Source organism: Syngnathus scovelli, chromosome 22 (assembly GCF_024217435.2).
Source record: "Syngnathus scovelli strain Florida chromosome 22, RoL_Ssco_1.2, whole genome shotgun sequence".
Taxonomy (NCBI): Eukaryota; Metazoa; Chordata; class Actinopteri; order Syngnathiformes; family Syngnathidae; genus Syngnathus; species Syngnathus scovelli.
In genome coordinates this window covers 3172085-3403881 of record NC_090868.1, presented here as the reverse complement: position 1 = coordinate 3403881, position 231797 = coordinate 3172085, and the positions used below count along the sequence as shown (strand labels likewise).

Here is a 231797-nt window from a genome sequence, read left to right as displayed (position 1 = left end):
ACACATGCTGTTAATGACAAAGCGGCTCATTCAAACAGCACAACAACTCACTTCTTTATATTCCGAGTGTCGGCTTTACGCGGCCGTAAATATACATTCGTCACATGGTTGCAGCGTGACGCTGAATGTAAACGTTCGTCACAACGATGCAGCAGTGTTTAACAACGATTGTGTCAAATTAAGCGGCAAACTGAGATAAATATATGTTCGGTATCCAAAAATAACCGCGTAGCTTTCACTTAATAAAGTCTTGTTCGGCTTGATGTTGACGAATAATTCAAACCGCCATAGCTAACCCATGCTGTCAGTCTCGTGGCGATGAGCTATAAATATTCGAACAGATATAACCACACTCACGGGCATATATTCTTTATCCTCTGCAAAAAACAAGTCAACATCTCCATGTATTCATTACATCGCCCCCAGGAGGCCAAGGTGTAAATATCAAAAGTGTCCATTAAATTGTAGCAAACAGCATTTGATTCTTTATATTCTATTTCATACTGTTTTTATAAATTAAATTAAAATTTTTTTATTTTTTTTATTTCAACAACACTGTTTGGTTTTGCAGGTTCTGATGGAATTGTCCAACCATTGCAGCACCTCTCCGGGACACAAAGGTAAGATCATTTTAATGAATATATATAAATGCAGATATAATAAAATATATATAAAATAAAATATAATAAATAAAATAAAAAATATATAAAATGAATATACAATTTTAATTTGAATTATTTTAAATGTACTTTTTTTTCCAAATTGAAATTTAGACCAAAGTAATTGGCTATAAAGGGTGAAAGAGATTTGTCATTCACGGTCGGGAACGGCGTGCGCTCGGAGGCAGCCTCGTGTTTATTGGAGCCTTTCCATCACTGATATTACATTAGGCGCGGCTATGAATTATAAACTGCTTCTTGAAGTGGCGTAACGACACAGTGGAAATAAACCTCGAGCTTAAGAGTCCAAATAAACGACACACTGGGGGAATAATCGGCATCACCTTTCAACGGCGGTGTGAACACGGCGACTCCCGTTGATAGTACAGACCGGGCGGGCGCTTAGTGTCCAAGCTTTACAGGACAGTGTGCCAAAGCAGCAAATCCTCCCCGGGGATTTTCACCCCGCGACGTCTGAGCGCTAATACTGACTCCAGATGTTTGTACGGCGAGAAAAATGTCAAGCATGGAGAAAAATGTCAAGCTCAAGGTCATGTTTGCGGCTCGTTTTTTTTTTTTACCCTCCTAATGATCCTAATAATAAACAGCCCAGGAACGATGAACAGCAACGCAAAAGTTACGAAGGCAGAATTTGATACAGATCTCCGTTTCGTCCTCCAACCTGCACAGGAGGTTGTCGAGCTCAGTTAAGAGGGAAGGGCGGAATTCCAATGATAATAGGGAATTTCGTTTCAGGAGCCTTCAGGCAGGTGAGTCATCGAGCTATTACGCCGTGACACAACTAGTTTGCGAGCGCAAGCGTCGCAGGTTGTTAGCGGTCATGCTAGCAACAGCTGATTTGATTGATTTCCGATCAAACGATGTGACAGCTTTGTTTATAACACTTGTTTTTAAACGTCATTATGCATATCCTTTGTTCTTTGTTCCATGGAGCACATCCTGTTTAGAGATGAATCTTATGATACCAAATTTGATTTATTGCCACTTTCCCCCCCCCCCAATGACACGCTGTTGGAGTCTTGTCGTGGAAATTTAGCCCTCCAACTGGTCATTTTATAATCACGCCACAATTAGCTGGCATGATTTGTATCCCCCCCCCCTCCCAGCCCCTTACCATAAAAAAACCAAAAAAAAAACCAGTTGTCAATGTGGTTCGTGATCAACAAATCTTTCCTTCTATGAGCCAGTGAAATGTTTGGATGCTCCTGTAAGATCCTTCTCATGGTGTCCAACGGTTAAAAAACAAATAGTGGGCACCCGTAATCCCAACGACAGCTACTCCGATGTCGGTAAGCTCGTAGACCTGTTTGCGTTCACCGGAAGAGTTCGTTCGACTCCAAACGAGCCACGCGTGTGTATAAAACAGAGAGTACAGTTGATTCAGTATTATAACCGAATCGCCCTCAGAGATCAGGCCAAGTTAATCCAGCGTCAAGCCTAATGGAATCACCTACACAAGAATAGACTTGTAAGGCTCTACAGTGGCTTTGACCTTCCTCAGTTGTGTGTGTGTGTGTATGTGTGTGTTTGTTGGTAGTATTTTATCGTCTGCGGCCTCTGCACTTGTTAATCATCTGGACACACTCGAGGAGCACAACTGCTTCGCCACTGTCGAGACAAAGAACATGAATTCAAATGCAGGAATTTAATTCTATAGATCTTTTTTTTTTTTTTTTTTTATGGGGGGGTCCTACCTGGAGTGAGTAGATGATTAACTGCCGAATGTTTTGTGCTGGGTGACCAAGTTTACTTTGACTTGACATTGAAACTGGGCGCCTTTTTTCAAACTAATTCTTTTTTGATTCCAGTGCCATGAAAAAAATGATTTCACATTTTGCTCCCGCAGATATATCACGCTTGAGCGTTTTCAATCAAGCCGATTTTGGACAACCCAAGTAAATATAGAATCCAGTTTCTAAATGAAAAAATACTGTCCTGTCAGTCAGACAAAGTGAAGTAAGCCAGAAGATGTCAAAAAGCAACGCATCATGCTCAGAGCGCTATGACGACTCATCCAGGAGTTCACAAACGAACCCCGGATGGAATCCTGAGAATTTCAGGCCTTTCAGCAGTAACAAGGACACCGGGCAAAAATCGAATTCATAAGCAAGGCAAAAACCACTACTGACAAAAACAATACAAAGGCTTGGCTCACATTTACCAATAAACGTCTGGGTGATCGCCCAGACATTTTCACAAATAGTTTGTAAATATTTCCAAATTGAAAAACACTTTGGTCTGTGGCAGCTCTGTTACTTAAGGACCTCGACAAAGTCCAGACTTGAATCCAATTCAGATTTTTTTGTATTACCGATTCTGTGACGAGTCATTCAAAATTTTTGTTTTTACATAGGCTGGGATATTTTTTTACAATAATAAATGAAATCATTTAGGAACTCCATTTCATAATTACTTGGGCTGTCTTTATGTGATATTTAAATCAAACAAGAGTGTGGTGACTGTGGAAAAAAAAAATCTGTAGTGATCCATCTCTTTTTCATGGTACTGTATATTTAGCAGTCACATCTGAAGAACGTCCTGAGGCCCAGTAACTCCTGGAACAGCTTTAATAAATTAATTTTACTAAGTGCAAGCAAACAATCGCATTAAAATGAAAAAAATCGGTAATTGTTCATAGATCCTTATCAAAAAAAGTTGGTAGCAGAGCAAGCCGAGCTGAGCCCACATGATCCACCTCAAAATACGGAAAACAATAGATGGTAGCCAAGTTTCCGCTCGGAAAAGCGCCTCGATACAAGACGCGGTGCCGTTGTTCTTCTTATGATCCCCGGATGAGATATTATACGATAGATAGCGATTAGCATGCTAGGAGTCAGCTGCCATTCCGCTAATCAAAGAATCTCATGTACAGCAATAATATTTTCGAACTCTGTGTTACTTAGGAGTGCCCGACTAAAACGTCAACATTTAAACCGTGTTTTAGTACAGTATACTGTACGCCCGTCGTGCGTTTGATTTAATGGGCCCCTGACAGAATGTAAACAATAAGACCAAATAATTCTGATGAGTTGCACATGTCTGTCCAATTCTTCTCATCCCACTCTCCGGCGGGACCGCACGAGTCGGACTTTCACTTTGTTCTCCCACTGACTAATAAAACGGAGATGCGTGGGCAGATGCACATTAGGGCGGATCTCCTTGTCGAATGCATTTGCGACATATTCGACAGAGTTTTATCAGAGTCACATTTAGGATTCAATATTTAGCTTCATTGCAGAGATTAAAGTTAGGATTAGTTTTATTTTAAGGTTCGGGTTAAAACCAAATGGCAGGACAAGCAAGGATTAGGTGTGTGTGTGTGCGCCTGTGTGTGTGCGCTTGTGTGCGGTTGACACACTGGGCAGCGAATTGTACCCGCCGGCCATTCGAGCGTCTGTCAGTTCAAATATCAAAGCGGCCACTAACCAGACTAACACGTTGCCACAGATCACCGACGGGCATCTCGTGGCACTTTGACAGATCCGCCACTGTGCTGCCAACTCGCTAACCAAGTTCGCGCTTGTATACACTTGATAACAATCGTTCCAAAGTCGACTCGGATTCGGTCGCTAGGCGAGACAGAAAACGGACGCTTCAAAGTGAGTCCGTTTATCAGCGTTATTCCGCCGCTCTTATCAGCAGGTCGCAGAGGGCGCGTTTTGAAAGTGGAAAGACAAAAGATGAATGGGGATGTTGAAAACTGGGGCCGGTTAAAAGAAAAATGAGGTCCGTAAATATCAGGGCAGCAAAAGTGAGGGAGATAAAGTCAATGATTCCAAACAGAGGGCGTAGATTAGCGGGTCGGAACCGGCGGTCATCTGAACGAAGTGCCGGGAATGCGTAAGCTCACCTCGGAACCGTCTGATCGCTATCGGCGCTTCCCGTCCGTCACGATCAATAGAGCAAAGACGCTGCTCATTATTCATTTTTTAACGTCATAGTCGCGTATTAAGATAAACGCGAGCAATAACTCACGTCGTACGTTTCTTCGCCCGTGATCGCCCGAACCGCGCGGCATGCGTTTAATCAAACGCATTCTTCGCTCGTACAAGCCGTAAGAATGCGCCGCGTATAAACACTCTGCGAAAAAGGATAAACAATGACGGGGGCCGGCGGGGCTCCGAAAATTACAACCGCATAAGATGAAAGGACACAACTCGATCCAAGTACCGCCGATGTCTTTAGTCGGCGAAGACTATTGGAAGACGATAGGGTTCAAAGGTCAAAGCCCATCAAGGTATTCTCTCGTCTGACAACTCAAATTCCAGCACTCCCGTATCTCGACGTCTTCCCAGGAGAGCCTCGTGAATCCGAGCAGCGCTCTCACGGAAGAGACAGAAACAAAAAACAGACATTGAAGGAAAATTCTTCTCCTTCTCGTCTTTTGTTGCGGAACCGGTACAGTGGCAACCTGATCGCTACTGTAAAATCTGGACTCATCTAACCACATGATTTTGGGTCCAGATCGCTATCGACACACACTTTTTTTTTTTTTTAGTTTACACAGCTAAGTGTCTGCTCTTGGAAGCAAAAGCAAACTATTAAGACTCTTGGGAAGAAGTGACGACTCCTTCCAAAGTAAACATTTCACGGAGATGGTCTCGAGACCCGGGGTTTTGAACATGGCCGTCCTTTGCTAACTATCCGGGGAAATCCTGCAGCATGGCAAAAAAATTGTCAACAAACCATCCTGAATCGACGCAGCTGTCGCCCAAAACGAGTTGGCATCTTTTTCGCCGGGGCCTATAAAGTCTCCTAATTCCCCTCACCCTGCTGCTCGCTTGCATGGCACAGGCGGGAGGGCATCCAATCCGCCGCTGCAACAGCTGTTCTCCAGCCCCCTTGCACGCGGACAAGCGCTCGAGTCGACTCTCGGCGGAAAAAAAAAAATGCGGCCAAACCCTCACACCTGCATCGTCAAGCCGTCGCGCCGCCACGTTTCCGAACTTTACACTTTGACAAACTTTCCCAAAAGAAGCCATTTTATTATTATAAAGTGAATATATGAGCAAGTCGACAAGGCTTCACGCCTCCCAAAATACAAGCTGGACCACATCAGCTCGTTCCACTCCCTCGAACACGTCCGCACGCCTTTCCTCACGGCTCCAGGGGACGCTCACAATATTTATGCGCAACTTCTCGAAACCCAACCCCTCTTACCTGCACAAAAGACACAGGGGGGGGGGGGGGGGAATCTCTCCTCCCTCTCATTTGTGCTTTTTGTATTGGCCCAGAGCAGCTTTTTTAAATACATAACGTGTGTTGTACCAAAAAAAAAAAAAAAAGGTCAATATTTACTCTGCAGCCCTTCAAAGATTCGAACGCCGCCTTCGGTGCCAAGTTCAGTTCCGCCACTTGAAGACGACCAGAGTTCTAATTTTTTCCATTTGATTTATTTCTTTTGAATCAGTAACCAAAGTTAGTCCTCCTACCGTAATAAAGGTAACCATAGCAACGGCCGGTTAGTATCCAACAGAGTCGACATGAAGGTGATTTAATTCTTGGACAGAATCCTCTGGCGAAAAACTTCTCTCTCACTCAGGAGGGCTTGCCGAGCGCCTTTACACCACCGCCGCCACACTGCTTCTGGAAGGAAGGAAGGAGAGGATCAGGGTGTGCGTAATTCTCGCTCTCCCGCTCTCTTCCTCTCTCTTTCTCCCCCCCCCCCCCCCCCCCACCCCCTCTTTTCTCACCCCTTTCCAACATAATCTACACACACTCTCCGATGCAGGACAGATGGCTCTCGGCTGCGTACCTGAAGTTCGGCTTCAAATTTGGAAGTGCACATTGTGTAAACATGAAGAAATTTTTTTTATATTTTATTGACATATTTTCCGCGGTGTGATGACAGTCGAGTCGAATTAATCGATTCCGGCGAACCGGTTTTCACGTCAAGACATATTTTGACAGACAGGCGAGAATAAATGACAAATATCTCATCGCGTGTTTTGTAGCGACGGCTAAGTTGCTGACGGACGGACGAGATTTTATTATAATAATAATATATATCATAATTTTTTTTGGGGCTCAATCAATCCTCGTTTGTCAACATCCAGTGCGTGCGAATGCGACTAAATATATTGTTGGAAAATTCCTTCCATGACAAAGCATTCATCATACATCACGAGAGCTCCCTTTTTCGGCGTCCCTTTTGCCAGCGTCATCCTCGTTGCATTTTTAATGTCCGCAACGCCAATGCTTTTCTTCACGCAGCCCCTCAGGCTCGCCGCATGATGCCTAGCTGAGTAATTATTTTCCTGGACCCAAAAAGTGAAATCATCAAATATGAAAGCAGTAAGGCAAAGGGGGGAGGTGAAGGGGGGGGCAAGAAAAGACTAGTCAGCTGACAGATGAAACTATGACTCAGAAAAGATGACGAGAACTATGATGTTGGATGAAAGAGCAAATTGGATTGCGGTTTATGATTTTGAAATCGCCCGGGCCTCACCAGAAAGTACATTTTGAAACGGGAGATTAAATTCATCTTTGTTTACATCGGGCATCGAGAACAATGGCAGCAAATAAAAAGCAAACACGCTTCCTATTGAAGTCATTGTCGGACTCCGATAATTAATCAGCCAACAAATACGAGGACAATGGCAAATTAACAGGGAACGTGTTTGCAGTGTACACAAGAGAGCCAGCAAAGGCTAGCCAACTTAATTTCGGCGCTGACGGAAGGCGAGGTGATTTCCTCCGCTCCATTTTTCAGAGCAAACGCGTGGATGATAATCAGAGCAGAAGACTGCATTATTTATCCCACACTCTTATCTGGGAGAGAGAGAAGCATTAGGAGGGTGGAGGGAAGGTGTAACGGTGGAAATGAGCACGGTTAATAAAGCCTCTTGAATTTTTCAAGTCGGAATAAAGTGCTTTGACGTCATGAAAAATCCAAGCATTTTTTTTTTTTATTGCTCAGCGGGGTGTGTCCTTGTGAATTTCAGAGCATTTTTATCCTAATATTTTATTTATTAAAAAAATGGATACAACAATTTTTGGGGGCGGGGTTTTTTTTATAGCAACTTTCCCCGATTTAGCAATTGACTTTGCCGTGTCACTTTTTCACGACTCAGCATCCCTCCGTGACGCCACTAACCTTTACACCGTTTCCAAACAGGGCGTTGCTCTGCGAACACCGGCGCTCGGCAAACCTACCCTGAGTCAATAAAGTTCGCGTCGGATGAAAAGAAAAAGGAAAAAGTCGAAGCTCAGCCAAGCCTCTGTTTGGATGACGCGTACATCCAACTGTTCTACACACAACATCCATTATGCATATTTCCCATCAATTATTTGCTCAAAATTAAATAGATGCTTTTCTCCGTGAAAAATACATGAAAGCAGCCAAAGGTGTTTCCTTGCCTTTGACCTACTTTTGACTAGTTACAAATTCCCGCATAGAAAGTGGTTAACGTTGTGTTAAAAAAAAAAAAAGGACAAAATGGTGGGTTGAAGAGAAATAGAAAAAGGGCTTTCCCTACTACGTTAATATCAACGAGTAGCTACAAGTCAATTTATAGTAGTTGAGCGATGTTGTCATAACTCTGTCTTGATAATGACACTGCTTCCTGTTTTAGTCTGGAAAATATTTACTGTGGTGAGAGCCTTGTTTTCGCTACGATAATTCACAAGTAAGCGGACATGCTGCCATTTTTTCTGTGCCATTTGTTTTATTGGACCGGTTGCTTTTGGCTTCACGTATCGGGGCCGAGTTTTTTTTTTACTGGTGTCTGGGTCGGATTCCCACTTTCATGGATCATCGCTTGGCGGCATCACACACAAGTCGGGATTTTTTTTAAAACTGAAACAAGAGGAGATCATTTCAGAAGATGTGACCACCAACATGACTGCGAGAAACTAGAGAGGATAAGAAGTTAGCGGATGGCGTAGGACGAGGAGAGAATAGGAAGGTTAACTCAAGGTCGCAGGTTCGGTTTACTTGGCAAATCCAAGAGAAAGGAGATTTTTTTTTTTTTTTTTTCTCTGTGTTTGTTTGAGAGAGAGAGAGAAAGGTGCGTGTGGAAGAGAGTTTCTGGGTTAGATTGCCCGGTCAGATAAGTCCACGAACAACTCTCGGATTGTCGAAGGAATGTAACACAAGAGTAAGTGCTCTAATAAATAAAAGCCTTTCAACCAAAAAAAAAAAGGTAGAGGCAACTGTAAAGAAAGGGGGGGGGGGGGGAGTGTGTGAAGCAACAGCGAGTCATAAACATTTCATTGGGGAGTTTCTAAAATGCATCCCGTCTTCGAAAAGATACGGCGATTATTGCGATTCGTACGTGATGGATGAATGAAGCGTGTAATCCTCAACAGATGCATTCACTTGATGGGCCGGCATGTTGCGTAATCTGATTTGCAGGAAGCAATACCGACCCGTATTCAGTAGCGGAATGAAATTGTAATTTTTTTTTTTTCAAAATTGTAACATGCATAGGTCACATGACACCTTCACCGCACAAAAGCGCCTGTCACGTCGACCCCCTTTGAAGAGGAAGACGAACGTCACCTCGGGGTGAGCGATGGCAACCATCTGCGGCAGGGTGGGGACGACGTTAAACCTTTTGCTAATATGCACCTTTTTTTTTTTTTTTATATCCAATTTAATAACATGGTAGAATGGCGGGGGACATTTTTTTTTTTATATCTGTTAAAGATGACATGTTTGGAGTAAGTTGATCCGCACACAAAAGTTCAACCCGGCGGAGAAAGGAATGCGACGGCTTTTATTGTTGACTCAACTTTCCATCTCTTGTTCAAGGTTTCATCCGCTGGAGGGTCTTCGACAAAGACGAGGAGGACGGGGGGGCGGGGTTAAAGGGTCTAAGGCAACACCCAGATTATGTTGTTGCTGAGACGGCGTGTTGATTACTTTTTTTTTTTTTGGTATTGTGTCATCCTTGGTAACAGATCAAACATCTGCCAACATTCCCTCCGATCCAGAGGAAGGAAACGATAGCGTGCGTGACATGTATACTTCGGGCAAGTCGAGGCGGCGTGCTGAAATTAGCCATAATTGACATCTTTGTATCGCTCGGATCAGACCTGAAGTGGATTTTACTTGTGGAGGCCAAACCAGCTGCGCTATTTATCTCCACAAGACGCTCCCACAAGGGATTTTCATTATTTCCGGACATGATGTACCAGCACCGAAATTGGCATCTGCTCGTATTTGGTTTTGCAGTGGAGAAGTTAACACCAAAAAAAAAAAATGCTTAAGCGTATTTTTAGACCTGGAATTCGTCAGGAGCACAATACACCAGGTGACTAATATTTTTTTTTTATGCTTTTAAGGCACTTTAGTGTTTTCTTTGCGCCTCATTAACTGTCAAGTTGTGCCCTCCGCACTGTTTGCTTTAAGATGAGCTTTACCCAGTTTATTTTCTTTGCGCGAGGAATTTCCCCGTTTTTTTTTTTTTTTACCCCTCGCTGCTGAAAAGACACGACCAGATTGAAATACTGACCTTATTTGCACAGTGAACATTTTTTCAGCACCCGAATTCCCCAAAGCCGAGGAACGCACTAAAATAATTCCTAATAAATGCACGTTAAATGGATCAATCCAGAAAACGGCAACAATCAAATCATCCTGTTTGTTATTTCTGCGCATGTGTGTCAGTAATTGCAGATGATATTTTTCACCTTTGACCTTTGGGACCGCTTGTTCTGTCAGTTAAGATTTCTGTCTTTGCCTCGCTTTCACGTCATACACGAGACCACCAGACGGTAACCGCTCGACTAACCCGAACCACTGACCCTAACCCCCCCCTCCCCCATGGGATTAGGTCAGACTTTTCCCAAGCAACCTTCTGTACATCAGTTACGTCCGAAAAATACACTACCACACGTCACGTCACATTTACTGTACCACTGAGGTCATTGCAATAAACGCCGGATGACTTAAATGAAGAGTTCAGGTGTCAAAATCTCCCCAGGTGGCGATCACAAGCTAACTGACCCAAGACTGCCAGACCACACCAACTCATTGACCCCCCCTGGGCTCATATTTCGGCTTTGTAATAATCTGCCTGTGAGCCTTTTGTGACCTCGCACTTTCATTTCCCACCAACTATTTTGTTCAGTTGTCACTCAAAGATAAAAAAAAAAAAATTCAAGTTTTTTTTATTTTGATCAGTAAAGTAGGACCCATAAACAACCTCTCTTGAGGTTGTGTGTGTGTCTCACACACAAACTCAGTGAGAGCGCAGTAGACCCTTCAAGGATCAATTACCAAATTAGCATCTCAAACCGCCTGATCTTTCTTCCAGTTACCCCTCATCTCCATTATTTGTCGTTGGACTTCGTCTTTATTTATTTCAAATCGTCCCTCGTCCTCGTCGTGCTAAATCATTTTGCCGCGTGACGGCATTGCGCAAAACCGCTAAATAGCTTATTTTAAGGCCACAATGAATACCGCACCATAAATAGACAAAAAATGATTGTGTTGTGATGGGAGTTGATTTATGCGCAACAACAAAACTGCGTAATCGTTTTCAAAGTGACGTGTGAGAACTCTCAAGGGTCCCCGAGGAGCTCTCGAAAGCCGCTCGCGAACTTGATTTTCGACGTGTCTGCGCGTGTGTGCGGCTAATTTAGCGTTTTTACACTTGTAGCGTGTTTTTGTTTTGTTTCCTCTTAGGCCGATGTGTGTTCAGTGCCGTATCGTTTTTCAGCACTTTAATAGGTGGTAATGCGTTCCGCTATGCTTCCCATCAATGGGCGTCAATCAAAGCTGTCAAGTCCGCTCGGGAGCAAGTCCTGAATTTAAAAGCGCCGCACTGACGATAGTCTAAGGAGAGCCAGCACGCAAGCACACGCAGGGTTCTAGCTAAGAGTGGTATGCTGAAAGAAAGTTGGTGAGGCAGCAGACGGGCCAAGTTTTGACAAGTTCTCTCACACGCTCCTCTCTCTCGGCCTCACTCTTTCACCGCTGTCATCCCGTCCCGCCTCTGGAAAAATGTTTCGCAGACAGCACAACATTAATATTTCCAAAAGGCTCTACGCGACACAAAAGGCTTCGTTTCAGGGACTCGCAAAACAAAGACGTCTTTGATAAACAAAGATGTATAACTGCTATGCTGGGAGTTCTGATTGCATCGCGTAGTGAGTTCAAAGTTCAACCAGGTCAGCTAAGCCACGCCGTGTACGAACGCAAACCGCAACAACTTGTAGCAATCAAAGTTTGACATTGAGACAAAAGTCTACATTGTCCATATTTTAATTTCTTTATTGAGACGTAACACAAGATTTATCGTAATTGGTGAACATCACGATGAGTTGTCGTCGTTGCAGCAAGGATTTATTGATTGCTTCCTCACGCATGCCATCATCTGTCTCAACCATCTGCTCTTCCTCACCCCCCCCCCCCCCCCCCCCCCCCCTTAAGCCCCTTTCATTACATCCGGTTGCAACTTAAATGCCCGTGGAAAATAAAAGCACCTAATATCCGATATTAAATGTCATGCGATATAAACTCGCTAGCCCGAAAGCCCAACGTGACAAATGTTTAGCTTAGCTAGCAAATTTGCTCAATTTCACCAGCAGGACATTCTTTTCACCTTTTCAACAATGACTCGTTCAGTAATATTCTTAAAATCCTCACAAACCTAAAGGCGAAAATATTTTTATATATCTTAAACAATCATAACAATTCATTTGAAAAATCCCCCTTAAGTCATCGACCAAGTCAGCGTGAAAAGATTTTGGCATTGTGATGTCACACTACCGAAATGCATCGGGAAAAACAGACTTACCCATTGAGTTCCTTTTTCGGACAAATCCTCTGCTACTTTTGTGTCTTGTCAAAATAAGTTTCACGATCGTTCCTTGATACCAAATGCATCGTTGTTCTCGGTCTCGGGATTCGGGAGCTGTTTCGATCATGTTTTCCAAGCCTCCAGTCTCATTTTATGTAATCCAGTTTTGAATAACAAGTTTCTATTTTTTAAAAAGTGATGTGACTTGAAAGAAGCTAGCTCGGGACGCGTCAGTGCTCCTACCTAGTGCGTTGAAGTGTGCAAGTCAACGTGGATAGTTGCAGACTAAATATTTTTGTTCCTTTCATCTCGAGTCAAGATCTTCCGTGTCATTATCGTAACATCATGGGATATATTGGCGAGCTCCCAACACCAAATAAATAAGCCTCGAGTGGCTGTAAAAAGTATAAGCCTGATATCAGAGCATCATATTGTCCTGTTACTAAGCGTCATAAGCTAAGCACTGTTGCTTTTATGTTGGTTTGAATAAATCCAGTGTTTGGCTCGGGAAACGTAACGTCTTTATTCATCCTGAACAAGTCGGACATTTTTGTCTTCTGAAGACTTCTCAGCCGCTGCGATAAATGCGACACTTATTTCCCGCAAAATGATCCTAACAGAGTCGGGCCGTTAATCATGCCTAGTAATGAATGGATTCTTCATTGGAAAGGAATGAATGGACGCTATCGAGAAGATTTATCATCGGAGTTGAGCTGAACAACAAACACTGTCAAGCTTTTGAGTAAGTTGTCCCGTCTATCAATTAAAACAGTGCGCCGAGATCGTCGATTGATTAGAGGCCATTTTGATACCGGTGATGAGCTCAGTCGGCATTTTTGCGCCAAAAAAAAAAGTGTTACGTAATCTAAGTGACACAAAAGAAGCTGCTTTTATGAGTATTTTGCAAGCTACGCACTTGCCCGCCGGCTTTTCCTCTGCCAATGGTGGCAAAGGATTTTTTTGAATGAGCGAAAAACGCTTTGTCCAAGAAGCACTTCTCGATCATCTTGATTTTACACCCCCCGAGTAAAAGTGCCCTCGCCCATGCCATCTGTTTTGTTGCATTGCATAATCCGATCGAAAAGATGCCATAACACGCTGTAATCAAATAAAAAATGCGATTTAGCGATCAAATAAATAACCCATCCGGCTTGTTCACGTTACATCCGCTATGTGTGTCAAGCGTAAATCCAAAACCTCCAAGCTGGCCAGACTCATGATTATTTCGCATCATGATGATTATTGGATGAAATGTCTGTCTGGCTGTCGGGCGTAGAGTAGATGGAGAAGTGGGGATGGGGGTCATCCACCATGCCCACATTGGGTCACATCCTCTCCATGCTGTCGTCACGCTACGCTCAGTATTAAATCCATCAGGAAGTAGAGATGAGTGTTAATCACTGCTCATCTGACTGCACGCAGAGATTACACACTCTCGGTAAACATAGCGTGAGTATATTTTGCGTCAATCCTTAATTTATCCGTACATTACTGCGAAGGACCGAATACAAGTATGAAAGTGGTTGCTAGCTAAAACTACAGTGATGCTATTGGAAACACTTGCGTGCATATATTCTTTATCCTCTGCAAAGAATGACTTTGCACAATGAAGCAAAACAAATTTATTATTGAGCCAACTCTCAAAACATTTTTTGTCAAACTGCATATTAATTGAATTTTTCAGTGTGGTGGCATCTTTTTTTTTTTTGTCATTAGCCTCGGTTGTTCAGTGATAAACGTAGAAACCCCACGTAACTTTTAATAGTGTTGTATTGTGGCTCACTGTTGCCCCTAGAGGACGTAGTTGGTATTGCAAGACTTTTCGAGTCTCTTAAAATTGACTTTTGAGCTAGCTAGTTTACTTGTGTGGTTTAGTGTCTGAGCCACAAGTGTTCATACCGTGCATTAACATTCTCCGAGACGGACTCCCTTTGCATCTGTAAATAGTCAGAAAAAAATAATAATCTGAAAGCGTTTTCCAAGAATAGTCGGAAAAGCGTTTTATCGGACTTCTCAGTGAGCTTGCTATTCCTGATGTTGTCTGTTTACTGCGTAATCATTTTATAGGCCCAATTATGGAAAAACGGCCTGCTGTGAGAAACATGAAAATAACCTATGGCTTCCTTCCCTTGTAACTAATGTGATGGGAGGGAAGATAGTTTTTTTTTTTTGTCTTGTTGGAAAACTTTCAAGTATTTCCAAGTGGATTAAAAAGAAACCCGTGAGACAGCGTTCCTCCTCACGAATGAATGAATGAAAATCAGCTTCACTCTTGATATTGAAAATCAAGCAATCATTCTCTTCGAGGATTCCGTAAGGTCAGACGTATATATTTTTGCTGCCTCTATTTTCGTCCGGAATTTTTAAAAGAGCCGAAATTCCCCGGAGTGCATAGTGACTTTTACTACGCCAAGGGAAAGGCGTACAGTTCCCAAGGTGGTGTCCACTAAATTTTCATACAGATCCGAACGATTTACCGTTCATATGACAGCTTTATGATCTCGAAAACGTCAAGTTTACATTTTCAAATAAAACCCACTCCAGACGTTCACATTTGACGTGTTTATGTTTGACGAATGATTGTTAGGGTTCTGTTAAAACTTGTTGGCGTCAAGGGGACTTTATAGGACTTTATATCCTTTAAATGTTGGCTATTGTTATTATATACTGTAATTACGTTCATTTTACAAGCACTAATATAAAATAAATAAATACAGCGGGTATAAAAAGTCTACACACCCCAGTTTGAATGCCGGGATGGTGTGACGTAAAAAAAATGACACATTTTCAGCCCTAATGTGACTTTTATACTACTGAAATGATTATTCAAATATTTTTCAACATAGGAAGTAAGACTGAAATCAAGTTTGCAAAAGTCTGCACACTCTTGTAGCTTTGTTGTTAATTAACCGATCAAATATTAACAAATGAGAGACGGTGAACAGGGTTGTGTAGACTTTTTAAGTGCACTATTTGTAATATTTACGTATCAATTCATGGAACTTAATAAATAATAAAATAAATTGTTAAGGCAATCATCAGCTGACATTTTGTGCAAGCCTTCTGCCACCTTGTGGCTCGTCGCGGCACTGCATGTGTCTACTAATACACCACTGCAATTGCAAAAATTCTTCCAAAGTCGTATTAATTATTGTTATATAAATATTGAAATGAAAAAGTGCTTAATTTGGGGTAGATAAAATATTTGGAATGTAATTTATGAATTACTGATGGATTTCCAACAACTTGCTTAGTGTAATTACAATGTACACTTAATACATTGTAATTAAGTATATATTATTATATATTATTATATACTTAATAATATATATATATATTTTTTTTACTGATGGATGGACTAAAGCATTGCTTTTCAATTACTTTGTCAGTACGTGCATAATAATAATCATTTAAATTTACTTGGCTTTTTATTTTTTATATCGTATGTCCAGAAGAGGGCGCAATTTACCTTCATATGAACAAGTGGCAACAAAGTGGAACAGTTTCCTTCCGATCGTGGGCGGTCTCACTCAATCACATGCAAGAGGTTGTAGTAGAAGTGAGTCATCTTGAAACTATCCACATGTGTGGATTATTTCCATGGAAAACTCACGAGATCATATGACAGGAGGCTTTTAGTCCAGATTATGGGGCACGATGATCTGCATACGAGACATTCAGACTATGGGATTAAACAGGACGCTCCTGCAGGTTCACACGCAGACAAGCACTGGGTCACGGCCGACGTGCACTTCCTGACCTCTGCGGTGCTCATCATTGGGTGGTCGCATAGGGAATGAGTTTTAAAAAAAATAGAGGTGGCAGTAGGCCTCGCGTCAACTCGGTTAGCATATGCTTAAAAGCAAATGAATGATCACATGTTGAAAGTCAATGTTTGCCTCCTCTGCTTAGTCACACTTCCACAAAAAGTCAACACTTGGCATGTTAAAGAGACAGGAAAAGAGTTTTGTTGCTCTCATTTGCATGGACTTGCTAACGGCAAATGGTGTCGGAGAGAGTCGCACGCAGACTCAAAAATTGTGGTGTCAAAACGAGAGCGATCCGCTTCAACAAATCACCGAGTGGTGTCAACAAGTCGCCACGGCAGGAAGTCGTTTCGGATTGTCATCCTGACAGTCGTTTCCTGTGTACTGTAAACTTTGGGAACTTCATAGTAGCGTCAAATTTTTCATCACAATGACTCTCTTGTCTGGCTAGTTGAGCACCAAGAGACCAAATTTCACCCAGCCAGTTCAGCGGGCAAGCCGAATATCCGAATTGAGCCTTGCGATTAAGATGCTGGCAAGCGGGACTGCGTGTTCTTGAAGTTGCGTAAGCTTATTAGTCGTCGACCTGCAGAGTCAACAACGAGCCACTGTTTGTACACACAGCAACCAAGTGACACAATTGGCCTGGCGCTAGATTCGGACCTATGACATAAGCCAACCTGATTCACCCCGTCGTCCGAATTAGCATCAGGTAGTTAGCGCAAGTTAGCAAAGTAATTAAAAAGATGCATGGACCTCGGGCGCTTTGAGCAAAAGTTATGTTCGTACATCGAAGGCCTTTTTCCTCGACCGATATTCGACCCTTCTGCAGAGGTCAGTGGAAGGGAAATTTTGTGCAAACCGCGCTTGCGTATACACACTTACAAAATTGCGACTGACGCACAATAGGGAGCACAATGAGTGAACTTTGGATACTCTGAGGAAACCTTGTGCCTTTGCGTCCACAATGGAGCCAAATTCATTCCGGTGTTTTTCCCCCACTCAGATTGTCCCGTCCTAACTATAACCGTCATTTGTTTTTATGGCTTTATTGCTCCCGATATCCCCTAAACCAATTTTCTGTTGTGACACTTCCGATTTGTCTGGCGAGTCCTGTTAACCATTGTTAAAGTTGGCTACCGAGCAACGTCGTAACGTTTAAGGAGTATTCTTCCGTTAAGGAAAATGTTTCATGATGTTAACTGCATTTAAAAAAAAATTAAATAATTATATTTTTATAATTCCGTGACCTCATTAGGATGGATTGGACAATGCTAGATTTTATTTTTATTTTGTGGGACTTTGGATAAAAGTCCAAAGTCTCACAAAAAAAATGTCACGTCACTTTATGAGTGGCTGTTACGGTCACAGAAGGAAGGAGATGAGTGTGACGACACTGAGTAGTTTCTCTCTTGTGTTGCAGGAAGTGTCATCATGGTGCCACAACAACACACCTTCCGAAACATTGGCCCATTTGTTCATCATTTGGAACGTACGTGACCTTCTGCATGTCCATCTCTCCGGTCGGTTATTCCTGGTGCGGGAATTGGGAACGAGGTGAGGTTAGGATCGAAGTTAAAGTGGATTCCACTTTTCCCTCTCCTCCTTCACCTTCCTTGTCCGCTTCACCCCCCCCCCCCCCCCCCCCATCCCTGATGTTAGCGTGTCCACAACGACCTATCCCATTAGCCCTATTAGCCGCGTAGAAACACACAAGGTCAGGAGAATGTCAAAATGACACACAACAAAAAACCGTAGGGTGACTCATCAAGACGAGTATTGTGCCTTTTGTGTTGCACGCATAACTGCGCGGCGGAATGCCATAAAAGGCTCTTTTATTTCCAAGCCAGTGTAATCGGGGATATTTAATCCCCTCCTCTCCATTCATGTTCGGCTTATCCTCTCCATTCACAGGCAAATCTAGCTGTCAATACCCCGTGCACACAAAGAACGAGCAATTTGCACGAAGAGCCAAGCGAGGTTAAACTGGACCTATTCGAACAGGCAACGTATCGTTCATAAGCATAATACAATTTAGACTCTTTAGTTTTGTACTAATTTGAAACAATCTATTTTTTTTATCATAAATTTAGTTGTTTTAGTTATTTAACTACAACAGGTATAGTCAATAAAATAAGCTGAAATTCATAATTGTTTTTTGTTTTGGGAAGCAAGATGCCTTTTGATTCATATTATTTTTTTACGCTTGAATTTCATTGATTAAAAGAATGAATCACGTAGTCGCTCAAACCAGTTGCGCTTGTTCGGAGGCCAAGCGGCGCTTTCCCCGGTGGCCTTGAGCCAATAACCTTCACACGTGCCCTCGTCCATATAACGTCGTAAAATTGCGAAACTCGTCGCGGTGCGTTTGAAATAGGTCAAAAGAGTCGATTCGCGCTCGTCCGTTTAAGCCTGAAGTAATCTCGTCCACGAACGGGACGCCGGGTCACATGCACGGCTAATAAGGAAGCGCTAATGAGATAACAGAAGCAAATCAGCTGAGTCATGATAAAGTGTGTCCAATGTCACAGTCTGCTGGAATTTGTCAAATAGAGGACGTTTGAGGTGCAGGCACCTTCATGACTGGAACCCCTCGGGGAGATTGAGAGCGCCGGCCCCTTCGTTAACGCGGCATTAAAGCTGCTATTTGCGGCGCGGGCGGCTTAGCGGCTCCGCGTTTTACCGTTCAAAGGCCTGACGCAGCAGCTCTCGCAACCACAGCAATGCATGCCAACAAATTTGTACTGCCGGAAATGTACTCTCCCTTTCCAAAGAAATTTCCCGGGGGAAATTGTCGTTGCCTAATTTTCCCAACAAATTTGTACTGCCCACGATGGAAAACGTACTCTCCCTTTTCAAAGAAATTTCGGGGGAAATTGTCGTTAGCTAATTTGCGGTACTTATGAAATACTGGCGGCAACCCAAATGTTGGCGAGAAATGAGCCGCTGCAGTGATGTCACCAAAAGTGTACGTGCGTACGAGTGCGTGCGTTTGAGGAACCTGATGGACACCGAAATGCTCAGTCTGACCACAACTCACCACAAATGGTGTCTCTTTAGGTGTTGAGTGAGTAAGACGGAAACCCAAATAGAAGCCAGCCACATTCTCAACTCATCGGAGAGCCAAGTTATATTTATATCCGACTGGCATTAACACCAATATCAGTAAGGGGGGGGGGGAATCCAAATTGTTCCGCACAGTGGACATAAATAAACATCACCTTGAATTAGTCGTTTTTATTCTCCATTGCCTGCAACATCGTCTTGAATTGATCAGAAGACAAGGTGGGTGACTCACAATAGAAGAAAATACGCAAAAATATATTTTTTTTCATTTTATTGGTCCAGCAGATGCAAAATCAAGTACAACCTACTGTCCTTGCCTGCATAGTAGGCCCCTCCTCCCTTTTTGTGTGTGCCAAAAACTACATAGAAAATAAATAGAGAATATAATAAAATGGTAACAAAAAAAAAAGAAACACTTCAAGTAGATTGTACTAACATGCCAACAAACGGTGAGAAGCAGTTTTTTTCCTATACACAAACCCCGCTTACTCGTTAAGTTCCGCCACATTAGTACCAAAAAAAAACAAAAAAAAACATATTTTCATTCAAACCTCCCAAGAGAGTCAACATCCGTCTCATATTTACAAAGATATTATTAACAGCACGCTTTGTTATCAGAAAAATAGAGGTGCTTCTATTCGTGCGGCAGACCGTAACGAAAATAACGTTAGCCCCGAGAGTGACAAGACCCTGTTTGAGTCGGCGTGTTCGCGAAATCATTCAACGTGCGACGATATGAAATGTGGAAAACGGAACCGGGCGAAGCAACAAGCGCTAACAGGCACTCTACGGCAAGAACGACCTCCGTTAAAAATCAAGCGCCTTGTGTTGAAGCACATTGAAGAAGAAACAAAAAATCTCGAAATGTGTACCAAATGTGCAAAATCGTTCAATGATTTGGCTCCGCCTTGACACCCACATAAAAAAAAAAAAGTGAAAAAATTTCAGTGTAAAATAAATACAATTCAGTGAATGTCTCCAGAGTGAACTACGGCAAGACTGACTTTTAAATCCCCCCACCCGTAGGAAAATCGTGAAGGAAGGCATGAAAATGTTTTGCTTCTTTGGATAAGGAAAAAAAAATTAAATAAAAATCACTCCCCTCTTTTTTTTTTTGTTTTGGAAGATTTAAAATATACCAATGTGAGAGAGGGGGGGAGAAAAATGATGTCATCTTTTCCATGTAAAAAGGCTTTTTGTAGAATAACTTTCATCGTGTCAAGACATTGAGTGAAAGGTCGCCGCGTCGACGCTTCATTGTGACCGGGCAGGACGTCAGGAGTGTCTCCTCAGGTTCTGCAAACACAAAATGTGCCGAGCCAAAGTTAAAACCCAACTCCACCCGTTTTTGTAATGTTTGGTATGCGCTTCGGTCTACTAACGTAACCTATTGCCTACAAACTACCGGTTGTGTCACCTGCTGGTATTTTTAGATAATCCTCACGTGCCTTAGCACTTTGTCATAAAACGAGGGAATGACAGCTAGCATCATAGCAGCTAGGAATAAACAGCAACGCTAACCGCTGGTTTGTTTACCGTTGAAAGACGAAGAGCGAGACCACTTCCAGGTAATGGAGGACGGTTCGTCTTTTTTTTTTGTTTTGTTTTTTTTAAACACACAAAAATAAACCAGACACGGATGAGTCAGTCTGACTCAGATGAGAACTTTCACTTCTATAAAGCGGCTTTCATTTTCATCCATTGAAAGTAATAGCATAGCAAATATAGCAACGTGACACTGATTTTTTTTTTTTTTTTTCCCCCTCAGTCACACTTAGCTGCTCTACGAATACTTACAGGCAAACTTTGCCCAGCCAGTGCTGGAGAAGCAGGAGAAGGCAGCACAGGAAGATTTGAAGTTAAAAAAAAAAAATGATGGGTGACCCACGACTGATTTGTTTATGCTAGGACTCACCTGGCCGGCCAGTGTTAGCGGGAGGTGCGACGGGCTGCAGAGTGCTAACGAAGCCACCGAACGAGGGAGCTCCTGGATGGGAGCTTCATCCAGGTTGTCGATGCGAGGTTTTTTGATGTTGGTCTCGGGGGTGGTCAAAGGAGTCACGCTGTTCCTCCGGATCAAACTGCCCGGACCTCTCCTCACCTCCTGTGCAGAATTCGACTTAATATCCAACGGTACAGATAAACAGTACCCATGTGAGGAGGTCTTACCTCGGGTCGGTCTCTGTGAGTATTCACCGCCTCCACGTTCAAAGAGATGGACTCGATTTTACAACCGTAGGCCACAGGGGTGAGCTTCAGCACAGTATGAAGGGGGCATTTCAGGTAGGGCATCTCATCTGCAATATTTAAAAAAAAAAAAGATTGGTGATTTGTGGTTACATGAGCATTTTGATGAGTGTCTTCACCTGCGCTTTTATCCAGGAAGTAGGCCAGGAGGCAACGCATGACAGCCTGGTGGCAGATGACCAGCACATTCTCCTGACGCTCCAGCTCCATAATGACCGGCTCCACCCTCTGGACCAGGTCCTGGTAGGACTAGAGTCAACAAAATGGTAAGTGAATGTCATCTCAAGTTAAGCACGAGGAGTACCACAAGGGTCAATTTCGGAACCTCGTTTATTTGTACTGCAGTTGTAATATTTCCAGTATTTTGACAAATGCGGGTTTTGATGATGCTAAAAAAAAGTCGGGATTACTACATCTCTATTTAGTTTGTATAGAACTCTGTAGAAGCCTACCTCGCCAGCGGGGTAGCGGTAGTAGTATTTATCTTCATCCCTCAAGGCGAACTCCTCAGGAAACTTCTCCTTAATCTCATCGTACGTCATCTCCTCACACAATCCCTGAAAAAAAAAAGTCGGTAAATGTTGAATATTTACACAGGGAGGAAAAAAAAAAAAGTTGCGTCCCAGAGTGACACCCACTGCGTCAATTTCATTGAGGGCCTTCCACTGCTCGTACGGGACCCCCAGGTGCTCGGCTGTCTGGATGCTGCTGCACAACTGGCTGGTCCAGACCTTCAGATCCTTCATCTGCTGCTCCTCTAAGAATCCAGCCAAGGCGCTGGAAAACTACAAAGGAGAGCACAGAAAAAAAATTACAACCTGATTCCTCCAAACGTGGCACTGGAGCTTCGGAATATCCCCTACCTGCTTGCCCCTCGGCGAGAGGCCAGCGTCGCCCCCGAGCCGCCCCTCCAGGTTGTCTGTGCTCTCTCCGTGTCGACACAGGTAGATGGTGCGCGGCTGGACGTGGATGTTCATCAGGTAGTAGACGATCTTGCTCTGGGTGTGATCCTGGATGCGGTTGACCAGGAAGCGGCGGCCCACGTCTATCACCTTGATGAAGGAAAGGTCCCTGCAGGTCGAGAACCCGATTAACACCGGAACCGAAAACAAAGTATGTAAATCGAGAGCCCGTCTTTTTGAAAATGAGTTTCTTGCCTGTCGTGCTGATCAGGGTCCAGAGGCTGGTAGCTGGCTTTGTAACATTCAATCCTCCTTTGGAAATCCAACACGGCGTCCGTCTTGTTGCAGTCTTTGTAATCTGGGCAGGAAACCTTCACTTCCTGGAAGAAGGTCAGATTTATTTGTCACTCTCAAAATGCAAATTTCAGCTGTGGTCAGTTACGTTTATCGTGAACTCACCATGATATTCGACGCAATGACGCCCGGGTCGTCGCAGACGGACTCGATGAAAAAGATCTGGACAGAAAAAGGGGTAAATAAAGAGACACCAGACCCCCCCCCCAATCTATCCGGTCGCCATGGTAACCACATACCCTGTAGCTATTCTCCAGGCCAAACTGGAGGATGAGCTTCCGCCTATCCCTCGTGGTGTTGGTTGCGTCAAAGACCTGCCGTAGACGTGCCGTCTTAGTTTGTGTCTTGGTTCTCTGGGACCGCTGATGCATCATGGGAAACTTACCGCGACTTGGCCTCCCTCGTCCTGCAAGTAGGACTTGACGTCCCTCAAGGCTGCTAAGGCACATTGTCTGAAAAGCCAAGATGGTTTTTAGTTGTTTTTTTTTTTAATCGCAAACACTGGATGTTGTATTTCCCGTAAGGGCATCCACTTACTCCCTGATCTTGACAGCGCACTCGTTATCCGACTTAAAGAAATCGTAGGAGCTGTAGTTTTTGACCGCTTCCCTGCGGTACTCCCCCACGTTGAAGACTGCGGGCGGTAAACGTCGTGATGAGAAGACGCTTTGTCGGCGGGCGCCCCAGCGTGCGTACCTTTGGTGGGCATGCCGATCCAGTTGAGGTAGCGCGTGAGTTTCCTGGACATGTACGTCTTGCCCCGAGCCGGCAGGCCCACCATCACGATGACGGTCGGGGGGTTGGCAATGTGGGGGACGCCGCCCGCTGTTTGGGACAACAGTTTACGTTACACGAATGACCCAATTTTCCCAACAAGCTACTATGTCACCTCTGTTAGCATGTTCTGCAGCTTACTAAGCATTTCTTAAGTGCCTCTGTTACCGCACCGCAATAAACATAGGCAGTGCCAATTTACTAATCTTGTTTCCATAACACAAGAACCACATGAACGGGAAGAAGGGATTAAGGCCGGTAATTGACATTCAGACTCTGCCAGCAGGTCTGGCCCAGCTCTGACACTCAACAGTTGGAAGCACATACTTGTGGGCAAAAAATATCATGCCATCATCTGATTTAGACTTGAGTCATTGTTTTGCAAAAATAGCCACTGGTGGCTTTGGAAGACTGGTTAAATATAAGTAACACTGACTTGACTTTTGTAAACTAGCTTGAGTTTTGGAAGCTGCTAAAAATATGAATATGCTTGAGAAAAAAAAGGATCTTAACAAATGCAATATTTCACTTGCTCAGTTTGAAAAAATGCAAACGTGGGTTTAAATCATCTGTATCGCGCCATGTACATGTGATGCCCACCGACCAATGAAAGGCTGAGGTTTTTTTTTGCAGCATCCCACTCCGGGTTGCGACGCAATGCGGTTACCATGGCGACTTGTGTCTCGTCACGCTCCAGTCGAGGCGTGCCGTGCATGCCGTTGGAGGGCAAGTGCGTTCATAACCAGCAACCCATAATTGTAGAGGTTTCTTATTTTGTATTTCTTCAATAATCATATTAGTAGACAGAAATGTATAACCGTAAAGATAAAAATTGGGGAGGCGGCGTCGCACATCAAAGAGGTCATAGTAATATCAAATCCTATTCCTTCTATATTAGATGTTTAATCTCAATAATGTACTTTACCTCTACGGGGTGCCGGTTTATCATCCTTGGTAGGAACCCAGATCTTTTGGCTCCTGTTCTGGGTCAGCTCTCTGGGCATTCCTTGAAGACTTGGAAAAGCTGCACACAATAAGTGGGAAGCACGGCGATTCTAACACACCCCCAAAAAATAAATAAAACAAAATAAAATTATGCGTTGTAAGTTTTGCCTGAGCAAGAAAAACGATCCGCTAGTGACGGTCGAGGACGCTTGGAGCGTTGAGTCGAGCTAATCTGCCGGTCTGCGGTGGAGATCCGCTATTTAAGCCTGCCTGGTGGAGAGGCAACGTGACTGGGATGACGACATAAACGTCGGCGTCATGAGGGATGGGGGCAGTAGCACCGCCTTGCGGTCATTATGGTCATTACGACGAAAACACTAGTGGCTCAAAAATATTTTAAATAATCGGACAAGCTGAAAGTCACAACAATGATAGTTTACGATAATTCTTACGAGTCATTTAATAGTATACCAGTAGGAATGTAAATAATAATGAGTAAAGTTGCTTTAGCTATAATTATCTGTCGAGGAATGTTTGGTGAGCTTGTAAAGCTTGAGCGAGTTACTCATTTCAAAACTATAGTAAAAATGTTAGCACATTTTATTATGTAATTATGTCCTGCTCTATTTATAGTTGTTTTCCCACACCTTGGACTTCCCAAGTGAAACGTGCAGATTGTCACTCGTCTACTTCTCGGGCTTGCACCATTTAGTCATCGTGGATGTAGTTACACATATTGCACATACCAGTTCTGTACAACCCTTAGGACACAAAATCTCCCATGGTGTAAACATGTTTTTATATGATAAATTACGGACATACGAACTCAGGAGATGTTCACTGGCAGATTAAATGTTTTTGTTTTCTGGAGGTAAAACAAATGAAATGTTGATTGCATCATTGGTGGCTACACAAAAAAACGTGAGCTAAGTTTATTTGGCAAATGTGTTTGTGTTTTCAGAAAAGGAGCTTCGATGTGTACTGCACAGGAAGTGCTGGTTAACTTCTCACTCAGGTTTGTTTCTGAATGATGAAATCTGCTCCTGACTGACGTCTTGCCAGACAAAAGCCCCCGAGAGGAGCGCTTACATAAGTTGTGAATGAGGCTGAGGCTCTGTCCCATAATGGACTTGGGGCGAAGTTAAAATTCTCTGCCCTCTGGAGACACCACTGTGAGACAAAATTGCGGCAGGGAAAGTAGGTTCTCCTAAAAAATGTCTTCTCAAGAACGAAACTAATTTTAGTCCTTTATTATTTCGAGACAAAAGGTATTTTCCATCTCAGAACTACGACCAAAAAAAAAAAAATTGACACGAATCATACAACAGATGAGGAAAATAGAAAACAGGTGTATGTACATGACAGAAGACGACAACCTGGTGACTACTCGCCCAGGTTAAAAACCCGAAATTTGTCTTGATCGTAGAAGCAGGCCTTGACGACCCGCCCGCCGAAATAACGTCCGTTCAGATCCACCACAGCTGCGGAAGACAGAAGGCAACAGTCAAACCGTGTCAAGGTAAATAAATCTAAATACAAGAATGGCAACAAAAAGTGGTTCGATACAGAAAAGTTTCAGATTATCCTTATACCGCATCATTTTTAAAAAAAAAAATTCCCCGCATGTCCTGCTTTGCCCGTATTGTGATGTAAGCCCAATTCCGCTGGGAGACCGGACTAGGTTGCTGGGCCACATCTGATATAACACCACAGGGAGCCCCATCACACCTTTGTTTCCAATCTGGGCCAACCCAATTAGAAAGCAACACACTTTCACCCCCACTATAATTGAGACGTTATACAATCGTAGTAGCAGAGATGACGAAATGCGATACAAACCTTTAATGGCCGACTCCACTCTTTCAAACTCCAGAAATATTCGGACCGCTTCGTCATCGGGCACTTCGGCGATCTGTGGAAAAAAGAGCATGTTTAGGCTGAGTTGAACCAACGACGGTCCCTCTTCAACCTTTTGCCGCTCACCTCGAAGATGACGCATTTAATGACTTTGCCGTATTTCTCGCACTCTTCTTTGGTCTCGCCCTCCAAGTCTTCGTCCACCTCTCCTCGGCCCACCATGTTCTAAAAACAGGGGGCCCAAAGGTTTAGCAAAACCCAACGGCTCACCAAACGAGTCCTTCACGATTTTCAGGGACATTTCGTAACAGTTTCATATGACAGGCGTACCCTCAGTAGGACCACCTTGGTAGGATTTTTGAGAATCTCTGTCAGCGGGTTTGCATCAGCCTTCTTGGAATCCACTAGAATGGAAAAAAAACATTTATCAACTCCTGCATGGAGCAAGAGAAAGCCTGATAACAAAACAAAAAAAACTTTGTATTGTATCAAATTGTATTGTTCAAGTGTGGGCGTGTAACTTGGTACAACTGTAATTTCATCTGGAGAACTTTCTATGGAGTTCGTGTGATATCAGTTTTTTCTCCCGTGGTGTTTTGTAATACTTTTTTTTTTTTTTTCCTCCTCTCCAAGAACATTACACAAAAGCAACAGTGCATGTGCGGATCACCTTACACCTGAATATATCGTATTAATAAAAGAAATAAGCAGCTGTGACCTGAGCCCCAAAACGAAGAACAGAACGGCAACTGGGTGGTCCCACCTGCTCCTCCGGGAGTCTCGGGAGCAACTGGCGCTGGAGCCCCTGCTGCTCGGGCGACACCACAAAGTAGAAGCGTTCAGAAGATGTTCAAACTCAAAAGTATCAGTGCATCAAAATCCTTCTTACGTTTTTCCGCCAAGTCCCCGATGATAATCTTGCCACCTCTTTTGCTCGTCTTTTCCACAGACAGCGCCGTGCTCAGCCCCTGCTCGTGCTTGCCCAGGCCTTGGCCCTCCTTGAAGCCGTACTTCTGCATGATTTTGTGAGCCACGGTGCCCCTGCAGGAACAGGTACATTCAGTGAGACATGTATGTCGCGTACCAATGCAGTAAAAGAATTTGTCGGACTCACCCCATGTTGGCCAGGAAGGAACTGGTTGGTCCGGGTGGGGAACGCGGCCGCTCCGAGTCCTCGTACATGGGCGGAGGGATGGCGGCTTTTGAGCCTCTGCTTGGACGACCTTCATCCTCGTATGGGTATGCCGAAGAACCTTGTTCATTTAAATAAGGGAAATGCAACTTAAATGATGGAGGGGGGCCACAATTTTTCACCCCTGCTACTAACATTTTTTTAATGAATCAAGGAGCCACTCAGAGTGTGGTCCTACCAGTTACCCATCCCTGAATAAATTTAAGGAGCTAGATGAAGCTGATATAGTGCGTTAATGCTGACAATGCCTCCCTCTGCTGGACAAACAGTGCTATTACAACACAGGGTCAGATTTCCTTGTCAATGTTCAAGCTGTTGCAACTGACCACTAAATGATGTCTTTATGATTTTTTTTTTTTTTTTTAATGATAGGCCACAGGGGATGTCACACTCACCATCTCTGTCCACAAGTGATGAAGGAGGAGCAATGGCAGCACCACCCATACCTGAGGAAGCAGACACACAAAAAAACAAACAGTAAGTCTACTTTATTCCTAAACAAAAAATATATTTTTTTAAATGTCCAGTTGTATGCAAGCAAAACACGCGCTCACTTCGTTTTCGCCGCTCCTTCTCATAATCTTCGTCTTCGTCAGAGTCCTCCTCTGCTGCTGGGAATCTCGAGAAGCCGCTTGGGGCTCCTCCTTCATGTCTGTCTTTCCTTTTCCTAGTGGGAAAAATGAAACAGTGTGACTAAACCACCCCAAAAAATCTTGCGAATAGATTTTGTACTATCTTTAGCCTACTTTTCTCTGTCCTCAATCTCCTTCTGGCGCTCCTGCTCCCTCTGCCGCTGCCTATCCTCCCTGTGCCGCTTCAACACCTTCTCATAGTCGTTGGGAAACATGGGGTCGTACTCGTCGGCAAGCGGGATCAGCACATCTCCAGAGGAGAAGCCGGCGGGGGCGGTCTCCTGTAATGTTTACCGTAGCTTCAATGGGGATCTTTACCATTTAAGTCAAAGGTGATCGGACCTTGACTGCAGCAGCGACAATCGGAGGAGTGTCTGGGATTTGTCTGTCTTCAACGGTGGGGCCGCCTCGCTTTAAATCGATGACAGGAGCCATAACAGTAGTTTGCTTCGTCCGATGGGACTGCACACACACGGGGAAAAAAATATCCAACGCATTGATAAATAAATACCAGTGATAGCTGGGCTTTAGTTTAAACCACACCAATTGCTTGTCCGTACCTTAGCTTGGGTCAGAGTTGCCTTCTTCACCTTCAGCTGGGACTGCAGCAGCTTGAAGTTCTTGGACCATCCTTCGGTCTTGGTGTCACTTGCACCCACGCCGAGGTCATCATACAGCGACATTGCTGTTACCTGAGCGAGATGGTCGCCAGGAACGAACAGGTCAGGTTTGTAGAACAGAGCGGCCACGAAAAATAGCTAATGTTAGCTGAATACAGTTCGTTACAGTGGCCTTTCCCTACCGCGTAGTAATTCTGTCGAAATACAGTTTCGTAACGAATGTTAAACCTACCGTTTTGGAGTTAATTTGCTATGAATTGAATGAAATGATTTCTTTTAGATGCACATTGAACAAAAAGGCATGTTCTTGCAAGACGGAAGTAAAAACCGAGCGCGTCAGTCAACAATACTCCGTGACGTCTTTTTTTTCCCCTTTACTTGTCGCGCCATCTAGCGGCCGGATGACCCCAGTTGAGCCACAACGTTGCTTGATTATATCGTCGTTTTGAAAATTTTACAACACTTTTTATTTATTTTATACAAGGCTTGTCGTGTTTGCATGTGTTTTTGTAGAAACCGGAAACTACGGCAGATTATCTTTTGGGACTACAAACATGGCGGACCGCACAATCAGCTGATGTCAGAATATAGGCGGCTCCGCACTGTCGTGGGCGACTAAAAGTGAAAGTTAATACGAGCATGGATACTCCGCAGCCAAACTTGCTCGTGAATTCTTTCTTATGGCTTTGGGGTCTGGACTTTTGCTTGTAGTTTGTGTCGTGGCGTGCGTCCTGGACAAAGCGCGCTGCTCCGACAGCGGTAAGAACTATAAACCGTCTACGCTCACACTTATTTATAGCGCTCTCTCTATATCGTCTATGTCAAATATTATTTGTATAGCTATTAATCGCTGTTTTTAACTTCAATCTTATTCCTATGTAAATGATACGGATATTACCGATGCCCAATAACAAAAAAAAAAGGGTCAAAAGTCATATATCTTCTGTTGTAACGCAATTGTAAATAACCGGTGTTGAGTTCAATGACCATAATCATTGTAGTTAAATTTATTTCAAATATAATCCCGGACAGAACTACAGTATGTGCACCCTCACTAGCGCCTAATTGTTTTGTTACCAAAATGTATTGAGCCCTAACTTAAAGAGTGGCCAGTTAATAATTTGTTAATCATTTTATGAAATTAGTTTGACTGTTGCGCCTTGATGAATTGTGATTTGGTTTATTTGGGAAGTGTTTGCGGCTTAATTGCAAAAGGGTGTCCCTGCTTACAATGGAATAAGGCTTCCATTATTTTTTTACATTTTTTGTTTCACTTATATATTGTGTAACACACTCATAACTCTTAATTGTATCATCTTGCGTGAGTGACATTGTCCAAAATCCAGTTAAACCCGTTGATGAACAATTTTCCCGCATTCTGTATTTGTTTGTATCTTCCTGGTTCAGTTGCGGTTTCCTTCATAATTACTCTGAGTGTTTATTAATTGCATAACAACCGAGCTTAACGATTGACTGTCAGCCCTGTGCCTTCAGGCCAAAGTGAATGCCCGTGCTCGGGAATCCCTCCTTGGCCTCAGACCCAGCCTCCACCGCAAGACTGCCACCAGCTCAACCGAACCTTCCGCTACAGCTGCCTCAAAGGTTACCTGAGAATGGCGGGCACGTCCAACCTCATCAAATGCAAACCCGGCAGCTCGCGTTGGTCCTCTCCCACCCTCAAGTGCAAACGTAAGTGTTGAAAGAAATCACCTTGCCGACGAGCAGCTTACAGGAGGCACGACTTGATTCTGTTTCCAGGGGACCCCAGAGCAGGCGCATCCGACGACAGCGAGACAGGTGAGAGGCGCGCCGAGCTCGTAGCGTCGTATTCCGAAAAGGCTCTGTGCCTGACCACGTGTCCCTACTACAGAAGCCACCACGACCAGCGTGGAGAAACACCGAAATACATCGGAGCCCGCCGACTCGCTCATCAATGATACCAACAGCGACGCTTCTCTTTGGCAAACCAGCTCCTCCTTGAGTGGTGAGTTTGCTCTCTATTGTTATTGTTCCCAAGTTAGCATTCAATCGCTAGCTACAGAAACGTCGCTCTGTCAGCTGCTCTTTCATGTAAGATTGCGAAAACTGGTTTGCGACTTCTCACGCCTTTTTGAGGAAGCTAAAGAAAAACTGAACACACTTGTCTTTTGGACTCTGTTTTTTACAGACTTATTTAGTGCATCAATATTTGGTTGTAAACTATTTCTAATCAGTCCTTCTCATCGGCAGGACCTGAAATCACCACAGCCGTCGTTAGCGTCTTGGCAGCCATCGTGGCGCTCGTTGGAATCGGCCTCCTTTGTAAAATGTAAGCCGAGGGAGTAACGTTTTCAGCAACTTTGAATGCCTTGCCGAGTCATCTTGTCCTACGAAATCTTCACTAATGTTATTCCGCTTTATCAGGAGACGAGCGCGAGCCAGCGATCCGCCGCAGCTGGCACCAGAAGACATTGCTTTGAATGAAGCTACGTCATAGCCTTGATAAGCAGGTAGTAAAAGGTGTCAAACTCTTTTTGCACAGAAAAAAAAGGAGATAGCAGCTGTCTCGTTTCATTGTGCTATGGAGGCGAGTCAGGCCCCAAGTGTAGACGGCTCGGCTGCCTTAAGGGAACTATTTCCTCGTGCTTCTCCACTGCTGAACACCTGCAGCCCATCAAGACTCGGTGGTGAGCAAACCGGGTCACGTTCCGAGCAAGTGGGAGTGTTGCCAATCTAAACGTTTACTGGAAGTTGTCAAAGTTGATGAAACACAGTGCACATGCACTTATAACGCATTTACATACAACGGTGCCGTGAGAAACAGGTTTACTTCGTTTCTGATTATGTTCCAAACGTTCCAACGACAAATCATTTGTCACCATTGAAATCAACGGAAGCTCCATTAATCCAGTCCGGCCTTCCCAATAAAAACAACCGATATTTTTATCATGTGGATTGTAATGAGGACAAACAGCTCACTTTAATATTGTATTTTATGTAAGCATGAAATGAAAAGCTTTTAAGTCTCACGACTTCATTAAAAATTAGCCAAACAATAGGTCCTATCTCAGAAAAGTCAAGGTTAATTCCCACTATTGTTTTTTAAAAAACCCATTCATCAGATACTTTTTTTTTCTCAAATATTGAATAAGTAGCCATGTAGCAATTTCTTATATACATATATATACATATATTTTTCCAAATGGACTTTTTGTCAGACACATGTCTCAGTGGACTTTTTGTAACTTGGTGTTCTGCACTCATGCAAATTACACCCATAATAAATATGTATTAAATTCATCTGGAATTTTGGCGTTTATGTTTTGGTATGAGTTCTGATGAGAAGTTTTTCCTGTCCAGATGTTATCTGATGACGGATGATAACGTCTCTGTGGAATGTGTTATAACCAGCACCATTGCTGCGACACGTTTGGACAGATTTTCTTTCTTGAAAAGATCCTTTATTAATCCTGAGAGGAAAATGAAGTGGTGCTTTGAGAGCAGCTGTATTCTGTCAATGCGTCGGATCGTACCGGTAAGTGTTTACATCGTTATCTGTAATTGTTTATCAACCACAACAAGGAGACGCCTTGGACTGTTTGCATGTCGAGCTTACTGCTAATTTGTCGCCGCCATCTTGTGGCATCTTGGTGTTATTGTTGATCTGAAAAAAATGCTAATGTCCATCGCACCAATGTTTTATTATAAGCATTTGAACAGATCACAAAACATCAAACTCAACTGCAGTATAAAAGCCTATACTGTTTTATATTTTCATATTTACAAACCTATTTTTTTAACCTTTTTAGTCATTTCAAATCAGATTGTTCAGTCCCATTTTTTAACAGACAAGGGTGAATCAAAACAACCCAAGTTTTCTGTTACAGAAGAAAAACTAAATATTCCTAGTCAGTTCCAACTAGAGCGGCGCGTGGAAATTAACGTGGAGACACTGGTTGAGGCGCTCTGGAACTTCAGCCATGGAGAGCACGTCGTCCGTCATGAGGTAAGCGATGGGGCCGACGCTTGTCCACGCGCACCTCTCGCACAGCGCGCCCTCGGCGGACCGGCCACCCATCTAGATGCAGACAGATGCTCATGAAAATCATATTTACATTTGTATTTTTTTTTTTTCTTCCAGTTGCTGAATATCCTCACATGTGTCATCCGTCTTTTGCACATCATGAAAGCGGCGCCGGGCGTGATGCAATTGGGACAGGCGGAAATGAGGCACGGCGGCGTCGCGCCCGCTTTCAGCGGCGTAGCGGGCATTACCGACTTTAAGAAGTGCTCCTGTTGATGACAAGGTAAACAAATGATTATATTTTTTTTGCATTTAGTGCATTGAGAATGTTTGATCATATCCTACGCCAGTCCGGATGATGATGTAGTGGATGCTACTTGTGATGATGAGTGTCGTTCGAGCACGAGTCACCGCCACGTAGAGCAGGTTCCATTCGTCGTTGGGGAAGTTACCTGAATTAAAGTTTGAATTTGTTGCGTGATTTATATTTTATTTTAGCGCAGGTTAGAAAAAAAAAGTCAAACACTCACTAAAAGAAAATCCGTTGACGTGGTGGCTGTCGTGGCTGTTGTGGCTGTTGACTCTGGGGCAGGGAATGATAAAGTCGAAGCCGACCTTCACGATTTCAAATTCCAGGCCTTTGGCTTTGTGGACTGTGCCAAGGATGAAGTCTGGAAGGAAGCAGAAAAACGGGGAGGAACGGTCATGTGTTCCAATTCTCAAGAGCGCACACCTGCTTCTTTAACGTTGTCCTCCGAGTGTCTCCTCAGGCACTTCACCAGATCAGGAATGCGATTTGTGTATTTGGTCACAATGGTCAGCTTGGCCTCCAGGTCACGGTCGTCCGTCTTGTTGACGTACAGCTTCAACGCCTCAAAGGGGTTCGGTTGGATTTTTGCAAACGATCCAATCAGGTAGTCCTTGATCACTGACAAAAAGGACAATCATTTCTTTTGCCAGTTCAACCGGAACAAAAACGATATGCGCGAGCCTCACGTTTGCGGTTATCTTTGCCTTCCATTAGGTACCACATGTCCTTGATCTGACTCAACCCGATGTTGTCCACACCCTGTCAGGTAAAGAGCATCCACAATTATGTATTCTGGGAAACTGAGTCCATAACAAGGGTGAGCAACATATGGCTCACGGGCCAACTGAGGGCCTTGTATTATATCCATCGCACCTTTAGTCAGTAGGGGGGGGGGGGGAATCCGTGTGTAGATAAAACACTCACGCCAATGAAGTGGATGTTGCACTTGTTATTGGCCTCGGTTAGCCGCACGGCTTCACTGAACACGCCAAAATTGCACCTGAACAAAATGGCCGTGTTTCCCTGACGGGGGCTTATCCCATTGGCTATGTCCTGTTGGGCCTGGGCAGCTTTTTCATCAAACACGCCCCCTAGGAAAAGGGATCAGTGAGTCTGGCGAGGTCGTTTGTTTCAAGCCGTCTACCTTTCTGCCTTCCCCCGACGAGAATTTTGCTGACATTCTTGCACACCGTGAGGATGCTGGCCCCCACGTAAGCGATCTCGGCGCCAAAGCGGAAACTCTGGACAAATAATTTTGGGTTTGGAATCCGTCCAGTGTTATTCTCCGTGTTGTTGCGTGCAAACCTGTGTTAGGTAGTAGATGTGGGTGTGAGCCACAGTCTGCAAAGCATTAATGGCACCTCTGAAGGTGTAGATCTGCTGGTGGGGATCGCCCACCAGGATTTTGCCGCATTTCTGGATCAGCAGCACGTCCATGATGGCTAAGGAGGAAAAAAAAAAAAGCGAAAATGAATGGAAGCATCGACGATCAAGACTGAGAAACTTACTGGGGGTGCAGTCCTGGGCTTCGTCGATAAAAATAACGTCGTATTGGTCGGAGAGGCTGACCTTTGGCTTTTGGAGCTGCCATAACTTTAAGTAACCTGGCGGAGAAAAGGAAAGTTTATAATTGTTCGCACGAGGCTTATGTAAGTCGCCGTCTTACCGTCGTGAGTGATGTGGTAGGATTTTTCTTCAATCTCATTGAGGTCCTTCATTTTCATCCAAATGTTTCTTGCATCTTGGACATACAACTACAGACAAAAAAAATGATTTCGGCATTTTTATGACAGCTGTTTGAATCGTACGAATGGTTAAGACGGCATTTTGTACAGCGCTCCTCACCTCTTTTTCTTCTTCAGTGATGAGCGTCTTGTTGCCTTGAAGACTCACTTGCGAGAAAGGCACGTGGCTCCGCTCGATGGTCTCGTTGACGGAAGACATGAAGTTGTTGAGAGTCTGGGCTACCACTTTGGCCTTGGCGTAACCCCCTCGACCTTTGGGCAGGACCGTGTTGATGGAGAAGACGTTCAGATTGAAGGTGAGCTTCTTTTGGTAGCTGCGTCATAAAAAAAAAAAAAAAAGAGATCAAGATCTGAATTGGACACTTGGCTGCGCGAGCTTCTCACAATTTCCCGATGTCTTTATAGGCCAGCGAGTGGACAGTCTTGCAGTCCACGTTGGGCGGGAACCGCTGCGAGGCTTCGCTAGTGACCGATTTATTGAAGGCCACATACAGGAAGCGGAGGTGCGGCCGCTGCTCGGCGTACTTGATCAGCGTGGTCGTCTTCCCCGTACCTTCAACGTTAAAACGGTACGTCAGCCGGCAAGACCCTGACGGGAGGCCGAGTTATATTCTCGTAATGTTGAGCGTGGAGGTTCGTTGTACCTGCAAAGGCAACAATCTTCACCAAGTGGTCCTTCTGAATGTCGTGGCTGAGGATGTTCAGCTGTTCTGAGGTCAACTTCATGCGCGAGCTCCTGGCGGGGACACAAAAAGGTGATCTCAATCCGAACCACATAAGAAGATATCCAAGAGTAAGTCTCACCGGCCTTCCGAGCAGCTAACCGAAAAGGGGCCATTCTCCCTCAGGTGAAGAACATAGTAGATGTTGTAATGCAACCTGGAAACCACCAAAGAAGGGATTAAGGAGATACCTTATTTTCCATTTAAAAGTTAGCCGGCCTCACCTCTGGCTAAGCTTCACCTTGTTCCTCACGGCAGCCAGCAGCACCATGGCCATGTGACTGAAGAACTCGGTGACGTCGCTGTACGACATGCAGTCGTTCAGCAAGGTCACCAACGCCTGCACGTCCTCCACGCTCTCGCTGAGGAGTAAGATCACCGCCATGGCTGCAAACGGGTTGGGGCCCTGCGGGGATCGAGCACGCGTCATTGGAACTTTTGGAGACAATATAAATTGTGCGAGCGTGTCAGTTGAACCTCCGCGTGCAGATTCGGGCACTTGGGAACATTCCGAATGCGTAATCTGATGGAGGCCTCGGCATGGGGGAAAAAGCGATGTTTCTTCACTTGCTCCAAAACGTCCGTCGGATTCACCACCGTGCCAAACTTATGATGCGACATTAAACTGCGGACAAAGAGCCTCGATTAATGTAAAGCGGCCCGGATAACGTTGAAGAACTTACATAACGAGGTTGCGGATGCCGTGCTGTGACATTGCTGGCTCTATGACGCGGGCCTTGATCAATGAGGAGGTGACCTCGGCCATTGTAACCTCTTCGTTCATCATGAAGCGGTAGTATTCTTTCTTGAAGGGCATAAACTGGAAAAAAGAACAATTATTTTTACGGAAAAAAAAGTACCCCGAGGCTTCGTGGTGCCCATCACCTTGTCATCCTCAATCACGTGGCGCCACCGATTGCACACGAGTATGGCGCTCCTGTACAGGTCTCGAGCAGGAAGGAGGCTGAGGACCTGCCTGAGCAACTCCTCCGGGAGGTCGTCAATACAACCCTGAGGTTGCAGCAGCTCCTTGCTACTCCCGAGGAGACCGTAGGTGGCATCAGGCAGGGGTTCCACATCCAGCTCCTCGTGCACCAACTCGTCAGAAGAGTCAAACTCATCTTCAAACATGGCAGAAGTTATTCCTTCTAAGTAGTCAACGTTGTTTTCAGGCTCCTCCTCCAGGTCTGAGGGCAACGATCGCTCATCGTCCTCATCTTCTGGTTCGCCACGGAGTCCATTTGTGCATGGGGGGAAGCCGTTCTCCGTACTAGAGGTGATTGATGCTATCATGAAATGTTAAGATGACACATTAGTAATGTCTCCCCTCTTAACCCTATATGCCATCAACAGCCAAATTCTAATTTAATGTAGTCACCACATTTTGGTCTCTTGGTAGGTCTTGGGTTCAGATTGGAAGTGCTGCCCCGGCTTCTGCTTAAACTTTGGGGGTTGGTGAGGGCTTGGATACCCGCTTCACTTTTTTCTAGCTCGTCTGCATTTAAAAGCCTCCTCTTGGCTCTCGCTTAGAAAAAACAAGTAACGACAAATTTAAAACACAACCATAACAACCATAGATATTCGACTTGGGTTAGAGGACTTACCTTTTAGTGCAAATTCCATATTATTTTTATGTTCAGCTTGCACGATTGCTGGAATTGTTACGTCGGAGCGAATGAAGTTCCAGTAAATACCAAAATGAAATTGAAAGAGTGTTTTCGGCCGTAGTGACTAATTCACAAGCTTTCGCTTTTGCTTATAGACAATACTTCCATCGGGTGGATGTAAGACTTTGCTTTTGGACACTACTGCCACCATGTGGATGCAAGCTCTAACAGCATTCTATTGATGGGTTGATTTAATTTAAATCAATCGGGGTTTTTTTTTTTTATTTACGTCATTCAGTAGTTTTATTGTAGAGATTTTGTTACTATACCACCGTGGGAACAGACTAGACGTTTTTTGTAACATTTAGTTCTTACTGGAAAAGCAAAAAAATAAATATAGTTGAGCATTCTCTGGGATATACTCTTCAGTATAAAGATTCACACAAACGCAAAGGTAGTAACGCATTTATTGATTGATCAGCAAAATTGTAGTCTCAATGTTGAGATGATGTCACAGCATGGATTGTTTAACAGTAACTTTTTGTATTTTACAGTACACTCGAAGGAGAGAATAAAACCTCAGCGACATGTACTGTAATGTTAATAGTCGAGCTTACTGCTAATTTGTTGCCGCCATCTTGTGGCATCTTGGTGTTATTGTTGATCTGAAAAAAATGCTAATGTCCATCGCACCAATGTTTTATTATAAGCATTTGAACAGATCACAAAACACCAAACTCAACTGCAGTATAAAAGCCTATACTGTTTTATATTTTCATATTTACAAACTTATTTTTTTAACCTTTTCAGTCATTTCAAATCAGACCGTTCAGTCCCATTTTTTAACAGTCAAGCAAAACAACCCAAGTTTTCTGTTACAGAAAAAAAACAAAATATTCCTAGTCAGTTCCAACTAGAGCGGCGCGTGGAAAATAATGTGGAATAAATGCTGGTTGAAGCGCTCTGGAACTTCAGCCATGGAGAGCACGTCGTCCGTCATGAGGTAAGCGATGGGGCCGACGCGTGTCCACACGCACCTCTCGCACAGCGCGCCCTCGGCGGACGGGCCACTCGTCTAGATGCGGACAGATGTTCATGAAAATCATATTTACATTTGTATTTGTTTTTTTTTTTCCAGTTGCTGAATATCCTCACATATGTCATCCGTCTTTTGCACATCATGAAAGCGGCGCCGGGCGTGATGCAATTGGGACAGGCGGAAATGAGGCACGGCGGCGTCTCGCCCGCTTTCAGCGGCGTAGCGGGCATTACCGACTTTAAGAAGTACTCCTGTTGATGACAAGGTAAACAAATTAATTTTTTTTGCATTTAGTGCGTTAAGAATGTTTGATCATGTCATCATATCCTACGCCGGTCTGGGTAATGATGTAGTGGATACTCCTTGTGATGATGAGCGTCGTTCGAGCACGAGTCACCGCCACGTAGAGCAGGTTCCATTCGTCGTTGGGAACGTTACCTGAAGTTTTAATTTGTTGCGTGATTTATATTTTATTTTAGCGCAGGTTAGAAAAAAAAAAGTCAAACACTCACTAAAAGAAAATTCGTTGAAGTGGTGGCTGTTGTGTCTGGCGCTGGGAACGTTGATAAAGTCGCAGCCGACCATCACGATTTCAAATTCCAAACCTTTGGCTTTGTGGACTGTGCCGAGTATGAAGTCTGGAAGGGAGCAGAAAAACGGGGAGGAACGGTCATGTGTTCCAATTCTCCAAAGCGCACACCTGCTTCTTTAACTTTATCCTGCGAGTGTCTCCTCAGGCACTTCACCAGATCAGGAATGCGATTTGTGTATTTGGTCACAATGGTCAGCTTGGCCTCCAGGTCACGGTCGTCCGTCTTGCTGACGTACAGCTTCAACGCCTCAAAGGGGTTCGGTTGGATTTTTGCAAACGATCCAATCAGGTGGTCCTTGATCACTGATAAAAAGAACGACAATCATTTCCTTTGCCAATGCAACCGGAACAAAAACCATCCTCACGTTTGCGGTTATCTTTGCCTTCCATTAGGTACCAAATGTCCTTGATCTTACTCAACCCGATGTTGTCCACACCCTGTCAGGTAAAGAGCATCCACAATTATGTATTCTGGGGAAACTGAGTCCATAACAAGGGTGAGCAACATATGGCTCACGGTTGTAGATAAAACACTCACGCCAATGAAGTGGATGTTGCACTTGTTATTGGCCTCGGTTAGCCGCACGGCTTCGCTGAACACGCCAAAATTGCACCTGAACAAAATGGCCGTGTTTCCCTGACGGGGGCTTATCCCATTGGCTATGTCCTGTTGGGCCTGGGCAGCTTTTTCATCAAACACGCCCCCTAGGAAAACGGATCAGTGAGTCCGGCGAGGTCGTTTTTTTTCAAGCCGTCTACCTTTCTGCCTTCCCCCGACGAGAATTCTGCTGACATCCTTGCACACCGTGAGGATGCTGGCCCCCACGTAAGCGATCTCGGCGCCAAAGCGGAAACTCTGGACAATGAAATAATTTTGGGTTTGGAATCCGTCCAGCGTTATTCTCCGTGTTGTTGCGTGCAAACCTGTGTTAGGTAGTAGATGTGCGTGTGAGCCACAGTCTGCAAAGCATTAATGGCACCTCGGAAGGTGTAGATCTGCTGGTGGGGATCGCCCACCAGGATTTTGCCGCATTTCTGGATCAGCAGCACGTCCATGATGGCTAAGGAGAAAAAAAAAAAAAATGAATGGAAGCATCGACAATCAAAACTCAAGACTCAGAAACTTACTGGGGGTGCAGTCCTGGGCTTCGTCGATAAAAATAACGTCGTATAGGTCGGAGAGGCTGACCTTTGGCTTTTGGAGCTGCCATAACTTTAAGTAACCTGGCGGAGAAAAGGAAAGTTTATAATTGTTCGCACGAGGCTTCCGTGAGTCGCCGTCTTACCGTCGTGAGTGATGTGGTAGGCTTTTTCTTCAATCTCACTGAGGTCCTTCATTTTCATCCAAATGTTTCTTGCATCTTGGACATACAACTAGAGACAAAAAAAATGATTTCGGCATTTTTATGACAGCTGTTTGAATCGTACGAACGGTTAAGACGGCATTTTGTACAGCGCTCCTCACCTCTTTTTCTTCTTCAGTGATGAGCGTCTTGTTGCCTTGAAGACTCACTTGCGAGAAAGGCACGTGGCTCCGCTCGATGGTCTCGTTGACGGAAGACATGAAGTTGTTGAGAGTCTGGGCTACCACTTTGGCCTTGGCGTAACCCCCTCGACCTTTGGGCAGGACTGTGTTGATGGAAAAGACGTTCAGATTGAAGGTGAGCTTCTTTTGGTAGCTGCGTCATAAAAAAAAAGAGATCAAGATCTGAATTGGACACTTGGCTGCGCGAGCTTCTCACAATTTCCCGATGTCTTTATAGGCCAGCGAGTGGACAGTCTTGCAGTCCACGTTGGGCGGGAACCGCTGCGAGGCTTCGCTAGCAACCGATTTATTGAAGGCCACATACAGGAAGCGGAGGTGCGGCCGCTGCTCGGCGTACTTGATCAGCGTGGTCGTCTTCCCCGTACCTTCAACGTTAAAACGGTACGTTAGCCGGCAAGACCCTGACGGGAGGCCGAGTTATATTCTCGTAATGTTGAGCGTGGAGGTTCGTTGTACCTGCAAAGGCAACAATCTTCACCAAGTGGTCCTTCTGAATGTCGTGGCTGAGGATGTTCAGCTGTTCTGAGGTCAACTTCATGCGCGAGCTCCTGGCGGGACCACAAAAAGGTGATCTCAATCCGAACCACATAAGAAGATATCCAAGAGTAAGTCTCACCGGCCTTCCGAGCAGCTAACTGAAAAGGGGCCATTCTCCCTCAGGTGAAGAACATAGTAGATGTTGTAATGCAACCTGGAAACCACCAAAAAAGGGATTAAGGAGATACCTTATTTTCCATTTAAAAGTTAGCCGGCCTCACCTCTGGCTAAGCTTCACCTTGTTCCTCACGGCAGCCAGCAGCACCACGGCCATGTGACTGAGGAACTCGGTGACGTCGCTGTACGACATGCAGTCGTTCAGCAAGGTCACCAACGCCTGCACGTCCTCCACGCTCTCGCTGAGGAGTAAGATCACCGCCATGGCTGCAAACGGGTTGGGGCCCTGCGGGGATCGAGCACGCGTCATTGTAACTTTTGGAGACAATATAAATTGTGCGAGCGTGTCAGTTGAACCTCCACATGCAGATTCGGGCACTTGGGAACATTCCGAATGCGTAATCTCATGGCGGCCTCGGCATGGGGGAAAAAGCGATGTTTCTTCACTTGCTCCAAAACGTCCGTCGGATTCACCACCGTGCCAAACTTATGGTGCGACATTAAACTGCGGACAAAGAGCCTCGATTAATGTAAAGCGGCCCGGATAACGTTGAAGAACTTACATAACGAGGTTGCGGATGCCGTGCTGTGACATTGCTGGCTTTATGACGCGGGCCTTGATCAATGAGGAGGTGACCTCGGCCATTGTAACCTCTTCGTTCATCATGAAGCGGTAGTATTCTTTCTTGAAGGGCATAAACTGGAAAAAAGAACAATTATTTTCAGGGAAAAAAAAGTACCCCGAGGCTTCGTGGTGCCCATCACCTTGTCATCCTCAATCATGTCGCGCCACCGATTGCACACGAGTATGGCGCTCCTGTACAGGTCTCGAGCAGGAAGGAGGCTGAGGACCTGCCTGAGCAACTCCTCCGGGAGGTCATCAATACAACCCTGAGGTTGCAGCAGCTCCTTGCTACTCCCGAGGAGACCGTAGGTGGCATCAGGCAGGGGTTCCACATCCAGCTCCTCGTGTACCAACTCGTCAGAAGAGTCAAACTCATCTTCAAACATGTCAGAAGTTATTCCTTCTAAGTAGTCAATGTTGTTTTCAGGCTCCTCCTCCAGGTCTGAGGGCAACGATCGCTCATCGTCCTCATCTTCTGGTTCGCCATGGAGTCCATTTGTGCATGGGGGGAAGCCGTTCTCCGTACTAGAGGTGATTGATGCTATCATGAAATGTTAAGATGACACATTAGTAATGTTTCCCCTCTTAACCCTATATGCCATCAACAGCCAAATTCTAATTTAATGTAGTCACCACATTTTGGTCTCTTGGTAGGTCTTGGGTTCAGATTGGAAGTGCTGCCCCGGCTTCTGCTTAAACTTTGGGGGTTGGTGAGGGCTTGGATACCCGCTTCACTTTTTTCTAGCTCGTCTGCATTTAAATGCCTCCTCTTGGCTCTCGCTTAGAAAAAAACAAGTAACGACAAATTTAAAACACAACCATAACAACCATAGATATTCGACTTGGGTTAGAGGACTGACCTTTTAGTGCAAATTCCATATTATTTTTTTGTTCAGCTTGCACAATACCTAGATTTAATAAACCTCAACATTTAAAGCTGAGAACTAAACATCTGCGGGCACACATAAATTATAACAGAGTCGCCCCACATACGAAAGTATTTGATTATAAAGAAATGATTGCTGGAATTGTTACGTCGTCGCGAATGAAGTTCAAGTAAATACCAAAATAAAATTGAAAGCGTGTTTTCGGCGGAAGTGACGAATTCAGAAGCCTTTGCTTTTGGGCACTACTGCCACCATGTGGATGCAAGCTGTAACAGCATTCTATTGATGGGTTGATTTAATTTAAATCGATCGTTGTTTTTTTATTTACGTCATTCATTAGTTTTATTGTAGAGATTTTGTTACTATACCACCCTGGGAACAGACTAGACGTTTTTTTGTAACGTTTAGTTCTTACTAGAAAAGCAAAAAAATAAATATAGTTGAGCATTCTCTGGGATATACACTTCAGTATAAAGATTCACATAAACTCAAAGGTAGTAACGCATTTATTAATTGATCAGCAAAATTGTAGTCTCAATGTTGAGATGATGGCACAGCATGGATTGTTTAACAGTAACTTTTTGTATTTTACTGTACACTCGAAGGAGAGAATAAAACCTCAGTGACATGTACTGTAATGTTAATAGATGAACTGACAATTGTAAGACCAGAAACATACAGTATTCGTGATTAAAAACATTGTAATTAAGTAAACGAACGGACCCGAGCAACCGTGATTAATATTTGGAAAAAAGGACACGCACGACCTAACCCTTCCGTCAATTAATACGTATTTAATATACTAAATTAGTAAACAAAATGTGTTAAGAAATGTATAAAAGTCACAAAATGTAACTACGAGAATGTCATTAAAACCTGAAATATGAAGTTGACCATAATTCCTATGCTGAAAACAGAGTAAACATTTTGAAGAATGGCATGTGTGATTAAAAAAAACAAAAAACAATTGGAAGCATTTGAGGGACTTGGAATGTCACTTTGGAAAGTTGACCATCATCAATTCAGGCAATTTAAAATGGTCTTCGGAGTTTGGTCCTATGTTGATTCACTGCTTGAGCACAGGGAGCTCCTTCGGCGTGAAAAATGCCTGCGCCATGCCCATGGCAAAAATATAAACCTTGGCATCCACCACGATTTTTTCTTTCTTCAGGAGCTCTGCAGAATGAAACTCAGTCAGAGGCTTAGTAAACACGAGTCGAGACACCGAGCGCTTACCATCTATCTTCATCTGGAATTCATCAAGGGGTACAAGGATGACTTCCACAAATTCTGAGGGGGAAAAAAAGTTCAGTTTGTTTATTGACTATTCACTCTGAGATTTATTTTTGTAAATATAAGACTTACCTCCATCACCTGAAGAGAAAAGCACAAGAGGGAACATTTGTTTGATACACATTTTAGAACCTTCACACGAGCGCAGGTCCAAACAAGAAATCAAAACTTCTCTCTCCCTCACCCAGCTGCTGTGTCGGGTTGATATTCTCCATTTCATCTCCGTTGATGTTGACCATGACGATCTGGGTGGTGCAGTTGGACAAGCCAGGATCCAGACAAGTCACTGCATTAAGCGACAACAAAATGTATTTCCAGATCGCACAATTTGTCGTTTTCAAAGTTCGCCAAAGCGTTTGATTACCTGGCGTCACTCCGACGACTTCCCCTTTGTAGCCTGTTTCTTCTTTCAGCTCCCTCAGCGCGGCCGTCGCTGCGCTCTCACCCTCGTCGATCAAGCCTGAGCAGAGATGTAATCACACTTTTTAACACCTTCATACACCCCACTTGGGTCAACATTGAATTTAACAGCACGACAAATGTCCTCACCCGCAGGAAGCTCCAACGTGAAGCATCCCATCGGTGGACGAAACTGCTTCACCATCACCACGCAGTCCTTGTGCAGTGTCCTCTTCAGCAGCGCGATGATGCCGACACCTAGAGTCCGATCTCCCTCAATAAGTTCCCTCAAAAGGTTTGAGACCCCCTTCCCAAAATTACCATCTGCGTCTGAGTCGGTTTGCCTCGTTGTCCTCCTCACCGTCTCCCAGATCCTGATGGAGGAACACAACTTACAAAAACATGATTGATTTCTTATGTCATGGTAGAAGATAATCATACCTGGTGTTTCCAGCCGGGTCCACATAAGTGGTCTTCTCCAGCTTCACCCATTTACCCGATGCCAAGATCTGCAATAAAATGACAGCATTCCCCCCTCTTATATATTTCCTAAATTATCCAAAACAAGTGATGCGTTTACGTCCCAATGCACGTATCTGCAGTTTGTGACCCACACGTGACGTGACAACTCATTTACGATTTTTTTGGGTACATTTGAGAAGTTACTAAAACACACCTCTTCTTTCACGACGTGAGGCACCGTCGTCTCCTTGGAATCTTCACTGTGGTTCATTGTATTTTCTGAAATACGAATAATTCCAGGCACCATTTCGATTATGCTGTTTGTGTTCAGGAGCTGCGCGAATTAGCAATCGGTTAAAAATAAAATTTGTTGCGTGGACAAAAACCGGTGTGTCCAATCGTTACGTTGCAAGATAAGTTAACGCCCCGTCAATTTTGAACTTTAATCAGTCATGTGAGTTGGTCAATGTTTAAACTTGACTCACGTGAAACCACACCAACTCAGCCGAAGAAGACAATGACGTAGTTGAGCGCTGTTTGTACTTCCGGGTACCGTAAACGTCACCCAAATTCTAAACTTCTGTCCAGTCAGGTCAAATAAATTGATTCAATATTGAAGTAATTATTTTTTTCCTTCCACTCTACTAGTGAGGGGTTGATCATCTTCTCCCCATGCAAGCGTTCATTCGTATCATGCTTTTTGGTTTCTTTAACTGTTTTTAGAATTGCAGGAAGAGATTTCAGCATTTCATTTTTTTTCTATTGCCTGATGCTGCGCAACATCCTTCTTTGGCACCATCACTCTTGGATTATTGTGGCTATAAAAGTAGGATTTTTTTCGCATTATTTCTGCTATCACAGGCTCCGCAATCCGTTTTAGTTTGATTGTTGTTTTTGGTTTATCACCCACACTTCTCACCTGTGTCAGATCATCGGCAACCTAAACTGAACTTAACTACTATTATGGCTCATCTTACTCGTGGAACATCTCTGATTTTGAGTGTACCACTAAAATACCTCCCTCGTTCAGTTCAAAACATTCGACTGATGTTATTGCAAACTATCAGTAGTTTATGGTAACAGAAATTATCGAACATATAATATTAAATTTAAAAAAAGTGGTAGGTTTAGGTTTGTTACAATGGGAAATAACTAGTATATTTACTCAAGAAGGGTTCGGAAGATATTTATTGACGGACACAGTTCCGATACAGGAAGTTGCAGCATGAAGAAGGAGCAAGTTGCTCACTGTCAATTTTCCGTCTGGTATCCGATATTTAAGCAACATACAATTAAAAGGTAAGGAGTTCAATATTTGTGTACAGATAGTTTTATTTTTGTCATTTTTTCTTGACCATAGTTCGAGACATCATTTCTAAATCACCGCGTTTACTGGTGGTGCTGTGCTATCTTTCAGAATGCTGTCAATTATGTTCCTAATAATTATTTTATTCTTTACAGTCTGATTCTTCCACTGCCTCAAAATGTAACAGATTATTTACTGGACGATGGGACGCTGGTAGTTTCTGGGAGGTATGAAGCACCACATTTACATATATTTATTTATTATTATTATTATTGTAATGTCGATTGCATTTTGCAATTTCCCTTCCCAAGTGATCATATTGCACAGCAGCCGCATATTAACAACGATTCCGATGCTGAGGAAGATATTCAGGTGAGGGAAAAATGAAATGATTAAATTCAAGAAAGTGTTGTGTTGCTAATTTAGACATTTGGTTGCTATTTTAGTAACTTTTCTGACCACTCTAATTTTGCTTTGTTTATTATAAGGCCAAATTGCCCAGCATCTGTGCATTTGTCTTGTTTTGATTTAGCAGCCTTGTCACATTTCTATTCCTCTTCTAGTGGTCAGATGATGAAACAACCACCACAGTCACAGTAAGTAACTAAAATATAACTTGCATGCACTAATGATGGAGAATTGCACAGCTTGATCCCCGTGCATATGTCTATCAGGCTCCTGAGTTCCCAGAATTCACAGCCAAAGTGCTGGAGGCGATAAATTCTCTGGGTGGTCGTGTTTTCCCCAAACTCAACTGGAGTGCACCAAGGGTAAACCGGATTGTGTTGAAGCGCATTTTAGTTATTGCCACTTGTAAAATTGTGTTTTCATTTTAGGACGCCAACTGGATTGCACTTAACAGCTCTCTGCAGTGTCAGAGCCTAAGCGAAATATTTCTCCTCTTCAAAAGCTCCGACTTCATCACCCATGACCTCACGCAGCCGTAAGCCGCGTATTCACAAGCATTAGCTTTTTTATAACAGATTTATGTGTGGCATAATCTGTTTTTTTTTCTCTGCATACTTCCTATTTGTGTGTAGATTTCTTCACTGCAACGACCAGGATTCGCCTGATCCGATCATCAATTATGAGGTATTAAAAAAAGTTCGAAATGAAGTAGTGTGCTTTTTTTTTTTCTTTTCTGATAAATGTGCCGTGCTCCTCTCTTCAGCTGGTCCTGAGAAAGTGGAGCGAGCTGATCCCTGGCGGAGAGTTCCGCTGCTTTGTTAAGGAAAATAAACTGATAGGTAAGGTGTTTTTTTATATCAAACAAAATACGTAACATCTACATTCTAAATAAAACGGGATAGAAAAGGCATGGATGATCAATTACTACCGCATCCAGTAGGTGGCGCCAAAAAACTCATTTTGGATATGCTCAAAAAATATGTGGGGCCTTGTCGACAATATTTTCATTTTAGGGATATGCACATATTTATTTGTATGCAGCAATCAGCCAAAGAGACTACACTCAGTATTATCCACACATCTTGAAGCAGGAGGAGTCCATTGTTCATGCTATCCAGCACTTCTTTAGCCAGCACATCCAGTACAAATTCTTGGATGAGGACTGTGAGTATATTTTGTTTCATGAATTGGGAATTCGAGTACCATATTGATTGATTTCTGTTTTTTTTTTATTTGTACAGTTGTGTTGGATGTCTATAGAGATAGCCAGGTAAGCCTGAGCACATTTGTGACAAGCTAAGACATCAGAAGAGTCATGCTGATTTTTTTTCCTTTCTTTTATTGTTTTCAAGGGGAGAGTGTGGGTCATTGATCTGAACCCATTCGGGGAGGTCACTGACTCCCTTCTGTTCAGCTGGGAGGAGCTGACGTCCGGCGGGGAAGTGGCCCGGCAGCAGGTTAGCCGAGGAGCACTCGCAGCGTGACCCGAGTCGGCGTTCTAATGCGCCGTCGTGTGTTGCAGGACGAGCCGGATTTCCGCTACACCGCTAGCGAGGTGACGGTGCAGCCCAGCCCCTGCCTGAGCTACCGAATCCCACGTGACTTTGTGGATCTGTCATCTGGAGAGGACGCTTACAAACTTATCGACTTCCTCAAGCTGGTGAGGATTCAAAGAAAGCTGCATGGCACTTTTTATAAATCAACAAGAAGAGTATTAAGGTTCAAAATGTGTCACTGGCATCGTGAATAAACAACTTTCTCGAAACCAACAGCAGAAAAGCCAACAGGAAGACGAAGAGGACGACGAGGCTCCGCAGTGACTTTCAAGTTCCCTACACAAAGTGACTCGACGCCCCACCCCTTAGGTCTCCTGAAGCAATCCAATCTGGACATAAGAGAAAATTGTTATGGTTGTAGCTCACGTGTCATGTTTAGCCTCGGTTCCTTTTTATCGTAAATCCCGTCTGCCTTTCTACCGCCCAAACCCAGCAGGAGGACGCCAGTACCTTCTCAACCCCTGAGCAAACTTCTTTATTTAACACTAAAGCTCTTGATCACCCAGTCACCTTTAATGCTTCTTTGCCGCCGCCGCCCTCCCGTTCGTCTCAACTAATTCAGTCTGAGCACTCCTGACAAACTCATTGCCTCCATCCTTCAGCCCCCCCCCCCCCCCCCCCCCCTTCCGTGTCTGCGGTTTTCCCATCATGCATCTCTGTAGACCGCGGCCCTACGGACCCCCCCATTAAACTTGTTGTCATATATCGACTGAGCTGTCACGTCTGGTGGATGCCCCCAAACGACCACATTCGAAATTGATTGTGCTTTTACATAACGCTTCCAATTACGCCACGAGCCGAACGAGCCCTCTTCACTTTGTCGTGTAGTGTGTGCTGGAGTGTGTACTCCCCCACCGGCGCACCCCACCCCAACTCACTTCCCCCCCCTCAGCTGGATTGAAATAGCAATTACAGGAGTGTAGAAAAAGCTGGCGAGCTGGGAGTTCTAGTTAAAGGGCCCCGCGTGTGGAAAATACTGCAGGTTTATCATCATTATGGGATGCAGGCCGACATACGGCCGCAGCGTCCTGCTTTGACCCATTCATACAATATGATAGATTCTGCTGAAATCAACTGTATCACCAAGAAACACCTCCAGTAGTCTTCAAGGGTGAGTCCTTTTACTCTATTTTATTTTGATGGTCATCTTTGTATACAGTCAAGATGGGACTCCAAAAGCATCGTACAGTTAATAAAGGTTTACAATGCCAGCAGGGCACAATTTGCTGACTCAGTCCAAAGGGCGAGCGGGAGGGGAGGGGGTGAGGAGCCAGCCGTGTTTTCCTTGGCTACAGCTGAGAAAGGGCTGCAGTGCTTTGCAGTCAGAATACTCATGAGCAGCCAGGACTGCGCCTCCTCAACCCCCCCCCCCCCCCCTCCCCCCTCCCGTTCTTCACTGCCTGTGTCCATGCAAGTATTAAGGCCAGTGTGGGTTGTTGTCGTCCTGCAGCCTGAGATGACCTCTACAGCTGTCCCGACTGAATGTGAGGATCAAATGCCCCCCCTCCCTCTGCAATGAAGTAATGTAGGTGGGACTATACTGACCCAAATTGGGGGGTTGGGGGTATTGTTGGCTGTAATATTATGCTGCATTGCTTAAACTGGAAAGGCACTGATAGCTTCTCAATTAATCTCCAGGTGACAGCATTTCTCGTGTCAAGTTTGACAGAGAAGCCGAGGTAAATACAGGAAATTGCCAGAATAAGGTCAATGACACCAATTTTCCATCAAATACAAAAGCCATAAATGTGTTTTTTTTATGTGGCAGTAAAAAAGTGCAAAAAGCCCCAAAAAATGTTTTCATTAGTTAACCAAATTAAGTAGTGCCAGTCAGGCTGAAAATTCTAAACCCTCCTTATGCTTTTATTTTTAAAGGCTGTGACAGGAAGTAGAAAAACATCAGGAAACTTGACAGCTGAGGGAGAAAGAAGAGGAGGAGGTGAGAGAGCGATGGAAAGGGGGAGGGCGACGAGACGAGCAGGGTACACGGCAACCTGCTGGAGGACTCACATGGTCCTGCCGCAGCTAAGCTCTCGCTACCGGGTTCAGCTCTCACAAAACTCACAAGGCTCGCCTTTTTGTCGTTTACAATAATTCCTTTTTTTTCCCCCCTTGCATCCCTCCTCCCCCCCACCCCACCTTGAGCAACGCCATGGCTCGGGAGAACGGAGACACCAGCGGGGGGGAGACGTGGAAGAAGCAGGTCGACGACATCAAGAAGATGTTTGATCTGAAGGAAGTCCTCGGGACGTGAGTAGAAACAACTTCCACCGCCCTTGACGTTCCTTGAGCATCCGTGCTAGGGTGCAAACAAAGTGACTTTGCGGTGACATCATTTTAGACTTGATCAGCACCGGACCGTCAAATATTCTCATTTGGGATAATGGGCTGCCGTTCCGGAAGCTTAACAGGGCTCATTAATTACGCTCACTTTTCGAAGTCAGTTTATTTTTTCCCCCGTTGATCTCATTATAATAATATAATACATATTTACAGTATAGATTATGCAAATCATAGGAATGGAACTACATGACTAGGATTTAATATGTTGTTGTATTGTTCTTATGATTATAACCACTTTATATTATTATTATTATTAATGGAGGATGAGCAACAGATATGATTTTAGGCGGTTTGACAGTTCGAGTAGGATTCAGTTTAATATTATATATATCCGGATTATTACCCAAAACATGTAAAAGGATGTAATTGGTTGTTCCGTTCCTCGACAAAGTTTGCAACTCGCTGTCCGATTGACTCCTCCCGTGAGCAAGGCTAATAAAGCAAAGCTAACATTAGCGTTAAGGAGTTTTCCAGGACCACAATATCTGGAACAGAAGCTTCTTATTGGGCCATTTTGTTTTTTTCATATACGGCCGTGACCTCCTGTTCCAAAGTGATCTCCTCACTATTTCCCCGAGGGAGGGAGGGAGGGATTCTTGTTGACAACAGCAAGCTTTTAACAGATTGAAGAAAAGCGCTCTCTCAGCACCAGTGACAGTTTTGTCGTCGCACTTGCACTTTTTTTTTTTTTCCCGCTTGAATTGACACGCTCGTGTCTTGAGAGGGATGTTTCTTGCCTCCTCTTCTTCCTCTGCCTTCTTTTTCCTGCCCCCAGGCTCCCCATAATCCTGACAGCTAGTCGCAGTCTGCTTTTTTTTTTTTCCTCCTGCGACTGGTTTGGACGGCAGCCTGGAGGAGCAGTGAGGCGGGGTGTCACGAACACATGGGACGGATGTAGATTGGGATTAACCAGGTCGGGATTTAGAGGGCCTTCAACCTGAATACAAACATTTGGGCTGGTTGTGTCGTAAGGTTTGACCTCAGCTGTTGATGCGGAGTAGAACCCAGCCCAGTTTCGCAATAGCCACACATTAACTAAGCTGAAGGCAAGAACTGCAGTCACGGAGGAGTGATTTTTGATGAGCGGCAGAAATGAGTTGTTGTCCCAAATATGGCGGGGTGACAAATGTGTGTGACGATTCATTTGGAACGCTACCTCGTGCGGGAGCTTTCTTCGATGGGCATTTCCTGTAAATTAAAGCAGACAGGATGTGATGTCGTCCAGCTAGCCCATCACGCTTGACTCGCCTCTCTGGGTCACACTGCCCTTGGCATAATCACTGCTTATGTGCAGCTCCCGTGAATTCCGCCGTGGAATTATTTGTCGTCCAGCTTCAATGTTTTTATTTCCGTGTCAAGGTAGAGCTAGACGGAAGAAGGAAATTCAAATGGGCCGAGTGTTAGCATCGCTTTTTGCATGTGTTTTCACGCGGCCGAGTACCGAGTGGTAAGCGGCCATTTTGTTTTTCGACTTAGAGCTCGAGCATACGAAGCTCTTGCCTTGACGAAATTACCTTCGTCTTCTTTGTAATATGTCACCTTACCCTCATGCCGCTGTCGTTCACTCCTCAATAATTCAATACTTAGCTTCTTGTTGTTTTTTTTGTGTGTGTCTCACCCGCATCGTTTAGCAGTGAGAGGAGGACACCGGTTCTAAAAAAAAAAATAATAATAAAAAGTAACAATCGGAGCCAAGTGTCAGCTCATGATAAAGAAAGTGAAACCAAGAGGCCCGCGGAAAGACAAAATGTGTGACGCCGACGCACTGGTGTGGTTAGCGCTAGCGCTGATGCGTTGTGGGAATGTTGCCGTGTCACCCAGAGCACCCTGCCCTTAATTGCTGCTCTAATTCCCTGCTGCTGCCTCACTTTCTGGGACTCCAGAGCAGCCCCCCCCCCCCCCCCCCATTCCACAATATAGTTCTCGCTTCATATATTGCGCAACACCTCCCTAACTGCTCTAAATTCGACCAAGCTGTATTTTCTGTCATTTTCCAAGTTGCATAATTTACCAGTTGCTCCGAGCTCACTCCATGCGACGGTACGATTACTATTTCTCGCTTCGCAGATTGACACGTGCGTATTAATGAGCATAAACTATAGTCCATTATCGGATCGTCGCACTATTTTAAGCCTCGCATCCAGCTCGTAATGGCCTTCAAGCTAAAAGCTTGCTGACAAATGTGTGCGCCAGGCGACACACGGAAAAGGTCATTTAAGAACACTTTGCGTTTGTCATCTGAGCGGAAAAAGCTCCGGGAAGGAAGTTTTTGAATAAATTCATTTTTCACCCATGTAGTCATCAGGCACTATTTCATTTCCAACTGAAGTGCTGTGTGCAGCTGAGGCAAGCGAGATGTTAGAGCGACCCTTTTTTTTATTTTTTATTTTTCCCTCTTTGACTGGAAGATTTGGTTTCAGTGATGTTGCGCAACCCCACCGGGTCTTGATGCTATCTATTGTTCTTGAGGGAAATCAGAACCCGGGACCGCTTGTTGTACGCAGGAGCCAATCCAACCTATTTTGTCGCTCGCGGGGAGGAAGTTAGATTGCTTTTCCTTCTCCGTTATTGTACGGAAGTTAATTCCGTGCTCCAAAGGAGTGTAATCGTGCGGTTGCTATCAGTAAGTCGACAAGCTGCGACATGCCTGCTTTCGCTCTCTCGTAAACACAAAACAACTACCGATATGAACGCGGAATTTCCCCGTGAAGCCCCGAGCAGTCATATTACAAGTGGCAAAATTAGATTAAAAAAAAAAAAAAGTAAAGTCTTGTAATACAATACTCATAGCAATATATGTCCAAATATTGGCAGTTGCTATGGTAACACCTCATCTGGTGTTTCCCAGTCAATTATGAATGATCAGTTGTTTTTTTTTTAATATACGTTTCCGAGCACTCTCACATATTGTAAATAGACACAAACACACACACGCTTAGCCCCGAAGTGCGACACACTTGTGAAACGCATGTTTTGACTCGTGCCAATTTCCCGGCTGTCAATCGTGAAGATTTATAAGGTCAGGAAAGATTGACTCGGTGTGTTATTACTCCCGGGGAACCCTGTGCCAACATTGACCAATCTTTTGACAGTTTATTCTCTGAATGTCATTGGCGAGCGTGACGTCTGCTTCCTCATTGTACTCCATTTTAAATTGGCCTTATGATGAAAAATGTAAACCGAAGGGAAGCCTCCTCATATCCTGCGGCGGTCCGGCTTGTTGCCATGGCGAATTCATCCATTAGGTACTTGTGAAAAGGAAGACATTGAGCAGCGTCATACGTTCATCCAGTCGGTTTCCTTTTTCATCAATGAAACGCTGAGCTGCGCCATGATCCGATTGGTTGCTTTTCTCTAAGGGGAGGGGGGGGGGTAATTGGCTCTCGATATATCTTGTGCTTTTTCTTGTTTGCGTCCAATCCATCGATTCCTCCACGTCATTTCGCCAGCACGCGTGCGCGCTTCTTGTTTTTCCCGTTAATGTTTAATTTTGTCCCCCCAGCATGCACCTTCCATCTGCCGCTAAGAGTCCAGCCCGTTCTGGCCCGCCCCATATGGGCCATGGCAGCGATTACGCACTTCGAGAGCGACTCTCTGCCAATTGTGCAGATTTGTTGTTTTGTGCAGGCATTTCCTTTCGGGCGCGTTCTGCCATCTTCATCCCCACTCATCGGAACCACAGTGAGGATACAGACTATAATTGGCTCTTAATTGCTGCCGTGGCAACAGTGCTATTTAAGTGCACCAAAAAGGCGGAAAAGGCACACATGGAGCTGTTAACTCTCTTTCCCTCGACATATTTATATACTGTCTTCTTTTTAACCTCTATCGCCGCTGGATTAGAATCTGTAGCCATCACGCCGATCCCTCTTGTTGCCATAGTGATTCAGCAGATTTTTTTCCTCTATGACAATCGGGTGAGACCCCCGAACACAAACCCTTGAAAGGGTTCTGGATCTACTAAATTGTGGTCGAGTCATAAGAACCGATGAGAAATTGTTGCATCCTTTGATGGCATCACTTACATGAAAGGACCAAACCGGCGCCCTTTCCGCCAACGTAATCTCGTGGGGGGGGGCAACGATTTGCGCTCGGCATTGTATTCGCATGAAATCAAAAGAACACGTGCGCTCACGCCAGTGACGTCGGTCGGGCGTTATCTCCGCCAGTGCCCTGTCATTATCGGGCCTTGGCGTGTCTGCATTCAAAGACAAATGCCACCTCTTTGATTACACCGTTAATTATTTATACGGCAAGAGAAGATTTACAGGGATAACATTATTCCTCCTAGCATGGCGCATTTGTGTGTTCTCAAGTAATACCTTTTAATGATAATCGTGTCAAACCTCCACCATCATAAAATAATTCATTTATATTTATTATATCATAATAATTATATCTATCTAATTATCGTAAATAATTTATATTTATAATATATATATATATATTTTCTAAATTATTTGGACAAACGATCCAGCATCCATTTCCGTAAGAGTATGATGATCGCACCTTTTCAGGGGAATTCATCCTTTTGAAAATGACAAGCGCCGATGGCTGCTGTCAGTTTCCGTGTTAAACGTGTCACTGTCACCTTGTCCTTCTTTTTGAGTCCCTTCCTTCCTCCCTCGTGAGCGAGCTCGTTTGAGAAGCACACACACCCCCGACACAATTACACAGGTTCGTAGAGGAGGAAATGTGGTGAAGTGCACGAGCCGGCTTTCCAGATGTTGTAGCAGCTCGACTAGTCTAATCAATCACCCCCCCCCCCCCCTCCCCTTCTTTTATTACATCAAATATAGCTTATTTTATAGATGTGTGTATCGTATCCGAGTTCATGCTTTACAGCTGTGCGGCATTTACATTTTAAGTGCGTCCTTCCTCCCTCTCTATCTCTCTCCTGACCTTTTTCCCTCATTTCACTGAGCTTGACATTTTATTCAATGAGCGTTTGCATCACTCCAGGGCAAATTATATTCATGAGTATTTCTACAGATGGTGACATCGCCCTCTTATCCTTTACAGACAAATATACAACATTTACATTACTGTATTAGAGACTCAGCCTCTCGTCTGTCTTCTCAGTGCGGCAGTAATATTGGTTTTGGGGGAATAAAAGTTTCTCATGGGTTTGTTTTAAATACACAATTATCTTTGTGTGTACGTCCCCTTTGTGGGTTTATAATAGATGCTCGTTTCCGCGTGGGCTCATGTCTGAAACATACGAGCGACCTCAAGTGCGCAACGCTACATCCCACGCACTTGTTTTGTCCGTATTTGACGTCACCGACAACCACAACAACCATTATCGGTGCGGGCAGGTGCGTGACGGACGTTCCCGGGGTCTTAGGCCCCATTACCAGGGGCAACCGGTAGCATGATCACTTGTCACGGTGGAGGTGAGAAGAGGAGGTGAAGGTGAGAAAAACACAGAAAGGCAAATCGAGCAGGAAACCTTCTGTGTATCGTCACGCTCGAATGACAATGAATGAAGCTTTTTTAGTTACAATCAAGCTGATCAATAGATCTACTCCCTTATATATCGGTTTATTATGTTTGCCCATCAAAGCGTTTGGAAGCGTGTCCTTTAATTACTTGAGGGAGTGCTACAATTACGTTCTAACTAGCGGTGATAAACTGTTAAATTAGCTAGCTTGCGTTAGCGCTGTTGCGACGCTTTTAATCCTCCTTGGCGCTCTATCTTCTTTTTTTATTGTGAAAGGACGTTGAATATTGAAGGATGGGAAGATGTTCAGCACAGCGGCAAATTGGTGACGCTAAAGGCAAATGATCTGACGATGGGCTCATCTTCATTCATGACACCGCTTGTTTTTGTGATACGCCGCACACTTCCCAGAACACGCGTGAAGACATGGCCGAATTTGCATTTCACTTCATTTGCCTTCAATGTTTGTGTCATGGATAGTCGGTGGAAGAATGCCTCCAGTCAATCAGTAATTAAAATGCTAATTTCCTCCGTTAGAAGCCGTTCCACTCACTTTATTCCTCGGGCTTAGTTGACGAAGTTTTGAGAGCTGGCTCTCGATCTCGGCGCTAACCGCGGCGACATTATCGGTAGCAATGAAGTAAACCCGCTCGAATTACACCAGCGACCAAATTAGATTCATGTGCTCTACAAAAAAAAATAAAAAATCATTTTTTTGTTATTAATTTAATAATATATATACTATCATGAGCTACAATGACAAAATCTGAATTGACACTTTTTGCAGAGGCGCCTTTTCCGAAGTGGTCCTGGCCCAGGAGAAGCTGACGGGTCGGATGTTTGCGATGAAGTGCATCCCAAAAAAAGCTCTCAAGGGGAAAGAGAGCAGCATCGAGAACGAAATCGCCGTGCTGACAAAGTGAGCAGCTCCACACACACACACGGCGGCGTTAGCCATCTTATTGGTGGTTACTGGGGCAACTATGCATCTCTTTGCCATGCATGACAAGCCCCTCCCATCAGACGCGATTCAAATCGTTCGACTCCAAATCTTATTCATTCACATTTCTCAAACAATCCTGTTCCTCATTGACATCTCTAAAAGAGAATGAATGAAATTGGCTCTCATCATCCCGGCCCGTCCTTAAATACACTCGCGTATATTATCGACGTGAATGAATGAGTCACATCACGGCACTCTACTTTATCGCCGCTTATGCACTCATAGCGACTCTTCGATACTCACCTGGGAATGCCTGAGTGGGCTCGAGCCGTTGGGGATTTACCGCCGCCACCAAAGCGAGCCACGATTAACCCACACGCCCACACTCAATCATTTGTGTGTGAGGTATTAGGATAATGCATGTGCAGAGACTTCTCCCCTTTGTCGTAACCATGGAAAAAAAAAAAAAAAAAGAAGTGACAGGCTTAAATAGAGAGGGGGAGGGGGGGGGGAATGATGATGTCAGTGAGGCAAAATGATTTCTACCGAAGCGGTTTAAGGACCCAGTGGACTAACACGTTTAACTTTGTTCTTTACAGGATCAAGCATGAAAATATCGTGGCGCTGGAGGACATCTACGAGAGTCCGGATCACCTCTATCTCATTATGCAACTGTGAGTCGCTTTTTGAGAAATGTGTCAGAAGGTCAAAGGTAACATCACAACCGCTTTTGACTAACTGACCAAAACGTAAACATGTTTATATCGTTCAGCGCCACGTCTCTGCTCAAGCAGCAAATAATAAATAAATAAAATCGAGTTAGTCTCGATTTTATCTGTTCTGGCTTTTCGCGCCGCAGGCTGCACTCGACCGTGGAAGCATAAAGCATTTATGTCAGACGGAGAGAAAACTGTTTTCCTCAAACGCTGATGGAAATACTTTACAGTTCATTTGTAAAAATGTAAATTGAACACCGGCTGAAGTCGAAGCACTGTTTCACCACGCCGGCCTAATTTGTTTTGAAATTCACTCGGGAATAATGTCTTCACGACGAGCGGCAGCTAACGCGGCAGATCAATGCGGCGTGACAACGTTTGCTTTGTTCCCCGCTCCCCCTTATGTAAGCAGCGCCGCCGCGGGGAAGGCAATCACTCCATGCCGCTATGAAAATCGATGAGGGCGGAGAAACTACTGATATTTTTCTCGTGGAAAAAAAATGGACAAATTTTAGCTGGGGGAAGTTGCTGACGCTAAAGTAAACGTAGCAATGCTAACTACTTTTCCATCAAGACTCAAATTGATTTGATTTTTCACTTTTATTGATTCGTCCAGCAGGGGGAGCTACGTGCCTGCACACTACTCAGTGTGAAATTCGGGCCTGTTTAGTTAAAGGGCAAACTTTAATACACATTTGATTCGTGCAGGGTGTCCGGCGGCGAGCTCTTTGACAGAATCGTCGAAAAAGGCTTCTACACAGAAAAAGATGCCAGCACGCTCATCCGACAAGTCCTGGATGCCGTCAACTACCTGCACAACATGGGCATCGTGCATCGAGACCTGAAAGTAATTTTTTTTTTTTTTTCTCCCAGCGCTGGAATAATGTCAGTGCTCAGAGGTCAGAGCGGTGCGTGCTGCCTGATTAGTCGTCGCACAAAGCTTAAGCTCACCAGATGCGTCTCTAATACCCTTATCCATCTGTGAATTTATTTTTACTTTGTAAAAAACGAAAACAAACACTTGCTTCATCTATACCTTTTTGTTGTGTCTTTTTTTTTGTTGCTACAGCCGGAGAATTTGTTGTATTTTAATCCCCACGATTGTTCCAAAATCATGATCAGCGACTTTGGGCTTTCCAAGATGGAGGGGAGCGGCAATGTCATGTCCACTGCTTGTGGCACACCGGGATATGTCGGTAGGTCACGTGGATTCACAGATTTCCAAATTTATGATGCACTTTTGTTTTGGGACTAAAACTCAGACATGAATAATGTTTTATTTGTGTTTGCATCTGTTGTGAGAAGACACAGATGTTCAACACACATCAGCACAAACAAGTGATTGCTCAACTTGTCTTGAGCAGACATCGTTTTTCAAAATTTTATTTCACTAATATTGCGTACACAAATACTACTCACCCTCACTTTAACTTAATCGTTTATGATTTGGGCTTTCATCCCATGTCAGCAAAAAAAAAATACATTTGACTTTAAATGGTCAGACACATGCTTCAGTTTTTTTTTTTTTTCCTTGTCTTGTTTCCATCAAGCCTTCTTTGGCCTCCTTGCAGAAGTTTCCTTCGTAACTATAATGCAACAGTCAATAAACCGTAAACCCACCAAGTCAGATCTTAACGATAAAGAGCAAAGTGCAAAATATTTGCCTCATTGCCAAGCTAATGTTTTGACGATCCCGTTTCTTCCAGTAACACAATCTCATCTCATTACTGTGCAAATGAAGTCCTCAATGCTCAATTTAGAATGCCCTCAAGCGTTGAGAAGAATCTGCTTTAAATGTTCTCCACTGGAACACCACAAGGATCCCTACTAAGTCCCCTTGTTTAACATAGTTTGGTATCATTAGAGGATTTAAATGGAGCTAATTTGTATCGAGTACATAAACCTGGTGCTAATCTTGCGTACTAAAATCGAGAAACCAGACATGATGACCTCACATGTTGGAATTGAGCAAAAGCAGCAGACAACATCACAATGACTCATGGTGGAACTATAAACAAATACTTTCAGCACACAATGTTTTTTGACCCACATTTGTAGATAAAATGTCTTCCTCCTGTTCCACCATGTTACTCCACAAAAAAAAAAAATCCGCACACCTCCTTTCTCGCCATTAGTCTGCGGCCTTTTAAAACAGCTGCTTTTTCACATAAAAAAAAAAAATCAACAACTTTATCACCCTTAAGCTTTTTTATGCTACATAAACAACCACAAAGTGCCCGTAAAAGAGACTTATCAGCAATTAAGAAGCTTGAAGCGCCAAAAGCTTACTCATTCCATCTGTCTGTTGCAGCACCAGAAGTTCTCGCCCAGAAGCCGTACAGCAAGGCAGTGGATTGCTGGTCCATCGGAGTCATCGCCTATATTCTGTAAGTCATTTTTTCGATCACTCGTGATTATTAATTGGTGTTGAGTGGCGGGGTGCGGTGATGATGATGCTGTTGCTAGGCGCTATCATCCGATGCACGATGCCCTTATATGGAAATAAATGGTTCTGCTTTTGCTGCAACTCACACACACTGTTGTGTATTTTCCACCTGACTAGGGTTCAAAGGTCAGACGACGATAAAGTGTGAGAGATGGGAATCAAAGAACACATGGAGATTTGCGCGTGCGAGCCAACCAGCGGCTCCCCGCTAGCACAATTAGTCTGGCGATTTCGACCTTGTTAGCTTTTAGCTGCTGCTCAGGTGGAAAGATCACATCAGGTAATCAGCCATGCGAACCACCTGGGAATTCTAGGTGAGCCCAGAATTAGGTGGAAGCAGATCAACAAAAAGTTCTTCAGGCCATTTTGGAGGAGGGATCACAGCAGGCCTCCTGGTTCCTTCGAACAATTTTTCCCGCGAGTGTGTATCGATGGGGAACGGCATTTTAATGAGTCTTAAGGAAAATCCTTCCAGAACTTTCGTAACGAGGTGCAGATGATGTTTTGTTGGCTCGGCATTAATTACGGTGGAAGATTGAGGCTGTTTGTCTTCAACACTCCCAATCTCATGTCAGCTTGAAATCACTCCAAAAGGAGCTCTGTGAAGAAAAAAACAAAAATGATGAGACAATCGCTTGCAATTAAATGAATCAAACAGGTCCACTTAACTTGATTGGCGTCGAGTTGAAATGAAGTTCTCCCATCCACAGGTTGTGCGGCTATCCTCCATTTTACGACGAGAACGACTCCAAGCTCTTCGAACAAATCCTCAAAGCCGACTACGAGTTCGACGCGCCCTACTGGGACGACATATCCGACTCCGGTGAGCCTCTCCTCAATCTTCTCTGCTTCTTCTTCACACTGATTCCATCCTGATCTTCTCCAGCCAAGGATTTCATTAGCAACCTAATGGAGAAAGATCCAGCTAAGCGGTTCACCTGCGAACAGGCTCTCCGACATCCCTGGTGAGCGACACAGGCTGACATCAAGACATCTAATCAATAACCGTATTGATTGAGTCATGAGTGCTAACAAAGTATCCGCTCGTGCGCCAGGATCGCCGGGGACACGGCACTCTGCAAGAACATCCACGAATCCGTCAGCCGGCAAATTAGGAAAAACTTTGCCAAGAGCAAATGGAGGGTAAGAGATTATTCCTTCGCCGGTTGTTTACCGAGACGGCTCACTGTTTCTCTGGTCTCTCCAGCAAGCGTTCAACGCCACCGTGGTGGTTCGCCATATGAGGCGGCTGCAGCTGGGTAGCAGCATGGGGAGCAGCGTGGACGCTTCCAACCCCCCCGCCAGACCCGGGCCGAAGCCGGGTACGAGTCAGGCGGACCGCAACGGGCCCGCCGCCGCCGGCTCGGCCGCCAGCCAGACTTTTGACAACGTAGCGACGCCGCGAAAGGAATGTGAGTATTGAACTTTTTGTATTTAATAAAATTAAATTCAAATTTTTTTTTTGGTCTTGGCTCCTCCCCCAGGTGTCGCCACGCCAGCCACTCCCTGCAGCCTGGCCTCGGCGGCCGCTTCCCCCGCGGCGGGGGCCGAGCTGAGCCACCCGTCGGCGGTGCCCGCCCCCGTGCTCGCCGAGACCAAGTGACGCCAGGTGACGCGGGGGACCAGCTGGGAGGCCACGGCGCTGTGAGATGAAGGAATGCCTGTGTCCTCCTACTCCCCCTCAGCTGGTTCCTCGCCCTGCTCCGAGGTGAGCAGAGGACCTTGTAAGCACGCAGCATCACCCCCCCCCCCAAATGAGCTGCCTGGCGCCGAGTCACATGTGAATCTCATCTCCTCTTCACCAATGGAATTCCATGTACGTTTGGTTCTTTTCTTTCAAACTGTTGGCAACTGGAATGTTTTTCTATCTTCACTTAAAGGTGGTATGTGTGCTTTTTTTTTTTTTCAAAAGGCCATCCTTGTCAAATTTGCTAGGAAATTCAAAAGATCATTATCAAGACGATGGGTGGCCACTACCTCATGCTAATTAGCAGCTTTGGAGTCCAAACGCTTCTCCCAAAATGGAGTTCCCCCACACTCGCTCATCTCTGCTCTCGGAAAGTGTTTTGTTCATTTTCAAAATGCCACACATAGCACCTTTAAGATCTTTCTTTGGGGCTCGTCCTTCTTTGTGTCTTTGTGCTTCGAGAAGTGCTTTAAAAGTAACTTATGACTGTTGCGAGAGGAAAATACGAGTTAGCGCTTTTATCTATTTTACGCGACGAGGGGCCGGATAACCGACACAGATTTGACACCAAGAAGAGATTGTATCGAGCATTGTACTTTCAAATGATTTTACGAATGTTGTACGCTACATGGACAAAAGTATTGGGACACCTCGATAATCCATTTCCACTACTTCGAGGTGTCCCGATACTTATGTCTCGTTTACTATCGGTTTGTGACGACAGCCCCAATTTGAGAACGGCCCCGCCCTCTGTTCCTCGCCACCGTCGATCGAAGCCATGATGTCGCCGCGCGCCGTCTCGCTCAGGGAAAACTGCAGCCGTACGGAATTTCACTTTTGCATTGTAAAAAGTTGCACATACACATGATTGCGGCAATTTTATTTTATTTTTTTTGACTGGCGATAATGGCCTTTGCAGCAAAAGCAGAGCGGCGCAATATATCAGATTGTCATTCGATGCTATCCCTTTATTACGCTAGCGTGGAACTGCTAATGTGGAGTTGACATTTTCAATTGGCTATTTTCAAATACTTATTAGCCAATCAAAAGTGTTCCCGCCGCAATGGCTGCTCCACGCTTCCCGTACTTGATCGTGAATATGTAGCCAAAGACCAGAGCGAAGAATATGACGGGAATTCACACGGGGCTCGGCAGATTTCGACAGGAAAGCGATGATGCTTTGATGGATTTTATATGATTTGATATGATCGTTATTTGCCATCTTTTTTTTTTTTTTTTTGGAGTGTGTTTATTTCCTCTCCCGAGAGTGCCGCCGCCGGATGTCTGAACGCGACGATCCACCTGGAGATTTGTGACGTGTTTTGTCTCCTTTCGTGGGTCTAGTTTTTGGATGGCGGTGATTTGTGAGCTCTTGATTGCCATGATTGTAAGTATTTATGCATATGTTATTTAAAGCCACTGCATGGAGGACAACCTGTAATCTTCCCACAACCCCCCGAAATTGACCCGGCTTCGTCTTGTCCGTTTATTTTAGCGGGTCTTTCGATGCATGTTGTCTTAGTGAACTGTCTTTTGTTTTGAATTCAAACGTGAATGTGTCAAAGTAGTCGTTTATTACCCCTAAGACAAACGTTTTTTAGAGCTCCATGTTTTTTCTCAGAGGAAACTAAGCGTCATTTATTGAAGAAAAAAAAAAAGTTTATACATAAGGGCTGAATCTGATTATTTGTGATGAACCTGTTTGCTGTACATATGGAGATGGATTGCTATGCATTTTCAAAATTCTGTTTTTTTTCTTTTCAGGGAGGGGAGGGGGGGAGGAAATCCTGAAAAGTAGATGAATTGGAATGTGATACAGGAAAGAAAGAGCCTGCTCTTCAATCCCTGAAATTCACGTCTGTTTTTTTCTATAGGAAAGAAATGATTTCCCGACCATTATCGGTAATTTCACAAAAAAAGAGATTGAATTTTGATGAATGTGCTGTGCTACGGGCAGAGGCTTCATGAGCTGGTATGTCTTTGCTTTTGAATGCAATGTTTAAAATGCTTCTGTATATAAATTGTGAATATAAATGATCATTTACGAATGATTTGATGTGCTGGCTTGAGTTCGTGGATGAGCGATTGCGTGTTTTGATTGTATTGTCTTTGGAATGTTCGGATGGGGCAGGGGGGGGCGGGACTAAAGAGTTTTGACTTTTGACAGTGGAGTCGAATGTTTCGTGTTCCAGTACCAGTTCAGTGTCAGTGAACAACATTTATTGATCTCAGGCTTGCGTTTTTTGCCATTCTAAATGAAGAAATCCAAAGCTGTGACAACTCTGAAACACACTGTTACGGAATTCAAGTGGCTCTCATATGACAACAGTATCGTATCTGTGTTGTGTTAAAAAAAAAAAAAAAACGATTCTGGCACCGATGTCCAACATTTTGTCACAGAATGGAGTTTCAGTTCTACAGACAAATTCATTTATTTTATTTATTTATATTTGTGGCCATAATTATATTAATTTTAATTAAATAATGTTTGCCTCAACAGATCAAACAAAATATTCAAAATAAAAGAAATATTTCACTTAACTCAATCTGGGTCTGAATTAGGGCCTCGACGATTGTTTGTAGGACTGAAAGTCTCTCTGCAGTGCTTGTCATGGTGACCAAGTGTCTCCTCGGTCTTCTTTGTCTTGGTCCTCGCCCATCTGGCACGCCAGCGTCACTCACGCTCAACGACGCCCCGGCGTCTTGATACTTCTGACTTTGCGTGTCCACCGGGCTTGTATATCGGATGCCTTCGACAATCATGTGCACATATCAGTTACCATGACGACACAGGCTGGATTCTCTTTTGTTCTTCTTTGTCTCCTGGAATAAATCCTGAATGATCACGAAAACATCTGGGATTTTTTTCATCTTCCTTTTCATCACACTTGTTTCCTTTTTGATATTGTTCTAATTGTGTTTCTTCTCCCCCCCCCCCCCCCCCCCCTCCCCAACCCACCAGCAGGGTTTAGATTCCGTGCATGTGGCAATAAGGCCGAATAGAGCATCTAAGGTATTTGGTGTAAAACAGATGTTGAGCAGACAAAAGACAGATGCCGCAAACTCTCCAGGCAATTGTTACCTTTCTTGGCTCCAGTTGGAATTCTGCATCAGAAGCCGGCAAACACATTGTTTGCAGATGCTGCAAAAAAAAATCGGACCTTCCGCCACATGTTTTCTCCATCATCCCAACCTAATCCACAATTGTTACGATGCTTCCGATAGCTTGATATGTCTCTGAATGATTTTCAAATCCCTGTAAATATTCTTTTTTTTCTATCCCTGCAGGTTAAACGTGGAAAAAAAATCCCTCATTATGGGAAGTCGATATACAGAGGTGATGTATTTTCCCTGCATTACATCTCAAAACGAATAATAAGACTTTCCATTCAGGCTTAATTAGAGGAATATTTCAGCGCCGTCCTGCTGTTCTTGACCTCCTCACAACACACATTCCATTCACTTGATGAAGCAGACATGCACACTCTCCACACTTGGTATCCTCTGACCTACAATTCTCTTAACACCCTAAAAGTCAGACACATTACAAGATCAACATACATCCCAATTTCAAAAAATATTCACATTCCATCTAGTTTATTATATCAAAATAGGAGTAAAAACTTTGCAGCCAATCAGATTGCTGCTTTGATTTTATTCTATATGCTGTAATAGGTGATATTGGATAGGAATCATATTTGAGCATTTTGAATAAATGTTATGAACTTGATTTTCTACCCTTTATGACTCAACATGGAGAAAATCTCAAATGGAGACTGAAATCCAGATACTGGGATGGTTTTTGTCCACAAAGACCGCCCAGCAGTCTCTCATAGTCCAACGTTCAGGTTTGATCAGAGTCGAGTTCTCTGCCGTAGGGCCGAGCCGGCGTATCGCCCCGGCGGGGGTTCTTCCTGCGTGATGGTGTTGAGGTGATGGCCGACTTGGCGTTCGGCCGCCGTGAGCCTCACCAGCAGGTCCTGCGCTTCCTGCTCGGCCTTGCGTGTAGCCTTGCGGGCGTTCCTCAGGGAGCGCTTCACTTTACGGACGCGGCTCTTTAGTTGTTTGTTCCTGCGCTCGGCGGCGGCTAGGCGCTCCTGCAGGTCGCGGGCTCGTTCCTCCTCGTCGAACAGCGCCGCCTGCATGGAGGAGCACAGCAGCTGGGGTGGGGGGGAGCACAGAGTCAACCGCTTGTTTATTTTCCTCACCAAACTGGAGGACAAACCTCTCAGCGTCTGGCTGTGTAAGTGATGTGATTTACCCAGCATGCACTTGGAGTATATTACTCTTCTTCTTTCATCACTGCACACCAGGAGCACCTTTATACGCCCTGATATGTTTTTTTTATTTCTCCTCCAGTGACAATTTTAGAGGAACATCTACACAATGCAAGTCCAATCAAAATACTGTAATATATTTGCAATTGTGAAATCTTTCTCAAGAAGGTTGATTCTCGGTGGGATATCTAAAACATGCACACATCTGTCAAAACATCCGCGTATTACCTGCCAGCTGTAAAAATAACTGTTTAAGGCACCCATGTAAATTATAACATTTGAACAAAATATTTTGGTATTAACTACCTTTCAAGCTGATGAAAGTCCATGTAAAACATTTACGAGAGCCATAAAATATTATACTAGCTTTGAGCAATTCTCTCATCAGCACAGGTTAAATGTTAATTTCGCATTATATAATAATAGGATCGGGGGAAATAATGGCTTATCTTTCAGTGGAAAGATTACATGGTAGCCTCTAATGAAGGGTTTTGAAAAGAGAGGAAGTCTCTTGTGTGTCCTTCAGGGGGTGTCTGCTTCCCACGGGGCTGAAACAACACCCCCCCCTCCGCAAGTGTCCACCCGGGAATGAAGTTTTTCCCAAACTGTATGGCAAGAGGTGACAAAAAAAAAATCTTGGGAAATTCCTCAACACCTGTATTGCCTCGCCTTGACCTCCACGACCCCCCCAAAGACGTGCGAGCGCTTGTCATCCGCAAGCCTGGAGGTCAAAGCCACACACGAACCAAAGATGCTCTTTTGCTTTGTGCTCAGGGTCAAGTAAGTTTGCGTCCGTCACAGATGAACATCTCTGCTATTTGACCTTTAACCTCCGCCGCCCCTCAGTCGCTTGCTTTAATCCTCACCGGGTGACACGTTGTGCGGCCAATCACGTGCTTGCTGCATATTAGTACGTTTCTCTACCCGAGTGGATTCAAAACCCCAAGAATAGTTCAATTACAGAGGCGTAGTTGCGAGGGGGGTTGGGGGGGACCTTAACCTCCCCCCACTTTTACAGCCAGTAAAACAATTCAATTCCTTTTTAACATGTCATGGCATGTTTTCTCGAGCTGCCCATGAGCAGTCAGCAGAGGAACAAAAATGTTTAGCTTACCAGCCTGCTTTACGCTAGTTATCTTTCTTGCTAGCTATATTTTCATGCTGGAAACAAACCCAAATCCTCCTTGAGTATCTCCTTTCCTGAACAATTTGCCCCCCACAACATTAAATATTAACACCCTACCCTGCTGTCTTCCGCAGTGTCCCACTCGGGGCTGAAAGTGTGGAACGGCTGGCTCCCCTGAGTGCAGTTGGAGAACTGGAAGAGGCTGGAGAAGGTGCGCCGGTTCTCGGCCGTGTCGGGGAAGATGGCGTCCTGGAAGTTGACGCCGTGGGGCAAGATGTTGTAGTTCTCATCCATCCTAGTGGAGAAATCGTGAACATTCAGAAAGGATGCCGCACATGTCAGGTGAGATACTTTGTTGTCTCCATCACAACCATCAAGAACTGACCATGGAAAAATATTGAATTTAGAGTAGGTCACAAATATTTGGATTGAATAAAATATTCCTAGGGGGTGCACTTGTCAATTCAACTAGTTTGTATACCTGAGGAAGAAGAAGTAGGAGTAGTTCTCCATCACCGTGTGAGATTGACAGGAGAGGTAGCCCAGGCCGGTGAAATTAAGCCGGGACCCCGCCGGGACCTCCAGCATGCTCCCCCAGGCTTGATCGCATAGCAGCTCCACCTCCGCCGAGTACAGCAGCCCTTCCTCCGCGCCCTCGTACCCGTAACCGAATCCGACGGGCAGGGAGTTGTAGAGGCTGTCCACCCCACCGCCCAGGGGCTCCCGGTGGATGGCTAGAACCCGCGCGTACACGATGATCTCGGCCAGCTCCGCGCGGCATCCTTCGCTGAGTGGCCGCCACTCGGACGGCAGCTGGCAGCCGTGCGTCAAAGTGTCTCGGTGCGTAAATACGCCAAGCAGTGCAATGAGAATAACCGTGGACGTCATCACGGAGCCCTGGAGTGATGTTCAGCTTGCAATTGCAAGTTGAATTATAATTGGACGCTTACAACTACAAAAAGTCCGCTCCATAAATTGGAAAAGCGCAAAGAACCTGCTGCTTTCGTGCAAACTTTGGGAGCCAATTCCAAAGTGTCCTTCTCACACGCCTCCTTTTTTAAGAGCTCTGCAGGGAGCATCGGTGCTGCATTCAGGGACACATGAAAAAGTGGGTCAAGTGTGGGCTGATTGGTGTACATGGAATTCCTCTGTCGCATGACTCACTTTTCAATTCAGAGTTAAATATTGAGATTGCTACACAAACTGGGAATGCATTTACAAAAAATAGTTTTTTTTTTGTCAGAGTTCAAAATGACCCCCTTTTTCTTTCCTTCTCGCATACCTGTAATTAATTATTTTATTCTTTCCTTCCTTTCATCCATTATGTATTATGCAAATTTGTAGTAACAAAGGAGACTGATGAAAGAGCAAAGGAACATTTAAACTTGACAACGTTCACACAATTACCCGTTTGTGTGTGTACAACACTGCCATCTAGTGGATTTTAAATTGAATGCCAACATGCTTGAATAAAGGCTGCAATTTCCTTTTTTTTTATAGGAAACTTGAGAAAATATGCAGCAAATTCAATTAAAAATCCAAATGTTTGAGAACTTTAAAGGGGAACTGTTTGAATATTTCAGAATCAATAGCTTCAAGATAAAATAATCGGTTTACGATGGTATTTTGTCTCTACAGCAGCGACAACACCAGAATTTGTACGGCATCCATCGCTAACCCGAGATTAAAGCATAAAATTGGTAAATATGGTAAATATGCTTAAAATTTGAGCGAAATGCTTCACGGCGTGACGTTAGTGATTGACGTAAAACGAGAACCGACGCGTCGTAGCTACGACTTAAATCCTTTGTGACGTCACTCAAAAGGAAACAGTTTCCGTTAAGTGTGCGTATCTCATAACAGGAAAACGAGACGAAGACGTCTTCAAAATAAAAGGTTTTAGTGTTCTCACGGCTCCAATGAAAGGGGGCGTTGAGTTTCTTATCTTATTTTGAAGTCAATAACTATATTGTCTTTCTTTTCAGTGTTGGACTTGAATTTTACCCAAACCAGAAGCGGATATTGCAAGGTTCTCAACAATCCAACATTTACCTTAATCTCAAGTGTTGCTTCCTTGTGTTCGACACGAACATCTAAATTTGCTTTTCGGATTCCACAGAAGGTCAGTTTTAAACTTATTTACTTGGTTTGTTGTGACGCAGTCCGGAAATGTGTTGACTTCACAGCTAAATTAATTTTGAAAGGAAACTTGGCTCGTCATTTAGTACGTATCGAAAGAGAAAGTCGATAGAGTGTAATATTTCGTCTAAAAGTCAAGTTTACTCTTCCACGTGTCTATCGTAGAGATTTGTCTCCACAACGAAAACAAGACCGCACATTGGAATGAAAAGCAGCCGTAAAAAAACAAAATACTGATGAAACTAACGAAACTAAGCTACATTTAAAACAAACAGAACAAGACAAATCCGAATAAAACACAAAATTGACTTAAAACAAATCTAAAACTGCTATTGGAATGTGTTTTCATGAAAAGCGCTTTCAACTTTACTGTATATTTTATTAATAGAAGACAAACCACCCTCGTCATCCTTTTTTTTATGTTGACTTTTCCATCCGACCCGATGGACGTCCACGCCGTGATTAAGATGTCATGTGACCTGCAGATGACATGATGTCATTTCAGCGTCTGGTTGTTTTTCTTGCTAGTACCGCATACTTAAGTCCTGAGTCACTTTTCAGGCTTTGTAACGACAATCCGAAGAGATAAATTTACCACTGTGGGAACCGCAAAATATTAAGACTAAACAATGCCACAATAATGAATACGTCTATGACAGTATCGCTTGAAACCGGGCTTGCAAAATTACGGGAATTTTCAGTGAGCTACTTTATTACGCAGTTAAGTGACTTTCTTCCTTTTTGCAACCCTTCCAAACAGTATTATTGCTGTGAAGAGCAACCGTTTGTCTTTTACTTCTCTCAGTATCATGGATTCCGTAGAGCCCGTACTGAATGGAGAGACTCCTCGCTCCCCCAGTATGGTGGAAACGTCAGAGGAGGCGTTGGTCCAGATGAAAACTCTTATTCAGGAAAACCGCAACCTTAAAGGTGAGTTAAGGTCACGTTATCGAAATGACGTCCACTTGACGTGCTTTTCCCCCGTTCCCGCAGAGGCTTTGCGTCAGACCAACCTGTCGATGAAAGAGCGTTTTGAGGAGCTGTTCTTGTGGCGCGAGAAGCAGCGGCAGGAGCGGGTGTTCCTGGAGACGAGGCTCGGGGAGGCCCGGGTTCAGATGGAGGCTCTGGCTATGGAAAACCAGGAGCTCAGCAAGAAAGTTACGCAGTCACCCAGTGCTTTGGATGGCTCACAAGTGAGTGCGCTTGCAGTAGATAGATTCTTCAAACACAAATCAGGAAAGCGGCAGGGATCCACACGATGAGCAATGTAATCCTAATTTTCCCTCAACATGTAATTTACAGGTAGTGCCTTCTAGTCACAGCCCCGAAACGGACGCCCTGCGCGCTCTGGTCAGCCGACTGCAGGCGGAGAAGAACGACCTGGTGGCTCTCAACTCCGAGCTGCAGCTGAAGTGCGAGCCCAGCTCTTGTGAAGACTCCTTCATCGAGATCATATCTGTGTCGGTGAGAAGAAAAATATCAACCTTGAAGCGGGTTAGCGGTGTTTAATCAAAAGACAACTGTCTTTTCAGGACGAAGGTGGCGTCAGCGTCCTGAAAGACGCCAGTGAGAGCAGCAAACATCTCGACGCCAGCATGACGGCGTCCCGTCTGGACAGTGAGGAGGTGACCGTCAGTCACCTGCTGCAATCCCTCAGGAACGAGACCCAGCGAGCCGAGCGGCTGCAGGCCGAACTGCAAGCAACCGTTGACATGTAAAAAATTTTTTTATCATTCGTAAATGCAGTCCATCAATTCTTTCCCTCAACCTTGTTGCTCTCTTAACAGAATAAGAACGATGGAGGAAAAGAAGAGTCAACATGCGACCATAACAACACAGACCAGCTTGACAGAAGAGACCAGAGACAATTCGGAGAAGGTCGAGGTATTCACGTTTTTATGTATCTGAGTAAATTCCCTGCTGTTAGTCAAAATCAGTCCTTCAAAATAAATAATGAATAACCGGATTCTCACAAGGAAGTGGTTGGACATCAATTATCAAAATTGTCTGAAATGTTTGTTTGCATTCCAGGTGGCTTCCGAGTTTATAAAATCACAGATGATGGCATTGGTTCAAAAGCTGCAGCTGGCCCAGAGTAAGCTGGATGAAGCAGAAGGCATGAAGAAGAACCTGCAGGAGCGGTTTGTTAACAATTACTTTGAGGGAAAACAAACATATAGGATAGCACTATTATGCCTCAACTTGATTCTCACCGCAGATGTAGCGAGATGGAGAACGACGTGGCCACTCTGAGGGCCCAACTGGTCGACACGCAGGCTGTTAAATCGCAGAACGAAAAGCTCAAGGTCCAACTCGAAAGCATTCAGGCGCAGAGCTTAATCGTGCAGAAGAAGGCCGGGGAGGAGAGGTCCGTGAACACTCGTACTCGCAGCAGTGATGGGAAAATAAAGCTTCAAACACAGTGCCATCTAGAGGCGTCAAAAAATACAGCAATCGCTTCACGAAGCAACTTTGAAGCTTCATTTTCCCCATCACTAATTTCTCCATTTGAATGACATGTCATGAAATTCATTTTGGATCAGGAGCAACCTGGCCCAGCTGAAGGACGCCTACGCTAAACTGTTCGAAGACTACAATGAGCTCCAGGAAGAGCAGAAGAAGAGAGAGGTAATGTGTCAAGCAGCAAAATTATTCGCCGGTTTGCTATTTGCTTTGAATCAGTCAAGTCACTGGTGCCGCAGGCCGGGTTGGTGGGCAAGGAGGTGGTGGACGAGCTTAAAAGTCAGCTCAGCGCCGCTGAGAAGGCTCTGGCCACCAAGCAGGAGCACATTGACAGCTTGAAGCAGGAGGTCTTCAAGAAGGAGAAGGAGCTGGAGACCATCTCTGTTTTGGAGGCGCAGGTGGGCAATTTTGTGGATCTTGAAAGCCATATTTTTAGTCTTGTATTTCTTTTAACATCTTAATTTTTCAATTTGATGTGTTTGAATCGTGGCGATTCCCTCTCCTCCCAGGCTGAGGTCTACTCCTCTGATTTTTACGCCGAGCGGGCGGCGAGGGAGAAACTGCACGAGGAGAGGGAGCGTCTCTCTGTTCAGCTGGAATACGTAAAGAAGCAGAACATCCATCTGCAGGAGGAGATGAGCCGGTATGGCGAAAGATTGACAAACAGGTGGTAGCAGCCAATGCAAAGTGGCTACAGGCAGGCAATTCAGTTAGCAAACAAATATGACCACTATGCAAGAAGCAAAACTGTCCCATTTACTGAAAACTCATCTTAAATATGCTTCTCAGTTATTTTCCTCATAGGAAGAAGAAAATCTTTAACCTCCCCCCCAACTCTCTGCTAGCATCAGTTGTCTATAAATCATAATTAGTGCCCCTTCTCCATAACATCCTTGCTAATATAAAGTAAACAAGAAAATAGCTATACAAATGGCTGCTGCCACCTTGCGTAGAAGATGCGCAATTACACCTTATTCACATGACGTTCCGTTTCCTCACTCTTGCCGAATTGTGTGTCCACAGGCAGACGTTAGGTGAAATGCGAAGAAGACATGTGCCGAATCCAAATGCACAAGGGCAAGCTTTAGTTTCAAGAGGTATGATTTTTGTTATTGATTTCTTGACTTGATGCTTTAAAGCAACAGTCTGTGGTTGGGGTGGAAAAAAATGGCCACAGCAGTTTTTTTGTTTTGTTTTTGTCTTGCAGGCACCAACTGGCAGCGTCAGGGCGGTATTCCCACACATGTTTGTCCAAAATGCGACGCAATACTGCCAGATCTGGACACTCTGCAGATCCACATCATGGACTGCATCAACTAGCCCCCGTCTCGTTCGTTTATAATAGTGATAGCCGTAATTGCACTTTAATCTGAGGCTTCCTCTGGACTTAACTGTTTCCTGTGATGAGACGAGAGTGATTCAAGTCCTTGCTTGTTCAAATGCAAGATTCGGAAGAGTTGATATCTTTTTCGTGTTTGACGGCATCTCAGTTTTGTTTGCATGAGTCAAGGCAATATGCAAGGAATGTCCAAGTATAGAGACTTTAAATAAATCTGTCACTCGGGGGCTTTTGTACTATTGGGATATTTGAAATTTATCATCAGGCACATAGACTTTACATAAGCAGGTATATTTAATTTTAGGAGGCTCACACCTTGGCAACCTTTTGACCCTGCACACTGCTCTTGCAAAATGTGTTGTTAAATAAATTGATGTCATCAGGTCAGAGCATTGTTTTCTCTGTGATAAGAGCACATGTCCATGCATTTCAAAATGATTTAATCTTAACAACTGGTGTGAATGTAGTCCTCAAGGTCCTGAAAACGATCGCCTTCCTCCACCATGTGAAGACAAATACAGTATTGGACTTTTATGGTAATTCTATTTTTATTCACATCTTTATCCAAATAATGACTTTATGTCCCTCAAACCTATTTAGGTGAAATTAATATGCAGATATCTCCATTGACAATTGAATGTTCAGCATGTATTTACAATTATTACAGCATATATTTACAATTATGCTTCTCTTAATACTGTATTAAAGTCCATTATTTGTTTCCTTGTAAAAAAAACAAAAACGCTTTTCCTACTCTTTAGGATGTCGACAATAGGGCACGCCGACTTTGCTGCCCTAACATTTGCCTTCCCACTGCTGTAAAATAAAATATTGCCGGTACACTATGCTCCTTCTGCATTCTGTTATCTATTTAGTAATCAGTTTTACTTTTGTACATTTTAGAAAATTTTAGCCTTAACTAAGAAGTAAATCGAATATCAAGAGAGCTTTTACAATCAGGCACATTTGAGCCACCTAAAAATGATTTGACAACTGGGGTCCTCAGTTTAGCGCCAGTTTAGATTTTCTCCCTCACTTTGGGAAGAAGAAGAGCCCAAAAATGGTTTGTTAAACGACAAAACACGGATATATTTGTGTTACAAAAATAATAGTAATATACTGAAACGACGTTTTAATTCCGTTGAATACTATAGAAGACACGAGGTGGGAATTTGTCACTTAAGTGGTAAGTTGATTGTCTTCGTATGTTGAATTTCGTGGATTGACTATATTGTAACTAATAAAATTATATTCACATCTTAATGGCGGTTTAATAAAATGGTGGTTTCGTAAAAAATGAAATAAAATGGTGGTTTTGTAACATGCGCCCAAGTAAAATGTCTAATGTGTACTGTACTTGTAATGTTACTGCAAATTAAACCGTGTTTGTCCTGTAGCTTGGCAGGTGCAATCAAGTTGACTCTACTTGATAATGGATTGTAAGTATTTTTTTTTTATTTTATTTGGCATTTTTCCTCTCAATTTCCTCCATATTCTAAATTAAATGCATTTCAGGCGCACTCTATATTGTCCATAGGTGTGAATGAGAATGTTTTGTGTCTATTGTTTGTTGAGCAGTACATTTTTTACTTTTTATCCAGGTGAAGACGATTTGGACATTTTGACATCCCTGTTGGCTGAAAATGATGGCTGCGAAGAAAACCAGCAGCAGCAAGCAGATGACTTGGATGACCTGTTTGACAATGACGATGGCGAAGAGTATGTGGAGCCGAAGGATGAATTGACTGAGCTATTTGGAGATGTGGATGATATTGAAAAAGAAGAGCAGGTGGTGAAAGAAAATACTACCAAAGCCAATGAGAGTCTTAACAGGTCCCAAGAGGAGCTACAAGGTTTGTATCTGCGTCATTTCTTGCAGAACACACCACAAGTTAATATTTCATGGATTTTTTTCCCCCCTTTCCATCATGTTCAGCGGAGTTGAGGCAGATGCAGGAGAAAATGCAGGCATTGCAGAAGCAGCTGGAAGCGAGCCAGAGTGCTTCCTGTTCCTCGGTGAAACCATCAGGGAGCTCACCCACTCTGAAACCTTTGCCGTCCAGTCAGGCCTCCAAAAAACGTATCCCAGCAAAGCCAGCGGCTGTGACACAGAAGCTAAAAAATGAATCAGGTACAAGTGAAATGTGCTAATATAGTCTATATTAATTATGTTCACTGTCATGGCGGTCTGTTTCACTGAAATATTAATGACATCGTCGCCCAATCCAGGAAAAACAGGAAGCCAGGAGTCCTCTGACTTTATCTCCGAGCTGAGCAACGCCGACTCAGTCAAACGCAAACCCAGAGTGACCCACCAAAGCAAATCCAGCACTTCACCAGGTTAAACTCATCACCTGAGTTATTTGCGCCGCTCATTTCTTAGTGTATTATTTTTTTCATAACAGAAGCCAGAGCACCATTGGTGGAGATTAAGATGGGAAGCTCCTTCCTGCCTGTGGAAAGCAAGGCGGCCACTCCTCAGCGTCTGTCTACAACCTTCCAGAGCAGACCTGGCCCGACTTCTTCTTCAGCAGAACCGCCTAAGCTGGACTCTCTTCCTAAAGATGTGGCGATGGAGAAATACTCCGGGTTGCGGCTCAGGTCAGGAGTTTTTTCGGAAAGCTCTAATTAGGCACATTCAAATCTCTGCATGTTTTTAATCAACCATTTTGTGTACTTTTCAGAAAGCCACGCGTTTCATCCAGCGATATGGACCGTAAAATGGCTGACCGCCGCCTCATCCGCCTGTCACAAGTGCCGGAGCGCCTGAAACGTGAGAAGCTGGAGGACAGCGACTGGGTGACGTTTGGCGTGCTGGTCAGCAAAGCAACACCGCAAAGCAGCACCAGCGTAAGAATCCCGTATTCGATTCCAACGACGCTTTCGAGGCTTTCTCGTTTTTTTTACGCCGCAACATCTCTGCCGATAAAGGGGAAAACATTTAGCATCTGGAAGTTGAACGACCTCCACAACCTGGACGTGTTCGTGTCGCTTTTGCTGTTCGGAAACGTCCACAAGGAGCACTGGAAGACCGAAACAGGCAGCGTCATCGGAATCCTCAACCCCAACTCCATGAAACAAAAAGACGGATATGATGGGGTGAGCGCAAACATCTCACATTAAAATACCAATATTATTTTGATTAACGTCGGCTTTGATTACTGCCATGTTCAGGCAGGTCATTTAAAAAAAGTTTCTATTTTATAACATGCAGGTCAGTTTGACAGTGGATCACCCGCAGAAGGTGTTGCTGATGGGCGAAGCTCAAGATTACGGCACGTGCAAAGCCATGAAGAAAAATGGAGACCCCTGCTCTCAGCTTGTTAACATGGTAATACTGTCAATATAATATGGGAATACACTTTTGGCTTCAATGAGTCATTTCTAATTCGTTCTAAATAAATAAGTATATCCTTCTCTCTGCCTTCAGTACGAGTGCCAGTTCTGCCAATATCACGTCCAGGCCCAGTACAAGAAGATGAGCTCCAAGCGCTCCGAGCTGCAGTCGGCGTTCTCCGGAAAGGCGCCCAGCAAGGTGAAGGGCGTCAGCCTCAGGGAGCGCCTGTGTCAGGACGGCTTTCACTACGGCGGCGTCTCGTCGGCAGCCTGCGCGGCATCACTGTGAGTCCAACGACAGCGTCTGCTCTCAAGTGACATTTTCCTAATCGCATCCATATCTGGCGCAGATCTGCGTCCAAACCCCAAAAATCAGGACAAACAACTTTGGACAAGCTCTTTGTGAAAGGTTCCGCTCGTCACATCCTTCATGCGAAAATGCTCGGTAACACGACTCCAGACATTTCATTGGATCCTTCCTCCACGGATGGAGTGACGTGTCATGCTGACAATTTGTCTCCATCTTGTAGCTCTGAAGTCGTCTGGTGAGGTGTCAAACTGCTCGAACGAATTCAAGAGCTTGATGTCGGTGCCGTCGCCGGGAGCTCTGCAGCTCAAGAAGCACTTGATACAAGGTATGCAACTCAGGACAAATGTCGACCCAATGTCACCACGGGCTCAGAGTTTTTATTTTGTCCGTCAGCCCCGAAAGATGCACAAGGAGCTCCTGTCCAGTCCATCTCAGCTTCAGACCTTCTCAAGCAGCAGAAACAGAAGCAGAGGGAGTTCCTGCTGAATCGTCAACGTCGAGCGGTCGCAGTGCCCAAGTCAGCCGCTTCGTCTTTACCGGCATCCCCCAAAGCAGGCGTCCCCGCGACCGGCCAAAGCCCCGCCACGCCGCAAACCCCCACGCTGGGTCGAGGCTTCGCAAAGGGCGAGGACGTCCTCTTCTTCGACGCCACCCCGCCCCCCGCCACCGCCCGGAGCCTCTCCGCCACCAAGCTGGCGGCTCTGAAGAAGCTGAGAGCCAAGGGGATGGCGCTGGAGAAGGAAGACCCCAACGCTGTCAAGAGGAAAAGGACGAGCAGCGGCGAGATCAGCGCCCGGGTGGAGAAAAATCTCACCTCGCCCGACGGTAACCACACGTAACCCGTTTTGTGGAATTAATAAGCAGTAACCACCGTGTGTTCAATATCATCCACGCAGTCGAGCACGGAGATTCTGATGAGCCGGCTGAGAAGAAACAGCGAGGTGAACGCGACTACATTCAGTCGGCGGAGTTTCAAAAAATCCTCAACGCCAAATCTCTCCATGGAGCAGCACTACAGGCGGTACGAAGCACCTGCTGAAATTGCTTCCCGCAGTTTTTTTTTTTCTCTCATTTCAATTTGTTTATTTTCGCCGCCCCTCGCAGGCTGAGTATCAACTCCAGGAGCGATATTTTGACGCGCTAGTGAAGAAGGAGCAGATGGAGGAGAAAATGAAGGGCATCCGGGAGATGAAGTGTCGGGCTGTTTCCTGTCAAAAGGTCACTCCCTGTCCGCCACCGACAAATAGAACGCCGCCACTTTACGAGTTCTCGTTTTTTTTCCCCTCGCAGTGCAACTACACGTATTTCAAACCGGCCGATCGCTGCGTGGCCGAGAGTCATCCGCTGCGCTGGCACGACGCCCTCAAACGTTTCTTCAAGTGCCCGTGCGGCCAGAGAGCCATCGCCCTTGACAGACTCCCGCACAAACACTGCAGGTAGCAAGCAACCTTGAATCCTTCGAAACATCTCTGCTTTGAAATTTTAACTCGGTATTCATCTCGTATTTTTCCAGCAACTGCGGTCTCTTCAAATGGCAGCGTGACGGAATGCTGAAGGTAAACGCGGCGTTATCTAAAAAGCATCCAAGACTTTTACATTCCTTCCGTCTGCATGAGATAAAATCGCTGCTTCTTCTTCTTCTTTTCTCCCACAGGAGAAAACAGGCCCAAAAATAGGCGGAGAGCTTCTCAAACCGCGAGGGGAAGAACACGGAAGGTTCCTCAACAGTTTAAAGTAGAACCAATTTTTTTTTTAAAATGACTTTTAATTTTGATCTTGTGACATTTGGAAGAAATTAAACCACTGATCTGCATTGGCCGAAGGGAAAAGTTCTAAATATGCAAAGAATTGAGTCGTTTCCCTTTTTGGGTGTTCCCTCTAAATATTGTTACATCACAAGGAAATACTTGACTATGATTTTGTGATAATAGAGAGCAAGAATTTTGCAGCGGGCCCGAGATGATCCCCCATCATGCAAAAACTCGGCATGTTTCTGTACTTTAAAAGATCTTGGAAGAACATCTAAGGTTGGTCATTTATTAGAAATGTATTCGTCTTTTACTTTCGGTGATTCGAGAGCCGCTCAGTGAATCACGTCTCCCTCTGCACACATTATGAAATGTGATTCTCGTCTTCTGCGTGAAGGCAAAACAAATTTTTGTAATCTTCTCCAGGTGTCGGGGCTCACGCCAGCCCGGAAATCTCAGGTTGTATTTTAAACAGGACAACATCAGCTTTTAGCAATTAGAGTGCTTTTTTTTGTTGCTTTTTCTCCTTCTGATTTTCCGATCCGGAAAATAACTTCAGCCTGATGACTTGCGCAGCTCGTCTCTTCTTCCATTTGAATACTCCGAATTCCTGACCTCTCTGTGGTAAACGCATCAAAAATTTGTCTTTGTCGGGCTCCAATTTTTTTCCTTCTCAGGAAATCAAACGCTTTGGAAGTCTAAACCGTTTCACTTGTGTTTGCAAACGCCTCAGGCTCACAATCACGGTGGAAAAAGCAGTTAAAACAAACATGCCTTACGTAATGTTGACTTTATTTGTTGAGTGTGTCCAATGTAAAAAAAAAAAAAAAAAAATTATACACAAAGCAGAATTTGTTTATAACATTTTTAGGATATTTTAAGCTATATTAAAATATACGGTTCACTTGAAGACAATTAGTGAAACCAGTGAAAGCGAGGGTATTGTCCGTCATAGTTGTACTCGCGATATTGCTCCTGCTTCTCTCTGCTTCGTTCGCCTTGTTCTAAAGGAGACAAAACATAACATGATCTCATTTTGTATTTACTATTTTACAACCTGTACATTTTGAAACAATATTTAGGTCTTATTGTGATGTAGCGCCAAATGATTTTGAAAAATATTTTTTTTTCTCTTCCCCCGTCAATATTGTGATTGCAATTTTTTTTCCTCAATATAATTTTTCTAACAAAATTTATTACATCACACAAAATTAGGTTGATTATTTTTCTCTTGTAGAATGAAAGATTTTACCGGTGCGATCCTCTTCGGCGTAGTTCTCGTACTCGTTGCGTTTCTCTTCGTTGGTCTCCCTCCGGCGCTCGGCGTTTATCCGAAACACCCTCTGCTCGGCTGGAAACACACGGCGACCGAGCGTTTCGCGTGAGAAGGGACACTGCGCCGCGATATCCCGTGACTCCTTCTGAAGGCCCGTGATGAATATTCAAGGGGGCTTCACACTTAATTGACTTAGCAGCCGCATATTTTGCTTTTTTTGATCTAGTCAGCGTACGACTCACCGAGCTGCTCGTAATATCTCACTGAGCGGCGACTGCGGCGTTTGAAAAAGGTGGCAGCGTCCGCCTCGGGCATGAACACACGTCGCGCCGCCTCTGGTGCTGATGGGGTCAGAGTTCAACACTTGAAGGTTAGCCATAGTTGTGAATATTTATGATGTGTTTCGCGAGTATCACCTTTGACATCAGCTGCGTTGGGGTCGTCGGCACTTTCACAGAAACTGGAAACTAAAGACAAATATTCACTTGGAATGTATTTTTGTTTATCTATGCTAGGCAGAACAATTAAAATGCTTTTGAATGTGAAATATGTGCTTGGGCTGATTTAATGTTGGTAAACACATACAAAAGACATCATAGAAGGTAAGAAATTATTTTTTTCCCCTCAAATATTTTCCAAGCTGCTCCAAATACTCAACTGACTGATTTTGCCCCCCCCCCCGAATAGAATCACAGAGGATGAACTCACAAGTGAGGATGAGGAGGGTGATGAGGCAAGACAGAGCGAAGAGCGGACTTCGAGACATCTTGGAGAGCGGGAACAGACTGCCGACGGAACTTGTGCGGAGAAAAGTAAGAAGGGCGGATGAGAGGCGGGAGGAAGAGTGGGAGGAGAGAAAGTGAGGAGGGACTTTGAACGACACAAATAACGTCGATTCAAGTAGTTTATTATTAAAACATATTAAAAACAGCTAGTGTACATTTATTTAAAGTGTCCCGTAAATTCAGTTGTAAGGCAGTTTAAGGATTGAGTTCAAGTTTTTTTTTTTTTCCCCTCCAGAGTGTCAAAACTGTCAGTCAATGTTAAGCTTAAGTGCACAAATTATGACTAATTATCACAATTATCTTTTGTAAAGTGAACACAGCAGCTGATTGCTTATTAAAACAATTTTGTTTGTCGGCTTGTCTCAAAGACCGCGTCGCTCTCCCTGTACCAGGCGGCCTCGGAAAGCCCAAGTGTCCTGTAGGGGGCGACAAATGAGTTTAGTCTTTATTGCCTTTGCTTTCAAGTGGTGTCAGTGAAATGCTGAAATCACCTGGAAGGTGATACCGACAGTCCCGGAGTACTTCTTGGACACTAGCTCCTTCACTTCATTCTCAATATTCTCCTGCGATGTTCCCTTCACGTCGATGTAATGGCAGTCGGAACTGGCGTAGTGGCAGGAGATAGCCTGGAAACAAAAAAACGTCACACTTTTGCAAGCGTTGATCGGATTTGCTGTCGTACCTTACGGAATCCTTGCGTCTGATTCATTCCAGAACCGTGGATCAGCAACGGGTGGAAGAAGACCGTGTCGCCCTTCTCCATCTCCAGGTGAATCCTGGGATGCTCTGGGTTGTAGTCACGTACTCCGTGGTACATCTTGTTCACTCCACCCTGAGTACGGGGCCAGTGAGGAAATTCAAATCAGGCTTTCAAGCCAGGGGGTGATTCTACGTCGGCGCTCGGACCTCCCACTCTGGATAGTCGTGCTCCTTCAGCGTGCCCGTGTGCGTTCCCGGCAGGACCACCAGGCATCCGTTCTGCCTGTTGACCCGCTCCAACGCCGTCCAGGCGCAGACGATGCGGTCGGCAGGTCGGAATGGGAAGTAATGCAGATCCTGATGCATCGGGTGGCGAGATGTTTTCTTTCCTGCAAACACAAATGAGCTTTTCGAAAATCCGGTTGTCAATTTGAGAGCGTCCTCTTACCTGCATCGGGAGGCTTGTTGATGAGCATGGTGTGCATAGCCATGATGTTCGGTCCTGTGAAGCAGCCCACGTACTTCAAGATCTGACAAAAGAAAGGTCAGATTTTAATTTTCCGTTAGTGTTCCAAGCACAACATTGACAAATGTGTTTCATACCTCCGGTAAGGTGCAGTACCGGAAAAGTTCAGGATCCTCCTGGAAATCTTGGAGTTTGGTGACGGCTTTCTGATCAGGAACAAACTCCGACTTGGAAATGGCCACGTCTCTCATGACCACCAGACCGGGAACGTTGACTTTTCGTTGACAAATGCGCTCAAACTGCTTCCTAAAGACAGAAAGACGCAGGTAAAACTATTTCGTACTTAATTTCCATTTTATGTTGACGTTTTACGCCGTCACCTGAACAAGTCAACGTCCTCGTCGGCCACAAGATTCCTAACGACAAAAAATCCATTCTTCTCATAGAAGAGCCGCTCTTCTGGCTTCAGCAGGTCATTGTCAAGTGTGTATCTGACAATGAGAAAATATTTTAATTCATTAACTTTTGAGTTACTCCTGTCAGGTAACTAAAAATAGCAAAACAATGCACTCAAGTCTTATTTATTACTGGGTAACGTTACAGTTAGAAGTCCGTCATTGTTTGAACTGTGTCAAAGGGTGCAATATATTATATAAGTGCATAAAGACAAAAAGTATTTCCTTACCTTAGATTGTGGGGGTGAGGGGCGGTGCTTTGAGCCGACGTCGGTGTTGCCTGGAGTAGCTCAAGTCAAGGATAATAGCAGATTTAAACCCACTAAAATCTCGAAACATGCTTTTCAAAAATATTCATTTACGGTGCGCCAAGTAATGGAAGCTCATTCTGCATATTTCCCATCATGCACTCCATGATCTCCACCTAGCAGATACTTCTTTGCAATAACAAGTCCTGCCGTTATGTTCCGACAATGTTTCAGTTTCAAATAACATAAACTTGAACATAAACCTGTGCAAAATCGTTCCACTTTGCAATCAATAGTTTAGTCAGCCGGTATTACGCTAGTCGTAACTACGTGCATAACTTAGTTGTCGGGAAAATGTCATCATTCATTTAAAATACCGTTACTTGGGAGCATTTCATGTTTTATCTTTTTATATCAATTTACTAATACGCTGATCATCCAGGCGGCCTTTGTTGTCTCCGGTGAGACTCCCCGGCCCGTGTTACCTCCGCAGTCCACGTCTCGATGCACAGCTCTCGGATATATCAGATGAAGTTAGCCGCGGTAAAGATCCCAAAAATTAAAGAGGATACAACCACGGCGGGGGTCCGATCGAGATGCCCCATCATCAATTTGAGCCTTTCGGCAGCCCGCGACATATTTTAGCAGGTTGGTAGGCGCTCTTGTCCGGTCACTTCACTAGTAATATGTGAATGTAGGTCAAAGAGCAGAACAACAACACACGTGACCTTTTGCTGTTGTTGGGTGTATATTCTTTATAGTTCAATAACTTAAAATACCGCACGGTTAAATGTAGCTATATCTGTACAAATTGCATCATGACTTTATTTATTTAACGGAATTCTAATGGTCTGCAATAATACACGCTTCACCCGTGTCTCAACTTCACCAGCAGAGGGCGCCCTGTCATTAGAAATCGACTGGCTTTCGAAATTAGTATCAACATTTGTAAATAAATGGTGACAACTTGGATCGCAATTAAAGCTAAAACAATAAAAGCGTCGTTTGTTTTAATATGTTAATATTTATAATTATTTTAGAATAAATGCCGGGATTTGACTGCGAGTATGACGATAAAGGACGAACTTCTTTTCTCTCCTAGTAACAGGTGTTGTGCTCGATTTGGTTCCCCCGTGAGGATATGTTCCCCCCCTGTAACTTGGGCCAGGAATGAGGGAACCTGTTCAAATTTGCCACACTACCTGAGCAGACCCCCAGGAAGACAGAAAAAAAAACAGCTGGAGTCTAGGACTCACCGTTCTCAAAATGGGAGGGGGGCACAAATATTCACGGCTTGACATTTAATATAGCGTTCCTGTTACAATTTTTATCCCACCACCTTTCACTTTGCTTGGGACAAAAGGAGCCTTCAGAACTGAAATGTCTTCTCAATTATTCATTCAAATCAATTCACTCAAATCATTGTCGTTATGAAAGATTTGATCACAAAACGTGTGTGGCTTTTTCTTAAATGAACACGTTTGACATTGCTAGAGTGTCAGCTTTTAATTATATTGCGCTGTCATTTTAAAGCAAATTAATAAATGCAACAATATTAATTTGCTTTGAAAATACCTGAGTAATAAAATGGATGGATGAATGATGATTACAATTAAGAATAAAGTCTCCTTTGTAATATATACTCCTTGTAGCATGTAACAGTACCCAAAAGGAGGAGTTTCTTTGCATCGAGGTTTATGCAAAGAGCTCACGTAATTATATCGTTGCTTTTTGGTGAAGTGAGTGAGTGTTCCGTCTTTACGACTGGTCTTTGAATGCACCCCGCTTCAATGGCAGAACGCGGATGAATTTAAAGACATCAAATGAGAATAATCCTTTATAAAAATTAAAATTGACTGACGCAAACGTGAATTCTTCATGTTTTTATTGAAAACAACATAGTGCTGACGCCGTACGACGCCGTACGGCATCGGTTTTTCGCTTTCCAAACAAGGCGTGCGCGCTCCCGCGGCAGGGGGAACAAAATCTCACGGGGGAACCAAATCGAGCACAACACCGGATGCTCAGTCGCTTGCGGAACTGAAGTTGCCTCTCCCGACTCTTTAATCGGCTCACGCCCCCACAAAAACAGCGTTTTTAAGGGGTTCCGTCTGTCGTCCTTTGTCCCCATTGCCCTTTTTAGTTTCTGAGGACATTATTCCATTTCTTTACAAGAACGCCTGGAACCGGAACCGAACGAGAGCTGTGTTTTTCGGTCTACTTTTGTGGGTGGATACAGCGGAGGAGGGCATCCGGGCCTGGCAGCTCCGGAGGGTCCGCTTAAAACCACGGAATTCACCGTTTTCAGGTGAAATTCTTCCGAAAAACACTTACGGAATTTATCCGTTCTATCTAATTATAGAGTTCATAACCTTTCGGTAAATTCGGCTGCAAAGACGAAGGCAGCAGAGTGGTTTGTGGTTACTAAAACGTCAACACAAGCGCAAACTGAGATGCCACATCGAGTGCGCTGTTTTGACATTTGACAAATGCTTTCGTTTTCGCTTCTGTAGTCAGCCCGCTAGCCCGGTTAGCATGAGCCCCAAGCGGCCCGCTAATCGCGATGAGCCAGGTAAGACGCATAGCCGTCCAAAGTCATCTCGGTCTACTGGCCCTCGCACTTTGGTCATAGGTGACTCCATTAACCGAAGCATTACGCTTTAAAACCGCTATTATTAAAGCTTGACCCGGACTGTCTCAGTAATTATAGGCCAGTTTCAAACCTCCCATTCATAGCAAAACTCCTTGAAAAAGTAGTAGCGCAGCAGCTTATTGATTACATGGTCGCTAATAATCGATATGACTCTTTTCAGTCTGGTTTTAGAGCTAATCATTCCACAGAGACAGCACTTGCTAAAGTGACTAATGATCTCCTCATAGCTATGGATTCAAATACGTCGTCCGTATTGTTACTACTCGATCTTAGCGCTGCCTTTGACACTGTAGACTTCGATATTTTATTAGGGCGTCTTAAAAGTTGTGTTGGTATCTCGGGGTCAGCACTCAGCTGGTTCAATTCTTATCTATCAGACAGGACGCGCCGAGTGGTCCATGGCAATACGTCCTCTGAGCTCTATAATGTTACGTGGGGTGTCCCACAGGGATCGGTACTCGGACCGATTTCATTTCATATTTGTAGGATTCCGCTTGGGGACATAATACGTAAATATAATATTAGTTTTCAATGCTACGCGGACGACACCCAATTATATATGCCGTTATCGATGACAGATCCGCGGGACTTTTGTAATCTCGAGGCGTGCCTTGCGGAGATCAAGCAATGGATGTCTCTCAACTTCCTTCGTCTTAACCCAGATAAAACTGAGATGTTGATAATTGGTCCTACTCGTTATCAACACTTATTTAAGGAAACCCCTATAACTACAGATAACCGTACTATCACTCAGAGTGATACGGTAACTAATCTCGGGGTCATATTTGACCAAACGGTCTCCTTTCAAAAACACATTAAGAATATAATTGCGTTTTTTCACCTTCGGAATATTGCTAAGATTCGTCCGATCCTCTCGACCGGGGATGCGGAAACTATTATACATGCGTTCGTCACGTCGCGCCTGGACTACTGTATGTATTATTCTCTGGTCTTCCTAAGTCCAGTATCAAAGTCAGTATCTAGAGCATTCTCTATTCGGGCTCCAGAGCTTTGGAATGCCCTACCAATGGATATTAGAACTACTACCTCAGTAGAAACATTCAAGACACGTTTAAAGACACATTTCAATGAGATGGCCTTTAACTAACTTGTAGTGGCCGATTTGGCCGGAGTTTGTTTTGTTCTCCCTGCCCACCCCCTCCCTGGCTGGGGAGGGGGTTAGGTGGCTCAAAAGCTCATAGCGGCTAGCTGGATTCTCGGGGACCAATTCAAGATGAAGAAACTGCAGCTCAACCTCCTTGAAGACACTGCCAGGACAATCGAGGGCACCTCCGACATCCATTTTTTCATTTGATTTTCATATGATGTATTACTTGTGCCCTCTCTGCATCCATTACAACCTGGTGATCCTGAAAGGGGGATCCTTCCATCTGTGGTCCCTTCTCAAGGTTTCTCATTTTCCCCTGGCAGGGGTTTTTGGAGTTTTTCCTTGCCCTTTTGGGAGCTTAAGATCAGGGGATGCTTTGAGAATAATTGTCAATTTTGGCTATGTGAAGCCCTTCGAGACGGTTTGTGATTTAGGGCTATACAAATAAATTTGACTTGACAAGGGTGGAAATCGGGCCACCTTCTGCGCTTTGGGTGTGGAATGGTGTTGTGCAAGGAAATCAAGTTTCGCCTTTTGCTTTCAGTTTCACAGGGGAAAGATGGCTCTGGATGCCAAGATCAAGGAGCTGCTGTTGAAAACGCTGGAAGACCTGGAGGAGGAGGACTTCAAGAAGTTCAAGTTGTATACGCATCTGCTTAAGAGCAAAAGAGAAAACGCCGACCAGATTCGCATCGCCGAAGAGCTGGTGAACAGGCACGGCAGGGACGCTGTGGCGGAGACCATCACGATTCTGGAGAAGATCAACAACAATGAACTGGCCGAGAAGCTACGCAGCGACATGCTGCAAATCAAAGGTAAGGTGAGCAAGGTGAGCGTGGGGGGCTTTCCACAAAGCAGCTCTCCGATGCTGCCCTTCCCCGCTTGCCTCCTTCACTTGCCTCCTTGAGCGGAAGTGGCGGCATGGGTGCAGCACGCTTGTGGCCAGGCCTAAAGACGCGTTTGCGACTCAAGATCTCCTTCTGCTCGCTCCCTCAAATGTCACCTGTGCGCCCTCAGATAGCACCTCCTTACCGGTTCAGATAGGCGAATTCAAGCGGGAGCTGCAAAAGAACCTGAGGGTCATGTACTGCAAGGCTCCCGAGGGCAAAACAGAGCCCAGCCGGCAGGAGACTCTGGAGAGCGTCTACACCAAGCTCCAAATTAGCTGCGGCGTCGCCGGTCTTCCCGACAAGCAGCACGAGGTCCTTCAGATGGAGACGTGCGGCGGCGAAGACGAGGAGGAGGAGTCCATCGAGCCGTGCGACATCTTCAAAAGCGAGACGCCCCTTCGCACCATGGTCACCGTGGGCTTCGCGGGCATCGGGAAGACCTTCCTGGTGCGCAAGTTTGTCCTGGACTGGGCCAACGGGGGAACCAACACAGATGTGGACTTCATCTTTCCCTTCGCCTTCCGTGAGTTGAACTTGGAGGAGAAAAACTTTTCGCTGGCAGAGCTCATCCAGCACTTCATCTGCGACAGCAAGGCGGCCGTCGAGATGCTGAAGGACATCTTGGTCAGGCTGCAAGATTTGGGCAAGCGCACCTACCAAAGCAGCGACGTCAAGATTTTGTTTGTACTGGACGGCTTGGACGAGTGCCGCCTCAAACTGGACCTGAGCGACGAGCGCAAGGAGCGCCTGGATGTGACCCGAGCGTACCCCGTGGAGGTCCTCCTGGCGCATCTCATCAAGGGGAACCTGCTTCCCTGCGCCCGGCTTTGGATCACCACGCGGCCCCAGGCGGCCCGCGACATCCCGTCGCGCCTGGTGGACGGCAGAACCGAGGTGAAAGGCTTCAGCCGCTCCCAGCGGCTGGACTACTTCAGGAAGAAGTTCTCCAACGAGGACGTCATCAAGCACATCCAAACGTCCCGCAGCATTTTCATCATGTGCCACATGCCCATCTTCTGCTGGCTCACCGCCACCGTTCTCGGAGATTATCGGAAGCGCGGAGAGAAGCTGCCCGAAACCCTGACCGAGATGTACACAGAGTTCCTACTCTATCACCTGGACAAGTCCGAGGAGCGAAGCAAAAAGAAGAGCACGGAGTACGTCAAAGCGCTGGCCGAGCTGGCTTTTCGGCATCTCATGAAAAAGCAACAGATCTTCTACGAGAGCGACTTGCGGGAAAGCGGCTTGGGTGACCTGCAGGTCGCAAAACACTCGGGAGTCTTCACCGAGGTCTTCGAAGAGGTACCCCCGCTCAAGAAATACCAACGCGGCAAGATGTTTCAGTTCATCCACTTGAGCATCCAGGAATATCTGGCCGCTCTCTACGTGATGATGAGCCTGTTCCAGGACAACAAGAACGTGCTGGGAGAGCTCCCCATGCGTTGCGAGCAGACATCGCTCATTCGGGTCCACGAGGCGGCCATCCGCAAAGCCTCTGAAAGTGACGGAAACCTGGACTTGTTCATCCGCTTCTTGGTGGGCCTTTCCTTGCAGTGCAACCAGGAGCTCATGGGCGAGCTGCTGAAGGCTCCCAAGAACTTCAGCCACAGCAACGCAGAAACAATCCGCTTGATCGAGCAACAGATAGATAAGAATTCTCCTGAGGAGAACATCAACTTGTTCTATTGCCTGAAAGAGCTGAAGGACGAGTCCCTGCTGGACCAGATGAAAAAGTACCTAGAAGAATTTCGGTTCCGCTTTGACAACGTACCTCCGGCCATGTGGTCGGCCCTGGTCTTCTTCTTGCTGGCTTCTGACGAAACCATGAGCTGCTTCGAACTCCGGAGATACGCTCCGTCTGATGAGGGGCTCCTGATGCTGCTGCCGGTGGTCAAGGCTTCTCGAAAATCAGTGTAGGTGCCGTCGAGCCAGCACGCTGAACCGGCCGCGCACATGTCAGCAGCCCAAACCCTCTTGTCTTCTCAGGCTCGAGAGCTGCAACCTGAGCGAGAAAAGCGGCGAGGCGCTGGCCTCCGTTCTAAGCTCGTCCCGCACCCTGAGGCAGCTGGATCTCAGCCGGAACAACTTGGGTGACGACGGGCTGGAGGCGCTCGCCGCCGGACTGGCAAAGTCACAGTGCACCTTGCAAGTCCTCGCGTAAGGCTCTCCTCCACCCCCGTCGAGCGAGCGGCAGAAGGCCAGCCGGCCCAAGAACCTTGGGCTTGTGTCAGCCGGCCGCCCTCTTGTCTTCTCAGGCTCCGTCGCTGCAATCTGAGCGAGAAAAGCTGCGAGGTGCTGGCCTCCGTTCTAAGCTTGTCCCGCACCCTGAGGCAGCTGGATCTCAGCCGGAACAACTTGGGTGACGACGGGCTGGAGGCGCTCGCCGCCGGACTGGCAAAGCCGCAGTGCACCTTGCAAGTCCTCAGGTAAGGCTCTCCTCGAGCGGCAGAAGGCCAGCCGGCCCAAGAACCTTGGGCTTGTGTCAGGCGGCCGCCCTCTTGTCTTCTCAGGCTCAGCCACGGCAAGCTGAGCAAGAAAAGCTGCAATGCGCTGGCCTCCGTTCTAAGCTCGTGCTGCAGCCTGAGGAAGCTGGATCTCAGCTGGAACGACTTGGGTGACGACGGGCTGGAGGCGCTCGCCGCCGGACTGGCAAAGCCGCAGTGCACCTTGCAAGTCCTCGAGTAAGGCTCTCCTCCACCCCCGTCGAGCAGCAGAAGGCCAGCCGGCCCAAGAACTTTGGGCTTGTGTCAGCTGCCCTCTTGTCTTCTCAGGCTCCGTTGGTGCGAACTGAGCAATAAAAGCTGCGAGGTGCTGGCCAAGGCTCTCCGGTCCAACCCCTCCCACCTCCAAAAGCTTAACCTGCGGGGCAATGACATCAAAGAGGAAGAAAGGAGGGTCTTGGCAGAGGTCCAAAAGGATCCTCGCTGCAGTCTGACGATCAACGGGTAGGTTCCAAATTCCTTCTTCCAGGGCGCTCACTCGTCTGAATGGACCGGCGACACTTGTGCGTTGAAGAAAATGGTTTCTAAAGCGCCTAAGCATACAACTACTAAAGTCACACCAGAAAGAAACATTTGAAGCATCTCCTTCGAGCTAGTACACGCCAAATCAATAACGACGACAGAAGTAGACATTTTTGGAGATGTGATGGACTATGTGGAAATGAGAAATGTTTGGAGAATAACTTGATGATCTGATATAGTTGTATTTTTGGTGCACTTGGAAATAACAGATGTTGCCTTCATGAAGTAAGAGGTCAATCATGCCAAGAATGCCAAACGCTTGATTATATCTATTTTACGTTTTGTCTAGGTTGGATCTTTCAGATGATTCAGATGATTCAGATGATTGAAGAATGTTCCAGACAGAGGGAAATGTCTTGCTGAATAATAAAAAGATATGTATGGAAGTATTATGAACTGAGAATGTGCCGAAAGTGCGTGGAATGTGACAAGTTGAAACAAAAGCACGCTACGCGCTGAGTAAAAGCATCATTGCGTGCACGTGGTGTTGCATCACACAACGTCAGGATGATGGGATCGCTGGCTCACACGACAGTCCTCCCTCCGCCCACCCACGTGTCGAGCGCTTAATTGGAGGCGGCGAACGGCGGGCGCCGCTTGTTTGCGCCACTCCAATCCAGCCCTGATGTTTTATTAACGAGCCATTATTGACATTGTGCGGTGTGCGTGCTAAAGGCCAGCGGTGATGAGGAGAAAGGAAGCGTCACGGGATTGTTACACCGGCAAAAATAAAAAAAATCCCGCTTCTCTTGGATCAACCGAAGCGACAAAAGAACACCTCCAGCAGCGGCCTTCGAGTGGCGATTTGTGGCTCGAGTGCAGATGATAATGGAGTGGTGCTTTTAACTTCAACGGGAGATGAGTCACAAAAAAAGAAAAATAGCCAAAACGGTTTGACTCATTTTGCAATGTGGAGGCGACGACATGGTGCCGCACTTGGAGTCTCCAGCGGTTACTCAACGTGGAGCCAGCCTCAAATTCGGAAGAAGTACTTGCAGGTGCCTACCGTCCAGTCCATGCGGGTGCGAAGCTCCTTGCCGGGGCCGTTGGAGGCGGGACGCGGGGCTACTTGCAGCGGCCCCAGGTGTTGCAGGCCTGACCGTGAGATGGCTTTCCTGCATGGGTGGCCGAGGTCTGAGAAGGAAGAAGAAGAAGAAGAAGAGGAGGAGGAACTCACTCCTGGAAGCCAGCGTTGAATGCAAAGCAGTCTCCAAATAAGACGGTTCCCATATGCAAATGAGCCGCAGCTCACTTTGGCTCACTTGTCACGCGCCGCCCGTATAAGCGCTACATTTGGCTACGAGCGCAATGCTACTTGACACAACCAGAGGCGGTGAGCACGCCTTTCTTTTGCTTTTTGCTTCAAATGTTTTTCTCCAGCCTTCGCGCGCATCCGCGCTTCGCTAATTGGTGATCGGAAGCCGATGGGCCGATCGCTTCCGTCCAGTCGCTGACTTTGCCGAGTCTGCCAGAACAAGCTGACGGGTCCTTCTTGTTTTTTTTTTTTTGTTTGTTTGTTTCTCCCCAAATTGCTCCCTTTCTTTTTTTCCCTTCCTTACGAAGTTTAAGAGCCGAGCCGAGCCGACGAGACTCACGTCACGCAGCAAGTCCGCTCAGCCGGAAGGCACAAAGCATCTCGAGCACGGCACGGCGGCGGACGGCTCCACGGCGGACATCAAATGCAGGCTGAGAAGGTTCCGCTCCTCCGCTGAGTCGACCGGCCGGCTGCTTTATGTTGCCGCTGAATAAAGTCCAAGCATGCCGTGCGCTGTGTAACGTGGCACGGCGTCTGAAAATGTTGTCAACTTGCCGCTGCCGCCGTCGCCGCTCCTGCTGCTGCTCCTGCTGCTGCGCTCACATCCTCGTGCCGGAGGATGGAGATGAAGAGGAGGAGGAGGAGAACAAGGAGGAGTGGGGGTAGCTGGGCCTCACGCACGCGCGAGCGAGCAGGCCGCTTGCTCAGCTCGAAGCATATTTCGAAGGTGAAGCTTTCCACGTCTCGATGCACAGCTCTCGGATATATAACTTAAAATACCGCACGGTTAAATGTAGCTATATCTGTACAAATTGCATCATGACTTTATTAATTTAACGGAATTCTAATAGCCTGCAATAATACACGCTTCACCCGTCTCAACTTCACCAGCAGAGAGCGCCCTGTCATTAGAAATCGCCCAGCTTTCAAAATTAGTATCAACATTTGTAAATAAATGGTGACAACGTGGATCGCCATTAAAGCTAAAACAATAAAAGCGTCGTTTGTTTTAATATTTTAATAATTATAATTATTTTAGAATAAATGCCGGGATTTGACTGCGAGTATGACGATAAAGGACGAACTCTTGAATCTTGAACTTCTTTTCTCTCCGAGTAACCGGATGCTGTAATGCTTTTATTTTTTACTCAAAGAGGAAGCTGCTTTGCTATCTAGTACAGCGTGATGGCAGCTAGCTTGATTGCACCCCTCCCGTCCCCTCAGTCGCTTGTGGAACTGTAGCTGCCTCTCCCGACTCTTTAATCGGCTCACGCCGCCACAAAAACAGCGTTTTTAAGGGGTTCCGTCTGTCGTCCTTTGTCCCCATTGCCCTTTTTAGTTTCTGAGGACATTATTCCATTTCTTTACAAGAACGCCTGGAACCGGAACCGAGCGAGAGCTATGTTTTTCGGTCTACTTTTGTGGGCGGATACAGCGGAGGAGGGCATCCGGGCCTGGCAGCTCCGGAGGGTCCGCTTAAAACCACGGAATTCACCGTTTTCAGGTAAAATTCTTCCAAGAAACACTTTCGGAATTTATCCGTTCTATCTAATTATAGAGTTCATAACCTTTCGGTAAATTCGGCTGCAAAGACGAAAGCAGCAGAGTGGTTTCTGGTTCCTAAAACGTCAACACAAGCGCAAACTGAGATGCCACATTGAGTGCGCTTGTTTTGACGTTTGACAAATGCTTTTCGTTTTGCATGAGATGCATGTCTCTCTCACTCGTCCTGTTTGAGGCCAATTTGCTTTCACGGTCCTTCACCTCTTAATTTGACGTCTAAGCCAGTGTGTGTTCTGACCCACATCCACATGTAGGGCTGATGTTGGTTATTGAGGGTAACACACCCCCAGAGGACAAAGTCATTACCATGACGTCCCACTACCATTGTTAGGTCATGTGGGAGTGCTTGCTAATGCATTAATTTCTTCTCAGAGTTCCACAATAGGTACAATGCTCGCTTATCTCCGCTCCATTGATTGAAAGTACTTTGGCGCTTCAGAATGTTAAATTACGGGAGGCTGCGGGTTCATCTGTAGCTCGTCCAGCGTGGACAGGATCCACCCCACCTAGGCAAGCAGGAAATGGATTGCGCTCTCTCGTAGCAAAGGGGGCGGGGCGAGGCCAAGTGGGGGCGGGGTCATTGCGGAAGGACGTCGAGGCAAAATTTACCGTGCCGTCTCCACCGCAGGCCAGGATCCTCAAGTTTGGCACTTTGTGATACATATCCAAGCTGAAAGAGCAGAGCAAAGCAGAGAGGGTGGCGCTCTGTCGCTCGTGGATAGCGCCGGACGGCGACGGCCGCAGACACTCACGCCTCCCGAAGGCCGCCCTGCGACAGGTCAAAGACTTGCCGCGGGTTCAGGATCCACATGAACATCTGGAGCAGCTTGGCGCCCTGCGGACAAGAAGCAGATGGGCTGGGATGGACCTTTCTGACCTTCTGCCACGCTTCTGCCTGGCTAGCTCGCCAGCCACGCTCATGCCAACCTGGTTGCCTCCGCTCTTGGGGTTGACGAAGACCAGGATGGGCTTCATGAGCGGCGAGGGCAGCGGCTTCAGCATGAACGGCCGCCATTTGGACTCCTGAGGGCGGGCGAGGGAGGGAAGGAATGTCAGCGCCACGTGCGGCCGGCCGGGTGCGGCCGGCCATTGGTCATGCGCAAGTCGCCATCCGTGTCGCTTACGTCCGGCCCCTTCTTGCTCGTCCTGCGCTTGAAAGACGTGCGCTTTTTCCTCCTGGCCGAGTTCTTGAGCAAGCTCTGTGCATAGATGGGGTTAGCGGTTAGCGCTACGCGCCGTTAGCGCTCGGCGCTTGGCGCTCGGAGCTTGCCTGCGGTTTCCTGACTCTGATGATCCAGGAGGGAGGCACGATGACGGCGGCGTGGGCGCCCAGCGAGCACGGTTCCTCGATCTGGTGCAGCATGAAGCACGTGACCTTGTTGTGGAACTGCCCGCGCGAGGCGGGCGGCACACAAATTAGCACCCGCCAGCAGCTCATTTCAACATTTTCACACAACATCACATCGCCGAGTTAGTTCCATGTTTTGTTTCTAGTCTGACGGAATTTAGCTCAGATGGTGGGCAAGCTCGCGCACGAGAATTCCAATTTGAGCCAAACTCACAGCCTGCTTGCACCACGAACAGCTGATGGCGATGATTTCTTTACTGTGGAAGAACTTCTGCTGAAAGCTCTGCGGAAGGAAAGGACAAACAAAAGACGAGGACGGAAAAGGATGTCGCCGTTAGACGGCGTGGCGGGCGGGCGGGCGGCCATTTTGCCGGCCTGCCTGCCTGGCTGCGTGCGTGGCTGCCACCGACCTTCCCGCACTGCTTGCACTTGCCGTCCTGGCGCCGGCGGTGCACCCAGTGATGCCTCAGCACGTTCTGCCGGCAGAGAGCAGACGGCGCCGCCTTACACCTCCACCTGGATCTTTTAGACACCTGCAGGTGGAGAGTCCATTCGTCGCTGTGCGTGCAGCGATGATCGAATGGAGGTCTGAACTCTCCCTCCTGCAAGGGCATATTTATTAGGAGAAACAGAGTGGGGGTGAGAGTGGACAGGTTTGGTGAACCCCCGGCCTCTGGTCAAATCAGAGCAGGGGGTGTTTTACGATGTTGTGGGAAACAGAACAACTTTGATTGCTTCCTCTGCAGCTGGTCAATCAAGCAGAGGATGCAACCACTTTATTTTACTGCGTTGTGAGAGCAAGACAAGATTGGTTAATCATTATAGTCTACATTCCAACATAATCCTACGATAAAGATAACCTGGAAAACCCTAACAACTGCCATCATTGTCGTGGCGGGCTGGGATTTTCAGAGCGCGCCAGCGGAGAATTTGCTTTCTCTCAAAGTGAATTTCCCTGTCTGTCTGTCTGTCTGTCTGTCTGTCTGTCTGTCTGAAGTGCACGGACTTGTACAGACAGGGCAGGTCTGACATTGGGAAGGCGCTCACACGGTGAGAGCAGACGAGGCAAAGGAGACCGATAAGTGAGTTTGCTTTCTTTTGTTTGAGCCGTATAGACATATAGTTTTGCTTTTAAAAAGGAGCGACCGTTTGTGGTGTTATTTACGTAGTGAGCCGGCCGGATGGTCGGACGCTTTCTCGATATATTGTCAGTTGGTTTCTTTGTTTGAAGTTTGGGGGAGGGGGGGTCAGCTACTTCTTTAACGTCCTGTACTTTTGCGCTATATTCTGACTGTTTGCTGTATGCACTCCATTTTTGCTCCTCTTATTTATTATGTTGTTTGTTTGTTTATTTATTATTTATTCATCGCTCTTATTTAGTCATTGTTTGTGCCTTCTTGTTTTTACTTTTTGCGTTGTTTACTTGTATGTATATCGTGTCCTATGTCTTGTCACCGTGGGATAGTGGGAAACGTATTTTCGATCTCTTTGTATGTCTTGACATGTGAAGAAATTGACAATAAAGCGGACTTTGAACGTAACGACCAGGAAGCCAAGCCAGTGGCAAAGTCAGTGTCGAGCAGCCTCGAGAACCAGGAAGCAAGTCCTCATAAGGGTGGAAATCGGGCCACCTTCTGCGCTTTGGGTGTGGAATGGTGTTGCGCAAGAATATCAAGGTTCGCCTTTTGCTTTCAGTTTCACAGGGGAAAGATGGCCCTGGATGACAAGATCAAGGAGCTGCTGTCGGAAAGGCTGGAAGACCTGGGGGAGGAGGACTTCAAGAAGTTCAAGTTGTATACGCGTCTGGCTAAGAGCAAAAGAGAAAACGCCGACCGGATTTACATCGCCGAAGAGCTGGTGAACAGGCACGGCAAGAACGCTGTGGCGGAGACCATCGAGATTCTGGAGAAGATGAACAACTATGAACTGGCCCAGAAGCTACGCAGCGACATGCTGCAAATCAAAGGTAAGGTGAGCGTGGGGGGCTTTCCACAAAGCAGCTCTCCCATGCTGCCCTCCCCCGCTTGCCTCCTTCACTTGCCTCCTTGAGCGGAAGTGGCGGCATGGGCGCAGCACGCTTGCGGCCAGGCCTAAAGACGCATTTGATCTCCTTCTGCTCGCTCCCTCAGATGTCACCTGTGCGCCCTCAGATAGCACCTACTTACCGGTTCAGATAGGCAAATTCAAGCGGGAGCTGCAAGAGAACCTGCGGGCCATGTACTGCAAGGCTCCCGAGGGCAACACAGAGCCCAGCCGGCAGGAGGCTCTGGACAGCGTCTACACCAAGCTCCAAATTAGCCGCGGCGTCACCGGTCTTCCCGACAAGCAGCACGAGGTCCTTCAGATGGAGACGTGCGGCGGCGAAGACGAGGAGGAGGAGTCCATCGAGCCGTGCGACATCTTCAAAAGCGAGACGCCCCTTCGCACCATGGTCACCGTGGGCTTCGCGGGCATCGGGAAGACCTTCCTGGTGCGCAAGTTTGTCCTGGACTGGGCCAAGGGGGGAACCAACACAGACGTGGACTTCATCTTTCCCTTCGCCTTCCGCGAGTTGAACTTGGAGGAGGAGAAAAACTTTTCGCTGGCGGAGCTCATCCAGCACTTCATCTGCGACAGCAAGGCGGCCGTTGAGATGCTGAAGGACATCTTGGCCAGGCTGCAAGATTTGGGCAAGCGCACCTACCAAAGCAGCAGCGTCAAGATTTTGTTTGTACTGGACGGCTTGGACGAGTGCCGCCTCAAACTGGACCTGAGCGACGAGCGCAAGGAGCGCCTGGATGTGACCCGAGCGTACCCCGTGGAGGTCCTCCTGGCGCATCTCATCAAGGGGAACCTGCTTCCCTGCGCCCGGCTTTGGATCACCACGCGGCCCCAGGCGGCCCGCGACATCCCGCCGCGCCTGGTGGACGGCAGAACCGAGGTGAAAGGCTTCAGCCGCTCCCAGCGGCTGGACTACTTCAGGAAGAGGTTCTCCAAAAAGAACGTCATCAAGCACATCCAAAAGTCCCGCAGCATTTTCATCATGTGCCACATGCCCATCTTCTGCTGGCTCACCGCCACCATTCTCGGAGATTATCGGAAGCGCGGAAAGAAGCTGCCCGAAACCCTGACCGAGATGTACACAGAGTTCCTACTCTATCACCTGGACAAGTCCGAGGAGCGAGGCAGCCAGAAGAGCACGGAGTACGTCAAAGCGCTGGCCGAGCTGGCTTTTCGGCATCTCATGAAAAAGCAACAGATCTTCTACGAGAGGGACTTGCGGGAAAGCGGCTTGGATGACCTGCAGGTCGCAAAACACTCGGGAGTCTTCACCGAGGTCTTCGAAGAGGTACCCCCGCTCAAGAAATACCAACGCGGCAAGATGTTTCAGTTCATCCACTTGAGCATCCAGGAATATCTGGCCGCTCTCTACGTGATGATGAGGCTGTTCCAGGACAACAAGAACGTGCTGGGAGAGCTCCCCGTGCATTGCGAGCAGAAGTCGCTCATTCGGGTCCACGAGGCGGCCATCCGCAAAGCCTCTGAAAGTGACGGAAACCTGGACTTGTTCCTCCGCTTCTTGGTGGGCCTTTCCTTGCAGTGCAACCAGGAGCTCATGGGCGAGCTGCTGAAGGCTCCCAAGAACTTCAGCCACAGCAACGCAGAAACAGTCCGCTTGATCAAGCAACAGATAGATAAGAATTCTCCTGAGGAGAACATCAACTTGTTCTACTGCCTGAAAGAGCTGAAGGACGAGTCCCTGCTGGACCAGATCAAAAACTACATAGGAAAATTGCGGTTCTACGATGACAACATACCGCCAGCCATGTGGTCGGCCCTGGTCTTCTTCTTGCGGGCTTCCGACGAAGCCATGAGCTGCTTCGAACTCCGGAGATACGCTCCGTCTGATGAGGGGCTCCTGATGCTGCTGCCGGTGGTCAAGGCTTCTCGAAAAGCAGTGTAGGTGCCGTCGAGCCAGCACGCTGAACCGGCCGCGCACAGCAGCCCAAACCCTCTTGTCTTCTCAGGCTCGAGAACTGCAACCTGAGCGAGAAAAGCGGCGAGGCGCTGGCCTCCGTTCTAAGCTCGTCCCGCACCCTGAGGGAGCTGGATCTCAGCCACAACGACTTGGGTGACGACGGGCTGGAGGCGCTCGCCGCCGGACTGGCAAAGCCGCAGTGCACCTTGCAAGTCCTCAAGTAAGGCTCTCCTCCACCCCCGTCAAGCGAGCGGCAGAAGGCCAGCCGGCCTAAGAACCTTGGGCTTGTGTCAGCCGGCCGCCCTCTTGTCTTCTCAGGCTCAACACCTGCAAGCTGAGCGAGAAAAGCGGCGAGGCGCTGGGCTCCGTTCTAAGCTCGTCCCGCACCCTGAGGGAGCTGGATCTCAGCTTGAACAACTTGTCTGACGACAGGCTGGAGGCGCTCGCCGCCGGACTGGCAAAGTCGCAGTGCACCTTGCAAGTCCTCAAGTAAGGCTCTCCTCCACCCCCGTCAAGCGAGCGGCAGAAGGCCAGCCGGCCCAAGAACCTTGGGCTTGTGTCAGCCGGCCGCCCTCTTGCCTTCTCAGGCTCATGAGCTGCGACCTGAGCAAGAAAAGCTGCGAGGCGCTGGCCTCCGTTCTAAGCTCGTCCCGCACCCTGAGGGAGCTGGATCTCAGCTTGAACGGCTTGGGTGATGACGGGCTGGAGGCGCTCGCCGCCAGACTGGCAAAGTCGCAGTGCACCTTGCAAGTCCTCGCGTAAGGCTCTCCTCCACCCCCGTCGAGCGGCAGAAGGCCAGCCGGCCCAAGAACCTTGGGCTTGTGTCAGCCGGCCGCCCTCTTGTCTTCTCAGGCTCTTGCGCTGCGACCTGAGCAAGAAAAGCTGCGAGGCGCTGGCCTCCGTTCTAAGCTCGTCCCGCACCCTGAGGGAGCTGGATCTCAGCAACAACGACTTGGGTGACGACGGGCTGGAGGCGCTCGCCGCCGGACTGGCAAAGTCGCAGTGCACCTTGCAAGTCCTCAAGTAAGGCTCTCCTCCACCCCCGTCGAGCGAGCGGCTGAAGGCCAGCCGGCCCAAGAACCTTGGGCTTGTGTCAGCCGGCCGCCCTCTTGTCTTCTCAGGCTCATGAGCTGCGACCTGAGCAAGAAAAGCTGCGAGGCGCTGGCCTCTGTTCTAAGCTCGTCCCGCACCCTGAGGGAGCTGGATCTCAGCCACAACGACTTGGGTGACGACGGGCTGGAGGCGCTCGCCGCCGGACTGGCAAAGCCGCAGTGCACCTTACAAGTTCTTACGTAAGGCTCTCCTCCACCCCCGTCGAGCGGCAGAAGGCCAGCCGGCCCAAGAACCTTGGGCTTGTGTCAGCCGGCCGCCCTCTTGTCTTCTCAGGCTCAACAACTGCAAGCTGAGCGAGAAAAGCGGCGAGGCGCTGGCCTCCGTTCTAAGCTCGTCCCGCACCCTGAGCCATCTGGATCTCAGCTACAACAAGTTATACGATGACGGGCTGGAGGCGCTCGCCGCCGGACTGACAAAGCCGCAGTGCACCTTACAAGTTCTTACGTAAGGCTCTCCTCCACCCCCGTCGAGCGAGCGGCAGAAGGCCAGCCGGCCCAAGAACTTTGGGCTTGTGTCAGCTGCCCTCTTGTCTTCTCAGGCTCGAGAACTGCAAGCTGAGCAAGAAAAGCTGCGAGGTGCTGGCCAAGGCTCTCCGGTCCAACCCCTCCCACCTCCAAAAGCTGTCCCTGGGGAACAATGGCATCGAAGAGGAAGGAATGCGGGTCTTGGCAGAAGTCCAGAAGGATCCTCGCTGCAGTCTGACGATCGAGGGGTAGGTTCCAAACATCTTCCAGGGCGCTCACTCGTCTGAATGGACCGGCCACACTTGTGCGTTGAAGAAAATGGGTTCTAAAGCACCTAAGCATACAATTACTAAAGTCACACCAGAAAGAAACATTTGAAGCATCTCCTTCGAGCTCGTACACGCCAAATCAATAACGACGACAGAAGTAGACATTTTTGGAGATGTGATGGACGATGTGGAAATGAGAAATGTTTGGAGAATAACTTGATGATCTGATATAGTTGTATTTTTGGTGCACTTGGAAATAACAGATGTTGCCTTCATGAAGTAAGAGGTCAATCATGCCAAGAATGCCAAACGCTTGATTATATCTATTTTACGTTTTGTCTAGGTTGGATATTTCATCGTTGGATCTTTCATATGATTCAGATGATCTAGATGATTTAGATGATCTAGATGATTCAGATGATCTAGATGATTCAGATGATCTAGATGATTCAGAAGCTTGAAGAATGTTCCAGACAGAGGGAAATGTCTTGCTGAATAATAAAAAGATATGTATGGAAGTATTATGAACTGAGAATGTGGCAAAAGTGCGTGGAATGTGACAAGTTGAAACAAAAGCACGCTACGCGATGAGTAAAAGCATCATTGCGTGCACGTGGTGTTGCATCACACAACGTCAGGATGATGGGATCGCTGGCTCACGCGACAGTCCTCCCTCCGCCCACCCACGTGTCGAGCGCTTAATTGGAGGCGGCGAACGGCGGGCGCCGCTTGTTTGCGCCACCCCAATCCAGCCCTGATGACATTGGGCGGTGTGCGTGCTAAAGGCCAGCGGTGATGAGGAGAAAGGAAGCGTCACGGGATTGTTACACCGGCAAAAATAAAAAAAATCCCGCTTCTCTTGGATCAACCGAAGCGACAAAAGAACACGAGAGCGCTCCAGCAGCGGCCTTCGAGTGGCGTTTTGTGGCTCGAGTGCAGATGATAATGGAGTGGTGCTTTTAACTTCAACGGGAGATGAGTCACAAAAAAAGAAAGATAGCCAAAGCGGTGTGGAGGCGACGTCATTGTTCTGGTTTCGCTTGAGTGGAAATGACACGCATTCGTGAGGAACGGCACACCAACAGGAAACGCCCGTGCAATCTGGACATTATTGGTCAACGCGCGCGCGCGCGCAGGAATGCGCGTTTCACAAACCACAATAGCAGGAAGACATTACCGCGCGCACACACACACACACACACACAACTAGCATAATGGCAGACTATGCGACATGAGCGTCGACGTACGCGAGTCATGAATCCAAAAACAATTTATGAGTGAAGGCGTTTCATTGAGACCAAAGTAGCGCTTTGCTGCCATCTTGTGACGTCAGGGAACTATGTTGAAGTGAGGTGGCCGGTTTTGACTTGACAAAAAGAAAAATGCGCCACCAAAGAAGAAAGAAGCAGAAGCCCAAAGTAGACAGTTTGGAGCTTCCGTCTTTTTGCGGCTTGCTGTGTTTTTTTTTTCCTTTTTCTTTTTGTGTCACCGCGGCGCATCCCGTCCGTCGTCAGGTTGCGCTCAGGAAGTCAGACTCTTTCCTTCCCGACCTTCCTCTGCTTCTATTTATAAGCTGTTCCCTCTCTGGGAAATTTCAAGTGTGCCGCGACGGCTGCGGGGAAGCGTCCATGGTTGGCGTCGGGCAGCCGGCTCCTCCTCCACGGCTCCTCCTCGGCCGCCGACACCCGCTCCCCCCTGCCGCCGCCGCCGCTCGGCCTGTCGGTGCCCGGCGGCCCCCCGGCCTCCTCGTCTCCCCCGCACTCCTGGAAGCGAACGGCAACGGCGGCCACGGCCACCAGCGTCACCGCCGCCGCTGCCGCTGCTGCTGCTGCTCCTGCTGCTGCGCTCACATCCTCGTGCCGGAGGATGAAGATGAAGAGGAGGAGGAGGAGGAGGGGGGGGGGCGGGGGGAGGCAGCTGGGCCTCGCGCGCGAGCAAGCGAGCAGGCTGCCTGCTCAGCTCGAAGCATATTTCGAAGGTGAAGCTTTCCACGTCTCGATGCACAGCTCTCGGATATATCAGATGAAGTTAGCCGCGGTAAAGATCCAAAAAATTAAAGAGGATACAACCACGGCGGGGGTCCGATCGAGATGCCCGATCATCAATTTCAGCCTTTCGGCAGCCCGCGACATAGTTTAGCAGGTTGGTAGGCGCTCTTGTCGGGTCACTTCACGAGTAATATGGATGTAGGTCAAAGAGCAGAACAACAACACACGTAACCTTTTGTTGTTGTTGGGTGTATATTCATTATAGTTCAACAGCTTAAAATACCGCACAATTATATTTGTATAAATTGCATCATGACTTTATTAATTTAACGGAATTCTAATGGTCTGCAATAAAACACGCTTCACCCGTGTCTCAACTTCACCAGCAGAGGACGCCCTGTCATTAGAAATCGCCCAGCTTTCAAAATTAGTATCAACATTTGTAAATAAATGGTGACAACGTGGATCGCCATTAAAGCTAAAACAATAAAAGCGTCGTTTGTTTTAATATTTTAATAATTATAATTATTTTAGAATAAATGCCGGGATTTGACTGCGAGTATGACGATAAAGGACGAACTCTTGAATCTTGAACTTCTTTTATCTCCGAGTAACCGGATGCTGTAATGCTTTTATTTTTTACTCAAAGAGGAAGCTGCTTTGCTATCTAGTACAGGTTGATGACAGCTAGCTTGATTGCACCCCTCCCGTCCCCTCAGTCGCTTGTGGAACTGTAGCTGCCTCTCCCGACTCTTTAATCGGCTCACGCCGCCACAAAAACAGCGTTTTTAAGGGGTTCCGTCTGTCGTCCTTTGTCCCCATTGCCCTTTTTAGTTTCTGAGGACATTATTCCATTTCTTTACAAGAACGCCTGGAACCGGAACCGAGCGAGAGCTGTGTTTTTCGGTCTACTTTTGTGGGCGGATACAGCGGAGGAGGGCATCCGGGCTGCCTGGCAGCTCCGGAGGGTCCGCTTAAAACCACGGAATTCACCGTTTTCAGGTAAAATTCTTCCCAAAAACACTTTCGGAATTTATCCGTTCTATCTAATTATAGAGTTCATAACCTTTCGGTAAATTCGGCTGCAAAGACGAAAGCAGCAGGGTGGTTAAATGAATGTTAAATACAGGTTGGACAAAACATTGCAAATAAAGATCAATCTCAATCCATAATAGTACTTAACACAATAATGGGTTCCTCCAACTTAAACAGAAATATTATATTGCTCAAGCTGTTACATCTTAAAATCATGGCATAGCAAACTCATATTCCAAAATTGTGCGTTGCTACGTGTTTGAACAGGTCGTGTCCTCCCAATTGCTAACAATTTAATTTATTAGATTTGTTCATTTCCATCAGGTCACCCCATGTCAAGCTTTAACACCATCTCCTGGTGAAATTTTGGAACTACTACATGTTTTGGGATAGCCAATGTGCCTGGGCCAAATTCAATACCTAATTTTACACCATCTTGTACCACCATGCCACTTGACAAGTGAGCCGGCCGGATGGTCGGACGCTTTCTCGATATATTGTCAGTTGTTTTCTTTGTTTGAAGTTTGGGGGAGGGGGGGTTAGCTACTTTTTTAACGTCCTGTACTTTTGCGCTATATTCTGACTGTTTGCTGTATGCACACTTGCTCCATTTTTGCTCCTCTTATTTATTATGTTGTTTGTTTGTTTATTTATTATTTATTCATCGCTCTTATTTAGTCATTGTTTGTGCCTTCTTGTTTTTACTTTTTGTGTTGTTTACTTGTATGTATATCGTGTCCTATGTCTTGTCACCGTGGGATAGTGGGAAACGTATTTTCGATCTCTTTGTATGTCTTGGCATGTGAAGAAATTGACAATAAAGCAGACTTTGAACGTAACGACCAGGAAGCCAAGCCAGTAGCAAAGTCAGTGTCGAGCAGCCTCGAGAACCAGGAAGCAAGTCCTCATAAGGGTGGAAATCGGGCCACCTTCTGCGCTTTGGGTGTGGAATGGTGTTGCGCGAGAATATCAAGGTTCGCCTTTTGCTTTCAGTTTCACGGGGGAAAGATGGCTTTGGATGCCAAGATCAAGGAGCTGCTGTCGGAAAGGCTGGAAGACCTGGGGCAGGAGGACTTCAAGAAGTTCAAGTTGTATACGCGTCTGGCTAAGAGCAAAAGAGAAAACGCCGACCGGATTCACATCGCCGAAGAGCTGGTGAACAGGCACGGCAAGAACGCTGTGGCGGAGACCATCACGATTCTGGAGAAGATCAACAACAATGAACTGGCCCAGAAGCTACGCAGCGACATGCTGCAAATCAAAGGTAAGGTGAGCGTGGGGGGCGGGGGGGGCTTTCCACAAAGCAGCTCTCCCATGCTGCCCTCCCCCGCTTGCCTCCTTCACTTGCCTCCTTGAGCGGAAGTGGCGGCATGGGCGCAGCACGCTTGCGGCCAGGCCTAAAGACGCATTTGATCTCCTTCTGCTCGCTCCCTCAGATGTCACCTGTGCGCCCTCAGATAGCACCTCCTTAGCGGTCCAGATAGGCAAATTCAAGCGGGAGCTGCAAGAGAACCTGCGGGCCATGTACTGCAAGGCTCCCGAGGGCAACACAGAGCCCAGCCGGCAGGAGGCTCTGGACAGCGTCTACACCAAGCTCCAAATTAGCCGCGGCGTCGCCGGTCTTCCCGACAAGCAGCACGAGGTCCTTCAGATGGAGACGTGCGGCGGCGAAGACGAGGAGGAGGAGTCCATCGAGCCGTGCGACATCTTCAAAAGCGAGAAGCCCCTTCGCACCATGGTCACCGTGGGCTTCGCGGGCATCGGGAAGACCTTCCTGGTGCGCAAGTTTGTCCTGGACTGGGCCAACGGGGGAACCAACACAGACGTGGACTTCATCTTTCCCTTCGCCTTCCGCGAGTTGAACTTGCAGGAGGAGAAAAGATTTTCGCTGGCAGAGCTCATCCAGCACTTCATCTGCCACAGCAAGGCGGCCGTCGAGATGCTGAAGGACATCTTGGCCAGGCTGCAAGATTTGGGCAAGCGCACCTACCAAAGCAGCAGCGTCAAGATTTTGTTTGTACTGGACGGCTTGGACGAGTGCCGCCTCAAACTGGACCTGAGCGACGAGCGCAAGGAGCGCCTGGATGTGACCCGAGCGTACCCCGTGGAGGTCCTCCTGGCGCATCTCATCAAGGGGAACCTGCTTCCCTGCGCCCGGCTTTGGATCACCACGCGGCCCCAGGCGGCCCGCGACATCCTGCCGCGCCTGGTGGACGGCAGAACCGAGGTGAAAGGCTTCAGCCGCTCCCAGCGGCTGGACTACTTCAGGAAGAGGTTCTCCAACGAGGTCATCAAGCACATCCAAAAGTCCCGCAGCATTTTCATCATGTGCCACATGCCCATCTTCTGCTGGCTCACCACCACCGTTCTCGGAGATTATCGGAAGCGCGGAGAGAAGCTGCCCGAAACCCTGACCGAGATGTACACAGAGTTCCTACTCTATCACCTGGACAAGTCCGAGGAGCGAGGCAGCCAGAAGAGCACGGAGTACGTCAAAGCGCTGGCCGAGCTGGCTTTTCGGCATCTCATGAAAAAGCAACAGATCTTCTACGAGAGCGACTTGCGGGAAAGCGGCTTGGATGACCCGCAGGTCGCAAAACACTCGGGAGTCTTCACCGAGGTCTTCGAAGAGGTACCCCCGCTCAAGAAATACCAACGCGGCAAGATGTTTCAGTTCATCCACTTGAGCATCCAGGAATATCTGGCCGCTCTCTACGTGATGATGGGCCTGTTCCAGGACAACAAGAACGTGCTGGGAGAGCTCCCCATGCGTTGCGAGCAGAAGTCGCTCATTCGGGTCCACGAGGCGGCCATCCGCAAAGCCTCTGAAAGTGACGGAAACCTGGACTTGTTCCTCCGCTTCTTGGTGGGCCTTTCCTTGCAGTGCAACCAGGAGCTCATGGGCGAGCTGCTGAAGGTTCCCAAGAACTTCAGCCACAGCAACGCAGAAACAGTCCGCTTGATCAAGCAACAGATAGATAAGAATTCTCCTGAGGAGAACATCAACTTGTTCTACTGCCTGAAAGAGCTGAAGGACGAGTCCCTGCTGGACCAGATGAAAAAGTACCTACGAAAATTGCGGTTCGACAAAAAGAACGTACCGCCAGCCATGTGGTCGGCCCTGGTCTTCTTCTTGCGGGCTTCCGACGAAGCCATGAGCTGCTTCGAACTCCAGAGATACGCTCCGTCCGACAAGGGGCTCCTGATGCTGCTGCCGGTGGTCAAGGCTTCTCGAAAAGCAGTGTAGGTGCCGTCGAGCCAGCACGCTGAACCGGCCGCGCACATGTCAGCAGCCCAAACCCTCTTGTCTTCTCAGGCTCGAGAGCTGCAACCTGAGCGAGAAAAGCGGCGAGGCGCTGGCCTCCGTTCTAAGCTCGTCCCGCACCCTGAGGAAGCTGGATCTCAGCGACAACTACTTGGGTGACGACGGGCTGGAGGCGCTCGCCGCCGGACTGGCAAATCCGCAGTGCACCTTGCAAGTCCTCAAGTAAGGCTCTCCTCCACCCCCGTCGAGCGGCAGAAGGCCAGCCGGCCCAAGAACCTTGGGCTTGTGTCAGCCGGCCACCCGCCCTCTTGTCTTCTCAGTCTCATGACCGGCGACCTGCGCAAGAAAAGCTGCGAGGCGCTGGCCTCCGTTCTAAGCTCGTCCCGCACCCTGAGGGAGCTGGATCTCAGCGACAACGACTTGGGTGACGACGGGCTGGAGGCGCTCGCCGCCGGACTGGCAAAGCCGCAGTGCACCTTGCAAGTCCTCAAGTAAGGCTCTCCTCCACCCCCGTCGAGCGAGCGGCAGAAGGCCAACCGGCCCAAGAACCTTGGGCTTGTGTCAGCCGGCCGCCCTCTTGTCTTCTCAGGCTCAACAGCTGCAAGCTGAGCAAGAAAAGCTGCGAGGCGCTGGCCTCCGTTCTAAGCTCGTCCCGCACCCTGAGGGAGCTGGATCTCAGCTGGAACGACTTGGGTGACGACGGGCTGGAGGCGCTCGCCGCCGGACTGGCAAAGCCGCAGTGCACCTTGCAAGTTCTCAGGTAAGGCTCTCCTCGAGCGGCAGAAGGCCAGCCGGCCCAAGAACCTTGGGCTTGTGTCAGCCGGCCGCCCTCTTGTCTTCTCAGGCTCTGGGACTGCAACCTGAGCGAGAAAAGTGGCGAGGCGCTGGCCTCCGTTCTAAGCTCGTCCCGCACCCTGAGGGAGCTGGATCCCAGCAGGAACGACTTGGGTGACGACGGGCTGGAGGCGCTCGCCGCCGGACTGGCAAAGCCGCAGTGCACCTTGCAAGTTCTCAGGTAAGGCTCTCCTCGAGCGGCAGAAGGCCAGCCGGCCCAAGAACCTTGGGCTTGTGTCAGCCGGCTGCCCTCTTGTCTTCTCAGGCTCGACGAGTGCAAGCTGAGCAAGAAAAGCTGCGATGCGCTGGCCTCCGTTCTAAGCTCGTCCTGCAGCCTGAGGAAGCTGGATCTCAGCAACAACGACTTGGGTGACGACGGGCTGGAGGCGCTCGCCGCCGGACTGGCAAAGCCGCAGTGCACCTTGCAAGTTCTCAGGTAAGGCTCTCCTCGAGCGGCAGAAGGCCAGCCGGCCCAAGAACCTTGGGCTTGTGTCAGCCGGCCGCCCTCTTGTCTTCTCAGGCTCAACAGCTGCAACCTGAGCGAGAAAAGCTGCGATGCGCTGGCCTCCGTTCTAAGCTCGTCCTGCAGCCTGAGGAAGCTGGATCTCAGCTGGAACGACTTGGGTGACGACGGGCTGGAGGCGCTTGCCGCCGGACTGGCAAAGCCGCAGTGCACCTTCCAAGTTCTCGGGTAAGGCTCTCCTCGAGCGGCAGAAGGCCAGCCGGCCCAAGAACCTTGGGCTTGTGTCAGCCGGCCGCCCTCTTGTCTTCTCAGGCTCAACAGCTGCAAGCTGAGCAAGAAAAGCTGCGATGCGCTGGCCTCCGTTCTAAGCTCGTCCTGCAGCCTGAGGAAGCTGGATCTCAGCTGGAACGACTTGGGTGACGACGGGCTGGAGGCACTCGCCGCCGGACTGGCAAAGCCGCAGTGCACCTTGCAAGTCCTCGAGTAAGGCTCTCCTCCACCCCCGTCGAGCAGCAGAAGGCCAGCCGGCCCAAGAACCTTGGGCTTGTGTCAGCCGGCCGCCCTCTTGTCTTCTCAGGCTTGTTGGCTGCGACCTGCGCAAGAAAAGCTGCGAGGCGCTGGCCAAGGCTCTCCAGGACAACCCCTCCCACCTCCAAAAGCTGGACCTGTGGCGCAATCGCATCGAAGAGGAAGGAATGTGGGTCTTGGCAGAGGTCCAAAAGGATCCTCGCTGCAGTCTGAGGATCAAGTGGTAGGTTCCAAACATCTTCCAGGGCGCTCACTCGTCTGAATGGACCGGCCACACTTGTGCGTTGAAGAAAATGGGTTCTAAAGCACCTAAGCATACAATTACTAAACAACGTCAGGATGATGGGATCGCTGGCTCACACGACAGTCCTCCCTCCGCCCACCCACGTGTCGAGCGCTTAATTGGAGGCGGCGAACGGCGGGCGCCGCTTGTTTGCGCCACTCCAATCCAGCCCTGATGTTTTATTAACGAGCCCTGATGACATTGTGCGGTGTGCGTGCTAAAGGCCAGCGGTGATGAGGAGAAAGGAAGCGCCACGGGAACGTCTGAAGTTATTCATCGAGGAGCCAGCGTCAAAGTGGGAAGAAGTACTTTGAGGTGCCTACCGTCCAGTCCATGCGGGTGCGAAGCTTCTTGCCGGGGCCGTTGGAGGCGGGGCTACCTGCAGCGGCCCCAGGTGTTGCATGGCTTTCCTGCATGTGGGGGGGGGGCACAAAAGAAGATTTTTCTTTTAAAGCGCACACACGCACGTGCAAAGGAATTCAGGATGAGCCGCCACTATGGGCTTTCCTGATGTTCCGACTCGGCCGTTGGAATTACAAATGAATGAATGAGGTTTTCTTTTTTTTTTTTTTTTTTTAAACAGATGACCCACGGACTTATGCGGCAACCGGCTTGGGTTTCAGCGGGCCGCCTGTCACCAAGTGTCAAGCCGGACGACAAAGAGGAGTCTGTTTACACACCCTGGAACGTGATCTCACACACACACACGAATCCCGGGATAAATATAGTAATGCGTGGGTGACAATGGGAGAAATGCAAGGATGTATGCTGACTGGGCATGACCTCCCCCCCCCCCACACACACACACACAAATATTTTTGTCATGAGAGGCAACTAACAAGCCGCGCTCCCAGCACGACCTGTCGGCCAACTGCCCATGTTGTCAACAAACAGCGCTTCACCTGCTCGCTACACACACACACACACACTAACATACACACTATGTTGGTGTGAATTGAAGAAATGTATTTAGACAAAAGTAGAGTTTTGCTGCCATCCAGTGGAACTTTGCTGTTGTTTAAGAGAGTTCACTAATTCTATTTCGACATACAGTAGTGCTTGTTGCAATTAGAAACTTTTTGGGTGTGCAAATTTGTTGACTCTTTTCAGCAGAAAATAAAAATTAATGAATCTGAAAATAGACAACATTGATCCAGATGGGGGGGAAAAAAAATCATCCGGGGGAGGCAGCTGGGCCTCACGCACGCGCGCGCGAGCAAGCGAGCAGGCTGCCTGCTCAGCTCGAAGCATATTTCGAAGGGGAAGCTTTCCACGTCTCGATGCACAGCTCTCGGATATATAAGATGAAGTTAGCCGCGGTAAAGATCCCCAAAATTAAAGAGGATACAACCACGGCGGGGGTCCGATCGAGATGCCCGATCATCAATTTCAGCCTTTCGGCAGCCCGCGACATAGTTTAGCAGGTTGGTAGGCGCTCTTGTCGGGTCACTTCACTAGTAATATGGATGTAGGTCAAAGAGCAGAACAACAACACACGTATCCTTTTGTTGTTGTTGGGTGTATATTCTTTATATTTCAATAACTTAAAATACCGCACGGTTAAATGTAGCTATATCTGTATAAAGTGCATCATGACTTTAACTTTAATTTAACGGATTTCTAATGGCCTGCAATAATACACGCTTCACTCGTCTCAACTTGACCAGCAGAGGGCGCGCTGTCACTAGAAATCGCCCAGCTTTCAATATTAGTATCAACATTTGTTCATAAAATGTGACCACATGGATCGCAATTAAAACTAAAACAATAAAAGCGTCGTTTGTTGTAATATTTTAATATTTATAATTATTTTAGAATAAATGCCGGGATTTGACTGCGAGTATGACGATAAAGGACGAACTCTTGAATCTTGAACTTCTTTTCTCTCCGAGTAACCGGATGCTGTAATGCTTTTATTTTTTACTCAAACAGGAAGCTGCTTTGCTATCTAGTACAGCTTGATGGCAGCTAGCTTGATTGCACCCCTCCCGTCCCCTCAGTCGCTTGTGGAACTGTAGCTGCCTCTCCCGACTCTTTAATCGGCTCACGCCGCCACAAAAACAGCGTTTTAAGGGGTTCCGTCTGTCGTCCTTTGTCCCCATTGCCCTTTTTAGTTTCTGAGGACATTATTCCATTTCTTTACAAGAACGCCTGGAACCGGAACCGAGCGAGAGCTGTGTTTTTCGGTCTACTTTTGTGGGCGGATACAGCGGAGGAGGGCATCCGGGCCTGGCAGCTCCGGAGGGTCCGCTTAAAACCACGGAATTCACCGTTTTCAGGTAAAATTCTTTCAAGAAACACTTTCGGAATTTATCCGTTCTATCTAATTATAGAGTTCATAACCTTTCGGTAAATTCGGCTGCAAAGACGAAAGCAGCAGAGTGGTTTGTGGTTACTAAAACGTCAGCACAAGCGCAAACTGAGATGCCACATTGAGTGCGCTTGTTTTGACATTTGACAAATGCTTTTCGTTTTGCCTCCAGAACTCGCTGTGCGCTGTGCAAATATTTAACTTTGTTGACATAAAGTGTGTATTATGGATGCCTTCAGGTTCTGCGTCTGTCACAAAATGTAAAAACGTAGGTGTGGTATTAATAATAATAAAAAACATTATTTATAAGGCACGCAAGGTCGCCGTACAAACATAAAATAGCATAACACAAATTTGAGTCGTATTTCCAATCCTTAAGCTTTGTTACTGCACGTGAATTATAAAGCAATGTTTCAACCTCTATCTTTTTTTTTTTTTAATGTGCATACCTATGATGTTCTTGTGTGTTACGTGAGGTGCACCTGCTCCCATTTAATTTTCGAATCTGACAGATGCATGTCTCTCACTAGTCCTGTTTGAGGCCAATTTGCTTTCACAGTCCTTCACCTCTTAATTTGACGTCTAAGCCAGTGTGTGTTCTGACCCACATCCACATGTAGGGCTGATGTTGGTTATTGAGGGTAACACACCCCCAGAGGACAAAGTCATTACCATGACGTCCCACTACCATTGTTAGGTCATGTGGGAGTGCTTGCATTGATCTGCATTATAGCTCACACACGCAATGTCTCGTATGGAACTGGCAGTTGACAAAGAATCTTTTCTCACGATTACGCTTTTAGGGTCGGAAATATTCTGCAGAAGTTTCACCTCAATGTACCCGAAGCAGGGTACATAATCGTGTTTTGTCTTTTGCTGGGACTAGAAATATTTGTCGAAAAGACGGCACCGAGTTTCAGTTGTTGACAAGTCAGTGTTTATTTTTATTTATTTTTTATCAGAGCTTTGAAACAAACTTCAAACGTCCTGTAATGTTTGTTTTGCTGTCTTGTCACGCCATTATAACCAAGATAGATTCATTCCTTCACATAAGAGTTTGATTGAATGCTACCTTACCTGTTCTTTGAGAGCCATCCTCTTAAGAGCCATACCAAAATATTAAACTCAAGCTCACATTGACACCTCTGCATAAGCTAGAATCTTCCGTGAAACCAATATGGGCGCTCTTGGAATGTGCGAGGAAGCCAAAATACACTTATTATCCTTAGAAATTGAAACCGATCATTGTTAAGACTTCATGCTAATAATTACTTCAAATTGTTCATATGTTACGTAAGGCCTCCAAATTGCCCACAATGCTTTGCTGCGGCGCAGACTGTGCTTGCTTTATGATCAGCCTCTAAAACACTGTTGCCATTGACAACGGCTCCGGCTCTCTCTTTCTACCCCCTCGTCCCCCCCCCCCCCCCCCCCTCGTTTACATAACGTTAAAAATAATTCCTTTTCGTCTTGTTGCTTTTCTCCATCTTGAGAATGATTGCGATTGGTGTGGGGTGTTGCATGAATCACCCCAGAAAAATGATGTAAACTATGTAAGGAATGCGGAGTGCTGTGCGATCTTTTTATCGGTCTTCCTGTTTGTGTGTTGTGTGTGTGTGCGGGTGCGACAATCCTGGCCGTACCGCATCAGACTGATGTGACACAGAGTAATGATAGAGTGCGTGCGCTTGTCAGCCCGCATGAGCGTGGTCGGATGTCAGAAAGGGACGTTCGCTCTCGTACGTGTGTTCGACTTTGTGCCGCAAGTCACATTGTCCGCATTGTCATGGCGCTCGTTCCAGATGTGTGCGCCGGCGAAACGGAGAGAGGGACACACGGGCTGATAATCACATCAGCGCATAAACAAGCCGTCGCTCATTCATGATGAAATAACGTCAGATGGAAGGAAAGCGGCCATTTGCACATGAAAGCAGGGCAGGTGTTTGACTGCAGACTTCCATACGGGGTGGAGGTACAATTAAAATAAGGTGTTTAGGAGTTCAAGAAAGATTTTTTTGCTCGAGTTACAAGACACCAAGGTCTTCACGAGAACCTGGCTTAGCCCAATGACGGGGGAATTGCTCATGGGAGCGAATCACCCAACACGGCGCCTTGAGTATCCACCACCTGTTCCTCAGGCCCTCGAGGGTTAGTGGAGATATTTGTGAGTGGCAGGTTACATCATGGAATCCCGTAAAGCATGTGCACTGGCAGGCCTAGGGGGGGGCCGTGGGGGCACTGCCACCCCTTAAATATGCTGGGGCATTTTTCTATGAATTTTTTTTCAACCTTGCTCTGCCATAAGCAATCAGTGATAACCAATATATAAAACCAAGATTGTATGTAAACTAAATCAGTATAGCCGCCCCCCCCATCCCGCCCCCCCCCCTTGTTGCAAAGCATTGAGCACTATGTCAATACCAGACTGGGAAGCAAGGCTTTTACCAGCCTGCAATCGTCTTCCAGTCCACTGCCTAATGGCGAAACGAGTGCACATCACGCGGGAGCATGTGAAAAGACACAGGCCATCAATGTTAATGCGTCACCTCAGCGCTCCGCATCGTTTGTTCACTGCAGATAAAAAAAAAAAAGAAAGCCACAATGGGGTAAAAAAAAAAGAAGCTATTTTTAGGTACTCTACAGTGGCGTGTAATGGTTGATCGCCCGCTTTCGAGTGTCTGGAGATAGCGTCGTGTGAGGGCTTGACCTCCATCGCCGTGTTTGATGACCTCACCGTCCCGATACACCGATTGGAAGGATCATCCTTTGTAATTGAAGATTAGCGTGTCCTGCCTTTGTCATGACCTCAAACGCCACACACAAAAACACACGTGCGGCCAAAGCTGTATCGCGGTCCGATTTGAGAATCGCTTTTGTGCAGGGCGATAACGTCTCGCGGCGTGCTGTGTTGACATTTGGATGCGGCCGTCAGACTTTGCAAGGCTTCCAAATCTATAAATAACACGTCGCCTTCAACTCACCCCTTCCACTTGTCCATCGTCATTCCTTCTGTCGTCACCGTTCCTCCTATTCAGAGCATCTGCTTTGTCAGAAATTGCTCGAGCATCACACGAGGAACACACAGTACGAGTTCCTGCCTTTATTTTTATTGATCCCTTTTCTTTAGAATTATGGAATCCCGTTAATATTAACATTACAGCCTTTTGTGCTTCTTGCTCACAAGAACCCAGCGAAGCCCCCGTGGGTCAGTCATGCTGAAGCTCCCTTTTTTTTTTTTTTGGGCTTCTCTGGAGCAAACAAAAGGGTCTTTGAGCTGAGAGCACCCACCGCGGCAGGCAGCAGTGGCGACGCTGTTTGTATGCGTCCTCATGGCTACACAAACACATGCTTGTGACTGCACTGGAAGCCTTTGAAACGTTTCTGATGGCCACGAAAGAAAAAAAAAAAAAGCCTGTTGACTGACCACAAAGTGAAATAAATTTCGAGGTGACAACATTGGGTTGCTTCACACAAGTCTTTGCAGTGTTTTACATTCTGATGATTAATTAGAATAAATCCGTTTACTTTCGGAGTTTATTGATTTGTTCTTGCTTTCTATTTTTTTATTATTATAATTTATTTTGGATGGTACAGAGGAAAATCTATAAGAGTTGTTTGAGGTTCCAAGGGCAATTTATTCATTAATGTCGGTTCAGGTTTACTTTGGCTGACTCATTCCAAAGAGCTTCTCCGTCTCCCATCCAAGCATGCGGCCTTCACTTGCTTGTTTTTATCTGTCAGAAAGGCCGGATGTACTTGTCTGATGGTTTTCTTTCTCCTCCAGCTTCTATTATGCTTCTTGGAATGTCTCATCGGTCGCTAATGCATTAATTTCTTCTCAGCGTTCCACAATAGGTCCAATGCTCGCTTATCTCCGCTCCATTGATTGAAACTACTTTGGCGCTTCAGAACGTTAAATTACGGGCTGCTTCACACAAAATTACATGGTAACGACTAAAGTGGAGCTCTTGCCCATTATTTTCTCGCAAGCTTCTTAAAGTCCAGTCTTGCTTCAGGAGGGCTGGATTCTCTCCATTCCCGCCCGCCATTATGTCTCCTTTCCTTCTCGTGGTCCCTCCCTCTTCCACCGATTCCTTTTCACACTCTCCTACTGACTTTCAAGACACATTCATCTCCTCCCTGATATCCTTCGAAAGGAGGTGGAGGGAAGCAGGAGACGGGGGGTGTAATTATTACGAGTGCAGTAATTAGTCTTTCAGGTTTGATGACTTCCCTTGTGAAGTGTTCTCCTGCATTGACTACCCAGGATGCTCCAGGAAGGGGAGGGGGGGGGGGTGGTAGATCGGGGAGTTTTTTTTTTTTTTTTTTTTTCTCTGAGAATGTGGGTCAAAATTTCAGGATTTGCCGATGATGAAAGAGGGGCTCAGTATTTTTTTTTTTTTTTTTGCAGAAGTAGACAGATTTTCATGCCAGATTTTACATTCCCTCACATACAGTGCCATTGCAGGCACAAGCTGCAACACACACACACACACACACACACACACACACAGACGTCACTCGTCTTTGTTTTGCGGCAGAGATAAAACCCGGCTTTGTTACACTCCTCTGTATGGGGGACAAAGACTACTTATCTGCCTGTGTGCCGTTTGTACGTGTGACGATTCGGTTGTTTTTTTAAAAACATCATTTTCATCCCCGTTACATTCAACCGTGTAGATAAATGTGTGTGCGTGAGGGTCATCAGATCTGCATGATGGCAGAGCCACCAGGGTTGCCATGACACACTTCCTCTTCCAAAAGTAGGCTCATCACACGAGCGTGCGGCAAATGCTCTCAATTTTTTAAATGTGCCGTCATGGGGGGTGAGCGAACTTGCTTATTTAAATATTGAAATGTTTGTTGTTTTGATGCAAATGTATCTCGGTTGAAAAAGCGTGAACTGAATGCATTACTTAAAAAAAATAAAATAAGACACCCTGTCCAACCAGATTTAATTTTTGACAGCATATTAATTTTTAGCCAAAGTAAACAAATTTGTGAGTCTTTCCTTGGGTAGACTCGTATCTTGATTTGACTCAAACCAGAAAAAAGAAGTAACTTTAAAAATACCAAACAAAAAAACAAATAAAGGGCTCAACCTAGTTACAGTTGCTACGGAGCATAAATGCAAACTTTATTCTCCCCTTCCATAGCCCGGTGGGCTTTTAAAATTGGATCGACTCCAATCGCTATATTGAGGCCTTTCGCCGAATGTGCCAAGGTGGTCCATAATTGGACGGATGGGCGACTGTGCGAACCCCCGCGATGATTAATCGCTCGCGCCGTGCGGCGACACGAATGACACACCTCCCCGGGGGATGTGTCATGAGTGGGAGCTGTTCGCGGGAAGGAGGAAGGAAGGTCGGCTTGATTGTCGTTGAGGGTCAGCCAAGACGGGCAGGCGGGACATTTCTGCGTCTGTTTCCTCCCCCCATCCCCTCTTTTTTTTTTTTTCGCCGACTCGCTTGACGGGGCGTTGACACGGCAGCACAATGAGCAAGGAGCAGCTGGAGGGCGATTGAGCAAGGTGTTTCCTACACTCGTCCGGATCGACAGGCTTGACGTCAGGCTCTTCTCCGCCTCCAATTAGTCTACCCCCTCCCGGTTTAAAAGTGAAAACAGCCTCATTCAATTCTGCGACATTCATCTTTTATTCATGCCTCGTTCATGCTTTATGCATGTGCCGCTCACGCGTTTGTCGAGCGGATTAATATTGGATTAAAAGGAGCCTTCATTCATGGGGCTGCTCGGAGCCGAGCGGGGATTGTCTGCAATCCCAAACGCCGACGCTGGTGAAATTTGGCTTTTGGTGCGACACTCGGGAATGAATGCTGACCGCGTGTGTGTGTGTGTGTGTCGCAGGCCGCTCACCGCCCCGCCATGGAGAAGATGAAGCGGATTAAGAAGCGTCTGTCGTTAACGCTCCGCTCGAGTCAGACCATCGACGAGTCGCTCTCCGAGCTGGCCGAGCAGATGACCATCGAGGACGGCGGCACCAAGGACAACGGTTTGTAACTGTGTACTCAAGTCACTTTTTATTTTTTCAACAATATACTTTTTTTTTTTTATACTTCATCTCATAATCAACTTAATAATGCTAATTTATCATTTTAGTCCAATGACTCACTTGACTTCCATGTACACCTACTTCGCCAGACGATAAATACAAGCTTTTTTTTTTTTTTTTTTTTTTTAACCACGGCTCCAATAAAAACACACTTTAGTTAAAACCCCTTCAATCTATTACCTTGCAAATGCCTTGAACGGTAATTAATTCTCTCCACACAGTGTACATGGCCATCTGCGGACATTTTATAAAAGTGCTTTTAGCAACTTGCCTGCTCTCACGGGGTCTTTAAATTATTAAACACTGACGACGATGCGGAGTGAATGAAAACAGTCGGTCGCGATGGGGATGAAGCGGTTCAGCGATGTTATGTAACGGGAGTAATGTCTCACACACACACACACACGCGCGGGGGCATTTGCATAAACACACACTCAGCTCTCTCGGCGAGAAGGTCAGCCGGGACTCTGTCAGCTTAGCGAAGTTAAGACTTGGTTTACCGTCTGTTGAGCATCTACACCTGGAGATCAGCTTCAAAATAATATACCTTGGGATGTTTCGGTTCCTGAGATGACGTAACCTGGTGTTCAACCGTATGATCGGCGGGAGCTTGCCAAAATAATGACCCGGGTTAAGTCTTCGGTAAATACGCCGCTGGGGTAATCCGGTCGTGTGTCGGTAATGAACTCTGCTCCACTTGAAGGCCAAGCTTCTAGCGTCCTTGTTGTCTTTCAGAGCCCTTCATGAGGAACGGCCGCCCGCCCACCTCCCACAGCATGCACTCCTTCCTGCACCAGTACACGGGCTCCTTCAAAAAGCCGCCGCTGCGCCGGCCGCACAGCGTCATCGGCGGCACCTTGGGCTCGTTCATGTCCATCCCGCGCAACGGCAGTCGCTTAGGTGAGCCACGCAAACGCCGATTCTCTTCACAGATGGGAGATCGCCGTCCGTCCTTCCCACCTCCCACCTTTGCTCTTTTCACACGTGCGACCAAAGATGACGATATTTCCTGTGGATTGATTCACAACCGATGTGTAGCATCTTGTCAAATCCCCGAGACGGGCGAGGTGACTCATGGCGATGACTCGCCATCTCGCTTCGCAGGGGCAACCCGGAAACTATCAGTCACACTTTCATCAGAGGAAATTATCACAGTGTCAAATTGAGAAGAAATATGTCAACATACTAGATTACAGGACTCTTGGTTATATAAATGCTCAGTTGAGCCAGATTGAAGAACAGACTGGGCCAGATTTTGTTTACTCCGTCTAAAAAAAATTATATAATCACCAAGGATCACCAAGCTCGATCGCTAGGTTCTGTTTTGACTAGGGATGTTCACTCGTCCACGAGATGATACCAATCACCCATACAAGTACTTTGGATACATATAATTTCACAAAAAAAATTAACAGATAATTGAAAAAATATATTCATCCTAATAGAAAATTACTTTCAAATTAAATGGAATTTTGGGCAATTTTCTATTCTATTTTTCTAATTTCTCGTTCCTGACCAAAAAAAACAAAAACCTGTCTCTCTCCACCGATCCGTGCAAGAAGTCATTCACGCCCGTTTAGAATCACACAGGATTTGCTATCGGTGGTATGATAAACATCACTCTTTAAAAATGTGCAACCAAGCGGCTTGATGCTATTATGTTTGTGTACGCTTGATAGGCCTACTGGGCCTCGCTCTGGACCCCGGCCCAGATGGAGGAATGCGGATGCCAAAAACGGGCCACTTTTGTAGGACAAAGCGCTACTATGGTCATACGAACGCAATATTGAAGGGTAAATGTGGCCGAGTAGGTCGCCGGCGATATTCCGACTGAGGGAGCTATGATGGAGACATGCAAATGAGGATGCGAAAGTGGGAGGAGGCTGAAAGTGAAAGGAGAGGATATATTTGAGGATGTAACAAAGTGAGAGACAGAAGTGAAATAGAAGGTTTAAATTTGTCATCAGGTTTTCTTGCTCACCCTTTGTGAATTTCTGGAATTCTCTCGTGCATTTGCTTCATCTCTCTTCGCCTTTTTCGTTTGAGTGTTGGAAGAGCCTTTTAATTAGCATCGCCGGTTGTTTGTTGACGTTTGTGACTTCTTTTTCACTTTTTTTTTTTTCCCCAGGAAATCTCACCACGCTGTAATTTGGAAGTCGCTACACCCACAGTTTAATGCGTGTGCTAATTTTAGCCAAACTCGAATGTGTTTTGCACAGCCGAGGGCATCGTCCCATTCGGCCGCGCGTCCGGCCCGCTTCCTTTCCTCGTGCTCGGTGACACTTTCAGATTGAGTAATATCACCTGGCGAACAAACGTTTCAAGCAAACCATCGCAGTATTCGAGCTGCTCCAAGTCGGCATTTATTCTTATATCTGCAAAGTCACTTTAACAGCTTCAGGGCTCAAAGTACGAACAGAAATGACTTCAGTCGTTTCCTGGATTAATCCTTCTCTAATTCTGTTTCTGTAATATTTATTAGAGGAATGAATACATTTGAAAGAAATCCCCTCTTGATCGCGGATAACAAACTGCAGGCCTTCACTCACTGCATGTGTGTGTGTGTGTGTTGAGTCGGGAGCTTTGGAGGGTTAGGTTTGGGCATCATCGCTCACGCTGTGCTTGGCAAGCCGTGGTCGTTTTACGGCCCTGGAAGATGCGCTAAAGTGTTTATTTATACTCGGGCCTCGGGATTTACAAAAGCCTGAGAGGAGAGCATTGTATCAAAAATAATGAGCTTGTATAACGAATTGGTTTAAACGCTCAGGTGGTGTTTAAACTCTTAGGTTTGGACTTATTTTTGAGAGATGAAGCTAACTTGAAGCTAATGCTACTCTGTCGGCATCATGAACGTGGGCTGTTTGTTGTCGGGGGTCGTTGAGCAGGGCAACTCGAAATCTCGCCTTCCTTTATTGGAACCAGTGCACAAAAATCACTGCTTGGCAGTCAGCCCGGGTGCATTGTGGTTGTCGAGGGATTCCCATTTTATGAGCAAAGAATAAATCACTGCCACTTTGTCTGCCGCGACATCCACTTAATTAATGCTTAACACATTTATATCGTGTGTGTTCTGGTTTAGACATTGTGCACGAGAATCTTAAGATGGGCTCCGACGGAGAGAGCGACCAAGCGTCGGGGACGTCGTCGGACGAGGTCCAGTCCCCAACGGGAGTCTGCCTGAGGAACCGAGTCCACCGGAGAATCTCCATGGAGGTAAATATGTGGTCACCTTCACCACATCTCTGCCTATGCACTTATTGTTTTTGAATTTATATTGAACTAATTCCGGCGGAAAATAAATGCCACAAATATTACAGGATGCGTGATAATGTCAAAATATTGCCCATTCCTGAAAATGTTGAAGTGTGATGGTGAGCTCAGATGATTTCTGCCCCCTGCTGGATAAAAAAAAAAAAGATGCTGGGGGGAAAAAAAAAAGTTGCCCTGATGTGAATTTGAAGATGACTTTAATATCGACTCAATGTACCGAAGACGTACTATTTGTGACTTTTTTATGTAATGCATTTCGGCCCTTCCTCATGAGGTTGCAAACGAGGAGCCCACTTATCAAAATAACCCCTTAGCTGTTATTTTAGGGTGAAATAATAGCCTCTTTGTTGCTGCGTCTTTATATAATCCTTTTTGAACAGCCTTTTTTGTGTCCAAACAAGAAGCACAATTACATAATACGATTAGCATCTTGTTGAGGAATCAAAAAAATAATTCAGACAGCACCTTGATCAAAGCCGCGATGATATAATTCTAGCATCAAGGCCAAATTTGACAACCTATGCGATTTTTCTATTTTTACACACCTCACTCCACACGAGTCCACATTTGATCAAGATCAGACTTGTTTTGCTCTCAGAACACACAAATCATGCCTGTCCACATCCATGTGATGGACCTAATCTGTTTTGTCTCGCTGGCATGGGAGGAAGAGATAGAGATGAGAGCGAGTTATTTTTGCCGCCTGTCTCCAGGAGAGCGTGGGTGGACTGCTTTTGTCTTGCCCGTAACATTCTGTTCTCTCTGTGTCGTAATTGCATGTAATGGACGAGAGAGAATTAAATGTCAAAATATATTTATTTACATCTGCTTTAAAGGACCTCAACAAGCGCTTGTCGCTGCCGGCCGACATCCGAATTCCCGACGGCTACTTGGAGAAGCTGCAGCTCACCAGTCCGTCGTTCGACCAGCCGCTCAGCCGCCGCTCGCGCCGCGCGTCGCTGGTGCGTATCTGCATGTGTGTGTGCGCGTGCACGCATGTGCCACTTTTATAGCCCCGCAGTGCTCAAGGCACTGGGAGCAGCCTGTGCCAGTTGCCATGACAACCGACTCAGCGGGAGCCCGAGATGTAAAATTTTGAGACACGATCGCTTGCAGTCGCATTGTTTTTGAATGGGGGTGATGCTGATGGTTGTCAGATAATTTAAAAAATATATATTTTCTATAAATCAAAAATTTGTTTCAAATGTTTTTGCTAGGTTTGTTTATTTCACTTTGATCATTTATGGAAAATAAATTGAACAATTGTGAAATAAAGTCAGTCAATCAAAAAATTAAGTGTAAAAAATATATCACATAATTTCAATTCAGCAAAATAAAAAATATCAATACGTCAGATTATTTTATCAGCATTTTTTGAAGTCATTCAACAAAAATATGTTTGCCTGACCCATCGTAATTATCTCTGTGCTCTTTTGCTAGTCCGAGATTGGCTTTGGGAAATTGGAGACCTATATTAAGCTGGACAAACTGGGAGAGGTGAGAAAAGCTGCAAATTCAAATCGGAGCGGCGATTGAACTCCTGAAGTCAACTGCATCTACTTTGCAGGGAACCTACGCCACCGTTTTCAAAGGACGCAGCAAGCTCACCGACAACCTGGTGGCCCTGAAGGAGATCCGCCTGGAGCACGAGGAGGGGGCGCCATGTACAGCCATCAGAGAAGGTTAGTACATTTTTCAGAGAAAACACATTCCTGCAATTTTGGTTTCACGGCAATGATTTTTTTTTCCCTTTGCGTAGTGTCGTTACTGAAGGACCTAAAACACGCCAACATTGTGACACTGCACGACATCGTTCACACCGACAAGAGCCTCACGCTGGTGTTTGAGTACCTGGTAAGCAAACTCGGCTTTTTTGCTGTGAATTTAAAAAAAGAAGAAAAAAAATATCTAATATACCATGTCTTGTGCAGGATAAAGATCTGAAGCAGTACATGGATGACTGCGGAAACATAATGAGCATGCACAACGTGAAGGTCAGGAGACAGTTTCCATTTTGCTCTTTTCCGAGCTCAGATGATTATTTCCTAACGGCACGGAACGTCTTTGGCCGCAGGTCTTCTTGTTCCAGATTTTGCGCGGGCTGTCGTATTGTCACAAGAGGAAAGTTCTCCACAGGGATCTGAAGCCTCAGAACCTCCTCATCAACGAGAAGGGAGAGCTCAAGCTGGCTGATTTTGGTGAGAGTGGTGCCAAGATTTTAGATGTGGAAGCGATACTCGGATAATTTTCAATTTTTCCCCCCCCCCCCTTTTCATGGTTTTGGCCACGGCAGGTTTGGCGAGGGCAAAGTCGGTCCCGACTAAAACGTACTCGAATGAAGTGGTGACTCTTTGGTACCGACCTCCCGACGTTCTGCTGGGCTCCTCCGAGTATTCGACGCAGATCGACATGTGGTAAAAGAAAATGGCTTTCTCCGTTTTTGCCTCGCCATCCGAATCTCAGCGACTATTTTTGGCTCACAGGGGCGTGGGCTGTATATTTTACGAGATGGCCGCCGGTCGGCCGCTTTTCCCCGGCTCCACGGTGGAGGACGAGCTCCACCTCATCTTCAGGTTACTCGGTGAGTCCAGACGAGCCTCCAGGTTCAAGTCGAACGCGCTCGCCAGTGCTGACCGTCTCCGTTGCAGGCACGCCCACGGAGGAAAACTGGCCGGGAATCTCCTCCGTCGAAGAGTTCAAATCTTACAACTTCCCCAAATACAAACCTCAACCCTTCATCAACCACGCCCCCAGGTACGCCATTGTGTCTTTCTATCAACCGAAAATATTGTCGGCTTTAAAGTCCTCCCACATGATGTTGTTAAAGTCGGACGTTCTGTTTTTAACATGTGGCAGTACCGCGTGCCAACACAGACCTTGAGTAATAATGGCCTTTCTGTGGGCACGTGTGTGTGTGTGTGTGTGTCTGTGTGTGTGGAGCAAGAGAGGAAATCCTGTGGAACATTGTGAAGGCGGCCGTCCACTTCCTTCCTCTGCGCGTTCCCATCAGCCTTTGCTGCAGACAGCCATTAACCTGTTGTCCTTGTCGTTTTTCTTTTCTTCCTTTCAGGCTCGACGGCGAAGGGATCGAGCTTTTGCTGGCTTTCCTCAGAGTGAGCCATAACTTCTCACCCGCGATCATCAATTCCAAAATGAATCATCATACTTTTAATGGCATTAAAAACGATGTTTGTCTGCTTGGCAGTACGAATCCAAGAAGAGGATCTCGGCTGAGGATGCGATGAAACATTCCTACTTCAGGCATCTTGGGATGAGAGTTCACACGTTGCATGAGAGTGAGCACACACTCATTAATGTCAAAGTCCAGTCACAACTTGCTTGTTTTGAAACGCAAAATGAAATATTTCAGGTGTGTCCATCTTCACATTGAAGGAGGTGCAGCTGCAAAGAGACCCGGGCTACAGGAACTCCTCGTACCCGGAGTCAGGTGACTCTATTTGCTTCGCCGACCCATCGGAGGAAATGTCTCTCAAAGTTGATCCCAACCCTCCCCTCGTTTCCTCCAGGCAACGGCAAGATCAACCGGAGGCAGAGCATGCTCTTCTAGACTTGCGGATGGACACCTTCATCGTCGCCCTCTCACCCGACCAGCATGACACAGTGACCCCCCCTCCCCACGGCCCCTCCCTTCCTGGTTTACCCAACACACACGCATCCACATGCACACACGCCTCTTGAGTTAGCTTGACCGTTCAATTGGTGTGTTTATTTATTTCCGGACGGTGGGGGGGGCTGTTTGCTGCTAAAGTTCTACTGTATGTATTTAACACAAACCTTATTTGTGTGTCTACGTTTGTGTGTGAAGTTGAGCCTCCGTGCTGTTTTTTTTTTTTTTTTTGGGCCTCGGCTCCCGATTAATTTTGTTTCAAAATTCCACGGATGGCGTTCAAGCTGTGATTCAAGTTTTTGGAGACCACTCGCTTCGTTTGTTTTTATATTAACGCGTTTCGATTTTTGGATTTTATTGTCGGAAATGACTCATTTCAAAGTCTTAATTTGGCTCTCGGTGGGAGGACACCAAAATGTAGAAAAACTTTTTTTTTTTTTAGTTGAGTCAGATCAAATTTAAACATTTGGGATCAAAATTTGGAGCCACACTGAAACGGAAAAAAATTAGTCAAGTCACAATATTATGTTATTATAACAATAACTTGAAGAAAAAAATAATAAATGTGAAAATTCTCACACATTTATTATGAAGGCTATTTTTGTAAAAATAGATTTTTTGCAAAATACGCTGACTTTATAATTCTAATGGTCCAACTTTTTCTGTTCTTGCAAAATTTTAGCATTCCTCATAATGTTGACTTTTTTTCTATATTAATGGCTTCATTCTCTTACAACAGCAACTTTTTTATTTTCTGAAAACATTGTGACTTCCTTACAACAGTGCTAACGCTTTTCTTCATAACACTCCCTGCAACATTCTATCATAGTTCCTCATAATGTTCTCTGACTCTACTTGAAAGACAACTTCTTTATTCTCATCAAAATAATGCAACTTTCTTCTTGCATAGTGCGACTTGAAACAAAATTACAACTTGTATTTTCTTTTCAGTGTGGCCCAAATACTTCTCGGAAGAAAGCAGTGCGGGTGGTTTCAGAATTTTTTTTATTCCCTCTTTAACTTTCACTGCAGTAACTTTGTGTTGAACCTGCACTTTTATTTTAAAGACATATTAGCAGGCGTTGGCCGAGTGTACCCAACAGTATTAAGTTCTCTACGTCTGTGACCTTTGACATCTCGCGTCAACCTACAGTCGCAGGAGGGGTGGGGGGGTCGTGGAGCAGCGGGGCTTCTCCACGCCCCGATATTGTAGTTAGTGGAAGTCTCATTCCTAGTCGCCGTGCGTTTACTGAAGACCTCCTCGGTTCTCGCCACAGACTCCGAAGTGTGCTTTGCTTTCCCGCGCTAGATCATGCAGCAGATATTTTGTCTAGAAGTGGTACACTCCCCGTAGCAGAGTGTAAAAGCTACAATGACCCCAGGGAATGTATGGAGTGTCTGTAAATGTTCTCCATTCTGATCCCAGTCCACGAAATGTGCAGTAACGACTACTACGACTTGTTGTTTGCAGCTAATGGTGTCCTAATCCCGTAAGCACACTGTATTCGTCTTTCACAAGTAGATGCAAAATATATGACCGATCGTTCGACATGGCAAAGTGAACCTATTTTTTCTACCAATACGTTGTAAAGCTGATGTTGTCTTCTAGCCATGAGACAAAAGATGTGTAAGTGTTTTGTTCACTTTGCGGAAGCAGAAAAAAAAATTAATGGTCGTCACCATGAACATGTATTCACAAAAGAAAAGTGAAATACTATTATTAACTTCGATGGTGTCCGTATATTTTGAAATGAATCGCAGTAACGCGCATGACAGGAGATTTCTACCGCCGCTTTATTTATCGTTGTACCACTTTTCAAAAAATGTGCGAATGTCCTGACTTTCATGTGAGTGTGTGTGTGCGTGTGTGTGTACAACAACGGTGTCTGCCTGCTGCATGCAAGGCCTGCTGTGTTTGTGAAAGCACACTGAGCTAGCTGCCTGTGAACAGTTGGTGTGTATGCGACTCTTTCTACTGGAATTATTTATTTCTCATAACCATCGCAAAGTAAATTGAATCTGTTTCATATAACAAGTCTGAGTTTGTTCTCTCTTGGTTACGTTGTTCCTAATCATTTGACAGCTGACTCAATTAAAAGGCCTTAAAAAGTGTTCTTATTGACCACTAGGGGTCATCAGAAATTAAATAATGAATAATTTCATCTGTATGCTCATGTCAAGACAAACACTTGATTCCCTATAAAATAATCGTTTAATAAGCATTTCTAAATTATAACTCACAAAGTGAATCATAGAAGGCACAACAGATATAAGGCGTTAGATATAAAACAGATCAAAAAATTGATTATCATCACGTGATCAATTTTTTTTCAGTATCCCGAAAATAAGCATGTTCATTGTTTTAAAAAAAGTGGATAAAAAAAAACTTAAAGCCAGTTCAACTGCGGTGTGTCATTGTCACTTGACTGGTTCATAAATCCAGTTGCAGCTCCCAAAAATCATGTTTTTTCTCACTATGTTCGAAAAAATGCTGACCTTTGCACTTTCCTCAAACTGTGATATACAAAATCCATTTGATTGTCTCCCCCCCACCCCATACAAAAATATAAAATGAAAGTTTCAGTGTTTTTTTTTTTCTAAAAAAGACTTATAAGCGCAGGTCTCCGTTAACAGGACTTGTGGGAGGACATCAGCAAAGAAGAAGAAATGTCCACATTGTGCCAAGGCAATGGAATGGCTCCGTTCAACAAGGTAGGGAACTGCGTGGGGAGAAAATAGCAGATGGATAAACATCTTTGTTGATCCAAATCAAAGTGGTGTGCACGTTACCTGGAAGGTGGCGTGGCTCTGCAAATGGCCTGGGCTTAAAGGTCCCACTGGACTTAAGTTGGACCACAAGTGGATGTTGGACAGCAGCGGATTGGGGGTGAGCAGTAGACCCGACGGCGTCTACAAAGACAAAAGCACAGAAAAAAGTGTCAAGATGAAAAGGTCGTGTTGACTTTGGCATCAGGTATCGTCATTAATCTCCCTGCAATTGCTTGTAGTACTTTGTAAGACCAGCAGAGGGCGTAATTGAATGGCACTTTACTGATTTTGCGCCCCACGATAACATCCGAAGAAGAAGAAGCAGGAAGTAAGAAGGAAGCCCGCCAAGTTTGGTAAGACGTGAACGTGTCTTCGATAAATACTGTTTTCCGACCACTCTACTCGTTTTGGTATTTCTTTTCTCATATTCTTTAGATGTTTATTTTCCGAACGAGTAGTTAACTGCAACCTTTGGCGTCGTTTTGTCGAAAAATAAGCTCTCTAGTAAATCGCTAATAACCCAAACGGAATATGGCGGCTCGTGCTACACTGTGACGTCATGCCCTCACAGTGTAAGTGAGTCTTGGTTGCCAGTGAACGTTCTGGAACATATGGCATCACTTATAACCCCCCCTCCCTTCTCCCATTTCCTCCCCGACTGCGAGTTTCCTACTAGCGCATGCTTCTCCCTGCATTGAAAAATGTGTTCCACACCATTTTGTACCTGTGCCGTGAGGAAAGCTGGAGTCAATGACCCAGAGGGAAGGGCTGGACTTTTCAAGGCGATGGAGACGAGATCATTTCCTGTCACGAGCAGGGACGGGGATGAAATTTCCAGGTCTTTGGGTTTGTTGAATTTGGAGCGCTCTCGCTCCCTCTGACCCGATGACAGGTTTAAAGGTACATCGCCCTGTTCGCAATCATCAGTCACTGCATGGACGGGACTCTGTGATGAGGAAGATCGAGCTGGGGAGTTTTCAGTCACTGAAGGGAAGGAGGAATGGCCGCGGTTGGTGACGAACCGGATGACTGTGGAGCTGTCGTCATGGCGATTGTATCTGGACTCTGTTTTGATGTAACGGGGCCGTTCTAGGGTGTGACTGGCATGAAGGTAGCAGTGTTTCCCATCTTCGTCCTCAACCTCCACGCCTCTGCAGTCTTCAGTCCTCCGGCCGGCCTCCACGGCAGCCGGGTCCATCTTCAGAATGTCGGGGAATAAAACAAACTTGTACACAAACTTCTGGCCAATCACTTTCTTGATGATATTCTGCAAAAGGAGCAAGTTTGAGTTAGCGGGTGACTCAACACACATGACACCCCCCGCCACCCAATAAAAAAAGCCCACTTTGTCGTAGTAGTAGCGCAGGGCCCGGCTCAACTTGTCGTAGTTCATGTTGTTCTTGTTCTTTCGCAGGCCCCACAACTTGGCCACCTCCTCCGACTTGAGCAGCTTGAACTCGCCGTCGTCTGACGTCCAGCAGATGAGATGTTTGTGGCTTTGGTCGAGCAGCAGCTGCAGGAGGAACTGCCACAGTGTGCTGGAGCTCTCCATGACGGCAACCACTGGTAACACCACAACATCATTTGATACACTGACGCACAGCTGATGGACTTTGGAAATGTATTTTATTTACAACAACTATTACTACTCTTCAGCTATCTAAGCCAGTGACGTATAGTGACTGGAAATACAATTAAATTATTTTCCACTAGATGGCGTAAAATTCAATTAACCTGTTGCCATTCACACAGCAGTGTTGTGATGTCATTGTTTCAGTACATTTAATTTTAATATAATTTTTTTTTTTGGCCGTGCTCTCTTCCTCGTGGCTCAATAAAGATTGTGAAACACATTACAATCAATATTAGTACAGTCGAGTAAAGTCGTCCAGTTGCTGGTAGTAGCGTTTTTACGGTCATAAAAAGTAAAATGCAACAATAAATGTTCACGTCCTGTTATTATTATTAATGGTGTGCGTATTTGCCTCCCTGGTGATAAAGCCTTGCTTAACTGGCTCGTTTACCTGCCAGTCTTTGTGTTTACTCGCCTCCCGGCTTTCTGAACTTGCCTTGACTACGACCGCAATTAGTTAAGACAAGCCTTAATTACGCATTTACAACTACCGGTAGATCCAATTTGCAGCCTCGACTTTTTAACAATAGAAACGGAAACACCCTTAGCAACCGAAAGCGGTCTCAGTCCGACGAGTGGTTTAGTATTGCCGCCATAAATCATAATTAATGTCCGTTTGCGCTTTTTCCTGTTTGCGTTCTGATTTAAGCGAGGGAGGAACTGCGACTTTCTGTGAGGGCCTAAAACGAACACTTCCGGTCATTCAGGGGCGTTTTTCCCGGATTTAAAGCCATGCCTCGGAGGAAGGCCGGACTTCCTGTCACCAGAAAACAAACACACACACACATGCATACAATACAGTACTATATCGATTCATGTCAAAATGAGCTTTCTGATTTAGTCCTGTCGGAATAAAACCTTTTTCACCAGTTGAATGCCAAAAGCTCCGACAAGCTTTTGAGTCACAGGAAGTTTACTTGGCCTCATGTGATGCAGAATTAAGATCCTCCTACACACAAAGCCTCATTTTTCCTGTTGAGTCAATGCCGTTTTAGAGGTGTACTGAATACAAGTGTTTTTGTTGTTGCGACCCATTTGATTAGTCTGTAAGGTCCGGAAAAAAACAATCTGAAAGGGACTTTTAAAAGCAGTTATGCATTGCTCACTTTTTTTTCTCCTTTGCTACATGTAAAATATTAAATATTTACTTATGACTATGTCTAGGACTGAGAAAAAAATAGTGTTGCGCAATTTTAACGGACGTTTAATGTCATTTTTAACGTGCGACCCCATATTCGACCTTGCTTAAAACAACTTTTAAAGTATTTTTTTTGTGTGTTGACTCAATAGAATTAGGAATAACCCGCGCCTACCCTCGTTTACGGCACGGTTGATCCTCTTCTTTCGGCCCGTCCAGATGCGCGTAAAGTCTAAAGCGGACTGCCAGTCGTCTTGTGTTGTGGCTCCATACCGCTGTGCGCGAAAGCGGATCCGCGGCTCTGCTCTGCGCTTTGCTTACCACAGAGCAGGAAGTCGGGACGCGCAGACGGACATCGGGCGCACTTCCTGTGGCGCATTATTCCCATCTGTGTAAAGACGCGCACGCACGCACACACTCATGCGAAAGGCACGCACGAACAGGACGCCACTCAGCGAACTGACGTCATGCTTTTTGCTTCCTGCTCACCGGGATGGGTTCCTGTTACACGCGCACAACGAACACACACAGTTCGCCTTCCTGAAAAACACTAGTTGATTCACACTGTAACTGGTCTTGTTTGTAATCAAAACAAATTACCCAGACTTTAAAAAAAACATATTTCATTCAAAGGAGTTTAATTAGCTCATCAATTTTACAGTATGCATTTATTGTCGACTTTGAATTTTTTTTTTCTCCTTCAACTTGGACTTTGTCGCCCTCTTGTGGCTACAGGCAAAGGCTAACATTCTGGCAAAATTGCACTTGTTGACATCTGCACGATCTACATGACTACGAGTTGGACTCAACACTATTACTAGTGCAGAACAATAGTTTAAGTCAAGTTAAATTTCGTCCTAGTGAATCGACTTTGGCGCTATCACGGAAACAAGTAGTTATAACACAGTGATTTACTAATAACGATTAATAATTGCAGTCGTAGGTCCATTTCTACCAGTTTGGTTCGAGTTGTTTGCGCCCTCTGCTGGTTCTGATAAACACTTCAACTGAAGGTTGACTTCCGGTTTTGGCGTGAGTCGCGTTCATAATACCTCGGAAATGGGATAATGGTTTTCATATTGCGCACACATACTTGCGTATATTTGATTTCTCTTTATATAAGATGTTTACATCTTCACTCGTGCATCTATGGACGTGAGTGTAAATTATTTTCTTGTCGAAATTAGGATCGCGAATCGTGCGTCCACCCCCACCGTCTTTTGTGTCTCGATTTCGACTTTTCACTGTCGTTTGAATGCAACATCTTCCACCAGGCGAACATGGGACTGTCACCACTTCGGCAGCAAGATGAAGACCTTGCGAAGTCCAAAGAATCCACCTTGTCTTTGCCAAAACACTCCTACTGGTTCGACTTTTGGATTTTCGTCGTCTTTGACGTTGTGTTTTTCCTGATCATGTATTTTATAGTTCCCTAATATGGTAAGGGAACACTGGAAACGTTTGTGGCCTTTATAATCAGTGGGCGTTTACGGAAGTGGCGAAACATGGACGTGTTTTGCTACAAAACGCTTCATCCATGTACTAATTCAATACATTTTCACGAGGTTACATTTTATTTTAGACTACTACAAGTCATTGCTTTCTAAAATGCGTAAACTGAAAGCTGATTTTATTCAAATTTACGACTATAAAGATTATAAAAGTTGCCAAAACGTTCCATTGAACCTGTTTGGTGTTTGTATAGTTTGCCACTTATTGCTCTTTGTTGTTGTTCTTTTGCCTGACTGCACGATTTGTTTCTTTTAAGGGCGATGAGGGGACCAGAGACTAAACTGCGATTACCAGTCCTGCTCATCGTTGTGGAAATGCTAACCCAGCAATCGACTGAATCCTCACACAATTTCATACGATGTCTATAATAGTTTCTCGAATTCAAACACGAAAGATGTGCCTTTTTAAACACTTTGTGTGGCAATTGCCACTTCTGGAAGGACTGTGGAATCGGATGATGAATTCACATTTCATTTGTAATAAAGAAAATGTCTTTATTTTTCTGTTTCTACTGAAACTAAAATGTTACAATCATAGATGTTACCGATGGAAAATAAATCAGTGTTTGTGAAATGTGTTTTGAAGTAGGTGTGTTCTGTGTTTCTATGTTGCCTTTATAACTTGCTAGTCAAAAGAAACGACAAAAGTGTCCCACCCACCAGCTCTCACCCCACCTCCTGATTGGCTGGTTGATCTGTGACGTCACTTCCGGACACTCCATTAGGTACACCACCACTTTCAGGCCACTTCATTAGGGAATAATCATGGTCAAAGCTTAAATAAAAGTGAAAAGTGCCCCACCCGCCCTCACCCCCACTTTCTGATTGGCTGTTTGATCTGTGACGTCACACGGACACTCCATTAGGTACACCACCATTTTCAAGTGTACCTAATAACAGGCCACTTTATTAGGGAAATATCAGGGTCAAAGGTCACAGGTGTCAAACTCCAGTCCTCAGGGCTGCATTCCAACATGTTTTCCATGACTCCCTCGTTAAGTGCACCTGCGTGAAAAGTTGGGCTCCTGCAGCACGTAAAAATGCCCTCAACTTTTCACACAGGTGTGTTTAACGAGGGTAACTTGGAAAACATATTGGAACGCGGCCCCTGAGGACTGGAGTCCGACACCCCTGGGAAATTTGCTCAAATATGTTCATGAAAACACTTTTCTCCAAGTCTTATCAATCAAGACAGCGTGTATTTATTTGTGGTTTCCAGCTGCACTTATATTATACTTTATGTTCAACTTGTACAAGAACAAAACACAGTTACCCTAAAAAAAACATAAACATTACCTCGTTAAGTGCACCTGCGTGAAAACTTTTAGCTCCTTCAGACCATGAAAGAAGCTAAAAGTTTTCACGCAGGTGCGCTTAACGAGGGTCACTTGGAAAATATATTGGAACGCGGCCCCCGAGGACTGGAGTTCGACACCCCTGGCAAATTTGTTAAAATATGTCCATGAAAAAAATTTAATCCAAGTCTTATCATCAATCAGGACAATATGTATTTATTTGTGGTTTCCAGCTGCACTTATACTGTATGTTCATCTTGAACAAGAACAAAACACAGTCACCCTAAAAAAAAAACAAAAAAAAACATTACCTCGTTAAGTGCACCTGCGTGAAAACTTTTAGCTCTTTCAGAACGTGAAAGAAGCTAAAAGTTTTCACGCAGGTGCGCTTAACGAGGGTCACTTGGAAAACATATTGGAACGCGGCCCCGAGGACTGGAGTTTGACACCCCTGGCAAATTTGCTCAAATATGTTCATGAAAAAACTTTAATCCAAGTCTTATCATCAATCAGGACAGCGTGTATTTATATGTGGTTTCCAGCTCCACTTATATTATACTGTATGTTCAACTTGAACAAGAACAAAACACAGTCAGCATAAAAAAAAAAAAAAAGAAAAACATTCCCTCGTTAAGTGCAGGTGCGTGAAAACTTTTAGCTCCTTTTGAACGTGAAAGAAGCTAAAAGTTTTCACGCAGGTGCGCTTAACGAGGGTCACTTGGAAAACATGTTGGAACGCGGCCCCCGAGGACTGGAGTTCGACACCCCTGGTTAAATTATGTTCATGAAAAAACTTTAATCCAAGTCCTATCATCAATCAGGACAGCATGTATTTATTTGTGGTTTCCAGCTGCACTTATACTGTATGTTCATCTTGTACAAGAACAAAACACAGTCACCCTAAAAAAAAAACAAACAAAAAAAAAACATTACCTCGTTAAGTGCAGGTGCGTGAAAACTTTTAGCTCCTTTTGAACGTGAAAGAAGCTAAAAGTTTTCCCGCAGGTGCGCTTAACGAGGGTCACTTGGAAAACATGTTGGAACGCGGCCCCCGAGGACTGGAGTTCGACACCCCTGGTTAAATTATGTTCATGAAAAAACTTTAATCCAAGTCCTATCATCAATCAGGACAGCATGTATTTATTTGTGGTTTCCAGCTGCACTTATACTGTATGTTCATCTTGTACAAGAACAAAACACAGTCACCCTAAAAAAAAAACAAAAAAAAAAAAAAACATTACCTCGTTAAGTGCAGGTGCGTGAAAACTTTTAGCTCCTTTTGAACGTGAAAGAAGCTAAAAGTTTTCCCGCAGGTGCGCTTAACGAGGGTCACTTGGAAAACATGTTGGAACGCGGCCCCCGAGGACTGGAGTTCGACACCCCTGGTTAAATTATGTTCATGAAAAAACTTTAATCCAAGTCCTATCATCAATCAGGACAGCATGTATTTATTTGTGGTTTCCAGCTGCACTTATACTGTATGTTCATCTTGTACAAGAACAAAACACACTCACCCTAAAAAAAAAAAAAAACAAAAAAAAAACATTACCTCGTTAAGTGCAGGTGCGTGAAAACTTTTAGCTCCTTTTGAACGTGAAAGAAGCTAAAAGTTTTCCCGCAGGTGCGCTTAACGAGGGTCACTTGGAAAACATGTTGGAACGCGGCCCCCGAGGACTGGAGTTCGACACCCCTGGTTAAATTATGTTCATGAAAAAACTTTAATCCAAGTCCTATCATCAATCAGGACAGCATGTATTTATTTGTGGTTTCCAGCTGCACTTATACTGTATGTTCATCTTGTACAAGAACAAAACACAGTCGGCCTAAAAAAAAAAAAAAAAAACAAAAAAAAAAACATTCCCTCGTTAAGTGCAGGTGCGTGAAAACTTTTAGCTCCTTTTGAACGTGAAAGAAGCTAAAAGTTTTCCCGCAGGTGCGCTTAACGAGGGTCACTTGGAAAACATGTTGGAACGCGGCCCCTCGAGGACTGGAGGTCCACACCCCTGGTTTAAGTGAAAAGTGCCACACCCGCCCTCACCCCCACCTGCTGATTGGCTGGTTCATCTGTGACGTCACTTGGACACTTCATTAGGTACACCTAATAACAGGCCACTTCATTAGGGAATAATCAGGGTCAAAGGTTAACCGTAAGTGAAAAGTGCCCCACCCGCCCTCACCCCCACCTGCTGATTGGCTGGTTGATCTGTGACGTCACTTGGACACTCCATTAGGTACACCTAATAACAGGCCACTTCATTAGGGAATAATCAGGGTCAAAGGTTAACTGAAAGTGACAAGTGCCCCACCCACCCTCACCCCCACCTCCTGATTGGCTGGTTGAGCTATGACGTCACTCGGACACTCCATTAGGTACACCCCCATTTACATGTGTACCTAATCACAGGCCACTTCATTATGGAAAAGTCATGGCCAAAGCTTAACTGAAATTGAAAAGTGCCTCACCTCCTGATTGGCTGCCACATTTGTGACGTCACCTAGGGACACTTCATTAGGTACACTACCGTTGTGAGGTGCAGCTCATGACAGGCCATCATTAGGGAAAATTACAGTGAAATCTCCCTTCTCCACAACACGCATGGACACATCACAGGTGTACCCAAGTGTTTGAGTGATGAAATGTGAAGAGATCTGTATTTTTATTTCCATGGACAGCAACTTAATAAAGCTAAACTTCCCCAATCACAAGACAACACTTTGGTATTAACGTGGTCAGACACTTTTAATTTGTTTGAACAATGAATCATAGAACCAGATCGCCGTCAAGTGATTTTTAAGTACACCAAGAGGCCCGGGGCTGCTTGAAACCAGCACCTGTCCTCTTTTTTTTTTCCTCAATTCTGCAGCTTGGAGATCAAATAAAATTAACATTGAAAGAAAAAAAAAACAAAAAGAAAACCAAAAGTACAGCATCACTCCTTCCAGATGTCATTCATATCCTGTGTGCTTTGCGGAGAGAGAGAGAGACAGAGAGAAACAGACTACCATAGTATTTAAGATTGTTTGTAAAATGACCTGTAAATGTAGATTAGCAATTGTATATTAGGTAGATAACGTTTGGTTGGTTGGGGGAAAAAAAAATGGTTAACATCAATACAATCAGAAGGTCTGAGCTCACAAGTGAAGTCGCTCACACATGCACTAAATAAAATTAAAATGAATTCAATTGAAGCAAAATGACACCAAATGACTAGCTTGATTTCATCTCATAAAATAGGTTGGATTTAAATTAAAAAGGACTAATTGACATTATTGCACATGAGCTAAAGACAGTAATACTCTTGCAGCTCTGTTCGCTGACCCTCCTCATCATCCTACGTGACACATTCAGACACCTGGTGAAGAAGGTTCTTTAAACGGCAACCAAAGGGGGGTGGGGGGGGGAACCCCAATTTAAGAAAAGAAAAAAAAATCCTGGAAGTGTGAAACCAAAATGCAATTGTGTGGAAAATTTCATTCTGCAAGAGCTCAAGGTGAAACACTGATATTGTGCTAGAACAGACAGGAAATGGCTGAACAAGTGCTTTGTCAAAAACACACACAGAAAAAAAAAAAAACAGGCTTATTGTAATTGAGGCGCATTTAAGAAGAAAAAAAAAATAAACAGAAAAACGTAGCCTGTGCTATCCTGACATGGTGCAGCAATGTCAAAGCCTAACTGCCAGGTTCAACCTGTAAGAGAGAAATCGTTCTGGACATAAAAAAATAATGATGGTGATTCATGATGCTGTTTTTACCCTCCTCCAAATTGCTGCTACATTAAAACCGCACGTATTCATGTGCAACATGGGGAGGGGGGGGGGGGGAAGGATTTGACGATCTACATACTGTTCTGTTTTTGTCCTCCTTTTTCTGTAATATATATATATATATATTTATATATATATATATAGATTTTTTTTTTTTGTACATGTTCCGCCGCCTCTGGTTACTGGTATCGATTGGCAGTGTCCAGGTCCAATAACATGGCAGAGTGATTCAGTAAAAACACTGGAGTCGCACTGAGGTTTATTTTGAAAGGAGTCACTCTGGAGGAGGCTTACAGCTGGTCGTTGGCATCCCCGCCGCTCCCGCGTCTGGGCTCACACTGGCCCGTTGACGGCCACTTCTTGGGGCGCTGGCGGTTCCTCTCTGAGGTGCACAGGGATGCCACACTTTAGAACATGACACCACTACACCCATCTCCGGGAAGTTGTGCAAATTATATTAGAAAATTTCACTTTAATTTAAGACACAATTAGGCCAATATTCGCTTTTTAATTTTTTTGACCGGCTTTTTTTTTGTTGGATTACAACACATGCAAACCCAAGCCCATACCTTCTTGCCCAAAAATGTCTTCTCTCTGTTGTCAAGTTGAGCAAATAAGCAAAGCGTTAAAGCAGAGAGAACCAACACGCTTTAATATGATGCATCTTACATCTTACTCATTAAATCACCCGATGCACGAGAATCACCGGGTATTAATATAAGTATTAGCTAAAACACTAGCTTAGCATAACATGCTAAGAAGTGAGCAGCAACCCGCTACGTTGACTTAAGAAAAATCATACTGACAAAAACCGGTACAAAATCGATTTCTATGGAAGGTGGTAAGGCAGACAACTTTCAGGGTTGCCGTAGTTTTGACATCCCTGTGACTTGAGTCCGAGTGGGCATTGGCGGAGTGACAACTTACTTCCTGTCAGTCTGTGCGGTTACGGGTGATTCCTCGGGAGGCTGCTGCTGCTGCTGCGAGGCATCTGGAGGATCTGACAGTGAGAGTTTCTCCAGGGACACAGGACTCTCCTCGCTGCGCACACACAAGCCGGTTTGAGCTTCACAGTTCATTCGTCAAACTCCCTTATTAGTCACCCATTTTGCCTCGGAGCTGCTGGTAGGAGCATCAGTACTGGTGGAAAAGTCCTCCGTCAACATGCAAACTTGTATTTAGGCTCAAGTTGCAGAGAAGTGCCCAGTAATTTGCACTCGCGACTTTCACCTATATTTAACTCGGCGTGGTACTTTTTGCTTCAATTATAGTTTTCTTATACATAACAAGCAGAAGGGGGATTTTGAACCTTGTGACGTCTGCTGTCTTGCCGCCGCCGGCAGCTGCTTTGGAGACGATAGTTGCTGCCGAGTCGAGTTCCTCGCCGTCGGAGCCTGCGGGCGAGCCGCTGTCCGAGGCGGCGGGAGGAGCCTCCGACACGTCCCCCGAAGGCCCCATGCGGGGCGAGGCGACGGCGTCTGCTAGCGCGCGAAAAGGAAAGCAAGTGAGATGGGCGGAGCAAAATGGCGCAATCTGGTCCGACCAGATGAACTCACCGCGCTTCTCGTGGTTTTGTTTGGCTTGTTTGTCCGCGTCGCTGCCTCCAGTATCTACGGGGGAGCTGCACCTGACTGTGCTAGAAGGTAAGAAACGACACTTGAGCGCTAGCACTGGAAGAGTATTCATTCATTGACAATGCAAGCTAACCTTGAGAACGGCTGGAACGCCGTGAAATTGGCCCAGCCCGTTTCCTGGGTCTCGTTTCCAGCACCGGCGGGAAGCGCATCCCAGCCAGATGGAGTCTGGGATGCCGTGCTCCCGTCAGAGTCCCTGAAATTTGCTGTCCAGCCTGGCCCTGGAGACAGACATTCATAGTATTTCATCAAAATAAAAATTGGTTTCAAAAAAGGATGGGAAAATAATCTGCAAGACAATTATTTTGAAAGGTAAGAGACTTTGAAATATTTCATTTCATTCCAACACCTGGCAACTGTTGTAGCTGGCAAAAAGAGGCTACTTGAAGAAAACAAATGTGATGTCGGATCTTAATCTTGACCCCCTACCTGTGTCTGATGTGTTCTGCTCAAACTCTTCCTCCTCGTCGGATTCGGAGCCGCAGTCTGGGTCCTGTCCGCCATTTTCCAAGCTACTCCGGGAGCTTCCTTCTGATGTTTGGGACACCCCGAACCTGGGAAAGAGGCCCCACGATGACCTTTAAACCGTAGTAGTTGCATTCAATTATTGGCGCAAAGAACACTATTTACCTTGTTCTGGATTTAGCTTGCGTTGCATAGTTGATCTCCTTTTCCTCCCAAATGTCCTCTTCCTCATCGGCATCATCGAACTGATGTATCCTCTCTTTACAGCAGGCCTCGAAAGCAGCTGCGTTGGCCTGTGTTGCGAGTCGACACGAGAATAAACCGCACAGGCATTTGCATGTCCGCATGCCATAAACTAAAGGCAAAGGTCATGGCGGAAAGAAAGATTTTAGCATAATCCCGACTGACAAATTTTATTTGCAAAATAACCTCAGATGGAAATTGCACAAGGATTTTTTTTCTCCTTACTTTTTTTTTTAGCTTACTTGAGAGAACTTGTTGAATACTTACACTGTTATCATCAGAATCTAAATTGAAGTTTATTTCAGCAATTCGGTCAAATGTGGCGCTGGAGGAGAAAAAAAAAAAAAGTTACAGTACAACGAGAGCTAACAGTAAGACTTGACTGTCGCAACTCACTTGATATTTTCGTCGTGTTCGCTGAACTCCTCGTCGTTGAAGCCAAACTGGTCCACGAAGTTGGCGGTCATCTGCTGGATCTGATAGTCAGAGAAAGCCTGGGAATGTCAGAGGGACACCTTTTAGGGTGACGCCACTGCGCTGAGTGTCGCTGCCTTTTTTTTTTTCTTCAAGAGCGTGCGACCCTACCTGTTGGAGGGACAGGTCGTTCGGGAAGGGGCTCTCCATGTCGTCGTCCTCGCTGGACGAGTGCATGTTGTGCGTGCTCACCTGTAGAACACACGGCACATGAAAATAACACCAAACTATTGGACAGCGATCGAGGCGAATGAACAATTCACGAAAAACAAATCAAAATCGTGCTACTGTAGTAGTGGTAATCTTTTCTCTGGTGGTGAACGTCTTCTCACCAGCTCTACTGTGTTTCTTCTGTTGGTTTCTCTCAGCGTTTCGTCCACAAAACTCTCCCAGCGACCTCTGCAGTCTTCGGGCAGCTCTGAATTGTTCAAAAAGAAAACTTAAGTTCATAATGACTGAGCGCTTGTTTCAAATGTTCCATTTACCTTTGATGAGGTCAGCAATCTGGGCCTGTACTGGCCCCTTCTCGAGGTTCTGGACCACCATGTTGGAAATTCTGGTCAGGTGACCCATGTTGCCTCTCCTGGTGCCACCCTCGGACCTGTGGAAGTCACAGCCACATTATTTCACCTGGAGATTTAATAAATGACTCGACTGAGCAGATTTATTTCAAAAAATAAACACACTCACTGTATTTTATCGTTCTCCTCCCAGGCATCAAGGATCTTTTGTACCAATCGACACTTCTGGAAAAGCTGCACATTTGACCCCAATAAATAAATAAAAAGTGAAATGGAGCACATTGTTTGTCGATTCTTCTACGGGGTGGAAGTCATTTTCTCACAGCTATGTATAAAAAAGGTTTTCGTACTTTTCAAAAACAAATCAGCAGCTCCACATCTGACCAACAACAACAACCGCTGAGCTGCACTTACATGTGCCACCAGGGTATTGTGGAGGGAGGTCTGTGGGTCACTGGTCCCGCCCGACTCCACCGCCTCGACTTGAGTTTCGGCGGCCGATGCCGCCTGCTGCCCGTTGTGGTTCTGGAGGCCCGGGTTGGGCCGCTCCTCGGAGGAAGGGTGGTTCAGGATGGCCGCCACACAGAGCTCCACTTGGAAGTGCAAAAAGTTATTCCACGAGTATTTGAAGAACAGATCCTGCGCAGCGGGACAAACACCAGACTTAGTATCAGCGTCGAGCTCGGGGTTTCGAATTGAGGTGGGGCCTACCAGTAGTAGGTCCATGGTGCCGAGGTCGCATAGCTCCTGGCAGATACTGGGGGAGGTGGTCTGCAGGAGGGCAGCCACCAGTCGGGCCACGTGAAGGCGGGCGTTCCCCAGTGGCTGATCTAGAACGCCAACGGTGGTCAGTATTGCACCTTTCTGCAGACGGAAGAAGAAGAGAGAGCTCAAAGCCCTTTCGTGGACGCTGGAGTGAAGTTCATCAAGTGCTTGGCAAAGTCAATTTGCAGCTTTGTGTGCGGTACCTTTGGGGGATCCAGAAGAAGCTGCTGGAAATCTTTTAAATGGGGCTCAATGGCATTTAAAATACTGCTGTTGACAGTGTAAGACCTTTCATAACCCTGAGAATACAGATCCATCAGCCCTTCCAACCTGGGGAGAAGAAGAGATGATCACATACCACAAACTCTATGTCTGTCTACACTGACACAATAACAAATTCCGAGTCTTCAAACCAATGAAGAGAAATCGGGTAACCTGGTGATCTCTGGCGATTCGGTTGTTTTAAAAATCTGAGCGAGTGCTGGCTTTATTCGCATACTCACCCAGACCTCCTGGTCTCCAGTAAGGTAAGTAGCACTTGAGTTCCGTTAACAATGGAAGCCTCGTTCCTCTCGCCCTCAAACATGTTCTTGAGGAGTCCTGCTACAGTTTCTTGTCTGGAAGAAGCCATTTTGTTGACTGAGCAAAACTGAGGCGCTGCTAATGATTCAGTTCATCTCGAGACGGAGCGACTTACGACTCGAGCACAGCCAATAGTGGGTCGGCCTCCATGTTCTCCTGCATCTGATTGGCCTGGTCTCGGCTAAGGCGAATTATGTCACAAAGTGTTTGGGACGCGTTTGATTGTCTCTGACAAATTAGAAAGGAAAACAGGCGTTCAAAAAAATGCACGCTTGGGAGGAAGAATCTAAATTCACCCCGGAGACTTACCTCCTCATCTTTACCAGTATGGATAAGCTCTATGAGTCTTTGAACGAGCTTCTCTTCATTCAGCCACTTGAGGAACATAAAAACATGTTGGTTATTTAAGGATGCGCTGCTTTACCTGCTAAATTGCAGATCATAGTTAACAATGAGGTGTTTTTTTTTTTTTTTTTTTACAGTCTACAGGTAAGTCAGAGTTTTGAATTGGAGAGCTTACATGAAGGACCTCCTGCCTCAAAGGGGCAGGCTCCACACAACTGATGAGGCGAAGCAGCAGGTCCATCATAGCAGACGCATCTATGTGTTTCAGCACCAGAGCGATGAAGCCTTCCTTCTTCTTGAGAAAGGCGATCACCTGAGAGACAGACAAATGCCACAAGGTGAGCATCCGTGCCGTTTGGCCGCACGAGGCCCAATGCAGCTCTACCTCTTCGGTTTTCCGGGCAATGAGATTGCCGATGGTTTTGCTGAAGAAGCTGGCGAGCAGCGGGTTGAGGGGCGGGTCCTGCTCCAGGAAGTGGTAGAGCATCTCCAGGAGAGATTCTTCTCCGCCCAGCTTATCGTTTATGATAGACACGTCTGAGGTCAGGAGCTCGCACGCAATGTTGGGAAGCCTTTGAGGAAGAAGAGGCAATTTAAGCCAACATTTTTTTTTAAAATAGGGATAGCTAGTTTATCTAGTAGCACATCAGGTTACACATCACGCACTTAAATCGGCTCCTCTCTTCCAAGTCGGCGGGTGGCTCTTTGGTGATGAGGCCGACCAGCTCCTGCATGCAGTGGTCCTGGGAGAGGAAGAGCAGCAGGCGACGGTTCTGGGCCTTGCACTCCTGCAGCACATCGTCTTCCTCCATCAGCTCGCGCAGCGTCACGTCCTCCCGGTCCAGCAGCTGGTCGATGTGGGAGGTGGTGTGCAGGTCAAACTTCCAAAACATGGTGGCCGCCGGGGTGGGGAACACAGCCCTAAAGGGGGGGGGGGGGGGGGGGGGGGGGGGGGGGGGGGAGGGAGTAACATGTTACATACAAGTGCATCACCAGACGGCCCCCCCTAAAAAAAACAACTCAATGCCAAAACCTCTTTACATACGTTACACAGTTCATTTTTTATCACCCATCTGTGAAAAGCATTTTGGTTCTGCCACGTGAGGCGATCTCGAAGGGGCGACGGTAGTACGTACCAGTGAATGAAATGTGGATATCTTTAATCAGACCTCTCCCGCGGGCAGGCAGGCATTTGTGTTTGTGCAGAAGACAGAAAGCGTGGGGGGGCCTGGCATTTATCAGCATGGGTCTCCTTTTAAAATGCAGGCCTGTTTAGGAGATGGAACGCTGGGAGGCTCACCATAACCTGCAAAAGAGGGAAAAAAAATAAAATTTTAATATAAATGTAAATAAATTAGGAGCCAATTGGGTTGTTTCACAATGTTTACATCAATGGGCAAGGATGAAGAGGTTTAAACATCCCTCCATATTTTTAGCTTGAGAACCAAGACGGAGTTGTACTACTCGTTTCCGAGCGCGCCTAAAAACAAAAGGCTGGTTACTATTTTCGTACCGCTAATTTTGTTTAATTACCTTTACTGGGTTCTGCGTACAGCGAAATGAGGTGTTGGAAACAAATGAGGCCTGTTAGTGTAAGGCGCACTCTGCTCACGACTCGGGAGCAACATGACTGATTTTAGCCAAACATCTCACGAGCGACAGGCGCTTTTAAACGGCTGGAATCTAACGCTATGGTGCTTGACAAAGGCCTGTATAATTATACAACTTTTCAGAGAGTGCGCGTTTGTTTTCCTCGAGTGGTTACTATGGAGGCAAACAGACTCGGCCCGATGCAAGCGCGGAGCCAAAATTCAGGAGCTGTGGGGATGAGCGTGCGACCCAACTGTTGATTGGAGAAGGTGAAACTGAACTGAGGGCAAATCAAAGGTCCTCCTTTTTTTTTTCCTGGCCCTTTATTTTCCCCTCCCCTGCACATGCAACAGCAGCGGCGTCCATCTGGCATACATTTACAGAGTACACAAGCGCAATAATAACCTCGCGAGTGCTCCTCGTGGATGGCGAGCTGGGACGGCGGGAGCTTGACTTTTACATCCAAAATAGAACCCGCGGGAGGCGACTGCAGCGACAACAATCGGCGAAACGCACGGGGCGGTTGAGGGAAAAGAGGAAGCGTCAAAAAGATGCGCGTTGTTGTGGACAAACAACAAAGTGGAAATGGACAAGATGAAAAGAAACCAAGGAAATGGTATTGCGGAAGATTACAGAAGCCCGAAAAGTTACGTATGAAGAGTCTAACATTGCGTATGAGGAGCGTGTCCGGATTTGTCCACCTAAGCTGATGTCAATATTCCCACAGAAACAAAAAAGCAAAAGTGTGAGAACGCAATGAAGATTTGCATCATCAGCAGTCTCGTTTATGCTCACAACACGAGACTTTGTTGTAAAAATATGACCTTACACTTGTAAATTGTCATTTTCTCCCTTTGAGTATATCTATTTTTTTATCATCAGTCTGAACAAAAAAATAAAGCTGCTTTTTAAGCTTAGCCACAAGTGTCACTGCCAGCCGAATTGGGGGGGGGTCAGATTTCTGTTTACTTGGACCATAATGGAAGCGTTAAGAGGTTGACTGGTTGTTCTGCGTCTTTTCATGTATGAGAATCTTATTCCCATCCATAAATGACCTCAAATATGCGAGTTGCTTGAGTTAAAAGATGTTTAACCAATTTATACTTGATTTTTAAAACAGCACTATGTACAAATTTGGATTATTTGAGCACTACCACACACTGAGGAGCACCTCTAGTAATTGATTTAACATTATTTGCCTTGTGAACATTTATTTAGAATAACACTTTGACCTTTATGGTGTCTTGTTACATATGACTAGCCTGACAGTCTAGCTGCCCAAAACAATATTAATAAAGTAATAATATACTTTGTAGGTCATGGTAATCTACAATTATTTTATCAAGGAAACCGTACAATTCCTTTTTGTGTTATTTGTTTTTTTTTTTTAACGACTTGGTCAATTATGCTATTAAGCTAACGATATAGTTTTACTGTCTTACACTAAATTAAAATAAATGTGGCCGCTGGGTGTTGAGAGCTAAAACAATTGATTAATCCTGGTAAATTGCCAGTTGAAAGAATTACAACGAATGACAAAAGCACATTTGTAATGTTGTTGAGAGAGACGGGGTCGGATTTCTTGTTTACTTGAACCCTAACGGTAGCATACGGAACATTGTGAGAGTCTAAATTTTGAATTTTACCGTACACAGAGTTTAATATTCCCTCACATAAAAGACGTAGAAGGAGATCGAGGTACGAGTTCACGAGAATTGATCGTTAACACCACATGGCTCGGCAGCGGCTGGCCTCCATCGACTTCGAACGGCCTTAATTTTACAACATAACGCTGGGTAGAAGAGCTTACGTTTAAGAAAAAGGAGAGCAAAGAGGGCAAAAAAAAAATAACAGGGCGTTCTTTGAACTGACACCTAACACACAATGGCGCCGAGGTTACGTTCGTTGCCCTTAAGGGGTCACCCAAACGGAACACAATTCGGCTAAGTTAGTCGGTCGGTTGGGTGTGCTAAGGCTAGCTTGCGAATAGCAACTTACTCGAGCAAGTTAGCCAGCTTTAGCTTTAGTTCCTCCTTTTACGTTGAGCTTAGCACAGAAGCTAACTAGCAGCTACGATTAACATGAAGCGGAGTTACCCCCCCCCCCCCCCCAAAACTTTAAGTTAAACTTTGTGGCCGAGTTGAGTACAGTAATCACATTATATCCGCCCACGAGAAACTTACCTTTGAATATCCCCCAGTGCGTTTCCTCTTCTTTGCGATAGACCGTTACAGCACTTTTTTTTCCCCCCAGCCCGATCCCTTAGTCACTAGCTTCCCCCCCAGCTCACAATTAGCCGCGTTAGCTTCACTGCATGAGCCTCATCTAGTGATTTGTTTTGAAGAACAGCCTGGGTCAGCCTTCGCCAGTTCGAACAAGCAAGCAGGAGGCTGTCTGTTAGCTTCAAGTTAGCCCCCGACGTTAAGTCCAAAGCGTGGCTTTAAAATTCACCCCGAGAGGCAAATACTGGGCCGCGGGCGGCTTGTTGGGCATCGATGGCCCCGATATCTGTTCTTTCGGACGGAGCGCGTTTGATTCGAACGAAATTCAAACGCGGAGCTAAGTTTAGCATGCAAAGCAGGAAAAACTCAGTCATATTTTTTCGAATCAAAATGGCGACGCTGGGTGGCGGGGACGCGCAGCACCAGCGTCGCGCGGGAGCGTGCATTTTAGATAGTGCGCGGAAATCAGATTAAAATCTATTAAAATCGACCAGAACAAATGAATCATTTTCTAGTCAATATATGATACATTAATGTAATACAAATTTAAAATCAGCAAGTGTTTTTTTTATTCCGCCAATTTCCGTCATTTTACTCCTTCCACATTTCCATTCCTCCCCATTCCAACTTAAATATTTTTAAAAATTGAGTGAGAAAATCACAATAAAAACAGGTTAAATACGATTCATGAAATTATCCTAAGTAGTTTACAACAGTTTATTTTTAAAGTCAATACTCATTCCTTCCCCTCTCGGCAAATTTACACGAATGTACTGCATTTATCCAGCCAACTTGATTACTCGCGGATTTTGTTTACCCAAAATTATGATTCTTTAAACGTAAAAACGTTTATTATGAGTCATGATTATGCCTCCTTCCATCCTCCCACTTCTCTCTCTTCAATCCCACAATGCACTGCGCCGACTCACTCGGATCATGGACCAAAGCGGTAAGTGTTATTTCGTCACCCCCCACCCCCTCCTCAATAACATACTATTGTAATTTTTTTGTTATTTTTTTAAAACTAATCTTAAACTGAAGCAACATGAAGTCCAGAGCATGATCGAAAGTGCCGGATCGCGTTGTTAGCGTTCTGAGATCAACGTTCCATTTAGCATGGGCCAAGTTAGCGTCAACTAGCCACTGAGCCCTCCCACTAGTCGATAAAAGTTGACAAACCTCCAAGTGCTAAAACATCTGTTAGGGGCTATAATGGTAATGATGGGTATTTAGATTAAAACTAAATCCATATTCAAAGTGTAGAGCTGCTACGTTATGTTTTAGTGACAGTGCTAAGCCTATAGGAATGCTAACGTAGTTAGCATCGATGCTGCAAGCGCTAACAGGATGAATTTGACGTCATCGGGATCGTTTTTTGTTTTCATAAGTTATGACAGGCTTCTCAAGCACTGTCTACGTAATGCTAAAAATTGAAAGGCGTGAATTCTGAGATGGTTATTCAGTACTTTTAAAATGTTTTTTTCCCAATGATGATATTCAGTTTGTATCCCTGCGGCTTGCAGAACATACTTTAGGTCAAAGGTTTCCTCATTGTGACCCCCTTTTGACAGACAACGATCTCCAAGGAAGCGATGGCTCAGGGAGTCTGGGCGGACCGGATGTCCGCAGGCGCATCCCCATCAAGCTCATCTCAAAGCAGCCCCTGAGGGTTAAACCTCCGCCCCGTACCCAGAGGCCTGGCAACAGGCTGCCGTTAAAAAACGAAAGTGCGGAAAAAGACGGTACGTGCTTATTCGACCGCCACCAAGCACCTCACTTCTGTTTGCTTATATTTTTCTGTTTGTGACCATAGATAACTTTGGCTTCAAGCAAGACAAGTTTGACTTTGGTGGTAAAGCAGGAGATGTGTTTGCTGCCCAGAGGAGATACCCACAGCCACTGTTTTGGGACTATAAGGTATATTCCAACTTCAAATTCTTAGTTTTGTGTGTATTCTCACTTCTTGTTCCTCTGGCAACAGTTGAATCTAATTGGCGAAAGGGATGAGGTCCCGATTCACTTCTGTGATAAATGCGGGCTGCCTATCCAGCTGTATGGACGTATGGTACGTGGCAAACATTTTGCAGAACAAAAAGCAATAAAAATAAGCAACTTTGACCATCATCACTCCTACCAGATTCCCTGCAAACATGTCTTCTGCTATGAATGTGCTTTGCTCCATGAGAAGAAAGGAGAGAAGCTGTGCCCTGGGTGAGATTCAGTTTGTTACGCACAATTTAAAAGTGTCTGCAAGCTTTTTGTTAGAATGAATTCCATGTTTTAAAATATTGGTTTCGAATAACATGGCTGCATGTTATGTGTTCAGTCTGACCATGTACAGCTGCACAGACCCAGTTCAGCGTATTGAGCAGTGCCAACGCGGCTCGCTGTACATGTGCAGCGTGGTGTCGGGCTGCAAGCGCACCTACCTGTCCCAGCGGGATCTCCAGGCCCACGTCAACCACCGTCACTTGAGGTCGGCGAAGTCATCAAGCCGCCAGGAGCCCATACACCTGCCCCCGGCGTCCGATGTCCCCGAGCGCTTCCGCGTGCCCCCGCCCCACCTGACCAAGAACCATGTGCACATGGCCAACCCACACCCGCACGGTGGCCACGACCCGTACGGGCAGCCGCCGCCCCCCGTACCCCACGACGGGCCCCCTGAGACGTATCGTATCGCCACGGTGACCACGCGCAAACACAGCAACCTCATCACCGTGCCCATCCAGGATGACTCGTCATCGGGGCCGGGCCAGCCGCCACCGCACCACCGCCCCGGGGACTATCCGGGTCAGCCGCCCGTGGTGCCGCATGCCCACCACATGATGGGGCCGCCGCCACCACCGCAGCAGCACTTTGGGCCGCCGCCCCCGCCCATCAATCACCCCATGCAGCACCCTCCCCAAGGTGGCGGGACACCCCACATGGTGTACAACCAGGCCCCGCCGCCACCCATGTCCGGAGCCCCCCCTCCTATCACCCCACCGCCAGGTCACATCATGGGCCAAATGCCACCCTACATGAACCACCCACCCCCGGGACCTCCACCCCAGCACAGCGGACCCCCAGTAAACGCGCCCCCGCCTCATCACTATAACCCCAACTCCATGCCGCAGTTCCCCGAAGACCAGGGAACCCTCAGCCCGCCATTCAACCAACCAGGAGGTCTCAGCCCTGGAATGTGGCCCGCTCCCAGGGGGCCTCCCCCTCCACGGATGCAGGGGCCTCCACCTGGGCCCGGGCCCCACCACCCAGACCAGGGCCGCTATCGACCTTATTATCAGTAAACTGCCATCTCAATGACTGGACTGTAGGCTTGGAATATTTCCATGGGAATTTAATTTTAGAAATATTCCAAATTGGAGACTTTCCAATATCCTATCCAAGCATAAATAAACACATTTTACCATAAGCAGACATCCATGTAAAATAGATGGATCGCCTTGCCCACATGCAAGTATGTCAAAATCAAGCTTGCTTAAAGCCACCATTCAATAATTTAGTTTCATTAATTCCCATGGAAATATTCCAACTTAAAAATTTTGCAACCCTACCGGGCTGTACCACTTGTATGAAAACAAATGTGATGGTAAACCTCAGGGTTGCAGTGTGTAAGTAGGTATTTTGATAAAACTGCCACTTGAGTTTGTGGTGCACATTTTTAGTTACTTGCTTTCTCGCTGAGCAGACAATAGACTTGGGAAAGAGCAGCCACCCTATTCTTTATAATAAATAAATAAATAAAACTATCCAAGTATTTTTGTCCCATTCTGTCAGCTGACCCATATCTCCTGGTACTTTATCAATGAAAATTCTACATTCAAAATCCACTGGCTGTTCATCTAGAGAATGACGTTGTTTGACCAATAGATCTTCAAACTCAGTTTTCATTCACAAATGTTGAGATGTTTAGTCCTGTTGAGTTTGTGTACCAAAGTTGGTTGAAAAGTGACTTCAACATATGTTTTGGCAGTTTTTGCTTTTAACTGAATGTCACAAATAAAACGCGACTAGCACAAAAAAAAAAAGTGTCGTTATTCAAGGATATTTTCATTCGTCAATGTCGATAAAGGGCTTCTTCGTGTGTCAGACATTTATTTCAACTGCATTCTAGCAACAGTTTGATCCAATCAGCCATTAAAAAAAAAAAAGTAGCTCACTGGATTTCACAACACACATTTCCACTCTTGTGTGAATGGTAGAAACTGAATAAGGACAACTGTGTTTAAAAAAAAAAAAGAAAAAAAAAAAGGGGTTTACTTGCACGGTACAAAAAAAAAGCATTAGTCACATTAATACAGAAATAAACCAATGGCACATTGAATTCCTAGATTTTAAAAGTGGTATTTGAGGAACTTTTGTAAAGGGAAAAGTTAAATAAATTACTACTATAAACGTTACATACAAATCTGGGGTAGTATATACAGAAAGGGGGTGAAAGGTCCCTCTCAAAAAAAAAAAAAATCTACAATTTAAAAAATAAACAAAAGTCATGTTCAACAAACACAGCAGGATATTTTACATAGTGGGAAGAGATTTTAACAATGTGCGTGCAAAGGGTGATGCGTTTGAGGGATTACGGTCATGTGACTAACATACATTTATGGGACTTCAATGCATCCCTAACAAGGGGAATTGTAGACTAACTATTCTGATGAATAGTTCTATTTATATTTAATCCATTCATTCATTATTCGGAGGACATCCTGGACTGGTCACCAGTCAATGGAGATAGACAAATGACCACTCCAAGTCACATTTAAGGAGAATATGAAGTTGATGACCTCACACAGTAAGTCCAGATTCGAACCCGGAAACTTGGGGCCACCGTGCTGCCTTCATCCTGAGGAATAGCTCCGACTAATCTGAGCAATCACGTTAAATTTTTCCTCGTGCGGATTTAAAAAAAAAAAAAAATTGAGTTTAATTCACAAATAAAGCCTTCTAAACCACACTATTTGATCTTTTGCTGAAGGTTCCACAAGGTTCCATACTAGGTCCTCTCCATTTTATCTCTTTAGGGTGATCTTGAACTTATGCCGACAGACTTTGGGGTGTGATGTCGGGGACAAATAAGTACTCACACACATTTAGGGGCGTTTTAGAGTCTTCAATTGACCTTATGTGCATGTTTGTGGGAGGAAGGAGAAGTACATGCACAAGAAGCCCGGATTCGAACCCAGAACCTTGGAACAAGGCCGCTGCACACATCCTGAGGAGTAGCTCAAATTATTTTAATAATTATTATGAGAGATGTGATATCCATTCATTTTTGCCTGTGTTGCCTTCAGGGTGTAGCATTTTTGTGGGAGTTCTGGAGTTCCATAATGCTGCTGTCTTTTTCCATCCCGTAGGATCACGTCTTTGTTTTTTATTTCCTTCTATGTCCCTTAACACGTTTGTTTATAGTGGTTAGTGTCAAGGGAAGGGAGCTTTTGTCCACTTTGTAAACACTTGCAGAGGAGATTCTGATGGGCTTTCACAGTATATCTTTCTTGAGATTGTGGTGGCAGAAAAAAAAAAAGACTAAAAATCCTTCATGAACCGTCACTGGTGGTCCCAAATTGAGATCCGGCAGCTTCTCCGTCATTCCCCCCTTGAGTTTTTTTTACAAAGTTAAATCTGGAACAAGGGGAGGGTGGCTAGGGTTAGTAAGAAGGAGAGTCGGGAAGAAATCTTCATGCCGGACAAGACGTGGAATGATTCTGTGTGGTCGGACCGCAGCCGTTTTTTTTTTTTTTCCCCTCCCACCTCTGTTTTCTTCTTTTCTACTAAAAACACTGAGATATTGCAGTTCAAGAATGCGGGCCGTCTCCCGTCTAGGCGTCCGAGAGGCAGCTCTGAACACTGTCCATCCACAGCTGAGCATTGAGGCTATCCTGGGCGCAAAAGTTGTACACTCGTTTGGTGGTCTTGAGCTGGGGAGGGGAGGGGGGGAGACAGGTGGGACGAAGTTCAGGCTTAGAAAACTTTTGATAACTTTTAGGGATTGTTTGGCGAGACTCACGTCGAAGAAGGCTTTCTCCTCAATGTTTTTGGGCGATCCCATGGTGGGCGTCCCCAGAAGGATGGACTCCACGTCGGCCAACTCAATGACGCCTTTGCACACTTTGTCCTGCCTGCTCTCGTAATACCGCAGCTGCGTTACACGAAAAAAAAACATTATCGCAAAATGGAACGGACTCATTCAGGACTACAATGATACATCTCCATTGTTAACTTCCATGTTCCAACCTGATGTTTTGTCTTGTCCAGCACAAACCATCGTGGTTTCCATGGTTTCAGTAGAGCGCCTTTCTTGAACAAAATACCTTCGAAACTTCTAGAGTGACACAGGAGCAAAATTTAAATGAGCAAGAAAGAAATCATGATGCACTTAATGCTTTACAATCTAATCAAATGTAAAGAATAATTTCCCAGTCCCAGCAAACACGTACCTGTTCTCGCTCTCGGTACTCTGGAACTGGCTGTAGAGCGTGCTGGTGCTTGGGCGGCCCGCCACCGGAGTGGAGGTGGCGCTCACCTCGCAGTCCAGGCCCAAGTTGATGGAGGAGCCCACGCCGCTCTCCTGCAGGTAGACGCCCTGGGAACGCCGCTGGTGGCTCAGGTTGGAGGACATGAGCAGCGAGCTGGAGAACGACGGCTAAAAGAGGACAAAAATGCCAGACGGGGAAACGTATTGTTACTACCTTACAATTATTGTATTTAATACGGTAAAAATCACCTTGCTCTCCAGTTTGGCCTCGTTCCTCTGAGCGGCCTTGATCTTATCCCACGTGTCCTTCCACTTTTCAGACGCCTGTCCGAGCTCCCCCTCCAGCGTCTGCAGTTCCTGCAGCAGCTTGGTGATGGCGTCGGGCAACGTTTTGCTCAGGCTGTCAAAGCACGGCCAGACGGCGCGCCGCCGCGACTTGGGCGCGCCGCTGTCGGGCTTGTCGGGCGTCTCTTCCGACGCCGCCCGATCCTGGCGTCCCCGCAGCTCCCAATCGTACGACGGCCCCTCCGAGAGCGTCTCCTCCGTGTAGTAGTCCCACACTTTCAGGTTGGAGATGAAAGTGTATGGCCGAAGCACCTGTGTAAATAGTATTACAATAATTAATGTTAAACATTTCCCAGCAAAAATAAAAAGCGTGCTAACCTCATCGTCCTCTGGGGCGAACATGTAGTTGAAAAAGACCGGCGTCTTCTTGTTAAGCCGGTCGATGTAGTCCCACACGGACTTGCAAACCTGAGGACTTCTCCTCTCACCTTTTTCCTCATAGAGGACTCCTGTGAACACCGTCAAACTTCGATCAAAAGAGAACGGAGTAAAAAAAAAAAAAAAAAAGTCACATTGTCAAGACGGTACCGAGTTCAATGCGCTCGTAGTCCGAGTCAAGCAGGAAGGTGCGGAAACGGTTGGACACATAGTGATAGGCCAGGAACTTCAGGTAGTACTGGCTGAACTCAAATTCCATGGGGAACTGTAGGTGGATCTGAGGAAGAAGGGATCAAACAATTTATCACCCAAAGTTATCTGTGCCGACATGAGCGACATCAGATATCTGAAAGACGCACTTGATGCACACAGTCGAGGAACTGCAGGAAGACGGGGGTGAACCCGCTGCTCTGGCTGCCGAGCGTCTGCGCGCCGCGCTGGCTGAACCTGTGTCCGAACGACAGCCACTCCTTCTCCACCAGCAGCCGGAAGCCATCGAACGTCCGGTAGTAGGGGTCGGACAGCAGCTGCACCAACGACACCACCTGGAGATGCAACGCCGCGTTAATCTCGCGGAGGACGCGACGAGTTTGTTCTCCACATCTCCAAACCTGAGTGGTGACGTCCCAGCCGTCCTCCAGGCTGACCATGACGGATGATCCCGTGTCCAGCAGCTCCACCACCAGGACGGACACTTGCAGCACCCTGTGCAGCTACATGCAAATACATAAATATATATTTTTTTCCCAACTTCAGAAGTTCCACTCTCAGTAGTAACTTACCAGCGCCATCCACTCCGAATCTTCCAGGCAGCGCAGGAAATTGGTGTTGGGGTCCGAGGAGGTGGAGCTGGGCACGCAGGCCTTCATGAGCTTCTTGAAGCTGTTCTTCACCTGCCGCACGTCGCACACCTCAATGGGCACCACCTCCCACTGCTGGAAGGAGTCCTGCTTCCCGCCCTGAAATAAACAACACATCAAAATCCCAATGAAACAAGACTATTGCTTCAAAAGGAAACTTCAGTAGCTCAAGGATATCTCCCACAAATGTTATATGACCTATTTAACATTTTCTGAGCTTTATAAATTCTATTTTGGTTTGCTATGACTTGCTTTACAAACAAAAACATTTAAGTGAGTGAAGGCGCTTCCATAGCAAATGAGATAGCATGTGCTTTGGCGCCATCTTGTGGTATTTACTAGAAACTACATGCATTTTGTGTGGACATCAATTAGCGACTTTTGCTCAATCAATATCAACTATATTTATAGTCAGATGTAACAAATTATTATTAATTGATTAATTAATTAATTGAGCAGTATTTTCTCAGATTTCCTCACCTTGAGCTGGGCCTTGTCCCCAATAATGTAGAGGTAAGCCCTGTGCTGGCGGAGGAACAAGGCCTCGCTGGGCCCGCCGTTGGGCTGCGGCGACTCTTTCCCAGCGAGACGCGTCCCCACGTCCGGGTTGTAGGCGCTGAGACGCCCGCTGCCTCGGATGCTCCCCCATTTCCCTGCCACACACAAACATCTGAATCACGACCTGAAAACGGAATCCTTCCGTGTGATCAGGAAACCTTTGATTTCAATCAGGCGGTTTTTCATCCATCATCTTAATAGTCATGCTGCTAGAAGATAGAAGTGAAGGAGAACGACCCAAAACCAGTTTGCTACACGTAGTTTGATGCAGCTCAAACAGAAGAATCACACACATTGAGGACGCCGGACAGTCGAGCTGCGGTGGCAGCATGCACACACACACACAGCGGCAGAGCTCAGGTCGACAAAAAAAAAAAAAGAGTCACGCAGAGACCATTAGTCCAGAGATACACAACACTACCAGGGATGACGGCAGACACACGGGCGATTCTGTTCAAGAGATTTGATTAGTTGGGAGGGGAGGCAAGGTGGGCGTGGCCTACTGTACCTCTGGTAGAGTTCCTGGCCTTGCCAGACATTTTGGGCTGAGAGAGGGAGATGACTTTGGCCCTTTGACCAAGAGCTGAGGTCAAAAAAGATAAAGACCATTGAGCCTCCGTGCGGCACAGTCGCAGGCTGGATACACACCGCGGGTTTTGATCGAATACTTATACAATGGTGCCTTGAGTTAAGGAAAAAAAACTGGGTGTGTTTGCATTTCATTACATTTATATTCAAACGAATGGAACAAATGAAAAGTCAAGGCACCACTGTGTGTCCGGTTTGTGTGCTCATTCGTATCAATTTTTTTTTTTACCAATCGTTTCTTTGACGGAATTGTGCCAATAGAAAGAAAAACAAATCGTTTGAGCCAAACAAGGTCAAATCAAACCTCAGTTACATAATGACGCATGTCACTGCATCACAAACACACACACACACGTCTTCACCTCCTCTGCTGAAGGTTCCGGGCACGTCCTCCTTGGCCCCCATCACTTGCTTCATCAGAGCGCCGATTTTTGGCTGCCGCAGCTTATCCGATGATTCTGTGAACAGAAGCCGCGGTCAGTTCGGACAGCGAGAGGCTCGTGGCGTCTCAGAGTCCGTCAGGGTCACCTGAAGCACTCATGTGGGTCGAGGTGAAGCCGCTGAGCGTGTTCCTGCCGCTGCTCTCGCTGTAAGAGGGCATGGAGCTGATGATGGCCTGCAGGTATTTCTCCTGCTCCAGACTAGTGGAATCTGCCTGGGAGGGCACTGCGAACAAAAACAGGCAGTGAATAAAGCAATTTAGCAAAAAAAACATCATCCAAGCCTTTTTTTACCTGAAGTTGGGGCATTGGGAGATTTAAAAAAGCCCACCACCCCTTTTGCGTGGAGGCCCGCCGATCGCAGGAGCACAGCTTTGGTCCGGGAGTTCCTCCAGCAAACCACGGGGAAGCGGTTCTGCCGGTAGCAGCGGCAGATTCTCTGGATGGTGGAATCCGGGATGCTCTGCGGGACGATGAGCAGGCCGGGATAGCTGCGAGGCAAGCACACGGCGGCTCAGACGTTTGCGTTCAAAAATCCCTGAAGACCCTCCGCTGTGGATTTACGTACCTCCTGCACACCGTGTACATGCGGTTGACGGTTGAAATCCGGAAGGGCTCGTTTTTGGAGCGGGTCAAGCTGTTGCTCAACGTGCCCAGGCCCATGCGCTGGTAGTCACGGCAACACGCTCGCTCCACCACGTTGCTCATGGTCTGTCTGTCTGAAGAGCGGATGGTGGAGGACAGCGTCAAGGAGCTCTGCTCCACCTCCTCCGAGACTGTGGAGCAAATCAATTTACAACAAGAAATTCTCCGAAAGAACCAAAGGTGAGTTTTACCTTACCTGATATCTCATCCTCGTCGAGTTCCGACTGTAAGCTGCTCCTGTTCTCCCAGGTAGGCGGAGAGTACTTCTTCTTCGCCACATACTGCCGGTTGATGGTCCGCTTCGCGCTTTTGACCAGGTTTTTGGAAATTGTCCTGAGACAAACAAAAACATCTTCAAATCCCTCACGAGAGGATCGTGATTTTGATCCATACGAGACTCGGTTACATACCTGAGTGACTGGTTCTTATCCTTGGTCTTGTGCTCCACCACCAGCTTGCTGCTCTGACCGACGGTGAAGGCGAACGTCCCTTGCACGTGCTGGGGGTAGCGTAGCTTGTGCATGTGCTTCCTGAAGACCTCCGCCAGGTCAGTCGCCACCTCCTCGTCGAACACGATCTTCAGCAACTACGCAAATTGTCACAGTACAGCTAAAATTGTTGACCACACAAAAGTTTGTGAACCTTCTAAAGGTTGAGGAGGCTGGATCCAAGTCCAAACCTAATAATAGAAATGACATTTGGATGGTTCAACAGTACCTGAAATGTGCACGATCGTAACTGTAAGCCCTCCTGAACAAACTGTTCCATGGGTAAAGTGACAGAGATCCTCTTCTCCTTGGTCAATGACGCGATGGGGAAGGAACGGGTCACCACCTGCTCGCCCACTGCGGGATGGGAACATTTATTTTCCACAGGTCAACTTGGACACGAGTCCTATTCGCACGTGTTCTGTGTGGATGCTCACCCAGCGGGTCGGTGGGAGTGCCCTTGAAGATGAGCCGGTAAGTGGTGAGGAAGATGGCTCCCTCCGCGGGGAGCAAGGGCGGTCCTCCCATCATGCCGGTGGCCTCCTCGCGCCCGTCGGGAATGAGGTAAACGCGCATGCCGTCCATCACCAGCTCCTCGCCTGTCAAAAGGGTCGGCCTCAGCAGCTTGGGCTTGGGGGGGAGAGAACGGAGATGGAGCGAGATGAGGTTGGATTAATGACGCTGAAGAACACACGTGAGGAGGCCAAGGGGGCTGAAAGTGGAGAAAGGGGCGGCAGAGCGGCAACCATGCATTTGACCACTTTGACCATCTTTGAAAATCCTCATGCTTGACAACCATCCGAGTGAGTTTTTTTTTTTTTTTTAACAATTTTGACTATGACAGAGCGCAGCCCCCCCCATCCCTCTCCATCACACCGACTGACGTCACCCTTCGTAACGAAGGCACGCACTTTTAGCTGAAGACAGGAGAGCAATCATCACCCAGCATGCTTTGCTCAGTTGTCCTTGCGAGTCACAAACATACCTGGCGTGACACCGCCGGTCGGAGCGGTAGGCATTGCCGGAGAGGGAAGTAGGCGGGGCTGGCCGGGCTCGCTCCGCGTGGCCTTTCTCCGGCGGGACGTAAAAATAGGAATTGGTTACCTTTTGGATCGGCGGCAGTCGTTTACTCTCGCGGTGGACCGCGTCTAACGTCTCGATGTGCATCTGAACGATATCTGCAATCCCACGAGGAGAAGTGTAAGAGCGGGAAAACGATTTCACACCTATTGTGGAGAGTCATACCCGGTATCATGGTGTGGAGAGCCTTCAGGTGCTCGTTGGTCACGCCGCTCTCATTGCAGACTTTGTCCACGAAGCGGTTGATGAAACGCACCACCGAGTTGGCCACGTCGGAGCTCTCGGCGTCCTCGAAGCCGCTCTCTGTGTCGTAACTCTCGGCCATGCTTCCCGCAATACTACCAGACGGAGCAAAATCGAAATGATCTGAAGGCTACCAGAATGATCCCCATCCTTACCTGTTGGTCACGTAGCTGTTGCTGACGCTCTCCACCTCGGCGAGCCCCGAGCTCCTGAGCAGGCGGTTCTTGCTGGTGTCCAGCGGCAGCAGCAGGTAGCTCATCCTGTTGGCGTAGTGGATGGCCTGGCTGAACACGGTGCTCTCCTCCTTCTGCACGCGCTCCGCCTGCATGTCCTTCCCGAGCGTCGGCCACAGGCGGCTCTGCTCCGACGCCAGCTCCAGTGCGCCGATTTCCCGCCCGCTTGATCCATCCTGCTGCTCCTGTAGATAAACATTTGTTAACGACGGGTCATTATGACATCTCGCTATCCTCCTCACGTTGTGGTTCTGATGCTCCCCGTCTTCCGTCTCCAGGTAAAGTGCCCTGATGTGGTTCTGCACGTCGCTGTAGAACATGGCCTCCCAGAACTGCATGTTGGTCCACACCGTGTGCTCCTGTACGCAGCTGTATGCAAACTGAGTGATGCCTGCTCCTAATTTCTGTCAGACCAACAAAGAAAATACACATGAGGCTTTCTTGTGATCAGAAGAATGTGGACTGATTGATGAACGTACTCTGCAAAAGGCCGTGACCAATGGCAGGAGAGCCGCTGCAATGCCATGTTCGTCTATATGTGAGCAGTCCTAAAGAAGAAGAGAAAAACGATGCTCGTAAAACAAATCATGGAGAAGACTCATAGCGAGGTTACATACCTGTAAGGTGCAGTTCATCATCCGGACGACATAGTCGAACTGCTGGTCATCCAGAACCGCCCGGTTCTGCAAGACGTGCTGATTGAGCTCCTGAGTCAAACACACTCGAGCTGCCCGACCCTTCAAAGCTCGGAGTACAGCTGGCATCAGCTGCAAAAGGAAAGCGCGAAAGACGTTTTGTTTTCCACAGCTTACTACTGGACGGCACAATTGCAAAAAATTCCAACAGTCCAACTTTTGTAGTTTCGAAAAAGTCTCCCGATGAATCATTCGCACCTTTTTGGCCTCCAGCATTTTGTTCTCAAAGATGTGCGTGATGCAATTCCGAACAACCTCCAGCCGGCGGGCGCTGTTGGCCATCACGTTGCTGTTCCGGTCCACCATGTCTCCTGCGGAAGCCGGCGCCACGTGTTAAGGCTCATACATCACTGTGGCACTTCAAAATGAAGCCCATTAAACACATGCTGAGCGAGCAGGAGACGTTTGAAGGCAGGAAGTGCTGATGATTAACACAGTGGCTGAGGAGCCTTTTTTTTTCCCATTAGGAGGCATTTAAGGACCATGACAAAAAAAATATATGATCCAAATCCATATGCATTTCAAACCCAGCTCACCCAACGGGGGTCCGGACGGCACCATGCTCTTGACATCTGCCTTGACTACCGGCGGCGCCGTCTGGAGCTTGGCACTGGCGTGATCGATAAAAAGCTGAACCGTCACCTCATCCAGGACGGGGAAGGGGCTCTGGTTCTGATTGCCTTTCTGGCCGTTTTCCGACGGCCGCTGGACTTTGTGCATGGTCACTGCCGGGTAGGGGTTCTCCTAGAGTGAAGATGACACATAAGTGGGTTTACGCGCAAATATAATATTTCATCTTGAGACGTACATTTTTAAATAGCTGCTCGGCCAACTCCTTGACGTGGTTCATGACTTTGTGTGGCGAGGTCTCTTCTTGTCGTATCCTCTCCACCTCATTGGCTACCAGCTGTAGGAACAAGAGCGAGTCCATGTTTTAAAAAAAAAAAAAAAAACAGCAAAAATATGGATTACATGAAACTCCTTAACACACTTCAACCTGGTTCCTTGACACCAGGTGGCCACCAGATGGCGAATGTTGAGTTTCTCAGCAAATAGTGGATAGGTTCCCAAAAATGAACAGCAAACCGCAAAAATGCAGAGTGTGTATTTATGTTGTCAACGACAATTTTTTTTAAAGGTTCTTTGGGAATAAAAACTGCTTGGTTTGACTTTTATAAAAGTAGGTGAAATCTCAATCTATCAAAGGATGGCGAGGAATTTACTGGATGGTTTAGTCGAGTCATTTCGGTTCGACTCCCAAACTCACTTCATCAAACAAATCCGTTGCTCTGTAGGGAGGGCCCCTCTCTGACACGAAGCCTGCGAACGCCATGCCGTCCAACACCTTCATGAGGAAGTCGTCTTCCGTTAGCGCTCGTTGGCCGAGGAAGGCCGCCTGCAGGAAAAAAAATAAATAAATCATCCATGTTCTTAAATCCAATTTGTGGCCTAATTTTAGATGACCGTCGTTACCTTATGGAAGCGGATAACTGGTTCCGGGTGAATGCGGATGATATGTAAACACCAGCGATAACCTTGGAAAAGCTGAGCAAACAGCCACAAGAAGATTGCCCGGATCTCCTTATCCTGAGACACACATGGCAGCCCATCGTAACAAGCACACACCACAATCAAGGCCGAAAAAAGAAAAAATCTCACCTGGATCTTGGGTGCCGAAGGTAGCGAGGACTGAGGCGGGAAGGCGTGATCGGCGACTTCCAATTCAGGATCCAAAACCTGCCAACGAGAAACACACAGATTGAACACTCATTAGGAAATGTTATCAATACTTGGAAGCGGATTTTAATAATCCCTCTTGAAAGAAAACACAACAATATCATCAACGTAAAGTCCTAAATATTTTCATCTCTCTTCCTGGACGCAGGTAAGCCCAGCTTTAGGGTTGCCTACCAACAATCTATAGCATCATGGCTCCCGGATGCATCCCCGCTCGCCAGATTCTATCTCTTCCATGAAAACTTTACAGACAAGCTTAAAAATCAAAGCTGCCTATCAGAGTACAAGATCGTCGCTTTTCCCGTTTCGTAATTATGTTTTTGTTTTGGGGATGGAAGGCCTCTTACATTAGCTTACGTTGATTATTTTTTTTTAAACAGATCACACGCACTTGTGGCGAGTTCTCAAACAAGTACAAGTTGATGATTCAGATGAAGTTTCACCATGAATTAGTGGCTTTTCATGTTGCCTAATGTTGTGTAATGACACGGTGGAGATATTGTAAATAGCTTCATGCGGTGGGAAGACATTTTTTTTTTTTTTTTTGTGTGGTTATGTCGCTCAACGACATGACCAGCACAGCGAAACATAGTCCGCCATCCTTCAAGAAAAGAAGAGGCCATAATGCTGACTCTTCAAAAATAGAATAAGCAGCTTTGCAAATTAGCATTTTGAAATGTCTCTTCACACTTCGATGAGAGAAATTTCTAAAAATTCAAACATGGACTTGAAAAAATGTAAATATTGACACAGCCGCTCAGCTATAAAACATTTTCCCGCTTCCTTTCTGTCCGTCTTGCAACCAAAACGTAGAACGAAACGCCCTTACCATGGAGAGTGCAGTCTGAGTCTGCTGGAGGAGCGGCTCGGGGAGCAAGGAGATGTGAACGCACTCGGGGATGGTGACGGTGCCACCGTCCAGGTCAGCGATGATGACATCCAACTATAAAACACAGACCCCGCCCAAAAAAATTAAATCGATATATTTCCAGTGTCGGTAGCTAGGCATGGCGCTAGCTAGCTACGTAAACAATTCTTTGTGATACCGTGACCCACCAGTTCTTGCGTCTCGGATCGGAAAAACGAGTTGACGCCGATTATAAAAGGAGTGGGAGTGCTCAGGACCTCCAGCAGTTTCCCAGGCAGGATAGGAACGTATGTGAAGCTGCGGAGACGCAAAGATGGCTCAGCGTTGGAAGACAAAACACAAGAGGAGGGATGTTAAGCGGGGGACGTACCTGTATTTGAGGGGGAACATGATAGCTAGCAATCCCCGGCAGGCGTCTGTTAGCCGCTGGTAACTGCTAGACAGGAACAGGATTTTGTGTTCCGTCAGGGCGGCACAGAACAGGTACAGCACGTTGATGATCCCTACGGGAAATCGGAGCACAATTCTCATTAGAAAAAAAGAAGGACAGCAAATCCAACGCTAAATGTGTTTTAGCATTTCATAATGACACAAAGCACAATACGTACGGTAAATAATACAGTTAGGACGGAAGAGATGCCGCCTGATAATCAGGAGCGGCTAAAACCAAACTCCCCGGAGATAAAAATCAGGAAATGATTGTGGTGTTGCGTCGTCGCCATGTTACAATTGTCCCTACCGAGCTGCCGGAACAGCTGGGCCACGCTGCTGCCGCTGACGGGTAGCGAGTCATTGATGGGAGTCTGGATAACTTGCCGGTCTCCGGCGCCTAATGTGATGGTCCGCTACGGGCAAAGAAATAAGAGCCGTTAAAAGGGGATGTGGGTGTATGTCGGAAAAGCCAAACAACAAAAGCGGGTGTCGTTTCTTAGAAAGAGCAAAGTGGGTTTGACAGAGAAGCGTGAATCAGCACAATCGAGACGGGAGAATTCCAGAAGCTTAGCAGGTACGTGACAAACAAGCCATTCCAGCAAAAAGAAGTGGAAAGGGGGTCCGCGGCAACTTCACGGTTAAGCCACCGTGTCAACGGATCTTCATGGCCGACTTGCCACTGATATGGAAAGTGTAACGCTAGGGCGGTTTGCCATTGTTGGTGTAATCACGTTAGTTGAGGCCTTGAAGTGTGACAAGGTGAAAATGTGTTCGAATAATTGAAACAGCAACAAACAAAATTATTCCTAATGGGCTAATGTATTGATAATTAAAAGGGACATTGGGGATAAATGATTTGGTCTTTGACAGACAGCCAAAGCAAAACATATCGATTAGCCTGCGGGCTTGATAACAACAGTTTGTGTGTCGAAAAATCAAAGTCAGGCACACAAGCAAGATTGAATATACGCAGAGAATGATTGGTCCTGGCATTTGTTCAGTTTGCAGATTCTAAGTGCGGTCATTTCTGAAAGAGCAAAAATGACATCACGACGCAGAAGCAGCCGTAGCCTCGACGGCGACAGGTAAGCGCTTAGCAACGCAATGATGTCATCTAACAACTGATCATGAGGCATATCGAACTGTGATTCCATCCACATTTGAGAATTTCAGCAAAAGCGAATAAAAGGAAAAATAAAATCTTGCTGCAAAATGAATTTGGCCTTTGTTTGTGATCTCATAAATTTGACAATTCTTATTCCAGAAGACAAATGGAATGAAATCATCTGGCGTGGACATTCGTTGAAATGACTCCCAGGAAAAATCCATTTGACTCTCATGGATCAAATCAACGACGACATTGGCAGTTTTATAAGCTAAAATTGATGATCAGCTGTTAATCACATATTGATGTTGCCGAGGAGGGGCGGGGGGGATGCATGGAGGGGGCCTGATTTGTGGTGAAGAAAAAAAAAAAGCTTCCAGGAGAATAAAGTCAAGCGGGCGTACCAAACTGTCCACTCTCTCCTCCTGGCCTGGCTACATAAGCACCCGGCAGAGAGAGACAAAAAAAGAGAGAGAGGCATAGAAAAAGTAACCCAAAGAAGAGCACACAGATTAGAACCAACCACGGACCTGCAAAATTAGCTCAAACTGACTCACAAAAAATTGAGCAACAACCTTAAAAATGCAAAGAAAACACAAACAGTCGAGCAGCAAACGATGGTTTTACAGTATATTCATTCATATCGTTTGTCCTCTAATTAATAAAACTCGTTAAGTCAAAGACAACCCTTAAAAGACTTCACAAAGCCACGTCATGCAATATGTTGATACATGTGCATTCCGTGCGTTAAGACTGATTACATGTGATTTGTCCATTCAGACTGCCCCCCCCCCCCCCCCCTAGGAAGCCATCTGCCATCCCATATGGTCACCTAGCAACTAGACGACAACCGGCCCGGCTGAGGTTAGAGCGCGTGCTGCGTGTTTTGTTAGCCAAACGTAAAACTTCCAGGCCATTCGTCACAATCGTGAGCGGTAACGCAGATGACCGACAACTCGCTGCCCAACACACTATGAAAAAAAAAAAAAAAAAAAAAGCTTTCACGCCATTATCCACACACAATTTGAAATGACTACGAGAATCAACATGGTGCCGGCCGGCCAGCTCTGATTGGCCGAGAGCTCGGGCGATCGACGTTACCTGGAGACAGGCCAGCAGCCAGTCACAGGCCAGGACCTGAGGAACTTGGTCTAAACTACAAACTGGGGACTCAATTATCTGTAACACAAAGGAACCAATGTACAAGTTGGGGGCGGGGTCACATTTAATCACACTTTTGAATTTGCCACAACACCAACATCAGCCTACAAAACAAAACCGAGAAAAAAAAAAAAAAAAAGCCCAAGTGCTGACACGGATGTAAGCGTGAGGAATGGTTTCGTATTTTTTGAGGTTGTCAGGCGTGCAGAAAAAAAAAAAAAAAGTCAGGCGTTACCTGGGAGCCTCCGGCGATGGGGATGATACATGTGAGTAGATTCCCGATGACCGTCTCTAAGGGGACAGTCAGGCCTTCTACGTGGACGGTGTAGACCAAGGCCAGACAGTTCTGCTCAGGGAAGGAGAAATGGGGCACGGATGTTGGTCAAAAAAATTGGTACGGCCTTAATTAACGGCACCATACCCTGAAAACATCGGTGTAGTCCAACCGAGACACCAGCACCAGACTCTTGGGGGCAAAGACCTGAGCCGGATGGATGATAGTCGGCTCCTCGTCAACCTCGTCCACGTCCCGCGTCTTCTGCAGCTTAACACAAAGGCGGTGGATGTAAAAAAAAAAAGTTCATCGATCTGACAGCGATGGAATTCTTACTTGTGGGTTGTCGTGGCCTTCCCAGAAAGTGAAGCAGGCGCAGTAGTGACGCTCTGAGTTAATGTCGGTCAAAACTGCTACGAAGAAGGAGGCGGGTTGACGCTCGGGGACCAGCTGCCAACCGCTGGGTTGGCAGAACTTCATGAAGAGAAAAGAAAAAAAAAATAAGTGGACATTTTTGTTTGTTTGTTGTGGCTACTTTCAAAAAACTAGGTCAAAATATTACGCAATCCAAATACCGTTTAACAAGCTAGTCGCATGGCAGACATTGACAAAGTGGAGTGTCCTTCCTGTTCTGACCTACGTACATCTTCAAGATGTCCACTTACCAGCTCGACGCCTTGTGGGAACGGGCTGTCCTCCCAGTCTTTCTCAGGAAACCGCTGGAGAATGCGACCTTGACCCTCGCCTTCGCCTTCCACTACAGGGAAAAGAAATGGAAGCGATACAGAGGTCAATCACTTGACATCAGTTTGTTTTCTCTCTGCTTTCAAAGAAGCCCCGCATGTTCCTACGGTCTCCTCCCTTGACATACGAGTGAGTCAGAACAGATTCAAAATTTGCATTTGGGGCGACTGGTTAATGAGGTCACGCTTGGGGTCGCCTGGCTGACGGAAGCGGCACAATGGGGGCAGAACAGGCCGACTTATGTAACCGCCACAAGCCGGTCTTTCAGCTTAGTTCCATCGGAAACCCGGCGTGCGTCGAAATACAGTAGCCGCATTCATCTGTGCCGAGGACGGACTTCAGAAACGCGTACAACAGTGTTCGGATAAATTAAGATGTTTAAAAAAAAAAAAAAAAAAAAAAGACAGAGCCAGTGGTCCAGTTAGGACAATACACAAAGTGGGCCAGCCACCAAAACACACAAGGCTAGCCTCTAGCCATTCCCTCTCCCAAGTGAACTATTAATAAGCGTATTCGCCAAGGGACGGACTGGGACTATTTTCAAAAACAATGGACGTCAACGCCAAGTAGCGGAAGTAGCAGGACCGTGCACAACGGAGCACACATGACTCCACATGAAGATGACTAATATAGTCAAACTATGACACAGGGGAAAAAAATAAATAAATAAAAGGACCAGTCATGTGATCGCTGAGCAGTAGTAGTCGAAAAGGATTGTGCGTCTCATTCTTTGGAATGTGTGCGACTTGATTTTGTTTGAAGCCAGCCCCGCGACTTCTGCTTTCAAAAGCTTCAAAACCACAGTGACATGGCGACAATAGGCAGTTGCCATGGCGACTCTCTTGAGGGCTGCGTCTGAAATAGGATAAAAATGTCAATTCTCTCACTTATATATAAATAAGCATGAATGGGTTTTGGTTTCCTTAAAACAACACCTTTGTGACACTTGATTAGCATCTTTTGTGAGATAGCGGCAAACCTCAATGAAGACCTGAGGCACAGCGAGGAGAGCATTTCAAAACCGTTCCATCTGACAACATTGTCACCCAGGAGACAATGTCGACCATGTTCTTTGTGCAAAAAGCACTTCAGCACATCCTTCCTGCAAAATGAGCCCTCCCCCTCCTCCCCCCCTCCTTTTCTCCGCCAAAACAAAAAAGGCCTTCCAGGAGAGGAAACATATCAACAAGGGAGCGAGCACTAGACATACTAAAAATTGCAAAGGTTATTTGCGTTCACGCCGCTTGCTCATTCATGGCTTTGGAAAATCGGGCCAAATATGTCCCTTAGTGTAATTCTATTTGGCCCGCAAAGACAAATTGATCAAACAGACTGATTATTAATAACGTGGCGCTCTGAGAACGTCCTTGCATTGGAATGGAGGATGCTTCTAAGTGGCGAATGATTTAGATAAGCGCTGATTCAAACTGAACGCCAGGAATGATTCCATTACAGTACAATAAAGTCCAACTCGAATCCGTTCAACAAGGTCTGATTCATTTACTCAGACGCCGGTCTCAGATTTGATTAGAACCCCCCCCATGTAGGGGAAAGGGACAAATTTGATGCGCAGAATAATACATCGGAACTTTGACCCTAATTAGAACCGAGTTGCCTGACAGAATTGCAGAATTTTTCATCAGGCAATTTAGTTTGACTGCATGCCTCGACGCTGACTCCCCCGGTGCATCATGCACTGGGTGGATTCGAATGAACAGGAGGGGCTTTTCTTTTTTAACCAATACCATAAGGTTGGCCGGATCACAACCCGACAACACCGCCCCCACCTATCTTCAGATCTAAAACTGCCCTAGACGTGGCAAATACCTCCCTTGGGGACTCAAACGATTGCTCCCTTGAGCGCCAGAAAACTTAACCAGATCCTGACTCAGCCTTTGTCTGAAAAGGACTTGAAGAAATTCTTGACATTCTAGGAAAGCCATCAACACCAAAGAGGGGAGGAGGGAGGGGGGGGCATCCCCAACACACCCCCATTCGGGCATAATTACAGCCTAGCATATTTTTAGGATCCTCACAACTTTGGTGGACACATGTTGAGTGCCATAGTTTATCCAACAAGGGGAAAAAAAAAAGCGATACTTTAGTGTTTCATCAACGCTTTATCGGAAATACCGAGGCCTTCCTGGTCAGTCATGGCAAACCCGCAGCCTGAAGTGGGGTTGACGTTACCGCGGCAACCGAGCAAACACAAAGCCCGTTCGAGGAGCCGACGGGTGAGCGGCCAACACACACAAGTGTCGAGTGTGTCCCTCTTCCCCCCCCCCCCACCCCCCCCCCTTGCTATGAAAGGCAGATTGTGGGGGTTATTTCAGGAGGGCTTGGAAGGCGGCAGTCCTGCTCTGGAGGCAATAGAGGAAGTGGCTGCCCACAGGCAGGCAGCGTTGGCAGCATCGGAAGCCTCGTCTTACATCCCACACCGTCGCGGTATCTGAGCTGGAGATCAAACGCTATGAAAATTTAATGGCAAGAAGATAATGGCCTAAATGATCGCTGTTATTGATGTCATGAGATTGCTCCTAAAAAAATGAAAATAATAGAAGAATGTAAAATGGGAGGCTAACTGGTTAATAAATCGGCACAAATACACAAAAATCGAGAATTGGGAAAACAATTTTTTTTTAAAATATTGTAAAAATCCATCATCTTAATTAAATTGAGAATTTGCCCCGTATTGTAGCTCTGTGCATGTTATTTCACGCACGTGAGCATGACCTAAATTCGTCACGTTTACACTAACCTATCAATAATACAACAAATCTGCATCCAGATTCTCCCGCAAAACAAAACGACAAGCACAAAGCTAAGCTAAATAAATAAAACATAGTTTTCGCCCAGTTTCCTGTTTGGGTCTCAGACGGCACGCGCGATTGGCTGCCGGCTCTGCGGCCTCCTCTGTCAAAACACAATGGTGCTTCTCCAGGGACCCCTGGAGAACCACACCCGGGACACTAACGTCCACGCAAGCACCATCTTGGCTCAAAATAATATCCACGGTTAACATTTTGGCACGGCTAGCGTCGATCACGTGAGCGTGGCGATGACGCAAGCCTGACTACCTGTCACTGCCCCGGCTTGTCGCCGAGTGACACACACATATAAACACACACGCCGGGGCAGGCAGGATGCATGAAATATTTAGACTCCAGAGGAAAAGCGGAATTCCTGGTATTCTTATAATCGAGGACTGGTTCATTCTAGGTTTGATGCTATTTTGACACACAGAGAACCAAACGTTACTTTGGCCCGCTTGTAAATACAAATCAATCGGATCATCATTTGGTAATGATAAACATTTTAAACCTTAAATAAATACCAAATTGCAATCCTGAAAGACATCAATAACATAAAACTCATCTAAAAATATCCAATAGGTTGCCTCTGGATATATTATTTTTAAAATCCACAGATCACAAATGACACTTTGGCTGTGATCAGCTGCGTCACCTTGAGGTGTTTACTGCTGAGATTTTTCTCCAGCGTCAACCTCACAAGGAGCTTTCACTGCCCGTCTACTCTGCAGGAATCGATCGTGGGGATCATCTCGGGAAGTGTTTGGTTTTCCGAGGAAAGGCTGTTGCGATTCATTAAAACCCGAGCATGTCTGGCTTCCAGATGATTTTAAATGGCTTCGCTGTCGGACGTAGCGATACGAGCTCGCTTGAACAGGAAGGGGAGTTTCTGCAGAGTTCGCATTGTCCACGTAATGACATCCTGCAGTCGACTAAACTTCACGGCGAAAGATTCTAAAAAAGTGCATCCAGGCTAGCCGAAAACGGCGCTGTAAAGATTTGAGCTTTGAGTACGGAGCTTGCAATTTGCCTACTGTGAATAAATCATAGGCTGGATTGTACCACGTTGCAAACTGAATGCTTGCAGTGGATAGGCGGGTTGAATATTTCATGATTAAACGAGCCATTCTACTGCAAGGATCTAGGCCAGACCTCTGGGTAAAAAAGGGGGAGGGGGGGTCAGATAACGGTCCAAACAAGGTCCCCAACAACACAAGGGAGCAGAGCAGGGAGGATGGTGGTGGCGGGTGGGGCAAATCCATCTGGGTTAATCCACACAAAACACACAACAATCAGCCACGGAGCCGAGGGGAAAAACATCGATTTGCAGTTTGCACAAATCTGAGCTTTTCGAGTTGGGCTACGGTGCTTGGAGGAGAAGCAACCAAAATAACTAATAATTCAATTCAAACGAAAATGCAATAGTTTGGCACAATGCAAAAAAAAATGCATTAAAACAGGTGAATCAAATCGTTTTGGGTCGCAGCCGAACCAACAGTCAGATCCCGGCTAACATTAGCTACTACTTAGCTTTAAGTTTACTGTCAACATTAGCAAAGAGCTTCAGGTTGAAACTGTGCAAAAGGTTAACAGCGAGGCGTTTGGAAAAGAATTTTAAACATGCAAAACTGCCAAAGTGAAACTGTCAGGCTGGCTAGGAACTAAGCACACTAATCCCGAGGAGCCAGTGAGTCCTCGGTGTAAAGTAGACGCCTAAGGCCGGACGACAGCTATCGAAGCCAGCGAGCTGTAATTGGCGGTACGGCCCATCCCCGCCTACTAGTTCCCCGAAGCTAATAATAGGCCGCTGATGCTAGGCGGCTAACAGCAGCGCCCACCTCGCTTGTCGAGGTCGTAACCGACCACCACAAAGTAGTCGGCGAGCCGGGCCATGGCGGGCGTTCACGGCGACGGGTCTCTCGCGTTTATTCCTCTTCTTTCGGCGCCGTCAATAGTCCATTTACGTCCTGCCGGCGACGGCCACATCGCTGGCAACGGTAGCATCCTTCCAGCTGTACCCCGCCGCCATACTGTCAGTCTGCCTTCCCTGACAGCCGTGAGTCGTGAGTCTGCGCAGTAGGGACTTTCAGGGAGTGGCCGCATAATTGATTTAGAAAACATTTTAATCACAATTTTAACACTTTTTTTAGCATTTCTTTGGAAACTTTTGCCAAAATATCTCAAGGATAGTCTGGTTATAAACTATATTTTGTCTTTCTGAAATTAGCCTGTTTTAGGGGGTTGCCACTATCCCATGAAATTGAGTCATTTTTTTATCAATATTTTTGCCACAATTCCTTGGAAAATAATGAAAATTCTTAATTAACAGCACCCCTAAAGAGATTTATAATTGCCTCCAGATGCCACACAATGGCAGAAAATCACAACTTTGGTCTAAATGAAGCTCCTCAACTCAATTCAACACAATTCTATGGCACCAAGCGCGAAATAATTAACTATGAACACCTCGATTATGCAAAGAGGAAACCATGACCCGATGATGTCGTGTTTGTTGTACGTAGGCGGATAACATGTCAACGGAACAAGAGGAAGGTCTGATGGGCCACATCCGCGTGGTGTGTCCCTCGCTTGTCAGCGCTGCTGCACGCTCAGGAGAATTCCAACACTTCCTCGGTTATCATCTGTGACCCAAAGTCCTTATCACCTATAGTTAAAACAGGTCCAAGCATGCTGCATTTTTTTTTTTTTTTTTTTGCACTCCCTACAGAGTTTCTCACACATGTTGCCTGACAATTGACCGAAAACGGAAGATAGGAGCGCTGCCTTCTATTTTCGGGGAGGTCAGGCTCGGGTTGTGGATATTTGCACTTTATCTCAACCTTGAGCCTCAACTTAAGTAATTGCCAGAGAAAGGGTGAGAAAGATGAGAGCAGCACAGACTCCCCCAGGTCGGGTTTGCAAGAGTCTTTCAAAAAAAAAAATAATCGTCTGCAGGATGCAACAAAAGTGACTTCCTGCACGCTAACAAATAGACGGGATGTGGTTAGAAGGTTTCTTGCACACCAAGCATCGAATCCGAAACCAGGTGAAGCGCACTGCATGAACCAAATGCATAAATTAGCGCCTCGTCTAAGAGGTTGAACATAAAAATGCACTTCATAACATGTCTGATATGTTATCGGGTAACTGGAGCAGCGTGATATGTTGTCGGTGTGTGTACACTAAACTAGCGCTACTCTTGAAATGTTACAATCTTTGTTTTTACCCAAAACATCCTGGAAAAGGAATGCGGGCGTTGTTGCTGAAATATGAATTCGTAAGTAACTAGTATGCAGCGGGAACTGGTTCAATTAAATTTTGAGATCATTTGAGAGGATTGGCTACATTTAATATTATCTCAAAGTGTGGGCTCCCTCTAGTGGTAAGCAACAATTAGTTCTAAAGTGCTGTTCAGTTGTATTTCACTTTTTCAAGTACAAACATTCACGTTTAATATTTTAGAATAAAAAATTATTAATTTTATGTAATTTATTTTATTCATAAGGTGCATCGAGTTAATGAAGTGTTAGGTCATCAGAGGCTAATTGCATAACAGTGATTAAAAAAAAAAACGGGCTTCATACTTGAGTTTTGTTCACGAGTCAATAAGATTTTTATTTATTTTATTTTTTTTAATTTTATGAGCCTGATGAGAAGTTGGAAGATTAGTTTAGTCTGTTGAAGTAACGTTGGGTTCACTAGAGGGCAGCAATTTTCAGTTTAACACACTGGATGAATGGGCTGAAGTAGTATTAGTGGCCGCAGATCATTTGTAGAAGAGGTGAAAAATTATTCTCATTTTAATATTAATTCCTTCTCTTTATATTTCTTTAATAAAATTCATTTAATAATATGTTCAGATTTTCCAATTTTATTATTTACAATAATTAATCAGCACAATATTTCTCTTAACATTTTACACTATGCACCACCTAAAAAAAAAAACTTGACTTTGAAATGTCACCCTGATGATTAAAAACATTGTAGTGTAGTAGGCCTAAGTGTTCACTGTAAACAAAAGTCAATTCATTCCTAAAAAGTCTATTTTTGTAAGCCACTGTAACATTACACATAGTTTAAACATAAATCCTGTGCTAAAATTTCAGAAAATTAAACTCTATTGCGTTTAAAAAGTAAATAAAACATCCAATGTATACTTGGGCCCATTTCCAGTGCAGAATGCAAAAGGAATTTGATATTTATGCGACTAACGACCTAAACTGACAGCACTTGCCCTTCTGTATGCAAACAGTAATAAACGTGTCAGCGTCTGCAGGTGCCGTAAGGAAGGAAAACATGCTTACGAGACATGCCTTTGTTTACAGTCCTCACATGTGTGCTTTCCAATGAAAAAGAAACTGATGGGGAAAACCCGAGCCCCACTTGAAACTGCATTTTGTGCTTCTGTATACACGGCGCCGGACTGTTTGCCTCCTAGACCCCCCTAAGCGACAATTTATCTCACTTGAAAAATCTCTTACAACACTGATTCCATCTTAACACATAGATAAGAATATTCTTGTGCAAATATTGCATTAATCACAATTTATTCCAGTAATGGTGGTGAATCGTATTTTCCCGCATTGCCAATTTTTTTTAACACCCCTCTGCTTTTCCTCCAGTCTCACTTTTGCAGCCTGCTGAGCTTCCCCTTCAACCAGTCTCAACTCGTCTCGAGTCTAATGAAGTCCGAACCATGGGAAGTTGGCACCTGCGCCACTGGCATCAAAACAGGAGTTCCGAACGTTCAGCGAAAGAGCGTTCATCAAAATTTCTAAAATCATATAAATTGATTCCATAAACACAGGAGGGTCTTTTACAGGACAACACTCCGTTGTTCTATTTACGCAATATTTAAAAGCATGCCACAGCATGAGTCAGTCAAAAAACAATAATAAATGTTCCTCTTTGATCTTCCCTCTATTTCGGTTAGATTTAAAACATGGCGTGGGGCTAGAGAGGCGACGCCAAGAGAACCTTTTGTGTGTCGGCTCCACAGAAGTCCCCCTTTTTCTTCTAATGTGCGCTAATTGCCGCCGGACACAAAAAAAGTCGAACCGGTGCACGGCTGAGAGATCAAACTGGAGCGGGAAACTCCCTGTGATCAGGCCGCGATTCACCCATGCCAGGGGATCTCTTACGTAAATGGGTCAGGGGTCGCAAAAAGTGACCCGGTTCCACGTGGAGGCAGACGAATCGACCAATCGGTGCGATCGATAAGCACTAGCGTAGCATCGAGATCAGCTCGTTGACGCTCAAAAGCCAAAAAGTAAGCAGAGCTGCGAAATAAATAAATTTTCGAGACGAGACTAGTGGATCATCGCTGGCACGTTTTCGGGAAGACGTAGCATCTTGACAATATCAAACAAAAGACGTTTTATTGTTTCGTCTTTTTCAACTGCCAAGTAGACTCCAGAAATGAGATATGAACCCAAATAAAAAGTTTTCGACTCAAGCCAAGGAGCGGATTAAGATGTCAAGAAGACGACACATGGGAAAATACACAAGGCGATCAAAAGAATGCCTGGACCGTAACCCGATGATAGCAAGCATTAAATAATTCGAGACAATCTTGAGCATGTTTTTGGCTGTGAGGACCCAAATTTGATCAAATGGTCTTTTGGGCTCCAAGTCATGAACAGTAAATAAATCCAAGACTAATTGACATGAGTTTGTAATTGCGTGTAAACGATACAAGATGCTAACAAAGCAGCTAAAAATAACAAACACCACTGTGTTTCTTGCACAATCATGACAAATTAATCAATACACACAACCTTCACTTAAGGCTTATCAGTAGTATTAGCTCACATGCTAAACAGAAAAAAAAAATGCTAACACCTCAATTATGCTAACTGTTGTTTTTACGCATGGCCGCACAACCCAATGTCATTCCGGTACTAGGAAAAACTAAATATTGACAAATGTTGAGGAGACATTGCGCAATCAAGGCACAATCCGTTTTCGTTCTTAGCGAGTCCATTTTTGAGGAGAAAATCCTCACTGGTGTGAATTCGGGTCACATTTATTTTCATTTCCAAACATTTTCTATCCAAACTACACATCTGTTGGCGTTATTGTAGTACTACTACTTCATCGGTGATGCTACGTGGTGGGAATGTAGGTGTGTCTGGAGTACTTAACTTGGCCTAAACGATAAATAAGGGTGGAGGGAAAAGTCTGGAGGAGATACTACTTTGGGAAGAATGTGGGCTAGATTGTCTGATAATATTGGGAAAGCGGATGAAGATAGTATTCTTCGTAATAAGTTTCTATTTTAATATGAATTACCTCATGTTTACAAGGTGCCATTTTGAGCATGGTGCCAGTTTGGATGAAAAATATGTTATTTCATCTTATGAATCTGCTTCATGTTTCCATGGCAACGCTGTGTTTTGATTGTGGGAGGACGGTGCAGTAAGATTGGAGGAAAACATGATTCTGTATCTATATAAACACTATTTTTAGTTTGTTTTAAGATGACTAAAGATTGAGTAGATTATAAATAGTTTTACTTTTGAAAGAACGCAGACGGGCTTTTCTGCATCTAGGAGGGAAGGGGCAGGTGCGGTAGGCACCCATAGCCCCCCCCCTCTCTGCACGTCCCTGGTTTTAGACTCCGCCCACTCTCTTTTTAAACCTGCAATGTCACCGAAAGGCGCTCAGAGAACTTGATCTTGACCACTTGAATTGAACAGCAGCAGCAGAAGCACCTGAGTCACACTCAAAGAAGGTAAGACATCAAATAGGATTTTGAAAATGAGCTGACTTTGAATTTCTTTTGCAAACTTCCATGCACATTTTTTTTTTTTTTTTTCCGCTTGACTAATCATCTTTTATCCTCCCCCTCAGAATTTGCACTTTTCCCTACCAAGCCTGGACAGTTCAACCAGTCATCAACTTTTTTAATTAGCTTTTTATATTTTTGCACTTTATCCCATTTTTTTTTTTCCTTTTGGGGATAATAACGTCACTGAATCCAGTGCAATATCACCCAAGCCACTTTCAACTCTGCCTCCATCTCACCAGAGCGGGTGAAGCGACAACCTCAGCCCGGAGATGGGCTCCCCTCTCCCCCTTACGTTATATTGCATCAGCTTGGTGTGCTTCCAATTTCTGTTGGCAGAGGAGCTCTTCAGGTAAGAAGACATTCCATGTTACCTAGCTTCTCATTGGTGGAGAAACATCTCTTAAAACTCCCGAGTTAAACATCCTGCAACTGTATCACATTTTGTGTATTCATTAATTTGACTTCTGAAACTCCTGACAAAACATTTAAATCTTTATTTTTTTTGCTGAACATTTTAACTGTTGTTGTTCAAGCTAGACAAAGTGAAACACTGTTTTATCGAGTTCTTTTGTGTAGTAGGGCAGATACTGTACTTGCAGATAGCCGAGACTGCAAGGTCAAATCATTCTATCTGCTAAAAACTCTAAATATATGGAAAAGAAATGGCACTGAATTTCATTTAAACACGTGATTTTTTTTTTCAAATCAGTTAATATCTGAGAAAATCGGCGACCAATCCAGGGTGTTTAAAACAATCGTTTTAAACACACGCCAACACTTACCGGAACTCAAATGAGACCGACTAATCTTATTTTATACACTTTTACATTTTTAAATTAAAAAAAATGGTGACACCTGTTGATTTTCTATCTATAAACCCGTTTGAATACACAAACACAATTGTGTGATGATGCAGGGAGGAATGCTGACGAGTCAGTGTGCGACTGCCCTCTACTGGAGAGTGTCGGATTTGCACGAGAGATCAGTGGATTTTACAAATGTCTAAGAAGGAGCTGGGAACTGTTAGCGTTGTTCCCACGGAAATATCTTGCAGGTTATGCTCAAGGGGGTGTCTGCAGAGTTTCATGCAGACACAACTATGATCTTCATCATTTTTATAAAGTGCATATAATTACACCCCCCCCCCCCCCCCCCACACCTCTCATAAATATCCTGCCTGGCTTTCATTAGGATAGCACATTGTCCCACGAAGCACATTCTGTTCTGTTCGAACGCAGACTTCATCCTCCTTTTTTTTTTTTTTTTTTTTTTTTTTTTTTTTTAAAAACACGATGCACAGATGCTGAGCATGCCTGAGCTCGGACGTCTACGCTTCGGTGTTGTGCCGAGTTTGTTCTGATAAGGACACGAGGCAAAACAAAAAGGTGTTTGGAGGAATAGCAATGTCACTTTACATATTATGGACGAGAAAAGAAAGCTAAATATGGCTTTCGAGAAGATCAACAGATTAAATTCCTGAATATTTGAGTTCCTGAAGCCAGTAGCTTCAAAACAGAAGAAAAAAATGGCCGTTCATTTTAATATTTTTCACACAGCATTTGGAACAGTGGTTCACATGAGCTGACGGATACTCTTGACTAAATATTTACTCGAGGAACAGAGTAATGAATGACACGGACCGGCTTGTTGAAATTGGGTGTCGCAATCGACCCGGCCGGCACGTGCCTTTCGTCTCTTTCCGTTTTATTCGTGTTCTACCCGGTTATGATTTTGTCAAGGATAGACCATTAATGTCAGAATGCGGGGGGGGTGTATGAATGCCTCTACAGGGGCCGTCAAACTGTACCCGAGCTTAAAGTCGAGGTAGGGGAAAAAGAAAAAAAAAAAACAGGTGGGAGAATTCCGATGTGGATTAATGGCTGAGACCTAAATCCCCTCAATTTACAAAGATCCTGAAAGAGCAGATTTCCGCTCAACAACACAGAAAGATTCAGTTAGCATTATACATAAACGCAACACCTCAAATAGACATCCCCTTTTTCTTTTTCTTTTTTTAACTTCACCTTCATAACAGCACTGACCGCTGAGTCATTGCCTTCCATGAAACAGGAAGTCGTCGAAACAGGAAGTAGCCTAAACAGAACTGTAACAAATGAATACCACATCTCAAATAAATGCCTCTTTTTTTTAACTTCAGAATATTTTTTGTTAAAATTATCTTGGTAGAGTCAAGTTACGCCATTTCATCAAACAGCAGGCTTGAATAAATAAACACTTGAATAAATAAATGCCACACCTTGACCCTTGAATAAATAAACACCACCATTAAAAATAAAAATTGTATTAGAAACTTGAATAAATTAACACCACACCTCAAAAAAATCCATTTTTTTCCCTGATTACAATCCTTTCATTATCGTCCTCCATTAGAGATGGGTAAATAAACACAATTAGTGTACATACTGTATTAAAATGCAAAATAAATCTCATTATGAAAGCTAGGCCGCTAATTAGACGAGTATTTCAAACTAACCTTTCCCTTATTTCAACTCTTTCCCCCGCTGCCGGGGATTACAAATTATTTGTCCCCAATGGACAGTACATATGGGTCAATTTGACCTACATTATAAAAAAAAAAGGCTAAAAAAAGGGTCAATTTGACCCAACATACTATAGGAGGGTTAAATGATCAAAATGGGTCAATTCGACCTGCGATATAACATGGAGGTTAAACGTTATCAGTGGGTCAATTTGACCCACAATATAAAAAGGACAAATGCCAAATTAGGGCATGGTGTCTATCAGTGGTCGATCCCTATGAATGTATATTTTCTTTTTTTTTTATTAATTACAGAAGAAACATTATTCCAAATGATCCACGACAAAAGAGTTTAAAATAGATCCATTTTTCCAGTGACGTGGTTATGGCTCAGCGGCTTCGTCTTGGAAACGTGGCGGTCAAGTTGGCGTAATTATTTAGTCAGCCTGTGCCACCGTCGTTACAAGCGGCTAAAATAAACTCCACGACAGCTTCACGCGTCAACGTGGAATCCACACGGCCGCAGGAGAATCGTGATGTCTGTCACGTCGTCCCAAGTGGAATTTTTTAAAACTTTCAAATGCGCATGTCCTTCTCTGAGGATGCGGTTTTTTTGGGTCACTTTAGGGAGTCCTCACTATTTTTATATATTTTTTTCCCTCATCATCATTCATCGGCTGCCGGGAAACGGTACACTGCTGGATCTACTGGTCCCAATGTGCTGCACAAACATGGAAGGTGGACAGAAAAAAAAGTGAAACGCTTCCACTGTGTTTGTCAAACAGCGAACAGATGGCAGGAACTTGTTTACCGAATCGCTCGGACATTGGAACAGGTTAATTAGCCTGATGTTCATTCGCCGAAACGCTAAGAGCTCAGGCATGTTATAAATACCCATAAAAATATTCGGGTAAAGCCATTTTCAGGAAATCTCGGGATTAGAGTCATTAGATGAACCCCGGGATGATGGAAAAACATCTTCATTAAAACCATTGGTTTCAAAAGCATTTTTTTTTCCCCTCTTTGTGATTTGGATTATGATTTTACTCACTCCATTTCTCTTCTCTCCTCAGCTTGGACCATCTCAACAAGTTAATCCTCTCCGAAGAGGATCTAACGTTGGTTCCTGGGGCCCAAACCAACGTCGGCAGTTCCTTCATGAAATGGCCCCTTAGGCACCAGAAGCTTTCTAAAGCGAGAAGAAGCAACCCCAGTCTGGCATGGGCGAGACCCGCCGAGCGTTTGGGGTTCCACGGGAGTCCGCCGAGGGCCCGTCGCCACGCCCACCTTGGCCCCCGGGCCCACCACTACCCCCACCATGTCCAGCTGATGCGAGTGGGTTGTGTACTGGGAACCTGCCAAGTCCAGAACCTCAGTCACAGGCTTTATCAGCTTATCGGCCAGAGCGGCAGAGAAGACTCATCGCCTATTAATCCAAGGAGCCCCCATAGTTACGGATGAGTGACCCCACTCGGCCCCCACTCCCCGGAAATCTATATCTTTCAATGTATTAGTCTGATATTACAGAACGCATCATCTGGATCACTGCTGTGCCTCTTTACTTTTCAAGCTAATTGTTAGCATCACGCAGTTTGAGTGACCCACCACCCTGATAACATTTGCCTTTTTTCATCAACCTAAGCAACCTCAGTCGGACTCCTAATGTACATAAGGACAAAAGATTGTCTTCGGCTCAATCCTGCGCCTCGCTGATCAAACACCCCCGAATTCTTGATTCAGCCTTAAGATAGTTTTAAGATATGAGATATACTCAAAATGAATTTTCGTTAAAACGGATGTAATGCCCCTCCGGTGACTTAGGTGGCGGTAATGAGCATTGGAAAACAGTGGAGTTAGTGACAGAAGAAATTGGAAATGAGAAAATGAAGGGTGGAAATTCAAATAAATGAAATACAAAACTAATGAAATCCAAAAAGATATATCCAATTCATCATTTATGCTTGCAACACAGACCCAGAGTCAAAAACTTGTATTTATATTCCGCACGTAGCACAGTGTGGAAATAAATATAAGTCCCTTTCACATGATTCCTAAGTTCTCCCCACAAGTCAGGACTTTGTGGTTGACGGCAGTTTATTAAAGCTGACCTAATCTTTGCAGTCATATGCAACAACAGCGGGGATTTGCTTTCAAAAATAAATATGAGCAAAGCATGTGCCTACCACACACTTTTACACAAGGCTCCAATTCAAATGCAGTGTTTCACAAATTACCTGGCGATACTTGACAAACTGATTTACTGTACAGGTTCAGATTTTTCTTTTTTCCTCTTCAGTCCAGCCCCAATATTCTCTTTTCCCAACCGATTTAATCTGGATATATTTCCCAAGGTTGTCTTTGGGCTCATGGGGAAACAGGGTAATACCCCCCGGTTCACTAGTTTTAAGTCTAATCTGCTCAAAGGCTTGCTTAAGGTGAAACACGACAATCTGTCTGATTTAATTGAGTTAATCGATGTCTCATGATAGATTGTTATTAAACTGGGTTTTAAGAACACCGGCAACCCTTTTGGTGGATCTCTGGAAGCTGTTGCGCAATGTGTGTGTGAGCATGTGTGTTTGTGTTATTTCTTATCTCATGTTTGAATAGCGTCACAGATCATTGTGCGAGGATTTTTTTTGTTGTCGCTTTTGTGACGTCGGCGACTGTGTCACGTCTGGTGTGCGCTCTCTTTCTCACAGGACTTCTGAAAATACTCACATCTGGATTGTGAACGCCTTATCGCAAATGTTTTTTTGTAAATGTCCCGATTTTGACAGTCAGCGCACTCCAAGTAGCGACGGGGTTGATTGTGAAATGCCGTATGTAAATAAACGCCTCCAAATTATTTAAGTCATGTATTTAAGTTATATTTATGTGTTCATACGCGTTTGTCGCCAAAGAGTTTTTTTTTTGTGTATTCTTGTTTTCGCCTTAAAAACCTGATGATAGAAATGTACGATTTCTTCATGTTCACTATGGTGTGTAAAAATAAAGAGCTATATTGTACTGCACAGAGTGTTGATCTGTATTGGGGGCCAAGACAAATAATATTTAATAACATTTAATTCAGGCTAAGTACTACTTTCCTAAATCAAAGACTCCATTGCATAAGAAAGGAGGAGAGAGCATTGCCCTGATGTGGGTCAATAACAAAGAGCAAAGAGACATCACTGATTTCTTAATGGGGGTGAATGTCAATGATGAAACATCAGATCAGAAGACATCAGCTGACCTCAGCCACGTTTGGTAAAGCTTGTACGACTTGGAAGAGTTAATGAGTGACAGTGGCTTCGGTCAACAACGGTACCGGCCCACGTACAATTATCGACCACAACGCATTTTCAAGGGGAGGTTGAGATTTGTCTTCCACTCGAGGATGTTCAGAACGTGTCTTGACATCCGTGTCATACGAAGTGGTTTGCCGATATGACAAAAAAATGATAAACTCTAGAAAAATAGGACTCCATGAGGACTCAAATGAGAATGACTCATACAGCCACTCACTTGGAACGCAAACATTTCGTCATGTTTCACAAATGCCTACTTTTCACAGGGTCACTCAATTTTCTCTCATCTACTGTCAAAATATATTATAGTCCCTTAATAAAATAAAATAGTCCCTCAACTTACACATGACTCAATTTACAACTTTTGGGCCATTACTATGCCAAATGATTTATTTTGCCCTGAATTGCAAGTATAGATTTTAGGTGCAGCAGAAGATATGGCGGCAGTGAATTTTACAGTTTTAATCCCTAGTTTATTGTGGATTATTGGTTCCAAAAACTACCCACGATAAGTGAAATCCGCCAAGTACGGTCACCAACAAGAAGTACTGGGCAGGCTAACGAGTTAGCAGAAAGATGCTAATTCGCGATCATGCTAACACTTCTAAAGTGACTTCTAAAATAATGTAAACGAACATTTGGAGCAATAGTATATTACCCTAAAGGTTAGACATATGTTTCCTTAATTTAGAAGTTTTATTTTGACTTTTAAATGTTTTTTTAATTCGGAAAAAAAATCCGTGAAGCCGCGATAAACGAAACGCGAAAAAGCGAGGGATCACTGTAATTCTAGCAGAAAGTGAATAATTCTTCATGAATGGTTATATCAGTCAATCATCAACCGAAAATATGTATATTTTTAATTTAATATTTTTTCCACTACGTGCATAACATTCAAATAAAAAGCAATGTTTCAAGAACAAATATTAAGTTGACTTAAATCTCCGTGTTTCAAGAACAAATATTAAGTTGACTTAAATCTCCGTCTTTCTCCCATCAAAAGGATTAAACGATCGGTCAATGGTAAGGAAACACGCATTACAGATGTAAGCATCAATTAATATCTTTCAACTCACGTGACGTACTCTGTCGTTCGCGTTTTCAAAGTTGCTCGCACTTGAACGATCAAAGAGATGTAACGAAGGTGAAGCGAATTTTTAGGAAACAGACCAAAAAAAATACTGTTGATATTTGATTTGGATACGCTAAAAAGCATTTTCTAACCGAGCTAAATTTTTAATTGCGTTTGGGCTGTACCATTGAACGGAGGTTTTAGGGTTCGTCGAGGCTAGAACATCGTACCTGCCTTTTTCAAAACACGGCAAAGCAAGTATGTATAACGTGCGATTTTAATAATTCCCTATATTTACATTATAAATCTTACACAGTTCAAGCTAGTAATTATTATTATTCACTATAAACTATACTATAGGCGTCTATAACCGTGAAAAATCTTCTCAACTGTATTTGTGTCCTGTTTTCATTGCATATGTAACCACCAAGTGGTGTTTTTGTAAATCAAAAAAGATTGCTAATGATGTAAGTTAGATAAGACAGAACAAGAAATCTTTCTAAAGGAATGGTTTTGGGATGTGACTTTGGTCCAAAGATGTGAATGGTTGTTTTACCTGTCATTGTCTGATAACCAGTCAACCGTGTACCTATCCCAAGTCAAAATCCGGGATCGGTTAGGACAAGAACTATAGATGAATAGACAAAAAATATCAAATGTGGGAGACCAGAGGTAGAAGAAATGAATATATCTTAAAAGACATCAGCGATATCTGGATATGCCTTTAAAGTGCTATGATATTTCACTTAGCCATATTGCATCATTACGGTTTATTATGGAGACCGTCCCAACTGACATTATAAAGCACTGGCGACAAACAGCTTAAGAGCCGTAGAAAATAAATGGTGGGGGCGATAAAACTATTTCGATATATAAATATATGGTAGGGTTCATAAACTATTTTGAGAGTGTGACATTTGTACGTCAAGGTAGCTTAATATAGCACATTTTACACACAAGGTTATAATTACGGAATATAATTAAAAGATCAACGTTTTGTGGGGGTATAAATTATTCAGAAATTGTGATTGAGAAAATAATTGGTTCAATTAAACAATTGAGTCGATTGTGAGGTTAATAAAACACTGCATTGCAATGTTCTTAGAATTTAAATTTTGTTTTAAACGGTCGCGGTGTGATTATGACCTCCGTTATTGTCATCTATGTCTCTCTTAGAATGTTCCAGAAGGTGCAGAATAAGGGAGCTTGTAGCATCCAAATGGAGGAAACCAGAAAGTCATCCCCGGCACGATCCAGGATCAACATGTTCTCCCTGTCCAAGAAAGTGGACAATACCGAAACCCAGCGTCTGACCCAACTCCCGCGCCAGGCGGCTGTCAACCTGGAGTTCGTCGATCTGTCTTACACCGTCCGGGAGGGGCACTGTTGTAGGAAGGGAGGTACGGTGGGCTCCCGGTAACAAGTGACATCATGACTCTACCCTAATCAACAAACAATTCAGATCAGAAAATATTTATTTCTCCTCATTAGGTTACAAAACTCTCCTGAGTAGTCTCTACGGACAATTTAACAGTAAAGATCTTATCGGCATCATGGGACCCTCTGGAGCTGGAAAGTCCACCATGATGAATGTCCTAGCAGGATATAGGTACAAAAAAACACCACGGTCCATAAATTCCATAAAAATTGATTTTTGTTACAATAATCTGGATTGCAGGGAGACTGGCATGAAGGGCAAAATCTTGGTGAATGGTCGCCCGAGGGATTTGGCCAAATTCCAGAAGATGTCATGCTACATCATGCAAAATGACGTACTGATGCCTCATCTCTCGATAAAGGAGGCCATGATGGTAAACTAATATAAGAAAATAAATCAAAATCTTTCTTGATCATTTTCACCCTCTGGTTTTAGGTGGCTGCCAATCTTAAACTCAATGAACCCATGCACGTCAAAAAGAAGATTGTAAGCCCGCCCCTGACTTCATAGTTTCCGATTTAATGTCAGAGTGATAATGATCTCATGACTGTGTCACAGGTGACCGAGGTACTGACTGCTTTGGGTCTTGTAACCTGCTCTAAAACTCGAACCGACAATCTCTCGGGGGGCCAGTCTAAAAGACTGGCCATTGCTCTCGAGCTGGTCAACAATCCTCCCGTCATGTTCTTTGATGAACCCATCAGGTAGGACACCGCATTTGGCGTAATTTTGTTTTAATTCGGTTGCTTGAGGTAGGGCCTTGCGGGGTAGGACTTTGTGGGGTAACAAAGAGTTCAAAAGAGAATTTGAAACAGTCCCGAGAACTGTCTGTGACCGGCAGCGGCATATTTAACAAATCAGACGGACTACCAACCGAACTGGAAAACATTTCAATTTAGCACATTCCGTCCAAATTTGATCAAAACCAGAAAACCCCCCAAAATCAGAACATCTACAAAGAGAGATAGCTGCCTCCAAGTCATTCTTTTTGTAAGTTGTTCCAGGAAAAGGGAGCAGCAAACCCAAATTCTGTAATGACCCTCGGGAAAGGCAGTAAAACAATACCATGAGAACAAAAATGACGGATTCCTCTGACTAACAAGGGTCAGGAAGGCAGAAGACCAAGAACTGCTTTGCTACAGAAACAATATGGTGGTCTTGACGGAGAAATTCTGAATGACGACTACGTTTATCCAAATGGAAAACCGACGGTATATAACATAGTCCTAATCCCGTTTTTTTCCACCCCCAACCACATCAGCGGTTTGGACAGTGCGACATCTATCCAGGTTATCTCCCTCCTGAAGTGTCTGGCTAATGGAGGACGGACAATCATCTGCACCATTCATCAACCCAGTGGCAACCTCTTTCAGATGTTTGACATGGTAAATCCCAGTTGCTACGATAGCAGATTGGATTTGTAGTCGATTAGAAATTAGACTCAGGACTACGGAGATCAGGCCTTGTGGTTTTGTGACTCTAATAACTGGATTTGGATCTAACCACGGTTATTTTGGTGTTCTTTCCCCATTAGCTGTACATCCTGAGTCAAGGTCAATGCATTTACAGAGGCACAGTCCCCCACCTCATCCCTCACCTGAACAACCTCAACCTTCATTGCCCGAGGTACCACAATCCAGCGGATTTCAGTGAGTACTGAACGCCTTCTTCTAGGAATGGTTTTATCATCAGTTCCTGACCCACGTTAATCCTTATCCCATCAGTCATTGAGGTGGCTACAGGAACACATGGGGACATGCAGGCCGTGTTGTTCGAAGCTACTCACGGCAGCCAGTGCTGCGAGGAGAGTAAGAAGAGTGCTGGGGATGAAACATCTTCTTCCCCTGCTCAGTCCCAACCCAAATCTGTAAGTGATCACCCTGCTGTATTTACTTTGATTGAAAATATTCATGGATTTTGTCTTAATCCAGGAACCGGAACCGCTTGAGACACAATACTTTGCCACCAGCACAATCAAACAGTTCTTCATCCTCTTTAAAAGAAACCTCACGGCCATATGTAGAGATACGGTAAATGAAACACCTTTAGGGAAGAACGTAAACATTCCGACTGGATTTCGAGATGAACATTTGTTTTATGAAGATGCTGACCCACCTGAGAGTGATGTCCCACATCATACTCGGAGTCCTCATCGGCCTGCTTTACCTCAACATCGGAAACGACGCGCTGAGTGCATTCAACAACACCGGGTTCCTCTTCTTCTCCATGCTGTTCCTCATGTTTGCCGCCCTGATGCCCACCGTTCTCACCTGTAGGAAATATGCGGATTTTGCTGCTTAAGGTGGAAATGACCATTTGTCTTTGCTCCCATAGTTCCTCTGGAAATGGCTGTGTTCATAAGGGAACATCTGAACTCCTGGTACAGCCTCCATGCCTACTACATGGCTAAAACCTGTGCCGACATACCATTCCAGGTAAGCTAACATTACAGTGATAACCAAAATTGCGCTACTAGCTAGCATGAAAACAGTCCAGTTGTATTTAACTTTTGCTTAATCCTTCCCGAGCTCAAAACCTGTTCCAGATGATTTTGAAAACACTCTCAATCTATCTCTTCCGCAGATGATCTGTCCAATCCTGTACTGTAGCATAGCATACTGGATGACTAGCCAACCTCCAGAAGCTCTTCGGTTTGTGCTCTTCCTCTGCTTGTCTACGTCCATTGCCCTGGTTGCACAGTCCCTGGGGCTGCTCATAGGAGCAGCATCCCCGTCACCGCAGGTATGTTTATAGTTACCGTATTTTCCGGACTATAAGGCGCACCGGACTATAAGGCGCACCTTCAACGAATGGCCCATTTTAAAACGTTGTCCTTATATAAGGCGCACCGGACTATAAGGCGCACCATTAATGCATTATGTCAGATTTTTAATCCAAATCAAATCATTCTCCATTTTATCTTTTTTATTTCAACTTCAGACGCAACAAATTACTTTATAATCACAAAATAATGATCCATAGTCTTTTTGATTCATGATTCATAGTCTTCAGCGGGCCATTTATGATTGATTTCATGACACAATGTTTCGGGCCAGTTTAAATTTAGGAATTTGATCCATATATAAGGCGCACCGGACTATAAGGCGCACTGTCGGCTTTTGAGAAAATTCTAGGTTTTTAGGTGCGCCTTATAGTCCGGGAAATACGGTAATCTCAAAAGAGGTTTCCCTCTTATAAATGTTTCGGAATAATAACCCGCAGGTCGCCACCTTCGTTGGACCGATCACAGCCATCCCGATAGTCCTCTTCTCTGGCTTCTTTGTGAATTTCCGAACTATTCCTGATTACCTGCAGTGGACCTCTTATGTCTCCTATGTCAGGTACCTTCGTCTTTATTCAGTTGTTTGTTGTGTATGTGAAATATTACAACATTAAAAAGTGTTTTTTACAAAATGATGTCGTTTTAAGGTACGGCTTTGAGGGAGTGGTCCTCTCCATCTACGGGATGAACCGCTCGTATCTGGAGTGTCCAGAGAAGACACAGTGCACATTCCAGGACCCCGCAAAAGTCCTGCACTTGCTGGATGTGGAGGATGCAAAGCTCTACGTGGATTTCATTGTCTTGGGGATTTTCTTCATGGTCATCAGGGTTGTTACTTATCTGGTACTGCGCTACAAAGTGAGGGCCTCCCGTTGAGTTGGAGTAAATGTAAATACAGTTCACTGGTTGAACTTTGAATTCGAGTTGCAGTTCCCATTGATACCTGTTTTATTGGGAATAATTACTGTTTTGTACTATTTTGTTTTTTGGGGGATTGTATTACAAGGATATTCAAATCATTTGAAAATGATCAAACTTAGTCGAGTCTTTTGAAGATTTTCCACAATCTTGTCTCAGGTTAGAATAATGAGCTCGTTGCCAAGCTAAGTGAGCATTAGCAAGTTATCATTAGCATGGGAAATGTAATCAAAATGGCCGCAGTATAAGTAATTTTCATAGTAATTGTATGGAGTTGGTATGTTAGCATTACCGTGTTAGCATTAGTAAGTCAGTTGCCAAGCTCAGACTTAAATGCAACTAAATGTGGAAGATTTTGTTGACATAACAAAAATTGTGCGATGTTTTTTTTTTAATCATACATTCCCTGTCATTTATTTTGTTGACATAACAAATCAAAAAAAAATCAAAAACAGAGCTTGAATATTATCAATTTCTTGTCTTAACATCTTATCCCAAGGCCTTTTTATCAAAAGCTTGAAATAACAAACATTTGTTTATGTGTGTGTGCAAAACAGGCCAGTGGTTTCAAAAAGGACGTGTGGTGTAAATGTCAAACATTCTTGAACAGGATTTGCCAAAAGAGTTTGCAGGTCATTAAAACTCTCTATTACACAATATATGTTTTGAAAATCCCTATGAGAATGTGCATGTACTGTAATTGGAGGAAGGAAAACTGCAAAAGGGTACATGTATTTGTAGCAGTATATAAGCTGCTTATAATGATATATTATAATTAATATTATTATAATAAATATACCGTATTGGCCCGAATATAAGATGTATTTGTAGCAGTATATTAGCTGCTTATAATAATATATTATAATTAATATAATAAATATACCGTATTGGCCCGAATATAAGACGACCCTGATTATAAGACGACCCCCTCTTTTTCAAGACTCAAGTTTGAAAAAAGCCTTTGTCTAGACCCTGAATGTAAGACGACGCCCCCCCCCCCCCCGCCCCCCCTCTTTTTCAGTTTTATTTCAATGAAAAAAACCGCATTTTATATTCGGGCCAATACGGTAATATATAAAATACATATAGAACTTTGATAATTACCTTGTCTGGGCTAAGATAAGGTCAATTTGGCATCGGGTCAGCACATTTACTAACAAGCATGTTAGCATTAGCATGTTGAGCTCGACTGAAAAATAAATACACAACACACAAATTGCTTGATGTTAAAACGACATTAAAAATATTGAGCTCATCCCTCAACAGTAGCACCTTTGTGATTTGAACACAGGTTGATTTGGTAATACTCTGCCCGGGGGTTAACCGAGTGCACGAGTCGAAATCTGCTCAGCTGGGAACACAAAAGATAAATGTGACCACTCACACCCACGCACACGTTTTGCTGGGCTGCGTACGTGCAGATTAAAACCACAACCCATTTCTCACACTGGATTGGAAAATTGGCATCTTCTGTATGGCGGCACTCATCTTGTTTCCCCTTCAGGCCAGTGAAACCAAAATATCACACAAATATTTTTAGGCTGACTAAAGCAATGAATTGGCGTTGATGTCAACATTTTTTTTTTTTTACGTGCAACTATGGATACCAAACGACATTTCCCGATAAAATGATGAATTAGAATTTTTTCCTTAAGAAATGAAATACTGGTTGAAGTATCCAGAAGCAGTATATAAATCACCAAGATATAAATCCCGAATTTTATTGCCGCCATTAAACTTCGAGTCACCCTCCTGCAAGATGACGACAATGGCGTTTGCATACTCCTCAGTTTCTCAAGTAACCAGGTCAGAGCCAATAACACACTTAAGTTTACAATTCTATTTGTCTCAAAAAACTCTATATGTGGTCCCAATAGTCTCATTTCATAGCGTTTCTCTCTGCTGCATTGCTTCCATCAATTTAATTTTCCCAGGGCCTTCAGGATTTTTTTGGGGGTGTGCATCAGTGACCGTTAACAACCTTATATTGACATCATGGTGACGTCGTTTGAGTTGTTTTTTTAAGTGTACAGCAGAGTAGAGCTTCAACCTGACATCACGATGACATCCGTCCAGTAGTCCAAAGATGTGTTCTAAGTTAACGAGTGTGGAAAGTTGAATAAACAAACATCAGATTCCAAGAGGGGTGGAATTGGGGTATGCAAAAACACCAACAGTGTTAAGTTTTTGTTGTTTTTTTTCAATTCAGTGATAATCAAGGGTCTTACCCTTGGTGGAATTTTCTGGAACATCTCTGTGACTAATGCCCACATGTTAAAATCAATATTTTGTGCAGTTAGCCGATAAATGCTTTTACCAGGAAAATTAGACGAGATTGCTCCTGGTTTTATGAACCTGTCCATCATTAATGGCTCTGACTTTAAGTATGCTAGGCTAAAACCTGCTAAGTAAAAGCATGAGCTAGCAGGTAAGAGTATCTACTTGGTTATGAGTGCTAACATGAATTTCTATATAGTTTATACTAGAATAATATAGCTCTTAGTAGTGTCGCCATTTTGAAGGAAATATATTAAAGTGGGATTATAAAACGGGTGTACGGTTCTTTGTCTCAAAGTGCCACAAAATTCCTTAGCCCAACTAGCAAACCAGTCAGACTAAATCAAAATCTTTTATAATAAGATTGTAACATGTTTAGAACTCTTAAGTCTATATTGACCAATAATTAATAAATGATAAGCAAGTACATCAAAATTCAACATTAAAACTGGATTAGGATGAATATTTCAAGTGTAGAATAAATGAAAGCTATTTTACTTCGACTATCTTTCCAAAATGGGTTGTTAGAAAGTTAGGGTTAACCCTAAAATTAACTATAACCTTTACCTAAGCAAAAACGATTTAATATTGTAAATTTGCCGTTTAATCATTTATATTTAGAACACTTATTACATACCGCTCACAGAAGACAACCAGACTTCTCATCCAGTTACGATACCGCCCCCTGGTGGCTAAATAGTTTCAACTCCCGGCATTGATTTATTTGTTCATTCATTCGGTTTTTTGATGGAAATACATTTTTCAAGAATGAATGCGTCCTATTTCCTTTGGTAATTGGGTTCATCCGCATTGAATGTGTGAAATATAAATTTAATAAGTTGTCCAAAGGAGTGAATGTGGCTATGAATATAAAAATTATAAAGCCGGGTTAAATGCAGATTAATAAAACAAAGATAAAATATTTCAAAAAAGCCATTATGTGACCTGTATGAATTCAACAAAAATAATTTCTAAAGTGAAAACTTCAGAAATGATGTGATTGCACAAGTGTGCACACCCTCTTGTGTGTTCAGAATTAATCAGTCCCATTTCAACTCGTGTATTATATTTTATTAAACTATTGTGTTGTGTTGCTATTGATTTTTTTTTATTAGATTCTGCACAAAAACATGTTTCATTTGTTGTTGACAAATGCGTTCGCAAAATGACCTCACAAAAATGATGATCTCATGAGTAAATAGCAAGTCCTTTGACATTTAAAATGCAGGTGGATTTGTAGTTCCTTCGGGCTAACTGGGCAATCTGTCAAACTCAGAGTAGTCATCACTAAGGCACTTTAGAAATCGTAAATCATTCTAAATAAAAACAAAAAAATGTGTCATTGTGACGAGCACGAATCAGCTCTCACGTCTCTCGGGTTAAAAAACAGGAGGTCCGTGAAAGAGACGATTGTCTATCCTCCAACAAATGAAGCTTTGTGTGATTTTTTTTTTAGCCATTTGATTAGCAGTTTGATTAGACGTATAAATGGTACGGAACTGGCAATCCTACAATGTTATTAACTTTAATAAATATTTGTGTCATGGTTATGTTTTACTATTTATGTCATCTATTGATCCCGAGAGGGAATATTCAGATGTTACAGCAGTAAATAAAGTTGAATAAAATTCAAATATTCCTATTTAATAATAAAATATAAAAATACCCCCCCATGACTCAGATATGGTATGTTCCACAGTCCGCATTAATTATTGCTCTACGGCCTCATCAAGGAGAACTTCCCAGACGGATCTGGGATGAACCACTTCTCCCAGCGTTCCGTGTGAACAGCAGGGTACCCCCACGGTTTGAATGGGCCGTTCCAGTGCAGCAGTTGTGCCTTCTGCAGGAAGCTCTCGGGATAGCCAGAATCTGGACTCCAACCTAAACACACAAAAGTATTTTTCATTTCCGTCATCAATTGAGCAATCATGGATGAGCTTACCAAGATGTCTGACGTGCCAGATTGGATCCAGCACGGTGTATTTGTCGTGAAAAACAATGAGCATAGGTGGAGTGGCCACACCTCCTGCCATAGCACTGCTGTAGATGTTTAGCCTAGTTAAAAAAAAAGTTAAAATCATTATTATAGTTAAATTAATTGTGTTAGTAAACACGGTGGATTGAATAAGTCTACACACCCTTGTTCAAATTTGTTCATTTGAGCAAGACAAATTATTTCCTACTTGATATTGTCCTCCATGTACTTTTGGAGCTGCTTGGTGATCTTCTGCTTTTTCCATTCACGGATATCCGCCACAAACACACCAGGGTTGAAGGAGCAATCGTTGGGATTGATGCCGAGGTTCCTCACTTCTTGTTTTCTGTAGTCCAGGTAGCCCATGTAGGTTGTCTACAAGGGAGGAAGCGGATGTTAGCTTCATTTTGTGGGATGCTAATTTATCAATGAGCCTACCTGCATGCCGACGCTGCGCACCATCTCGTGAGTGGAGGGCAAGTCGCAGTCGGAGGCGAAAGCAGCAGCGTGTTGCGGCTTTAGTTTGATTTCAAACAGATCCTGAATGTCACCTTAGCAAAATATTAAAAAAATAAGTAAAAAACTGCCCGCATCAAATGAACATACTGAATATACCCTGAACAATGATGTCATCGTCTAAGTAGATGACCCTCTCGTGGTTCATTTCAAGCAGTGGTAGATAAAAACGTACAAAGTTGAGCTGCAAAACAAAGACGTTAACATTTTAGTTATACTTTTAACATGTTTTTAAATAAACTTACTGGATGTAAGAGATCCGGTCTGGAGGAATCAGGCTTTACTTTCCCTTTTAGAACCATTGGATTAAACTCCAAGATTTTATATTTAATTCCTTTTAGTTGGCTTTCCTCAATATAGCGTCTGAAATAATAATAATAAATATGTAGATAATAATATGTTTAGTTTCACAAGAGAAAATATGGTTGATAATGAGGCCCGTACCTGATCAGTGTAACGGCGTCTCGTAGCGTGACAATATAGAAGAGCACGTTAGCATTTGTGTTGCTACGAATGCTATTGATGGTCGCCATGGTTGCGCCCATACGCTCCTCCGAGGCGCAGATAACGATAGGGATGACACGATCGACTTTTTTCGCCACGACATCACTGAGTTTCTTCCAGTGAGCTTGAGAGAAGGAGTAATTATTTCTCAGCATTTGTTAGATTTTTTATTTTATTTACCTGAAATTTTGTGTCGACTGGAGGTTTTGTGTAGCGAGCTGTACAGGACCAAGTACAGCATCAGCACCAGGATTACCAGCAGGACCTGATTGACTGACACAGGGACAATTATTTACATAAAAAGTCTACACACCCCTGTTTGATTTCTAAGCTTTTTTTTTTTTTTCCACTTATGATGTGACCCAAAATTTGGTCAACACAACTAAGAAAATAGTCCAACAAATTTTATTCTTACTTTTTCTCAGAAGAGCCATCGTTCATGGTTGCGTTCGTGGTCATGTACAAATATCTATAAAAGAGAAAAAAAACTGATTTCTTTGTCTAATAAAGATATGTGGTGTGTATCAGTTGGTTTATGGGGGAAGTGTTGACATTAAGTGTTTCAGGGGAGGGGTCAGCTGGTTGGTGGGTAAAACCAAAACCAGATGTTTTTTTTCTTCTTCCTTTAAAGGGCTCTACCACTTCCTTGCAATAATAAACAAATAAAACCTCATAATCTTATTTTATCATGTCAGGGTCAAGTGATTGTTTTTATTATTCTTGTTATCAGTGCTTTTGAATTTTGCAGAGTCAAATGAAACTCGAACACTCATGCTGTTGCCTCATGTGTATCTGGTTTGTTTGTCATTGTTTTAAACTGCCCAAAACATCTGGAACTGGTTAGTTTCTGAAACACACCCCTTCAGAAAGCATCCAGAACCAGTTAGCAATGGAACAATTACTCTTGGAACATATCCATGCATTGTTTTCTCCTTAATTTACACGAGTAGATCACTAAAGCCACACATATATAAATAATATTAAAAGCATATTAAATAATAAAACTGTCTGTGCTTATACTTTTCCCAGTTAGGAAAATGACAGAACAGCTTACCCAAAAACTTTGCTTACACAAAAAAGCATTGCAACTTTCTACCAATAATTGCGTAAAAGTATTTTTTTTTTAATGAAAGCATGCAAGTTTATGTTAAATGCAATACAAAAAATATTAAATTCGATATTATGCCTAAAAAGCAGCATCACAAATAATATTAATGCACATTTTTTCTGCGTTAACCTATAGACGCAAGCTAAATTTATAGTTTTTTCATTTGCCTGGAGTAGTACATTATGTTCCCTGGGTGACACTGAAAGAAAATATCAACACACTACCGTATAAAATAGCATTTTCACTATGTAGAATATGTTTTAATTGTACTTGCCAAAAGGAAAGGGGTCCAGCATAGTGCTCAAGGTCCCTGTCGAAGAATGAAAATGCCCAGACAGACCAACCGTCCCACTTTACCATTATTCCTCCCCTCTTTCTCCCCCTCAATGGAACTGGTCCTTCTCTCATTCGCTAACATTCAAATTATTCCCTCTCATTTGCCAGAAGCAGGATTAGTTGTCCCCGTTTAATTGAATTACTTTTTGAAACAAAATTTACAGCATAATTTTTAAAAATCATTTCAGTACATTTTATACTTCAGCTACATTTTTAAATACAGTTCAGTTCTATTTGAATTTGAAGTACAATATATATGTATGCCGTGATATATTTAGAAATCGTTTGGTTTTAAACATTGAAGTGCGCTTTTATCTAACTTTTGCATTTTAATTCAATTAGTGCAAACATATTTTTTCTTTGGAAATATTCAAGCGAAGTATTATTTTTTAAACTGTGCGTAATTTTACAATGACTTACAATAATAAACGATTTTATAAACACATAAGTAATTTGGGCGAAATCAGTCTTAACAACTACATTACCCACAATTCATCAGTTCGTGACGCCTGCTGAAATGGCCGATTTAGCTTTATTTGTTAAAAGCCCAACCCTCCAAAACGTGTGACTATTTGCTAGTTACGTAATAATATTAACTACATGCAAAATATGATTTAATTGCTACAAATACCCCTAACCTAATCGATTAAATCGAAATCAATTTAACAGTGTCGGTTCATGGTTGGTCAACATTGCACTCGCCTGGATCGTCATGATTGCTCTCGTGAAGCACAAGCAAATGACTTAACTCGTTTTCCTCTTCCAGAGATCTTTTAGAGAGTTTGCTGACTTTTTTTTTACAATCAGCATGGACGAAGATAATCTCAAAATGCTGGTGAAACTAACCCAGGGTGGACAATTTAGCTCTCTGACAAAACACATGAAGACATGCGGACTAATGGAGGTTGCCCGAGACAAACACTTTGGACGATCCGGAGACACTCTTGCACACTACGCGGCCCGGCACGGACACTTGGACATTTTAGAATTTCTCATAAAAGAAGTTGGCACCGATGTGGAAGTTTATAATAACGACTACAAGCGGCTGCTGCACGAAGCAGCTTCCATGGGCCACCTAGCATGTGTTAGGTATCTACTGCAGGAAGGAGCGCAAGTGGACAGTTTAAAGAAAGCGGATTGGTGAGATTTAACTTCTTAAATATTGCTTTAATGTATAAATTTGAATTCATAAACTGATATAATCAATAAATAAGTAACTTGGAGGTCTTTGTGGCAACTCCCTTCGATAGCTCAGTTGGTAGAGCGGAGGACTGTAGAAGCTAACGCTGAAATCCTTAGGTCGCTGGTTCGAATCCGGCTCGAAGGAGAGAAATATTTTTTATTTTCAAAATATAATTTACTTTTATATACAGTAAGAAAAATCATATTTAATTAAGACTGAGATTGGAGTAAGAAGCTTGTTTGGACGTTACACACGACAGAATCAGGTATTTTAATCACATTATATAGAAAACGGCATTATCATAATAAATAAAAAAATACATATTGTGTACTTAATAAAACGCATAACCGCGATAGCTTAATGCTAAGACATAAACGATTAATATTTCTGGATCGAACTGAGCTATTCTGCGTTGTCTTCATTTATTAAATGGGTCCATGCGCCCTCTAGTGGCCAAGGTAGGCACAATACTTTGTGTTGACATTTTATATACAATTCTCTTTCTTAGGACCCCTCTGATGATGGCCTGCACTCGTAGGAACCTAGACGTGATCCGAGAGCTGATAGAGCACTCCGCGGACCCGCTCCTGAGAAACAAAGATGGCTGGAACGCCTTCCACATCGCCTGCAGGGAAGGCGATCCCCTGGTGGTCCACTTCCTCCTCGAAGTTGCTCCAGATGTGTGGAGAAGTAAAAGTAAAACATGCAGGACACCTCTGCACACAGCGGGTGAGCTGTTCATCCTGGAGATGCATCACATATTTGATCATTTGATTTATTTGCTTGTGGTCTTCAGCTATGCATGGATGTGAGGAGGTTGTTGGCATCTTGCTCGAGAGGTAAGCCAAGATTCTTATGTTGGAACATCAAATCATTTTTAATTAGGATTTTAATGAGATTTTTTTACATCTGTTCGTTGTAATTTTAAGTGCTGCTTTTTTGCGGGGAACGTTCTCGCACTTGAAATGTGTTGTCCAGATGCGACTATACTCCAGATGAGAAAGACAGCTGCGGGGTTACACCCTTCATGGATGCGGTGAGGAACGGACACATCTCATTGGCTAGGATTCTTTTGGAGAAACACCAGGTAGCATAATTGCTAATTGAAATATCACATATTTACATTTGGGCTAACTTGTCTGTCCCCTTCTGCAGGCATCTGCAACAGCTTCTGACATTCTTGGGGTCCAGCCAGTGCACCAGGTGGCCGTTACTGGCCAGGAGGAGGCGCTGCGGTTCCTCGTGAGGGAGCTCCACGTTGATGTCAATCAGAGGGCCACTGGTTTGCAGCTCACCTCCTTGCATTATGCTGCCAAGGTTGGGTTAAAGCCAAATTGCAATTTTTTTCCCACTGTTTTTAAATATAGAAATGAAAAAATATGTTGCATATTGGATCAAGTGAAGATGTTTCTTTGTGTGTGTTTAGGAAGGACACGTTTCCACTTTAAAGACTTTATTAGAGTTGGGAGCAGATCTTCACGTTGAGGACAAAAAGGGCAGAACAGGTAAAGCAAGTGTGAGAGAAGTCAACCAGAAAATTTCTGCTTCCTTGCATTCCTACTTCCTACTAGTTTTATTTTTATTTTTTTTGTTCCGCCACAGCCCTCCACATGGCTTGCATCGGACAGCACGCGGAAGCTGCCAGAACGCTGCTTCAGCTCGGGCTCAAAGATTCCCAGGATGCATCTGGCACAACGGCACGGCAGCTTGCAAAAAAATCAGATATAATGAAAGTCTTTGAATGCAGTTAATCAAATCTTTAAAGGGCATTTTAATTATAATGTAATAAAGAAATAAACATCAATGTTTTCCTATTTTTTTCCCCCTCATCTTAAGTCGTTGAAACAACATTTCCAGAAACTTCTAGTTCTTGGCACTCTTAGATCCTGGAATTAGAAGATTCATTAATCACAGAAATAATATTCATTTATGACGTCATCTTGTGAACGTCGCATGAGCCGTGATTGGTTGATACCTGGCGTAACTGTGATGTCATTTTCAGTGGACAGGAAGTGACAAATAGGTTTTTAAAGATATTAATTGTACATGAAAAATAATAAAGGTATAAATTATTTGTAGATGAAATATTAACTTTTTTACCACAGAAAATAATAAATTAAATAAATAAATAAGTATCTTTTAAACTTTTATTTTCGAAAAAATATCATCGAATGAAGTCGAATATCAAAGTCTCAACTCAAAGAAGTCAAAATGACGTCTGATTTGATTGTTGTAACCAAACCAAAGTTGAAACATTTTAATCGTAATGTTAGCCCGTGTGCTAACGTGTCGTCAACAAGTGATTGACAGGCAGAAGACCACGCCCCACCCATTCGTCGCCTGACGCTGTCTGAGCCGTGCGCCCACTCAGCTCAGCCCCTTCCCACTTCAACCCTGCTGGATATCCGTTTTCTTCTTTCCCTGCCAAGGCTTTCCGCCATCAAAACCTATTTTCGAAATGAATGAAGAATACGACGTGATCGTCCTCGGCACCGGATTGACGGTGAGGAAATTCTTCAACGAGTTCGCTTTGGAAGCGCTTTGCAACCTGTTAACACTGCTGTTAGCTCTTAAGGCTAACTGGGCCTAATTAGCATTAGCCTCGGCTAACGCTAAGTAACTAGCTTAACAAGATAACCGTCTCCAATATCCTCTAATACACATCAAAAGTATTCGATTTAAGTTAACTCGCCGTTAAAAGTATTTTAATCCTCGAAAGTGTTGCTAAAACCGGTTAGGTGGCAGTCTCGCCCTATTCTGGCAGAGCTCACCTCGTCGGGAAAAGATTAATCGTAGATTATTGGTGTGCTAACATTAGCTCATCTAATTCAAGGAAACTACGAGTGGTAATAACGATGCGGAAAAAATGTCTACTTGAACTTGTGTCGTGTTAGTGTAACTCGTTTTTCTACTGGTAGATTCATCTAATTAATAAATGACAGTCAATAAAATTAAATCTGACTACAAAACTCGTCAGTTGTTTTGAAACTTGTAGCCACTAAGCAACACCAGGTAAGTTCAACTCGAATGACGACGACGTGTAATAATTATGTTGTCAGGTATTTTTTTTTTTCTGTTTTGTTCAACTTGAGAGCCAGCCAATGAAGGTATTTAAAATGTCAAGGACAATTTTTCTGTTTCATAGACTTCAAATGACCATAAGTAATATGTTTTGTCATTTCATTTAAACTGAGGAATGTTAGCAATCAAAATATTGTTACTACAACATTAGCAAATATATGTTGTCACTATTCAAGGAATATATACAATCAAGGAAAGTAAAATTTCATATCCCAAGTATGATTAGAATTTATTTTTCGCATGCTATTTCTTATATATTGATAAATTCCGGTAGCACGCAACCACATGAAATTTAGGTTTAATTGTCGGCCATTTTATCTCGAGTTACTATAAATCTTACAATTTGAGTATTAGCCCATTTAACCATTTTTTGTTCAATTTAAATATAACTTTTTATGTTTACGTGCCATCACTTTTTCTATCTAAACCGCTTGTCTCCACAGGGGTCGTGGGCGTGCTGGAGCTTAAATCTAAATCTAATGAAGGGGAATGTTTCTAGAAAGGGTGTTTAGATAAAAGGAAGCAGTTAAGTGAAATGTTAACTTTAATCACCATTCCAAATTATTTTTTAGCTTGAGTCTTCAGTTAGTTTTCAAATGTCAATTCATGTGACCGCTAAATCCAGTGCATCTACTCGGAAGGAATTCGATACGTGAAATGTCCATTGTTTCTAAATTATTATATTTTCCGTGTCAGTGTTAAGTACTGTACTAATTGACCGACAATAACAGTGTGCTCTAACCGACAAATAGCTTGGTTTTGCTGTTAATGGCTGACGCATGACAGGGCTAATCCCGTGACAACCGTGGGACTGAAGCGGTCTTTAAGGGGCGGGGCTTCTGTTTGAACGCAGGAGTTTCTGGAGAATTGTTACGTGCATTAGATAACACGTTAGATAATGTGAAAGGGGGGGGGCACATCACAAGATATCATTTGAAATGGCACTCAGAAAATCTTCTGCTCGCTACGAGGAGTCAGGAAGTGCTCTGAGCGAGTTTCGCCTTCCTGTGCATTCACTTAACATGGCGGGAAGGAAGTGAAAGCTTGAGGGAGGCGTTTAGGTCATAGAGCAAAAAGTGAGAGGTTGAGCTGTCATGTGCTTTTTTAAATTTTTTTTTTTTAATTGCAGAGCAGCCACCTCTCGCCCAGTTTGCTGTCATTTTATTGGTTGAATGTGTGAAACTGTTATCTGTGATCTTCATGGCAGAAAAGGAGAAAAATTGATATATTTTTTTGGCTTCCAATAGGAATGTATCTTATCTGGAATCATGTCGGTGAAGAAGAAGAAGGTGCTGCACATGGACCGCAACTCTTACTACGGAGCTGAGAGTGCCTCCATCACGCCTTTGGGTGATGTAAGCCTCCTCTGCGCCCTTTTATTTTTTATTTTGAGACATCAAGACAAAGGAAAACACTTTTTTTTTTTTCTACATCCTTCCAGCTTTACTCACGCTTCAACCTTCCGGGCAAACCTCCTGAGTCCATGGGAAGCGGTCGGGATTGGAACGTGGACCTGGTCCCTAAATTCCTGATGGCCAATGGTAGAACCTCCTCCACTGCATATTTGTTTGGACATTGGATTGTCAAATACAAAGTCGGCGCGAATAACTTTGAAAGGTTTCCAGTTGTTTGTATAAGCCATCTTTTTCTCAGGTCAACTGGTCCGCATGCTGCTGATCACCCAGGTGACCCGCTACCTGGATTTCAAAGTGATCGAGGGCAGCTTTGTGTACAAGGGCGGCAAAATCTACAAAGTGCCCTCCACCGAGACCGAGGCTCTGACCTCCAGTAAGTCACCGCCGAACGTCAACTCCGTCATCACCACTTTCTCCTCCCGGTGCCTAAGCTGTCTCCGTAAATGTGTCAAGGTCTGATGGGGTTGTTCGTGAAGCGGCGCTTCAAGAAATTCCTGGTCTACGTGGCCAACTTTGACGAAAACGACCCCAAAACCTGGGAGGGCGTGGACCCCCACAAGACCACCATGAAGGCTGTTTTTGAGAAATTCACCTTGGGCGACGAGGTCATCGACTTCACCGGCCACTCCCTCGCTCTCTACCGCACAGACGAGTCAGTAGTCTTTTGCAATTCGACAATCAAGCGTCATACATGACTGCACGCTAATATTATTCCTACGACTTTCTTTTCTTCCCGTTCAGTTACCTGAACGAGCCTTGCCTTGAAACAATAAACAGAATAAAGCTTTATAGCGAGTCCCTCGCCAGATACGGCAAGAGCCCGTACCTCTACCCACTGTACGGCTTGGGAGAACTGCCACAAGGCTTTGCCAGGTACGAGAGCCAGCAATGATAATTTAAAAAAAATAAATAAAATTTTGTTGATTTTTGGCCATGACTTGACCATTCCAGGCTGAGCGCCATCTACGGTGGGACGTACATGTTAAAAAAGCCCATTGAGGAGATCGTAATGGAGAACGGGAAGGTGGTTGGAGTCAAGTCGGAGGGGGAGGTAAGCATGCTTGCCTTTAAAATAAGTCGATAAATAAATGACATGTTTTAAATGTTAGTCTCCATGTTTGTCTTCCAGTTTGCCAGGTGCAAGCAGCTGATTTGCGACCCCAGCTACTTTATGAGTCGCGTCGTAAAAGTGGGCCAGGTGATCAGGGCCATCTGCATCCTGAGCCACCCCATCGCTAACACGGGCGACGTCAACTCTTGCCAGATCATCATCCCCCAGAACCAGGTCAACAGGAAGCACGGTGTGTACTCCAGCAATTAAACACACGGGTCAAAACTCCAAGCGGCTCGACGTGACCGCTGTTTCCGCTTCTCTGCTTCCAGACATCTACGTTTGCATGATCTCCGCCGCTCACAACGTGGCGCACGCCGGCAAATACATCGCCATCGCCAGCACCACGGCGGAAACCAACGACCCCGAGAAAGAGATCAAGCCCGCTCTGGACCTGCTGGAACCCATCGAGCAGAAGTTTGTCAGCATCACTGACCAGTACGCTCCAACCGACGACGGCACAGAGAGCCAGGTACGTTTTTCGTAGCGTGACGTTCCTCCATTTGTTCCTCATTCAAACGCCGCTCTGCGTAGGTCTTCATCTCCCGTTCGTACGATGCCACCACCCACTTCGAGACCACCTGCGACGACATCAAGGACATCTACCGGAGGATGACGGGCTCGGAGTTTGACTTTGCCGAGATGGAGCGCGGGAAAAAGGACATCTACGGGGACGCCGCCGAGTAGAGACCGCCGGCGCCGCCGCCGCTGCTGCAACACACTCCTCAATATCAAAGACGAACGCTGCCCATAATTGAAATCTCACATTGTATAGAAAGAATACCTTCTAAAAAGAAAAAAAAATTACGCGTCGCAGGAATATGTGGCGGTCCGGTGGGAAGTTGATCGTCTAGAATTACGACATAGTTGAATTAAGTGCAGGGAGGGATCTATGCTTTATTTTCCTCATTTATAATCAATCTCAGTTAACAGATGGACTAAACAGTGATTACTGATTTTCGGATGATATCTTGTGTTATGAAAAAACAAACATGCAGAGTCCAAAGATGCCAAATTAAGATCAGTACATCATATTTGTTGGCAGGGGGATTGACTTGTTCTGTCTTGAATCGTATTTGAAACTATTTCAGGTGTTTCGTAACATCAGGTTGTTAAAAAAATCGTTGCGGCAACAACGGCTTTAAGGTTTGGTGTTATCTATTCCCCACCGCAGCCACCATAAAACTACCTGGACCTGTGCTCAACAGCTTGTAAGAAGATGTAATAGTATTCCTGTTTTTGTGCAAAGTGAAGCAAGAGAAAGCGCTTAAGAAGGACCAAATGTGTACTGCGGCAGTGTTTGAATCGAGAAATCTGTAATGTGTCATCTTCTGTTTGTAACAACAAAACGAGCAACTTGGGCTCCACTGATTTCTGTACTGCAAAGTAAAAAAAAAAAGTTTGGCAAAAATATCTTGGATTTATTATTTTTTCTCCCATCAGTGTTGAATAGCATGGAAATCAGAGCTGCGAATGCTTTTAATGGATTATAATTTGATTTGACAGAGGAATTTAACCTTTGCACTTAATTAACATATCCTCCATGTAAGACTTCAAGTCCCAGAATTCATTGCGCCACTCGCTTGCAGATGGTAAACAACATGGCGGTGACACCGGCACGAAGTTCATCTTTGCAGGATTTGAGTTAATATTTCTCACTTAACTTTGACTTAATTGCATCTTCAATTGTTATTTTTAGTCAATTTAATCTCCTGATAATGTGCCCTCACTTTAATTTGTCCACTTATGATAAGAAATGTAAACAAGTTGACGAGCATGTCACGATACTTTTCTGCACAGTGCAACACAAACATTACCTTCTTCTTCTTATCTTTATTTTGTGGCATTTTCATTTTTGAACAAGGTGTGTGGGCGGACCGGACTGCCCTCCACGAAGCCGCATCTCAGGGCAGGGCTTTACAGCTGATACGGCTGATAGAGAATGAAGCGTCAGTCAACATAGTGACCGTGGACAACATCACCCCGCTCCACGAAGCTTGTCTCCAAGCTCACCCACATTGTGCCCGCTTGCTCCTGGAAGCTGGAGCCCAGGTTATACTTCGATTCGATTTAATCACTAATGATGACTAAGCGTTTTTTTTTTTCTTTCAGGTGGATGTGCGGAATATCCATGGCAGCACTCCCCTTTGCCACGCTTGCTCTTCGGGTAGTTTGGAGTGCGTCAAGCTGCTTTTGCGATACGGAGCCCAAATCAACCCATCACTCACCGCTTTGACAGCATCCCCCCTCCATGAAGCTTGCATCCAAGGCACGTTGACTCTCATTTAATATCAATTTAATATAACACTTCCTTTCCTTCTCAGGAAATCCTGAGATAGTGAAGCTGCTGATTGCTAGTGGAGCCCAACTGGAGGCGTATGATGTCCATTTTGGCCCACCGCTGCACATTGCATGTGCAAAAGCACGTGTGGAATGTGTCAAGGAGCTTCTGCTCGCAGGTCAGACAAAACATCTCCAGTGGATACAAAATCAAGTCAAAAATCAATTCCCGCAGGTGCCGACGTGAATTCCAGCAAGTTCCACGAGACGGCTTTGCATCACGCTGCTCGACTGGACACGCCGGATGTGTTGGAGCTGCTGGTGGAGTTCGGAGCCAACACGTACTCTCTTGACAACTTCGGACGTAAACCCGCCGACTACTCGACACCTGCGTGCTATGCCCGTCTCAGGTTTTACGAAAGTACGTCGCCACCCCGTCTGCTTAAAAATAACAAATCATCGATACATGTTTGTTTGGCTGCAGGAAACCCGCTGAGCCTTCAGCATCTTTGTAGAATCACCGTGAGGAGAGCTCTTGGTACCTCCGCCTCGGTGGTCATAGGTTTGCTGGGCTTAGCTCGTTCCATTCAGAGTTATCTCCAGTTTTGCAATCACTAGAGTTCCGTATGGATGTTTGATTAAATATACCAATGTACACGAACACCCACTTTTTGTGATGGTGGAGGATCGAGTCCAGCATTAATAGTGAAAATCCACAATCAATCGACATATGTGGATTTTTTTGTTTGTGGCTATTCCTCGTTTTATGTATCATCTGGTATGTAAATTATTGTCAAAAAAACAATCCAGTAAATTATCCTAAAAGTTTGTTTCCCATCTTTATTTTGGTAATCAAAATGGCGGTGTAGTTAAATTATAGTTGGACAAGGGTTTTCTAACGCATAACAGACGGTGACCATTTTATCCAACAACGTGACTTCTTCACCGTCACACGCTAGCGTCATGTCCGCGGGCACGGCCGCTTTTAAGATTTGATATTTGCGGCGCATATTTCCCACGACGGTTTCAACGTGCGCCATCATCTCCCCCACGTTCTCAGCAAGACGACAGTTGGCTCGGACGCAGGTCGGCCCGTCCACCTCAGCGCAAAACAAGACGCCGCTTTTGTCAAAACCGTTTGCCAAGATGACATCGCCTGGCAACAAGTTATTTAAGAAACCGCTTTTCTCCAACATGTTTTTGGCAGCTATAAATTCGTCACACCCTTTTGATACGAAACCAACAAATCCACCTGGTGTGACAGCAATTAAATATTGAACGGCGTAATTGCTTCGGTCTAATTTGTCATGGTGCAATTTAAAACAGTCCACGATGGCGACGGCTTTGCCACCGAAGGCCTCGACAAACCGTCGCGGCATCGTCCTTTGCAAAGTATTTCTGCTGGGCCACGTAACGGAAGGCTTCAGGTGTGAGTACATAAACGAAACCGTTTCTCGAAACGTCGTTTCCACTGTGCTTGTCGTGATGCTGAAAATATAAGCGAGGTGCTGCGTGGGTAAATCCAGCCGGAGGCGCATGAACGTCAACAGGAGGACTTGAAAAGGACTCAGTCTGCTGTGGCGGGCTGGCATCAACGGTAATAAAAAACAGAAAAAGGTCATGAAAGAGGTCACGTTTGGCAAACCGGTGTAATATTCCACTTTGTTGTCGTCGTCCTGGAAAAAGCCATTTGGGATCTTGAAGGCGTCCAACTCGTGCCTGAGTCGTCTGTTCTCCTCCACCAGGCGGCTTACTTCTTCAGACCTCTGGATGCAGAAGATGCATTCTGTCTGCCCCGCTTCCCGTTTGACCGCTTCGATCAGCGTTTCTTCATTCCTTGTTCCCGTTCCACAGCATTCCATACGCTCCCATTTGACAATTTCCTCCTCCTTTTCTTGTTTGATGTTCAACGTTAGAGCTTCCTCGCGTCGCGCCGGCTCTTCTTCTGCTGACTCGCCCGCCTCCTGGATACCCTCGCTCCGTAGAACCGACTTCTTTCTTTTGGCTGAGTGCAGGGAGTTGCCGTGTTCGTTCTCTGTGTGGCCCATATGCAAGGACGGCGCCCAGTCCGGGTCGTTCTCCATCATTTCGTATGCCGGCTTTCCTGGAATGAACATGAAAATCGTTAAATCCTTCTAAAATCGTTCTTGAATTATAATCAAATTAAAATCCAGATGAACTGCCAGTGAGTCTTAAGCATAACACAAGAGGGCGCCCAAGTACCACTAGTGAGAATCATTTCATAAAACATCTTTTCCAACTCCTTTAGAAACCTTTTTCAAATGTAAAATTATGTTAATTGACAAAATTAGTCAAAAATGGAAAAATTGAGTGGAAACGTCACTAAACTGCACTTCTTGCCTCTGAAGGCTTTTGTCGTCTTCTTGCAGCGAGAAAGTTCTCCATGCTGCTTCCTCCAACGTCGTATCATGGATTCATTAACTCCAAGTTCGTGCGCAGCGGATCGATTACCCTTTTTGATTGCCAGGTCGATCGCCTGCAGCTTGAAGGCCGCGATGTAGGCGGTACGTCGGGTCTTCGGCATGATGAGGTGCCTGAATACCGATCCGAATGCTTCAATCTGTGCTGATTTGATTTACAAGTGTCAACACTGTAACAGCACTATAATGGAAGAAAAAAAAAAGTTAAGATGAGTACAACTAGAGTTACACGAGCGCCCTCTTGTGGTACGCAAAAGACTCACTGATCTGAATATGCAAAAAATCCACCAGTGCAGCAACAAATACTGAACTTAGTTTTACGAACATTTATTACAATTATAAATAGCGGTCAGCGTTTATTCAGATCTACGAATATGAATTAAGAGCTGTTTAAATTTCCACTGTTTACCTTTATGGAAATGCCGACAGCAGACGAACATGAATGGAGTTATCTTGTCAAATGTTATATCTTTGCGTCGGACAGCAGCGACCCAAGCCGACCGTCGCCTCTTGGAGATCTCTTTGATTTGCGGCCCGTAGCTTTTCTTCCAGGTCGGGAAGGTGAAAAATCTCAACCCGTTGTCGAGTTTCCTTCCGCGGCTGTCGTGTGACTTGTTGGTGCAGCCCAGGACACAACATATGCGAACCATCGCCGCGGTAACAAGAGAATAAACATCGATCGTCTTTTCGCTTGTTGACGTTTTCGATTTCTCCTTTTATCTGGCAGATTAGAGTCTCAATGTCAATGCTGCCATCTATTGGCCTTTTGATGATATTGCATCAAAATAATTCTGGAGAAAAAGTATAAAAACACTCAATTAAAGCACAGATACCCGAAAACTCACTTAAATTATTTAACAAACAATATAATATACCCTAATCCTAACCCCAACACAGCCAAAACGTGTTTTTGATTTAATTTAGTCATTTAGCACGATATTCACTATTGCTTTAGCGCGAATGTGAATTATTTCTTCCAACCGCTAGGTCGCGGTACAGAGTTATAGTTGCTATATAACCACAGAAGAAGACAAAATCTCCACATGTAAACAAGAGCCGCTTGTTTACAAACGTCGAAGTAATGGATCCGTTTCGAGACATGGGTCAAATGATGAAGTATCCCGATATCCGTGCGTATTAAAAAGAACTCCGCCATTTTGCGCTCGATTGTTGTGGAATAATGGTAATCTTATAAAAGACAAGCTAACGTTTCTGCGTAGGTTATGTTACAGGAATTTGTCATTTTCGCTCATGGCTTGACATAACCGTGCTGTCAACGTGCCCTCCGAAGATATGACATGACAAGAATTATAGAAAACAGAACTCCTTGACTCGTATTTTTATCATCATAGGTGCAATTAAGTTATTATGTACTATTATGTTGCTTTGAGGGCTTGTTGGTAGTCCGTCATGGGATAAAAACGTGTTCCTCACTCACAAGACTCAAAAGTCTCCAAAGCAACAAAGACAAGATGATATTACAAAGGACGTTTCTAAAAGGAAAGTTGTCTGTATGTTTTTGAGAATGGAATTATGTTTGTGATGATTCCTTCAAGGCATCAAGATGCAACCACGTTGTTTAATTGTATTTTGATTCCTACAGGCTGCTGGGCTGTGAGAACCGCGGTCCACGAGGCGGCGGCGATTGGTCAGGTTTCCCTCTTGCAGCACCTCATCGATTGCGGAGCTTCCGTCAATATCGTGGCGGAGGACTCCATCACACCCCTGCACGAGGCCTGCGCCCGGGGTCACATCCAGTGCGTCCGGTTACTTCTGGATGCTGGTGCGCAGGTGAGCACAAGTCTCAGCGAAGGAGGTAAAAGTACCGTAATTTTCGGACTATAAGTCGCGTTTTTTTTCCATAGTTTGGGTGGGGGGGGCGACTTATACTAAAAGTACAGTCCATTCTTACGTCTTCTGATGGATGTTAGGTGGATGCGAGAAACGTGGATGGCAGCACCCCGCTGTGTGAAGCCTGCTCTGTGGGTAGTTTGGAGTGCGTGAAGCTCTTGCTGGAACGAGGCGCCAAAGCCAATCCTGCCCTCACCTCTCGTACTGCCTCACCTCTCCACGAAGCCTGTATGGGAGGTAAGTGTTTTTCACGACACCAATATGCTTCCTCAAATAGACACGAAATGTTAAATAACATTCTTGCAGGAAGCTTGGACTGTGTGAAGTTGCTGATTGCTGAAGGTGCTTCCCTGGAGGCGTATGACCTCTACCACGGGACCCCGCTGCATGTAGCTTGTGCTAATAAACACTTACACTGTGTGAAAGAGCTCCTCAATGCTGGTAAGCATCACGCAAGACGTGTCATGAAGGAAATATTTGAATTTTTATAACTGTGTCAGGTGCCAGAGTGAACGCCCCCCGGCTGCACCAGACGGCACTGCACCACGCCGCAAAGAGCGCAAACGTGGAATTGGTTGAGACCCTCGTGGAGTTCGGCGCCAACATTTACGCACGGGATAGGCACAATAAGAAACCCGTCGACTACGCCTCGCCGGGCTCACCAGTCGCAACCTGCCTGCGCTCTTATGAGGGTATGACTCAATCAGAAATCTTGTAGTGGCACAAAGCTGCCAGATGGTGGCAGTCAAGGACCATTTTTATATAGTATCCAATCCGAAGTAGATTAAAATTATTTTTTTATGTCGCTATTCTTTCTTACAGCCATGCCCATGAGCCTGCAGCAACTCAGTAGGTTGGCACTGCGACAGAAGCTGGGCACCAGTGCGCTGAAGGTTGTAGCTCAACTCCAGATTCCAAAGCTCATTATCAGCTACCTGTGCTATCAGTGACTTGAAGCCTGAAGATTTCAATGATCGTTTCAACAAAAAAAAAAAAGAAAAGACTGCAATCTCGAGAAAAACAAAACGCTGAGGAAACTACATTAATTCAGCAGATTCACATTCTAGTGAAACAATGTCTTAATATTATTTTTGAAATTCACATTCACCTTGGACTCTTTGTGATGGAGGTTTTTTAAATTCCTGTTGACTTGATATTTAAAGAAGAAATGCACTTAAGATCATATTTAGCTACATGATTACATGAAAATGCACATATTTTATTATTTCAAATTCATGTTTGTCTTTCCACAAATAATATAATGATAAAGCTTATTAGAAAAAATTGTTATGCACGTTTGTGTTTTGGCATGTAAATTCTGAAGGCTAACAGCTGTGAGCCAGAGCTTCTCTTTGTTTGGGACACTACTGTAAATGTATAGTTAGCAAACATGGGTCTATTTATACTCCTGAAAAAATGAGAACTAATTTTAGCAAGGCGCACAGAAAAATGTTTACAAATTCTCCGAAGCGCCCCGCCCCCATCTTAATCGTTGTTGACATGACCTCCTTCGGGGTGTTTCATAACTGCTCCATTTAGGCCACAATTTATCATAGTGTTGAACTGCAAGACAAATTCAGGACACAAAATATTTGCTGGCATTTCGGTAATGGCGCTGTCTTTAGCACCTTCTGTTTCTCTTCAGTTTTATCTTTTTATTGTATGCCAAGTGGATTTAGGTCTATCTGTTTGATTTTCAAAAACTGTCAAGATGCCCAAGGTAGTTGGGTTCAAGGCCTATGATTGTTTAATATTAGAATAGAATATTGTCATTGTACAGCAAGTATACAAACTCTTTTTATTCAATTTATAATGGGTAAATCTTTTCATTTTTGCCCATTTAGGCCATGTAAGCCAATCTGAAAATAATTATATTAATTTATAATAACTCTTTAACATGGAAAAGCTAGTAGGACTTCAGATTCGAATGCAAAGCAATGCTCAATGAATATATAAAATAAAAAATAACTACAAAATGCCCCAAGCAGCCCCTTCTCCTCCTAGCAACAGTGAACTAGCGTTTGGCACCCGCAGATTCGCCTTTTTGTTTGGTCAAATATTTATTCTTTTTTTTTTTTTAGGGGATCTGTCTTTGGTAAAATATTTATTTATTTTTAGGGGAGGCGTCCACCTGTTTTTTTGTTTGAAATGCATTTCGAATGAAAAATTTTAACTTTTACACACACACACACAATGCATTGCAATGGACGTAAGCTATTCGCGGGCTCGCCTGTCATTTTCCCTCCGCTGCCCTCATAGCTAACGGCTATTTCTGACGGTGACTACTAACAAACTTACTAAAAAAGGCACAAAAAAAAGTCTGGAACTCATTGGAGACATAAACGAACAGAAGCCAAAACAGGAAAACTAACAGGTAAAGAAAAGTAACGTTAAAAGGAAGTCTAAACCATTGATAATTTCTGATTAATTAGCTTGAAGCTAACCGCGGTTAGCTTCAATACAATATGCTAATCAGTAAAACGACCACTTATTTTAGTTAGTTAGGCCGTAAATGAAATGATATTTTAAAATAATTTGCATTTAAACGTACTCATTGTGGTGTATACATTAAATTGGCCTAATATAGGTTTTTATTACTTTTTGATAGCATTGACATGATATGCTAACACTTTTGATAGGCTAACATTTTCGCGATGTTAAAATCGTCAAAATCATGTCAATTGCTTTAAACTTTGCGTCACGTTATTAGTATTAGCAATTTCTGTAAGGTTCAAATTTGATGTTGATTGTAAGTTATCACTCATGTCAGGATTTTAATTTTTTGGCCAAGATATTTTGTATTCATTTGTATTTTTTGGTGTAACTAATGTTATCCTGCAAGTTAAAGAATGATTAAAAATTTAATCTTTTTCTAAGTGTAGCAACAGTATTCATCACCGACAGAAGATGGGCGCATAGAAAATCACAATTGCTTGGGCCGGCCACAAATAAAGGTAAATAGGCTGCCTCGAAGTATACTCAACAGAAAATATTTACTCAAAATAACCATCAATTGCTCTCTGTCTAGAATTCACCGCAAGATCTTGCCCAGAGGATTAAAGATGACTGTGACTAAGGTAAGGGAGCTGCCTCACAATGCACAATAGGAATTTGTTAATCAGGTCCCGATCACCTACTAAGCTGAATCTGACCCCTGCAGTCAAGTGCAAGTTTAATGCCGTGACCTTTTGGAGTATTTATCCCTCAAAGATGCCCAGTGACATTTACTGATGTTTAATTAGGACTGTGTCTGGGTGCAAATTCAGTCTCTTAGTGTAGCTCAGAGGCCTTAAGACTTGTTAAACACAGAAAATCTGTGTGCTTTAAATCCCAGGTGGTTAAGAGGGAAGGCATGTGTGGAATTCCAATGGTCCAAAGTGGTCCTCAATCCACAGGCATCTTTTGGGAGAGTTGAGGTAGCTCAATTCTCTTTGATTGAGGAATGCGTCACAATTGAGAGCTTCTGGGTTTGAATTTCAGCCCAGGTTTTTCTAGATTTACTCTGGCTTCGTAAAAGTTCACCTAAACATGCATTTTCTTTCTTTTTTGAAGACTAAATTCTTCATAGATGTGATTGTGAAGGGGAAGTTCAACCATCTTGGAAACAGGAGTTCCGAACAATCAATTATATCAGCCAAGTAAAAGAATATTTGAAAATGCTTTCCTATTACTGCCACCTGTAGGGCTGGAGTGGAACAGCACGATATTTGTTACTTATTTTTAGCATGATTTTTTAAAATAGTTTTTGTGTCCAGCACTTTGTTACAGTTGCAGTTTTTGTCAAAGTGCTCTATAAGTAAAGCTGAGTTGAGCTATGTATATCATTATTTTGCCTCGATTGACAGATGGAAAACATTAAGGCAACTTGTATTTACACAAAATAGTCTTATTGAATCGGGTACATGTAAATTAAGCTGAACTGCAGGGGGTCATGCTTCATTGTGCTTGTAAACGCAAAGCCTGGAACACCATGCACGGGCGGGCACCCTGCAGGAACGTGCGTACCCAATCATGTCGAGCAAGACAAAACTTGAATCCTTGCCTTCTAAAATCATAAAGCGTAGTTGGCACTAGAAACATTGCATCTTGACTTACTTTAAGCTACTGTCCTGTTTTCGTTGCAGGAGCCTGCCGCGCTTTGAGAAACAAGTGTGAAGTAAGTCGCAGTTATGTAATATTTACGTAACTACATGTGTACATGCAATAAAGCTCACTGGCACATGAGAAGGCATTTTGTTCACATGTTCCGCCAAACTCATTTTAGTTTTAGTATATATTTTTTAAACCCTATGGGAAACATTACAGTGTGTAATTTTCACTTTCTCCAGAAAAATGTGATCTTTCCTCTAATTACCACTAATCACTGCTTTTCAAAAGTGCAAGGGAAGCAAGGATGGTGGCAAATGCTTTTCAAAGTGATGATACGGCATAATACTTATTCTCATATATTTTCAATATAAATATGATATTCTGGTGGTATTAATCGATTTTCTTATTATGTTGTCACTATTTCACTGATAAAAATACAACCTATTTTTAATTATTAAAAAAGGAATGTATCCTTAATTTTCTCACTCTTTCCAGGTGCAGGGTGAATTTCACTCTTTGACCACGTGGCGGCGCTACAGAAAAGCAAATCCTTGAACCATACAGTAAGTGCCATTCGCTAGCATGTGTTCAGGGCCTCAAAGCAAAGTGAGAAGAAGCTTCTGTAAAATTCGGTCACTCTCAGGGCAGCCTGTTGATTTTACAGTAATTGTTCGAAGGCCTTCCTCAGTGCACCATCAACTAGGAAGCCTGGGGGGGGTTCAAGTGTGTGTGTGTGTGTGTGTGTGTGGGGGGCTTCTTTTTTGGCAAAAAGCAGATCGCTTGTGTTGATTCAAGGCCCTGCACAGACAGGAACCGGGGAGGCTTTTGTTTGGGAATCATGAGATAAACAGTGAGCTGAAATGCTGTGATGGTCTACTGCTATGCACTGTAACACGCACACACACATACACACACACACTCTGCGCCACTCTTGAAATGAGCTGCAGATGTGCACAACACACTCAATCTCATTTTCGTATACATGCTACGATCGTTGCCCTCAGAAGGCGTCTTAACATGCACATAGTTAGCCTACTAGCATAGCTGTTTTTGTAAGGATGCCAAAGTTTTTCTCAAAAAAACAAATCCCGTTTGGCTATTGTCACTGAAGGACTTTTTTTTTTTTTTTTTTTTCCCTTGAAAACAGGCCACTTTGATTCTCATGGCATTCAGGGTACGTGTCCTTGTTAGGTTTAATTGTCGAGCTCCTTGGAAAAACGTCTCCCCTGCAGAGGGAAAACCAAAAAATGAGAACCTCCTGGTCTTGAGGGTATGGCACAAGTGTTCTTTTACACCAGCATGAAAAAAAAATGACATTCACATGTGTCTAGTCCGGACGACAACGCTCCAGAGCTAACACACACATAGAGGCACACACTCTCAGACAAATACACGTTTAGGGACAGGCGGGTTGATGTCGAAGCCATCTGGTTGTATTTTGTGAAGGGAGTCCCCCCCGTTCCGGAGTTGGCCAGTCTGCAGTGTAAATGAAAAAAGCCTCGAGAAGAAAAAAAAAAAAACTGTCTGCAGACTCGTACCATGTCTGTGTGTAGCACTCTAATGACGCATGCTGAGCCAGCTTCTTGTGCTGTTCTCATGTAATTTTCTCCAAAATCGACTTAAATAAGGATTACGGTGAAATGCATTGCGCTTTAAAGTAAATGAAAATGACCCCAATAACGAATGGAAATGCTCAAGATACAATTGAACGCTATCAGATACCAAATTTCGCCAAATGTTGTAAACAATTGCCTTCTTGAACGAACCCTTACGTGAATCAAACGTTCGATTCTTTTGAAAACAGTGGCACAGTACATTGTTAAAATACAAAATGCATTTCTCTGACATGCTGTGATTTTCTCCTCTGCTTACCTGACGGGAAAAATATAAAGTATGTCAGTAGAGGCAAGGGCGTTGATTTGGGTTGTCAGGTTGAGCTTGTAAAATCCTCAACATGTTCATTAACTTACATAAAGTCTTTTTTATTGTCCCATCGCTCGCTACCCATTGGCCGGTTGTGCGTTGAGACAAATACCTCGGCAGATCAGTTTCAGTAAACACGATAATTGATACTTGCCATGTTTTATAATACAACAATTTGACGTACAATCGTTGGATAACTTGCTGGCAAACTTTGGTTTTCATTCTTTCCGTGTCATGTCTTTCATGTCAATCAAAATATAGCACATAAAAATATGACCTCATATCCCCCCCCCCTCTCGAAATTGAATTTAGGCCAATATGCAGGTGAATGTACTCAAGTCAGGCTTACCAAGTTTAGCTGTAGTTTTAAATGACCCCTGTTCTCACAGCTACCGTATAATAATAGTTTGCAAAGTGGGGGGGTTAAGATTAGACCGCGCCTCTCCGCCTGGCGCCTCGATGCTGCTGAGGGGGGAACACTTTTACACCTGTGGCTGTTTTGCTCTTTCAACACTGCTATTTGTAAAGAAACATTCATGTTGACAAAATGATGACGCAACGTGGGACTTGTTATTTTTGTGTGTTCCCTGTTGCAATGAACGAAGAAAAAGGATTTGTTTGTAATTACAAGTTCATTTTCAGTATGGGTGGTCCTGTATGCTGCATTTTATCACTACAACAATTTTTGTTTTTCAAATTAATAAGTGCTATATTATATAGAGGGACTGGGGGGAAAAAAAAAAGGGTACCAATATAAGGTCCATGAGGAATGCCTCATTTTGTGATGGTATTCTGGAAAAATAAATAAAATCAATCCCTTAAATTGCTCAGAAATTATTGTCCACATTGAATCTTGCTACTTTTTGCGATCTCTTTATAACTAATTTAGTCTTTTAAAATCTATAATTTTGTTTTACAGTCTGTACAAAGAAGCATATCTGCAGTTCATCAAGTACACGTCGCAGAAGCACGTAAGGTAAGGAACAGTCCCTATTGCATAATCTAAGAATGTTCTCGACTGACATTGGTTTACATCGCGACCAGTCACAAGTATTTGGCCTCGAGGTAGCGATCCATAAATTGTTTTACATGTCAATGTAGCATTTCAGTTTGTTGTTCTAAGTGGTGTATAGAACGAGGTGTTCTTGATTGACATCTCACATCTGTGGTTTGGTTGCCATGTAATGTGGGAATGTCTCACTAAGAATTTTTTTTTTTTACATGCCAAATATTGATGCTGACTTTTGTTATTATGTCATACTGCTTAAAGGCTTAATTAATATTGGCTTAACGTAATAGCTAAAGCAAGATAGTATAAACAACAAAGATGGCTGCTACTTTTCAGAATATGGATTGTAATAAAATGTCATGTCATTCCGTACACCAACATTCTAAGAGGTAAGTTTGCGAGACTTGAAATGTTTGCCACTGTGTAAAAAAAATGTTTTGAAATAAAAACAGTAGAAACACATTTAGCTAGAAAATATCTAAACCATCTTGTAAAATCGCCACGAGAGAAAATTACACACGAGGTGCGGATCGGAAAGCTGCTCGAGACCTGTGCAAGCATGTCGAGGTAAGTCAAATGTTACTGTGGTATTTTTATACTTACAGTAGCTAGGGTGGTTAGTTTAATTTTGCAAACTGAAGGTTAGTTTTAGGAACCTGCTATCTTGTAAATATCACTTTGAATATTGTAGCCAAAGGCCAAGAGGGCTTTTAGCGACTAAAGCTAACTGATGTAATCGTTTTTTTGATGCTCTTAGCTACAGTCGCTCTACTTGGGCCGCTGACTTGTGTGGTCTTATTTTCGAGTATTGTCCTCACCCTATTAGCTTGCACCCATAAATATCTCCTTGGTCCTCCAGAATATTAACCTTTCACCCTGAAATGGAGAGCCCCCGACTGTTGAAAGTTAAATGTACAAACATCTCCTCCGTGCACTCTTTCTCGATTGTCTGTTACCAGTAGCACAGCTGCAGATATTTAATTGATAGACACGTTTCTCGCAGGAAAACGCGTATTCACACTTTCCACACTGTGAAAAGTGGAAAATCGGTGATGGATAAGAAGAGTCGAGGATGGGGCTAGGGATATGTGTGATTACTGGAAATGATCCATACCACCGCAGCCCAACGCCAAGCCACTTTTAATACGACTCCAATAGCGCATGTATTTGCGTGAGAGGTCGAGGTGAAGGGTCACCAGGTTAGTAGCGTGAGGTGTAAAAGGAGAGGAGGTCAGCCAGCTAGGGCCCGAGCGGTCGCTTGTCATCTTCGATTTCACTCATAGACAAACAGAGTCAGGCTTGTGTGAATAGAAACATGTTCATAGAATTAAAATAGGTCGTTAAATATCTTATGACTTCATTTCTGAGTTAATTAGTTATGGGTCTGGCATCGATGTAGCAGTGAAAACTTTTAAGAAATTTTAGACAAGAAGCAAGAACACATCCAGATAGCGCCGCGTAGACACAGTATATTCTTTATCCTCCGCAAAAAACGACAAATACTATTGCCAGTCTTCTTCTGTGTTCCATCACCTAGTATCTCTACTCATCATGCTGCCCACTAGTGGACCAAACTTAAACTGCAGACCTGGGGGATCGGTAACATAATGTTTGCAATTAGCCTGCGTCTGCTGGAGCCCCCCCCCCCACCCAGGCACTCGCTCAGGATATTGGGTAATGTCTGGATTCCGTGCATTGTGGGCCCGGGCCGTCTGCAAAGGCAATCGAGATGGCGCTGAAAGATACACTCTAAAATATGAAATCGTGCAATGAATGGGCTGCAATTTTCCATTCGGGGTGGGTTGGAAGGGGGGGGGGACGTGTTGAATGTCTGCGACGAAGAGCTGGGAGCTTGGAAAGCTGGCATATGTAACAAGAGATGGCAAATGTGTGTTTTCATTTAAAAGTGTAATATGGATGACAGTCTAAGCTGCAGGGCTGTTTGTGTTTGAAGCTTAAAACGTAGAAGGCTCAGTCTCGACCGGTGTTTCTCAAACTTTAAGTTGAGTCTTGTATTTTGAAGAAAGAAAATCTCACGGCGCATAACCAAACAAAAATGTTCTTGAAAGCAGATTTTAAACATAAATTTGCACTACAGAAAAATCTAAAATGTTAGCTCAATGCTAACACTCAATGCAAACGCCATAGACGGGCAGAAAAAACTAGCAACGATTTTTATGGTGTTTTAACGCTTCAAGCAAATTCTTGGATTAGATTAGAATAGTGCTGCAAAGTGGGAGTGTTTGGCCAGCTGGCAACATTTAAAAGTTGACATTTTTAGCAGCTCTTTCTGTAGAAAAACCCTTTGTGAAAATTTTACAAGACTATAAAAATTCTTTAGGCTACCTCGAGTGGAACGCGTTTAAGATTTGCACGCTAAGGTATGTGTTTTCGGATGGTAGGAGACAGGTGCCCTCGTACTCAGGGCTTCCACAGGAAGTCAAAGGTGAAATTGGGAAAAATAAAACAAAACAGGCATGTCAGTTCGGCACAGCCCGAAAAACACTTCCCGTATTTTCCAAAAACACACCGATCGGAGACCTTTCGGAAAAACGGAATCTGCTTATGAAATCAGACGGAGAAAAACAAAGCTGAGATGGAATAATGTCATAAAACATTTTAGGTCAGGCAGCTTTTTTCCCCTTTTGCTTTAAGTGAGTGACATACATGTAAATGACACATTAAATGTTCCCATACTACACAAAACGCTTTTTCCACATTTGACCTTATGTAACGACGAGGCCTTCGTAGTGTCTCCTTATTCTTCCTAATGTCCTTTCAAGGACCGGCAGATTGAGTTACGCCGGACTTTGCCTCCCTGTCAACCACATTCATCTATTGTTACTTTGGTTACATAATTTTGTGGCAAAGGATCATGCACACCATAAGTCTGCTGTCCGTCATTAAGGTCCATGACTCCTGTGTGTGTGTGTGTTTCTGATATTTTTGACAGTATTAGGACTGTCGAAGCAATTTGACAGTGGTAAACAACAAAATATTATATATATTATATAATATCTTATAAATGTGAGGGGACATATTAAAAATATGACATTTAAAATGTAATAAAACAATTATTTTCATTAATATAAATTAATAATTGAAGTTCAGGCATTAAGTATTTTCAAATTGACGGCAAAACCTTCAATGTGTTAATCATGTACAATTGACGTCTTATAATGAAAAAAAAAATAATGTAGAAGCAGCGTCTTGCCATGTGGCGCCGACACTACTATCAAAGTCATTTGATTTAGTCATTTTCAAGATAATTATACGCTGCTTTGCTTCAAGCCACCCGCTCAGGATGCGAAAGCCGCTTTCCCGGGCAACCAAACCCCAGGCCACAGACTGGGTAATGATCTTCATAAATCAACCAGTAATTACTTAAAGACTTGGATTGCAAATTGATTAAAGACTGGCACTTTTTTTTTACCCTTGAAATAGTGTGCCTAGCTACCGTTAAAACTCCAATCAGTTCCCCTTCTTGCACGGTTGCCAGAGTTGCTCTTCAGTTTCCATCAAATCCCTGCTGGGAAACTGTCCCCCTTGTCTGATCGACTGTTTCCATCGTTGAATCCGTCCATATTTCACCCAAGCTATACGTTCCTGAGGGAAAACAGCTGCCGGATTTCCCGGCATCCATTCGGTTTCTTGGGCAGACCTCACCTGCTACGTTTACATGCTTTGCAGAGTCTGGACGGAAACAATGACACAACGCAGACCGATCCAGAGTTCTACACGGGTCCTTTGATCCGTGATTTAGCACCCCAAACGCCAGACGTGATTTATAGGTCAGGTTCAAAGTTGACCCGTTCCTCTGGCGCTTTTATTTTGCAAGCTTGCGTGCATGAAAGGAGAATAAAGATCCAGAGGCAATCGGTAATGAGCGCCGTGATGGGAAGTCAGACGTCAGTGTTGGCGAGCATGAGCAGGTCTCACGCCATAACGGCTATTTTGAGTAATTTCTCGCACGCTTCGGCCAACGTGCGCTCTGGCAAGCTGCTTTGATTCCATTTGTTATGTCAGACGCCGCGCCGTCCGATTTCCAGGCGAAGCTCGTTAAAACTTTGAGAGACAAAGGAGGCTTCTCATAGCGGCAGCTGGTAAAGCTTCCGAAGTTGATTGTCCTAATGCTTTTAAATTGTATACAGTAGTTTGCAATTTTACGAAAAAAGCTTGTTGCACCTTCATGTCTAGTCCAAACAGTCATTAAAGATCAAATGCAAAATACATTTCAAAGTTAAATACAACTGAACTCTATTCAGGCAGTGATTCTTTCCACTAGAGGGAGCTGACACTTGAAAATCCTAGCATAGGAACTGTGGCCTGTTTCATAGGATTGGTATTTCTAATCCTTAACTAAACTTGAACTCATGTGGAGTGAGCTGCTGTGTTAACCCAGTTGCCACAGAAATGATCTGTTTTTGTATTTGTATGTTGTGTTGCTACAAAAGGCGCATTGATAAAGAGCCTCAGACAAAATTCCCACTTATCAGACGATAAGGTTTATCTTGAAGTTCATCGCGGTGTGATGTTCTGGGCTTTTATACTCAAAAGACGGGAAGTGAAGTGAACTTGTTCTACCTGTTGAATTTGACTTGTCAACACCAGCTGCTCTCTCTTGTGTCGGAAGGGACAATGCAAAAATGTTTTTGCGTCACGTTGTGGAAAAAAATATTTCTCGAGAGGATGCAATCTCTGTGGTGGAAGACTAATTTCACTTTAGCTTGCATTTACTTTTGGAATACGGCTTTTTTCATGATTGTCTCCAACTGACTGTAGAGACTCTGTTCAGTCGTTACGTGTCATGTCGTCATTGATTGTATCATTAATCAATCATGTCCTCACTCGTTATCACTCAGTCTACTTTGGCTAGCATTTTTTTTTAAGTCCCGCCTCCTTGCATGATTTGACTGTAATGTCATAACTTCACTCTTCAGTCCACGTTCATACAATCATGGAGCAGACTACAGGTCGATCCTTAAACACACACCACCGATTGGTAATGATGTCACTCGACGAGTGCCCATGTCACTCATTACTCTACAAGACAAAACACAGTATCGGGGCGATGAAACCATTTCAAAGATGCCTTGCGTGCTGTCGACCGATTCGTCTTCGCAAATCTCTGAGTCACTGACCTGAAATAAACTAACCACTTCAAGCAACATGATGCTCCAAATGGAGACCAACAAAAACTTCAAATAGAAGTGACTGGTCTTGTTTAGATGTGTGTTGACAGAAGAGGGACCACTTAACCTTGTTGCGTGGAAATCTGAAAGAGTTTTTTGCGGGAAGAAATCCCCTAGAACTCTCACCATGATGTCATAATGATGTCATCTTTTTTGCCTGGCCCTAGGGACTATACATTAAAGCACATACTTGGATTATGGGAACAATTGTATCGCAACTTTTTTTGCACTGAATGAACTTCATAACAAAACTTTCCAGCGTAATCCTACGCAAACCCGTAAAACCCAGCGGAAAACCCAAAAAACAAAGTGGACCACTTTTCTCATGAATGTAACACATATGTTGAACCGACCACATCAGACATTACATACTGCGGTTAGATTGTAAAACGTGTGTATTCCGATTTTGTCGTTCGTAAGCGTATTATATCCAGCTTGGATGCGATAGACGGAAAAAAACGCCGGCGAAGAAACCAAATCGTTCTTAGTGGTCATTGTGGTGTGACACATAATCGCCACATATACTGTACATGTAAAAACAGGCTGCGGGTGTCTTTGCCAGATCTGCGGGTCCATTTTGTTGCCCTCAGAGGAGCACGGAACTAAATGGCTCCTCTAAGTGTTAGCCTCTAAAATCATCTGCTGTATGCATTACAAAAGAGGCCAAAGAAATTTTATGCGTGTTTGTGTGTTGGACAATGCAAAAGAATGCCACGTTTTCTAGACTAAGCGCAATTTCAAGACTGAGGTAACACGATTAAGTAAGGGAACCTTAGAAGTATTCAATGCAAGCCTATGAAATATGATTCAAAGCAATGAATGGACATTATTCATTGTCTCGTAGTGCATGAGAAATCAAAGGTCAATTAAATCGTGCTGAGTCAGCCTTATTAGTTCAGACTGTTTCTCTAAGCAGCATTGAGAAGAAAGAAAAACAACTCTCAGGCGTCAGCACACAGGCACTTGGACTTGACACTTCACGTTAAGAAAAAGAACACCGCTTATTAGTCATAGCGGTTTTTGTATCGAAATATTAACTCAAGAACAAACTGGTGGTTGTTTTCCAATATGTCAGTTTTCGTTATGCAAAGAAGTAGTTACTCTTAAAGTTCAGCGTAGTGTCAGCACGTTAATAATTACTGACTGAAAAATCAGTTTGAAGATATTTATCTTGCATTGTTTGGTCACCTTAACCTATAGGCTAGCTCAAGCTAGCTAGCCATAGCAACAAAGTTGATACACACAATCTTACAATTCTTCTTTTTATGGCCGTTCTCTTTTTCCCACTATCTCCTGGGACAAGTTGCTCAACAATCATCAGGGGATCTTATTGTGTTCCTTCCAAACAAAGCCAGAACGAGTGGAACATTCCAGCCACCAAGCGTCATCCCTGTGGTTGGACCCTGAGTCTTCTGCCGATTTTTAGGCGAAACGTTGGGTACTTTGGAAAATGACATGTGACAAAACGCCTGCTGGGAGTTCTCCATCCTGTGATTACACGATATACTGGAACGTTTCGAACGCCAGCCTTTGTTCGGCATCATCTGTCAGACAAGCGAGGACCTTAGGCAGGATTATTATGATGACTAGGTTCCGCAGAGACCTTGTTTCATTAGTCCGGTGATTATTTAAAACACACAGTGATGCTTGGAAGACTTTTAGGCAGGCGAAGCTTCCAAGAACATGGTTAGCGATGGTCTACACTATGTTTCAGATTTCATCTAGTTTTCTGCTTTGGGAGCTGTTTGGCGGTGTATTCAGAGATATCGTGAGCCGCCAACAGCCACAAATTACTATTTTTGCTTCAGCAAAAGTCCGCATAAATGACGTTGACAAGGCGATCTCATTTTTGGCATTACCGGTGGGCTAGAACGGACTGAGCGCAGAAACACGAGAATGGAATGAACACACAGGGAGTAAAAAAAATTAAAATAATCTGAAAACCATAAAACTGGAGATTGCCAATTAGCTTCCAAGTATGCGTCACAAAATATTTAAGTGCACAATTTATTTGATGCAGATTATCTACGGCAAAGGAAGAAACTGCCATAAAAGCATAATGACATGCAACTATTTTCCAGTCTTAAAATTGAACTGAAATTATTTTTCTGGAAGAAAAAGAATGATGCTGACATTATGCTGTCAGAACAGCAGGCATCACCAAGACAACGAGAAGAAGAGCATTAGGTTGACAAACACATCCTGCCAAATCGTCTTCAAATTAAATCATAAATGCGGCATTTTTAAAAAAAAATTTTTTGCAGCCGTGCCGAAAAAGTCCTCTCAAATGTCTTACTGACATTTTACCGTGCACTGTGGAAGTTTCCACCAAACAAAATACCACAACTGTCAAAACCAATTTACTACGAATATAACCACGTTTTTAAATGTTTACATTTTCTTCTAAAATATTCACTTTTTTTAAAAAACAAAAATAACATTCTCTAGCCTTAAATGCTAAAGCTAATGAATTCCCTTTCAATGCCACCGCAGCCTATTATTTCATATAATTTCCGTCAGCAGAAACCGATCACCAAATATGGTCGATTCAATATTGTTTTCGTAAATCGAATGGGGCAAGGTATACAAAAGACGGGGCGAGGCAGTCTTTAGATGACATCGGCTGGTAGCGTACCGGTCATTTTGACCAGCTGCGACCACGTCCGGCAGCTTAAAAACCGCCGCTATGCGAGTGGGCACGTGACGGAGAGAAATAGACGCTTCCAAAATGTGCAAAAATCAAAATTACAGAGCTGAGGTTGACCAGATTGCAGCTGCCAAACACATGCAGAGAGAACTCAAAGGCGTGTTGGGGAACTGGAAAAACTGGAAAAGTGTAAACTTAAAAGTGACACGATTTTCTGACGGAACAAAAATACAACAGAACATTGTGTCTTAATCATAACTCAATTATATTTGCAGAAATAATGGACTTTAATTTGTTTGTGACTTTTAACCCAAGTAAACAAAATGTCCGTATCTACATAAATTTCATAAAAACAAAGACAAACCAAAAAAATAAAAAAATAAATAGCTGGGCAGTAGTCCTCAAACTTTCGACACAAAGTACCACCCAAAAAAATTTGAAACATTTTCTGTCAGGTTTATAAATCTCTGGGGCGAGGTTTATCTTCTCCAAGGGCACGCTTATTATGTTATCACTTCAGGTCATCAGTAAATTCCGCCCATGGACTTCAGAGAACAGATAAGATTTCAGTTTGATTCTAAACGACATAAATTGAGTGCATGTGAGAAAAATGGGGCTATATGAAAAAAAAAAAAAGGCAGAAGAAAGTCAAAGTGTTCATTATTTTCTCAGTCATGGGGTTCTGCGGTGAGAATTGGGTCAAGAGGCCCTAGACTGCTGCTGTGCACACTTAACTCACCCCTGAGCCTCTCCTCAGGAAACACATGAAGGAAGGGAGGGCATGTCAACTCTTTGGATGAAGTGTTGATTGACTCCTGCGGTGAATGACCATATTTCCTAAAAACCACTTTGACAGTCTTGCTCGTTAGCAAGGTCCCAGGGTGGGTGCACAGGTTATACAAATGCTAAGGTACGGAAGCATAGTGAAAACGCTGAAAGAGCATTTTCTGCAGTCTCAGCAGTTTGCAAAAAAAAATAGGCTTGCTTTTTATCTTCTGTCATAACACAGGAAAGAAGAGATTTCGACAGATTTCAACTTTGTTGACATGGTCTTAAATTACTTTATCAGCTAAGACACATTTATATTGTTTGTATTGTTACATAACCAGATTTTCAAGCATGAAGAATTGCTCATCCGACAAACTATAACTTCGCTGCTATCATGGCTAATGCTAGTCATTTAAGATTTTTCTCAAGACAAACACAAAATTGGCCATGCAACAGATCTGGTCTCGCCAGTTAAGGTACCACTAGACCGGCTGACTGAGACTCAACGTACGGACTAAAGGGAATAACATCCCGATGAATCGCCCTGTGAGATCAACATCTCAAGAAAGTCCAATTTAAGACCTGTCTGTCGTTTACACATCTCCACATTCTAGAAATAGAACCTATTTTAAGACCTCTTCCCCCTCTAGCTTTGTTTATAACATCAAATAGATCAAAATGGACTCTTCTGCCTGGGTGGCTTTGCATTTGACTGCATACAACCTTGACAAGGGCGAAGTCGGGGCGTGCTTTGGTCTCTATTTCCATCACCCCCCTTCTGTGAGCATTAACAACCCTCACCCCTTCCTCAACATTCTAGCACGGTGTGTTTGTCTTTTGACCCACTTTGACAGAAAATCAAAGCCTGGCTTTTGCTGTGTCAACACCACCGCCAGCAGTAGTATCTTTGTTAGCGCTGGACTCAAATGGAAAGAATGAACCAGGAGATAAAAGCAGGGGTCCTATGTCGGAGCCATTAGGGCGGCCCCCACTGAAATCACGGTTCACTGAACACTTGGCCTTGAAAAAAAAAAAGTGTGCAATTGGGTTTTTATTGGACGTTACCTTTCTGCAGGTGTATGGTCAGGATTTCTGTTCAGTCCCTAATTCTAGACTTAAACCATGTTCAAAGTAAAATCTGCTGTTAGTTCTCAATAAAGCAATTCGTTAGTACAATATTTCATCACGTGGTTGCTCAGTGGAAAAAACGACATGCCGTGGCGGTACAGCGTGAGCGCTCCAAAACAAAACGTCATTTCTATTTTGACTAAACCTCGTAAATTGTAACACCAACATCACATGCTCACGTGGGCCTCTAATTCTTTATGTTATGTCCTCTTCAGTTTACAAGTGGACCTCAGTGCTCTTTGCTTAGTCCAAACCACCCATAGCCTTAAAAGCGAAGGTAGTCCGTTTTGATATCTCATAAGTTTCACTTTGTATATTCTCACCTGACACTAACAATGTGCACGTGCTGTGTATAAACAGAGGCTTAATTAACAAACCGCCCAGCCGTCCTCTTTTTTTATTTTCCTTCGGTTTATTCTACGATCAACGCTGGTCCTACCCGGATTAGTGAGGAATGCAGGCTGCTTCAAATTCACCAAAGCCTCAGGATTCTGCGAAAATGGCTAAAAACAAACTCAATGCTTCTACTGGACTAACCCCAGCAGAGTTTTGTTGCTGTGTGCTCAACTTTGCTCAGAAATAGCATAAAGGATAAGATTTGAGGCGTAAACAAACAAGGACATGTTGAAGAGGCCCAACTCCGTCATTGCAGCATACTGTGAAACTCGTTAGCCTTTGGCCCGGTGAGATAAGAACCCGCATGTCAGTTTCAACTCTCAAAAACCGAAACCATTTTCTGCACCTCCTCTCCAAAATCACTTCACAAACTACTTTGTGCACACTTTGAAGAACCTTGAACAGAATCTCGACCTAAAAATTCTAAAACAATATTCTGTGCACGACTCACAGAATGTGACGCTTACTCGATTAGCGTAGCATATCATCATCCTCATGTTATCGCCTAAATCTTCACGGCCTTATCACCTTCTGTCTTTTACTTTGGTCGCTTTGTTGCCATCCACGTGACGGACATGCTGACCTTCATGTGCCCCCTGTAGTCATAAACAGGCTACGTCGTGATAAATTATTTTTATTTGACGGCTGTTAGCATAACCCAAAATATAATTCAAACCTAGCTTACAGTATATTCCAATTAGAAGTGATGCTGTAACGTATTTGTTTTCAAATACTATTTTTATCGATGTTTCGTTAGCTTGCCTATTGATTCTTGTAGTCATAAACACAGGCTAATATTCCCATTATATGTTAGCATTTCATTCATTTAATGGCCACTCTCCAACCATCCAAGAAATCAATCCACGTCCAGGTACCGTTTTTAAATTCTCCGAATGCCTCGACTGGAAAACCCGTTGACCGCCACGCGACCCTGGCCCGATTTGCCTCGTTAACCTGGCCTTCCAAAGTGAGAAGTGACAACACAGCAGCTCTCCCTCCTGCCTTGATGAACGACACGGCAAAGCGGTGATAAATGACTCGTCCTCCCTACTGAAAAGCCACATGTGCAGTCAATTCACTCTGCTCACGTGAGCCACACAGGAAGTGTGCAAATGTGTTTGCCCAGGGCACAAAAGAGCCTTTGTCGCCCTAATACACTGCAGGTGAATGACATCACTGTGTTGGCTATATTCCCATGAGAAAAATGTCAAACGTGTGCATCACCCCTTCGGTGAATTGATACGCTGACATTTAATAATCATGTCAGTGATTTCACAATATAAAAGTGACTCACTGCATTCACTGTCATTCAATGAGCTTCGATTTACCAACCCAAATCATCAAAACACAATCTTCTCTGAGGCTCTGACTTCATCTCAAATGCCCTTGCGATATTTAATTTGTCATATTCGTACGGCAATTTTTGCAAGTGAAAGAAAAAGGTGCGAAGTTTACTCAACATTTGACAATGTGTTAAAGTCGACACAAAGGTTTGGTGTGCAGCAGGTCAGCAGGAGGTCAACCATGCAACCAGAAATGAACAATAACACACCTTTAGATTATTATTTAATTCGCACCTTATACACTCCTACATAAACTTAAAGAAAAATTTAGCTTTGACATTTTCACCAAAATGAAGCATAACTATACAAATTAAAATCTCATGTTAGCCTCGGGCTGTATAAAATATGCAATCTTGCCGTGCAAATCGTTGGCAGTCACTCTTGTGATGAGCGTTGAGAAAACACAGGTTCAATCGCAGTTGTGTAACTTGCCAAAATGTTTCAAGTGCCGCTTTCAATCCCAACCCGCTGTTATTGTTTTGACACTAGCTGCAATTCTGATGAAAACAATTTCAGAATTCTCGAGTGGAGACTATAAAGCTCTTACAAGGCCAAGAAAGTCTGTTTAGATAAATTGAACTTAACAATACCCTCATAAGTCTTCCAGCTTGGATCAACAGGGGTAACACGGAACCGACTCGGAATGTCAGCTTAGTCGGGTTACCGTGAAAACCACCAAAAGGTACATTGTGTCTTTGCTGGGGAGCGATGCGCTCCATTAAAGCACCTGATGAGCAAAGCAGCTGCTGCTCCCTCTCCCCTTCGGGGACCCTGTGGACCCCCAACCCAGCAGGGACCGCTAACTAATCCTACATCAAAGTACACCCAATCACTTAAATCTGCAGTGGTCTTAGTTGTGATGCCTCCTTTTGGACATTTAATGGATCCCAAGTCCCAATTAGATTACCCTGCACTACTTATTTTCAAGTACTCGAAATAATCTTCCAAATCAGTCATTTTTTCTTGGAAAAGGTGAAAACAACAAATATTTTCCGAGCAGGTAAAGAGGATTGATTGGGCGTTGAGTTCAACCGCGGAAGATTAACTGGGGAAAAGCAGTTCGTCCTTGTCAGGGACTCGCCCCACTGGCTCTATTGACACCATCCAGACCTGAAATTCTTGGTTGGCAGCAGCCTACCATTCCCCCAGAACATTCAGTTCCCATCGCGGTGGCCTCTTCTCTAGTAACACTGAATGTACAGTATGACCCCAAAGAAGCTGTAATATGCATTCGGAGTTGTGATATAACTCTCCAACCTGTTCTTTGTCAAAGTTGTCAAATTTTGACGGATGATTTGCCCTCACCTCAGTCTATCACCGATTTCAACGTCAGATAGAAAATGGGTCCGTATAAAATGCATACGTAACGAGGGCAGCATAATTCATCGATATAGTGGTGATTAACATCCTGAAGTCTATTTTTGATAAAATTATCTAAATTTTTTTCTACTCCTTTCTCATAATACCTTCACCTACCATTTGTCTTTTCGCCATCACCCCCCTCAAGCATTCTGTTATCGATATGCGCAAGCTGAGGCAACTTTGATGACATCACCTAGCTCGCTTTGTAACTTAAAACTCTTGCCGCAGGTTTCTTCTACTGAGTAGCCGTAGTGGTATTTAATGCATCTCTATGGAAGAGGCTAATAAACCAAGTTTTTGTCTTGACGGATGAGCACAGGCAGGCGGTAGTGTGCCGTGGCTTATCTTCTTCGGGTGAAATCCGGGTACCTGCAGCAGGAACAATAACAAGTGTTGCTTTCTTTGTCGAGCGGCAGACAGCTGAACCAAAAGTAGGCTTGACAAGAGACAGCAGGGGGGACAACATGACACAATAAACCTATTTATGAACTGCTTTATTGTTAGTACGTTGGTCGTGTTAAACACCACGGGATCATTTGAGCAGCTTTCGAGCCTTAGACAATAAGTTATGGGCTTCCAGCACATAACCAGAAGGACGTTAACCCGCAGGCGCAGCTCATCCCGCAGATTTGGTTCTTGCTTTGGTGGACCAACTTTGATAGGAAGAAGCTTTACACTGTAAACCCTGCAATAAAAAAATCATTTTATGACGGAAATAGAGGATAGTAAAAAAAGAATCCCGAAGGTTTTTTTATCTGGCTTTTGCTTGTTTTGCTCCTAACGTGCAATAATTCGTATTTTTCAACATTTTTCATCATTTTTTATTAAATAAATGCATAAATTCTGATAGCAAAAAAAGACTTGGGCCAAATTGTGAATATTATATATGTAGGGCAGTTTTGATGATAAAACGCAATTTATGTTTTAGAGTTGTTGTCATTTTACAATTTTACGCATCATATTGCAGCTGTATAGTTTACTGCTATGTTTTATGATGTCCAAGCAGTTTAGGCAAAATTTTAGGCAAAATGAGTTTGAACCGCAACTACTGCTTGGGCTGAAGAACCCGGTTAATGACAGCCAGCATGTTGCTCCGAAATATTCGGGTATGCTCTCGCCCTGAAGTCAAATCAATATTTGACTTGGCCGTGTCCCACCGGTGACCCTCAATTGAGTGAATAGGGATGTGAGGTTCTACCAGTGAAGAATCCACCGATGACCTCTTTAACATACAGGTGGCATCTGTTAAGACGTCACAGTGCTCATGCGTAAGACTGTTTTGGGACCCTGAGAAAAAAGTTCTTCACTTAAATGACGCAAACTGAAAATACCACCCGTTCCATAAGGCAGAAACATTTTAGAAAAATGTTAGCTCACAACACTGTTAAAGATTTTCTCAAGCGTACACAATCAGACTTTATTTTTAATGTGCGGCAAATCAGTTACAACACTTTGTTGTTTCACATTCCGCTTTTTCTCTTCTTAAGTTACGCTCTCTGCACACTGAGGGTGGTCAAGGACTCGGAAAGCAACTTTCATTACCTCATGAAACCGCCACTGAACCAGACAGCCGAGTCGGTCACCCCACAGCGAGTCCGCCGAAGGCAGCGACCTCGTATGCCTTGAGTGACTCAACAGTGTGAGGGAATAAACAAAGCCAGACTTGCTAGCATTAATCACTCAACACTCTAATTTGCTGTTATACAACACTTACACAAGGTTCCGTTTCGAAAAAAAATAAGACATTAAACATGATTATGAGATGGAAAGCGAATTTCATGAATATGTAGTTTGAAATTGGACTTGTTAACTGGTGTTGAATGAAATAAAACTCTGCCAAGGCCTGCCGGCCCCGTCAGACAGGAAGTGCTTTAATCATGGCTTCCTGCGCTTGCCTTGTTTTGTCTGGATCCCGAAACAGTGGGGAGAGAGTGATATGTTTCTCATATGTTCAGCAAAAACTGGTTTGAATTTTGCAGTTATCCTGTGTCAGTTCGTAGTGGTCAAACCCCCCCCCCCTCCCGGCTCGGACCCCCGCCACTGTTTTCCGAGGGGGTATACATTCCGACACATGGTAGTGATGTCGCGATAAGGCCCTACCCTCGCTCTGACATTTGTTTTCCGAACCCCCGCTGGATCATCTTGCTGTATTTTTTGCTACCATGGCTTATTATCGTTAGAGCGGAACATCTCACCTCACGTGCAGAGGACAGTCCGGCCAATACAATACACGCATTGTTGTACTCGCTAATCCCCTGTTTCGGTTCATAAACCGGTTTGTTGGCTATTACCAAGTACATTCTTGCTTTTTTTTTTTTTTTTTTGCGCTCTGTGTAGCTGAGCTTGGCAGTTCAAGGACACTAAAAAAATAGGTGCACCATTACGTACTCAAATTAAAATGTACGAACTGTGTACACGGACCAATGCTAACATCGTAATATAGTCATAATTGCAGTAAATATTTGCATAAAAAATATTTGGAACATTTATATACACTGGTACATTCATTAAAAGTTAATAAAACGATAGATTGAAAAAGAAATAGTGTTTGGACGTGTTCTGGATATGTGCCTTAAATTCTGTGATTTGTTTGTGCACCACTAGAGGGCGCTCACTCCAACACGGCTAACTCTCACCTTCCCTTATTGAGGCTTTCTTCGGAAATAGGGTCACCTCGAAAATGAAAGAAAAACCCCGAAAAACTGTCGATGCTTGATGTTTACTTCACCTCATGTTCATCCGAGTAAAGGCTTTGTAAACATAAAAGCGTAATAACCATATAATCATTCGCCACAGGGTGGCCATTACAGGCTAATCCCGCAGAGTGCTGTGGTCACAAAGCGGCTAGCATGACGCAGGGTGGGAGAAGAGGAATGGGGACATAACACACGTCGTCCGTAACTTCCAACCACGTCACCGTTTTCTCGGTCTCGTGCACGGATTAGGTTTTGCGGCTTGTCTCAAAGCCGTTAATGTGTTTCGCATTACAAGGTGCACGCAGACTCTCTAAGGAGAATTCATATTTGAGTATCGGTTTGAAACTTATCCCATCACTTACGTCGTCTTAACCGATATTATTGACGATTTCTGGGAAGTTCATAACGTTTACTGTTCTTTTTACCAAATAAGGCTTATTTGGAAAATGTGGTTCTCAAATTGAGCTGGAATTGTCAATTTTTCTGCTTCATTAGTTAACACTCCGCACCCTTCACTAGACTAGAACGCTAAGATCCTAAAGTTACCTTTTCAAAGCTCATCAATAAATTTCAGAAAGACATTGATGGGACAGTGTGTGATTGTCGTGTACTGTGAGAAGTGGTTATCTTATCTCGTCTAGTCTTGCCGAGGCTGTGGCCTTCTAATGTATCTTTCTGCTTTTTATTATGGCTTCACCTCTCTTTTTCTCACCACTGTTGAACAGTATATTTATTTATTCGCACAACTCTTTAACAACATCACAATGACATCATCTCGGCACGCAAGTCTCATTTTGTACGTTATATAGCACACGTTCGGCCTTTCACCTATGCGGGTACGTGTAATTCTGTTTTTTCTGCAGCTGATGACATTTGGAATTCCGAGAAAAGTTTCCGTAGCGTTCTGAGAAAAATCAGCTGCATGAAAATATCAGACCGCCATGGTTTTGTTGACACATCAGAGCCTTGTGCAGGTGTCTTTAACTTCTGTCTCCATGCTGCATTGGACATGGTTAGGGTGGAAAATCTTTCAACTCGCAAGTCAGATACACTGCAAATTGAAAAATTGCTTTTGAACGCTGCTGTGTAGACTTTTCACATGCACTCTTGTATATCTAAATATTTGTATATATTTGTAGGTGTTAGCAAGAGCTATAAAGTTTGGGTAAAAGCTTATGACTACCGGACATAGATATGCAACTATCTCCTCCCTCCAGATAATCTATCTGCATTCGATTGTCACCCCACTGGGATACAATCCAAGTGGGATGGGGGGGTAGGTGTCTTATCTTGAACCCTGACACACCTGTTTACCTCACACAGTCAATAAACAAAACGGAACTAGCACTGAGTAAACTAGAGACCTTGTAGTTAGGACCAAATGCGTCATAGGGGTTTTACTATCCTAATCCAATCCCATTGGACTATGAAGGAGTCCACCTTCATGACTGACTATTTTCAACTTAATCATGATGTAAAAGAGTCATTGGTATGTGGACTTTTGCTCACCAATCAGCTGATTTCATTTCAGTTTACAACTTATCTGTTAGAGTTTGGAATCATATACCAAGAGAGTACATCATCTTATCAGCAGCATCGATGTGTTAGTCAATTTGTTGATCAGGAAGTTTCAGTGTTGTGTAGTTTCTGGAAAGTTGACATGGCTTTTTTTTTCAAAATGTCCCCATGTGGCGTTCATATGGTATTAGGAGATACAGTCCATGTTTTTTTATTGAGCATTCAAAAAGTTAGCTTCGTATTTGAGTCTGTCCGAACCCATTTTGGGTACTTTCCTCTGAACGCTTCACTTCCTTTTCACGTTAATCTCCGTCTTTTATCTCCCTTCTGCTGCTTACCTTGTCACCTCCCTAACATGTCCACAAAGGACATGTTGTCAAAGCCAAGGCGCAGAATCGTACGGGTGCACAAAAGGAGGGCTTAACTTCTGACAAGGCTCCCCCCCGAAATGCAATCTGGGCCAGGTGTCTGCAGGTACAGCAAATCTTTGGTGATTTCATCGTAGTGAGGCTTTCAACGTCTCTCCTCTGATATCATGCACAGATTACCTCAGAGCTAACACCATCTGGGAGAGCCATGCATGAAACAGTTTGGAAAAGGCCCATTTGAATTATTGTTGTTATCCTTTCTGCTGCAGCTGGCTAGATTTCCATAAATGGCAATGTTTACATTTCACTTGTATGAAGTAAAATGGTACTTTTTTTTTTTTTAAGAAAATAATGTAAACATAAATCTCATACATGGCACATATGCACCTGGAATATTTTCCATATCAAACTAACATGTTGCGTGACATCCAGACAACGTATAATCAAGTCGGAATTGATGTTGCATAAGAAATTTCTTCGCCCTACTTGGAACTACCAAAGGGATGTTTCAACAGCCTGAAAAGGCGCCGATCCGGTCACAATGAGATAATGACCTCATCTATTTACCAAATGCTTGGGAAAAAAACAAACCTAAATCTTGTCACATTTGAAAACTGATACGCGGACTGGTGTTGGACTCTAATCCAAATGCTTGGACTTGTTTTTAGTTTTTGGTTGTGTTTATTACTGCGGAGATAGAAGAGGTGTGTTTGTTGGCAGGGATCCACTTTTACTGTCTTGTGTGAAAACGGGACGGAGGTGTGAGTAATCCAGCACCGGGGCTGAGTAATGGCTTGAATAACGCGACGCGTTCCCTCGGGTGGTGGATGAAGCCCAGATGGCTCGCCAAAGGTTGACACGCAAACACACTGACTCGAGGGAGAGAGCGTTTAATTCAGACAAAGCCAGACTGCTGGAATCAGCTGGGACCTTGGTACGTACACAGATTCCCGACCGGGCAGAACGATGAATTCCTGAATCAACTTTTAGGATTTCAAGTTTGATTCATTAGTGCAGGTGTCATTTCTAGTACATATGATATTTCATAACATCCCTTGGCAGATCTCATCTTGGTTCATTTTGGTAGACCTGCACAACTGATACATGCCCACCACTTTGGGAAACTGAATATACACTTTTGAGGTCCTGTTCTCAATCCTGTTCTTTGATTCCCGAAATCACACTAAAATCAGCGACCTGGAACAGAACGTCAAGGTTTGCAAAAAGCATTGAAACCTTCAATAGAACCTAAAATGAACAGGAAGTCGACCTCCATTTTCCTTAACCCAACTTTGAAAATCGTATGGATCAGTCCTAATAAATTGCAACATAGAAGTCCTGTTGTAATTTCTATCGGGATTCTATTCCATACATTTGAGTTCTTGCAATCGTTTGTAAACTACCATTTACGCAGGAACTGGGTTAGAAAACAACTGGTTAATCTACGGTGGGGTTTCCCCGCTTTACATCATGTCTGACATTGGATCCTGAGGCCACAATGTAAGGCGTGTCATTGTCACGAACTGTCTGCGGCTAAAGGACAGTTTGCTGAAGCACAATTGAGGCAGCACAGCAAGGACATCTCGCCATGTTCTCAACCACACTGCTGATTTGCTCCACTGATACTTTTGTTTCTCCTCTTTCTGTTGACTGTCAAATGGAATACTTCCCGAATGGCGCAATAGAAAACAATATAATGATGTATCGCCATCTTCTTAGCTGCCCTACACATCCGCTCTCCGATTTCCAGTAAAGGCTCTCCCTTCTTCACCTGTGAACTTAACATATGGCGGCCACCTGCAAGTGGGTGCTACACAAGCAATCCTTCAAATGGGATTTTATGAGCAGCTGTGATTTAGGACGTACAGTT

The 231797-nt window shown here is 44.7% G+C and overlaps 29 protein-coding genes, 1 long non-coding RNA gene and 2 other non-coding genes across 66 annotated transcripts in view; 17 read left to right on the top strand and 15 right to left on the bottom strand.

Annotated features, from left to right (window-relative positions):
• The window catches only part of ntf3 (neurotrophin 3), a 9572-nt gene extending 3284 nt beyond the window's left edge, over positions 1 to 6288 (bottom strand). The window contains exon 1 of the mRNA XM_049761054.2: positions 6113 to 6288. Within this exon, the coding sequence (XP_049617011.1) occupies positions 6113 to 6130 (18 nt within the window). The 5' untranslated portion in view covers positions 6131 to 6288. The remainder of the gene's footprint in view (positions 1 to 6112) is intronic.
• Positions 6289 to 19419: 13131 nt separating this feature from the next.
• pfkfb3 (6-phosphofructo-2-kinase/fructose-2,6-biphosphatase 3) lies at positions 19420 to 24741 on the bottom strand. Of its 3 annotated transcripts, none has more exons than XM_049761037.2 (15): positions 24466 to 24740; positions 23463 to 23591; positions 23304 to 23400; positions 23152 to 23218; positions 23006 to 23080; positions 22872 to 22928; positions 22668 to 22792; positions 22374 to 22581; positions 22149 to 22295; positions 21963 to 22067; positions 21630 to 21759; positions 21433 to 21560; positions 21179 to 21367; positions 21061 to 21083; positions 19420 to 20559 (listed from the first exon to the last, which is right to left on the bottom strand). In XM_049761037.2, the coding sequence occupies exons 1-15, from the start codon at positions 24542 to 24544 to the stop codon at positions 20553 to 20555; spliced, it is 1566 nt and encodes a 521-aa protein (XP_049616994.1). In that variant the 5' UTR covers positions 24545 to 24740; the 3' UTR covers positions 19420 to 20552. The 3 variants fall into 3 exon arrangements, with proteins under 3 accessions (XP_049616994.1, XP_049616995.1, XP_049616996.1); XM_049761039.2 differs by lacking the exon at positions 19420 to 20559 and adding an exon at positions 20578 to 20850 and having other exon boundaries at positions 24466 to 24741; XM_049761038.2 differs by lacking the exon at positions 21061 to 21083.
• A 979-nt stretch (positions 24742 to 25720) lies between these two features.
• On the bottom strand, positions 25721 to 30659 carry rbm17 (RNA binding motif protein 17). 3 transcript variants are annotated; one of them, XM_068649535.1, is made up of 13 exons: positions 30497 to 30659; positions 28727 to 28858; positions 28509 to 28628; positions 28281 to 28447; positions 28089 to 28201; positions 27930 to 27980; positions 27457 to 27595; positions 27232 to 27383; positions 27061 to 27150; positions 26673 to 26746; positions 26469 to 26567; positions 26325 to 26397; positions 25721 to 25966 (listed from the first exon to the last, which is right to left on the bottom strand). In XM_068649535.1, the coding sequence occupies exons 1-13, from the start codon at positions 30563 to 30565 to the stop codon at positions 25869 to 25871; spliced, it is 1377 nt and encodes a 458-aa protein (XP_068505636.1). In that variant the 5' UTR covers positions 30566 to 30659; the 3' UTR covers positions 25721 to 25868. The 3 variants fall into 3 exon arrangements, with proteins under 3 accessions (XP_068505636.1, XP_049616999.2, XP_049616998.1); XM_049761042.2 differs by having other exon boundaries at positions 27106 to 27150; XM_049761041.1 differs by lacking the exon at positions 30497 to 30659 and having other exon boundaries at positions 28727 to 28852.
• On the top strand, positions 28744 to 36842 carry il15ra (interleukin 15 receptor subunit alpha). The gene is made up of 13 exons (XM_068649536.1): positions 28744 to 28888; positions 29300 to 29545; positions 30281 to 30475; positions 30545 to 30583; positions 30657 to 30770; positions 31016 to 31094; positions 31190 to 31275; positions 32126 to 32300; positions 32653 to 32771; positions 32907 to 33072; positions 33426 to 35140; positions 35250 to 35413; positions 35497 to 36842. Exons 2-7 carry the CDS (start codon positions 29467 to 29469, stop codon positions 31260 to 31262), a joined length of 579 nt encoding a protein of 192 aa, XP_068505637.1. The 5' UTR covers positions 28744 to 28888; positions 29300 to 29466; the 3' UTR covers positions 31263 to 31275; positions 32126 to 32300; positions 32653 to 32771; positions 32907 to 33072; positions 33426 to 35140; positions 35250 to 35413; positions 35497 to 36842.
• LOC125992215 (F-box DNA helicase 1) lies at positions 32448 to 37341 on the bottom strand. Of its 2 annotated transcripts, none has more exons than XM_049761014.2 (21): positions 37171 to 37341; positions 36945 to 37091; positions 36452 to 36852; positions 36250 to 36386; positions 36044 to 36191; positions 35791 to 35972; positions 35649 to 35723; positions 35489 to 35580; positions 35229 to 35397; positions 34945 to 35158; positions 34766 to 34853; positions 34608 to 34703; positions 34405 to 34541; positions 34244 to 34340; positions 34024 to 34190; positions 33786 to 33858; positions 33523 to 33717; positions 33320 to 33460; positions 33135 to 33241; positions 32924 to 33058; positions 32448 to 32843 (listed from the first exon to the last, which is right to left on the bottom strand). In XM_049761014.2, the coding sequence occupies exons 1-21, from the start codon at positions 37187 to 37189 to the stop codon at positions 32685 to 32687; spliced, it is 2979 nt and encodes a 992-aa protein (XP_049616971.1). In that variant the 5' UTR covers positions 37190 to 37341; the 3' UTR covers positions 32448 to 32684. The 2 variants fall into 2 exon arrangements, with proteins under 2 accessions (XP_049616971.1, XP_049616987.1); XM_049761030.2 differs by having other exon boundaries at positions 36948 to 37091.
• Positions 37342 to 37856: 515 nt separating this feature from the next.
• Positions 37857 to 42640, bottom strand: fbxo18 (F-box DNA helicase 1). The gene is made up of 21 exons (XM_049761031.2): positions 42490 to 42640; positions 42263 to 42409; positions 41770 to 42170; positions 41568 to 41704; positions 41362 to 41509; positions 41109 to 41290; positions 40967 to 41041; positions 40807 to 40898; positions 40547 to 40715; positions 40270 to 40483; positions 40091 to 40178; positions 39933 to 40028; positions 39729 to 39865; positions 39564 to 39660; positions 39343 to 39509; positions 39170 to 39242; positions 38913 to 39107; positions 38725 to 38850; positions 38544 to 38650; positions 38329 to 38463; positions 37857 to 38248 (listed from the first exon to the last, which is right to left on the bottom strand). Exons 1-21 carry the CDS (start codon positions 42506 to 42508, stop codon positions 38087 to 38089), a joined length of 2967 nt encoding a protein of 988 aa, XP_049616988.1. The 5' UTR covers positions 42509 to 42640; the 3' UTR covers positions 37857 to 38086.
• Positions 42641 to 43004: 364 nt separating this feature from the next.
• nudt5 (nudix (nucleoside diphosphate linked moiety X)-type motif 5) lies at positions 43005 to 45149 on the bottom strand. Its single transcript, XM_049761059.1, has 8 exons — positions 44885 to 45149; positions 44650 to 44717; positions 44530 to 44582; positions 44359 to 44466; positions 44174 to 44269; positions 43979 to 44095; positions 43753 to 43806; positions 43005 to 43692 (listed from the first exon to the last, which is right to left on the bottom strand). The coding sequence occupies exons 1-8, from the start codon at positions 44975 to 44977 to the stop codon at positions 43583 to 43585; spliced, it is 699 nt and encodes a 232-aa protein (XP_049617016.1). The 5' UTR covers positions 44978 to 45149; the 3' UTR covers positions 43005 to 43582.
• Positions 44371 to 48649, top strand: cdc123 (cell division cycle 123 homolog (S. cerevisiae)). Of its 2 annotated transcripts, none has more exons than XM_049761050.1 (13): positions 44371 to 44503; positions 46132 to 46203; positions 46288 to 46348; positions 46540 to 46572; positions 46651 to 46746; positions 46813 to 46919; positions 47017 to 47068; positions 47148 to 47223; positions 47426 to 47548; positions 47626 to 47654; positions 47737 to 47841; positions 47907 to 48044; positions 48157 to 48649. In XM_049761050.1, exons 1-13 carry the CDS (start codon positions 44454 to 44456, stop codon positions 48202 to 48204), a joined length of 990 nt encoding a protein of 329 aa, XP_049617007.1. In that variant the 5' UTR covers positions 44371 to 44453; the 3' UTR covers positions 48205 to 48649. The 2 variants fall into 2 exon arrangements, with proteins under 2 accessions (XP_049617007.1, XP_049617005.1); XM_049761048.1 differs by lacking the exon at positions 44371 to 44503 and adding an exon at positions 45803 to 45969.
• A 154-nt stretch (positions 48650 to 48803) lies between these two features.
• On the top strand, positions 48804 to 64372 carry camk1da (calcium/calmodulin-dependent protein kinase 1Da). Of its 5 annotated transcripts, none has more exons than XM_049761044.1 (14): positions 48804 to 49051; positions 49391 to 49465; positions 49579 to 49619; positions 49816 to 50190; positions 56514 to 56645; positions 57269 to 57343; positions 58094 to 58232; positions 58455 to 58581; positions 59697 to 59772; positions 60542 to 60654; positions 60718 to 60796; positions 60887 to 60974; positions 61039 to 61243; positions 61316 to 64372. In XM_049761044.1, exons 4-14 carry the CDS (start codon positions 50093 to 50095, stop codon positions 61432 to 61434), a joined length of 1251 nt encoding a protein of 416 aa, XP_049617001.1. In that variant the 5' UTR covers positions 48804 to 49051; positions 49391 to 49465; positions 49579 to 49619; positions 49816 to 50092; the 3' UTR covers positions 61435 to 64372. The 5 variants fall into 5 exon arrangements, with proteins under 5 accessions (XP_049617001.1, XP_049617002.1, XP_049617003.1 ...); XM_049761045.1 differs by having other exon boundaries at positions 49391 to 49469; XM_049761046.1 differs by having other exon boundaries at positions 48804 to 49465; positions 49816 to 49879; positions 50086 to 50190.
• A 726-nt stretch (positions 64373 to 65098) lies between these two features.
• ccdc3a (coiled-coil domain containing 3a) lies at positions 65099 to 67977 on the bottom strand. Of its 2 annotated transcripts, none has more exons than XM_049761056.2 (3): positions 67403 to 67977; positions 67039 to 67216; positions 65099 to 65657 (listed from the first exon to the last, which is right to left on the bottom strand). In XM_049761056.2, exons 1-3 carry the CDS (start codon positions 67807 to 67809, stop codon positions 65373 to 65375), a joined length of 870 nt encoding a protein of 289 aa, XP_049617013.1. In that variant the 5' UTR covers positions 67810 to 67977; the 3' UTR covers positions 65099 to 65372. The 2 variants fall into 2 exon arrangements, with proteins under 2 accessions (XP_049617013.1, XP_049617012.1); XM_049761055.2 differs by having other exon boundaries at positions 65099 to 65678; positions 67403 to 67974.
• Positions 67978 to 68906: 929 nt separating this feature from the next.
• On the top strand, positions 68907 to 73249 carry optn (optineurin). The gene is made up of 13 exons (XM_049761034.1): positions 68907 to 69043; positions 69866 to 69990; positions 70054 to 70253; positions 70363 to 70524; positions 70593 to 70774; positions 70848 to 70944; positions 71092 to 71201; positions 71279 to 71428; positions 71604 to 71688; positions 71763 to 71921; positions 72033 to 72166; positions 72547 to 72620; positions 72731 to 73249. The coding sequence occupies exons 2-13, from the start codon at positions 69870 to 69872 to the stop codon at positions 72841 to 72843; spliced, it is 1587 nt and encodes a 528-aa protein (XP_049616991.1). The 5' UTR covers positions 68907 to 69043; positions 69866 to 69869; the 3' UTR covers positions 72844 to 73249.
• mcm10 (minichromosome maintenance 10 replication initiation factor) lies at positions 73249 to 80634 on the top strand. Of its 3 annotated transcripts, XR_011086165.1 has the most exons (19): positions 73395 to 74048; positions 74260 to 74301; positions 74464 to 74715; positions 74799 to 74993; positions 75092 to 75202; positions 75268 to 75463; positions 75547 to 75712; positions 75794 to 75961; positions 76077 to 76193; positions 76293 to 76483; positions 76549 to 76643; positions 76729 to 76833; positions 76902 to 77333; positions 77405 to 77529; positions 77613 to 77726; positions 77799 to 77944; positions 78022 to 78064; positions 78163 to 78535; positions 80220 to 80634. XR_011086165.1 is itself a non-coding variant. In XM_049761033.1 (18 exons), the coding sequence occupies exons 2-18, from the start codon at positions 74295 to 74297 to the stop codon at positions 78244 to 78246; spliced, it is 2547 nt and encodes an 848-aa protein (XP_049616990.1). In that variant the 5' UTR covers positions 73249 to 73398; positions 74260 to 74294; the 3' UTR covers positions 78247 to 80079. The 3 variants fall into 3 exon arrangements, 2 of the variants coding, with proteins under 2 accessions (XP_049616990.1, XP_049616989.1); XM_049761033.1 differs by lacking the exon at positions 80220 to 80634 and having other exon boundaries at positions 73249 to 73398; positions 78163 to 80079; XM_049761032.1 differs by lacking the exon at positions 80220 to 80634 and having other exon boundaries at positions 78163 to 80079.
• On the bottom strand, positions 79032 to 80377 carry ucmaa (upper zone of growth plate and cartilage matrix associated a). Its single transcript, XM_049761060.2, has 5 exons — positions 80241 to 80377; positions 79949 to 79999; positions 79775 to 79873; positions 79509 to 79607; positions 79032 to 79260 (listed from the first exon to the last, which is right to left on the bottom strand). The coding sequence occupies exons 1-5, from the start codon at positions 80296 to 80298 to the stop codon at positions 79172 to 79174; spliced, it is 396 nt and encodes a 131-aa protein (XP_049617017.1). The 5' UTR covers positions 80299 to 80377; the 3' UTR covers positions 79032 to 79171.
• Positions 80424 to 83283, bottom strand: phyh (phytanoyl-CoA 2-hydroxylase). Its single transcript, XM_049761051.2, has 9 exons — positions 82758 to 83283; positions 82168 to 82217; positions 81863 to 81973; positions 81620 to 81788; positions 81465 to 81546; positions 81224 to 81405; positions 81000 to 81149; positions 80809 to 80943; positions 80424 to 80733 (listed from the first exon to the last, which is right to left on the bottom strand). Exons 1-9 carry the CDS (start codon positions 82821 to 82823, stop codon positions 80680 to 80682), a joined length of 999 nt encoding a protein of 332 aa, XP_049617008.1. The 5' UTR covers positions 82824 to 83283; the 3' UTR covers positions 80424 to 80679.
• An 882-nt stretch (positions 83284 to 84165) lies between these two features.
• LOC125992211 (NACHT, LRR and PYD domains-containing protein 3) lies at positions 84166 to 109364 on the top strand. Of its 5 annotated transcripts, XM_068649530.1 has the most exons (20): positions 84166 to 84493; positions 86491 to 86761; positions 86964 to 88749; positions 88823 to 88993; positions 89092 to 89262; positions 89347 to 89517; positions 98033 to 98203; positions 98302 to 98472; positions 98571 to 98741; positions 98836 to 99006; positions 106169 to 106339; positions 106438 to 106608; positions 106707 to 106877; positions 106962 to 107132; positions 107217 to 107387; positions 107472 to 107642; positions 107727 to 107897; positions 107992 to 108165; positions 108449 to 108564; positions 108809 to 109364. In XM_068649530.1, exons 2-19 carry the CDS (start codon positions 86506 to 86508, stop codon positions 108537 to 108539), a joined length of 4701 nt encoding a protein of 1566 aa, XP_068505631.1. In that variant the 5' UTR covers positions 84166 to 84493; positions 86491 to 86505; the 3' UTR covers positions 108540 to 108564; positions 108809 to 109364. The 5 variants fall into 5 exon arrangements, with proteins under 5 accessions (XP_068505631.1, XP_068505634.1, XP_068505633.1 ...); XM_068649532.1 differs by lacking the exons at positions 84166 to 84493; positions 86491 to 86761; positions 86964 to 88749; ... (1 more) ...; positions 89092 to 89262; positions 89347 to 89517 and adding exons at positions 89792 to 92618; positions 95023 to 95107; positions 95721 to 95991; positions 96155 to 97964; XM_068649533.1 differs by lacking the exons at positions 84166 to 84493; positions 86491 to 86761; positions 86964 to 88749; ... (1 more) ...; positions 89092 to 89262; positions 89347 to 89517 and adding exons at positions 89653 to 89781; positions 95721 to 95991; positions 96155 to 97964.
• LOC125992229 (diacylglycerol kinase iota) lies at positions 92373 to 94654 on the bottom strand. 2 transcript variants are annotated; one of them, XM_049761058.2, is made up of 8 exons: positions 94436 to 94654; positions 94240 to 94308; positions 93948 to 94064; positions 93802 to 93876; positions 93605 to 93700; positions 93430 to 93512; positions 93287 to 93347; positions 92373 to 93183 (listed from the first exon to the last, which is right to left on the bottom strand). In XM_049761058.2, exons 1-8 carry the CDS (start codon positions 94637 to 94639, stop codon positions 93121 to 93123), a joined length of 768 nt encoding a protein of 255 aa, XP_049617015.1. In that variant the 5' UTR covers positions 94640 to 94654; the 3' UTR covers positions 92373 to 93120. The 2 variants fall into 2 exon arrangements, with proteins under 2 accessions (XP_049617015.1, XP_049617014.1); XM_049761057.2 differs by having other exon boundaries at positions 92373 to 93347.
• A 798-nt stretch (positions 109365 to 110162) lies between the features above and the next one.
• cdk17 (cyclin dependent kinase 17) lies at positions 110163 to 125539 on the top strand. Its single transcript, XM_049761035.2, has 17 exons — positions 110163 to 110504; positions 116402 to 116546; positions 117342 to 117506; positions 119686 to 119819; positions 120713 to 120838; positions 121317 to 121373; positions 121444 to 121558; positions 121636 to 121730; positions 121808 to 121870; positions 121951 to 122074; positions 122170 to 122290; positions 122360 to 122457; positions 122525 to 122630; positions 122947 to 122989; positions 123082 to 123172; positions 123247 to 123324; positions 123404 to 125539. The coding sequence occupies exons 2-17, from the start codon at positions 116420 to 116422 to the stop codon at positions 123442 to 123444; spliced, it is 1584 nt and encodes a 527-aa protein (XP_049616992.1). The 5' UTR covers positions 110163 to 110504; positions 116402 to 116419; the 3' UTR covers positions 123445 to 125539.
• Positions 125540 to 125697: 158 nt separating this feature from the next.
• elk3 (ETS transcription factor ELK3) lies at positions 125698 to 129388 on the bottom strand. Its single transcript, XM_049761053.2, has 5 exons — positions 129220 to 129388; positions 127619 to 127836; positions 126998 to 127540; positions 126295 to 126414; positions 125698 to 126224 (listed from the first exon to the last, which is right to left on the bottom strand). The coding sequence occupies exons 2-5, from the start codon at positions 127823 to 127825 to the stop codon at positions 126132 to 126134; spliced, it is 963 nt and encodes a 320-aa protein (XP_049617010.1). The 5' UTR covers positions 127826 to 127836; positions 129220 to 129388; the 3' UTR covers positions 125698 to 126131.
• A 132-nt stretch (positions 129389 to 129520) lies between these two features.
• On the top strand, positions 129521 to 130968 carry LOC125992233 (uncharacterized). Its single transcript, XR_007489563.2, has 2 exons — positions 129521 to 130484; positions 130813 to 130968. It is a non-coding gene; the product is annotated as an uncharacterized lncRNA (long non-coding RNA).
• Positions 130969 to 134564: 3596 nt separating this feature from the next.
• ppp6r2a (protein phosphatase 6, regulatory subunit 2a) lies at positions 134565 to 144873 on the bottom strand. Of its 3 annotated transcripts, none has more exons than XM_049761152.2 (24): positions 144420 to 144873; positions 141783 to 141952; positions 141313 to 141567; positions 141032 to 141218; positions 140822 to 140959; positions 140611 to 140676; positions 140417 to 140529; positions 140223 to 140336; positions 139923 to 140049; positions 139666 to 139818; positions 139369 to 139593; positions 139124 to 139188; positions 138919 to 139034; positions 138766 to 138851; positions 138545 to 138625; positions 138356 to 138453; positions 138227 to 138284; positions 137882 to 138009; positions 137681 to 137805; positions 137325 to 137472; positions 137174 to 137253; positions 136927 to 137098; positions 136545 to 136658; positions 134565 to 135999 (listed from the first exon to the last, which is right to left on the bottom strand). In XM_049761152.2, exons 3-24 carry the CDS (start codon positions 141537 to 141539, stop codon positions 135951 to 135953), a joined length of 2670 nt encoding a protein of 889 aa, XP_049617109.1. In that variant the 5' UTR covers positions 141540 to 141567; positions 141783 to 141952; positions 144420 to 144873; the 3' UTR covers positions 134565 to 135950. The 3 variants fall into 3 exon arrangements, with proteins under 3 accessions (XP_049617109.1, XP_049617110.1, XP_068505684.1); XM_049761153.1 differs by having other exon boundaries at positions 138356 to 138435; XM_068649583.1 differs by having other exon boundaries at positions 136927 to 137095; positions 144420 to 144872.
• A 375-nt stretch (positions 144874 to 145248) lies between these two features.
• Positions 145249 to 148019, top strand: cbll1 (Cbl proto-oncogene-like 1, E3 ubiquitin protein ligase). Of its 2 annotated transcripts, none has more exons than XM_049761162.2 (6): positions 145249 to 145407; positions 146030 to 146200; positions 146272 to 146375; positions 146440 to 146523; positions 146596 to 146669; positions 146785 to 148019. In XM_049761162.2, the coding sequence occupies exons 1-6, from the start codon at positions 145320 to 145322 to the stop codon at positions 147743 to 147745; spliced, it is 1482 nt and encodes a 493-aa protein (XP_049617119.1). In that variant the 5' UTR covers positions 145249 to 145319; the 3' UTR covers positions 147746 to 148019. The 2 variants fall into 2 exon arrangements, with proteins under 2 accessions (XP_049617119.1, XP_049617118.1); XM_049761161.2 differs by having other exon boundaries at positions 145341 to 145407; positions 145982 to 146200.
• Positions 148020 to 148533: 514 nt separating this feature from the next.
• Positions 148534 to 168686, bottom strand: sbf1 (SET binding factor 1). Of its 7 annotated transcripts, none has more exons than XM_068649578.1 (43): positions 168456 to 168686; positions 163729 to 163820; positions 163400 to 163537; positions 163211 to 163333; positions 163025 to 163135; positions 162730 to 162807; positions 162033 to 162062; positions 160831 to 160936; positions 160462 to 160594; positions 160280 to 160388; positions 160053 to 160166; positions 159146 to 159223; positions 158960 to 159073; positions 158754 to 158882; positions 158295 to 158393; positions 158023 to 158230; positions 157685 to 157797; positions 157409 to 157558; positions 157271 to 157339; positions 157034 to 157195; positions 156714 to 156973; positions 156481 to 156653; positions 156340 to 156413; positions 155673 to 155865; positions 155465 to 155592; positions 155158 to 155333; positions 154944 to 155080; positions 154671 to 154878; positions 154397 to 154593; positions 154191 to 154328; positions 154025 to 154120; positions 153583 to 153657; positions 152997 to 153169; positions 152439 to 152615; positions 152268 to 152369; positions 152016 to 152201; positions 151807 to 151933; positions 151597 to 151727; positions 151183 to 151530; positions 150896 to 151101; positions 150693 to 150780; positions 150466 to 150597; positions 148534 to 150376 (listed from the first exon to the last, which is right to left on the bottom strand). In XM_068649578.1, exons 1-43 carry the CDS (start codon positions 168508 to 168510, stop codon positions 150278 to 150280), a joined length of 5835 nt encoding a protein of 1944 aa, XP_068505679.1. In that variant the 5' UTR covers positions 168511 to 168686; the 3' UTR covers positions 148534 to 150277. The 7 variants fall into 7 exon arrangements, with proteins under 7 accessions (XP_068505679.1, XP_068505680.1, XP_049617098.1 ...); XM_068649579.1 differs by having other exon boundaries at positions 156714 to 156976; positions 163211 to 163327; XM_049761141.2 differs by having other exon boundaries at positions 156714 to 156976; positions 168456 to 168685.
• Positions 168687 to 172622: 3936 nt separating this feature from the next.
• On the top strand, positions 172623 to 173608 carry LOC125992281 (uncharacterized). Its single transcript, XR_011086196.1, has 2 exons — positions 172623 to 173350; positions 173470 to 173608. It is a non-coding gene; the product is annotated as an uncharacterized protein (transcript).
• A 68-nt stretch (positions 173609 to 173676) lies between these two features.
• On the top strand, positions 173677 to 177368 carry adm2a (adrenomedullin 2a). Its single transcript, XM_049761185.2, has 2 exons — positions 173677 to 173756; positions 176981 to 177368. The coding sequence occupies exons 1-2, from the start codon at positions 173677 to 173679 to the stop codon at positions 177366 to 177368; spliced, it is 468 nt and encodes a 155-aa protein (XP_049617142.1).
• Positions 177369 to 180268: 2900 nt separating this feature from the next.
• On the top strand, positions 180269 to 186064 carry LOC125992266 (ATP-binding cassette sub-family G member 4-like). Of its 2 annotated transcripts, none has more exons than XM_049761157.2 (15): positions 180269 to 180527; positions 181446 to 181669; positions 181761 to 181878; positions 181948 to 182080; positions 182143 to 182193; positions 182266 to 182411; positions 182969 to 183092; positions 183242 to 183356; positions 183432 to 183574; positions 183639 to 183737; positions 183811 to 183979; positions 184042 to 184142; positions 184291 to 184449; positions 184930 to 185052; positions 185141 to 186064. In XM_049761157.2, exons 2-15 carry the CDS (start codon positions 181447 to 181449, stop codon positions 185363 to 185365), a joined length of 1929 nt encoding a protein of 642 aa, XP_049617114.1. In that variant the 5' UTR covers positions 180269 to 180527; position 181446; the 3' UTR covers positions 185366 to 186064. The 2 variants fall into 2 exon arrangements, with proteins under 2 accessions (XP_049617114.1, XP_049617115.1); XM_049761158.2 differs by lacking the exon at positions 180269 to 180527 and adding an exon at positions 181034 to 181114.
• A 2669-nt stretch (positions 186065 to 188733) lies between these two features.
• On the bottom strand, positions 188734 to 192191 carry glt8d2 (glycosyltransferase 8 domain containing 2). The gene is made up of 10 exons (XM_049761178.2): positions 192065 to 192191; positions 191098 to 191151; positions 190863 to 190955; positions 190623 to 190806; positions 190424 to 190541; positions 190278 to 190362; positions 190101 to 190213; positions 189871 to 190037; positions 189630 to 189742; positions 188734 to 189568 (listed from the first exon to the last, which is right to left on the bottom strand). Exons 2-10 carry the CDS (start codon positions 191114 to 191116, stop codon positions 189402 to 189404), a joined length of 1059 nt encoding a protein of 352 aa, XP_049617135.1. The 5' UTR covers positions 191117 to 191151; positions 192065 to 192191; the 3' UTR covers positions 188734 to 189401.
• Positions 192192 to 192629: 438 nt separating this feature from the next.
• On the top strand, positions 192630 to 195113 carry ankrd16 (ankyrin repeat domain 16). Of its 2 annotated transcripts, none has more exons than XM_049761177.2 (7): positions 192630 to 193266; positions 193818 to 194005; positions 194106 to 194148; positions 194288 to 194396; positions 194465 to 194626; positions 194736 to 194814; positions 194912 to 195113. In XM_049761177.2, the coding sequence occupies exons 1-7, from the start codon at positions 192935 to 192937 to the stop codon at positions 195058 to 195060; spliced, it is 1062 nt and encodes a 353-aa protein (XP_049617134.1). In that variant the 5' UTR covers positions 192630 to 192934; the 3' UTR covers positions 195061 to 195113. The 2 variants fall into 2 exon arrangements, with proteins under 2 accessions (XP_049617134.1, XP_049617132.1); XM_049761175.2 differs by having other exon boundaries at positions 193818 to 194038.
• trnay-gua (transfer RNA tyrosine (anticodon GUA)) lies at positions 193367 to 193453 on the top strand. Its single transcript is given in 2 exon segments — positions 193367 to 193403; positions 193418 to 193453. It is a non-coding gene; the product is annotated as a tRNA-Tyr (tRNA).
• Positions 195114 to 195642: 529 nt separating the features above from the next.
• On the top strand, positions 195643 to 199907 carry gdi2 (GDP dissociation inhibitor 2). Its single transcript, XM_049761168.1, has 10 exons — positions 195643 to 195812; positions 197638 to 197745; positions 197832 to 197931; positions 198044 to 198178; positions 198259 to 198457; positions 198547 to 198678; positions 198757 to 198856; positions 198935 to 199106; positions 199189 to 199388; positions 199451 to 199907. Exons 1-10 carry the CDS (start codon positions 195768 to 195770, stop codon positions 199601 to 199603), a joined length of 1344 nt encoding a protein of 447 aa, XP_049617125.1. The 5' UTR covers positions 195643 to 195767; the 3' UTR covers positions 199604 to 199907.
• A 152-nt stretch (positions 199908 to 200059) lies between these two features.
• Positions 200060 to 202024, top strand: asb13a.1 (ankyrin repeat and SOCS box containing 13a, tandem duplicate 1). Its single transcript, XM_049761182.2, is given in 6 exon segments — positions 200060 to 200560; positions 200781 to 200968; positions 201029 to 201238; positions 201240 to 201375; positions 201432 to 201617; positions 201681 to 202024. Coding segments are annotated over 6 exon segments (909 nt in total). The 5' UTR covers positions 200060 to 200505; the 3' UTR covers positions 201815 to 202024.
• On the bottom strand, positions 202011 to 204548 carry zgc:113019 (uncharacterized protein LOC550590 homolog). 4 transcript variants are annotated; one of them, XM_049761165.1, is made up of 3 exons: positions 204047 to 204190; positions 203546 to 203818; positions 202011 to 203300 (listed from the first exon to the last, which is right to left on the bottom strand). In XM_049761165.1, exons 2-3 carry the CDS (start codon positions 203739 to 203741, stop codon positions 202066 to 202068), a joined length of 1431 nt encoding a protein of 476 aa, XP_049617122.1. In that variant the 5' UTR covers positions 203742 to 203818; positions 204047 to 204190; the 3' UTR covers positions 202011 to 202065. The 4 variants fall into 4 exon arrangements, with proteins under 4 accessions (XP_049617122.1, XP_049617123.1, XP_049617124.1 ...); XM_049761166.1 differs by having other exon boundaries at positions 203558 to 203818; XM_049761167.1 differs by having other exon boundaries at positions 203669 to 203818.
• Positions 204549 to 204618: 70 nt separating this feature from the next.
• Positions 204619 to 206489, top strand: asb13a.2 (ankyrin repeat and SOCS box containing 13a, tandem duplicate 2). Of its 3 annotated transcripts, none has more exons than XM_049761180.2 (5): positions 204619 to 204767; positions 205241 to 205428; positions 205569 to 205929; positions 205989 to 206180; positions 206311 to 206489. In XM_049761180.2, the coding sequence occupies exons 1-5, from the start codon at positions 204719 to 204721 to the stop codon at positions 206436 to 206438; spliced, it is 918 nt and encodes a 305-aa protein (XP_049617137.1). In that variant the 5' UTR covers positions 204619 to 204718; the 3' UTR covers positions 206439 to 206489. The 3 variants fall into 3 exon arrangements, with proteins under 3 accessions (XP_049617137.1, XP_049617136.1, XP_049617138.1); XM_049761181.2 differs by having other exon boundaries at positions 204662 to 205428; positions 205569 to 205725; positions 205795 to 205929; XM_049761179.2 differs by having other exon boundaries at positions 204659 to 205428.
• The last annotated feature ends 25308 nt before the right edge of the window (positions 206490 to 231797 follow it).

Bases quoted from the DNA above. Each gene is read 5' to 3' on its own strand.
- pfkfb3 (XM_049761039.2), bottom strand. From the start codon at position 24,544: ATGCCCAGAGAGCTGACCCAGAACAGGAGCCAAAAGATCTGGGTTCCT. The intron at 22,296-22,373 runs GTAGGGGATATT...TCTCCTTTGTAG, and splicing joins TCTCGCCGAGGGGCAAGCAG to TTTTCCAGCGCCTTGGCTGG. The intron at 22,068-22,148 runs GTGGGTGTCACT...TTTTTTTTTCAG, and splicing joins CCCTCAATGAAATTGACGCA to GGATTGTGTGAGGAGATGAC.
- il15ra (XM_068649536.1), top strand. From the start codon at position 29,467: ATGGCTTTGGGGTCTGGACTTTTGCTTGTAGTTTGTGTCGTGGCGTGC. The intron at 30,476-30,544 runs GTAAGTGTTGAA...TTCTGTTTCCAG, and splicing joins TCCCACCCTCAAGTGCAAAC to GGGACCCCAGAGCAGGCGCA. The intron at 31,095-31,189 runs GTAAGCCGAGGG...CCGCTTTATCAG, and splicing joins ATCGGCCTCCTTTGTAAAAT to GAGACGAGCGCGAGCCAGCG.
- rbm17 (XM_068649535.1), bottom strand. From the start codon at position 30,565: ATGCGCCTGCTCTGGGGTCCCCTGGAAACAGAATCAAGTCGTGCCTCC. The intron at 28,629-28,726 runs GTACGGACAAGC...GTGTGTGTGCAG, and splicing joins CAACTCTGACCCAAGCTAAG to TCCCATCGGACGAAGCAAAC. The intron at 27,596-27,929 runs GTGAGTGTGACA...TAAATGAACAAG, and splicing joins ATCACTTGTGGACAGAGATG to GTTCTTCGGCATACCCATAC.
- LOC125992215 (XM_049761014.2), bottom strand. The intron at 35,581-35,648 runs GTGAGACTTACT...TGTCCCCGCCAG, and splicing joins GTTAGCTGCTCGGAAGGCCG to GAGCTCGCGCATGAAGTTGA. The intron at 34,542-34,607 runs GTAAGTTTCTCA...TTTCCTCCTTAG, and splicing joins AGCCCAGGACTGCACCCCCA to CCATCATGGACGTGCTGCTG.
- fbxo18 (XM_049761031.2), bottom strand. The intron at 40,716-40,806 runs GTACAACGAACC...TTAACGTTGAAG, and splicing joins GAAGATTGTTGCCTTTGCAG to GTACGGGGAAGACGACCACG. The intron at 38,651-38,724 runs GTGAGTGTTTGA...TTAAAACTTCAG, and splicing joins CTTCAACGAATTTTCTTTTA to GTAACGTTCCCAACGACGAA.
- nudt5 (XM_049761059.1), bottom strand. From the start codon at position 44,977: ATGGTGCCTGGAATTATTCGTATTTCAGAAAATACAATGAACCACAGT. The intron at 43,807-43,978 runs GTTTTGATTTCT...TTTCCCCCTCAG, and splicing joins GCTGGGTGAGGGAGAGAGAA to AATTTGTGGAAGTCATCCTT. The intron at 43,693-43,752 runs GTAAGCGCTCGG...TTCATTCTGCAG, and splicing joins ATTCCAGATGAAGATAGATG to AGCTCCTGAAGAAAGAAAAA.
- cdc123 (XM_049761048.1), top strand. From the start codon at position 45,896: ATGAAGAAGGAGCAAGTTGCTCACTGTCAATTTTCCGTCTGGTATCCG. The intron at 45,970-46,131 runs GTAAGGAGTTCA...TATTCTTTACAG, and splicing joins AAGCAACATACAATTAAAAG to TCTGATTCTTCCACTGCCTC. The intron at 46,204-46,287 runs GTATGAAGCACC...TCCCTTCCCAAG, and splicing joins ACGCTGGTAGTTTCTGGGAG to TGATCATATTGCACAGCAGC.
- camk1da (XM_049761044.1), top strand. From the start codon at position 50,093: ATGGCTCGGGAGAACGGAGACACCAGCGGGGGGGAGACGTGGAAGAAG. The intron at 60,797-60,886 runs GTGAGCGACACA...CTCGTGCGCCAG, and splicing joins CAGGCTCTCCGACATCCCTG to GATCGCCGGGGACACGGCAC. The intron at 60,975-61,038 runs GTAAGAGATTAT...TGGTCTCTCCAG, and splicing joins TTGCCAAGAGCAAATGGAGG to CAAGCGTTCAACGCCACCGT.
- ccdc3a (XM_049761055.2), bottom strand. From the start codon at position 67,809: ATGACGTCCACGGTTATTCTCATTGCACTGCTTGGCGTATTTACGCAC. The intron at 67,217-67,402 runs GTATACAAACTA...TTTCTCCACTAG, and splicing joins TCCTACTTCTTCTTCCTCAG to GATGGATGAGAACTACAACA. The intron at 65,679-67,038 runs GTAGGGTGTTAA...CCCCCACCCCAG, and splicing joins ACACTGCGGAAGACAGCAGG to CTGCTGTGCTCCTCCATGCA.
- optn (XM_049761034.1), top strand. From the start codon at position 69,870: ATGGATTCCGTAGAGCCCGTACTGAATGGAGAGACTCCTCGCTCCCCC. The intron at 70,775-70,847 runs GTAAAAAATTTT...CTCTCTTAACAG, and splicing joins CTGCAAGCAACCGTTGACAT to AATAAGAACGATGGAGGAAA. The intron at 70,945-71,091 runs GTATTCACGTTT...TTTGCATTCCAG, and splicing joins ACAATTCGGAGAAGGTCGAG to GTGGCTTCCGAGTTTATAAA.
- mcm10 (XM_049761033.1), top strand. The intron at 76,194-76,292 runs GTAATACTGTCA...CTCTGCCTTCAG, and splicing joins GCTCTCAGCTTGTTAACATG to TACGAGTGCCAGTTCTGCCA. The intron at 78,065-78,162 runs GTAAACGCGGCG...TTTCTCCCACAG, and splicing joins AGCGTGACGGAATGCTGAAG to GAGAAAACAGGCCCAAAAAT.
- ucmaa (XM_049761060.2), bottom strand. From the start codon at position 80,298: ATGTCTCGAAGTCCGCTCTTCGCTCTGTCTTGCCTCATCACCCTCCTC. The intron at 80,000-80,240 runs GTGAGTTCATCC...ATTTGTCTTTAG, and splicing joins CACCCTCCTCATCCTCACTT to TTTCCAGTTTCTGTGAAAGT. The intron at 79,608-79,774 runs GTGAGTCGTACG...GTGTGTTTCCAG, and splicing joins GAGATATTACGAGCAGCTCG to CCGAGCAGAGGGTGTTTCGG.
- phyh (XM_049761051.2), bottom strand. From the start codon at position 82,823: ATGTCGCGGGCTGCCGAAAGGCTCAAATTGATGATGGGGCATCTCGAT. The intron at 81,150-81,223 runs GTCCGAGCGCCG...CCCCGTACTCAG, and splicing joins ACGACTATCCAGAGTGGGAG to GGTGGAGTGAACAAGATGTA. The intron at 80,944-80,999 runs GTACGACAGCAA...TTTTGTTTCCAG, and splicing joins AGACGCAAGGATTCCGTAAG to GCTATCTCCTGCCACTACGC.
- LOC125992211 (XM_068649530.1), top strand. From the start codon at position 86,506: ATGGCTCTGGATGCCAAGATCAAGGAGCTGCTGTTGAAAACGCTGGAA. The intron at 88,750-88,822 runs GTAGGTGCCGTC...TTGTCTTCTCAG, and splicing joins AAGGCTTCTCGAAAATCAGT to GCTCGAGAGCTGCAACCTGA. The intron at 98,742-98,835 runs GTAAGGCTCTCC...TTGTCTTCTCAG, and splicing joins TGCACCTTGCAAGTCCTCGC to GCTCTTGCGCTGCGACCTGA.
- LOC125992229 (XM_049761057.2), bottom strand. From the start codon at position 94,639: ATGCCCTTGCAGGAGGGAGAGTTCAGACCTCCATTCGATCATCGCTGC. The intron at 94,065-94,239 runs GTGAGTTTGGCT...TCGCGCGGGCAG, and splicing joins GTTCGTGGTGCAAGCAGGCT to TTCCACAACAAGGTCACGTG. The intron at 93,348-93,429 runs GTGAGTGTCTGC...CTGCTCTTTCAG, and splicing joins CAGGGCGGCCTTCGGGAGGC to CTTGGATATGTATCACAAAG.
- cdk17 (XM_049761035.2), top strand. From the start codon at position 116,420: ATGGAGAAGATGAAGCGGATTAAGAAGCGTCTGTCGTTAACGCTCCGC. The intron at 116,547-117,341 runs GTTTGTAACTGT...GTTGTCTTTCAG, and splicing joins CGGCGGCACCAAGGACAACG to AGCCCTTCATGAGGAACGGC. The intron at 122,631-122,946 runs GTACGCCATTGT...TCTTCCTTTCAG, and splicing joins TTCATCAACCACGCCCCCAG to GCTCGACGGCGAAGGGATCG.
- elk3 (XM_049761053.2), bottom strand. From the start codon at position 127,825: ATGGAGAGCTCCAGCACACTGTGGCAGTTCCTCCTGCAGCTGCTGCTC. The intron at 126,415-126,997 runs GTACAAAATGGT...TTGTCTTTGTAG, and splicing joins CAGCTTTCCTCACGGCACAG to ACGCCGTCGGGTCTACTGCT. The intron at 126,225-126,294 runs GTAACGTGCACA...CTCCCCACGCAG, and splicing joins AGAGCCACGCCACCTTCCAG to TTCCCTACCTTGTTGAACGG.
- ppp6r2a (XM_049761152.2), bottom strand. From the start codon at position 141,539: ATGTTTTGGAAGTTTGACCTGCACACCACCTCCCACATCGACCAGCTG. The intron at 139,189-139,368 runs GTAAGTGCAGCT...TCAAATGTGCAG, and splicing joins ACAATACCCTGGTGGCACAT to CTTTTCCAGAAGTGTCGATT. The intron at 137,473-137,680 runs GTAGGGGGTCAA...GTCTGTCTCCAG, and splicing joins GCAGAACACATCAGACACAG to GGCCAGGCTGGACAGCAAAT.
- cbll1 (XM_049761162.2), top strand. From the start codon at position 145,320: ATGATTATGCCTCCTTCCATCCTCCCACTTCTCTCTCTTCAATCCCAC. The intron at 145,408-146,029 runs GTAAGTGTTATT...CCCTTTTGACAG, and splicing joins TCGGATCATGGACCAAAGCG to ACAACGATCTCCAAGGAAGC. The intron at 146,670-146,784 runs GTGAGATTCAGT...TTATGTGTTCAG, and splicing joins GGAGAGAAGCTGTGCCCTGG to TCTGACCATGTACAGCTGCA.
- sbf1 (XM_049761141.2), bottom strand. From the start codon at position 168,510: ATGGCCCGGCTCGCCGACTACTTTGTGGTGGTCGGTTACGACCTCGAC. The intron at 158,883-158,959 runs GTAACGACGGTC...TTTTTCCTGCAG, and splicing joins CAGTTATCCGCTTCCATAAG to GCGGCCTTCCTCGGCCAACG. The intron at 157,196-157,270 runs GTACGTTCATCA...TTGGTCTGACAG, and splicing joins TGGTCACGGCCTTTTGCAGA to AAATTAGGAGCAGGCATCAC.
- adm2a (XM_049761185.2), top strand. From the start codon at position 173,677: ATGGGCTCCCCTCTCCCCCTTACGTTATATTGCATCAGCTTGGTGTGC. The intron at 173,757-176,980 runs GTAAGAAGACAT...TTCTCTCCTCAG, and splicing joins TTGGCAGAGGAGCTCTTCAG to CTTGGACCATCTCAACAAGT.
- LOC125992266 (XM_049761157.2), top strand. From the start codon at position 181,447: ATGTTCCAGAAGGTGCAGAATAAGGGAGCTTGTAGCATCCAAATGGAG. The intron at 183,357-183,431 runs GTGAGTACTGAA...TTATCCCATCAG, and splicing joins CCACAATCCAGCGGATTTCA to TCATTGAGGTGGCTACAGGA. The intron at 183,738-183,810 runs GTAAATGAAACA...TGTTTTATGAAG, and splicing joins CGGCCATATGTAGAGATACG to ATGCTGACCCACCTGAGAGT.
- glt8d2 (XM_049761178.2), bottom strand. The intron at 190,542-190,622 runs GTACGGGCCTCA...TTATTATTTCAG, and splicing joins GACGCCGTTACACTGATCAG to ACGCTATATTGAGGAAAGCC. The intron at 189,569-189,629 runs GTAAGCTCATCC...TTGTGTGTTTAG, and splicing joins CTGGCACGTCAGACATCTTG to GTTGGAGTCCAGATTCTGGC.
- ankrd16 (XM_049761175.2), top strand. From the start codon at position 192,935: ATGGACGAAGATAATCTCAAAATGCTGGTGAAACTAACCCAGGGTGGA. The intron at 194,627-194,735 runs GTTGGGTTAAAG...GTGTGTGTTTAG, and splicing joins CCTTGCATTATGCTGCCAAG to GAAGGACACGTTTCCACTTT. The intron at 194,815-194,911 runs GTAAAGCAAGTG...GTTCCGCCACAG, and splicing joins GGACAAAAAGGGCAGAACAG to CCCTCCACATGGCTTGCATC.
- gdi2 (XM_049761168.1), top strand. From the start codon at position 195,768: ATGAATGAAGAATACGACGTGATCGTCCTCGGCACCGGATTGACG. The intron at 199,107-199,188 runs GTGTGTACTCCA...CTCTGCTTCCAG, and splicing joins CCAGGTCAACAGGAAGCACG to ACATCTACGTTTGCATGATC. The intron at 199,389-199,450 runs GTACGTTTTTCG...CGCTCTGCGTAG, and splicing joins ACGACGGCACAGAGAGCCAG to GTCTTCATCTCCCGTTCGTA.
- zgc:113019 (XM_049761164.2), bottom strand. From the start codon at position 204,287: ATGGTTCGCATATGTTGTGTCCTGGGCTGCACCAACAAGTCACACGAC. The intron at 203,301-204,046 runs GTAAACAGTGGA...TGTTCATTCCAG, and splicing joins CTGTCGGCATTTCCATAAAG to GAAAGCCGGCATACGAAATG.
- asb13a.2 (XM_049761179.2), top strand. From the start codon at position 205,171: ATGTTTGTGATGATTCCTTCAAGGCATCAAGATGCAACCACGTTGTTT. The intron at 205,429-205,568 runs GTGAGCACAAGT...GATGGATGTTAG, and splicing joins TTCTGGATGCTGGTGCGCAG to GTGGATGCGAGAAACGTGGA. The intron at 205,930-205,988 runs GTAAGCATCACG...TAACTGTGTCAG, and splicing joins GAAAGAGCTCCTCAATGCTG to GTGCCAGAGTGAACGCCCCC.